The sequence below is a fragment of the Dipodomys spectabilis genome, unplaced genomic scaffold (genome assembly GCF_019054845.1).
Source record: "Dipodomys spectabilis isolate Male_0828 unplaced genomic scaffold, ASM1905484v1 ptg000175l, whole genome shotgun sequence".
In the NCBI taxonomy this organism is placed as follows: domain Eukaryota; kingdom Metazoa; phylum Chordata; class Mammalia; order Rodentia; family Heteromyidae; genus Dipodomys; species Dipodomys spectabilis.
The window spans coordinates 14755619-15041395 of record NW_024870852.1 but is presented as its reverse complement, the minus strand read 5'-3'; the positions used below and the strand labels follow the sequence as shown (position 1 = coordinate 15041395).

Genomic DNA, 285777 nt, shown 5'->3' with positions numbered 1-285777 from the left:
AAGCCAGCCCGGACAGGAAGGTCTGAGAGACTCTTATCGCCAATTAACCACCAAAAATGCCAGAGGGAAGCTGTCACTCAAGTGGTAGAGAGCTAGCCTTAAGCCAAAGAATCCCAGAGACTGCATCCAAACCCCAACTTCAAGCCCTAGGACTGGAACACGTGTGTGTGTGTGTGTGTGTGTGTGTGTGTGTGTGTGTGTGTGTGGCATTAAATTCAAGCCCAAGTACTTGCACATGTATACAAATAGACACACACACACACACACACACACACACACAAATGATTTGAGGATTTAAAGAGACAATGCTTATAAAGTGTGTGGGACACTGCCTACTGCACTGCTGTTAATATTATCTGAGAGTCATATCAACAATGCTACTAGATTTAGGCCATTGGGAAGAGTCACTTAGAGGCAAGGCCTTGAGGAGACAGTGTCTTGCAGTGGGAGAGGCAGGAAAAAGGTAAAGGGGTCAGGGAAGATGGGTCAGGGAAAGCTCATTGTTTTAATAAACTCACCTCCACGTCCCCCTCCCCCCTCCCTGGAGCCAGTCCTCTGCTGGCATGCCAGGCTCCCTCTGGGCAAGGGAGTGTGTTGTGGTCGGGTTTCCATTACACACTCGGCTGAGCAGAGGAGAAGGGGAGCGGAGGCCGGCAGGCAGTAATTAATTGCCTATTTGGACTCCTGCTGTTGTCTAGTGGAGGGATGCTGGACAGCTCCTGCCTGAGCTTGGCAGGGAAGGGGCCCTTCTGAATCCACAATCAGGCGGGGAGGGACCCAGGCAGCAGTCAGCCGGCCACATCTGCCTACTTTGATGAAGAGACTCAAGTTCTCGCCAGCCAGCATCGTGGAAGCATGGTCTCCCCCCGAGGGCTCTGCCTGGGCGCTGTCTTGAAGGCAGACAGGGTGGCTTTCTGCCTTAGCCTCACCAACAGAGCTCAATGCTGAGTAACACATTGCACAGGGCTCTGGATTTCAGTCCTGGTTTTCACCTACACAGTTGTATGCCAAGGTTAGTACCAGCCCTCTCTGGACAGCTACTCCCTCCTTGTTAAATGGGGAAAGCAAGGCAATAGCTCCCCCCTCATCCCCAACTTACCTGAGACTTTCCTTTCTGGGTTGCAGTTATTACCTACTGCTAACTGGAAGCTGGGTGTAGTATTTGTTTGTAACTCTGTCAGAAGAGGGGAAACCACATTCCCATACCTTTTATTATAGCACAGTGGTATCACAGTAATGATAATGCATCCCTTACCAGGCCTAATTTATAAGTCCAATTTTTATCATAGTTTTTATATAGGGAAATAAATCACAGTATGTAGGTATATGTGGTATGGGTCGGGCCAACCCGTGACCCATGACAGAGACGTGACTCCAGTTTAGCCATCAATGGGACTTTTTTTTCCCTCTAGCATGGTTGAGGGGGAAAAAAAGTGTGTTCCTTTCAAGTTTAAAAGGTCTGAACGATACAATGCCTGTGTCCGATGGATAAGCTGTGGAGGGATACAGATGGTACTTTGCAAGTCTCAAACATAGCATATCTACAAACACAGTCATCATCTTTATTTCCATCATCATGATCATGATCATCATCATCATGATCATCATCATGATCATCATCACTATCATTTCAACCTAAAGATATTTGATGAATCCAGCAACATAGGAGCCCTGGATTCTGAGGGCAAATGAGAATACTCAGAGGGAATGATTATCACAATGAATTAGTAATGTCTGCCCTGAATGCAGGAGGAGAAGCCATGCACGGGTCTTGTTGTTTTCACCCCTCTTGAGTTGGAGATGAATGGATGCTCAGAGCTAAGTGACAAAGCAAATGTGAGACCTCAAACTAGAAGCCAACAGAGAACTCATTGATACAAGAGTGAGTTTACCCAATCAAAGGCAGAGTTCATGAGTCCTTCCTGCATCACCACAGGGGTCAGCTTGGATTTATTAAAAGGCTCCAAGAAACTGCTACAGTTCTTAACATCTGGAGTGATCCTAGACAGAGAGCTGGTAGAATACTCAAAGCGGACAGTTGAAGGAATCTGGGCCTGGGGTTCTGAAGTTGAGTTCCTCTGGCCTGGGTGGTACTCCATTCACTCTGCCACTTACGGTTTGCTGGCTGGCTGGATTCCCACCTTCCACCTTCATCTTAGAGATTATGGCTTGGGTCAAGAATCTGTAGAGTTCAGTCCTTTGTGCTGCTTCTACCCATTTTGTGTCACTAGCACCAACTTTCTCATGCAGTGTGTGTGTGTGTGTGTGTGTGTGTGTGTGTGTTGCTGGGAACTGAACTCAGGACCTCTTGCATGCTAGGCAAGTGCTCTGCCCAGCTTTCAGTTGTATTCTTGCCCAGACTTCTCATCTGAACTGACTGCTTTTGCTCTTGTATTTCCTGCAGTCTCTACCTTCTACAGAAGCCACAGTGGCATGATCTAAGTCAGATCCCGCCCCCTCAGCTGATACCCCTGGTGACGCGCATCTCATTCACAGCCATGGCAGAGACCTGCCAGTGGCCCTGTGGGATGTAACTTCCTCCTCTGTTCTGACGTCACTTCCTCTCTGCCTCTTCACACCCAATGTGCTGCTTCTTGCCACTCCCCTTCTTTCCCACTCCAGGAATTGGTACCAGCTCTTACATGTTCCAATGTCCTGGCCCTCTAGTGACCAGAAGGTTCACTCCTCCTTCGTCTTCTTCAGGTTTTCCTCAGATGCCACTCCTGGTACTTTTGGGCTGCCCTGTGAGGGAATTGGAGATGGAAACCTCAGGCTGAAAAGAAGCAAATCGGCTCCTTGAGATGGGCTGTTGCCAGCAGGCCCTAGGCCTACTCACCAAACTGAGAGGAGCTCAGGGGTGATGGAGGGAATGTAGGTGGTCCTTCAACATCCTGTCACCATGCCTTGCTCCATTGTCCAGGCCCAGGGCCATCACCAAGCCATTATGCAACCCTACCTTGTGACCCAGACAGCTTCAGAATCCTCCTTACCATGGTACCCTGGGCAGCCATCCGTTCATCAGGGGTAACGTCTGAAATGGAGCATGTTTGCTGCTCTGTGGAGATCCGGGAATTCATGGGGGAGACCCAGAGCTTGGGGAAAAGGCTGTCACAAAATGACCTCAGGACAAAACCTGAAGTGTACTTACAATGGCTGGCCAGCCTCGGAGCATCTGGGTCCGGTCGGACAGAAGTCATTTTTCATGCAGTACATTCCTGCAGGAAACTGCAACGCAGATGGCAGGGCTACCCTAGGGAGAAAAGCTGGTTTTACTGGAACTACAACATCTGATTGTATCCACGTTGCTTCCAGACAGTCTGAGCGGAGGAATTCTGTCCAGATGGAGCTGGGAAGAGGAAAGCCTCCAGCACTGGAGCTACTGGAGTTGGAGCCAAGTCTTCCAGGCCTGAAGCTGCTTCCCGGGCTGCAAGTGTGGCCTTGGCAGGGGTCTTTGGGAAGGGGGGGGGCGACAGCTCATGTCCTCAAGAACAATGCTGTGGACATGGTCTCCTCAGAAGGACCCATCAAATGGATCAGACACCTCAGAGACCAGAGAGGAAGTAGGTATGTGGAGAGAAACATCACTACTTCTTCTTATGCTCTCAGGATGGGGAGATCTCAAACACTCAATGTGGGAAGGGGTCTGGCACTCACACTCACAGACATGCTTTTTGCTGGGCAGCTCCACCCAGCACCCCTTTATTCTCCAGGCTGAGGAGTTTTTGTCTCAGGATAGGAGTCCGAAGAAATCAACTCTGATACAACAATGGAAACGCCAGTATTTTGTTTGACGGGTCTTTTTTTTTTGAATTCTAGAAAGAAGTCAGGCACTGGTGGCCCATGCCTGTAATCCTAGCTTCTTGGGAGGCTAAGATCTGAGGACTGTGATGTGAAGTTGGCCTGGGCAGGAAAGTCTATGAGACTCTCATCTCTAGGGAAGCACCAAAAAGCTAGAAGTGGAGCTGTGGGCTCAAGTGGAAAAGCACTAGTCTTGAGCAAAAAAAAGCTCAGGGACCACGCCCAAGCCCTAAGTTCAAACCTGAAGACCAGCGCAAGAAGGAGAAAGAGGAGGAAGAAGAGGAAGAGGAGGAGGAGGAGGAGGAAGAAAGAGGAGGAGGAGAGAGAACAAGGAGAGGGGAGGGGAAGAGAGGCACTTAAAATAATGACAGCGGGACTACTGATCATTTCTGCTGGGCAGTTAGGGCCCATTTCCACTGGGGACCTCTGGGAGACAGCACAAAACCAGAGGAATGACGGAGCTGAAGTTGCTCTCTACTCACATTCACCGTTGGCCAAGGGCTGCTCCCAGGAAATAATTCCCAGACACCTTTATCCATCTCATAGGCCAAAGAATGAGAGTCCTCAGGGACTGGGAGAGTCCGGCACACCCTGGAGTGGTAAGGGGTTACGTAGCATGGCCACAGCACTGGTTACATCCCAACATCACCCTTCTCCATCTTTGCTTCCTTTGCTCTTTCGCTCTCTTCTTTACTTCTAGCCTCTTGCAGTGCGCTTCCTGTGCACAGCGCCTATACTAGAGGTTCTTGAAACTCAGTGTTCCTTCTTTCTTCTTTCTTTGTTTCCCTCTCTCTCTTTCTTTTCCTTTCTTTCTTTCTTCCCCTTTTCATTCTTCCTTTTTGCCCGTGCTGGGCTTGAACTCAGGGCCTGGGCACTGCCCCTGAGCTCTTTTGTTCAAGGCTAACGCTCTACCACTCTACCACTTGGAGTCACAGCTCTGCTCCCAGATTTTGGAGTGGTTAATTGGAGATAGGAGTCTCACAGGGACTTTCCTTCCTGGGCTGGCTTCAAACTGCGATCCTCAGATCTCAGCCTCCTGAGTAGGTAGGATTACAGGCATAAGCCACCAGCTCAGTCAGTGTTGCTTAAAGTATGGTCCCCCAGCTACCTAGGATTCTGGTTGGAAATGTAGATGCCAGGGGCCGGCCCCAACCCCTGCTAAATCAAACCTTTGGTAAAAGGCCTAGAAATATGCATTCAAGCCAACATCCCAGGTGCTTCTGTAGAAGTGGAAGTTGCTAGTGCAACCCCCTGCATGGTATGGCAGTCGGTGTAGGTGGGTCAGTTCTGGCACCTGCAGGCCCTGCCCTGGGATTGGTTATCATGGATGCACCTCAATTTCTTTCAGGCACCTGTCTTTCCTCCAGCTACTGGATCAGCTGCCTAATGGGCATCTTCCCCACTATGGATGGGTCCTTTGTAGGATTCAGGGCTCTGTCCAAGAGTTGAGAAGTGGTACCCCACCCTACCCACATCCAGTCATGCTCAACACTTCTAGTCGATGTTCCTCAGTATAAGTCGATGTTCCTCAGTATAGCCCTGGCCCACCAAGCAGGGAACCATATTTAGGCTCTTCTGTTACAAGAGCAGTGACAACAAGGTGTCTCACCAAAGCACACAGTGTCCCCTCCCCTCACTGTGTGGATCACAACCCACAGAATACCAACAGCCATGCCATTGCGGGGTGGGGGGGAACCTTTGTGTCCATGGATGGACCACACAACTTCACACACACACACAGAAGAGCTAGCTGTCTCATAGGAAACTGCCAAACCACACACAGTAATGTACCATCTCAGCAGGCACACAAATGGTCACAGCATGGAAAGAAAGACTACTAGGACAATATAGCATGCTAGCCATATGTTCATATAATACAGTGATACAGTCTCACACTACACAGTTCAGTGACACAGCAGGACCGTGTTTCACACGTGCGTGCACACACACGCATGCACACACACACACAGCCCACACCAGCACTCGCTTTTGTAAAGAAACCCACACATTTAAAGCAAAGCAAAGCAAAGAAACTCATACAGATGATCGCCCCAGAACGACACCAAGGCATGGTCATGCTCATAGCACGACAACATATTCTCTTAACAAGCAACGCCCAGTCTTCTGGTCAAGAGTATGGAGAGGCCGTAACTCTCAGGGCTCAAGTCACTGATGCAGCCACCCAGTGCAGGGTGGGCCCTCTGATGGAGGGGAGAGGCTGCTTTTGTCTCATAAAGGAGCTGGGGTATTGTTGAGCTGCTTTCCGGAGCTGATGGATTCCTGAAGCTCAGGAATCTGGAAGATTCAGGAGCAGACCCCAAGAACAATAATCGCTCGTCTTTTACACTCTTCTACCCTTGCTGATTTCTTATTTCCCGGCTGCGGAGCCTGCCTCCATCCCCAAAGTGAATGCCCTATTTGAACAAGAAGGGCAGATGCCGAATAAATATTTGTGCCTTCAGGCCTCGCTTGGCACTTACTGGGTTGGGGTTTCCCACTGAGAGTGAGAAGAAGCCGTTGCCAGGCAGACTCTGCTCGGCTTGGCCTGGATTGGGAGGCCAGGGCTCAGGCTGGAAATGGTTCTGTCCTGTTCCTGTCCTGCTGAGATGGTCCTCCTCCCAATCTCCCTCCCTCCCCCACGGCCTGCACTTCCTAAGAGTGGTCTACTCCTGTGGCCATACTGCCCATCCTCCTCCATCCCGCTGTAATCAGGTTGCCACATGCCACCCTCAGCCACTTTGTGGCCTGCACCGCCCTGCTGAAAATGCTCTCCTCCAATGTGTAACTCCCAGCCGGTCTCTGTTTCCCGCTGCCTTTTCTACCTCTCTGCTCGCCTCTTCTCATTTTTTTCTCCATCTCTTCCTTTGCTGCCCTCTGCTAAATTCCCCTGTAAGGATGCCCACTTGCCAACCTGTCCTTCCTGCTGGTGATCAGTGTGGTGATTAAGAGCACATACCCAAGCCAAGCACCGGTGGCTCACGCCTGTAACCCTAGCTACTCAGGAGGCTGAGATCTGAGGGTCGCAGTTCAAAGCCAGCCTGGGCAGTAAAGTCCATAAGACCTGATTGCTACTTCACCAACAAAAGAGCCACAAGTAGAGGAGCAGGAAGAAAATCAAAGGGGAATGGGAGGCAGAACCTGGGACAAGACCTAGATGAAGTTCTTGCTCTGATCCCTGATAGCAGAAGGAAGTTGAACTCATACTCCCTCCCTTCATTTATCTCTTTAGCTCACTGGATTCACACCCCCTGTCTGGTCTCATAGACATTAGAAACTCATTTAAGTTGGTGCAGCTGAAAACCAGATAGTAAAAGTGACTTTTTCTATGATCCCTAAGTCACTCAACCAGCTTGGACCAGGGAAAGGATTAGAACCCAGGCATCCTAACACCATACTCTGACTGATCAGAAAGGAGAGCAGTGTGCCCCAGTGGGGGTAGGGGCCAAGCTGGAGCTGCAGCGGAGGAGAAGGGCCGCAGGACTAGGGTTCAAGTGTGAGGTCTGCAGCCTAGTTTCATAAAGGTGTCATGAGAAGACCCCCAAAATGCTCACCCTCCCAATTCTGGAGAGAGAGTGTGTGTGTAAAGGCTGAGTCTACTGCCTGAAGAGAGCAGAGGAAACTCTGTCCACCTCTCTCCACCCTCCCTGCAGCCTCTCTGGGCAAGAGGGTACGAATGGAACTTCTTGTCGGTTATCATCCATTAACAGCCGTGCTCTGGAGAGAACATGGTTAATTCCAGAGATCCAAGGTCAGAACATTGGCTGCATAATAGAGACAGGGGTCACTGGGTGGCCAGGGGGAGTTCTGGAGGCCCTCAGGGAGGAAGAGGGGTCCTGGTGAGGCAGAAAGGGTCAGAGATCAGCCTCAGCTCCCGCTGCTATATCCTGTAGGCTCCGAGCCAGTCCTTCCCTGGGTAGAGGGGTAGCTCTTTGTTCCCTTATCTCTGGAAGCCAGTGGCAGCCTGTCCTCTAAGGCTGTGGATAACAAGGAATTGTTATCACCCTGAGCCTTCCATCAGCAAGGCTGCAGGGCTGTTGATTTCTGCTGTACAGTACCGGAGCGCCAACGGGAATCTGTTCTAGGCCTTATCTCCAGCCTGTGTACTCTGCTTGGATTCCATGGTTCTGGTCCCTCAGGGGCCATCACTGAACTCACAAGTCCTTGGGGCACCTAGATAAGGCATTCACTGTCAATGCTGAGTAGGTGGGGGGGGGGCTCTAAAGTCAATGGCTGATGAGAGAGGGGTAATGACCAGGTGCCATCTCGTAGCCAGGCCAGCGTCTGTGGGGTTACTGTGCTGCCCTGGACACATCAGAGGCACAGAGCTTCATTTGAGAAATGTTCCCAGAGTCCTCACTCCGCTGCGTGGTCTTTCATTTGTATATCGTTCTCTTCTCCCACTGAACGAAAGAACAAAGTATGTCAGCACCATGGACAGAGCCACAAGGCTTTGCAAAGGCAGCGAGGGGAAAAGGGAGGGAAAGAGGGAAGGAAGGAGAAAGAAAGGGAAGTAGGAAGGAAAGGGGAGGATAAGTAGGAAGGAAAGGGGAGGCTATGAAAAAGGAAGTAAGGGTGAGTTCCTCTCCAGGCCAAGGCCTAATGTAATATTTGTGAGGTTCTACTTGTCAGCTTGCCCAGTGATTGAAGAAGACGGACTATTTGGCTAAGACAGGGTGAGTGAGACTAGAGGTCCTCATGATCTTGGATATGGAAGGACTGTGGAGAGGTAAATTAGACATTGCACAGCATCCAAAGAAGGTGAAACTAAATGCAGTGGGTTCACATCTTTGCTTTGCAAAGCTAAAATAATCACAGACAAGAAAGATGGGTGGAGATTTATTAGCAGCAGCAGGAAGTTATTTCCAAAGCAATGTCCTGTGTGCAGGTAAGAGGATTTTTGGGGGGTGCCTTATGTATTCATATAGGAAATCATACACCTGAGCATTCTCTATTTAAGGCCATAATTCAAGAAAGAAAGACCACAGACTCATTTTGGGGGTGTGCTTAGGGCAAATTCACAGAGCACATGTTCCAAAGGTTAAACCGATGGACAGAAGCACTTTGGGGTTTGCTCAGCTTGGATTACAGCATTTCAACTGAAAAGAAAGGACATTTTAGTATAAGACTTTGTCCATCTGAAGTGCCTGCCTCACTTTCCAGCCGCTACGGAACTTGGAGGAGCTGGCAGTAAGAAAACAAGCACTTGCCGTACCATGCCTGCCACTCACCTGACCCAGTCACTAACCTTGAGGAGCACATCCATCATAGTTCAAGGGAAACACTGGTGGCTCACAACCATCATCCCAGGTACCCAGGAGGCTGAGATGTAAGTATCGTGATTCAAAGCCATCCTGGGCAGGAAAGTCCATGACATTCTTATCTCTAATTAACCAGCAAGAAGTCAGAAGGGAAGCCATGGCTCTGAGTGAAAAAGCTAACGGACAGCACTCAGGCTATGAGTTCAAGCCCCAGTATCAGGGTGCCCATGCATGCACATGTATGTATGCACACACACATACATGCACATACACATCATATGCAACTTCATCTGCATTTTCTTGTATTGCTAAGGATCAAACCCAAGGTTTTGCACATATTAAGCAAACACTTCACCACTGAGCTGCATCCCCAGCCTAGGACCAAAAGCATCTTCCTTTTAAAGATCAGGAGATTGAGATATAGAGTCCAAGATCTCTCTACAAGCACAGTCCATACCACCCTGTCCCTAACCTTGTGGGCAATGCCAAAGTAGACACATTTTTGTGCCATTCCTGAGCCTTGAACATAGATCCTGGGCACTGTCCCTGAGCTTCTTTTGCTCAAGGCTAGCACTCTATCACTTGATCTACAGTGCTACTTCTGGCTTTTTCTGAGTAGTTTATTGGACATAAGAGTTTCACTGGCTCTCCTACCCAGGCTGGCTTTGAGCTGCAAGCCTCAGATCTCAGCCTCCTGAGTAGCTAGGATTACAGGTATGAGACATCAGTGCCCATCTTGGATTCTTTTTTTTTTAATGCAGAGATTAAGCTGTATGAGTCTCACACAAAGCATAGGCTGAGCCTCCAAATGGCAGTGGTAGTCGGAGATGCCAGGCTCAGATATCATCATTGATTAGAAATGATCATAGATGGGACATCTATCCTGGGACGAAGTCCCTCTCCACCCATCATGATCATACCAGCTTCCCCTTGCACAACTTCTGGACACTCAATATTCTCCACGATTCTGGCTCCTCCCATCTCCAGAAGCAAAGTCTGTGCCACTTACCTCCTCAGACAAACCAGTGAGGCAGAAAACACAGATAATAAAGAGAGTTAATGACAGGCTTTTCCCAGCTGCCTGAGCTGGCCCTTGGGGAGAGGGAATCAATGAGCTCTTGTGCCAGATTCTCAATTTCTTCATCTTTTCAGTCCTGCACAGCCTCCTTCCCTGCCTGCTTGCTGTCTGAGAATGGATAGCATAAGCTTGTGGGGGGAAATAAGGCTACACAGACTCGGGTTTCTCTAGGTTTGTGATGGGAGCAATTGTTTTGACCCAGGTTGTATAAAGTCTGCCCAGCTTTCCTCAAAAAGAAACTTCCTTGGGAATCCCATGACAGTGGCATACATACACAGAGGGACCCATTCTGGAACTTGTGGCTAATAAGTGATACCATTCATAGTAACTAGCACTGAAGGAAGTGGTAGCATGTATCAAGCACTACAGGCAGTACCTCATTTAGTCTCTCAAGCCTTTCAACCATGAAATGATGAGCATTGCCATTTTACATAGGAAGAGAGTAAACTCAGAAGTGGTTTTCTCTGTCTAAAATCATACAACATCATGCAATAAGTACTTGGTAGATTTAATATTTGAAGCCAAGCCACTAATACTCCAAGATATAGATGAATTATACTTTGTCATGTGGGACCATCTGTCTATTTCAATAATATAAAATCTGGCAGAGTCTTTAGGCAAGTATCTACTATTTCCTGTTGGAGTGCTAGCCCTTTACAAATGAAGTCTTGGTTACATATTCTATTTTTGGGGGGGGGGTGCCAGTGTAAGGAAATATTTCAAGAACTGGGAGTATGAATAAAGAAAAGAAAGCTGGGCACCAGTGGCTCATGCTTATAATCCTAGCTACTCTGGAGGCTGAGATCTGAGGACCCTGGTTTGAAGCCAGCTTAGGCAGAAAAGTCCATGAGACTCTTATCTCCAATTAACTACTCAGAAAAATCCAGAAGTGGCGCTGTGGCTCAAGTGGTAGAGCACTTGCCTTGGACACAAGAGGCTCAGGGACAGTGTCCAGGTTCAGAGTTCAAGATTGGTTTTTTTTTTTTTTTTTTTTTTTTGGATCCAGTCGTGGGGCCTGAACTCTGGGCCTGGGTGCTATCCCTCAGCTCTTCAGCTCAAGGCTAGCACTCTACCACTTGAGCCACAGCACCACTTCCAGCTTTTTTTTCTGCTTATGTGGTGCTGAGGAATTGAACCCAGGGCCTCATGCATGCAAGGCAAGCGCTCTACCACTGAGCCACCTTCCCAGCCCCCTCAAGATTGTTTTTATTGTTCCTCCAGAAAAATTATTTCCAGGCTTTGAAAAGTATTTTTCTTTTGAGACTTAATAACTATCTATGTTTATGTTTTGGGGTCTTATTTTCTGTGTTTAAAAATGTTTTATCTAACCAAACATGGTGGTGCACACCTGTAATCCTAGCACTTGGGAGATAGGGGCAGGATGTCAGCCTGTTTGAAGCCATCTTTAGCTGCACAGTGAGTTTGAGGCCACCCTAGAATACATAGTGAGACCCTGTTTCAAAAAAAGGGAGAAGGAAGGAAGGAAGGAAGGAAGAAAGGAAGGACAACAGCACTATTGTCATAGAAGGTGATGGCTAACTTTTGTGATTGATTGAATGAATAACAAGATAGTACAATAACTGGCAGTGTCTGTCATTTGGCTAGAAATAAACCCATGAGAGAGAGTGAACTTTGGACCGAGGACTAGAGACCAGGCGTTACACCAGGGCTTCGCCAACAGTCAAAAGAGCCTCTGGCCCCGCCGTCAGCACCCTGGACAGTTCAACAGCAATTATCTGAGTCTCCCGAGGAATTCTTAACTAAACAGAGAGGCGTTTTTACATTATCTTTTCTCTACTTCGCTATTTAAACAAGCACCCCCTGTGCACACACAAGCCCTTCTCTTTGCCCTCTCCAACCTCCCCCACAGATGACTTAAGCTGGCCTGCAATTCCCCAGCAAAACGACTAGCTACAATCCAAGCATCAGAAATGACAATTTTAATTAAAAGTGGAATTTTCAAATCCACCCCAAAGCTCAGATAGGATATAGCACACGTGCTGCCCTGTGATCTCTCTGGCCGCTTTGCTGATTAAAATGGGTGCTGCTCTAAGTGCTTTGTCAAACCTACACACACACACACACACACACACACACACACACACACAGAAATTGACATTTACACCTTTATACCAACAAGAAAGTGATATATTAGATTCACCCCTCATGCCACAAAAGCTTGATCATGGCTTAAGGGAGGCATTAAACCAACAGGTCCCAAGTGGGTAGCTCTGTTTCAACACTTCAGTGTTTAGGGCTCTTTCTTGGACTGCTGGTGGTGGTGTAGAATTCACCCTGTTCCCACCCCTCTACCCCCATGTTTGCAGTCAGTGCAGAGACTGAGCTTCCAGGGTAATAGTTCTCCAATTTTAGTGATAAAAGGTTAAAAGCAAAAACAACCACCTCTCTTTAGAGACAGATTCCTTGACTTGTACTTCTAGAGATTCTCCCTCAATCATTAGGGGTGTGGACCCAGAATCTGAATCTTAGCAACCATCAGCTGATTCTGATGGAGTCTTTAAACTGTACTCTGAGAAAATGTGTTTCAGTAATTTGCAGAAAATTGATCACAAGGCTCTGTGCTCTGGAGTGAGGTAGGATGGAACTCGGTACAGGGTTTCTAGAAGCAGGATCCTGTGGAGCTCTGACACCTGGATCGTGGTGTCCTTGGGCAACTGATTTTCCCTCTGTGGAACCTCTTCTCTTTGTAAATCAAAGGTCGTGCAACAGACTCCCATGGTTAATGCTTTTGATATGCAAAGATCTTCTGCAAACTAAAAATGAAAAGGGAAACTGCTGGATTACGGAAATGGGTAAGAGCTACGAACACAGGCATTCCTTAGAGAAGGAAACAAAAAGAAAAAACAAACATTTAAGAAGATAATCTAGTAGTGACCAGACTAATAATAAGTTCAGTGTTATTTTAATTCTGTTGTTGTCATTGATGATCTCTCTCTCTTTTTTTTTGTGCCAGTCCTGGGGCTTAAATTTAGGGCCTGGGTGCTGTCTCTGAGATTCTTTTTCTCTAAGGCTAGCACTCTACCACTTGAGCAACAATGCTACATCCAGCTTTTTCTGAATAATTTTTTGGAGATAAGAGCTTTACAGTTTTTCTTGCTTGGGTTGGCTTCGAACCACAATCCTCTGATCTCAGCCTCCTGGGTAGCTAGGATTACAGGTATGAACCACAGTACATGGCTTATTTCCTCCCCCTCCCCTCCCCCTCCCCCTCCCCCTCCCCCCTCCTCCTCCCTCTCCTCCTCCTCCTCCTCCTCCTCCTCCTTCTCCTCCTCCTCCTCCTCCTCCTCCTCCTCCTCCTCCTCCTCCTCCTCCCCCCACTTATTTATCATCCTGTTGAGGGCAGTGGAGCCCTATGACATAATAGCCAGGGCTTAAAGGGTGTGGAGAAACAAGAATTCTCTGTCACTGGTGAAACTGTGAATGACTGTAACTGTTTGAGAAGGTAACCTGTCAGGGGATATTAGCATACAAAGTGCATTTTTTACTCAGCAACTGGGCTTTGGGATTCTGTTCTACAGAAAGATAGGTATCAGGGAGTGTAGATGTAAGCAATAGGCATTTACTGAACATGGCTGGTTGAGTCAATTCTGCTGCATCCAAATTCAAGAATATTCTACAGCTATTCTATGAGATCTACTTAATGTGAAGCAGGAAACTTTGCAAGGGCTACACTAACACATAGGGAAAAGTCTGGAAGGTACAGACAAATGTGATTGTTTGCCCAACAGGACTCCAATTGCTCAAGAAATAAGAGTGAGCATAGACAAATGGGAATGTACCTAGATAAAAAGTTTCTGCACAAACGTTTCTGCACAACCAAAGAAACAATTATGAGAATCAAGAGCTAACCAGTGGAATGATATCTTCACTAGCTACTCAATAGATAAAGAATTAAAGAAATGGGGGCTGGTGGCTCACATCTGTAATGCTAGCTACTCAGGAGGCTGAGATCTGAGGATCACAGTTTGTAGCCAGCCTGGGCAGGAAAGCCTGTGAGACTCTTATCTCCAATAAACTACTCAGAGAAAACTGGAAGTGGTACTGTGGCTCAAGTGGTAGAGCACTAGCCTTGAGGACAAAGAAGCTCAGAGATAGCACCAAGGCACTGAGTTCAAGCCCCAGGACTGGTCAAAAAAAAAAAAAAAAGAATTAATATTCAGAATACACAAAGAGGAAGAAGAAGTATGGTTCAAGTAGTTACATGACAACCTTGAGTAAAAAAGTCAAGGGAGAGTACAGAGACCTAAGGTTAAGCCCCCAAACTGGTATACACACACACACACACACACACACACACACACACACACACACACACACACACACACAGAGCAAAACGTGCAAATAGTTAAAAAATTAAACATCACAAGAATGAATAATCCAATTAATAGCTTAATATATGGGTAAACAAATTTAACAAATAGTTCTTAGAAGAAATATAAATAGCTAATAAACACATGAAGAAGTTTTCAACATCCTTAGCCATAAAGGAAATACAATTCAAACTATACTAAGATTCCACTTCATCCCAGTGAGACTGGCAATCACCCAGAAAACAAACAATAAATGTTCCTTTGAAGAAAAGGAACCTTTATACCCTGCTGGTGGTAATGTAAACTGGTATAATCTCTATGGAAGTCAACATGTGGTTTCTCAAAAGACTTAAAACAGACCTACCCTCTGACCTTCCTAAATCACCATTGGACTTATATCTGAAGGAATCTAAATCAACATACAATATACCTGCATACCCATGTTTACTATAGCTCTGTTCAATATAGCCAAGGTGTAGAATTAGCCTAGGTGCCTAAAACTGATTTGTGAATAAGGAAATTATATATATATATATATATATATATGTATATACATATATATATATATATATATAATATTACTACACCATGAGGAAAAAGGAATTATTTATAGGAAAACAAATAGAGATCATCATGTTGAGTGAAATAAGCCAAGCTCGAAGAGCCAACCAGAGTGGGACACCAATACTCCTTTCACACTACATCAAGATTCCTTTATGTTCAAGATTCAAGGTCACACAGAACCAGGCTAGATCTTCGTGGGAACGGCCATTCTTCTGTATGCACTGCAGACCCTCAAGGGAGAGGCCCAGGACCCTGAAGTTAAATTGTGTTTGTGTAACAAGATTGCTCCCCTAGACTCTAACCCACCACAAGACTTGCAATAAGGGGACAAGACAATGCACACCCTTCCTCCTTCCCTCCCCCACCCCCTCCCGGCTCTCTCTGGGCATCATCTCTCTTGTGCTCAGATGTGCTCAGGTGCATCCAAGAGTCTCCCAGCACTAAGCCATGTTGTATCTAATAAAGATGACTTAAAGGGAGTCCACAAAGGTTCCAGGCTCCAGGCAGCCTCTGCCACTGTCTAGCATGTATGGGCACACACATAACCAAGCAGGACACTGGTTCCACAAAGTTCCCTGAGAGTCACCTCCAGCCCTCTCGTTGTCAGGCCAGACTTCTCATAATCATATCCAAAGTAGAAACTCAGGTAGTGGAGCTAGATTGACATTTTTTTTCTTTTTTGTTTTTTTTTTTTTAAAGAACATATCACAAATCCAGAAAAAAATCTCAAGGACATAAATATACACAGCTTATTTAATAACCTAAATCACAATTCCACCTTCTATAGCCAACCATTTCCTCCCTTTATTTCATAACTTTATCACAGTTCCACACATCACCAAGCAACATTCTTGTCTGGGCTTGAACTCAGAGCCTGGGCATTTTCTCTGATCTTCTTTTGCTCAACAGTGCCACTTCCAGCTTTTTCTGAGTAGTTTGTCGGAGATAGGAGTCTCACCGCCTTTCCTGCCTGAGCTGGCTTCGAACCATGATCCTCAGATCTCAGCCTCCTGAGTAGCTAAGATTACAGGCGTGAGCTCCCAGCCCCCAACACCAAGCAATATTTTATTATTCTTTAATTTTGCAGTGCTGGGGATCAAACCTAGGGCCCTGAGTATGTTAGGCAAGCATTCTCCCACTGAGCTCTACCCCCAGTGAAACAGTATTTCACTTTTGCCTGTCTTGAAAGAGATTGACTCATGTTGTATGCATTTGTTAGTGTGACGCACAGATGATTTACCCATGCTGCTTGTGTAGCCTGGTTCATTCATGTTTATTGTGCTGTAGTAATCTGTGTCCAGTGATTATGTCACAATGCATCATTCTACCCTCCATAAGTTTTTGTGTGTTTCCAGTTATTGGCTATTCAACCCAATCCATGTAGCTGTGGTCATATATATATATATATATATATACACACATATATATACATATACATATATATATGTATATATATATACATATATATGTATATATATATACACACACACACATATATCTCCATTTTGTATATATACAACTGTCTCTAGAAAGATGGAAATTTCTGGGTCAACAGGCTCACATTTCCTCCAGCATTACTAGCTAACAGATTCCAAAAAGGCTTAAGCAATTTACAGCCCCCAGAAAGCAAATGAAGAATTCTTAGCATGCCAGTGTCCCACCAGAATTCAGTGGATGATTTTTTTTTCTTTCTCACTCTCTTTTCAGAGGGCATTCCCTTTCTCTATTTTCTTATTGATCTTGCCAGCTCAGGACCACCTTAAGGCCTCTTCCTCCTGGAAGCCTTCTGTGGCTCTTATAATCTGGGTTATTTGCCACCTTGCCTTGCCCTCTCTCCTCTACCCTCTCCATAGCAGGTATCTCACGACACTAATGCTGTCTGTTTGCTGCCATGTCCCCCCTACCACCTTCCACTGCCAGACTGGGCAACCCCTGAAGGCAGGGAAAGCATCTAGCTTAGTGTCTAGTCCAGGGCAGCTGCTCAATCCATAACCTAAATAAACAGGTGAAATACATTTCTCCCCTCTGTCCATGATTCTCCCTAACCATTGTGAGGCCAGGTGAGTATTGAAGAGTTTTCAGACAATTGTTGCCAAAACAACAAATAATAACTCTAGGGAAATTAATTGTCTGAACTGGCTCTTTCATTAATAGCTCATCAAAGGACTGTGAGCCTCCAGGGGTCTCTTAAAAATAAGTAAATGATCAGCATGGAAGGAAGGGCTTCCTGTTCCCAGCACCACACCACCAACACACAAACAGACACACCTCCTGCCAATTGCTGGGCCCGGCCATTTAACACAGTTATTACCAACTCCCACTTAGTGAATTAGGAGCAAGAGCCTCCGGAGAGCTTTCAAAGATCTTCAAATGGATGTTTAAAAGCCTGCGGCTGCTCAGACAGACTCAGCTAATGGCATTTATTACTTGGCGGATAGGATATTTACATAAAGCTGGATTTTTATTAGAACAGTCAGGTAGTTCCTGGGGTGGGGGTAGGGTGCAGGTGGAAGGAGAATGAAGGGAGAAGATGCGAACATTTGACTTCAACTCCAACAGGTTCCTATGGTAGGACTGGTTAATTGCGGTGCCTCAGCCAGGAGTTGAGTAGAGTGACCCTGGGGCAGAGAATAGCCTTGGGTTTCCTTAGAATGGAGGACTGGGTACCCACACATTCATGGTCACCTATTCATTGGCTGGCACGTGGAGAGCTCTGCGTCTTACGTGGGACTTAGGTGGAGCTCAGCCATCATCTTGAATGAAGGTGGTTGAGGGTGTTTATTCTCTCTGGGCTTCGACCATGGTTCTGGGGCAGGGGATGGGACTGCACATGCTGGAGACATGGTTTCCACTGGTGAGTGAAACTGCGCATGCTCAGAAGGCATTCTCTACTGGGAATGCCAGATTCATTTTCCCCATAATGTTACCCATCTTCCACTAAAGACATGCACATTCCAACCATACCAGAGTTTTTATCACTTCAATTATGCACATTCACTGTTACCTTGCTTTTGGGGCACTATTGCGGGAGGCGGGGGGCTGGGATGCATGCTTTTATAAGGAGGAAAGGGAAATACTTAGTAGATCACACAGTGACTTAAAAATACAACTGACAAGAATACAAGATCGGCAGAGAGCTAGATCCTGTCACTAAGCTACACAATGCGTGCGTGTGATCGTAAAATGTGCTTTTGAACTGAGTGCTGGTGGATCATGCCTGTAATCCTAGCTACTCAGGAGGCTGAGATCTGAGGAAGCAAGGTTCAAAGCCAGCCCAGATAGGAAAGTCCAAGAGATACTTATCACTAACCACCAAAAAGCCTGAAGTGGAGCTGTGGTTCAAGTGATAAGAGTACCAGCCTTGAAAAGGAAAAGCTAGAGGACAGTGCACAGGCCTTCAGTTCAAGCCTTAGTATGTAGGCGTGCGCACACACGTGCATGCACACACACACACACACACAATGGAATCCAGTTGTTATTGGCCTCAAGGAGTTTGTGTTAGTTGTCTGTTACATAACAAAACATCTATGAAACTTAGGATGTTTAAAACAATGATTTCCTTCCTTCCTTCCTTCCTTCCTTCCTTCCTTCCTTCCTTCCTTCCTTCCTTCCTTCCTCCCTCCCTCCCTTTCTTCCTTCCTTCCTTCCTTCCTTCCTTCCTTCCTTCCTTCCTTCCTTCCTTCCTTCCTTCCTTCCTCCCTCCCTCCCTCCCCCTTATCTTTCTTTTGTAGGTTGTGGAGCTTGAACTCAGGGCCTGGGTATTGTCCCTGAGCCTCTGTGCTCAAGGCTAGCACTCTACCACTTGAGCCACAGCACCACATCTGACAAATAAATAGAGATAAGAGTCTCACTTGGATTTTCCTGCCCAGGCTGGCTTTGAACTGCGATTCTCAGATCTCAGCCTCCTGAGCAGCTAGGATTACACGTGTGAGCCACTGGCATCCTGCTGACTTGTTTCTTATGATTAATAGATGGGCTGGATGATGATTCTACTGTCTTGCCTGGACGGCTCTGGTAGCCGCAGTCAGTTGGTGGGTGGGTTGGGGTGGTGGTGGAGGGTCAGGTGGTGAGCATGGATTTCATGGAGGAGGTGAGGAAAGTGGTGAATCTCCAGAATGGACAGGTATTTTCCAGAGGAGCACTGAGAAGAACATTCTGGAAGAAGCAGCAAAGGCGGGAAACCATGAAACGGTTGAGAACCACGGGGGATTGGCAAATGACTCTGGTGAATGATTTCAGATGACGAGAGAAAGTGAGTAGGGTGCTGCTTACCAAGTAGGACACTGGGCATTATCCTGTAGGTGCTGAGGAAAACCGATATGATAAATACTATTTAAATGAGCAATTACCACATACTCCACACAGTGCTAAGCATTGCAGTACAGCACTATCTCATTTTGTCCTTACCATTATCCCCATTTTACACAGAAAAACAAGCTATCACAGGGCCTCTAGGTCATGAATGACAGATGTAATTCAGAACCCAGTGGCCTGGCTCAGAAGTAGGCATCTGTTTGTGTGGATTCTGTTTTGTTTTGACATAAGGTTTCCTCACATAGCCCTGGATCACTGGCCGGCCTCGCTGAGATCTTCCTGCTTCAGCCTCCTGAATGCTGGGATTACAGGCATGTATCATCATTCCTGGCTGTGGTTGTTTTAATTACTATATATAGAAGGGGCTGGCACACATATATCTGACAGTATACAGATGTGCAGAGATACCCAAACATGTACCCAGAGCCTAAGCTACAGATGCATACTCGGTGCAGGGTCACGCACACACATTCTCTTATGTAGAGTACACACACAGGCAGCGCACAGAGCATACCTGCATAGGTAGGCATGGGAACCCAAGCATAATCATACCCACTGTCGCTTTGCTCACTGGAGTGCTCACACCGAAGTCCCTCCCTGAAAGGAAGGGGAGAGGGATAACTGGAGAAGAGAGGAGGAATTGTGCCAAGGCAGGCTGGGCCCATGAAAGCTGGGGACATGCTATCCTGTCTAGAAGTCTCTCAGCCTCAGTTGTCCAACTGCATCATGGATTGGGAGGTTTCAGCAACATGGCTCTGCAGAGGTTCAGGCTCTTTGAACAAAAGAGAAGAGAGGCAGGAGAACTCAAAAGAGGGTCTCTCCGGATGAGTGGTAGCACTTGTGCAAATGCCTTTAATCCCCCTGAAATCGAGTAACACAAAGTCATTGTATCCCTCATTCCTTTCAATCAAGTGTGGTCAGTTCCAGATCCCCCTCCCGGCCTGCCAAGGGAGTTCAATGATTCATGATGGAACCTCTTCACCTCCACCTCTGCCCCTAGGTCCCAGGAAGTCATGAAGCATCACTCAGAGGTCACATGTTTCTCACGCAATGCCAAGCGTGGCCACCTGGGGGAGCTTTGCTTGGGCCTACCCATCCCAAGGACTCCTCCACCTTGCCTGGGTACTCAGCCCTCCTCACCCTCTCCAGTCTCCCATCCACCAAGTGGAACAGGCCCTGGGCACCGGGTGATGGGAGCGCCTTCCAGGAAGACCACTCCAGCTGTAACTCCAAGACCGGTAGGGTCTCCCACCTTCCTTCTGTCAGATGCAAGTCCACAGGTGTTAAATCCTGCACCCTGTGCAGCCAGTAGTCATGAACCTGAACCAAGTGTTTCAGAGCCCTTCTACACAAAAGTGAATTCTCTGCCCATCCCAGAACACCATTCCTCAGAGGTTAGGCAGCAGCCACGTAATCAAAATAACATCAGAGACTCATGTCTCCCTCCCAGCAGGCTTCCATGTGTTTGTCTTAGAATCCCAGAGTTCTAGAAGTGGGCTCACGGACTGTCTGTCTGTCTGTCTGTCTCTCTCACTCCATCTCTCTCTCTCTCTCTTCCTCTCTCTCTCTCTCTCTCACACACACACACCACACACACACACATACACACACACACACATAAGACTCCTATACTAGCATCCCAGAGACCAATCAGTTAAAGGAGAGGGACCAATGAAATATGCCTTCCTTTTATCAGCCCGATTCTCTAACACAAGCTGATCAACAACAGCGAGCTTAATTCAAATGAAACGCACGTTCTCTGTGCTATAAAAAAATGACTTTATCACAGTAGAGAATGATTAGAAGGAATGAATATGTGGCTGACTGAACACAGGATGCCCACTGCCAGGGGAGAGAGGACGTAGCTCATTATCTTGGCTCAGCTCGGCCGGTTGATGGTGCTCCCCAGAGGCTGCTCTCACATAGGGTCAACACGGCTCCGGACACACCTGGCAGCCCAGCCTGATCCAGAAACAGCCAGCCTGGGCTGCCTTGACCCCCCCCTCCCCTCCTCCACTCCCCAGAGGCCGAACGAAACAGATGGTGAGATCTAGAGCCTGCCGGCCTGGGCTTGAACACCACAACTCTTCCGTGTGGTGGTTTTGTGGCCTTAGGGAAGGTGGTACCTCTCACTGTGCCTCACTTTCTCCATATGGAGAATGGGACTAATGACCTTGCTGCAAAGATAAAATGTTTAACACACATGAAATAGAATGGCGTTTTCACTGGAAAGGCCACCGTACTGACATGGTGGTAGGCTCTCTATTCTCTCTGACCTCTGCTGTCTTTCTGGGCCTGGTGGGGGTTGTACTGGGCCTCTGACTGCTCAGGAAGGAATCACCTTGACCAGGAGGAGGCCCATGGTAGATGTGACGTTGACCTTCTCCAGAAAGCCATAGCCTTCATGGACTGGGCTGTGACTTGGTGATAATGCAATCTGTAGGGCTCTCTTCTTGGGCTCTGACGTGGCCCTGCTGCTCAGGGGCTGTGTGTGTACTTGGGCCATTACTTTACCTCTCTCAGCCTCATTTTCCAACAATCTGGATCTCCTAGGGTTGATGTGAGGCCTAAATGAGATTTCATTGGCAGCAGATGCCTTGGCTCTGGAAAGAAGGAAGCATTGGACAAAATTTTCACTTATGTGTAATCTAGCACCCTGACGATAACCCTTCTCACATTCTCATTCTAGCTTTTGTCTGCTGGGATTGGAAAGAGCTGTTCACGGGCTGGGAAGGTGGCTCAGTGGTAGAGTGCTTGCCTTGCATGCATGAGGGCCCTGGGTTCGCTTCCTCAGCACCACATAAGCAAAAAGGAAAAAGCCAGATGTGGGCGCTGTGGCTCAAGTGGTAGAGCGCTAGCCTTGAGCTGAAGAGCTGAGGGACAGCGCCCAGGCCCAGAGTTCAGGCCCCACGACTGGACCTGGCCCCCCCGCCCCCTCCTAAAAAAGAGCTGTTCATTCATATATGTGTTGAGCAAAGTTTGCTAGCAAGTGCTGAGGCCAGTGCTCTGCTAAACCATCAAAGCCTAGTTCAACACTGTCTCATTCACTCATTCATTTATCCACTGATTCATATATTCAAGAGCAATGCTTCTCCAGGTCCCCAGGGTACTACAGAGAGCAGAACACAAAGCCCCTGTCCTCAAGGAGCTTATAGTCTAGTGGCCAAGAAACCAACAGATGAGTCCAAAGACAACTCTGTGTGATCAGAGCTGTGACAGGGCAGGCAGGGCAAGTGGGGCAGGGATGGGTGATCTTACAAAAGTTGGTCAGGCTAAAGCCTTCAGGAGGAATAGAAAGGGGCCTGCAGGAAACCGCACTCATAATCAACTGGGAATGGAAGAAGCTGCCCCTAGCAGGTGTCTGCCCACCCTAACAACAGCACCCCAGCCTCATTCCTTCCCTGGTTCTCAGGAGGGACCACCATCCACCAGATAATGGAAGCCACGTCCTGAGTCCTCAACTCATCCCCTCTCTCCCCCACCCCTACATGGAACCAGCCACTGATTCTGTAGGTTTTACTTCCTAAGCAGCTCTTTTGGAGGGAGGAGGCAGTTGTGAGGCTTGAACTCCGGGCCTGAGCACTGCCCCTGAGCTCTTTTGCTCAAGGTTAGTGCCCTATCACTTGGATCCACAGCACCACTTCTGGTTGTCTGGTGGTTTATTGGAGATAAGAGTCTCATGGACTTTCCTGCCCAGGCTGCCTTTGAACCACGATCCTCAGATCTCAGCCTCCTGAGTAGCTAGGATTACAGGGGTGAGCCACTGGTGCCCAGCTCCTACATAGCTCTCAGAAGCCTTCTCTGACCTCATCCTACCTGGCTTGCCATCTTCTCTCAGGACCACAGCAGTGGCCTCCTCCCCCTCTTCTGGCCTCTAGTTTAACCTTCATCTGCTCCACCGCCCCCAAAACTTCAGAGAGATCTTTCTAGAATACAAATGTGACCAAGTGCCCCTACCCACTCTGCTCTCAGGTAAGGTGCCAGGTGCTCTACCTGGAATTCAAGACCATCCTTGGTTTGTGAATCAGACAGACTCTCCTCCTGCATTCCATAGGTTGGGGTTGGGGGTGTCCTGAGAATCCTTTCCTGAATCTTAAAACAGTGTCCACACCGCAAGAAGCAAAGGCTGGAGCGGGAGAACTCTGGGCTGGAACGTGGTCTAGACACAGTTCAGTTTGCATCTCCCTCCCCATCCTGCCCCAGGGACAGGAAAAGGGTGGAGGGGGGTGGAGACCAGCTGCACTTGCACCCCTAGCCCGGGCACAACCTAGAACAAAACGCAGGATGCTGGCTTCCTGCAGACTGTGCAGGGTGCATGTTTGGTGGGACCCTAGGACCCCAGGGTTCTGCATCCTCATGGTGGGGGGGTGTCCCTGCGGGGTGACCCGTGTGTGGGCTGGGCGGGTGGCTGGGGACTCCCTGTGGGGGGCAGCTGGTAGGGGGCCAGGCAGGGGGACAGCAGTTGGGAGTGTGAGGGGGGGTAACCCGCCCAAGCAGAACCCGCATCCTTCCCTGCCAGCTTTCCATTTGCTGGCCACGTGCAGAATGGAGCAGAACATTGCTGATTGTGGAGGAAATGAAAGCACTGTGGTTAAACAATGCTGGGACTGGAGGACGCCCCTTCCCTTCCCCACTGAGAGGGGGAGATCAGAGAGACAGAGACAGATGAAAATTGAGGGCCTCCCCCACCTGGAGATGGGGGAGAAAGGCCTTGTCCCAGCTAGAGGCTGGGAGGACAGACCCTAGTGCCGGACACTGAGGCTCTAGAGCCCCTGTCAAGGCCAGGGGCAGTTGGATTAACCTCCCCAAGCCTCCATTTCCCCATCTGTAAATGGGACCTGCCTGGGACTCTAACCCCTCCTGGCCTGACTCAGAGTCAAGTGAGAAAGGTCTTTGTCCCTGGTCCATGGGACAGAGACTGGCCTAAGAGCATCTCACTGATGATGACTGCACTTCACAGGCCATGCAAGCCAGCGAAGCACCTGGTAAGTCAACATCCACCAATGTACAGCTTTTTATCTTAGCCTGGTCTAGCTTCTTCCCATGTATTCATTGCCTGGCAAACACTTGTCAAGAACCCCATAGCAACAGCATAGTTATAGCCATAATTATGGCTATAACATAATTTGCAAAGTGGGAAACTAAAGTATCAACAGGTTAAGTTACTGGTCTAAGATCACACTGGAGTGTGTGTGTGTGTGTAAGAGAAAGAGAAAAAAAAACAAAAACTAGATTTAAATGGAACTAAGTTTCATCTCCTGTCCCCCTTAAGCACTAACTCTGATGTGTCTCAAATGTCAGTGTTCACATTTGCAAGAGATAAACTAGATGATCCATTGTCCACAGCCTAGTTGGGAGATTTCCTCTCTTGAAAACCTCGTTGCTTTCTAATAAGAAATATAATAATGATCCGAAACTTGAAAATCAGCTTGATGCTGGCTGCTCACCCTATAATCCTAACTTCTCAGAAAGCTGAGACCTGAAGATCAAAGCTCAAAGCCAGTCCAGGCAGACAAATCCCTGAGACTTTTTAATCCCCAAATTAACTGTTAAGAAGCTGGAAATTGAGCTGTGGCTCAAGTGGTAGCGCAGCAGCCTTGAGTGAAAATGCCAAGCAAAAGTATAAGGTCTTGGCTGGAAATGTGGCTTAGTGGTAAAGTGCTTGCCTAGCATGCATGAAGCCCTGGGTTCAAGTCCTCAGTACCACATAAACACAAAAGCCAGAAGTGGTGCTGTGGCTCAAGTGGTAGAGTGCTAGCCTTGAGCAAAAGAAGCTCCAGGACAGTGCCCAGGCCCTGAGTTCAAACCCTAGGGCTGGTGGGGGCAAAAACAAAAAAGAGTGCAAGCTCTTGAGTTCAAGCCCCAGTACAAACACACACACACACACACAAGTTGGAAGTGTTTTGACCGGTCTTGTTTCTGTCTGCTCAGGTAATTGGAAATAATCAAGGGGCTCTCCCTGGGACTCCAGACAAAACCAGGACCATCATAATTGCTGCCATTAGGCAGGAACTGTACAGACCCATTTTACATGCATCACAATGAGCCTTTGAAGCTTGGATTATCGCCTTCACTTGGCGAAGGGAGAAACTAAGACTCAGAAACATGCAGTTCTTTGTGAGAGGGCAGGCAGGGGCCTGGTCCCAGGCCTGGGGAGGGAGGCCAGAGCGGCTGGCTGGGCAAGGAAAGGGAGGAGGAAGAGGCAGAGGCGGGGCCAGCCCGGTTCCCCTCCACAGCTAGGAATACTTAAAAGGCAATTACGACGCTAATTTGCAACACTAATGGCTACCTCAGCCAACCCTGCTGAAAGGCACTTTCAACCTGGGCTGACAGGGTTGTCTTCTCTTCCCCTGATTCCTGGGCCATGGCTGCACTGTAGCAGAAGTCTGGGTGCCTTGTACCTCAAATGAACCAACCCCTGGTCCTGCACAAGATTTAACTGTCAGGTCCTCTTCTCTTCCCTTTTTCTCTTTTGATTTTTCTATCTCTACTCCTTCCCTTTCCCTCCCTCCCTCCCTCCCTCCCTCCTTCCCTCCCTTCCTTCCTTCCTTCCTTCCTTCCTTCCTTCCTTCCTTCCTTCCTTCCTTCCTTCCTTCCTTCCTCTCTCCATCTCTTCTTCCCTTCCCTCTCCTTTTCTCTTTCTCTCCCTCTGTCTTGTTTTATAAGCTGGTCAGAAGATTTAGGATCAGGCCCCAAAATTTGCTTCTCTAAGTTGTCAGGTTAAGGATGCTAACTGTCCACCCTTGAGACCCTGCTCCTACTGCGTCACACTCATGCCATGCCTTTGTTGAGCTTATCCCTCTGCCTATAGCTCCCTTCCTCATCTGTTGTCTGTCCACTGGCTGGGATCCTTTAGCTCCACTCAGAAAGGAATCATGAGTAAGCCAGGAACAGGTCTGCTAGTGGGCTGGACTGATAGGCTCAGAGACTTTGCGATCCAAGTCCTGAGAACTAGAAGCTTATGGCTCCAGGCTTTAGAGGCCAAGTTGGAGGTTTACCATTCTGACTTAAATTGAGGCCAGGCACTCCCCAGCTAGTGTAATCCTCAGTTCTTAGCAGCAACCAATGGCAACAGCCAGTGCCCACACTAGTTAGAGCTCCTACGCCTTGGTATTCAGTTCCATGACTTCTAGCAGCAGCTAATGAGTGCACAGACCCAGACCAGTCTCAGAGGCCAGGGCACAGTGGGCTGGGAAGTACAAGCAGGAAAAACTACCTCTATGTCCTTCCTCAGCCTCAGCAGACATCACTAATCAATCACATCCCACTTCACCCAGGAGCTCAGAAGCTTCCGTGCACCCCCCCCCAATCCAGCCTAAACAGACATCATTAATCAATCATACCCCCCACTTCACCCAGGAACTCAGACTCTTCCCCCGCCCCTGTGATCCAGGTGACCATTTCTACACATGCTGAGTTGAGACTTGAATTAAAAAACAAAACAGAACTATGTGGCCAGGAACCAAGGCGGACAACTCCTAAACCTTTCATGATCTCTTTAATAGCAAATCACTATGAATAATTGTCTGTCCCCTGTGCCATCTCCAAGTACCTCTAGCTCCCCAGAAGTTTGGACTTCGGCTCTGAGTGGCTGGCTTATTTATTATTTATTCATTCATTTGGTACAGGGCTTCCCTAAGTTGTCCAAGCTGATCTGGAACTTGCTGTGTAGTGCAGGCAAGCCTCCAAACTCCTGATCCTCCTGCCTCAGCTTCCCATGTACTGGGATTATAAATGTGTACCTCCATGCCTGGACTTGAGTGGCATTTTGTCTTGGAGCTTAGTCCAGGGCCTGGCATGCATCGGTACTTAAACCATGTCTGTCCGTATTTGAGAATCTATGAATGGAAAAGAATGCTGTCCTGGAGTCTCAGCTTATTTATGATCACATCACAAGCTACTTCTGAGCCTGACACAAATGGGGAATAATCAGGGCTGAATGCATGGCTCAGAGGTAGAGCATGTCTCTTGCAGAGAGGAGTTTGATGTGCTCATGCTTCTGCAAATGGAGAGTTTGATCAGGGTTCAGCTGATGTGTGTCCTTCATGGGACACCATCTGGCCTCTCTCCCACCAGACTGGCGTCTCTGAAGCCACTCCACATGTTGCATGGCCTCCTCACATCATGGTGGTTGGGGTCCAAGAAGGAACGTCTCTCAGGGTTCCATCCTGCAGGCTGAATTATAGCATCATTACTGCCAGAGCATCAGTACTGGCCAGGCAGGATGCAGCACCAGCTAAAGAGGAAGGGCAGTAAGCTCCGCCTCTCTGTGGGAGAAATGGCAATGATTTGCAGTGATCTGTAACAAGCCAGATTGGAGAATTTATGGCACCCTGCAGGTGCTCTATAACTGTTTCTTGTGAATGAATGAATGAATGAATGAATGAATGAACCCATTTAACTGCCAGAACTGAGACTTCCCCCATGGGGCCTTGCCACCCAGATACCAGGCTGCCCTGCCTCTCCTTCACACACATTCTGCACCAGAAGAGCGATGGGCAGCTTGTTACCCCCAGCTGGCATGCGGAAGGCAGAGACTTAGAACAGGGCCCTCACTGAGGGGTAGAGTGGGGGCTTTCTGCACCAGAGGTACATTTAGGGACACAGAGCCTGGGCAGCCCCAGGCCCATTTCCATCTCATGGATGAAGAGTTGGAGAAAATGCTGATTTTTTTTTTTTTTTTTTTTTTGAGCACTGGAGACAGAGAGCAATCTGGGTTGCTATGCAACCAGCGCCTGTGCCCAGCTGATAACACCAGAGGAATTAACTGTCCTTGTCCTGTAGGCTTCAGAGGAGGGGCTGATGCCGCTTCCCTGCATTCCTGGACCACAGACACTCCCCTCCCTGCCGGCCAGCCTCTGGCCCCGTGATGGGGGGGTGGGGATGGGGGGTGCAGGGCTGGAGCCAAGTCATAGCCCTTTCTCTTCATTTCACAAAGAACACCCAAGTGGGGAGGGTGGACTTGCTCCCTATCCAAGGGGAAACCTTGCCACTGGGGGAGGAGGGGGTTTCCTGAGGGGCCCTCTGACTCAGGGTGTCTCTGTCCTCTTTGATCTGCAAATGAGCTGTGAATTAAAAACAAACCTGAGCAGGAAGCAGGCTGTGAGGAGGGCCAGGCTGGTGAGGGGCTGGCCTGGGCTGGGGACAAGATGGGCAGAATGAGGCCAGCTCCTGAGGCACCAGAGGAACACACGCACAGCCCTGGCCAGAGCCCAGCTAGGACTGTCCCTGTAGCAGTACCTTCCCCCCTCCCCCCCTGCTCAGGTCTGGGAGAAGCAGGCTAGTCCTGTGGGCAAGGAGCTGTGGCATCCTAAGAAATCCAAGAGATCAGTGTCTGTTTTTTTTGTTGTTGTTTTGTTTTTGTTTTTTTTTTAGTCCAGTCGTGGGGCCTGAACTCTGGGCCTGGGTGCTGTCCCTCAGCTCTTCAGCTCAGGCTAGCGCTCTACCACTTGAGCCACAGCGCCACTTCTGGCTTTTTCCTTTTTGCTTATGTGGTGCTGAGGAATCGAACCCAGGACCTCAGGCATGCAAGGCAAGCGCTCTACCACTGAGCCATCTTCCCAGCCCAAGATCTAGTGTCTGAAAAGCTGAGAGAGCCTAGCCTCTTGGGAAGCTGTGGGGATGGGTAGGTGAGACCTAGGGACATGAATGTATGTTGTAGTGTGATGTATGTATTAGCATGACATATAATATAGTGTGACACATTATAGTGTAACACGTGTTATAGTTTGTTATAAGTTCATCCTTCCTACCCAACAGATTCCTTTAACCACAAAGATCTTCTCTTGTATAGGTTACATGGTCAGACTGTAGTAGGGACCTAGGAATGAGGATCCTGAAGGAAATAGGGTGCTAGGAATGAACATGGCTGTCACAGGAGCCCTGGTTCCAGGAGAAAGATCATCATCCAGTTTTGGGGAGGGGGGCCACACCAAAAGCTAAACATGGATAGTTTCTGTAAGTTGATTTATCTTTTCTCTAAGTTTTAATGCTGTTATAGGCAAAGCAGAGGCAGATTGAGAAGCACTCTCTCCCCAGTTTTGGTCACAACTGTAAATAAAATCATTTTTCCAAGACCAGGAGCCGGTGCCTCACACCTGTAATCCTCAGGAGACTGAGATCTGAGGATCATAATTCAAAGCCAACCTAGGCAGGAAAGTCTGTGAAATACTTATCTCCAATTAAGCACCAAGGCTGGAAGTGAAGCTGTGACTCAAGTGGTAGAGCACTAGCCTTGAGCAAAAGAGCTCAGTGTCCAGGTCCAAGCTCTAAGTCTAGCACAATAACAACAACAACAATAATAGTAGGATAGACTTGTGATAAAAATGAGAAAAAGCATGCCTTAGGTAAACTGCCTTCTCTATCATTGAAAACTGGACCTTTTATTTAGCTCAAGCTAGAATGCCAAGCCCTGGGCATAGTGTCTCCCATACATGGCTTTTGCCAGTTTCTCCCAGTACACAACCCTATCTTTCTTCTGCTGTGCTAGGCAAAGAACTAGTGTTCATATCCTGAAAATGGATGCACGGGAGAAGCCAGCAGCAAGGCTGGACAGACAGTGCCTATGTGGGTGGCCATTGCCAGAGGCCAAGCCCTGCCTGCTTGCTGTGGGTCAGAGGAGCAGCCCCATCCCCACTGCCCTCAGTGTTGATTTCCCTGTCTATCTCCACTCACTGAGCAAAAGTCTTGTTTTCAGGTTACCATGGTTACCATTTCCTCTCCCACTTAACACCGTGCTAGGCTCCGTGCTAAGCACTGTGCCAGCATTAACTCACTGACTCCTAACAATAGACTATCTTGAACCTGGTTTTTAACCCTTGAAGTAGTATTTTAAGTTTTCATTTTGGAAGCATAATTTCCAGAGAATACAATATACCTGCTTTCAGCGTACAGTTCTGTGAGTCTTGACAACTGTATTAGTCCATGTAACCGCCACTACAATCAAGCAATGTTACGTTACTCCCCCAACACACAGGTAGCAGCCCCTCAGGCCTGCCCCTCCCTCCAGCCCACGGAACCACAGTGTCAATCTCACAGATTGCTTCTGACTTTTCTAACACTTCCTCTGAATGAAGTCAGACCATGTCACCCAGTGTTTCCTGTCTCACTTCTCTTGCTCATCATTGGCTTGTTGCTTTACATTGCTCAATAGTGATAGATGGAGTTGTCACACACACACACACACACACACACACAGATTGAAGCTCTAACCCCCAAGGTCACTGCGTGTGGAGCCAGAACCTTTAAGAAGGCAATTAAGTCAGGGCTGGTGGCTCATGCCTGTAATCCTATTCAGGAGGCTGAGATCTGAGGATCATGGTTCAAAGCCAGCCTGGGCAGGAAAGTCCATGAGACTCTTGTATCCAATAAAGTACTCAGAAATAGATAGAAGTAGCTCTGTGGCTCAGGTGGTAGAGCGCTAGCCTTGAGCACAAAGAAGCTCAGGGACAGTGCCCAGGCCCTGAATTCAAGCCCCAGTACCAGCAGATAAAAAAGACGAAGAAGAAGAAGAAAAGATGATACAAGGTCTTGAGACTCCAGTTTCTGAGGACTGGTGTCTTTGTAGGAAGAAGGAGGGCAAGAACACACAGGAGCTTGCGAGGGAGTGACACTGATTGGCAGTCCACTTCCAGCTGTTCAGTGGTTAATTGGAGGTAAGCATCTCATACACTTTCTGGCCTGGGCTGGCTTCAAACTGTGATCCTCCAATCTCAGCCTCCTGAGTAGCTAGGATTATAGGCCTGAGACATTGGCACCTGGCACTGCCAGCCTTCTACTTCACTTCCTTTCCCAGATATTGTTATCACGGCACACACATAGAAGCCAATTTCATGGCATTGGTGCTCACAGAAAGAAAAGAGTTTGTCATACAGCTGACCAACAAGGAGGCCAGGAACCAGGAACTTAATCAGCTCCCCGGTTGTTGACAGTGGGAGAATTGGTAAAGAGAGGGGAGAAGCTGCTTGCTGATTGGATGGCATGGCCCTTCACAGGGTGCATGTTTTTTTGGTGGGGGGTGGGGGCATGGGGAAGGGACTATGTTCTGCACAGGGGATTCTCAGTTTGTGACACATTGGCCAGTACAGCTGGCTTCTGCTGGTTACGGTTGGTCCCAAACCACAGTTCTGCACTGGAGGTCTGGCAATGCCTTAAGAACTTTGTCACTGGCGCTGGGAATGTGGCTAGCATGACTAGCACGCATGAAGCCCTGGGTTCAAGTCCTCAGTAGCACATAAAACTAAAAAAGCCAGAAATGGTGCTTTGGCTCAAGTGTTAGAGTGCTAGCCTTGAGCAAAAGCAGCTCAGGGACAGTGCTGAGGCCCTGAGTTCAAGCCCCAGGACTGGCAAAACAAAAACAGAACAAAAAGGAGTCCTGTCTAGTGTGTGTAGGCCTTAGTGGACTGCAACAGCTGTATGTGCTAAAGGGCCTGGGGGGAAGGCTGACCAGAAAATGCCTGCTGCCCTCAACCCTACGCCCACAGGCAACCTGGTCCAGGGGGCTGAACAGACAAAGCTTGCGAAGCCTCACGAAAGGGTACGTACAGGAGGTGCCGGCCATGCTCCTGGGCCTTCGCTCTGAGCGAGACAAGGTCGAAGTCAGTGACCACAGCATGCAAGGAAGCATTCTGTGAAAGAAGCCAGTGAGAGCTTTGCTTTGTGTCTCCTTCCCATATACAAGAAAAATCTCCCCAAGAAAGGAAAGTGGGGGGTCTCTGGCTCATCAGGATTTCTATGCAGGCCCCCCATCCCCCACCCCACTGTGCCCCTCCCCCCCACCCAGTGACTCACGCTCCTCAGATCCATCAGCAGCTGATTGTTGTGTGGGACTCTTCAGTCCAGCGCCCTTGATGGATTTGGTAATTGGGGTAATTACGGTAATTTTACCTTAAAGACAGGCAGCTGCAGAGTCCCTATTGGGGAGACCCTCCCCCCCTCCCTGGGCCTCTTGCCAGCCAGTGTGAGGGACAATGACAAATGGTTCCTGCTTTCTACCCACCTCCCCACCCCCCATGATGCAAAGTGGCTGGGTGGGGGGTGAGGAACTGTCAATAGAAGCCCCCTTGTAGGCCCGCCTGGCAGGGGCTGGGACAGCAGGAAGGGTCTGCCAGGAATCACTTTCTTCTGCCTTTCTACCATCTTTCTTGCTCTGGGGATTTGGAAGGTGGCTCGATGATATTCACCTGACCCCTTCCTCCTTTAGGCCTGAAAATCACTGCCCCAGGTCTGTGGATGAAGTTCCCCTGACAGATGGCTGAAACCCACCGTGGCAGGCAGCCTTTGGTCTCCAGGTGTGAGAGGGAGAAAACAAGGATGTGGCCAGGATTCACCTGAGGACCACCAGGTCCAGGCCAGCAGCACCTTCCACCCACACCTGAGCCAGCGTGTGGGCTTCCCTGTCCCTAGTGGCAACTTGGGGAACTTCACCCTTATCCCAGGCCAAAGGCTGGGGCAGACTTGGGAAAGGGGCCTTTTTTTCCCTTTGAAGGCTTCTCAGGGAGGAGATGGGCAGGAAAAATGTATGAGACGGTTTGGGGGTACCTGAGGCAGTAAGGATGCCATCCCCTATCCCCTCACTACACACACAACAGACTTGGAGAGCAGATCACCAGAGCAATCTTAGGCAATGATGTTTACATGTATTTACAGGCAAATCTGGGGCGGGCTCAAAATTCCAGGTTGGTGGCTTTCAGAGACCTATTTCCTGTCCCTTCCTCTTTCCCACCTAGAGTACCATGAAAACTTCCTGTGGCTCCTAAGCCCATCATTCCCTGTTCAATGTCTCGGCTTCAGTACCCCTGGGCTTAAATGCTACTTCCCCGGAGGACTTCCCACTGCTTCTACGCCCCTAGAAGGGATCTCTTCCCATGGCCTGGCTCTCAGGAGACAGTTTTACTGGTTGCATGTTGACAGTCACTCCACTGACGGGCTAGATGACTCCTCGTCTCCTCCAGCACTGGGGAAGTGAAAGCAGGAATGACTGCAGAAGTTGTCAACTTGTCTTGCTGTTTACCCTCCCTCCACTGGCAGCTCCTCTTCACTTTCTCCCCTCCCATAGGGTCCAGACCTCCTGGGATTGGGCCCCAAAGCCCCGCCTCCTATCCTGGCCAGCCAGTTACTGACTTGAAGGTGGGCACAAAGGTGGAGATGGAAGGCCAGGAAAGGATGGACAAGATCTTTAAGAGGTTCAACTTGCCACTGAGCAGTGGAGGAAGTAGGTGGGTGCATTGTGGAGGGGTATGCAGCAGAAACCCCCCAAAGTGATCAGCCTAGAGCAGCACAGTTGGGCTCTTCCGGCCTCGGTGTGCAGATCCCTGCGGCCAGCTCTCCCCCAGGCTTCCCCCCTTCACATCACATCCCTTCCTTGAGGAGATCACCTCGGCCCCACCCACATGGACATGCTCAATAAGAAGACAGTGCTGGGGGCTGGGAAGGTGGATCAGTGGTAGAGCGCTTGCCTTGCATGCACGAGGCCTTGGTTCGATTCCTCAGCATCACATAAGCAGAAAAAACTGGAAGTGGCGCTGTGGCTCAAGTGGTAGAGCGCTAGCCTTGAGCTGAAGAGCTGAGGGACAGCGCCCAGGCCTAGAGTTCAGGCCCTACGACGATGAAGGATGATGGAGGAGGAGAAGCAGCAGCAGCAGCAGCAGCAGACGAGGCGGCGTCAGAGGCAGCAGCGGCGGCAGGTGCCAGGGAATATCCCCACCTGCTCTACTCCCCATGGGCACAATGGGAGTGGGCTTATGCTGTTGCCCACAACTCTGACCTCATCAACATTCCCCTTCTTGATTTCTCTCCTCTCCATTTCACCTCCCCTCCTCCTTCAGTTCTTGGCTTGAGCCTGCTTTGGAAGGCCTTTCCCAACTTCCCCAAACCTTCTCCCACGTTCCCCACATACCCTGTCTCCCGTTGACCATTTTATTTTCTCACCTTGTGAGATCTGAGTCTCTCCACCTCCCTGGGCCCTTTCCAGCGGGTACTTTATCTACCTGTGGGGCAACTGCAGTCTCTCCCCACTCCCCCCCCCACACCCCAGTTCATCTCACCATGCTGTTTGTGATTTAAGAACTGCAGAGATGGGCAAGTCCTGCAGTCCCACACAAAGTGAGCTGGAGCCCCAGGTCTGCCATTCAACCCAATGTGGCTCCACTGAAAGCCGCCGCTCCTGGGGAAGTGTGCATCTATGTGCCCAGGAAGGCACCTCCTCTGCCTTTTGCCCAAGAAAATGCCTCCATCTAAGGCCATCTTCAAATGCCACCTCCTTCCTCTCAGAAGCAGGATGCAACCGGGAGCTCCTAAAGGCTTCTGTGGCAAATAGCACCAATTGGGTGACTTAATTTGAGTTCATTTTCTCATCATTGTGATGTCTAGAAACTCAGCATCAGGGTAGTAGAAAATGTGGTTCTGTGTGAGGCCTGTCTTTCTAGCAGATGCCAGCTGACTCGCTCCCCTCACCTCCATGTTCTGGGTGGCAGGAGAGAGCTGAGGTCTCTTCCTCTTCTTCTAAGTTCATAGCTCCTACCTTTCTGCCTCTTTTGCTGTTGGTGGTGGTGGTGGTGGGCCTGGGCGCTGTCCCCCAGCTCTTCAGCTCAAGGCTAGCGCTCTACCACTCAGGCCACAGCACCACTTCTGGCTTTTTCTGTGTATGTGGTGCTGAGAAATCGAACCCAGGGCCTCAGGCATGCAAGGCAAGTGCTCTACCACTGAGCCACCTTCCCAGCCCTCTGCCTCCTCTTTTTACCTTCATTATCTCCCTAAAGGAGTTACCGCCACCTTAAGGGATAGGGCTTTAACATATGGATTTGGGGAGCATATATTTCTGCTCCTAATGGGGCTCCTAAAAGAGCCGTGATCCCAGCGTGGCCCAGCCCAGACTACAGAAAGCTCAGCGAGGCCGGGCTCCCACTGTGAGCTGTGCTAACCCTGCAGTGGGGCAGCTGTGGAGTCATCCATCACACAGTGCCACGGGTGGAGAAAGATGAGCCTTCAGATAGCCAGCGAAGATGAATGGGGAAGCTGGCATGTGATTAAACTGCATCCTCCACGGATGGCTGGGGGCCCATGCTGAGTGCAAAGCCGGCACAGCCAGATCTGAGCTCCCAGAACCCTCTGGGGTGCCTGCCTCTCTTCCTTCTGCTAGCCCTGTCACCAAGGGAGGGAGGGAGGAAGGGAGAGGAAGGAAAGGAGGAAGGGAAGGGAGCAATGGGACCAGCCCAGGTGCTGGGAACCATTCAAGACACAATGCCGTTCATCATCATAGCAGGCAGCCTGGCTCTTGTGAATAATAAATAATAACGAGAGCACTGTTGGGCACTTGCTGTATGTAGGTACTTCTGATGTGCTTTTCTCTTTTGCATTGATCAAATAGGGAGATCAGGGATAAATCAGGGGCGAGGGTCATTGTCTGGAGCAAATAGAAAAGGGACAAGAGGGTATTACATATTCAGTCACTCAGCCAATTTTTATTGAACATCTATTCATCCCCTCAGATCCACAAAGGTGAGAGAGACGCCCATGGGGTCTCCACCTTTGTGGGGCGATGTCCTCGTCAGGAAGCAGGAAGGCAGATTGTGTGAAATGGTAGGAAGAAAATTCTTCAAAGAAGACAGCTGTTGGCTGCTCACGCCACTGATCCTAAGTACTTAGGAGGCTGAGATATGAGGACTGAAGTCTGAGGACAGCCTGGGCAGACAAATCTTCAACTAACCAGTTAGAAGCTGAAAGTGAAGGTGTGGCTTAAGTGGTAGAGTGCCAGCCTTGAAGTGGAAAAAGCTAAGGAAGAGCATGAGGCCCTGGGTTTAAGTCCCAGTACCAGCACAAAAGGGAGGAAGGAAGGAAGAAAGGAAGGAAGGAAGGGAGGAAGGAACGAAGGGAAGGAAAAGGACACAGGAGAAGAGAGGAAGCAATTGCAGATGGGGTGGTTGGAAGATGGCTAGGTCATGTTCCTCTGCGTTGGAACCCAGAGGTGAGAAAGGTCTAAGGGTGCAGCTGGGAAGAGTGTCCTAGGCAGAGAGAAATTCAGGTGCAAAAGTCCCAAAGCAGGGGTGAACTTGGGAAGCCGAGGCTCTGGAAGGAGGCTCATGTCCAAGTGAAGGGGAGGGGAAGGGACACACAACACGAACAACCTCACCAGCAGAGAGAGGACAGGGACCAACACCCTCATCACCACCACCATCACCATTACTATGACAACAAACACTGCCATCAACACCAACCTCATTACCGCCACCGCCACCGCCGCCACCACCGCCGCCGCCGCCGCCACCGCCACCACCACCACCACCACCACCACCGCCACTTGTAATCACTGTCCACACAACCACTACTACCACATCACCATCATCATGATCACCATCACCATTATCATCTCCATCACCAGCATTGCCACTCATATCCAGCCTTCCAGCACTTCCCACGTCAGTGTCCAGTTGTCAATTTCTCCTCCTGTCTGTATCTCTCTGTACTCAAGAACTGTCTTCTGGCAATTGGAATCTAGGATGGCGCAGGCTGGGTGTGTAGAGAGCAAATGAATGGTCTCCCTCCTCAGCAGCAGCCCTCATCCTGCATGCACATGCCCTGTGGAAGGATAAATTGGGCACACAGCTTCTGCACTGTTTCTCAAAGCTCTGAAGTAGATCCCTACTGACTCACAGTGGCAACTTGCTAGATAACGTAGCCTTCCCTGGGTGGCCATGTTTTCTTTTTTCTTGTTTCTTTTGTCGGTCTTGGAGCTCAAACTCTGGGCCTGGGCGCTGTCCCTGCGCTCTTCAGCTCAAGGTGAGTGCTCTACCACTTGAGCCACAGCACCACTTCCGGTTCTCTGGTGGTTTATTGGAGATTAGAATCTCATGGACTTTCCTGCCCAGGCTGGCTTTGAATTACGTTTCTCAGATCTCAGCCTCCTGAGTAGGTAGGATGACAGGCGTGAGCCACTAGTGTGTGGCTGTCTTTTCTTTCTCACACCCCATTCTCTAGTGGACCCTGGGATCAATCACTGTTTACACTTGAATCTTTGTCTTTGGGAAACAACCTTTGCCTTCTGAGGAGAATCTAAATGGATGTCACCACTGTCTTCACCCTGCTGCCTGGGGCTGAGGTGCTCTGTGTACTGCATCAGGACATGGGCCACTCTGGTATTGGGGTCAAAGAGGCTCCCTTAGAGGGCTTCTGCTAGACCAGTCTGCTCAGATCCTTGCCACTTTGGGAGTCTGTGCAGAGAAAGAGCCATACACATCCATGTACTTATACCAGAACTCACACTAAAAAAAAAATCACAAGATGTGTGCACACACAAATCATGTAGATATGCAAACCGGGGCATGTGCACACACCACACAGGTGTGGAAAGGCACACACAGTCACAGGCCCGGCTTATACGCTGTTCTGAACTTTTCTAAGGGATTGTGTTCAAGGCTTCTCCCCCAGAACAGTTCTAGACCTTCCCCTTGTTTTAGACCCTCCATGTCCCTACAGCTCAAAAAGCAACCTTCTCTGGGGGCACACAAGGGGCTGATTAAAAAATAGGTGGGCCAAACGTTTCCCAGGAGAACCCCCACCAAAAAATTTCTGCAATCGCCTTCTTGCTGGCTGAGATGGTGCAGGAGCGCCCCCTGGTGGTCCCTGGCTGTCATTCTGCGCAGCCAAGTGACAGGACCTGCAGGATGGGGTGGTATATCACTAGGTGATGTACTGTCTCCATCCACCTTGGTTTTGGGGGTGGGGGGTTCTCACAGCCCAAGAAGGTACACTGCCTTATCCTTATCCCCGTATGACCTCCTCAGTCAGGTCTTGAGGCCCCATATCACAGAGCTGGGGGCGCCAGCTGCTATTGTCATTCAGTTTTCTAAGCTGGGCCACCAAGAAGGAGGCCACTTGGCCAGGGGAAATCATGTCTTCACAAGGGTGTTGGGCTGATGCTGGGCTGATGGGGGTGAGGGGCAAGGCCCCCTCCAGATCCACCTTGGCCTCATCTTGTCCTTGAATCCTTTCAAACAGAGCTTGGAAATAGTTATTTGATGAGCATGGGCTAGTTTGGTAGGAAGAAGGGGTGCATTTGGCCTCTAAAGAAGGCTTTGGAGTAGGACATTTTGGAGTGGAGCCCACCCTGAGGTTCTGGAGGGTTCTGTGTGACAGGAGGCGCTGTGTGGCAGTTGCTCTTGGTACATTAGGCAGGCAGGGGTGGCCCCAAGAACACACTTAAAGCAGCCTCTGAAAAAACCCAGCCAGGGGCCATAGAGGAGTTCCTCAGAATTCTTGTGCTGTCAGAGCCTGGCAGATAGCGAGAGACTCCAGGTTCTGACTCATGACAAGTGGCTGTTCTTTGGGTCAGACAGACTCAGGGATACAATGATGGCAGGGAGGGGGGGGCAACCAGGACTTCTCCCATCCCATAGCTACGTCTCTGCTGTCTGAAACTTGTTTGTAACTTTGGCTGGTCATGGGGCTGAGCTCTTTTTGCTCACTGCTAGTGTGCTATCACCTTGAGCCATAGCTCCACTTCTGGTTTTCAGGTAGTTAATTGGAAATAAGTCTTATGGACTTTTCTTCCTAGGATGGCTTCCAATAATGATCCTCAGATCTCTGCCTCCTGAGCAGCTAGGATTACAGTCATGAGCCACTAGAGCCTGGATGAAATTTTATTTCAAAAAGACAGCATTTAGAAATTCCTTGAATTGAAACATTCCTTACAATAAAAGCTAGAATCATCAGGGATGATGTAGGGAAGGAGTTGTGGAAGTGTAAGGGAGAGTGAAGAGGAGTCGGAGATTTCAACAGAGGACTTGACACCTGAACTGGAAGAACGAAGAACACCTGTCTTTCAAAACAAAGGGAAGGAAATTCTAGAGTGAAGTGCATGGATGGATACTCAGAGGTGTGAGGAGCAGGCTGCATCTGAAGTGCCAGCAGACACAGAAGAGACACCGGTGGAGTGGAGAAGACCTGGGACCACCCAGGGAAGACTTTACCCAGTGGTCTCTGGGATAAGAAATCCTATGGCTCTGATAGATGGAGACAGGTATAGAAGGAAGATGCAATGGTGGTTGGAGGATGGGAGAAGAATGAGAGAAGAGTGATGGATGGATGGATGGATGGATGGATGGATAGATGGATGGATTGGAGAGAGGGAGGGAAGGGGTGATATTTACCTGGCTTTTGTAACTGTAACCTCTCTAAACATCACCTTTATAGTAACAATTTAAAAGTCTGTTAAAGATGAATGGAATGCCGGGTGCCAGTGGCTCACACCTATAATCCTAGCTACTCAGGAGGCTGAGATCTGAGGATCATGGTTTAAAGCCAGCCCGGGCAAGAAATGTCCGTGAGACTCATCTCCAATAAACCACTAGAAAACTGGAAGTGGTGCTGTGGCTCAAGCGGTAGAGTACTCGCCTCGAACTGAAGAGCTGAGGGACAGTGCCCAGGCCCAGAGTTCAAGCCCCCAACTGACCAAAAAAAAATGGATGGATGGATTAGTAAGTGATGATATAGGTGGGTAAATGAGTGGACAAGTGGGTGGATGGATGAATGAACACGGGTTGCATAGCTGATGATAGATGGATGGATGGATAAAGGAGTAAGTGGGTAGGTGAGTGGGTGGATGAATGTGTGGGTAGATGACTGGTGGGTAGATGGGTGGGTGGGTAGAAAGGAAAGTAATGAATGGAACAGGGTGCACATTGTTAATGGAGGAAGTTCCCTGCACAGCCTGGGGGGATGGTGTACCCTCCTGTAGAGTGTTGAGAGCTGGAGTGGTGTGTGTGTATGTGTGTGTGCATGCACATGCATGTGCCCATGTATGCACACACTCAGGACTCTTCCTGACACAGAACCTGCCTCAAAGCCCGGCACATCCGCGGCCTCCAGCCTCCCCAGAGCACCCTGACAGACCACACCAGGGGCAGGAGGGTTTGGGAAGAGTCTGGACTCCAGCTTTGCTGCCAGCCTACTCTGTGACCTCTCTGCGCCTCAGCCTCCTGCTCTGCAAATGTACCCCAAACTCCCTCCTTTCCATTCTTCAGATGTATAAGCATGTGAGTCAGACTTTGAAAACTTCCAGGTTGCCTGGCACCAGTGGCTCATGCCTGTAATCCTAGCTACTCAGGAGGCTGAGATTTGAGGATCATGGTTTGAAGCCAGCCCAGACAAGGAAGTCTGTGACTCTTATCTCCAATAAACTACCCAAATGCTGGAAATGGAGCTGTAATTCACGTGCTAGAATGCTAGCCTTGAGAGAGAGAGGAAAAAAATGCTTAGGGATAGCACCTGGGCTCTGAGATCAAGCCCCAGGACCAGCACCAAAAACAAGACAAAAACAACAACAACAACAACAAAAAAAACCAACTTTCCAGGTAGAAAAGAGCCACAGGTCTAGAAAGTGGATCTTTTCCTGGGTAATCCCTAGGACAGCTCCTTTCTGGCATCTGGACCTACATAAAACACAAAGAGAGGAGGAGGGAAGTGGAGTTCCTGAGAAGGGGAGAGAACGATGGCAGCTACCAGTGTCCAGGGTGTCTGGTTCAGGCCCTGCAGTTCCACCTTGAGTACAGACACCAGCTCACAGGCCTCACAGTACCTCTGTAAGGCAGGGTCTGCCACCACATCCATTTTGCAGGGACACAAACTGGCTTGGAGATTGTGCCAAGGGGGGCTGGGAAGGTGGCTCAGTGGTAGAGCGCTTGCCTTGCATGCCTGAGGCCCTGGGTTTGATTCCTCAGCACCACATAAGAAAAAAGAAAAAGCCGGAAGTGGTGCTGTGGCTCAAGTGGTAGAGCGCTAGCCTTGAGCTGAAGAGCTGAGGGACAGCGCCCAAGCCCAGAGTTCAAGCCCCACGATGGGATGGTGGAAGGATGGGTAGACAAATAAAAGGAGGAAGATGAAAGAAGAAGGAAGGCACCCGCTAAAATCCACATTTCCTGTTCTCTGATTTTTTTTTTTTTGCTAATCCTGGGGCTTAAACTCAGGGCCTGGGCGCTGTTCCCAAACTTCTTTTGCTCAAGGCTAGCACTGTACAACTTGAACCACAGCACCACTTACAGCCTTTTCTGTTTATGTGGTGCTGAGGACTTGAATCCAGGGCTTCATGCATGCTAGGCCAGCACTCTACCACTAAGCTACAATCCCAGCCCTGTCCTATGATTTCTTACTTCTTAGCTCTTACAGTTTCCAAAACAGACAGGGTGCTTCCTTAGCCTAACTTGTTGAAAAGGAAGCCAGGGAGAGCTGTGTGCAGAGATCATGCCTGCAATCTCAGTTACTCAAGAAGTGGAGGATGGTAGGAGGGTCAGGGCTGAGACCAGCCTGGCAACATTAGTGAGATCCTCTTTCAAAAAAAAAAAAAGCAAACAAAAACATCAAACAGGGCTGGGACATGGCTCACGTGCACAGTGCTTAGCTACTTAATCCTCAGTACTATTAAAAAATAAAAGGAAGGGAGAAGGGAGGGAAGGGGGGAAGGGAAGGGAGAGGAGGAGGAAAGGAAGAAAGGAGGTGAAAGGAGGGGAGGGAGGCAGGAAGGGATGGAAAAGGGGGAGGGACAGAAGACAGAAGTGGGGCAATCAAGCCTCCTCCCAGGGTCCCCCTGCAGGCACATCTTGAGCCAGGGGTGCAGGGCAGAAGGAGCCCAGGGCAACCACCACAAGACATGACACAGCAGAAAGCTCCTTAGGGAACATGTGCCAGGCAGCTCCCTCCCAAGAGGCCCCTGATCACCTGCACTTGGGAAGTGCTGTGTGCTCAGTCCCCTCAGCACCCTCCCCCACCGCCCCAGGCCTCCAGGCAGCCATCAGAAGTCTGCAGAAGGGAATCCTCCTCTGCGGTGCTTCCTGGCTTATTTACCCCAAGACCTTTCCCCAGGACACTCACTGGTACTTCACCCTGCACCTGCTGCTCTGTGGCGCCCTCTTGTGAGGCTCCGGTCTGGCAGAGCTCCTTTGCTTTCCTTAGGGTGAAGACTCAGGAGAGACCTAGGCTGATGGTCAGTGAGCGCCCCATGCACACATGGCACGGTTGTCGAATGAATGAATGATTCCCCCAAGCACCTTCGGAGCCATCGCCACGGTGGTAGACTGAGGGTGTGGGCAGTTTTTACTTTCAAGGTGTTTTGGTTGGGTTCTGGCAGGAGGAGGAGCAGGTGGAGAGCCTGCAGGCACTGCCTTGGGTCCAGGATGTCTGTGGGAGCCAGGGGATGGCTCCTTACTCCAGCTTCTTCTGGGGGAATTGGGAAATCCAGGGCTGTAAAGCCTAGCAGGCCCTCTCCTAGGGCCTGGAAGTGTTCCCTGGCTAGTGGCAGTTCAGGGGGCAGAACCCTGATTCACGCTGGCCCAGAGACATGAAGAGAAAACATGCCCATATGTGTATGCACATGCAATCACAAGTGCACACATAATCACATGCATGCCTACACACACGCTTGGATATGCAGCCTGAGGCCTCAGCCCAAGGCCAGCAGTGCCTCAGGCTCTCAAGTCACCCCTGGGAGGGCAGGTGCAAGCTCCTTGATCCTGGATGGACAGATGTGTGGCAGGTTGCAGGGAAAATCTGTCCCATACCTTGTTGGAAGGGAAAATCTGTCCCATACCTGGAGTCTCCAAGAAGAACAGGGATGGTGGTCACAGAACTCCACAAGCTCAGAGAACAGGCCAGAGACGAGGCTGGCACAGGCAACGAGAGGCATTCATCAATTCATTCATTCACTTCCTAGAAAATACTTATTGAGTCTTAAGTGCCCCCTCCATGCTCTGGTCCAGGACTCTGGGACATTGTCATGAAGAAAGAAACAAAGTCATAGATATGTGTGGAGACAGACAGAGACAGACAGACAAACAGAAACAGATAGAGAGAAAAAGAGATCTGAGCTTCCCTCAAATGTGCAGGTGTGTTGCTTCATTCTGCATTTGCATGCTCTGAATATGTGCATACCTATACACATACATCCATACATCCTCACACACATATTCAGAGTCTAGCACACACACAGAGGGCCATACACACAGACACAGACAGACAGACAGACACACACACACACATGCACACGCGCACACACACACACACACCCTCCCTGATAAGCTCAACCCCATGGAGGTCAAAAAGTGAAGGAAGTGGGTTCAGGGTCCCTGAGAGCCCTGGAAAGAGCTATGGTTGATACCTCAGCCTCTTCTCCCTTGCACTCCACACATGTGCACACATGGAAGCAGGGACAAATAGGAACACTGAAACACACCACATACATGCACACACATGCGCGCGCGCACACACACACACACACACACACACACACACACACACACACACACACACACACACACACACACACACACACACCTCCTGCTCAAGATGCCAGGATTCAGACACAGCTGGGAACAGGTTCTCCTGTCTTCCCATGACTGTCCTTCTCCACTCATGGCCAGGGGCTCACACGCTCTTCTCTGGTGAAGGCCAGGAAGTACTGAGCTGTGAGCAGAGACTATGGCAGCTTCCTGAGGAACCTTTTTGGCAAATCCAATGCATCACTGGGGTGAACCTCACTCATCCCAGCTAAACAGGCTAGCGTAGACATCTCTCTCCAGTTTCAGCCCCTGAAGGCAGGAGGGGCCTTAGTGACAGGTGGTCCAGGACTCTGCCTCTCTGGGGTTCACATTCTTATCTGTAAAGGCATGATGCAGACAACCTGCCCCAGCATGGCTGCCCTGAGGATTAGATGGCCTCCGTATGTGTTGGCAGTGACCACAGGCTCTACATTTTTTTCTTTTCTCTCTCTCTCTCTCTCTCTCCTCTTTCCTTTCTCTCTCTCTCTCTCCTCTCTTTCCTTTCTCTCTCTCTCCTCTTTCCTTTTTCTCTCTCTTTCTCTTTCTCTCTCTCAAGATTAATGCTCTACCACTTTGAACCACAGCTCCACTACTGGCTTTTTTAAAAAATTGGAGATATGCGTCTCATGGATTTTCCTGCCCAGGCTGGCTTCAAACCATGATCCTCAAATCTCAGCCTCCGGAGTAGCTACAGTTATAAGTGTGCAGTGCCCAGCAGAGCATAGGTTTTTTTGTTTGTTGTGGGGCCTGAACTCTGGGCCTGGGCACTGTCCCTCAGCTCTTCAGCTCAAGGCTAGTGCTCTACCACTTGAGCCACAGCGCCACTTCTGGCTTTTTCTGCTTATGTGGTACTGAGGAATCAAACCCAGGGACTCATGAATGTAAGGCAAGCACTCTACCACTGAGCCACCTTCCCAGCCCCAGGGCATAGGTTTTTAACAGCCATGCTGTATTGGGTCACCTCCCCTTTTTCCAGTCTCCTAGAGCCCCGTGATCCATACAGAGATGGAGACCAAAACCCAACAGCCAGCATGAAGTTTCTCTCAGGATTTACACACATGCCAGGGTGCAGGACAACGTAAGATGTACAGGGCTGGGTCATGTCTCCTTCAGACAGTGAGTGGTTCCCCAGGCTCTGAGATCACTTCTGTACCTGCTGTGGTCACCTCCCTGCCTCTTCCTATATAATCCCACTCAACCACAAGTCCCTCCATTTTTTTTCTCTTCTCTACTTCCTGCAGGCTTCCATCTTGTGGGGGCCAGCTGTCATGCCCTCCCCCCCCCCCCAGATAAGCTCTTTCTGCTTGAACCATGTGGCAGTCTCCTTTCAGCAAACCTTACAACGGGGACGCAGCTGTGCAGCATGTGGGCAGGCATGCACTGTCCCCTGGAAGCCCCCTCTAGTCAAGACCTTATTCATATGAAAACTGCCCAGATCCTCAGGCAAAACCATGGTGTACTGACTGAGTCTGTGGTTTCTGGTTCTCCCCAGACCTCCCACACACACTCTGCCAAAGGTTCTGCTCTGGAGCTCAGGTCCTGGGCTTGGGATTCTGTACTCAAGACCATCTTCCTAAATTACTCTAACCAGTGTAGTCTTCAGATCACACTGGAGGGATACTAGCTTCACTATGGGGAAAACGGACATAGCTTACGAGAAAGCTGTACATGTGTGTGAGGGGCTTGACAGGTGCATTTAATTCTACCCAGTGCTGACAAGTTAGTCAACACGTTTTTTGGGGGGGGGGGGGGGTTGGCCATGGGGCTAGAACACTGTCCCTGAGCTTTTTCACTCAAGGCTAGTGCTCTACCACTTTGAGCCACAATGCTACTTCCAGTTTTCTGGTAGTTAATTGGAGACAAGAGGCTCACAGACTTTCCTGCCTGGGCTGGCTTTAACCAATGATCCTCAGATCTCAGCCTCCTGAGTAGCTAGGATTATAAGCATGAGCCAGCAGCTCCTGGCCAAGGCTTTTTATTTTTATTTTTTATTATTATAAAGGTAATATACAAAAGGATTATAGTTATATGAGCCAGGTAAAGAGTACATTTCTTTTTGAACAATGTCACCCCTTTCCCTTACTTTCCCAGTTCAACAAAGTTCTATGGAAGCCTGGCTTGCTCCAACATTTCCCCTGCACTTCCAAGATAGAATAACGGCTCCTCTTATCCCCCCTCCCCTCTCCCGCAACCACCATACCTCTCCACCATTCCTAACTCACACAGCTGGCAGAAACTCTAATTCAGGACTCCTTTTCAACTGACACTGACCTAGACTTCAATCCTCCTATTTATGTAGCTGGGATCATAGGCTCACATCACCAGGCCCAGCCTTTTCTGTTGATATGGGGTAGTCTCATGAGCATTTTGCTCATGCTGGCCTCCTGATCTCCATCTCCTGAGTAGCCAGGAGGTGAACTACCATATTTGACCAAAGCTGGTCAGAAGCAGCAACCCTGGCCTTTTCTGGGTCTCTTATTCTTGAAACTCAGCTGCCATGCTGTGAGGAAGCCCACACCACATGCAGAGGCCATGTGGGGACTCCTGATCCCGAGGGAGAGCTGCCCGGCTGAGATCAGTCAACCTCTGGACTGCTGAGATACATCTCTAATAATCACCTCCTGCTGCTTTACAATGAAGTTGAAGGTGGCTTTTGATGTAGCTACAGGAACACATAACTGTCGGTTACTCTGAGAGAGAGGGAGAGACCTATGCGAAGTTCTTAGAATCCACTAGAATGTTAGCTCCACAGAAAGGAGACTTCTTCCTGTTTCTTGCTAAATCTTCAATGCCTAAACAGTACCTGGCAAATAAGATGCACCAAATACATGATAAGTTTTATAGGATTCTAGGCATTTACACACAGTGAGACCAGAGGAGGATATTGCACAATGTCTATGTGCAAATGACCATATAAAATAACATTTAGGGCTGGGACGGTGGCTCAGTGGTAGAGCGCTTACCTTGCATGCCTGAGGCCCTGAGTTCGACTCCTCAGCACCACATAAGCAAAAAGAAAAAAGCCGGAAGTGGCACTGTGATTCAAGTGGTACAGTGCTAGCCTTGAGCTGAAGAGCTGAAGGACAGCGCCCAGGCCCAGAGTTCAGTCCCCACGACCGGACCCAAAAGAAAAAAAATAACATTTATCAAAACGAACTCTAGGAAGTGGAAACTAGAGGTTCTTTTTCTTTGTTGCTATTTTTGTTTTCTTTTCTTTTTGTCTTGTTTGTTCATTTATCTGTCTTTGGGAGGGTAACATGGAGCACAGAAATGGAGGGAGAAAGGGTGAACAAATGCAGCAGTGGTACTCACTAGACACTACGTTGAAAATGAACTATACACCTTGTGGGTAGCGATGGGAGACAAAAAGGGAGGGGTTGACATTGTCCAAAAAAATGTACTCTTTACCTGACTTACGTAATTGTAACCCTTTGTATATCACCTTTATAATAATAAAAAAAATTTAAAAAGAGATGCTAACTTTCGATATGCCAACAATGTACAAGCAGAAAGGGAAATCATGAAAACAACTCCATGTGCAGTAGCCTCAAAAAAACAAAACTAGGAATTAATCTAACCAAAGATGTAAAATATCTTTATAGTGAAAACTATAAAAATCAAAGAAAAAAATAAAAGAGGACATATAATCAATATTGTGAAAATGGCCAAACTGCCAAAAATGATATACAAATTAAATGCAATCCTCATCAAAATCCCAATGATGTTCTTTACTGAGATAAACAATCCAAAAATTCATATGGAACAACAAAAGACTTAGAATAGCCAAAGCAATTCTAGGCAAAAAAAAGCAATGTGGGTGGTATCACAATACTAGACTTCAAACTCTACTACAGAAACAGCTTGGTACTGGCCCAAAAATAGACCCAAAAATCAATGGAATAGATTAGAAGGCCCAAAAATAAAACCATGCACTAACAGTTATCTGATATTTGATAAAGGAGCCAAAGACATACAGTGGAAAAAAATATATAGCCTCTTTGGTAATTGCTGTTGGGAAAACTGGGCATCCACACGCAGAAAACTAAAAGTGGATTCCTGTTTGTTACCATGCATCAATATCAACTCAAAGTGGATCAAAGACTGCAATGTCAGACACAAAACTTTGAAACTACTGTGAGAGAGTAGGAGTAACATTAGAACTTACAGGTATAGGTAGAAACTTCTTGAAAAGAGTCCTAGGAATACAGCAGATAGGAGAGAGACTTGACAAGTGGAACTACATCAAAATTAAAAGTTTTTACACAGTTAGGGATGTAGTTATTGAACTAGAAAGATAGCAAACCACCATGGTTTCCCTCATTTGTAATAATTAGTATATACCTAGGATAGTACTAGCAGAGAATCACAATAGCTCAAGAACTATGCACATATGACCACATAAAATGATGCTAGCTGAAATGAACTCCATGATATGGAAACAGGAGGGTTTTTTGTTTTTGCTTTAGTTTATGTTTTTTTGTTTTTAGTAGTCAGGCTTGAACTCTGGGCCTGGGCACTGTCCCTCAGCTCTTTAGCTCAATCCTAGTACTCTCCCACTAGAGCCACAGTGCCACTTCTGGTTTTCTGGTAGCTAATTGGAGATTAGTCTCACAAACTTTCCTGCTTGGGCTGGCTTTGAACCACAATCCTCAGATCTCAGCCTCCTGAGTAGCTAGGATTATAGGCGTGAGCCACCAGCGCCCGGCACAAGAGGGTTTGTGGTTGCTGTTGTTTTGTTTTTCTTTTCTTTTGTTTTTCTTAGTGTACTGTTTGCAGTTATTTCTTTTGTCTTTCATTTTTATCTCCTCTGGGTTTATTCCCTGTGATCACTGTTTCCGATTTCAGTAATCTTTGTCTTATATATGTTTGTCAGGTCTGGAGAATGGAAGGGGAATAACAGAAATGGTGGGACAAGGGATGAACTGATACAACAGCAATACTCACTAGATACTATGTTAGAAATGAACATTACAACTTAGGGGTAAGGGGGTGGGGGAGAGGGCAAAGAGGGAGAAAAACAAGGGAGAGGATAACACTGTTCAAAAAGAAATGTACTCATTCCTTTACTTATGTAACTGTAACTCGTTTGTACCTCACCTTTACAATAGAATAAAAAGAGCCGACAAACTGGGAAAAGATCTTTACCAGCAATATGTCAAAGGCCTAATATCCAATATATACAAGGAGCTCAAGAAAGTAACCTCTCCCAAACCAGTCACTAAATGGGCAAGGGAGCTAAGGAGTGACTTCTCAGAAGAGGTAGGAGGGACTGGGAATGTGGCTTAGTGGTAGAGTGCTTGCCTACGGAAGCCCTGGGTTCGAGGCCTCAGTGCCACATAAACAGAAAAAACTGGAAGTGGTGCTGTGGCTCAAGTTGTACAGTGCTAGCCTTAACTAAAAAAGAAGTTCCGGGACAGTGCCCAGACCCTGAGTTCATGGCCCTGGAGGGGAAGAAGGAAGGAAGGAGGAGGAGGAGGAGGAAGAAGGGGAGGGGGTGAGGAGGAGGAGGAAGTAAGAAGGGCATAGATACACATGAGGGAATGCTTATTATCTTTGCCCACAAAGGAAATGCAAATCAAAACAACTCTGAGATTGCACCTCACCCTAGTAAGATTGTCAACATTGTGAATTTGAGGAATAACAAATGTTGTGGGGGATATGGGGAGGAAGGAACCCTACTGCACTGTTGGTGAGAATGTAAACTAGTACAACCACTCTGGACATCAGTCTGGAGGTTCCTCAAAGAACTAAACATAGATTTTCCCTACAACCCAGCCATACCACTCCTGAGCATCTACCCTGAACATCATGAGCCAGGATATGATAAAGACACCTGCATATCCATGTTCATTGCCACACTATTCACAATAGCCAAGATATGGCAACAGCCCAGATGATCCAAAGTAGATGAGTAGATAAAAAAAATGTTGTACCTATACCCAACGGAATTTTGCAGAGTCATTAGAAAGAATAAAATAATGTCATTTGCAGGGAAATGGATGGAACTAGAACAATTCATGTTAAATGGGATAAGCCAGGATCAGAGAGACAAGCTGGGCACTGGGGTGGCTCACACCTGTAATCCTAGCTACTCAGGAGGCTGAGATCTGAGGATCCTGGTTCAAAGCCAGCCCAGGCAGGAATGTCCGTGAGACTCTTATCTCCAATATACCATAAGAAAAACCAGAGGTGGCACTGTGACTCAAATGGTAGAGCACTAGCCTTGAGCTGAAGAGCTCAGGGACAGTGCCCAGGCCCAGAGTTCAAGTCCCATGACTGACAAAAAAAAAAATCAGAGAGACAAATGGCGCATGTTTTCCCTGATATGTGGAAGTTAGATCTAAAATGAACTTGGGATGTGATAAATTATACAGGATTCTAGATACTCACACACGATGAGCCCAAAAGAGGATACTCTTAGGAGAGAAACACAAAGGTGCAATGCTTAAGTGTCTCTTCATATTTATATAATATATATACTGAAATGAACTCTAAGATATGGAAACAAGAGACTTCCTTCCTTTTTTTAGATTTTAGTTTTTGATGATTCTGTCTTCTATGTATGGTGTACTCAAGTGTACATCTTCAGAAGGGCTCGGGAAAGGGTACGGAACTCAAGGGAAAAAAATGGGTGAAAAAGTGCAGCAGTGGAGCTTGCTGGACACTGCTGAAAATGAACTCACGAGTGCAGACAGGAGGGAGGGACTGGGAGAAAATAAGGGCACAAGACACTGCACAAAAGGAAATGGACTCATTACCTGACTTGTGTAATTGTAATCCCTCTGTACATCAACTCTATAATAACAATAAATTATTTTTTAAAAAGAGGTGCTAAATGTTTCCTAAATAAATGGCTTCATCTAAGCGTGATTCATCATTGAATGATTCATCATTGTTCTGAGGGTGGTGTACTGTTGGTTACAGATGGTATGGGCAAGGGAGAAGCAAAAAGATCAATGAGGGACACATGGCAACTGTGCAGGCCACAGAGAAGACCCACTTGGTGCTCTGGTTCGTGCTGTTACCTGTTACATTTATTTCTCCCACTGGAAAAAGGCTATCCCTGCCATCCTCACCCACAGGGAGCGGGACCTTCACGCCCACCACCATCCTCTTTCTGCTCATTCCACTGTTGGATCTGCTCCATCTCCATCCAGAAGCTGTGTGTGGGCAAGCTCTCCTTCCAGGACACCAAAGAGACGTGACCGTGAGCAGGGCGTGGATGCAGGGCACTCTGCTTCCCCTTCCCAGGGCCTGTGGAAGGGCCAGAGCTGTGGCAAGCTGGAGAGAGGAGGGAAGTCAGGATGGACTGTGTTCTCGCTGGGGTCTCTCCTGAAGTCAGCTTGGATGCTCTGGGGGCTGGCATGCTTCTTCAGCTTGTCTCTGCAGCCACAGACACACAGAGCTATGGCAGCCCATGGCCCTGCTTGAGAATCCTTGGCAACTGAGATTGAAATGCTACCGCTACTGCTGCTATTGAGAACCAAGGAAGGCCCAGCATGCTTTGCTCCCTCTGCCTCCTGCAAGGCCAGCGGATGGGTGGGAACAGGAAGCTCCAGGACAGATGAGGAAATCCCAGTGTAGCACCTCTCTGACCTGGACATACCCCAGAAGTCTACCATCTCCTCCCACCCCACCTCCTTCTCTGGGAATCTCAGTGTCCCAGCCCTGAGTTCCCTGTCCCTCCCCTCCCAGACTGAGCTGCACTGAGCAAAGTAAGAGCCCTGAGGAATAGCTGTCAACGTAAGCTGATCCATCCTCTTCCAGAGCTAGACCAGCACCTGCATCCATTCACGTATCCTCCAGTCCTCCGCACTTTTCAACACGCATGGATGATTCCCACTGCAAGCAAACAAATGATTCCAGGACCAGACGGAGCAGCACTCCCGGTCCAGAGTTTCAGAGGAGCTTGCAGGTAACACGCTCACACTGCCAGCCAGAACCAGAATCCTTGAGAAGGGTTGGAGTTGATAACAGCAGCAAATACTCCAGACTAGAACGTACTTTCACACACACACACACACACACACACACACACACACACACACACACACACACTTGTGCACACATGCATGCACCATCAGGCTATTGCCCCTGCCAGGTGAGAGGAACATAAAAAAATAACCCTAGGTTTCGCAAGTGCAGAAAGAAGAGTATTCTGTAAATTCTACAGATAGCTCAGCTCCATATTGATCCAGGATCAATATGGGCTGGATCCTCTTCTTTTTCTACCCGGAAACATAAACAATAAACATATAGGCAGCTTGAACCGCCTTCTTAAAAAGTTGATTTAGACTAAACAATAAAAGTCATCCAAATGTTTCTTTTAAAAAGGCACATAAGGGGCTGGGAATGTAGCTTAGCTGGGCCTTTGATAGCTCACACCTATAATCCTAGCTACTCAGGAGGCTGAGATCTAAGGATCAAAGATTGAAGCCATCTCACACAGAAAAAGTTAATATTTTTTCAGTGGTGGAAAGCAAGCCCACATGCTAGGCAAGTGCTCTACCACTAAGCTATTGCCCCTCCCCCCTTCCTTTCCTGTTTTATTTTAAGACAGGGTCTCACTGTGTAGTCCAGGCTGATCTAGAACCTGAACTTCCTCTCTCTTTTCTTCCTTCCTTCCTTTTCTTTCTTCCTTCTCTCTCTCTTTCTTTCTTTCCTTTTCTTTTTTTTTTTTTTTTTGGTACGGTCATGGGGCCTGAACTCTGGGCCTGGGCGCTGTCCCTCAGCTCTTCAGCTCAAGGCTAGCGCTCTACCACTTGAGCCACAGCGCCACTTCCGGCTTTTTTCTTTTTGCTTATGTGGTGCTGAGGAATTGAACCCAGGGCCTCAGGCATGCAAGGCAAGCGCTCTACCACTGAGCCACCTTCCCAGCCCCTCCTTTCTTTCTTTTCCTTCCTTTCTTTCTTTCCTTCTTTCTTTCTTCCTTTCTTTTCTTCCTCTCTTTCTTCCTTTCTTTTCTTTCTCTCTCTCTCTCTTTCTTTCTTTCTTTGCTTGCTTACTCTCTCTTTTTGGTGCTGGTTCTGGGGCTTGAACTCAGTGCCCAGGGGACTGTCCCTAAGCATTTGTGCTCAGGGCTAGTGCTCTACCACTTGAGCCACAGTTCCACTCTCAGAGTTTTAGTAGTCAACCCACAGATAAGAGTCTCATGGACTTTCCTGCCCAGTCTCCTGAGTAGCTAGGATTACAACAGGCATGAACCACCAGCACCTGGCCAACCTAGACCTATGTATCCCAGGCTGGTCTCGATCCTGTTGCCTCAACTTTCACAGTAGTTGGATTACAGAGATTGGGCTTTGCACCTAGCAACAACTTTAGGTATTTATTTTTGGTGATGCTGGGGTTTGAACTCAGTATTTCCTACTTGCCAGGTAGGTACCGTACCACTTGAACCATGCCCCCAGCCCAATAACTTTAAAAAAAGAAAGTGCTTCCATGGGTATTTTTGGTGGTTGTTTTGTTTGCTTTTGTACACAGCTAATCCTGACAGTGCCTTGCCCCAGGATGCTGGCTATGCCTCTCCTAGTATCCACCCAGCTATGTGCCATGCTCCACTGCAAGCTATGAACCATTCTATCCCCAAACATGCTCGAATGTAATAAAGTCACAGAATCTTCAATCTGCTAGGCCTGCAGGAACAGACAAGGCACACAGCTTCTTTCCTGGCAACAGCTTGGCCATTTCCCTCAGAGCAGAAGCTTAACTGAAGACCAATTCCCAGTTAATTATAAAATTGGCTGCTCTACTCTATTTATGCTTTTTGAGAAAACTGCCAGTCAGCACCTCCTGTGAGTCTGTTTGCGCCCCCATGCTGGGGCACAGCTCCATTTCTTTAGCTACTTTATGATGCACGTGGAAATTACCAGCATCTGTGTATTTTCGTGACATTTTGAAAACTGTGGCAACTAAACCAAAACAAAAGTCATCAGCGGTGTCACCATTTGATAGCTAAGCGCCGAAGGGGAGCCATCATTTCTTTTGGTAAGTGTTCTGGGGAGATCAGAAAGAGGCAGGGAACATACAGGAAGAAATCAAACACTTGCAACTCAAGATTACATTTTCAGCTTGGCCACGAATAGCATAGCCTTGAGTCCTCATTAGGAAGAGAACAACAGGATGTGTGTTTAGCACACTTACAACATCCATTCAGAGCCTCACAGATACACCATCTTCTAGACTGTTCTGTTGCCAGGATTGTGCTGATACATAGCATATGTACAAAAGCACATAAATTCTAAATGCGTTGCATGGCTGTCTCTTGTCCTAACTTAATTTTGGTTTTGTTGTTGATTTGGTGCCAGTACTAGGGCTTGAACTCAGGGCCTGGAGGTTGTCTCTTAGCTTTTACACTTAAGGTTGGTGCTCTACCACTTGAGTCACAACTCCACTTCCCACTTTTTGGTGTTTCATTGGAGTTAAGAGTCTCACAAACTTTCCTGCCCAGGTTGGCTTTGAATGATGATCTTCAGATCTCAGCCTCCTGAGTAACTAGGATTTCAGACATGAGTTTCAGGCCCCCAGCATAACTTGGGCTTTAAACACTGACTGAGCACATGACTACATACCAAGCAGCAGATACATCTGAATTGTGGTTTAATACAACAGCCCACATAGAGAGTGCTGTGGAGAGAGTCCCAGGAAGATGAAGAATCCACCCAGATTATCTAGTAAGTGGGACAGCCAAGATTTGAACCCAGGTTGTAAGCTCCAGTGAGGGCCAAGCTCCTAAGAGCCATGACTGAAGGTTTCAGGAGGCCCCATGCTGTTAAAAAAGAATAGGAAGGAAGGAAGGAAGGAAGGAAGGAAGGAAGGAAGGAAAGAAGGAAGGAAGACAATTTGCTTCAGGAGGCAGCATCAGGAGCTAAGGCTGTGCTGTATCCCCAGAAAGGCCAGGGTTTGGTGCCCCTCCACCATAGTCTGAAGCACACACACATCCCTCCCATTGCCAGCCAAGTGTTATGGACTGAGGGCTGGAACTTCAGAGCTTCTGGCCCAATGTGCCTTATGGGACTACTGTGGAGACCCAAGAGACACCTGCTGTTGGCACGCAGCAGGTCCACACCTCCCTCCCCTGCCTGTGACACTGGTACCTGCAGCCCAGGTGGGCACAGAGCTGGGCATAGTGCCCTTGCTGTGTGGTGATGCAGGGTCATGGGATCTGGGGACAAGGGGAAGCCAGGGGCATCAGGGTAGTGCCTTTATGCAGGCAGCAGGGAGTAGGGTAGATTTTACCATGTGCTGGCACCTGGGGCTCCCAAGTCTGCTACCACATCGCCACCTCCTGGGCTGACAGAAGTACAAGGTGAACAGGAAGGAGGAAAGAGGCAAGGACAGGAACACACCCATTCCCAGACATCCTTATACCTGGGCAAACGCCTGCTCCTAGGGTGCGGACTGCTTCCACCAGGGCCACATTAAAAGGCAGGGCACATTAAAAGATATGCATGTGTGTGTGTGTGTGTGTGTGTGTGTGCATGTGTACACACGTGCGTGCACGCACACACACAGAGTCTGGCCCACCTATACCTGATCTGTGAAGCAGAGCAGTACCTTAAAAAAAAAAAAAGACAGCTAGGTGTCGGTGGCTCACACCGGTAATCCTAGCTCCTCAGGAGGCTGACATCTGAGGATCCCACTTCAAAACCAGCCCAGGCAGGAAAGTCAGTGAGACTTTTATTTGGCCAGTCCTGGGGCTTGAACTTAGGGCCTGCACACTGTCCCTGCGCCTCTTTTGTGCTCAAGGCTAGCACTCTACCACTTGAGCCACAGTACCCACTTCCCTATGAGACTTATCTCCACTTAACCACAACAAAATTGGAAGTGGCACTGTGGCTCAAAGTGGTAGAGCACTAGCCTTGAACAAAATGAGCTCAGGGACAGCATCCAGCTGAGTTCAAGCCCCATGGCTGAAAAAAAAAATCAGTCTAGCTTGGTGGTACATACCTATAATTCTAGCACTCAAGAGGCTGAGGCAGGAGGATCAGGAATTAAGGTTAGCCAGTCTACATAGTTGAGACGCTGTCTCAAAGAAAACAAAACCAAGTGAAAATCAAATACCCAGATAAGTGAGTGGGACCAGCATTGGTGACCCAATGCTTCACCTTGGCTGTCTCCTCCCTCTGAGCCTTCTTGGTACCTCAGTTTCCCCTGTGGCATGGGGATAGGTGACATTTGCCAGGTAATAGGGAAACGGCATGTAAGCTGGAACCCAGGGTATACAAATGGAAAGCTTTGGTAATGGGCAGAGAACCCCAGAGAGCAGCATCAGGGTGGGGGAGAGTCGGGACCTGCAGGGGTCTTCTGGGAACTAGAATATGATAGAGCAGAAGCTGGCTGGGTAAGGGACACTGGATCTTAACTCCTTGGTCTGTGAAAGGAAACTCATCTGTCTTTAACAAGAATTGATAGGAGTCTTGCTGGGGACAACACAAGAAGGCTTCCTGGTAGAGGGGGGCCTCTAGGCCCAAATAGAAGTTGAAGGCTGAAGGCCAGGAAAGAAAGATCTGAAGGGGCCTTGGGGACACAGAGGGACTATTCCTCCCAGCATGTGTCCTGTTCCTGCACCTGCTGTGGACCACAATCCTTCCTCCAGGCCAGAATAAATACCACGACCTCCCCAGGTTGTCCTGGCCTTCTTTGCTGTCCTCCCAGGCTCCTCCTGATGGCAGTGACCTCCCTGGCAGTGTACTCACCTTCAAGACGAGAAATGTTACCAGATGCCAGTGGCTCATGCCTGGAATCCTAGCTACTCAGGAGGCTAAGATTTGAGGATTGCAGTTGAAAGCCAGCCTGGGTAGGAAAGTCAATATGACTCTCATCTCCAATAAATGACTCAGTGAAAGCTGGAAGTGGCACTGTGGCTCAAGTGGTAGAGCGCTATCCTTGAGCAAAAGCAGCTCAGGGACAGTGGTCAGGCCCTGAGTTCAAGCCCTAGGACCAGAAAAAGAGAGGAGAGAGGAAGAGAGGAAGAGAAGAAAAGGGAGAGGGAGATGGAGAGGGAGAGGAGAGGAGAGAGAGAGAGAGAGAGAGAGAAATAGAGAGAAACAGAGAGAGAAAGGAGAAAGAGGCACCCAAGTGTGCATTAAACAGCAGCAACTCCATGGTTCCATCATAACGAGACACTTGGTAGATTCACCATAGGCTTTATCAAATAAACACTAGTAATTAACATCCACCTGAAGCCTACTGAAGGACGCTTATAGTAAGCCCACTCTGAACTGTCTGGGCCTGGATCCCCCAGCTAATGAACAGACTTGACTGGGCCCAGAATCAAACGTGTTCTTCTGGGTATAAGAACACCCTCATAGCCGGGCACCAGTGGCTCACGCTTGTAATCCTAGCTATTCAGGAGGCTGAGATCTGAGGATCTCAGTTCGAAGCCAGCCAGGGCAGGAAAGTCCGTGACACTCATCTCCAATAAACCACTAGAAAACCAGAAGTGGTGCTGTGGCTCAAGCGGTAGAGTGCTCGCCTTGAGCTGAAGAGTACAGGGACAGCGCCCAAGCCACGAGTTCAAGCCCCACGACTGACCAAAAAAAAAAAAAAAAAAAGAACACCCTCATTTCTTGAACATGGACCCCCAGCTTCTGGCACAGCTCTGACCCAGCACTGCTGAATTCAGCAGTCCTTGCAGGACTGGTGCTCCAGTATGATGGTAGAGAATAGTGGATCCAATATAGAGGACATGGGTTGTGTTTGTGTGTGTGTGTGGGGGGGGGGGGGGGTCCCAGAAAGGATCATCAGTCAGCAGTATCTTCTTCCCTCCCTGGCAAGTCTCTTCCATTCTACGGTAGCCATAGCCCAGTTGAGCAAGCCAGTGCTGGTTGGGTCTAGAGATGACAGTAATTAAAGGAGGAAGAGACATAGATCAATGGTGGTCTAGGAAAGACTATACAGATGGACAAAGTAGAGTGTCATATCTACCCCTGGTAGTGGTGTGTGTGTGTGTGTGTGTGTGTGTGTGTGTGTGTGTGTGTGTGTGTGTGTGTGTGTGTGTGTGTGTGTGTGTGTGTGTGTGTGTGTGTGTGTGTGTGTGTGCGCGCGCGCGCTAATACTGGGGCTTAAGCTCAGGGCCATGTCTCACTTGGCTATTTTGCTCAAGGCTGGTGAACTACCCTTTGAACCACACCTTTACTTCTGACTTTTTGCTGGTGAATTGAAGAGTCTCATAGACTTTTTTTTGCCCTGAATTGGCTTTGAACTGCAATCCTCAAATCTCAGTCTGCTGAGTAAGCTAGGATTACAAGAGTGAGCCATCATAGGCATGGTTCTTTTGTAGAATCTGAGCATCTCATTTCCTTGACTGGACACAGCCAGGATAGGCTGCATAAGGCATTCAGGGGACCATTAACAAGTAAACATGTATGTTCAAACATTAGAATTTAGAATTGGGGTGTAGTTTAGTGGTAGAGTGCTTTCCTAGCATGGACAAGGTCCTAGATTCAGTCCCATACACTCCTTAACCCAGTGTAATCTTTCACACTTCTGTGCAACAATTTCCTCATCTGTATCATAAAGATAAACTATTATTTCCCATGAAGGTATTTCATGAATTGCATCTGTGTCTTCCATTTTTAACTAACTACTTGCCTTATATACTTCAGGAAGATTGCTTATTTATCTCTGAGTTGCACCAACTTCCCATAGGATTCTACACACACACACACACACACACACACACACACACACACACACACACCACCTTTTTTTAGGATTAAGTCTCCCTGGAGATTCAGTCTCTTTGAAATAATTTGGTGCAGATATGGTATTCTGTTAACCTAGCTACTCAAGAGGCTGAGATCTGAAGATCATCATTCAAAGCCAGCTGGGGCAGGAAAGTCCTTGAGACTCTTGTTTTCAATTAATCACAAAAAGCTAGAAGTGGAGCTATATGGCTCAAGTGGCAGAGTGCTAACCTTGAGCAAAAAAGCTCAGGGAGAATGCCTAGGTACTGAGTTCAAGTCCCAGGACCAGCGTGTGCACACGCACGTACACACACACACACTCGCGCGCGCATGCACACACACACACACACAAAATCAGGATATAATAGCAGAGCACTGACCAAGCTTAAGACTCCTAAGCATGGGATCTTGTGGGACTTCACAGTCACAAAGATGGCCCCATAAGCATACACGAGTTCATAAGAGGCCCGGGCCCTCCATTGTCAAGGTTGTGATGGGAATGGTTGGATAAGATTCTGCAACTGAGATTCAGAGAGAGTCCTTGCTTCTCAGTCTGTCTCCTCCCTCCACTCAGGGTAGAGAACATGGAGGAGGCCAGGCTCTGGTGGCTGTGGGGATAGACAGAGGTGCACATGGAGAGATAGTAGTAAGAATAAAATCATTAGGACTCGCTGTTGGTGGGTGGGCCATGGGTGGGAAGGACAGGCTGGAGGCTTCCCCTCTAGGAGTGGTGAGCAGCTGGATCCATGGAGACATGGGGGCTGTGGGTGGAGGAGAGAAGTGAGCAGGTGATCCAGCTGTTGTCTTTGGAACCAGAGGTGGAGACAGAACATGGCAGAGACAGTAAGCTCTGTACCACGGTAGAGACAGAGCCAGGTTCCAGTGTGGCAGGAGGGCAGAGCTTCAACATGGCAGCTTCCCAGGCTTTGGGCAGGCCCAGGGAACCCCTCTGAGTCCCCCACCCGGTTCCTTCCCCAGAAAGGCCTTACCTGGTAGAACAGGCTCACTGGCAGAGTCTCTCCTCCTCTTGGTCATAGAGTAGCCCTTCTTGGTAAATCTCAGCCAAGCCTTTGCTCCAAGATTCCCATGTGAAGAGTACATCTGAGCTGTTTTCCTCTGAATCTGTGAAGACCCAAGATACAGCTTCTGGAGTGCTGACATCCGATCTTACACCCCAGCTCATAAAAAGTTACCTGCTGCAGTCTTATGTGAGAACAGAAGACACAAAGAAGAGCTATGACTTAAGAGACCAGCCCCAAGACCTCAGGAAGAATTTAGGGCCTTGGTGTTCTAGAAAGGTTATCTTATGGCTCAGAAAGTGGTCAGATCCATCTATTAGGAAGGGAAGGGCCTTAGAGATGACCTACAATTGGGGTATATCCAAGGGGGGGGGGGGGAGGAGACACTGAAGAGACACAAAACCAGCCATTGACCTGCCCATCCATTCATCTATCTAGCAAGCATGTGGCCTTGAGTTCAAACCCCAGTACTACCAAAAAGGGTAATGGCTTGAAGTAACTACTCTTCATTTGAGATCAGGATTCTTTTCTGAAAATATGCTAAGTGTTAAGTGATTACCATGCTGTTTCCTCAATTAGTTCTCTTGCCAACTTTTTGAAGGCCATTATAGGTTAAGTATCTCTTACTTGAAAGACTGGGAACTAGGAATGTTTTAGATTTGGTAATCTTTGCATCGATTTTTTACTGGAAACCTAAAACTTTCTGAATGTCATTCTGGATTTCAGAGTTTAGGAAGGAGGGATTCCCAATCTGTGAAGGATCTTCCATATTTTGCAGGCGGGGAAGGCTGTGATGGCTCGTAGCCAGTTAGTGGTTGGACTGGATTCAAACTCATCCTATCAGCTCTGCCATTGTGGGGTTCCACCGAGTACACTCACCTTGAAGTCAAGATATTCAGAGGCATTGTTGGATACCTTGCTCCAAGGACCACCATGCAGGTGAGCAGCTGTTCCCTAAGCACAATACTGTACCCCTCCAGTCTCAGCCCGAATCCATCTCTGGACACTTCCATTTTCTTTCTGCAAGTTCCTTCCCCCTTCTCCTGGTCATGGCCAGAGGTTACTAGTGTCCAATGGATAACTTTCCCAGTGTCCTATGGATAACTTTCCCAAGAGTTGAGCTGACGGTTTTGTCTTTTCTTGGGTCCATATGATCTGACGAGGCAGCTCCCCTTCCCTTTCTCCCTTGGCTTGGGAAAATGCAACCTCCTGCTTTTTCTGGCATTTTCTGAACTGGTGGGTCCTGAAATATCTTTTTTGGCCCTGCTGAGCCAGATAGGACTTGGGGATGGTGCAGCTGGGAGGAGTCAGAGCAGCTCTTGTCATTGGCCTGGAATCTAGCTGATTCCAAGAAAGGGACACACAGCAGAAGAGAAAACCGTACGCCTGGGTCAAGCACAGTGGCTCATATTTGTTACCCCAGTTACTCAGGAGACAGAGATTGGGATTGGGAAGATTGTAGTTTAGCTAACGAGACTCCATCTCAAACAATAAGCTGAGCATGGTGGTTCTCATTCATGGTTTCATCTATGTAAGAGGAATGAGGAGAAGGAACATGGACTGAAGGTGGCCCTTGGCAAAAACATGAGAGCCTGTTTGAAAAAATGATAAAAGCAAAAAAGACTGGGTGCACAGTTTAAGGAGAACATTTACCTAACAAGAAAACCAAAAACCTGTGTGTCTCGAAACTCTAACCCTCTAAACTCTGGCAGAGCTTTGGCCAATGGCCAACACAACAAGAAAATACTCTCAATAATACTTAGAGCAAGAGCTCTCAGGGGACCCTGGGAGAGGATTCCCCACTTTAGGGAGGGCATATCTTTATGGTAGAATTAACAAAAGACTTCTAAACCCAGAGAGATAGCTTTCATAAAAGCCAGTTCACTAGCTGGGCATCAGTAGTTCATACCTGCAGTCCTGGCTACTCAGAAGGCTTAGATCTGAAGACTGTGGTTCAAAGCCAGTCCAGGCAGGAGAGTCTTTAAGACTCTTATCTACAATTATCATCCAAAAGCCAGATGTGGAGTTGTGGCTTAAGTGGTAAAGTATTAGCCTTGAGCAAAAAAGCTATGGGACAATGCTTAGGCCCCGAGTTGAGGCTCTAGTACCACACACACACAGGGACACTGCTTAGGCCCTGAGTTGAGGCTCTAGTAACACACACACACACACACACACACGCACACGCACACACACACACGATCCTGATTCCCCACCAGCTGCTGGGCCCAATGTCTGAGCTTTACTTTTCAAAGAGGGCTTTGGTCTACCTTGGAAATTTGAGAATATGTTTTAATTATGCCTTTCCCAGAAGCAACAGGACTTCAGGCTCTTGCCAGGAAATACACTAATTACATAATCACTCCGAGGCCACAGGACAGTGGAAGTGGGGTAAACTGTTCACTTGGTCTCAAAAACATGTGACCAGAGTTGGCAGGAAGCTTACAACTCCTCTCCTAGCTGGCCAAAGGTCATGGAACTAAGGAGCAGGAGGTAAAAGGCTGAGTGGTCCCCAAAAAGGCCTCTGGGTGGAGGACCTCCTGAGGATCAGGATGTCCAAAGAGAAGTATCAGTCCTAGCCAGGTACTTGTGGCTTACACCTGTAAACCTAGCTACTCAGGAGGCTGAGATCTGAAGATCACAGATCAAAGCCAGTCCAGCAGGAGTCTGAGACTCTTCAATTCACTAGCCAAAAGCCAAAAGTGGAGATGTATGCCTCAAGTGATAAGTGCCAACCTTTGAGCAAAAAAAAAAAAAAAAAAAAAAAGCTAAAGGACAGTACCTAGGCCCTGAGTTCAAGCCATAGTACTAGAACACACACACACACACACACACACACACACACACACACACACACACACACACACACACACACACACACACAGAATAAGTCCTGCTACATGCCTAACCCACTTGCTCTCAGCTTCCCTTGAGGCCAACTTGGCCCTGCCTTTGCTCCTCTGTGCAGTAGTAGTCAGCTTCCACAATCCTGTGTCCCAGAGAAGCTCAGAGATATGGGATGGGCCAAAAACAATGTGAATGTTTGTGGGCACCTGAAAAATACCACAGGCTGCCATATCTTGTGCAGCCAGTGGCCCACGCCTGTAATCCTAGCTACTCAGGAGGCTGAGATCTGAGGATTGTGGTTCAAAGCCAGCCCAGGCAGCAAAGTCCGTGAGACTCTTATCTCCAATAAACCACTAGAAAACCGGAAGTAGCTTCGTGGCTCAAGTGGTAGAGCACTTGCCTTGAGCTGAAGAGCTGAGGGACAATGCCCAGGCCCAGAGTTCAAGCCCCATGACTGACCAAAAAAAAAAAAAAGCACCCGTACAGCTGGGAAGGCAAGTGGGGCTTAATAGCAGCCCCTGCTCTGATCCCAGAGCTTCTGCTCAGGGAGAGTATCTTTCTCTAATCCATTGACCCAACAGCATCACCTCTTTCTAATTCACACCAAAGATCCTATGCACTGGTAGTATCCCTGAGAAGTGCAAAACTAACTTCACAAAGTCAGGAATTTATTCTTGGATTCTAGGTTCCTTTCACAGTCAGCCACTTGTATCTGAGCCACACTTCAAATCCCCAAGCAAGGTCCCCCTTCTCTGTGATTTGTTTCAGGATACCTTATCCAATTGGGTCCCTGCCCAGCTCCAAGATTAGAGCCCAGTCTGGGCCCAGCAGCTTACCTTGGCTAAGTAAGATGTGTAACCAGACGATCACCAAGAACAGCAGCAAAACCATGGGCAGGCAGAGCCAGAGAACCAGGAATGGAAATGTGAGGTCGTTCACCAGCGGTACCAGTGGGAACTTCATGGTATATGTCTGGCAGAGCAGGGCCGGTGCTTTGGCATGAGCATGCAAGGTGCCCCTGGGGCCTGGCAGGCTGGGCCAGGCTCTGCTCTTAGTCCAATTGTGACTAAGCAGTGACCGTGACAGTGATGGTGACGTAAGGAGGAGGTATGTCCTCAGGCAGAACTGCAGGGGAAGCTGGGAAGGCTGGCAAGGGTGCTGGCATGGCTGGGAGCAGGCATGGCTGGGAGTAGGGGCCGTGAGACCCTCTGGCTGAGAATGAAAGCCCTGGTTACTCAATGTCCAGCCTGGATTTCATTCCCAGCTCAGCCACTTCATGGATACCTCTCTGATCTTCTTTCTTGTAAGACTAGAATAATACTAAAACTTGAAAAATAGATGGGACAGAAATTACTTCAGGAGGGGGGTGGCATTTCTGGGTGTGTGTGTGTGTGTGTGTGTGTGTGTGTATGTGTGTGTGTGGTTAGACACCACCACAGCCAGTCAGGTCCCCAGGCCCTTTCTTCCAACTACACATGTGCACATCCTTCTCAAACTGCTCTAAGAGAGTTAAAAGTCTAGATTTTCTAAGTGAAATCTCCCAAGTTAAAAACAATAGATCAGGGCTGGTTCAAGTGATAGGCCAGCCAAGCAAGTAAACTTGAGCAAGTCCCAGCTCTAAGTTCAAATCCTAGTACCAGGGGGGAAAAAAAGCTGCATCAAACTTCAGGAGAACATTGTTGGCTAAATCCATCTGCCAAGCTGTATTAGGTCACTGGGCTGATATAACATACAGTAGACCATTATTTGTTTAATCTGGAAGCTATACTTGTCCTGATTTTCATTCAGTAGAAAGGACACGCCCAAATGCTATTCTTGTCCACCTCCTCTGTCAATCATCCACTTACCAGGCATTTAGAACCTCCTGTGGCAGGATCCTGTCTTTTCCCAATCTGGAGGACTGTGGCCAGGTTGGAATCCTTGGGGTGAGGGGAAGTACATGCAGAACCACAACTGGTACATTTCATGAAGTCCTTGGTCCACTGCCTCCATCACTGTGAGCCAGGTAGGTGAGGGTGGGAGTGCTTTAGTTAACATGCTGATTCCAGGCTTACCTTCGTCAGCTGAGTCTGATCTCTGGGAGGTAAAGGGCAGACTCCACATGCGAAGGCAGACCTGGTGTGGAGATATGGTTGAAGAGCATACGTTATAGTCGGGCACTCATTCTAAGCCAAGGAGCAGCTGTCGGAAGTGTTGCAGGCCTAGGAGATGACATGGGTGGATCTTAGAAGACACCAGTCAAGGCAGAAGGGAACCAGGTCAGCCGTAGGGAAGAGTAGGGAAGGAAAGAACTGGTGTCCAGAGGTCCAGTGGCCGATAGGGGCCCCATCCCTGCTCTGGGATCGTGAGTTCCCAGGAGAGCTCTGTGCAAAAAGGATTCAGATGTGCACCCAAGAACAGTGCCCAGGGAGGCTGTGCTGGGGCAGGGCAGCTGGAGCTGGGCTGATTCCTAGGTGTTGGGTCTTGGAAGGCTTGGTTGGAAAGAGCAGAGCAGCAGAGGTCAGAAAAACTTGAACACGTCTTCTGGCTATAAAACTTTCCCAGTCACCAAAATGAGGCATCTGTGTGGTCAGCTTCCTCAGCCACTAGATCAGGCCAGAGACCTTGTGACTGGCTGGCAGCTGCAGCCCCAGGCAGTTCCGGGGTGCTAGGCTGGTGCTTGGGAGGGGGAGGAGGCAGCTCTTGGCAGACAAGTACAAGGGCTCCCATCAGTTTCAAGTGGCCCACCCAGCACATGTGATCTAGGCATTGTAGTACTAACCTGGCCTCAGGGAATCCTTGGTAGCCAAGTTTAGGCAAAGCAGCAGTGGGAACAGGAGTGTCTTTGTCTCCCCACTTCCAGACTGCCCAGCCCTGCTAGAACTCATGTTCTCTGTAGGCAGAAAAACTCGAGGGTCAGAGCCTTCCCTCCATCCCCATTCTCCTCTCCCCAGCTATTCTCAGGCTCCTCCAGCAGAGACCATGTGCTTGTCTTTAAAAAAATAATGTTTATAGCAGTACATCATGAAACGCTCCTTCATCTCTGGGTAAAAATCCACAGATCTAACCCTGAAGGGTAGTCAGCTGAGCAGAGCCCCTGGAAAGTATGATTTAAGAGCACCATGCAGGAGCCAATGTAACCAAAAGCACACAAGGTTATTAGATAAGAATCTACTTAAAATTTAATTGACTAAATGTATTACATTCAGTTTTCCATAAGTTTTTCTGGACAAAGGATCTGCATAAATACAAACTTGTGGAGTTTCTTCCCTAGTGACAGAGATCAAACACAGGAGGCGAGGGGCACAGGCACACCTTCCTATTTACATCTCGCCTGTACTTTACACTTCAGTGCCAGAAATATTTACAGAAATACAATAAGAAAAACATCATGTCTTGGCAACATACTGAAATCCATACAAATTGTAAATATGGTTTCAAGCAAATTATGATACTGCTTATTTTTCAGCCACAACTGCCAAGCCCTTCAGAGGAGAAAGAAGTCTTGGTCACTGCGGGAGATGAGAACTTGGGAAACTTCATTTGCTTCAACAAATAGTTATTGGGCGCCTACTAGATGCAAGGCACTGCGGAATCCCAAATATAGCTTTTCCCTCACTACTAAAACAACAAAGGCCGGGGGTTGTAGCTCAGTTGAAGAGCACGTGCTTAACAGGTATGAGGCCCTAGATTCAACCTCTAGCCCTGAAAAAACCAACATACAACAACAACAAAAAAACCCCCAACAAATCATAAAACTGTGAACAAGGGTTAATACTTTTGAGAAAACCTTACCCATTGTGTGGATTTGTCTGGCTCCATATTGTTCAGGTGGATCCTCCATTTACTTCAGGTAGAGGTTCTGGGGGCAATGCTCACTCCCAGAACTGTTTCAGGTAAACATGAGCCTCCACATTTCCAGGGAGATCCCACCTGCTGGACCTTGAGTGCTAACGGAACACTGGCCAGCAGGAGCCCCAAATGTGCTCCACATGTCTCCACTACCTACCGCTTAACACTGTGCAAGGTAAAGCTGCACTTCTCAAAGAAATCTGTCTGGCAGAGCCGGACACTTTCCCAGCACATGCAGGAAGGAACCATTCATGAAGGCCCATGTAACCTATGGGCTACTGATGTTACAACCAAAGGTTGTATTTTGTATTTGTAACTGAGTCCGGAAAATGGGCTGTACTGAGATACAGTGCCCAGAATAGGACGAAAATGCTCATTGCATCTGTGTGAAAGGCTGTCCCACCACATAATTATTCCCTTCAAAGGACAGTGTTAGCAGGAAGCCCTGGCTAATGATGGGGTAAGGGTTGAGATTAAGAGGGGCAGGAAGGAGAGAAGAGGGGTAGGGGGGAGAAGAGAAGAGAGAGAGAGAAAGGGAGAGAGGAAAGAGAGGGAGAGAGGAGGGAGTAGTTTAACTCCAGAAGGAAGCAGGAGGAGTGACCTGCTTGCCTCTTGGGTAATGCTTTTCTCTTTCTAGAAGGCCATACTCAACTCACCCATCCCAGGTACCTGGCACATGGAGCAACTGCGCAGCCTAATCCAGGCCCAGAAGGTTCCAAACATATGCTGGTAAATTTACCAAGTGGACCAGTAAACATTACTGTTAGGTACTAAATAAGTTCCACTGACATTGCTGTACTCAGGGTTTACTTCATGACCACCAACTCCGGCCTGTACCAGTGTATGGGCTGATGGAATTCTGAAAGGAACCAGCACCTGACGAGGTCCCACATACACCATATTCTGCCAGCTCTGTATACACTAGGGGCTTCATGCCTTGCAGGTTGTACATCCTTCCTCCCCTGGGCAATTGTCAAGTCTCTCAGATCCCAAACTGCATCAGCATAGTGTCCACCTACCAAAGTTTTTGGAAGTAAAGAATTGACAGAAACTGAAGCCAACAGAAAGACCAATAGACCCATCCCCAACACACAGACACAGAAACATAGACACATAGATACCTGGTATTCAATCTATGCCCCAACTAAAAGACTTGTCCAAAGAAAAACATCTATATCAGCTTTGTTGTTATTGTTACTGGTTGTGGGGCTTGAACTCAGGGCCTGGGCACTGTCCCTAAGCTGTTTTGCTCAAGACAAATGCTCTACCACTTTCAGCCAAAGCTCCATTTCCAGTCTTCTGGTGGCTAACTGGAGGTAAGAATCTCCGACTTTCCTGCCTGGCTGGCTTCAAACAGCTATCCTCAGATTTAAGCCTCCTAGGATTACAGGTACAAACTACCAGCACCAGGCATATATCAGTTGTTTTTTTTTTTTTAACATGTGGAATGTTATAACATTGCACATTCAATTTATAGCCTTCACATCAACTAGAATAAGCGCTCCTTCCCTTAAAGTGTCAACCTGGAATTTTTCTTGAAAGCTGTTAAACTTCAACTATTCTTGCTGAATTCTTAAAACACTTTTAGGGTAAAACTCACATTCACACTCCCCTGCTGCCATCTGAAGACACACTTATTGCTCAGCTCAAAAAGCAATCAGTGGTTGAATACTATCATGCCTTATATGGAGACTAGGTCACAGGAAGAAGAGGAAAAAGAGGTATCTGTACCTGAGCTGAAAACAAACATGAAGAAGAGGATGGCAGACTTAAGACTAAGAGCTGGTATACCCATGTTACTTGCTGAAAGATTCCTGAGCAGGGAAGGAAGCCCTACACTGCCCTCAACCCTCTAAAGAAAATACTGGAACAACAAAATAGTAAGAGCAGCGTGACACTGCTCTACAGACATGCTGACACCTGAGAGCTATGGGAAATACCTGCATCCTCTGATCACCCCTTTGTGGACTTGAAATATCATTTTTTTTTTTTTAAGAAAGCAATCTCAGCAAGAAACACACACAAAGGAGAGAAGTGGAGGACACAGAGCATTGTACAGAAACCCTCATAAGGAAGGTCTGAGTCTAGCCAACTCCCAAGTTTGTCCCTAGCAGAAATTTAGCAGCAAAGTTCCACAAGTATTCCCAAAGACCTGGTAGGGATTTGTCATGCCTTCAGCTGACTAAGGACACAAAGCACGACAATAGCCCCTTCTCAAGTGGCGTGACGCCTGTCAAATGATACACTTCAGGAGCTCTCTGGAAGAAATTAGATTAGCAGCATTAAGAGTCTACTTCCTGAACCACAAATTCAAATCCCTTATCAACTATGGCAGTTTGCTGCTTGGTCCTGAAATAAGAATGGATGAAATCAAGTAATTTTCAACCTCTCTGTTGTGACTTTCCATTTCATGCTATTTAATCAAGGGATGACAAATGATTAACTTGCCTTGACATCACCACACTGGACAATTATGAGGAGTGGAGGCATCACTGTTGACTCAAGAGCTTTTAACCCTACAAATTCTATTAGTGCTCCACTAGAGGACAAGGATGTGCCTCCGCTTCATGTCTGTTCCCCTAGAAGCTGAGGCCACCAGACTTATCTGTGCAGTGACAAGAATGATGACTTTTATGATTGTGGAGAAAAAATACAAAATATTTTAATGTCAGATTTTTTTATCTAAGGAAGGAAAAAAACCCTAAGCAAATGTATATTGTACTCTTTTTGTCATTTTGACAGTTGGATGACAAACAGACCTACAAGTAAACAGAACGTTGCAACTTCTTTCCTTCTCCTCCATGCTGCCAACTGGAACCTTTAAATGTCCTGGGAGATTCTGACACAGACTTTAAGTTTGAAGACAATCTCCTAAAAAGTGAGTATAAAACTATCTTCAACTTCTAATATGCAAATCTGTTGATACTACCAATGCATGTGTTTACAATTGAGGTGCATAAAAGCCTTTCTCCTCAAAAGGCTTACATTGAACTAAAATTGTCATTTTTAAAAGGAAGTTTATGGCTAAAATGTTTATCATCATTACCAACTGGAATATGATTGTGTCTGCGAGCCCATTGCATTAGGAAGTCCAAAGTCTTCTGTCCAATGGGTTTATAATGTGTTTCTTCTATCCTGTGATTAAACAGTAAGCTCTTGGGAGTGATTTGCTTTTATTTTTACAGTGATCACTATCAAACTGTCTTGCTTTGATAGTACAGCCCCCAAACTGGAGTTCAATGTCCTACACAGACAGTGGTTTAAGCACTGCAGCTCTTGAGTCCAACCTCTTGGAAAAGTGACGTATAAAATTCTGGTTCCAACTGCTTGTTCCGGTACTTGTTGACAATGTCGGTGATTTTCTGTTTCCGGCGGACATGTGGCGGACTGTAGGAGTCACTTTCTAGTCTCTTTCTTCTACAAATGTTGATTACAGTCTGCCTCACCAGAAAACCTTGAAAACAGGTTAAAACAACTGTCAATAAATAGTAAGATGCACTCTCATTATTCAGATGATGTACTCTCATTCAGATGAATCATTTTCTGAATACTTAATCTATTTCACCCCAGTTGGATAACATCTTGTCCTCAAAGAGATAATAATCCTTAAGTATTAAGAAAAACTGTTAGAAGATACAATGACATAGGAAAAACAAAACCAAAATGGGTCTGATAATCCATGTTCTCTCCTGGATTACCAATAGCCACCTTTCTTTTCTAATCCTGCAAACTTGTAAAGTCTCACTTGTGTTTACTAGATTAAAGGCTAGGGGGACTTATTCAATGAAGACAGCATGAATAAGGCCCTGTGCCATCCCTAGCATAGGGGGAAAAAGTTTAAAACAGATCAAAACATGCTTCCCCTTTCACAACAGCACTTTGTAGACATGGGATTTATCAAAAATCAGCATCTTTTCTTACTTTGATTTCTTTTTGAGTTACAGTGTTAAGGAAGGAAAGAAGAACTTACCCAGTGCTCTCCTGCTAACTATCATTCCATCCACAAGAGGAATGACCATGTTAAATTTTCCTGTGGCTCCTTGGATTTTTATCCGGAACAATCCAGTGTTTAAAGGGTGAATGAATATGACAGGAACTTCTTTTTCAAGAGTTGTAGATCTTAAGAAAAGAAAGGTCTTTTTTTAGCTTAGACACACTTTAGTTGAAGTCCTTCATACACTGCATAACCATACCATAGCAACCTCTCTCTGCCAGTAGTGGTTTAAAAAGGGCCAAATGGGTCTGTAACTCTTGGCTTTCAGTGCTCATTACTGTAATCAGGATATTTAAGTTAATAAAAAGAGTCTGGAAAAAAAAAAAAAGAACGCTAAGCAAACCCCTGAGGAGACAGAGTAGAAAGGCCAGATAAATCTACTGTGGGGCCTTAGCGTCCAGCAGCCAACTATGGAACATTCATTTTAGTCTCCCCCCCTTTTTTTTTCTGGTCAAGGGGCTTGAACTCAGGGCCTGGGCACTGCCCTGAGCTATTTTTGCTCAAGGCTAGCACTTTGAGCCACAGCTCCATTTCAGGTAGTCTGGTAGGTAATTAGAGAAAGAGTCTCACAGACTTTCCTGCCTGGGCTGACTGTGAACCAGCACCTAGCTATCCTCTCCTTATCTTTTGATATAGGGACAGTGTGGCTGGCAGAGTGCAGCTGAAGCTGTATTCAGAGCAGTAGCAGAAACTATGTTAAGTCCAGTGTGGGAATCCCAAACGTGTGTGTGTGTGTGTGTTAAGTCCAGTGTGGGAATCCCAAGCGTGTGTGTGTGTGTGTGTGTGTTAAGTCCAGTGTGGGAACCCCAAACGTGTGTGTGTGTGTGTGTGTACACGTGTGCGTGTGTGTGTAAGTCCAGTGTGGGAATCCCAAACACGTGTGTGTGTGTACACGTGTGCGTGTGTGTGTAAGTCCAGTGTGGGAATCCCAAACAAGTGTGTGTGTGTGTGTGTGTGTGTGTGTGTGTGTTTTGTGTTGGATTTTTTTGGCAGTCAAGGGCAACACTGAGTTAACTCCTTTTTTTGTTGTTGTTGTTGGGGGCTCGAACTCTGGGCCTAGGTGCTGTTCCTCAGCTCTTCAGTGCAAGGTGAACGCTCTTCCACTTGAGCCACAGCGCCACTTCTGGTTTTCTGGTGGTTAGCTGCAGATAAGTCTCACTGATTTTCCTGCCCAGGCTGGCTTTGAAACACGATCTTCAAATCTCAGCTTCCTGAGTAGTTAGGATTATAGGCATGAGCCACTGGTACCTGGCTTTTTTTTTTTTTTTTGTCAATCGTGAGGCTTGAACTCTGGGCTAGGGGCTGTCCCTGAGCTCTTCAGATCAAGGCGAGCACTCTACCCCTTGAGCTACAGCGCCATTTCCCTGAATTAACTATTTAAGAAAATAAAAAATAAGGGCTGGAGATGTGGCTCAACTGAGCAAACATGAGGCCTCAAAAGTTCAAACCCCAATATTGATAAAAAAAAAAATTATTTGATCATTAAGATACTACTTTCAGGAAGGTGAGTACTTGTGGGACATATCTATATTTATAGCTACTCATGCTAAGATCTGAGAATTACAGTTTTAAGCCAGTCTAGGCAGGAATGTCTGTGAGATTCTTATCTCTAGTAAACAAGCAAAAAAGTCAGAAGTGGAGCAGGGGCTCAAATGGTAGAACACTAGCTTTGAGCAAAACAAGTTCAGAGACAGCACCCAAGGCCTGAGTTCAAGTCCTAGGACCTGCCTCCCCACCAAAAAAAATCTCAAAAAGACATCGATAACTCATGTTGAATGCAGCACTATTCACAATAATAAAGACATGGAAGTACCTACAGGCCCACAACAGATGACCAGATAAAGAAGCTATGATATACACATACAGTAGAATATTTATTCAGTCTCAAAAGGAAGACAATCCTGACATTTATGAGAACATGGATAGTTCTGAGGGTCTTGCTGGGTAGCTGAGGCAGGCTTTGAATTTACAATCCTAACTCCACACCCAGCAACAAAGTTTTGTTTTTAAAATCATGGTAAATTTGATAACTTTGTGCATAATTTTTATAAATGTACATTTGTACATTTATGTACAAATATATCTGATTCTTTCATTTTTGTGCCTTCAACTTTTTTGTTTCATTGCAATTCTTTATTAAGCTTCAATGTATAAAAATTAGATATGCTCATTAACTTCAAAAAAATGAAAGAATGTACCTCAGAGAAGTGCTACTATTTGCAGTAGTTTCCACACCAGTACTGATTTCTGTCATCAGATCTGAGAGAGGAAAGTTTTCTGAAGGAAAAAAAAATAGCATCATACAGTTAATATCTCCCTAATTTTTCCAAAGTAAATAAGAGGAAATTGAATTTCATAATCTCTTTACACACAGATTATAGTAAAACATGTAATCCTAATCATTCCCCAAATAAAATTCTCCATGAAGACATTTTAGCTAAGTTCATCTAAAGCAGTTTTGGAGAAGCATGATCTGTGGTGAGTGAGAGCTTAGTGAAAGCAACTCCTATGCTTTTCCACAAACTGAGCTGGATGAGATTCTAGGCTAAGCATGAATTTTGTGGGTGTGTGTTGGTATTAGTTCTTTCCACTCAAGGCTGGAACTCTCTACCACCTTGAGCCACACCTCCATTTCCTGCATTTTACTGGTTAATTGGAGATAAGTGTCTTTTTTGGATTTGTGTCTCAGGCTGGCTTCAAACTTCAATCCTCAGATCTCAGAATCCTTAGTAGCTGGGAATACAGGCGTTAAGTTAGCCGGTACCTTTCTAATAGTCTTATGCAGCTTACAACAAGAGCTAGGCTTATGCCTGTAATCCTAGCTATTCAGAAAGCTGAGAATAAGAATCCTGGTTTGAAGCTAGCCGTGGCAGACAAACTCAAGAGATTATCTCCACTGAACTACCAAAAAAGTCCAAAATAGAGGTGTAGCGCAAGTGGTAGAGCCATGAGTAAAAAAGCTGAGAGAGCTTGAGGCTCTGAGTGTAAGCCCTAGTTCTGGCACTAAATAAATACATAAATACAAAAAAAAATCGTAAGAAACTTCCCTAGGGGGTGATATTGATTGTAAAACATGTATGCAAGTGTAACAAGGAATCCTACCTTCTGTGTAACTAATGTAAACTAATATAAAAACAGAAAAGAAAAACTCTGAGGCATAACTCTTTTTTTTTTTTTTTGGTCGGTCATGGGGCTTGAACTCTGGGCCTGAATGCTGTCCCTTAGCTCTTCAGCTCAAGGCTAGCGCTCTACGACTTGAGCCTCTGTGCTGCTTTGTTTTCTGAGTGGTTTTTTGGAGATGAGTCTCACAGACTTTCCTTCCCGGGCTGGCTTTGAACCATGATCTTCACATCTCAGCCTCCTGCATAGCTAGGATTACAGGTGTGAGCCACCCGTGCCCGGCTTAGGCGTAACTCTTAATGACAAATTCACCTTTAGACTAGAAGTACACAAGTTTTATAGCAAAGGAGTGTATTAAGGGCTTCCTCTCGCTTTCTCCAGAATAGCCTTTTGTGGTTCCTGGTCTCATCGAATGGTCACCACTATAGCCCCAGCTATATCAGGCTCAATTCATACCACTGAGTAGGGGAGCTGGGATATAAACTGAAGCTTGCTGCACTTCAGTTCTCATTTGTGGTCACCTCCCCTTACTCTGCACTAACTCCTTTCAGACCCTTGAAGTTGCTGCAATGCTACTATCATTTATGGACAATATCTGTATATGTACCTATGTCATCATAGCGTTCCACCCAGACCACAGACACTCTTGTCTCAGGTCCAAGGGGAGGCACAAGTCGACCCTGAGGCAGCTTCTTCATTCTGGAACTGGGACTGAGCTATTTGAAGAGAGGAGAAAGTGCAAATGTTGATAAAACTGCTCAGCTACACATTTATCAAGATGTTTAGTGATATAAGTATCAAGTCATGAAAATCACCTCAGGAAAAAAGTGTGAAATACATTTATCAAAAAACTTATCTTTGGTTTCTCTGCTTATCAGTCTTAATCTAGAAAGAAGAAATAAAGGCCTAAAACTGTCAAAAGAAAAGAGGTAAGAAATATTGAACAATAAAATTGGTAAGTTTTTTTTTCTATTTTTGTTGGTTGTGGGGCTTGAACTTGGTGCCTAAGCGCTGTCCTTGAGCTTTCCTGCTCAAGGCTAGCACCATTTCTGGTTTTCTGATGGTTAATTGGAGATAACAGTACCATAGATTTTCCTGGCTGGGCTGGCTTTGAACCACCATCCTCATATTACAGGTGTGAGCCACCAGCCTCTGGCTTGTCTAAGTTTTGTTTGTTTCTTGCCAGGCCTGGGGCTTAAAATCAAGGCCTGGGCACTGTCCCTGAGCTTCTTTTACTCAAAGTTAGTACACTACTACTTGTGCCACAGTGCCACTTCTGACTTTTTCTGTTTATGTGGTATTGAAGAATTCTACCCCAGGCTTCATGCATGCTAGGCAAGCACTCTACCACTAAGCCACATTTCTAGCCCCTTGTCTGTAATGCTTTAAAGGGATCTGAGTCTGTCTCTATTATGAACAGAAAGCAGTATGTTTTCTCAATCAAAGCAGTATCACTAGGGGATCCTAATCTCTTAAAATGTCCTGTCAATAAGCTATCCTTTTCATAGACCAAATGTTTCCTATTGCAGTCTAAGTCCAAGTTAGCAGAAAGGACCCTTAAGAGCCTTCACTAATAAGCTGATAGTGTTTCTGGCTTCCCTGCCACCCCATTAGTGTAAGTCTCTTAGTAGGCTGACATGATTATGGTGCTTCCTTTAGTAAGCTGATACTCCAAGCTACATCTCACACACCCACACACACACAAAATTGCCTTATAATTTTTTCCTTAGTACTTAGGTTTGAACACAGGGCCTTGTGCTTGTTAGGTAAGTACTCTACCAGTTGAGACATCTCTGCAGCCTTTTTTGCTTTTGCTATTTTTCGAATAGGGTTTCACTTTTTGTCCAGGCTGGCCAGGACCATGATCTATCTTTCTTTCCTTCCTTCCTTCCTTTTTCTTTCTTTCCTTCCTTTTTCTTTCTCTCCTTCCTTCCTGTTGTGGGGCCTGAACTCTGGCCTGGGCACTGTCCTTCAGCTCTTCAGCTCAAGGCAAGCGCTCTACCACTTGAGCTACAGCGCCACTTCCGGTTTTCTGGTGGTTTATTGGAGATAGGAGTCTCACAGTCTTTCCTGCCCAGGCTGGCTTTGAACTGCGATCCTCAGATCTCAGCCTCCTGAGTAGCTAGGATTACAGGCATGAGTCACCAGTGCCCAGCTTGCTTTCTCCCCCCCCCCCCCCCCCATGGGCCTTGAACTCAGGGCCTGGGTGCTGTTCCTGAGCTCTTCAGCTCAAGGCTAGCACTCTACCACTTGAGCCACAGTACCACTTCCAGTTTTCTAGTGGTTTATTGGAGATAAGAGTCCCATGGATTTTCCTCCCGTGCTGGCTTTTGAACCACAATCCTCAGATCTCAGTTTCCTGAGTAGCTAGGATTACAGGCCGCCAGCGCCTGGCTTATTTCTTAAATAGCAGTGATGACAGATGCATGCCACCATGCTCAGCTATTGGTTGAAATGGTGTCTCTGGAGTCTTTTGCCCAGACTGGAAAAAAGCCAGAAGTAGAGCTGTGGCTCAAGTGGTAGAATGCTTGCCTTGAGTGGAAAAGCTAAGGGATAGTGCTTAGGCCTTGGATTCAAGTCCCAATACTGGCAACATATACACTTTCAATACTGGTGCACACACTCATTCATATGTACACACGTGCACGTGCACTCACGTACGTGCGTGCGCGCGCATACACATACACACACACAAACACATATGCACGCACGCACGCTATCTTCTACACTGCATGTGTCCTTTTCCTGTAATTATGTAAGGTGATGCAATACTTCTGTGAGGAGATGAAGAGAGGCACTATGAGCCACCATTAGTCTACATCCTATGGTACCACAACAGGTAGCATATATAGAATATATATGGTAGACAAAAGAGTGGGTTACGTACCAGGCCAGATATGGTAGGTCTGTGTGAGATTTCGTCAACTATAAAGAATAGTGTATCAGTTAAAACTTAGGGATTGCTTATCCCTGAAATTTTCCATTGAGTATTTTGGACCATGGTTGAACAAAGATAATAAAATGCATAGAACGAAAGAGCAAATAAGGGAGAACTGCTGTACTGACCTATTTCTAAAACACTACTATGCAGTGATAATAGCAGAGCTATTTAAACTTTTCATTATTAAACATATGGAAGGTACATGCTTAAAAAAGGACAAGTAGTCAGGTGCTACTGGCTCATGCTTGTAACCATTCAGAAGGCTGAAATCTGAGGACCATGGTTTGAAGCCAGTCTGGGCAAGAAAGTCCATGAGATTCTCATCTCCAAATACCTAGTAAAAAAGCTAGAAGTGGAGCTATGGCTCAATGGTAGAGCAACAGCCTTGAACAAAAGTGCCCAGGCCAAATTCAAGCCCCAGAACTGTCACACACACACACACACACACACACACACACACACACACACACACACACACACACACACACACACACACACACACACACACACACACACACACACACACACACACACACACACACACACACACACACACGAATTAAATAAAAGGAATAGTGATACCAGAATGTCAAAATCAAGGAAAGTAACAAAGGCTTCCTTAGAATGACTATTAGTTGCAGATTAGAGAAAAGAAAATAGCAAGAATTTTACTTAAGAAGTCTGAGTTAGTAATGAATCAGTACTTTGCTATAATTACTCTGGGTAAAGCTTTTCAAACATGATTCTATAATTATTTCAGTTCACTACAAAGTTTTGGAGAGCTCAACAAAGTAACTTACCCTCTGTGAGGAATTAAGATTGTCTGTGTGATTGGGGAAAAGCTCAAGTGTCAGAGATGGCTGTTTCAGAATTCCTGGCATAAGATCCATATTTGAATCACTATCTTGGTCTGAGATGTTGCTTTCCAATGAATCAGCTATGGGTAAAGAAAAAAAAGACACATCTTTGGAACAAAAATTTCATTATATTAGCTAGTCTAACCAAAAAAGCAAAGCACAATTTCTAGACCAAGGATCACGTAATTTTAGGGTTTGCTGCTCATATCGGCCTCTGCTGTATTGTTCTTTGCATGGTTTATAACTTTGTATGTGAAGTTGGTACTAGGGGATGAATTCAGGGCTTAGATGCTGTCCCTTGGCTCTTTCTCTCAAGGCTAAGCACTTACCACTTATACCTCAACTCTACTTCTAATTTCTGTTTATTTGGAGATAAAAGTCTCATGGACTTTTCTACCAAGGCTGGCTTTGAACTGGGCTCCTCAGATCTCAGCCTTCTCAGTAGGATTATAGGTGTGAACCACCAGTGCCTGGCCTACCATATGACTCTTTTTTTTTTGGGGGGGGGGGGGGGGATGGGGGGATTGGTCATAGGGCTTGAACTCTGGGCCTGGGTGCTGTTCCTCAGCTCCTCAGCTCAAGGCAAGCACTCTACCACTTGAGCCATAGCGCCACTTCCGGTTTTCTGGTGGTTAATTGGAGATAAGAGTCTCATGGACTGGTTCAAATAACTCTTTGAAGATGCAAAAAGCTAGTTGGCTGCTGGTGGCTCATGCCTGTAATTCTAGCTATTCAGGAGGCTGAGATCTGAGGGTTGTGGTTTGAAGCCAGCCTGAGCAGGAAAGTCTGTAAGACCCTTATCTCCAAGTAACCAGCAAAAAGCCATAAGTAGAGCTGTGGCTCAAGTGGTAGAGGGCCACCCTTGAGCAAAAAAGCTAAAGGAGACAGGTGCTGGTAGCTCATGCCTGTAATCCTAGCTACACAGGAGGCTGAGATCTGAGGATCATGGTTCAAAGCCAGTGCAGGCAAGAAATTCCCTGTGAGACTCTTACCTCCAACCACCAGATAAACAGAAGTGGAGCTGTGGCTCAAGTGGTAGAGCGCTTGCCTTGAGCTGAAGAGCTTAGGGACAGTGCCCAGGCCCAGAGTTCAAGCCCCACAAATGACAAAAAAAAAAAAAAAAAAAGCTAAGGATAGTACCCAAACCTTGAGTTCAAGCCCCAGTACTTGTACGCGCACACACACACAAAGATTACTGGGGGGGGGGGGGGGGGGGCCAGTGTGCTTATATGGAACTACTTTCTGTTGAGAGAAGATGATTTTGCATAATCTAATAGCTACACTGCCTTGGAAGCTGAAGAATGCCTTATGACTTAATGTAGTAACATGGCACAAACTAGTGAATATTAAAACAAATCCTAAAAGCAGTATCATGACAAAAAAATGTGCTTACTTAAGGACTCCACAGGAGAAGGAACCACAAATGCTATTTCTGTCAGGGCATCAGCATAATACAGCACCTTCTTCTGTCCATTGAAAATACTAGCCCCAATATCTTCAGAAGAATTTACTTCATCTAGGAAAAAGAAACAGTGCATTATTGCTTCGGAGTAGAAAAAACAATCTTCCTGTTCCACAAAATATTAAGCAGTTAATAAAGTGCTAATAGAAGGCATTTTCCCACAAGAATTAATTAGTAAGTGCAAATGTTCACTAACATCTATACTAGGTTTCGATCATAAATCTTAATTTTCTAGTTTCTGAAACTACAGCAGGCTGCTTCTGATTAGCAGGGCCTTTAATTCATAGTACTGGAGCAGTCCATTTGGAAAAGGTCCCTCTAGGGGTAGGGACAGGATGTATGAGGGGAGGGGAAGGGCTCCAAGCTTGTCTCTCTGCTGCTGCTCCTCATTCTTCCCTGATGATGAGTGATGCCATGGTTCATGCCTGTAATCTTACCAAGCAGGAAGCTGAGATCTCAGTATTGTGTTTCAAAGTTGGCCTCGGCAAGAAAGTCTATGAGGTTCTTATCTCCAATTGCCACCCAAAAAAAAAGCCAAGAGTTTGTGAATCTGTGGCTCAAGTAGTAGATTGCTAACTATGAGCAACAAAGCTCAGGGACAACGTCCAGGCCCTGAGTTCAAGCCACAGCACTGGTACCAAAAAGAGTACAGAAATATATTCATGTACTGACATCTGCTATCCACTGACAAGAATGAAACACTCCTGGGAACTAGTCAGCTGTCAATTAAAATGAACACAATGTCCTACATCAAGACCAACAACTGCAAAAGAAGTTGGATATACAAAATGAACAAGAAATAAAAATATAAAAGATGCTTACTCTCAGCTATAATTAGTAATAGAAAATTTCTCACCTAACAGATTAGAGGATACCTGATGCTGGTGCAGATGTGGCAAACAACTTTAGACCAGAGGCTAGCAAACTTTTTCTGTAAAGGACCAGATAGTAAATATTTTACGTTTTACAAAGAATGTTGGTCTCTGCCACAACTATTTAACTCTACCATTCTAAGATGAAATCAGCCATAGATAACACATAAATTTGAGTAGCTGAGTTCCAATTGTGCTCTACTTATATAACCAGGCAGGAGCAACAGTTTAGACTGGGCAGGCACTTTGCATCTACACAGTGAACACTGACAGCTGCCCCGCAACATTTACTTCACCTACTCCTTCTCTGCAGTAGGCCTGACTCTACATACCAGCTCTACCATGTCACTATCTCTCTTGCCATTGGTACAGGTTGAGATAGTCTAATCACAGTGCTGCTAGGATTTGGAGAGCACCGGGACTGTGAGAATCAGCTAATCTTTTCTTCTGGCTAGTGTGTCATGTGCATGTAAAGCTGGGAACAGCTTTTCTTATATCATGAGAGATGGTAGGAAGGGACAGAGATGTGGACAATAGAGCCAGGGAAAAATTGCAACAAAATAAACCTGGAGTGCTGAAAAAATAATAATGACAACTAAACCAATCTCTGGAATTTTCAGTTACATGAGCTAATAAACAACTTTCAATATTTGAGCTAGTTGTGGTCAGGTCTTCCTGCAACCAGAAGCAACCAAATAATATACAATGAAAAATATGCACATCCTCTGAATTATATATTCTACTTATGGTATCTATTTATGGGAATTAGGTATACAGATATACTCAAGTGTATCTTTGAAGAGTACATTGTTGGTATTTTTAATGGAAAGCTTGAGAGCATATGACCTTGTTGATAAAAAACCTCTGAAGATTCAAAGCACTGGACATAGGCATTACTCACTTCAGAGATAATTTTCCAGTGACCTCAGGAGCTCAGGAACAAAATGCTTAGCCAGATGAGGCAAAGGTCTTAAGTTTAAATGTATACTGCATTGGTCCTTGTTACACTGATTACAGTTCCTCACAAGGATTTGTAGAGATGGGTAAGAAACTCTTGAGGGTCAGCTGTTTACTACCAAGGATTTCATATAATGTCTCAAGAATGTAATCTTTAACTGACTTTTTTGATAGTCACACGAATCTATAAATCATACTTGCTAATAGAAAACAGTATTTATCAGATAAAACTCACTTTTTAGGAAACTATTTGTTATAGACACATTTTTATAGAAAATTCAACTTATCACATTTTAAGATAAGAACTTATCTGCAATATAATAATTATTAATTTTGCATTAGTCCATCTTACCATTATATGTAAGTACCCTTAAATACACTGGAAATATTCAGAAGCCTACACAGTACAAATTATTAAATGACCCTCTTTTCATTTATAAACCTGAACTTTTTAAAAACAAGACAGCAAAATTATACTAACAGGAGTTAAAGTCAAGAATAACAAGTCAACAAATCAGGCTTTACCTTGTTCAGCCCCTTCACCATCATCGCCACTGTTAATCGACCAACTGGTAGAAACATGTCCTGTCCAACCAGGGTGCCTGCCCACATCTACTGACCAGCCAAGGGAGAGCAAAAATTCTAGGAAATGTGGCTGAACATTTCTGGAAGACTCCACATTCTTTAAAATCTGAAATATATACCAATCACCAACTATCATGAAGGAAACAGAAGAAATTAAATTCACTAAACTTGATTAGCTTTGAAGCTTCTGACGAGTCAAGTCCAGTTCAGAATATTCACTATAATGAGAAACGTGTGCTCTGGAGTTAGCAGACTTGGATTGGAAGGGAGTTGTTAAGTTTTTAACCTGTCTTGTTTTCTCCATCTGGAGTGGGATAATAACGATAGTCCTAAAGACTAAATGAGATAAGGTAAGTAAAGTCCTGAGCTGCTTTCCTGATCAAATAATTACTGAGCCAAACATATTTACAAAAACAAAAGATACAGTATTTGCTTTCACAGCTAATGAGAATTATATTAGTATATCATTATTTAATATAAAGTTTTGGTTTTCGAATTGTTAGTCATGGAGCTTCATCTCAGGGACTGGACACTGTCCCTAAACTCTTTTGCTCAAGGACAATACTACTTTGAACCACAGCTCCACTTCTGATCTTCTGGTTGTTACAGACAATCCTGCCCAGGATGGCTTTGAACTATGATACGCAGATCTCAGCCTCCTGAGTAGCTAGGACTACAGATGTGCGCCACCTAGTTTAATTAGCCACCCAGCTATATTAAAAGTTTTGACAAATGCTAAAAAACTACAAAATGTCAGCAAAAATTAGGTATAATAAATGAATATGAAGATATCTTTTTCAGTCTAAAGGAGAGAATGCAGTCATTCCAGAAGGTTTATTAAGTACCAAATACATATGCTTGGGCTGTCTACCAACCTCAGAAAGGGGAACTCCTGTTTCTAAAATAGCCTCTCATTCCAAAACAAGAGACTTTAGGAGACATTTGGCAGTCTGGAGGCATTTTGAGTTGTCACAACTGGTGTAATGAAGGTAGTGTCTAGTGGGAAAGGTAAAATAGATGCTGTTGAAGAATCTAAAATATACCACCAGCCCACAACAAAGAAGTGTCTTGCCCAAGAGGGCAAAAGTGCTGTTGTTAGATACTTAGTTCTAAAGGAAACAAAGTAAGGAATTTCTCTCCAAATTAAAAATGAGAAGGGGAGAAAGGAAAAGAGAATAAGAGGAGAAAGGAAAAGAGTATATCAAACTTATCTGGGAAATTCAAAACCAAGGTTCCACTGGCCTGTTTAAGCCCTACATCAAAGTTAGTGAAAGCAAGATCGTGGAATCACTATTTGTACTAGTCCTAGAGCTTGAACTCAGGGCCTGGGCATTGTTTTGAACTTTTTTACTTAAGGCTAGTACTTAACTACTTGAGCCACAGCTCCACTTCCAGGGTTGTGTTTTTTTTTTTTTTTTTTTTTTTTTGGGGGGGGGTCCTGGGCTTCATTTGACTCAGAGCCTGGGCACTGTCCCTGAGCCTTTAGTGCTCAAAGCTAGTACTCTACTACTTGAACCATAGTTCCTCTTCTGGATTTTTGGTGGTTAACTGGAGTCTCATGGACTTTCCTGCCTGGGCTGGCTTTGAACTGCAATCCTCAGATCCCAGCTTCCTGAGTAGATGGATTACAGGCATGAGCCACCAGCACCTGGCTTAGTGAGTTTCTTATGAGGTTATTTGGAAGGAGAGTTCTTTGAAGGGGAAAAACCCTATGTTCACTTCTGTAGGCAGACACACTGAACCTAGGGAAAGATGGTCAGTGAATACAGCTGTTTTATTCTTCTTGAGCTGTTAGGCAAAGCTACAGCTCTACTTATTCTAAAGCATGCTTCCTAAGCATCATGGAATTTATTCATGAAGTTCCTCAATTGGTTCACAAGCCTATAAGCATACATTAAAAAATTTTGTGTATTTATAGTACAAAAATTTCAGAACCTTACCTCTTGGTTTGTTTTCTGACCTGGTTTCATATAGAAAATAAAAACCGTGTCAAAAGGACGACATGGCAAGAGATCTAGATACCCAATGTCATCAAAAAACCCAGGGATCGCAGAATCAAGTGCAATAAGGTGAGGAGGTAGACGACTATTTGCAGGTTCCTACCAAAGAAAGAAAGGAGCCATTATTATCTCTCTTCATTACTCTGAAGATATACTTGCTCATGGAAGGTATGTATGTACATATGTATGCAGTGATTGAAACAGGGTCTATATAGTCCAGGCTGGCCAAGAACTCACAATCTTCCTTCCTCAGTGTTTAGAATAATGGGATTACAGGCATATACCACCATGCCCACCTTTGTTCACAATCTAATTAGTTAACACTTTTCATACTTCCAGTCCTTTTGCTTTTTAAAATATTAAGATTATATATATATATTGTGTGTGTGTGTGTGTGTGTATGTATGTATTTGGGTCCTGTTTTCTCTAGAATAGTATGTTTTCCATATTTTCAATACAGTCTGTATGTTTACTGGCCAGTAATAGGGTTAGAACTTAAGATCCTTAAGCTTGTTAGGCAGGTGCTCTACCACCTAAGCTATTCCCCAAGCCCTTCTTTGGTTATTTTTCATGCTTTTTGCCTGGAGCAGGTATAGACAGGAATTCTCCTATGGGAATAGAACTCTGATCTCCCAATCTTTGTCTCCTAGTGACTGGGATTATAGACATGCACTGCCACATCTATTCCTCAGTTTGGTAAATTCTTTCCTTTTTTCTCTATTTTTTTGAGGCAAAAACTTTGAACTTAAGCCCTGGTTCTTGCTAGGCATTTGCCCCACTTGCTTTAACTTTTTTTTTCTTCCCAGCTACAATCTTATGTTCTTCTCAGAAGGCTCAGCCTCAGACCATGAGCCTCCTACCTTCTACCTCTCATGCAGCGTGGGTGCCAGGTGTATACTATCATGCCTGACTAATAAGCAACATCTTGCCTCGAAATCTTCAGCTGTACTTTTCCAAAGAAACTGACCTTAGAATAACTTGCTCAAATCCACCACTGGGCAAGATATTTCACATTTTTTAGCCTGTATTCATATCTGCAAAATAAGGACTTGTTTGGTAAAATTGATTTCTAAAATTGTTTTGTAAATTTGATTTGTAAAATTGTTTTAATGGATATTGGCAACACTAAAATATTTAGTTTATAGGTTGATTTCCTTTGTGTTAAATACTATACAAAGTCTTACATGTGTTGACTCACCTAATGTTGATATAGCCAATTAGATGGATACATTATCATCTCACCTTACAGATATGGAACTAAGATTCAGAAGAGCTGAGTACTTGTCCACCATAACACAGCTGAGTAGCAGTGATGCCAGAACATAAATGTGTACAAGGGCACAAGCTAAGAAGGGTTTGGTTTACAAATACTATGGAATTAAGCTAGAGATGTAGCTAATTAGTAGAGCATAGACATAGCTTTAAGTATACAAAAGACTCTAGCATATACAAGTCTCTACATTTGATTCCCAGCACTGCAACAAAAAAGAAAAAGGAAAAAAAAAGAAAAAAACTACATAATTTACTTCTTTTTGAAAACAATATTAAAGAGCTGAGTTAACTTTCAGTAAGAAAGTTTAGTAGAGAAAAATGTTTAACATTCCTTTTCTAGTTATCTGTAGATTTCATTATGCATACAAGTTGGTCATACATTATCCAAGAAAATTCAGACAATGCCTCAGACAGAACTCTGAATGAGTTCATGGAGTCACTGTCCTGGAGATCATACATAATCTACAGCAGCAAAGAATTCTTACAGCTTATATAATTTTTTTAAAATTTTCTAAGAAAAATATTAGCTGGGGCTGGGAAGGTGGCTCAGTGGTAGAGCGCTTGCCTTGCATGCATGAGGCCCTGGGTTTGATTCCTCAGCACCACATAAGCAAAAAGAAAAAAGCCGGAAGTGGCGCTGTGGCTCAAGTGGTAGAGCGCTAGCCTTGAGCTGAAGAGCTGAGGGACAGTGCCCAGGCCCAGAGTTCAGGCCCCACGACTGGACCCCCCCCCCCTCAAAAAAAAATTAGCTGAATTTAAACTTATGAATATATTATGATATGAATATATTTACTCATAAAAGTTCACAAGAATTACCTTCAATGCCTCTAAGGACAAAAATCCAAAGTGTGAGAGGAAAAGACGGGCTGTCTGGAATTCCTGGGCAGGAGGTGGGGGCTTGCAATCCGTAACAGGGTCAGGGAAAGTTCTCTTCTGTAATTCCCCCTCACTTTGCTGTTCAAGGTGTATTTCATAAGCTATCTGCTGGGCCATGCCACTTCTCAATTTCTCATGTTTCTCTTCTAACTGAAATGAATGAAGCATTACATTTGGAGAAACTATTTAAAAATTACTAGAGTTACTTTTAATTTTAAAACAAAAATAAAGCAACAAAGAAGATAATTTTCAACATTGTGTTTCACTTCAATATATGATTCATTCATATAATTAAGCAAACTTGTTTTAAGGTTAAAATCATACTGAAAAATTCCCGAACCTCATCAATTGCTCCTTCATCATCTGGCTATAAAGGACATCATTCTGCCTCTGCTTCCCTTCAGGTAGGCAGAAAAAAAGGCAGAGCTCTTCTCCCTCCCAACAGCTAGACCACTGCCACATCTTCACCCTACAGCATCCACATGAATTCCTTGACTATTTTTGAGGCCCCTTATTCCCTTCTGATAAATTCTTGTTTTGTTTGTTTGTTTGTTTTTGGGGGGAGCTGGTCCTGGGGCTTGAACTCAGGGTCTGGGTGCTGTCCTTGAGCTTTGTTGCTTAAGGCTAGTATTCTACCTCGAGCTATATCTCTACTTCCAGCTGTTTTGGTGCTTAATTGGACATAACAGTCTCATGGACTTTCCTGCCCAGGCTGGCTTTGAACTGTGATTCTCAGATCTCAGTCTCATGAGTAGCTAGGATTACAGGTACAGCAGCAGCACCCAGTTATAAGCATAATTTAAAAAAATTATTTATGAGCATACATTAATTGTATAAAGAGTTTTTCATCATCCATAGATGAGGCATACTATGTTGATCAGATTCTCTTTTTACCTACCTCCTCCCCATGTGTATGTTCCTGTACATAAAACACATATATTCTATGTCCTTTGATCACATTTCTAACCCCCCCCTCTTTGTCCCTTACTCTCTTGATTTCCCCACTCAGACATGACTTCAGATATGACTTTCAAGGGCTGTAATTCCCTTTCAAATCCTAACCCCCTTCCTACACTATCCAAATATCCTCTATTTCCACAGTCTTATCATGTTGCCACACTCCTGAAACCTATCATGGAAGAGCCCAGGCAATCAATGATTCCACTTCCTATTAGCCAAAATCTACATTTGTCCTGCTACTTGGAACCCTCCTTATCTTATGAGTTACTGCCCATAACACTGAAGTCAATGCTTTAAACACAGACATCATTTAAGAATATTTACATGCATCCATTTAACAGAAACTAATTTATCTTACTTCTTCAGTGACAATCTCATGCAAATCTGGAATGCTGAGATCTGCCTTCACAAAAGGAATCTTGTCCACCTCTTCAGGAAATGGCCGATGTTTCACAGAGTATTTAAATCCAACATCATTTTTAGGAATTGGGCGAGGCTCAGGAACAAAAAGCTGTTAAAATAATAGTAATTAAAATTATGTTAATATATATGATCTAATACTCATCTGTAATGACACATTATTAGACTCATCTGTTTTTCATTTATTTATTTATCTTTGGTTATGGGGCCTGAACTCTGGGCCTGGGCGCTGTCCCTCAGCTCTTCAGCTCAAGGCTAGTGCTCTACTTGACACTTGAGCCACAGTGCCACTTCCGGCTTTTTTCTGCTTAAGTGGTGCTGAAGAATCAAACCCAGGGCCTCATGCATGCAAGGCAAGCACTCTACCACTGAGCCAACTTCCCAGCCCCTAGACTGATCTGCTTTGATGCTGTGTTGCCCTAGACTTACAAGTAACAGAACTCAGTAAGAATCTGCAAATGCTAATGTAATAGCTTGCAGTAAAGGAAATTTGTATGGCTGTATACTCCATTTTATTTTTCTAAAAATGTTCATCAACTTACAGATTTTGTGACTGCTAAATGGTTTGTGGACTTCTACTGCTCCAGGTCTAAATTGCACACATTCAGTGCTATGCCAACAGATAAGACATTTCAGAGCTTAAATATTGAACTTTCTTGTCCAGCATGTGAAAGTTCCTGAGTTTGATCCTCAGTGCCACAAAGTTCAAAATGCCTTTTTCCCAAGCTCTCTCAACTCATTCCATACAAAAAAAAATACAAGTTCAAGTACCCTAGGCATCTCTAGAAAATGAGTTCAATTAGAACTCACTAGGTAGAAGCTAGAAAAGCTCAGCATTTTGGAGGCTGAGGCAGGAAGACTGAGTTCAAGGCCAGTCTTAGGCACACAGTGAGTTTGAGGCCAGATTGCACTTTACAGAGAGTTCAAGGGAAGGCTGGACTACACGCTGAGTTGAGGACTCATTAAAGGCTGGGCTATACAGTGAAACTAGGTCTCAAAAATACACACACACAGAGAATACACGGCTGCAACTATACAACTGTTTGGGGAAAAGAGGGATGGGGGATAGGTAAGAGAATAGTGGAGGGTGAATTATTTCTAAGTACACTGTATATATTAAGGTTCTGTAAGGAAAAAGAAATGTACTCATGGGGCTGGGAAGTTGGCTCAGTGGTAAAGCGCTTGCCTTGCATGCCTGAGGCCCTGGGTTCAATTCCTCAGCACCACATAAGCAAAAAGAAAAAAGCCGGAAGTGGCGCTGTGGCTCAAGTGGTAGAGCACTAGCCTTGAGCTGAAGAGCTGAGGGACAGCGCCCAGGCCCAGAGTTCAGGCCCCGCAACCGGACCCAAAAAAAAAAAGAAATGTACTCATAACCTGACTTATGAAAGGTTGGCCCCTTTGTTCAACCCCCATATGACAAAAAAAAAATTATTAAAAAAAAAGATTTCATAAGGAACCCCACTGAAAGCTGAAGGATGAGGGAAGAGAGAACAATGGAGGGGGTTATTCTGATTTCAGTTTAATATTTGCATGTGTGAAATACCATGGTGAATCCCCTTGGCATAATTAATATAAACAAAAAAAGAATGACAGAGACTGTGCAGGGTAGATACAGAAGAAAATGAAGATAAATGAGGATAAATATGATTGATGTACCTTGTACACATCATGCATACATGTATACATGTACCCTGTATACATCATGAAGACAGAACAATGAAACCTGTTGAAATTATCCTAAAAAGGGAGAAAAGTCTTGAGTGATAAAGTAAGAATATATCGTATACAGAATTAAAAATGTCACAATGAAATTTCCCTGGGTAACTAATATATACTAAAAAAAAAAAAAACATGGGGAGGGAAGGTAAGGAGGGCATGAGGGAGATTACTGGGAGTATACAGGGTATATTGTATGCTTGTGTGGAAGTGTCCAAAGTGAGTCTGCCCTGGTATAACTAATGTATACTTTTTTTTTTGCCAAGAATCAGAGGCTTACGCCTATAATCCTAACTATTAGGAAGGTTAAGTATTAAGGATCCGGTTTTGAAGTTAGCCCAGGTAGACTAATCAAAGACTCTCATCTCCAATTAACCAACAAAGAGCTGAAATATGGCTCAAGTGGTAGAATTCCAGTCTTGTGCAGAAAAGTGAAGTGAGAGTACAAGCCTTTGTATCAGTACACAAAAACAAAAACAAAACTTAAGAAGAAGATAATTCATAGCCATATACATAAGCATGTAAGTTAATGCCAGTAATACTAGCTATTCAGGAGAATGAAATCTAAGGATTATGGTTTGAAGCCAGAACAGGCAGGAAACTCGATCAGACTCTTATCTACTATTAGCCATCAAAAAGCTGGAAATGAAGCTGTGACTCAAGTAGCAGAGCCATGAGCACAAAAGCTCAGGGACTGGGGCTGGGAAGGTGGCTCAGTGGTAGAGCGCTTGCCTTGCATGCATGAGGCCCTGGGTTCGATTCCTCAGCACCACATAAGCAAAAAGCAAAAAGCCGGAAGTGGCACTATGGCTCAAAGTGGTAGAGTACTAGCCTTGAGCTGAAGAGCTGAGGGACAGTGCCCAGGACCAGAGTTCAGGCCCCACAACTGGACCCAAGAAAAAAAAAAAATCTTAGATTAAGCGAGAATGGGTGTCAAATCTGGGTCTTCATGGCTCCAAAGCCCTGATTCAATATGTATATGGTGCTGGGCACTGGTGGCTTATACCTATGATGCTAGCTACTCAAGAAGCTGAAATCTGAGGATTAAGGTTCAGAGCTAGCCCAAGAAGACAAAACTACAAGACTCTTACCCTCAATTAACCAACAAAAGGCCAGAACCTGAGGTGTGGCTCAAGTACTAGAGTTCTCAGTCATGAGAGAAAAAGCCATGCAAGAGCTTAAGGTTGGGGTTGGGAAGGTAGCTCAGTGGCAAAGTGCTTGTGTTGCATACATGAGCCCCTAGGTTCATTCCTCAGCACCACATAAGTAGAAAAAGCCGGAGGTGGCACTGTGGCTCAAGTGGTAGAGCACTAGCCTTGAGCTGAAGAGTGGAGGGACAGTTCTTAGGCCCAGATCAGCCAAAAAAAAAAAAAGAGCTTAAGGTCATAAGTTAAAGTCCCAGTACTGGCAGAATAAACTTAAAAAGTAATTTTAAAAAAGGGTCCAGTCAAGAGGGGAAAAACTGGGAGAAAATGAGGGAGGGGGTGACACTATTCATGCCTGTAATCCTAGCTATTCAGGAGGTTGAGATCTAAGGATCAAGGTTCAAAGGCAGCCTGGGCAGTAAAGTCCAGGAGACTCTTATCTCCAGTTACCCACCAGAATACTGGAAGTGGTGCTGTAGCTCAAGTGGAAGAGTGCTCACCTCGAGCTGGAGAGCTCAGGGACAGCACCCAGGCCCAGAGTTCAAGACCCACGACCAACAACAACAAAAAAGATTTAATGTCTCAATCTTCCAATTTTCTACAAGAAGCAAGTAATCTTCACATAATTAAGACTGTCACAAGATAAAAGACTAAATTAAATTATATAGCATATTAAAAACAATATAGCAACTTATACAGCATGTAGAACAATGTGAAACTATATCCTATTCACTAAACACACGAAAGGTCTGGCTAAATGTTTCCATACATGTTGGATGTCTATTATTGATAGTGTTCATTTTGTTTTGTTTTGTTTTTTTACAGGATCTCACTTTACTGCCTTGAAATTTACTCTGTAGCTCACAGAGAAGCTGGCCTACAATTCCTGAGCTTCTTTTGCTCAAGGCTAGCACTCTACCACTTGAGTCACAGAGCCACTTCTAGCTTTTTCTGTGTATGTGGTACTGAGAAATCGAAACAAGGGCTTCATGCATATGATTCAAGCCACATTCCAAGCTCAGGCCTTCAACTCTTTTTTGTTGTTGTTTTTGGTCATGGGGCCTGAATCTGGGCCTGGGCACTGACCCTCAGCTCTTCAGCTAAAGGCTAGCATTTTACCACTTGAGCCACAGCACCACTTCCGGCCTTTTCTGCTTATGTGGTGCTGAGGAATCAAACCCAGGGCCTCATGCATGCAAGGCAAGCATTCTACCGCTGAGCCACCTTCCCAGACCTGGCCTCCAACTCTTGTCTCAAGGTATGCTAGGATTACAGGTATGTGCCATCACAATCAGCATATATCTGACTTTAATTATATTTAAAATTGGATAGAAAAATGTGAGACGATAGGTGAATAGTCAGTCACCTGAAAGCTTTTGGAAAAGAGTCCTGCTTTAAAGATGACTATAGAATTACTTCAGTAGACATGGATGTCTGGTTCCTAAAGTGATTCTTATGGACCCTCATGATGGACTATCTGGCTAGGGATAAGAAATATTATCTGTGGTCTTAGGTGGAAAGTGATTTAACCTTTATGGTATGTATGCATGTGCCCTTGTACACACACTTGTCACTTCCCTGTAACTTCTGGAGGATACCTTCTGATTTGCTTTTGCTCCTCTGGGTAAAAGGCAAAGCTGTTGTGCCCAAGCAAGTCTTCCAGACATTCCCCGAACCAGCACAGTGACAGAAGGGAAAAAATCATCTGGAACAAAACGTTTGTGTAAAGGTTTTTATTTCAGACAATAACCATTTAAAATATAACTGCTGTCAACACTCCATTGTGTTTCCCAAGCTTTGATCCTCTATGCCCTCTTTGTGGTTTCTGCTTTATCAAGTACTATACGTTCTATTATCTTACTTTGAACCAACCACTCTTTATTGTAATTAAATTCATTTTGAAAGGACATTGTGAACTACCATCAATGGGAAGCCATGAAATTAGGTATGCAAATTAGGCATTTTTAAAAATAAGTAAAATACTGTTGCTTGCCAACTATCATCATCTCACATACCTGCAGTGCTTCACATTTACTTTTGGGAAATGCTATTCTGGAAAACATTCTTAACCTTACAATGTTGGGAACAAATGAAAAGTAAGAAGATGGACTGGCTTGTCTCCAAGTGCTGATGTTACACTTGCCTCAGCTTTAAGAAGGCACCATTTCCTTCCAACAGAAGTTCTGGTGTTTGTGTAAAAATTCAGGACGAGCTTCCATGGAGATCCAGATCCTTTTTATTCTTTTTTTTTGGTTCCAGTAGTGGGGCCTGAACTCTGGGCCGGGGCGCTGTCCCTCAGCTCTTCAGCTCAAGGCTAGCGCTCTACCACTTGAGCCACAGCGCCATTCCGGCTTTTTTCTTTTTGCTTATGTGGTGCTAAGGAATCGAACCCAGGGCCTCGAGCATGCAAGGCAAGAGCTCTACCACTGAGCCACCTTCCCAGCCCCTCCTTTTTATTCTTTTGTCTCAAGTGTGAGAGTCAAATTTGTTGTGCTTTCCTGTCATTTCTTCTGTTAATAATTATTATAACAAATAAAATGTCCTTCTTAATGTTTCAAATTCAAGTTTTTATATTTTTGTTGGACTTATTATGCAATCAAGTGGAATAAGAGTGGAGTAATACTAAAACACCTAGAAATATGCCAGGAAGCAGAAGGGAACATTGAACTGGGATTTTGCATACTCTTTGGCAAATGATTTGATCTTAAGAGGCCAGCTGAAGCACAAAAAATGGGCACAGGGGAGAGAACACCAGACAAGCCCTAAGTCTGAGGCAAAGAAGAAGAGAGCCTAGAGAAAAGGCTTGGGACCAGCAATCCTGGAGGTGAGCAACGATAAATGGCCCCATTTCATTTCATATTAAAGACACTTAATCTCACATGATAGCAGTCTGTATCTCAAACTACAGGGCAAGCAATGTTTTACTTTCATTTTATGGATTATATGATTGCACTCACATTCAGCAAAACTTTTTCAGCATTCTAGACTCTATCTTTGCAAAGGTAAGATAGTATCTCCCCCACTGAGAAAATTCTACCATGGTGGGACAACAAATCTTAAGTCCTATCCACATCAAGTACGTCTCAAGCTACCTGATCAGGTCACCTACCCTCTCTGAGTTTCTCTACCTGTAAATGAGGAAACTAAACCAGATGATTCCCTGGGTCCTTTTATACTCATAGATTCTATACCCTTCATTTTCCTTTACCTTGCCTGCAATAAGCCTCTCTGAAATCATGCTATCTTGGCATACTAGCTAATGTCAACTGCTATCAGGAAAAAACTTTCTTGGCATCATTTGGTTTATAGTGGTAACTATACCTCAAGAAGGTTTAAAAATGGGGGAAGGAGTGGGAGGAAAACATTCTGTCAATGGTAAATTTGTGAAGGGTTTCTAGTAGGTCAGGTCTATATCTAAGAAGGGACACTACAGTGCAGCAAGTAGAGCAGAAGTAAGGGTGAACAAGTTTTGAACTGATGAGGCAGGGGAGAGGAAGTGTGTCAGACGAGGTAGAAAGAACTGCAATAATGTAGGTAAGAAGTACTAAGGCCCTGAGGTGGAGGTACTGAAAGAAACACAGAGGAAAGATTCAAGAGTCACTGGGGAGGTAGAAACTTGGAAACTTATAAAAGGAAGTAACAGGAAGTGCAAACAAAGATGACTCTCACATTTCTAGGTGTTGTGGGTGGCAATACTGAAATAGAACAATGAGGGGTGAGAGGCAAGGGAGCCAGGGACAGCATCTAAAGTTCACAAGGGGAGAAAGAGGGACAATGGTTTTCATACACACTAACAACCACTATGTTAAACTGCTTATAAAACTACACCGTACTTGTCTAATATTTCAGATATACATAAAGGGCCTTTAAGTGATTCTACTTCATATGTATATTCTATCTTCTGGTCTTCTGCTTCTCAGGTGCTATTATCTCACAGCTCAAAGAACCACTGACAAATGTGTAATCACATAAAAATCAGCCTCTCTTTCCTTGCCAACACTGATGAACACATACTGATATAGCAGTAACGAAGGCGCAAAGTGGTCCAACTTACTCTGTTCATTTCCAAGAGGCTGCTCCAGCATTGCTAGGATGACACTATTGTCCAATACAAAGTACCGGAAACTATGCTTGTTTATGGTTGGCAGCCTGGAGTATTTGATCAGAGTAGTTTCATTCACCAGACTACAAGGAGAAGCAGGACCACTGGGTGAAGGAAATGCGCCAAGCAACTGCATAATACTATGGAGAATAGAATAAAAAACAGTTAATTCCCAAATAAAATCTTAAGTTTACCTCATGTATTCATATACCCATTTTTCCCTTCATTTTTCTTGAGCATAGTCATGTTTCCCCTTTGCAGGTCATATTTATTTCTTCTAAAGGCCACAGCATGTTGTGTGACTTAGCCCTCCAGAAGCACAGAGATGGTGGCTGCAGATGTCAACATACTCTCTCAAAGACTTCCCTCAGCCAAGGAGAAACACCACACTTAGGTACAAAGCTCTCACCCAATGACTGACATGTAGGTTGTAAAGTCCCAGCCCCTGGCCCCAAACTGAGAGAACATGAAATAAGCAACTGTATCACAGTTCAGTTTTTCTCTTTGTCCAGCTCTGCTTTCTCCCTTCCTCTACTAGGAGATAAGAGCACTTTCTAATAAACTTGCGAGCAAACTTCAGTTTGCTACCTATACTTCCAAATCATGACGTTTCTAAAGATACATTTAAATGATGGGATATGTGTGAAGCTATAATAAAGAACACTCTCCCCCCCATTATAAGTGATATAAGCCCATTAAAAAAAAAATCTGCTTTGTAGCCAGGCACTGGTGGCTCACATCTGTAATCCTAGATAGATACTCAGGAGGCTGAGTAGGATCGCGTAAAAAGCCAGCTTGGGCAGGAAAGTCCATGAGACTCTTATCTCCAAAAACCACCAGAAAACCAGAAGGGGCACTGTGGCTCAAGTGGTAGAGCACTAGCTTTGAGCTAAAGAGCTGAGGGACATCGCCCAGGCCCAGAGTTGAAGCCCTATGACTGGACCGCCCCCCCCCCCCAAAAAAAATCTGCTGTGTCCCAGCTTCAAGATCATGCTAGTTAAAGTATTCTAGGCCTAGAAAAGGATCCTAATCAGCCACACCCCCTCACTTTTCAGAAGACAAAACAAGCTAAGAAGAACAAAGTGATTGCTAACAGGCCAGAAAACAGCTGGCTAAGGTGAAGCACACCTACTCTAGAGGCAGAGAGACAATGATCATGGTGTGAGACAGCTTAGGCAAAGTTAACACAAGAGCCTATCTGAAATTCAAATGAAATGCCCAAGGACTGGGGTAGGGAGTGGCTCAAATGAAAAGTACAACACACACACACACATACACACACACACACAAGCGCGCGCGCACACACACACACGCACACTAAAGACCAGAAACCTGCCCCTGCTGCCTTCTTGCAAATAAACAACCTGAAGCATCTAATAGTTAAATCTCACAGACCTACTATAATCATTAAATAAAAATCTGTAACAGAAAATGCTTTACAAACTGGAATTCAACTGCAAAAGCCTTAACATTCAGGAATTGTTACATAGACAGATTTGTGCATACATTCATGAAGGCACTTAATGCACGTCATTTCTTGTACTTTCTTAACAGCCCTCTAAAACAGCTATCATTATTATACTCACTTATAATAAGAAATTGAAGCTCAGAGAGAAAATATTTTGTAATTACAAGAGAAAAATTTTACTTTAAGGTTTTAATATCGCCTGGCCTTTCATCTAGAACATTAATATTCTGTGACTCTACTTTCGCGACTCAACCTTCAGTTTGGGTGGATGTCTTCCTCTCTCATTCTAAGGCTTGAACCTAAACATCCCTGATATGGAAGTCAAAACAGTTCAACAAATATTTTCTTTCCATTTTCACCCCTCCTAAAGGGCTATCAAAGAATTTCTAGAATCAACATAACTTGATGATGAGTTCAGGTCCCTAATGATTTGTAGAAAGCAAAGAGGAGAAATAACCAGTAAGTAATTAAATAATATGACTTTGATTTTTTAAAATAGGACAGAGATGGTTTCATTTAAGACATGTTATCAAACAGGTTGCTAAAAAGGGAATACGTCACTAAGATGAAATCGTACCAGCCTATCCACATTTTCTCTTGTCACTAGCTTGGCAAAGCAGGTAAGTATCCCTGAAATCAAGATATCTTTTTGACAGTGTGTCACAACAAACTTGTAGACCAGATTAAAAAATCCTTGTGAAACTGAAGGAAATTTTCTGCTGATAGGCTGTGAGACCACTTGTGTTTGATATTTTAATCAACATCTTTAATTAGACAGGCTGTGAGTCTACCTGTTTTTGATATTTTAGTCAATCTTTAATTAGAATACACAGGACAGGCTCATTAAATCCAGTTGATCAGAAGTTGGGCATCAGAGAGGAATATATCAGAGAAAGCTAGGATTTTAAGACTAAAAATAATGAGACAAATCTTAAATGATGATATGTTCAACCCTGGCAATGGTGGTGGCTCATGCCTATAATCCTAGCTACTCAGGAGGCTGAGATGTGAGGATCACGGTTCAAAGCCAGCCCAGACAGGAAACTCTATGAGACTCTTATCTCCAATTAACCACTAGAAAACTGGAAGTGGAGCAGTGGTTCAAAGTGATACAATGCGGGGCTGGGAAGGTGGCTCAGCAATAGAGTGCTTGCCTCGCATGCATGAGGCCCTGGGTTCGATTCCTCAGCACCACATAAGCAGAAAAAGCCAGAAGTGGTGCTGTGGCTCAAGTGGTAGAGTGCTAGCCTTGAGCTGAAGAGCTGAGGGACAGTGCCCAGGCCCAGAGTTCAAGCCCCATGATCAACAACAACAACCAAAAAAAAAAAAAAAAAAAAACACAGACCAAAGTGATATAATGCTAGCCTTGAGTGAAAAAGCTCAGGGACAGCCCTGAGTCCCTGAGTTCAAGCCCCATGACTGACAAAAACAATTAAAAAAAAAAAAAAAGTACAGCTGGGTACTAGTATCTCACACCTGTAATCCTAGTTATTCAAGAGGATGAGATCTGAGGATCACAGTTTAAAGCCAGCCCAGGGAGGAAAGTCCCTAAGATTCATCTTCAATTAACCACCAGAAAACTCAAAATGCTAGAATGCTAGCCTTGAGCACCCAGGCCTTAGCTTTGAGGCCCATGACTGACAAAAAGAAATGTACAATTCTGTGCATATATTTAAACACTCCGAAGAAATGACAGGATGAGAATGACAAATGATAGGACACATACTAAGACCCTAAGAAAAAAAATTTTTTTGCATCGGTCGTGGGGCTTGAACTCTGGGCTTGGGTGCTGTCCCTCAACTCTTCAGCTCAAGGGGAGCGCTCTACCATTTGAGCCACAATACCACTTCCAGTTTTCTGAGTGGTTTATTGGAGATGAGAGTCTCACGGACTTTCCTGCCTAGGCTAGCTTTGAACTGTGATCCTCAGATCTCAGCCTCCTGAGTAGATAGGATTACAGGCGTGGTCCACCGGCAAGACTCAAAATTTTAGTTGACTAAATGTCAATCACCAGCCCTATGCAGTCCCTGAATACACTTAATAAAAATACATCATCTTGCTGAGCGCTGGTGGCTCACACCTGTAATTCTAGCTACTCAGTAGGCTGAGATCTGAGGATCATGGTTCAAAACCAGCCCGGGCAGGAAAGTCCGTGAGATTCTTCTCTCCAATAAACCACTAGAAAACTGGAAGTGGCACTGTGGCTCAAGAGGTAGAGTGCTCGCCTTGAGCTGAAGAGCATAGGGACAGTGCCCAAGCCCAGAGTTCAAGCCTCAGGACCAACCAAACAAACAAACAAAATAATAATAATAATAATAATAATAATAATAATATATATATATATATATATATATATCATCCTGCCAGGCGCAGAATGTATGTATGTATACACATATATATGTGTGTGTATATGTGTGTGTGTGTGTGTGTGTATACACACATAAATTTAAAAGCCATCTAAAGTACTATACTCTGAAATCTACTATAAGAGATACACAATCAAACCTGTACCAGCTGAGGACCATGATAACAAAGGTATTCATTCAGTCCTTATAATATGAAAATATCTGAAGGTACCAGAGCTAAATCAGAAAGAATATAAACTCTGTCTTTGGATATTGCTACTACCTGGACTAAAGGGGTATTACTCTCAAAAGTCTAAATAAGAACCAGTTGGTCAAAGTTAAAGTGAGAGACTTTAGTTCAATATAAAACAAGCTTTTAATAATTAAAATGAAATGGACATTTGAAGTCTAATCTCTAATTAGATACTAAATAACTCGGTAATTAAGCTGATTTAAGCAAAGGGGCATTTTTTTTTTGGGGGGGGGGGGCGGTCGTGGGGCTTGAACTCAGGGTCTGGGCACTGTCCCTGAGCTCCCTGAGCTGCTTTTGCTTAGGGCTAACGCTCTACCACTTGAGCACAGCGCCACTTCTGGCTTTTTGTTTATGTGGTGCTGAAGAACTGAACCCAGGGCCTCGTGCATGTGAAGGAAGCACTCTACCACTAAGCGACCTTCCTAGCCCACAAAGGGGCAATTTATATGACTTTTTAAAAAATTTGTCAGTCGTGGGTCTTAAACTCTGGGCCTGGGCACTATCATTCAGCTCTTCGGCTCAAGGCTAGAGCTTTACTACTTGAGCCACAGTGCCACTTTCCGTTTTCTGAGTAGTTTGTTGGAGATAAGAGTCTCACTGGCTTTCCTTCCTGGGCTGGCTTTGAACCATGATCCTCAGATCTCAGTCTCCTGGTAGCTAGGATTACAGGTGTGAGCCACCAAGCCCGGCAACTTAAATGACTTCTAAGAGTCCTAATTCTGAATTTGAGTTATTACCCCAAAGGAGATTAAAAAATGACGACGAAGACGACGACTATGAAAACCCAGTTAATCTTTTTTTGTTGTTGTTGTTCGGTGGTAGGGCTTGAACTCTGGGCCTGAGTGCTGTCCCTCAGCTCTTCAGCTCAAGACTAGTGTTCTACCATTTGAGCAACAGCACCACTTCTGGTTTTCTGGTGGTTTATTGGAGAGAAGAGTTTCACAGACTGCCTGGGCTGGCTTTCAGCCGGTCCTGGAAATGGAACTCAGGTCTTGGGCTTTGTTCCTGAGCTTATCTGTGCTCAAGGCTAGCGCTCTACCACTGGAGCCACAGCGCCACTTCCAGCCTTTTCTGAGTAGTTTATTGGAGATAAGAGTCTCATGGACTTCCCTGCCCAGGCTGTTTGAACCACAATCCTCAGATCTCAGACTTCTGAGTAGCTAGAATTATAGGCACGAGCAACTAGCACTCAGCCCAAACAGCTAATCTTTACTCTGCAAGTGTGTATTAGGTGTTCAACACTGGGAGGGTTATCACAGAAATGGGTCCCTCCTCAGAAACCTCCTCCCATCTTGAGGAGTCAAGCATGTATCAAATAAACCAGACATGATCATGATAGTACACAACTATGCTGCGTGGTAGGATCAGAAATGAATGTACTTGTGTCAAAAGGCATCATATTCAGAAGCAGAATACCCAAGAGTGGCATGGAGGTAGCTAGATTTGAGGTTAGTACTGAAAAGTAAGAGGGTGTGATAAAAGGAAAAGGAAAGAAGCTTTGTAATTCAGGGGAAAAACATAAGCAGGAACAAGCATGTCCAGTTCACCACAAGTTAACTGGACTATGGCAGAGGGCACTAGGGAAAAGTGGAAGAGATCTGACAGGCTTCTTGAAATTCAGGTTAAATTCAAACAATAAGGCAGAATAACACTCAAGCAGCAGAATAAAAATTGTGCTTCAGAAGGATGAGTTTGGTCACAGAATACAAGGTGAATAGGAAAGTAAGAAGACCGAAAACAGGGAAGTCAGGCAAAAAATGAGGAGAGCATGAAGAATCTCAGGTAGCAGGTCTGCTTTTCCCTTCAGCTAAGCTGATTTCCCTAGGGATGATGTCCACTGTGATTTTCCTCTTATCTAGAAATATTTCCTCTTTCTAACTCTTTAGCATTTTGTTCCTTTTCCCTTGGAGAACTTATTTCAGCCTACTCATATAGCAGTTTGTGTTTATATTTTTAATCTTTCCTACTGAGCAAGATAGTATTGGTGGAGTGACTGGTTCTGACTCATTTCTAATCCAGTTCTTTTTTGGGTGACAGATGGGAAGGGTAAGTGCTGATACTTGAATTCAGTCTTGTGTTTGCTAGGCAGGTACTCCACTGCTGAACCACACCATCAGCTCTTCTTTGTACTAGTTATTTTGAAACTGTTTTACTTTTTGCCCTGGTCTATGCCTGGATCTCAATCTCCCATTTAATACTTCCTGCTGTGGCTGAGATGACAGCCATGAACTGCCATGTCCAGCTTCTTCCATTGAGATAGCGTCTCAAGAACTTTTTTGCCAGGACTGGCCTCAAATAGCAATCTTTCTTATCTCAGCCTTCTGAGTAAACCACCACGCCCAGCCTATTACCCAGTTCTAAACAGGAACTTTATAAATATTAGCTGAATAGACTTATAAGATGTAATACAAATGCTGTAGAAGAAACCAACTAGGAGGCAGATTTGATGGGGAGACCACAGACAGACACATTTCATCTCTGGATTCAGCCATCAAAGTGAAGGGACAGAGTAAATCTCTCCAAGATCCTTTCTAACTTGAACATAATTTGTCTTGAATTAATATCAACTAGTACAGAAACCCAAGCTACTGATTTATCTGGGTATAAAAAAAAAAAACCAAACTGGTACAAGAGTATTTCCTTTCCATTTAATTTCTGGAGACAGAGTATCAACTAAAGGGGCTAAGTCACTTAATATCAAACCATCTGTAAAGAAATGAGCTGATGGGGTTACTGCTAACACAATCACTTTCATACCATGTGAGGGTTGCTTCAGCAGCATCCTTTACCCTCATTGAGGCAGGGTTTGGCTCCTTATCTCCTTTGTACTTGACCTCTTGCTCGCTGTTCCTGGACTTACTTCCTGAGATACCCAGTTCCACAATCTCTAGTACTTCCTTAAGGCAGTCCTAAAAGCAGGAAAGGTAGATAAATTTTAGTAATACATCTTTTCATGAGCAGACAAAGAATCCATCAAAATGCTAATACAGTAATAGAGGTTATATTTTGGTAATGGAGTTTTAACTTCTAATTTTCTTTATTATATATATACTAATACCATAGAAATATAATAAATTTAAATCCCCTTCCAAATTTCTCTGTAAAGAACTAAATTTGCATGTTCAGAGCGAGAACGAGAGAGTGAGAGAGAAAGAGACTAAGTAAAGCTACATTAAATTCCATTCCATCAGTCCCAATTCTTTTTTTTTTTTTTTTTGGTTGGTCATGGGGACTGAACTCTGGACCTGGGTGCTGTCCCTCAGCTCTTCAGCTCAAGGCTACCACTCTACCACTTGAGCCACAGCGCCACTTCTGGCTTTTTCTGCTTATGTGGTGCTGAGGAATCTAACCCAGGGCCTTATATACACAAGGCAAGCACTCTACCACTGAGCCATCTTCCCAGTCCCAATTCTTATAAACTACTATGGATTAAAAAATCATGCAGGGGCTGGGAAGGTGGCTCAGTGGTAGAGCGATTGCCTTGCATGCATGAAGCCCTGAGTTCGATTGCTCAGCACCACATAAACAAAAAGACAAAAAGCCCAAAGTGGTGCTGTGGCTCAAGTGGTAAAGTGCTAGCCTTGAGCTGAAGAGCTGAGGGACAGTGCCCAGGCCCAGAGTTCAGGCCCCACGACCAGACCCCCCAAAAAAAAACAAAATCATGCAAATCCAAGTGAAAGATACAACATTAATTTAGCTAAACATGGGATGATTAAAGACATTTTAGATTGAATCAAGGCTCGGTGTTGAGGCCTTGAGTTCATATGAATAAAAGACATTAGAATATCTAATAAACCAAAGAAAAGCTCATCAAATGATTGACATTTTTCAATAATTTCTAGTATCCTAACTTCAGAAGCTATAATGAATATGACTAAGATTTTATTAATAACGTTTAGAATATTCATGAGCCTAACATCTCTTCTTTCACATTCACTATGTATGCTTTATTTTATTTTATTTTTTGGTGGTACTGAACTCAGGACTGGCTTTTGCTAGACAGATGCTCTTATCACTTAAGCTATGCCTGCAGCCTTTTTGCTCTGGTATCTTATTATTTCATTCTCTTCTCCCCCGCCCCCCCCACCCTGCCTTTATATGTTGTTATTTTTTTAAAAAAATTTTGGTCGTGGGGCTTGAACTCAGAGCCTTTTTTTGCTCAAGGCTAGCACTTTACCACTTTGAGGTATAACACCACTTCCAGTTTTCTGGTGGTTAATTAGAGATAAGAGTCTCATAGACTTTCCTGCCCAGGCTGGCTTTGAACCACAATCCTCAGATCTCAGCCTTCTGAGTAGCTAGGATTGCAAGTATAAGCCACGGGCACCAGGCTTGCTCTAGTTATTTTTGAGAATAGTGTCTTGCTTTCTGCAGTCTTCCTATACATGCTTCCTACTGTGGCTAGGATGACAGGCACATACCAATGTACCAACCTATTGGTTGAAATAGGGTCTCACAAACTTCTTTCCCAAACTGTGATCTTAATCTTTGCCTCCTGAATAGCTAGGATTACAGGTGTGAGCCATAGAAATCTGGTTCGTTATGGACTCTTTATAATGCCTGCTTCCCTATAAGGTAGAAGGCATTGAAAATTGACTAGATACCTGTGCCCACCAGAAAAATGTGTGGGGAGTAACATTTTTACCTAGAATCCTTATTTATAGACAAGCTGGGCTCTAGCTCTGCAGGCAGAACAAAAAAAAAAAAAAAAACAAAAAAACTTACCTTTTCATCAAGCATATCAGGGTGCTCAGTCAGCCAGACACACAGACACTGAAAAGCCGCCACTATCATGGAGTGCAGGTCCCGGGAGTGTAAAGGGGCTGGCCGACTGCACTGGTATACAATGTAGCTACACACGGAACTGATGGCCCGTTTTCGGTCCCCTGAGTCGACCATCACCTTCACCTAAGCATGGTCATTTGGGGAACAGAAAGAATTACCCAACAATCACTGTACCAACTTGGAAACATTTTCTCTGAAGCTAGGCATATTTGAGAATGTGATATACTGCAGAAGGCCATGTTTTTTGATTATTTATATACAGGAACAGAGTATTTCATTCTCTACTAAAACAGTGGCATTTTTCAAGTCCTAAAGCAGTATTTTACTTTGGCCTAGTTTCTCGTATCATCAAACCGACTCATCAATGCTGAGATTGGAAGACAGCTGGCAGTAGTACACCGTTCTGCACAAAGTACTTGGTGGCTGCTTGGTGGCATACTCACTGCACATATTTAAAGTGCCCATAGGTCTGGGCACCAGTGGCTCACGCCTATAATCCTAGCTACTAAGAAGGCTGAGATCTAAGGATCACAGTTCAAAGCCAGCTGGGCAAGAAAGTCTGTGAGACTCTAATCTCTAATTAAGCACAAAAAAAAGTCAGAAGTGAAGTTACTCAAATGATAGAGACAAAACTGTACAAAATATGCTTTCTTCATCTTTCCCTCTTCCTTCTACAGAGCATAGTTATATTCAGACTTATCTATATTTTTGCATGTATCTATTATCCCTTTTTATTTTTGAGGTAGTATTCCTTTATATGAACATATACAAAATTGTCTATTGAGGATCTTATTAATAGTTATCTGGGTTGTTAACAGCTTCTAGATATTACTAATAAAACTTCTGCATATATTCATACACAGTTTTTTTTCTTGTTACTGTTTATTTTTGTGAAAGAAGGTCTTGCTATGTAAAACTCAGTCTGGCCTTAAGTCTCCCAACTTCTAGAATTACAGGTGGATACTACCACTAGATACTACCAATAAACCACTAAAAAAAAACAGAAGTGATTCTGTGGCTCAAGCAGTAGAGCACTCGCCTTGAGCTGAAAAGCACAGGGACAGTGCCCAAGCCCAGAGTTCAAGCCCCATGACCGACCAAAAAAAAAAAAAAAACTTTCTTATTTTTTAACAAGGTTGTTTTAGCATTTATGGATTTTTCCTTGTGCTTTTCTCTTTTTAATGATCACAGGTGTTTAAGAATCAACTTCCAGACTTCAGATCCAGCTACCAAGGAGATTCTACTAGGCAGTGGTGGCTTCCTAATCTTCTGTCCAGATATGGATGTGGTAGATAGTATCTTAGTTTTTGGATCCATGACACTCACTTATCAGGCAGGAGCTTCTTAATGCCAGTCTTACCATTTGGACTCAGCTCAGCATACCTTCTTCATTTTGCTGCCTCACTGTCTCAGAAGCACACAGTGAATGATGGTACCAACATAAAAGTTAATAGAATCCACATTGTACACCACTGGACCATCCACAATTTCTTGGATTCAGTCCACTGTCCATAGCAGACTCTAGACACCATGATCTCATTGCTCTTAACTCACTCTTCTTGACAACTTAGAGTACTCTGTACTCCTGAGTTTGTTAAATACAGAGATTCCACCTGAGAAATGGCACCAAAACCTCTACCTGCTTTCAGGGAAGCCAAATATTTTCGGAATTGCACTGATTGATCACAGATCCATTTGTCCTTCTGAGGAATGTTCTGCCTATCCTGGAGACTAATATAATGATTCTGTTTTTGTTGGCATAACTCACACCTCAACTCCACTAGGGCCATCTTTAGCAAGTGAAGAACTCATTCAATTCAACTTTGAAGATGTTACAACTGACCAATTTCTTTGCACTGCTATACTGCTGTCAAACACCAGGCAATGGAAAGAAAGACTATTACTGATTGTTGAGCATTCTTTATGGAATCTGGAATCCAAATACAATAAAATGATTATTTTCTTTTTTGTTATTTTGAATATTTTTAGAAAAAAACTTTTAAAGTCCAATTATCTATTTGTTCATCTATAATGTAATACCAAAGAATTCTTATATAACCCAAAGTCACAAGGATTTTTGAGCTTGGCTTATCTTGCTCAATGATATATTCCAATTCCATCTATTTTCTGGCAAATGACATTTTCATTTTTTCTTTTATATTTTCCTTTTATGACTGTGTACTATTCCATGAAATATGTATTATATATTCATTTTAATTTAAAAAAAAATTTTGGTTGGCCCCTGGGGCTTGAACTCTGGGTCTGGGTGCTGTCCCTGAGCTCTTCAGCTCAAGGTAAATGCTTTACCACTTGAGCCAGTGTCACTTCTGGTTTTCTGGTGGTTAATTGGAGATGAGAGTCTCATGGACATTCCTGAACAAGCTAGCTTTGAACTGTGATACTCAGATCTCAGCCTCCTAAGTAGCTAGGATTACAGGTGAACCACCAGTGCCCGGTTAATTTTTAAATTTTTATTTTAAATGGAAGTAAAAGCCAACTTGTCAGCCCTGGCTGGCTCTGAACTGCTATTCTCAAATCTTAGCCTCCTAAGTAACTACAATTATAAGCAGCAGCCACCAGCACCCTATCACAGCATATCTTTTTTTACTCATTCATCTGTCTAACATCTGATTGTTGTTGTTGTTTGCTAATACTGAGGTTTGAACTCTGACTTACGCTTGCATGGCAGGTACTTTACCACTGAACTACACCACCAGCCTCAGGCTGTTTTGATTATTGTAGCTTTATAGTAGATAAGCCATGCAATCCATAATTCATTATAATTATAACTCATTAGTGGATCCAGAGCAGTGGTCCAACTAAGGCTAATTACTAACTATGAAGAGTGAACTAAGCCAGGTGCAGATGGCTCATGACTATAATCCTAGCTATGGGCTGGGAAGGTGGCTCAGTGGTAGAGTGCTTGCCTTGCATGCCTGAGGCCCTGGGTTCGATTCCTCAGCATCACATAAGCAAAAACAAAAAAGCCGGAAGTGGCGCTGTGGCTCAAGTGGTAGAGCACTAGCCTTGAGCTGAAGAGCTAAGGGACAGCGCCCAGGCCCAGAGTTCAGGCCCCACGACTGGACCTGGAAAAAAAAAAAAATCCTGTCTCTAGTTAACCAGTCAAACGCAGGACTGGAGGTGTGGCTCAAGTTATAGAGTGCCAGGGCTGGGAAGGTAGCTCAGTGGTAGTGTGCTTGCCTTGCATGCATGAGGCCCTGGGTTCGATTCCTCAGCACCACATAAGCAAAAAGAAAAAAGCCGGAAGTGGCACTGTGGCTCAAGTGGTAGAGTGCTAGCCTTGAGCTGAAGGACAGTGCCCAGGCCCAGAGTTCAGGCCCCATGGACCCCCCCAAAAAAAAAAAAGTTATAGAGTGCCAGACATGATCAGCACCAGCCATGGCCTCATTGTGGTCCAAAAAAGTATACTAAAGTATACAGTATCTAGTTCTTGGACAACATAGTTCTTCCTGCACGTTCTTACTTTTTGTATCATCAAATGCCCCTTATAATATATGCCCATCCCAGGATTTTTTAGGTAAGGTCTAATGGTACTGACAATATACTAGATATTCTTGCCTATTTTTACTCTTGTGGGTGATATATGACAGCATCTGATCGCTTGCTTCTATATCTCAAAACAAAGTCTTGAACTTTATCATCCTAGACAGTACCACCTTCTGCTTACAATGTAGTCCTCAAAACATATATGCAAGATAATCCTTCCCTTCCCATGCTGATTTAAAAAAAACTTAGAGCTGGTGACTCACACCTATAATCCTAGCTATTCAGGAGGTTGAGATCTGAGGATCAAAGTTCGAAGCCAACCCAAATTGGCCAAGTCCATGAGACTTTTGTCTCTGATTAAGTAATAAAAAGCTGAGGGATGGGAAGGTGGCTCAGTGGTAGAGCGCTTGCCTTGCATGCATGAGGCCCTGGGTTCGATTCCTCAGCACCACATAAGCAAAAAGAAAAAAGCTGCAAGTGGCGCTGATTCAAGTGGCAGAGTGCTAGCCTTGAGCTGAAGAGCTGAGGGACGGCGCCCAGGCTCAGAGTTCAGGCTCCATGACCGGACCCAAAAAGAACAAAAAACAAAACAAAACAAAAAAGCTGAAAGTGGAACTGTGGCTCATGTGATAGAGTGCAGATCAGGGACAGCATCTAGGCCCTGTGTTCAAGAACCAAGACTGCCACAGCACCCAAAAAAAAAAAAAAAAAAAAAGCCTTAGATGCTGGTGAGTATGTGGAGAAACTGAAAACTGGAACCCAGAGTAAAATGATTTAGTAGTTATAGAAAACAACTTGGCAGTTTTTCAAAAAGTTAGACAGAAGGGGCCGGGAAGGTGGCTCAGTGGTAGAGTGCTTGCCTTGCATGCCTAAGGCCCTGGGTTCGATTCCTCAGCACCACATAAGCAAAAAGAAAAAAGCCAGAAGTGGCGCTGTGGCTCAAGTGGTAGAGTACTAGCCTTGAGCTGAAGAGCTGAGGGACAGCGCCCAGGCCCAGAGTTCAGGCCCCCCCCAAAAAAGTTAGAATTACCATGGACCCAACAATGTCATTCCTTGATACCCCAAACAATTAAAACCGGCAAAAAATATGTTTATAGCAGCACTACTGATGATGCTATAAAGAGGATGGCTGCCAGAAACTGGTGGCTCCTGCCTGTAAGCCGAACTACTCAGGAGGCTGAGAACTGAGGATCACAGTTCAAAGGCAGCCTTGGCAATAAAATCCCTGAGTCTCTTATCTCCAATTAACTACTCCTCCACCAAAACAGCTGGAAGTGGAGCTATGGCCCAAACAGTAGAGCCTTGAGCAAAGAAGCTCAGGGACAGCAAGGAGGCCCTGAGTTCAAGCCCAGGACTGACATACACACACAGACACAAAAACATCCATCAGCTAACAAGCAGATATACAAACTGTAATACACATACTCAACACAGTGTTATTCAGCCTGAAAGGGAATAAAATCCTGACAAAATGTATACTAGCAGTGAAACACAACAAATGAAAAAGCAAGGCAGAAAAGGTCCAGAACAGATATATCCAGATGAAATATCCAAAAGAAATAGACCCATAGAGCTGTCCAGAGCTGGGAAGGGGAAGCAAAAGCAACTGTTACTCCATGGGTTCAGGGCTTTCTTTGGGGTAATTAAAAAAAAAAAAAAAAAAACACATTTGAACTATGAGAGATGGTTTTGCAACACTGTGAATGTAGTAAAAGGCACTGAACTGTTTACTTTAAATTTATTAATTTTTGGCTGGTGATATGGCTCAAGTGGTAGAGTTCCCAGCATGAATGAAAAAATCAAAACAAGAGTACAAGTGATACCTTCAAGCCCTGGTACCAACACACCCACACATGTGCGCGCGCGCGCACGCACACACACACACACGCACGCACGCACGCACCAATAAAACTGTTATAAAAATTTCACCTAAAAAAAGAATGAAGGGGTGAGACTCATCAAAATGCATTGTACTCATAAGAGGACAGGCTGAATTGAAACTTCTTTGTACAACTACTTAAAAGATAATTTAAAGCATGTTTTGAACATGACATCTACCATAATGAAGTTGGTTCTGTTTTTTAAAAAAAGACAATGAAAAATCCTAGCCTGGTACTGGTACCTCATGCCTGTAATTCTAGCTACTCAGAGTTTGGTTTGAAGTCAGTCCATACAGAAAGTCCCTGAGACTCTACTTAACCACCAAAGAAGCGAAGAGTGGAACTATGACTCAAGTGGTAGAGCACCAGCCTTTAGTAAAAAAGCTCAGGGACATCGGGGCTGGGAAGGTGGCTCAGCGGTAGAGCGCTTGCCTTGCATGCTTGAGGCTCTGTGTTTGATTCCTCAGCACCACATAAGCAAAAAGAAAAAAGCCTGAAGTGGCACTGTGGCTCAAGTGGTAGAGTGCTTGAGCTGAAGAGCTGAAGGACAGCGCCCAGGCCCAGACTTTAGGCCCCACGACTGGACCACCCCCCCGCAAAAAAAAAAAAGCTCAGGGACAGCTCGCAGACCCTGAGTTCAAGCCTCAGGACTGGCACACATAAACAAAAAATACTTAAGAGAAATACAAATGGCTACCTAACTCTAAGAACTGAAATAATAGCTATAAAAGAAATGTAAACACACAATTTTCGCTTATATCTAATAATGGAAGATAGTAGTCAAAGATCTTCCCGATTAGCACACTTTAGCATAACAACTCCTTAAAAAGCTTCTAGGTATCATATTGCTATGTGCAAATAAATATTTCTGTAATTTAACAGTTACAATATTCAGACTCTGAACCTATTTTTAAAAAGTATAGTTCATTTCACTAAAGCTTCACACGGAGGCTCAATTTCGTACTTTGGATATAAAGTATGTGACTATGGCCAAAATTGTAATACTCTCAACCAAGGGGTCAATAAATACAGAAAAAAGAGCCAAACTCAAAGCTGCTGTGTTAAAATAAATGACTATCCTCCTCACCTTTGCCAGACCAGAGAGGAGCTCTAGAGCTGCCAATGATATGCTCATGTCTTGCCGCCACTGGGAATTGAGTCTTTGGGTGACGAGATGAATGCTGCGTATCAGGAGCCCAGCAGCTGAATCTGTATTAAGAGCTAGGATATAACCCAATGCCACATCCCACAGGGAGGGAAAACAACTAAGTATTAGTAACGAGAAGCACAGCATTCCACTAGGCACAGACCACAGCAGCCACAGTGAGCATGACGGGCACCCACAGCACTATGCTCCCGCCCCACTGGCCTGAGCACCAGGCCTGACAGTGCACAAGAGCACACAGGGCCAGGACACCTTCTGGCTCCCAGCCCACAAACTTTCACATAAACCAATGTGGAACTTGGCAGTTTCAGTATCATTTTTACAATGATGTTAGTCTTAAAACCCTATTTTCAAAAAGAATTGAGGCTTTTAACCATTTCCTTGGAATTTTATAGAATTCGACTTTTAAGACTTCTTCAGATGCTCAGAATTACCCTGAAGCATCTGGTGTTTAAATCTTTAAAATTCACATGCAATGTCTTTTCAAAATCAACTTTAACGTTTAACCTTCAAGACTACTGAAATATTTCTAAACAAATTAAACAATCATTTGGCCTCTGTATAGCCTCCAATTTTACATTTAAAAGTTATCATTGTTTAACTAATAGTAAATTAGGAGAAACTAAATTAGAACAAATTAAAATGGATTCATAAAAGCTTTAGGGACATTATACCTGTCGATCCTATCAGAAAGAGGGCAGTGACAACAGAAAAAGGAATGATCATTAAAGAGAGACATTCACGTGACACTAACACAAGTCTGGATTTCTTAGTAAAAAATATTTTACGACATTACAAGCAGAGCTGACTAACACCAGTTCAAAATGTTGAAACAAACAATAATCACTCCAAACATTTATATTATAACACATACAGCAATGCAACTTTTTTTTGTTTAAAAATGTTAAAGCACAAAAACCAAAATTTCAACCTAAATTAAACCTACATCTATCTATATCTATTTATGATAAAAACTTATTAACTTCTCTGTAAATGCAATATTTAAGTGAATTAAATATCCACATAATGGCTGTGTGTATCTGACATGTCTAAAGGATACTTATTATAAACTTAAACCATAAAAGCATGCCTTATTGAATATAGCTATGAAGTCTCCAGGTGATTCAAAACTTAAAACTCACATCTGTGCAACTAGAGAGCATTCCAAAGAGTTGGATAAATATCCACAAATTCAATACAATGTTCATACTTGAAAATAAGTGTATATAAAAGTACCATAAACTTAATGAATTCATAAAATGATTGCCCAATATAAAGAACATCACCAAACAGGATGCTTTGCTGGCAAATATTTTATTTGTGAAGACAGAAAATAATGTTTCCTTATCTTGCTAAAATTTAATACAAACATAACAATGAGGGATGCTCCTCTGGATTCCCATTTATACTCCATCACTTCCCTCAACACACAGCATCTCTTATCATTAGACTGGGAGCCCTGAGGCAGAGCTTACATCTCATCTGACAATGGTATCACTGGTACCTGGTACAGAACCCAGTATAGAACCCAATCAACTACCCCAAATGTAACTAGACTAATATCTGTCCTATTATGCCTAAATATATAAAACATATATAGTTTAAAATTTTTGAACATTAATATTTTAATTTTATTTTATAAATCTGAGAATTAAAGCCATTCTGTACAACTTTTATTTCAAAAGAAAACAAAACATAGCTTACCATAATCCCTTAAGAGAGCCTGAGCTGGCCTCTCACTATCAGGAGTTGTGGGCTCTGTGCTCCCACCGCTTGCTGAGCTAATACCACTGTTAGTGCGACTGTGGCTCTTCAGGTTATTTTCTCCACCACCCTAATTAGATGAAAAAGTTATTTAGAGGATGCATCACGGTTTACAAGGATAAGTAATCATTTGAAAACACTGTAGGGCCTGGAAAGGTGGCTCAGTGGTAAGAGTGCTTGCCTTGCATGTATGAGGCCCTGGGTTCGATTCTTCAGCATCACATAAGCAGAAAAAGCTGGAAGTGGGGCTGTGGCTCAAGTGGTAGAGCACTAGCCTTGAGCTGAAGAGCTGAGGGACAGCGCCCTGGCCCAGAATTCAGGCCTCATGACCAACAAAAAAAATGAAATAAAATAAAAATCCACAACTTCTGTTCCCCACCCCTCCCAAAAAAAAAAAAAAAACTCCCTAAGTGTCTCGAAAGAAAACTTCATAAGAACAAGAATATAATTTTGTTTTTTGTCAGTCGTGGGCTTGAACACTGGTTGGCTCTGAACCAAGATCCTCAGATCTCAGCCTCTTGAGTAGCTAGGATTATAGGCATGGGCCACTAGGGCCCAGCAAGAATACAATTTTATTTTTTTTTTTTTTGGGGGGTCCGGTCGTGGGGCCTGAACTCTGGGCCTGGGCGCTGTCCCTCAGCTCTTCAACTCAAGGCAAGCACTCTACCACTGAGCCACCTTCCCAGCCCCAAGAATACAATTTTAAACACACACACACACACACACACACACACACAGCCACAACTTTCAGTCCTAGTTTTATTATAAAACACAATAGTATAAAGTCTTATATGTATAGGGAATAGATTTCTGTCACTTTATCCCATATAATCTGTATATAATCATACACAGATTAGTAAATTATTAGCCATCTACAGGGCCATAACTTCCTTGATAAGTTGATAGTCTATCCTTCATCTGCCTAGCTTGTATGCCATACTGCTTTTCCTACTACCCAGGCTCTACTCTGTAAGGATATGCACCCTGAAAACATAAGCAAGGGGCACTGCATTTCTCTAGCAAGTCTTTCAGATTTAGAAGCACTGGTACTTTGGAGGACATGAAAACTGTTACCTATGTGTGATGGAAAGAGACCACTGATCTATTAAGGGTGTCAGGAATTATGAAATAGAATGCTGTTCTTAGATCATTCAAACCAATTCAGCAGCAAAGCAAACCAAGTTAAGAGCTTTAAGCAGATACTGCCTGGCTGGAGTTTCTCTCATGAAAAAACTCTCAAGGACTTGTATATACCTGATGAAGCAATGAAACCTCAAAATGTCTAATCAATGAGCTGGCTTTTTTCAAAGAATGACTTTAAAAACCATTAGGACAGCCAAGTAGTGGCTCAAACCTGTAATCCTACCTGTAGATATCAGTTCAAGACTAGCCTGGGCAAAAAGGAAAAAACTAAAGTTTACAGACTCCATTCCTACCAATTGCTGGGAACAGAATGGAGTGCACCTGTCACTCCAGCTACACAGAGAAGCAAAATTGGGAGGCCCATAGTCCAGGCTTTTCTGACAAGTATAGAGAACCTGTGTAGCAAGCATGAAGATGAATTCAAACCCATCCCCTCCCTCCCCCCCCCCCACACACACACACAAGCTGGGTGCCAGTGGCTCATACCTGTAATTCTAGCTACTCAGGAGAGTGAGATCTAAGGATTTTTTGTTCAAAGAGAGCCTAGACAGGAAAATCTATGAGACTCTTATCTCCAATTAAGAACTGAAAAGTCAAGAGTAGAGCTGTGGCTCAAGTGGTAGAGGAGTGCCAGCCTATAGTAAAAATGCTAAGGGGCAGTACTCAAGCTCTGAGTTAAAACCTCATTATTGGCACAACCAACCAATCAATCAATCATTGAGACATAAAGAACTAGGAACTAGTGGTTCATGGCTACAATCCCAGCTCCTTACAGAGGCTGAGATCAAGAGGATCTGATCTTAGTCTCCTAATTAGCTGGGAATGATTATAGGTATGATCTGATTCTGGCAAAAAATTCAGGAGACCCCCTCTTCTCAATAACTGGGCATGTTAATACACCTCTATTATTCCCAGCCACGTGGGAGGCTGAGATGGGAAGTATCAAAGTTCCAGCTAGCCTGGGCAAAATGTTCACAACATTCAAAGACCCAATCATAATGAAAGAAACTGGGCATAGTGAGATACACCTGTCATACTGTCAACCACAAGACGTATAAATAAGGGATTGCAGTATAGGCACATGCCAAAAGCAAGAGCTTATCTCAAAACAACCAGTGCAAAAAAGGGCTAGAGGTGTGGCTGAGAAATGAGTGCCTGCCTAGCAAGAGTGACTACACCTAGTTCAAATCACAGTACTATAAAATAAATTTAAAAAATAAACTGGGTGCTGGTGGCTCACACCTGTAATCCTAACTACTCAGGAGGCTGAGATCTGAGGATCATGGTTCAAAGCCAGCCCAGGCAGGATAGTCCATGAAACTCTTATCTCCAATTAACCACCAGAAAACTGGAAGTGGTGCTGTGGATCAAGTGGTAGAGCATTCACCTTGAGCTGAAGAGCTGAGGGACAGAGCACAGGCCGAGTTCAAGCCCCATGACCAACAATAAATAAATAAATAAGTAAATAAGTACATAAATATAAAAAAGCACTAGACTGGCAGTTTGAAGTAAAATCGATAAAATAAGAAGTAGATTTCTCTGACAGATAAATAGTGTATGCTTCATACCATTTCCATTTGGCAACCAATGGCTTCTAAAAGTGCAGAATCTTGAACAATATTTAACATTGCTCCTGCAATAACAAAATAAACAGAAAAGCATTTTAGGTAAAACATGATATAAATGCTAAAATAGTTCACAATAAGATGATTTAAGATCATTGATAAGAATGTGATTTTGACCTGGTCCTGGTGGCTCACAGCTGTTATCCTAGCTACTCAGGAGGCTGAGATCTTAGGATTACATTTAAGAGCCAATCCCACACAGCAAAGTCTGTGAGTCTCCTATCTTCAATTAACCACTTAAAAACTGGAAGTGGAACTGTGCCTCCCAGTGGTATAGTGCTAGCCTTAAGAACAAAAGCTTAGGGTTAGCACCTGGATCCTCCCTGAATTAAAGTCCCATGACCACCACAAACAACAACAACAAAAGTATTATTTTAGTTGAGCATATACAAGATTCTCTAAAAATTACTAATAAATTCACTGGCTGGTCAACAAAGATACTCTTTAAAAATTTCCAAATTCTGATCTGCTTTCAAAGTTTTGAAACTGTTATTTTTAAAAAACATACTTGAAATCAACTTGCTTTATATAAAATTATGTCCACTGCCGAATAGAAAGGGGAAAGTGAAAGAAAAGGTAACTGTCCAAAAAAGAATTGTACTCATTATCTGACTTATGAAATGGTAACCCCTCTGTACAATAAGTTAATAATAATAATAATAATAAAATTATCTATTAAAAAACCTGTCTAGCTGGGTGCCGGTGGCTCACACCTATAATCCTAGCTACTCAGGAGGCTGAGATCTGAGGATCTGGGTTCAAAGCTAGCCTGGACAGGAAAGTCTGTGAGACTCTGATCTCCAATAAACCACTAGAAAACCAGAAGTGGCTCTGTGGCTCAAGCAGTAGAGTGCTTGCCTTGAGCTGAAGAGCATAGGGGCAGCGCCCAGGCCCAGAGTTCAAGCCCCACAACAGACAAAACAAAAAACAAAAAAACATGTCTACTATCAGATATTCTTTACCTGGATGAGAGGCCACATGTAAGCTAGAAATGACACATACCTATATTCCCAGCACTTGGGAAGCTGAGGAAAGAGCTGAGGAAAGATGACCAAGAGTTCAAGGTCCGCTAGGCTACATGAAACTCTATCTCAAAAAAAAAAAAAGGGGGGGGGGGGGGCTGGGAAGGTGGCTCAGTGGTAGAGCGCTTGCCTTGCATGCATGAGGCCCTGGGTTCGATTCCTCAGCATCACATAAGCAGAAAAAAAAAGATGGAAGTGGCGCTGTGGTTCAAGTGGTAGAGCACTAGCCTTGAGCTGAAGAGCTGAGGGACAGCGCCCAGGCCCAGAGTTCAGGCCCACGACCGGACCCAAAAAAAAAAACACAAAAAAAAAAAACAAAAAAAAAACCCCACCAAAAAATAAAGCCAAGTGCTGGTGTTCACACTTCTAATCCTAGGCACTCAGGAGGCTGAGATCTGAGATTCAAACTTTCAAAGCCAATCAAGACTGGCAATTAACCAGCAAAGCGCTGGAAGTAGAGATGTGGCTCAAATGTTTAGAACTCCAACTATGAGTGAAAAAAAGTTGAGAATGTGAGGCCTAGAGTTCAAGCTCCAATACACTGCACAAAACACAAAAACCACCACAGACCAAATGTAAGCATCTCCATTTCAAAGGACATACAACAAACTAAGAAAAATATTACAGAATGCTTTTATTTATTTTTGGGGGGGATCCGGTCATGGGGCCTGAACTCTGGGCCTGGGCGCTGTCCCTCAGCTATTCAGCTCAAGGCTAGCACTCTACCACTTGAGCCACTGCCACTTCTGGCTTTTTTCTTTTTGCTTATGTGGTGCTGAGAAATCGAACCCAGGGCCTCATGCATGCAAGGCAAGCACTCTACCACTGAGCCACCTTTCCAGCCCCTACAGAATGCTTTTAAAACAAGGTTCTGACATTTTATAAAGAAAAATAACTAATAAGAAACTACAGTTATACTTTTCTGATAGTACAAGGTAATACAAAGGTGAGAAACTGAATGTAGGATCTCTACAGGACAGAGTAAGGAATATGGAATGTGTAATTGTCAGCCAGTGGTATGGAGATTGGTACTACCTACCTTACTCTTTACAACACTAGCTTAGATAGGGGAGGTTAAATGCTAGGGAGCAAGGTAGGAGGATAGGAGACAAACTTAGAGACTATGAAAACACTGTCATTAAAAGATATGGAAGGTGACTTATGAAATGGCAACCCCTCTGTATAACACTTTAATTATAATAATCACAGTTTAAAAAATAAATAGCCAGATGTTGGTGGCTCATGCCTGTAATCCTAGCTACTCAGGAGGCTGAGATCTGAGGATTATGGTTCAAAGACAGCCTGGGCAGAAGAGTTCTCAAAAGCCAGAAGTGAAGTTGTGACTAAAAGTATATGTATAGGACTAGCCTTGAGCAAAAGAGCCCAGGGACAATGCTTATGCTGAGTTCAAGTCTCAGGATCAAAAAAAGCAAAGAAACGAAGAGTTCTAGGAGTGAGGTATAAAGCTGATCAAAATACATTGTGGAGGAGCTGGGAAGATGGTTCAGTGGTAGAGTGCTTGCCTCGCATGCATGAGGCCCTTCTATTTCTCAGCACCACATAAGCAGAAAAAGCCAGAAGTGGCGTTATGGCTCTAGTGGTAGAGTGCTGCTTTGAGCTGAAGAGCTGAGGGACAGCGCCCAGGCCCAGAGTGCAGGCCCCATGACTGACAAATAAAAAAATAAAAAACACTGTGGAAACAGTGTAGACAGAACTTAGGTGTGTGGACTAGGTAATAGAGAAAGAACTGAAGACAGCCTGGCACAAGTGGCTCACACCTGTAATTCTAGCTATTCAGAGGGCTGAGATCTAAGGATTGTGGTTTGAAGCCAGCCTGGGCAGACAAGTCCATGAGACTCTTACCTCCAACTAATCACAGAAAAAGCTGGAAGTGGCTCTGTGGCTCAAGTGTAGGGTGCTAGCCTTGAGCAAAAGGAGCTCAAGGATAGGGTCCAGGCCCAGAATTCAAAATCCAGTATCAGCAAAAAAAAAAAAAAGAGAAAAAGAAAAAAAAAAAAGAACTAAAGACAGATGAGTCTTAGATTTTTATGTGGGCAATAAGATACACAGGTAGAAGCATGGTGGTAGAGAACACTTAGGGCAAAGATGTACGAAGTAGGCAAAATAGGTTTGAGTTGTCTTTTGGCTTACAAGTAGAGATATCAAGTAGGTATTGGGTAATTAGCTAGCAATGTATCTGAATCTAGGCTGAAGAATATATGTGAATGTATATAATCCTCAAAGAGAGGAAACAGGAAAAAAGAAAAAGCACAAATAAAAATAATCATCCTAGGAGATTGAAATGCTTTCTTTCTCTCATGTCAACACCTTCCTATTTTTTAACATTAAGAAGGGAATAAAATCTGCTTTTTCCACCAGACGCTGTTATCTCATGCCTGTAACCCCAGCTACTCAAGAGGCTGAAATCTGAGGGTCACAGTTCAAAGCCAGCCCAGGTAAGAAAAGTCCAATAAACTATCTTATCCCAATAAACTACTCAGAAAAAGCTAGATGTGGCTGAAGTGGTACAGCGCTAGCCTTGAGCACATAGAGGCTCAGGGACATTACCCAGACTGAGTTCAAGCCTCAGGACCAACAAAAATAAAATAATAATCTGCCTTTGACTTAGAATAATAAGAGCTGACCTCTGACCCACAGCATGAATAAGGTTAATAGTACTGGAATTTTCACTTACAAAAAAAGCTTTATAAGAACACAAACCTAAACCAGGTGCCAGTGGTTCATGCCTGTACCCTAGCTACTCAGGAGGCTGAGATCTGAGGATTATGGTTCAAAGCCAGCCTTGGCAGGAAAAGTCCAGGAGACTCTTATCTCCAATAAACTACTCAGAAAACCAAAAGTGGCACTGTGGCTCAAAGTGGTAGGGAGCTAGCTTTGAATGAAAGAGCTCAAGGACAGCGCCCAAGCTCTAAGTTCAAGCCCTATGACATGGGGCTGAGAAAGTGGCTCAGTGGTAGAGGGCTTTGCCTTGCATGCATGAGGCCCTGGGTTCCATTCCTCAGCACCACATAAGCAGAAATAGCCAGAAGTGGCTCTGTGGCTCAAGTGGTAGAGCACTAGCTTTGAGCTGAGGAGCTGAGAGACAGCACCCAGGCCCAGAGTTCAGGCCCCACGACTGACAAAAAACAGAGGAAAGAAAAGGAAAGAAAAGAAAAGGAAAGAAAAGAAAAGAACACAAACCTAGTATCATTTGGGTGTTATTGGGGTCCGTTTCTGTTTGCAAGGCACCTATTAGTATATTCACAAGTCGCAGCTTCAGGGACAGAAAAGTTATTGGTTTATCATAAGAAGAGCTGTCATCATTACTAAATTTTCCTTCTAGGACCACCTGTGAAAAAAAACAAATTTTATTCAACATCTGCTGTTGCAGTACAAGATGCCTAATTAGGGGTTTTAGGTGTGGCTTGGTTGGTAGAGCGCCAGCCAATGAGTGAAAGCATCAGGTACCAAGTTGGAAGAAAGAAAGGAAAGGAAAAAAGAAGGAAGGAAGGAAGGAAGGAAGGAAGGAAGGAAGGAAGGAAGGAAGGAAGGAAGGAAGGAAGGAAGGAAGGAAGGAAGGAAGGAAGGAAGGAAGGGAGGGAGGGAGGGAGGAAGAGGGAGGGAGGAAGAGGGGGGAGGAAGGGAGAGAGAGGGAGGGAGGGAGGGAGGGAGAGAAAGAAAGAAAGGGAGGAAGGGAAAGAAAAAGAGAAGAAGAGAAGGAGAGGAGGAGAGGAAGAGAGGAAGGGAGGCAGGAAGGAAGGAAGGGAAGGAAAAAGGGAGGGAGGGAAGGAGGGAGGGAAGGAGGGAGGGAGGGAACCAGTAATTAGGAACAGCTAGAGAGGAAAAGAGAAGATTATGCTAATAGTGAACAAGGCTTCCAGGCTTTTAAAGCTAGCCACAGTACTGTCTGTCACTAATTCACTCTACAGTCATATGTTGGTAGCCTCAACCACATGAAATGTAGCCAGAAATATGCTGGCAGTATGATAGAAGAAATGGCAGCACAGAACAAAATCATTAATTTATTTGAAAAAAAAAAAGTTTTCTCTTTTAAGCTTCTGTTCCTTTTTTCTTTTAGCAGTATTGAAACTTAAACTCTTGGCCTCATGCTCTCTGTTGGCATTTTGCTCACCACTGGCATTCTACTACTTGAGCCAAGCTTTTACTTCTAGTTTTTTGTTTTTTATTTTTATTTTTTAATTTAATTTTATTTTATTTGAGAACATACTGTACAGAGGGGTTACAATTACATGGGCAGGATAATGTATGCATTACTTCTAGTTTTTGTTTTGTTTTGTTTTGTTTTTCAGGTTAGAGATAAAAGCTGGCTTTGGACTGTAATCCTCAGATTTCAGCATCCTGGGTAGCTAAAATTACAGGTGTAAGCCACTGGCATCTGGCTCTCTGCTCCATTTTTAAAATACACACAGAAGTAAAATATAGAATATAAAAAAAAAAATCTTTGAGAATGGCCGGGTGTGATGACTTACATCTGTGATCCCAGCACCTGAGAGGCTGAGGCAATAGGATCATGAGTTTGAGGCTCCCTTACCTGACTAGTGAGACTTTGTTTCAAAAAACAAATCAAGACAGGTGCTGGTGGCTCACACCTGTAATCCTAGCTACTCAGGAGGCTAAGATCTGAGGATTGAGGTTCAAAGCCAGTCCTGGCAGGCAAGTCCATGAGACTCATCTCTAATAAACCACTCAGAAAACTGGAAGTGGTGCTGTGGCCCAAGTGGTACAGCGCTAGCCTTGAGCTGAAGGGCTGAGGTACAGTGCCCAGGCCCAGAGTTCAAGCCCCATGACCGACTAAAATAAACACAAAAAGCAAAAGCAAACAAAAACCTTTAATAAAACATTACCTCAGATTTGACTGTGCCAAAATGATGAGGGAGGGGCAACAAAGAAAGCAGGATATTAATGGAGGATCTTCTCAATTCAGTTGGATTTATATAGCTTTTGAATTTTGAGAGTTCTCTGCCAAGAAACAAAAAGCTATTAGTATTTTAAGCTAAAGTACATTTTTAGCTATTGCTAAATATATACTAAACCAATTTTTCACAATCCAAGCTGTGTGTGTGTGTACTTCTACATTATACTGTTACTGATTTAAACTACAATCTGGCTGTCTTATTTAAAATTTAAGACCTACTCTACAAAGGTAGACTTTGGGCTGGATTTGCTTTGACCTTCTACACAAAGCCCAAAAGGATTCATAAACCCATGAATAAATGAAAAGATTCCGAGATGGGGAAGGTTTGGGTATTCTCTACTCAATCTAATAAATGTGGCTTGAGTCTCTTGGGACAATGAAGACAATTGGACAGGATAAATTAGAAAACAGGAAGAGGAACCAAAACAGACCAGCCAAAACGGATAATTGACATGGTAGTAAAGAATGACAGCTTACCTGTCAGGCAAAATGGTTTCAAGAGCTGAAATAAAGTAAGGAACCACAACATCAATCCCTTTCAAGTCACAGCAGAACAAAGGAGGGGAGTTTAGAATAACGCTGGCCAAGACAGGATGGCATACATAATCATTTATCTGCAAACCTTGAATTAAAAGCATGTAAAATCTAGGAAAGCAAGAAAAAAAATTTAAACAAACTGCTGGTGAAAAGTTTTCAGAAACATTATTTTCTACAGTCATCTACAAGTATTTCCACTCTTCACTAGTCCTACCTTAAAAGGTACAGCTGAGATTCAAACTATTCACAATTACATACATCAAGAACTAATTTTTTTCTTCCTTTTTTTTTTTAATTTTTAGTTTTGTTGCCAGTACTAGAGCTTGAAGTCAAGGTTTCCTGCTCTCATATGGCCTTCTTTCTCAAGGCCAACACTATCACTTAAGCCATATCCCCAGTTCTAATTGTGTTTTTCTAACAAGGAAAAAAGGTTCATGTCTATTAAGCTTCTTTTTTGGGTGGGGTTTACTGGAGCTTCACCTCACAGGGCCTCATGCTTGCTATGTTCTACCACTTGTGCTATGCCTCCAGCCCTATTATATCTTCTTACAAGTTTTAAGCCTTTACAAACTCCAAATTATAGGTGCCTCTAGTGCTTATCAAGAAACTGAAAAATGAATTAACTGGATCAAATTCCACAGCAGTAAAAATGTGCAGCATTTGCAATTCCTGGAAAATAAAAGTGTTTTTTGTATCTTTTTTCTTTCCTTTATTGTTTCTGGGATGATAGTGAAAGAAAGCAACCTCTTTAAACCCAGTATTTATCACCATACGAAGGTCACTCTGAATAAAAGTCCCCTTAGGAATATGAATGAGTGCATCTTATTTTTACAACCACCCCCTGCCCTAATCAACTTACTAAGCATTCTATCTCCTGTCATTCAAGAGCAACAATAATGGCATATTCATCTACCACTGTAAGCAGGTACTTTTCTCAACCTAAAAAACTTGGAAAAAAATTTACTTACTAGTGACTACCCAACCAATGACAATCTATCTTCTCTCCCTAGAATTTAATGAAAACCATACAAACAATTGCCAGTCCAGGAGGAATGTCTAACTCTTTCCTTACTCAGTTATAAGAATCCATCCCTTTGATCAGTTCCTTCTCTCCATATTCTCTTCTGACTTCTACAAGTATTTCCTTTAATAGATTCTTTTTTTTTTTTTTTGTCGGTCGTGGGGCTTAACTCCGGGCCTGGGCGCTGTCCCTCAGCTCTTCAGCTTAAGGAGAACACTCTACCATTTGAGCTACAGCGCCACTTCCGGTTTTCTGGTGGTTTATTGGAGTAGGAGTCTCACGGTCTTTCCTGCCCGGGCTGGCTTTGAACCGCGATCCTCAGATCTCAGCCTCCTGAGTAGCTAGGATTACAGGTGTGAGCCACCAGCGCCCGGCTTTAATAGATTCTTATATTCCTCAGAATGCCACTTCCAATGTCTAAGCTCTCTTCTACTAGACATGATTTTATACACTTCTTAAGCCACTGAATAGAATGGAGGACATTTTAGCTCACACCCCTCAACTGAGCTCCTCATCTCTTAGCCAACAGGGCACATTATTATTTCCTATAGTGTTCCTGTGCATAATACCTGGTAAAACATAGACAGCTACAGATAAATATCCCTTAGGCACTTCAAATTCAACATACTCATCATCTTCCCTCTTACAAACCTGTCTTTCTTTCAGTTTGTCATCCAGTCTTATGGATCAGACAAAAAGCTCATTAAAGCTATATAAATAAAGCTGGTTAAAACTATATAAATGGAAAAATAAACAAAAAAAATTCTAAGACCTGGATAAATAAGCTGGCAGAATCTCTTCTCCAGTCTTCTTGCTACAAAAAATCCTACACAGTGTCCCACAAGCCTCAGCTCTTCCTGCTTCATAGTTATCAGGAAATTCACTGGCATCAAACATAGGATTGGAAACCATGGTGTCTGTGGACATTTGTGACCCTTTCCGCCGAAACTCCATGCTAGCTTGTGTTGTAATGGCTGGGGAGAGAAAAGGAGGGTTTTATTATACTTGTCAATATGCCAAATAGGCTCATGGGACCCTGGACACAAAGATCAAATATTGGTGTCATTAAGTAGCTACTTGAATAGAATCCAATAATTTGGCAACTATGTCTTAATTTTTTTAAAGGGCTCTCTGAAATCTTCCTTGAAAATGATTAACAATTTACAGTGGCATTGTCAGTTTAACAGATTTTACAAGAAGCATTTTCAAACTGAATTTTTGATCAGAAGAGTACATTTGTATATATCTGTACTTGTATACAGATACATAACATAGAATTTGTCTTTTTCTATTATTTCTTCTCTCCCTAGAATTATGCTTAAACATTAAGAAATGCAGCTATAATCTACACATTAACTCAGATGGACATTGTAATTAAGTGGGCAATCCCATGCCAGTAAACTTTAGGGAGAAGGTAAGGTAAGGTAAGGAGGGAGACAGCCTTCCCATCACCCACCCTCCTCCCCAACTCCACAACACACACCAAAAAATTGCCCAACCAAGCAAAATGAAAATGAATTTTAACAACCACAGACAGCAGCTAACTTGAGGTTGATAAATCAGCAAATTGGACTGGTAAGAAAGATAATTATGGCCATTCGTTGTCTCTGAAACAGAAGCCCTTTGCAAGTTGCTTTTACTTTTAACAAAAGATTTCACAGTATATTGGAAATCACTCTGAAATCTTTTATTACTCTACATAAAATGCTTAAATTGTTTCATAATAATAGGCTTAATAGAATGCAGAGTCACGCATAAATCTTTATGCAACTTCCCATGAGCCATTTTTCGTCCTGAATAAACTATCCAGCAATAATACATTTGAAAAACATTACATGCAGAATGCATACAAATCAAACACTAAATCTGTATAAAAATAAGCTTAAATTAAGCTTAAAAAAAAAAAGAAAGAAAAGAAAGAAAGCCAAAACACAGTTAGTGCAAAGTCCTGGAATTCATGACATGACCAGACTAGTGTACAGAAATAATGGGACTGATTCAGGCAGATTAATTTGCTTTTGCCAACAATCTTCCCCATTCAAAACACAGAAAAGTATTTTTCTTCCCAAATGCAAAAACTACAAGAGACAATGACAATCAATTATTTTAATGGAATTATGAAAAAAATAAAAACATGACTGCAATTAAGGAGAAGCTTCTGGTTCCTACTTACAAGATTTATAAGAAAGAAGAATTTGGATAAAAGATGCTGCAAGATAATAGAAATAAATGGAAACAAATCAAAGGACAGCAGTAATTATAAAATACTTTAAAGATGGTGAAATTTTACAATAAGTTAAGAAGCTTTATAGCTTTTTATAAGTTAGATTTCAAGCTTTACGATACCACAAGCTAGTTCAAAAACATAGGAAATTGTGCATTCAGGTCCAAAATTATGATTTTTGTTCATGCAAAACAATGAATGAAGAAAATTACACAGTACAAAGAACTGAGGTTTTGAACTGCCCATAACGTGCATTAAGATTTTTAGTTCATTAACCCTTCCCAGCTCAATATTACTTTTATAAATTACAGTGTGCTGTCACGTAAATAAAAAACTAACCAGTTCAAAGAAGCAAGCACTTTAAATTACAGGTGAGCTACAGGCAGAATTCCTTGATGGCAGCCAGTACTTTAAAAAGTTAGTATCTCCAATCCTCCCAACAACCCTCAAGACCTGGAGACTGGCACCCAAAAGCATACTATAACCCCAGTGACTATTTGTACATCTTCAATCTCCTGGGTGATGTAACAGCCTTAAGCATCTCTAAATATAACAAGAGGATGAAGAGCTTCTGTTCTTTCTACACCAGGAAGACAGTTGTGAAAGGATGTTACTCACATATGACTTAAATTCTGGTTTCTATCTTCTGGTGCAAGAGGGTGAGCAAAGCTGTTACAAACACCCTAGAGATGGAAAGCTCTAAGTTCCCATTAACCAAACCCACTATCAAAGCAATAGGCCAAGCCATGCTAGATTCAGGAACTTCAGTATCAACAGCTTCATACCCAAAAGTTACACTGTAGAATTACATCTTAACAAAAATCAAAAATAAAAATATAACTGACTCATTCTAAAGAACACCATACAAATTAACAAACATGGTTCAGAAAACCCAAAATATAACAGTACGTGAACGTAAAGAAAATATAACCCAAAAATGGTTTTAAAATTTTTTTCACTCAACATCCTAAGTACATTTACTTAGTCTTAAGTAAGCACTGATTTCACACTTGTAAATTATATTATTTGAAATGGTAGAAAAGTGTCTAAATTTGAACAAAATAAACTAAGCAAAGGAATCCTTAAGCCCCTAAACTCACTCATAAAATCTCGTTATATTCCTGGACGTCTATACATTTCTAACTTTCCTTAAAGTATTTAAAAGAGTTGTAAGATCCAAAATAATTATATGGACGTAATATTTAGACATCAAGCCTCACTCTGAGGTGATGTGTAATCACTGTGATTGCAGCGACTCTTATGAATATTACATTAGCTTTATTTCTAGAATTAACGTTCTCCTAGAGATGCAAAATCTAATACAGACATCTTTTACCTCAATTTATTTTGAAGCTCAATGTAAAGTGCTTTCTTATCAACCAATATACTCATGAATATTAATGCACAATAATGGTACCTGGCATATAATAGCAATAGCTCAATAAATGCCAGCCACCATTATTATTCAACTATGCAAGACCTATTATAAATATTCAAAACATTTAGCACCATCCTACCCTTCCATCCTGAACTTTATGCCACTACTTTCAAGTATAATGGTAAGATGACAAAAACAAACCTATTTTCACTTAATGTGACTATGACACTAAAATGTAAATGAAGAGATCATATTAGGTTGTTCATTCTCTACTAGTCTTATTAAGCCACAGAGCAAATGGTACTTTTAAAAGTGTGTCCCTAAAAATCTTTAGACTAAAACCTGAAAGGTCAGAATCTACTGTGAAGTAGAAAACTTCTGATATTTAAATGTACTAATGAGTGAAAGACTGACAAAAATCTAAGAGAACTTTTTTCTCAGTATATTTCCAGGCAAAATATTAAATTCTTAAGATAAATAACATTATCCTGGCTGACATGAAGGGAACTTCCAGGTCACCTACTAAAAGGAATTTGATTCAACAAAAGTGGCTACCCTGAAGTGTGCCTAATAGAACCAGACAAAAGGCCAAACTTCATAGAATATATAGAAAAAAGGACAGTCAGTAAAACTTCAAAAGTTTCTGTCACTTCAGCTGGAAGGGGTTAAGCACAAGAGACTGCTTGATCAGAAACAGAGCTTTTCAAGATACCTATTAATCTTGCAGGTAGGAAAGATTAAAAAGAAAAAAAAAAAGGAAAAGGAAAAAAATGATAGTGTATGTCTTGAGCAATATTTACCAGTCATGCTGCTGTCTCTGTTTATCCCATTATGAAGTTTACAGTGAACAAACGCTGCATCAAATAACCATGATCCAAAGAGATTCAAGATGCTGTTAACCTTTGGTCTCCGAGGGGCAGGCAGTGGCCGGGGTTCTGAACTAGTCTGATTTGGACTTGACAGAGGTGAGGTGGAAGAAGTCTGGTGCTGGACTTTCGAGGCATGAGCAGTATTAACCTATCAGAAGAACACAGACCCACGAAAAGTTTGAGAAAATGACAGGACTTTTAAATAAGTAAGGTGGATTAAAATGTCATTTTTATAAAACATAATGATGATGGTAAAAGTTCTTACTGTGCTTGTTTTCATGGTGGCCTTATTCACAGTAACAGCCCGGTGCCTCCGGTTATGTGGGGGAGTGGTATTGACTGCAGTGCTTTGAGGCATACTTAATCTATTTACGGGTGTTGGGGGAGCACTATCTGATCTGGGCCTAGAAATGCCTTGAAAAAAAAGAAAGGAAGAGTTATTCCTCACAGTTCAAAATAATGTGGTTAGAAATTCTTCAGCAAACAAAATACTTAGACTAGAGAGACAGCTGCCTTCCAGTAGTACTCACCCATTCTCCCTGAGTAACAGAACACAAATTAGCTAAACAGCAATGTCAAGAATAAAGGACATCCCTTATAGCTAGATGTGGCCATGCCCTATCCATTCACAACTAGGCTGACTATGAGGTAGATCTCCCAAGAAATTTCCTAAAAAGGATAATCAGGACAGAACACTCGTCCTTCTAAACTCCTGGACAAGACAGTCATAAAAATCATTTTATAAAAGTCATAAAATCATCATTGCCTGGTGCCAGTGGCTCACGCTTATAATTCTAGTTACTCAGGAGGCTGAGATCTGAGAATCATGGTTCAAAGCCAGCCCAGCCAGGAAAGTCTGTGAGACTCTTATTTCCAATAAACCACTAGAAAACTGGAAGTGGCACTGTGGCTCAAGCAGTAGAGCACCTGCCTTGAGCTGAAGAGTGCAGGGACAGCACAGCACCCAGGCCCAGAGTTCAAGCCTCACGACCAACAAAAAAAATAATTAATTAAAATAAAATAAAATAAAACCATCATGGCCCATCAGGGAGTGCACAAAAGAGAGAGGGATGGCAGCCAGAAGGGATGGCAGCTCTCTGATACCAAGTATAGCAGCCCTGTGCTGGCTGGCTCTCATTCCATGTGTGTGAAAATGAAAATAAACTATGTTTTGTAAGCCACCAAGTTTACAAACTTGGGTTGTTAATATGACAGCCAAAGTTAACTAAAACTAGTACATTAACTGTGTAATATAGTAACATGTCCACATAACATTTTAGAAAATAGGGAAGTGGCACTGTGGCTCAAAGTGAGAGTACTAGCCTTGAGCAAAAAAGCTCAGGGACAGTACCTAGGCCACAAGTTCAAGCCTCACAACTGACCCGACCCTCACCCTTTCTAAATTAAACTTAGTATTACTGGTTTTTTAACAAGTTGAAAGTTATGAACTTTCATATATTCAAACTAAAAACCAGCTTAATACACTGCTTCACAAAAGGTATGATTTGCTTCCTAATAATATACATGAGAATGGCCCCTAGTGCATTTTAAACTGTATTTTCTTGGATAACTATGAAGAATAAAAACATTTCTGTTTTACAAATCATTTTCTGTGTATTACTTGCTTACTTATCTAGTAGGTTATTATCCTTTTTGTTAGCATTATTGTTTGATCTACTATAAAACAGACCTGTAGTAGCTATATATATATATTTGAAACAACCCTCTAGTTATTAAACTTGTTGAAAATAACTTTTCCTAGTTTTGTTATTTGTCATCCAATCTGTCTGTCTTTTCCTTTGAGTTTCCATAATAGCCTCTAACATTAGACTCTAAAGTTATCTAAACATAGCTCTTCAAATGTTAAAATATATACAAAATTCACCTAAAAATGCATCCACCAGACAGCTGATTCCACGCATGGCACGAAAAAATATTTGAGGCAGATGTTTAAGGCAGGGATACTGGTTCAATTCTTGTGGTATTCCACTCACATTCAAGAACTGTTCCTGAAATTTGGGAGTAGAGCTTATGATGGCTGGGTTACTCAAATCCACAGGATTACTATCAAAAAGGAAAGAAGAGTTCATTACATTAAAAAATGTCTATACCGAGAAAATACATGCAATCCAATTCAAGAATAGGCTTTTAATGCCTATTTGATTTGGACAGAAGACTGTTCTATATTTCATGGGCTAGAGAGTCAACAGGAAAACTTCGTTATAGAACATCTGCATATTTTTACAGGAACTTATTCTATTCACAAAATGGAAATCAAAGGAAGAACAGAGGGTTGACTTTTTTTAAGAGTCATAAACCTGTAACTCATGCCTATAATCCTAGATACTCAGGAGGCTAAAATCTGAGAATCTTGTTTGGAACTAGCCTGGGCAGACAAATGCAAAGGGCTCTTATCTCTAATTAACCTGAAGAAAACTGGAAGTGGAGGCCTGGCACAAGTTCAACCAAAAAAAAAAAGTTCATCCAATGTCTATGAGAGTCCTATAACTAGTGTAGTTTAATTAACAAAATATATTTGACACTAGAGATGTAACAATGAAATCCCTCCCTATATTGATATAAGCCAACAAATTTAAACATTACTACATAAAAATAAATGAACCCAATTTACCTCTTTTTAGAATCTGAACAAAAGGACAGCCCCAGCAACTACAAGAGCCAGAACTAAAGAAACACAGTATACATTTATCTGGCAATAGCTGTTTATCCCACTGGGCTATTACCATGGAGTAGCATGTGCCTCTCCAAAACAGGAGAAACAAGGACCTAATAGGGAGCTGCCTGAGAAAGAGGATACATGTCTGTACAATAGAAGAAAAAAAGCTAAGAGAGAGATGAATGAGTGGCTCATGAGGACTGGTTGATAGTTCACTGCTTCTTAGAGGTAAATGAGAACTCCCTATTGACACAAAATAACCTCTTATTTTAGTATTAACCACCATTTGCTTAAGCAGGCTTTTTCTTTTTTTTGCGGGGGAGGGGGGGGGAATGGGGGGGGTAGTCAAGTTGTGGAGCTTGAACTCAGGTCTAGCGTGGGCAGAAAAGTCCCCATGAGACTCTTATCTCCAATTAACCACTCAAAAACCAAGTGATACAGTGCTAACCTAGAGTACACAGGCTCAGAGACAGCACCCAAGCTCTGAGTTCAAGCCCAAAGACTAGGGGAGAAAAAAAAAGTGCTTGTAGGAGACTATGAAATTTTAAATAAGACTACTGGAGGAGGATGGGAGAGCCAGACTGAATAGTTCCACTGGTCAGTGGAACAGTAACTCCAGCCCTCACAGAAAGTAACCAAGTCCTGCAAAAGACACCACCAGCCAGGCTGCCACACCAGGCAATACAAAAGTGCTGCCCCTATACCAGGGAACAAGTTCTAGAGAGTAACCAGGACAGCTGCTGGCTCTAAACTGTGCTGACATGAAGAGGAGGAGGCCCATGCTGTAACTGTGTCTGCTGTCCAATTGAGCTCTGTGTGATAGGTTCTGCTTAGTATCCACATTCTGAACTGCAAGTAGAGAGGTACAGCACCTACCCTAAGACACAAGAAATAACAAAAGAACACTACCTTAACATATGTAAAAATCGAAACCATGTCTGTGCCACACATTCATTATCCATTTCTGGAGGGATCAGACTGGCATCTTCATCAGGAACTTTAAATGTAGGAAATGAGGGACCATATGTAAAACGTAGCAATCTAGAAAAAAAGAATGAATACCACTAAATCCATTTCTTAAAAAATGAAAAATATACTGAAACTATTATGAGAAATAAATGAAACATATACACCTGAAATAAAACAAAACATAAAAGCCTTCATTACAAAACTGACAAACTGAAATGATTGCCAGTTTTCAAAATACTTTTTAAACTTTTATTTATAATATTCAGATTACTTAAATAATTTATTATTAGTATTGCTTTTTAGGAAATAAATTATGTAGTTGTTTTTTTTTTTTTTTTGGGTCCGGTCGTGGGGCCTGAACTCTGGGCCTGGGCGCTGTCCCTCAGCTCTTCAGCTCAAGGCTAGCGCTCTACCACTTGAGCCACAGCGCCACTTCCGGCTTTTTTCTTTTTGCTTATGTGGTGCTGAGGAATCGAACCCAGGGCCTCGGGCATGCAAGGCAAGCACTCTACCACTGAGCCAAATTCCCAGCCCATTATGTAGTTATTTTATAAAATATAGACACATTATTACAGTTATAAAACAACTGTGTGTTCTTTTGAAAAGATTCATCCTAGGCTGGGAAGGTGGCTCAGTGGTAGAGCGCTTGCCTTGCATGCCTGAGGCCCTGGGCTCGATTCCTCAGCACCACATAAGCAAAAAGAAAAAAGCCAGAAGTGGCGCTGTGGCTCAAGTGGTAGAGCGCTAGCCTTGAGCTGAAGAGCTGAGGGACAGCGCCCAGGCCCAGAGTACAGGCCCCATGACTGGACCCCCTCCAAAAAAAAAAAAGAAAAGAAAAGATTCATCCTACTATAAATCTTTCAATACAATAGTTATAATTTATTCACAATTTTTGTTGTTGTTGTTGGTCATGGAGCTTGAACTCAGGGTCTAGGTTTTTGAGTGGTTAATTGGAGATAAGAGTTTCATAGGGACTTTTCTGCCTGGACTGGCTTTGAACCATGATCCTCAGATCTCAACCTCCTGAGTAGCTAGGATTACAGGTATGAGCCACCAGCACCCAGCTTCATAATTTATTTATAATAAATTTACATGCCAATAGTACATGCTTATAACTCTAGCTATTCAAGAGACTAAAATCTGAGGATCAAAGCTTGAAGCCAACCCAGTCAGACAAATCTGATAATAACAATCTAATAGCCAGAAGTAGAGGTATGGCTCAAGTGGTAGAGCAACAGCCTTCGGTGGAAAAAACTAAGCAAGACTGAAAGACCCCAAATTCAAGCTTTAGTACCAGCATACACATGCACACACACAAATTAATAAAGGTCACCAGTATTTCCAGGCTCCAGTGGCTCACAACCGAATTGTAGCTACTCAGAAGGCTGAGATCACAGGATCACAATTCAAAGTTAGCCACTGCCCCAAGAAAGTCTGTGAGACTCTTTAATTAACCATCAAAAAAATTGTAAGTAGAATTGTGGATCAAGCAGTAAAGTGCTAGCTTTGAGCAAAAAACCTAAGGGACAGTGCCCAGGCCCTCAGTTTAAGCCCAATGCTGGCATATAGGGGTGTGCACGTGCACACAAAGTTCACCCATATTTAAGTATCCATCGTTGCAAAATAACCATTTTACAAACTCAGAGGAAGACCAGTCTATCTTCTTAAATAACACCTACAAAGTATTTCTTCCTGATGCCTTTTTCTGGTCTCCAATCAAATCTGAATTACATCATGTCTTTATGTCTACTAATTTACAAAAAAACATAGGGAACAGGAAACAAATTGATATTAACGCAACTGGAAAAATCCAGAATATGAAGCACTTAATAACCCTACACCATTTCTAAAAAATAACAAAAAATGCAAAGAAATAAAACAAGAATGAGAACCTAAAAAGTTTAAAACAGAATGATGAAACATGTCAACTAAATTCAATGTCTGAGCTTGGCTTTACTACCCCACAGAATCAAGTTAACCATGTAACAAGAAAAAAATGAGATTTAGGAATATAATCACAGGCTAATATTAAAGAACAGTGTTTTATTATCATTGTTGTAGTTTGCCAGTCCTGGGGTTTGAACATTTGCCAGGCTTGGGCATTGCCCCTGAGCCTCTTTTGCTCAAGGCTAGCGCTCTACCACTTGAGCACCACTTCTGGCTTTTTCTTAGTAGTTTACTGGAGAGAAGAGTCTCACAGACTTTCCTGTCCAGATTAACTTCAAACTGCAATCTTCAGATCTCAGCCTCCTGAATAGCTAAGGATTACAGGTATGAGTCACCAATGAGCATCTAGAACAGTCGATTTTTAAAGACAGGACAATGGTGATGTACTTATACTTTTTAAAGAATCCTTATCCTTTAGAGTAATATCTTATAAATTATATGGCTGAGATGAAAAACAAATTTACTCATAGAATACTGATATTATATGTAAGTGGTCAGACGATAAATTGATTATTATAAAAACTATCTACTAGCCAGTGTATGGCTGAGATGAAAAACAAGTTTACTCATAGAATACTGATATTATACGTAAGTGGTCAGATGATAAATTGATTATTATAAAAACTATCTACTAGCCAGTGGCTCACACGTGTAATCCTTGCTACTCAGGAGGCTGAGATCTGAGGATCGAGGTTCAAAGCCAGCCCGGGCAGGAAAGTCTGTGAAACTCTTATCTCCAATAAACCACCAGAAAAACCGGAAGTGGCGCTGTAGTTCAAGTGGTAGAGCTCTAGCCTTGAGCTGAAGAGCTGAGGGACAGCGCTCAGGCCCAGAGTTCAAGCCCCATGATAGACAAAAACAAAAACAAAAACCAAGACTATCTACTTTGATGATAATGTAAATTGTTCCCACTTCTATAGAACTACATATAAATATACATAGTAGGATTTCATTTTTCTCATCCTCTTCATCCTATTCCTTCCCCCTCCCTCAACCCCCCAGTCCCGGGGCATGAACTCAGAGCTGCCCCTTTGCTTTTTTTTTTTTTTTGTCGGTCGTGGGGCTTGAACTCTGGGCCTGGGCGCTGTCCCTCAGCTCTTCAGCTCAAGGCGAGCGCTCTACCACTTGAGCTACAGCGCCACTTCCGGTTTTCTGGTGGTTTATTGGAGATAGGAGTCTCACGGTCTCTCCTGCCCGGGCTGGCTTTGAACCGCGATCCTCAGATCTCAGTCTCCTGAGTAGCTAGGATTACAGGCGTGAGCCACCAGCGCCCGGCGCCCCTTTGCTTTTTTTATTCAAGGCTAGCTCTCTACCACTTGAGATACAGTGCCACTTCCAACTTTTTTGGTGGTTAATAAGAGGTAAGGGTCTCACAAACTTTCTTGCACAGGCTGGCTTCAAACCACAATCCTCAGATCTCAGCCTCCTGAGTAGCTAGGATTACAGGCATGAGCCACTAGTGCCCAACCAAATTGGGGGCATGAGCCACTAGTGCCCAACCAAATTGGGTTTTTTTTTTTTTTTGGCGGGGGGTCCGGTCGTGGGGCCTGAACTCTGGGCCTGGGCGCTGCCCCTCAGCTCTTCAGCTCAAGGCTAGCGCTCTACCACTTGAGCCACAACACCACTTCCAGCTTTTTTCTTTTTGCTTATGTGGTGCTGAGGAATCGAATCCAGGGCCTCATGCATGCAAGGCAAGCACTCTACCACCTTCCCAGCCCCAAATTGTTTATTTTGTGAGTGGCTTGATTCTGTATCTAAAGTAGCATAGTAACTAGGCTTTTTACAGTGTATTCCATGAATTCCAGAAGGATATGCAATCAGGGAAGAAATGCCAAAGGTCAGAGGGATGAAGGGATGACCTACCTGGATGTGAGTGCACAGATGACCTTGCTCCACTGCTCTACCACTGCTGGGTGGTGCCTCCAGTTAGCCACCATCTCTTTAGCTGTCTTCCAATAAGGAGGTGTTGGAAAGCACCGAGTACAAGCCAGTAACCACACCTCAAAGAGGACACCAATCAATTTCTCTGCTAGATTCTCAGCAATGCCACCTAATCAATGAGGGAAAAAAATACCTTTGGCATACTTACTTTTAAAGTAGAAGCTTTAATTTACTGATTTGGGAAAATGGGCCAAAAATTAAATAATTACAATATTATGTATTGACTTTCAGAATCTTTAACAAGAAGCAATTCTTGAGGAAAATTACAGATAAAATTACAGCAAGTTAACTTTAGAAATTTCAAGCTGCCTTGATAGTTTTTCTGAAGATCTTTTTCTTCCTGTGAAGAGAACACAAGCCTCCAGAGGATAAAGGACAGAATGAGTGTCTACAATGAATGCATACTAGAAGTCAGTTTTTATGCCAAGAAGTTCATACACTTGACTTCATATCATCCTCACATTATTTCTGCAGATGAGTATTTATAATATGTATTGCCAATAGTTAATTATACTCATTTGAAGAAAACTCATCTTATTCTTATTTATGCAGCAAATTAAAGAAATCGGAACAAATATCCAGGTCTCTCCATTCCAATGTCTGAAGCTACCCATCACGGGAGAAAGAGAAAGAGAAGTTGCTAGGTAGGACAGAATCTAAACCCAGAAACAGGTGTTCCTCTGTTTTGAGTACTGCAATTGCAGTGGAGTTTACTCAACATAGCTTAAGAAAGCACAGTTAGGATTAGATGGAAAAATAATCAAGGTGCTGGGCTGGGAAGGTGGCTCAGTGATAGAGCGCTTGTCTTGCATGCATGAGGCCCTGGGTTCGATTCCTCAGCACCACATAAGCAAAAAGGAAAAAAGCCGGAAGTGGCACTGTGGCTCAAGTGGTAGAGCGCTGGCCTTGAGCTGAAGAGCTGAGGGACAGCACCCAGGCCCAGAGTTCAGGCCCACGATCGGACCAAAAAAAAAAAAAATCAAGGTGCACATAGCAAATGAACAGAAACAAAGTTCCAACAAGAAAGAGCCCAAGAAGGGGATGAACTGATGTCTTGCACTTCTCAGATATATCACACTAGCAAAAGGAATGAGTGCTGAGAGATGATGAATCAATCACTTGTGCCCTATCATCTCCACCAGACAGGAAATTCCTTTCCCGGGTTTCCTTCCTCTACAAAACATCCAAGATTCTTTCTAGAAAGTGGAGGTGTGGCTCCAGTGGTAGAGTGCCAGCCTTGAATGAGAACCAAGCTAGAGCATAAGACTTAGTTCAAGCATTAGTACCAGCACAAAAACAAAAACAAAAATGAAAACCCCAGGATTCTTCCTAGCTATTTCCCTGGACATTATACCTGGGTGACAACATAACACATTTATATAAATCTATAGAAAGTACACAGATGAATAAGCAATCAAGGAACCTGGAGCTAGAATACAAATTTAGTTTGTGTACACTGTGCTGTAACATACAAAGCAGGGCTACTGGTATACACTGTGAAGTTTCATAAATATGGAGGTTTTTAATGGCTCCCTACTGATAGCTTATTACCATACTTCCAAATTAACACCTTAAGATTCTAGAGATTTCACTTGGTGAACAATCTTATGTCACTATCAAATTTTCATAATTCACTTTGTTAACTACTATCAGGAATACTACCTGCAGGCTTTAATTTGTGTTGTTTCCATATGGGCTCTATTCTAATACACTAAACAGCTACTGTTTCTATCCTCATCAACCATGTATAATTCACCGTATCTTTCCCTACATTGGCAAAATTATTCCTGAAGGGAAAATAAGCCATATTCATGAGCCACAACCTTGATTTGACAACTGCCTTGACAAAATTTAAATCCCCAATGAGTCTGACACTCATTGAGTTTAAATGTGAACTGCATTTAAAGCTCAGAAATACATGAGAAAAAAAAAAACAAGCAAACCTTGAACAGTTGGGGGTGCCAGAAGAATGTCATTAATCTGCAGAAGAAATAAGAGCAAGACTTCCCAGGTCTCACGGGCCATGATAGATGACTCTCGGGCCAGTTTCTGAATAGCTCTCAGGACCTGTAAGCACAGTCGGATCTGACTGGAGCCCTGTTCCTGTCTGAAGAAGAGAGGCAGATATCATTGACAATCCAGGAAGTGATAGCAACAACTGAAGGAAAGGCAACCTTCTAACAGCACTCTAACACAGCATCAGCAGACAGGGCTGGGAATACCCTCTTCAGTTTAAAACTACTTCTTCTAGCCAGGCGCCGGTGGTTCACACCTGTAATCCTAGCTACTCAGGAGGCTGAGATCTGATGATTAAGGTTCAAAGCCAGCCTGGGCAAGAAAGTCATGAGACTCTTATCTGCAATTAACCACAAGAAAACTGGAAGTGGTGCTGTGGCTCAAGTGATAGAGCTGAAGAGCCAAGGGAAAATGTCCAGGCCCAGAGTTCAAGACCCCCAACCGACAAAAAAAAAAAAAAAACCTACTTCTCCATTATTCTCCTCAACACTCCTGGCATCTCCACTACTGCTTCTGTGAGAACTTCACTTCTGACAGGCAGAGGAATTTCTATTACATAAATTTCACCTTTGGACTTTCTAAGTGAGTGAGTAGTCACAGCCATTCCTACTGCTTACATAGAAATAGAAAGACCATTATATACACACACATACACACATAATTTATTTTAACATGCAGTCACAGTAGTGGCCCATAGCTCAAAGAGGTAGAGCACTAGCCTTAAGCAAAGTTCAGGGACAACGTCCAGGTCTTAAGTTCAAGCCCAGGATAGGCACACATGCATATACACATGCAAAGGGTAAAGCGAAAGACAGAGGTCCAAGCTCTACTTCCTAAGGTAGACCACCTGAGAATTTTGAGAAGAGGAGGAGATCCACTGCATTAGTAAACGGTAAGTAGGCTGGTTTCTAGATCTCTTTGTGAAACCCAAAACAATATACTAAACTAAAATAAACTTTGAAGCAAATATTGAGAGCACTGACTCTCATAGTATCTTTGAGAAATTCCAGAAAATGAAGGTTGTGTCCCTAAAATTCCCACCTTACAAAAGAGGTTCCTACATTCTAGGCCATGACCCACAAGACTAGACACAGCCTGGAGTTACAATCAAAGGACATCAGAAATTTTCCATAAAGAAGTCAGACTTAAGGCTGAGGATATAATTCTACTATAAAGCACTTGCTTAAGATGCCTAAGGCCATAGATTAATTCCATGCATCACCAAAAAACAACAACAACAAGAAAATAAACCTAAAACCAAATGAGACAAACATCTTGGAAAAATGAAGAGCCCCCCAGAGTAGAGAAGTATTGCACACTCAGCAGAAGGTGAATCCAGCTCATGTAATGCCATGAAGCTATAATCTGTTACTCTGGTTAGCAGGGTGGCAGTGGCTCACATGACAGAGGGCCAGCTTTGACCCAAATAAGCTCAGGCACCCAGGCTCTGAGTTCAAGCCCCAGGAGCAGAAAAAAAAAAAAAGAATTTCCATTGGTCTGGGATTACGGCTTAGTGGTAAAATGCTTGCCTAGCATGCATGAGGCTCTTCTAATTCCTCAGTACCACATAAGCAAAAGATCACTAAATCAAGTTAAAAGGGGGTGGGGGTGGGGAGTGGGAGGTGGTAGGTGGCTTAGTGGTAAAGTCCTTGCTTGCGTAGCATGCCTGAAGCCCTTGGTTAGATTCCTCAGTACCATATAAACAGAAAAAGCCAGAAGTGGTGCTGTGGCTCAAGTGGTAGAGTGCTAGCCTTGAGCAAAAGCAGCTCAGGTACAGTGTCCAGCACCTGAGTTCAAGCCCCAGGACTGGCAAAAAAAAAAAAGGAGAAAGGAAGATGAGAGGGAGAAGGGAGGGAGGAAAAGAGAGGGAGGAAGAAAGAAGAAAGAGGAAGAGAGAGGAGGGAGGAGGAGGAAGGAGGGAGAAGGAAGCAATTACTAACACCCCCCCCTAAACTTTATCAAGCCACAGAAGAGGAAGCCCAGAATATGAAATAAAAATACTACCAGCGGCCCCAAGGCTGTTAAGAGTTCCAAGCTAGCAATAACAGCAATGGCTCCAATGGTAATGAAGGCTAATCCACTATTTTCAGGAACCAGTAGCAGCAAAAGAAACAAATGCTCCCCTGTACTATAGTCTCCCTCAAAAGGCCTGAGCAAAAGAGTAATATCCAAGTTTCTCAAGTTATGTTACCTTTACATAAAAACAAAAGGTCAAAACAAAAGAGACTTTCCTTCCCTCCTCTATTCTCAAAAGTAGCTTGCCTAGCATGTCCAAGGCCCTGGGTCTTCAGAAAAACTTCTTTTAAATAGTGTCCAATGAATTATGACTAACAGGTCAAATCTGGTCCATCATCTGTTTTTGTAGGCTAAGTTCTACTGGAAGACAGCCATGCTGCTGTATTTATGTAGTCTGTGCCTGCTTCCTGGCAACACCAACACAGTTGAATAGCTGCAAAACCATATGGCCTGAGAGCTGAAAATATTTACAAAACGTTGTCCAATGCTTTAGAAGAACATTATGTTTCTTAAAGTACAGTATATTTGAAAATTAAATCTAAGCAATTTTAAAAGATAGCTCACTCTTTAATTACGAAAAAAAGTCAAACTGACAGGTAAAAGAATAGTTAGATCCACTCCTACTTAATTTAGCAAAATGGTAAATATAGTTTCCTCTATTGAGAACCAGTTTATATATTAAAAAAAAAAACTAAGAGAACTTAGATGACAATTTTGTGAATTATCTGAAGCAAAAACTTGAGACTTCTCATGTTGGGAGATAGAATTATAACTAGCAATATTTAACACTAATAGTATTCAACCAATCTGTCTATTAACTAAGAAAATATAAAACTCAGTCTAGTGCGCTTTCAGAATTCACTAAACTTCATGAACACACACTTTTTGAGGAAACAAGCTAAGGACAGCTCAGTGATAAGCAAGACCTGCGAGCATGAGACCCTGAATTCAAGCCCCTGTACTGCCAAAAACAAACCAACAAACATAGCTAACTACCATAATGTAACCATGATTCCTGAGAGAAAAGTAGAAACAAATGCCTCATTAACTCAAATGCCATTACATTTTTTCAGTAATATAAATGAATGGCATTGGGGATGGTAGAGGTACAAAGATACAGTGACAATATTACTCATTAATGAAGAAAATTCTAAAAACTAGTCTCCTAAATGGGATGACAAAGATTTAAGCTATACAATTTTAGAAAAGCCTGCTTACCTGCAAACAATTTGCTAATTACTGCCAACCATTTCCTGCTGTTATTTCCACTTGAAATCAATAAATAGAAGAAACAAACATGTAATTCAGATAACAGCTGTACTGCACAAAAAATTATGGAAGTCTCCAAGTAGCTCAGGGTGGTAAGATAACAAAAAGAAACATATTTTAAAGGACAAACAACAAACTAGGGAAAAATATTGTCTCAAAGACAATATGGCCACTGTGGTCTTTGTGGCCAGGTAAGACTTATTACAAGACAGAAAGACAGAACTTAAGGTAAGCCAGACAGGTAATGTAGAGAAGGAAGGAAAAAAAAAAAAAAGGGTAGACTAAGAAACGAACTATCTTTAAGAGGCTTCCCAGGAAAATTTAGTTTACAAGTCTGACTAAAGGGCAAGGCCACACAGAGTTTAGCAACAGCTAGTCAGTTAGAGGCCAATTACAGCTGGTACTCTGCAAAGAAGGTAGTTTATACCTGATCCTATAGACCAGAGTTCATAATAGAAATGTTTCCTTTTTTGTGTGTCAGTGTGCCGATCCTGGGGTTTGAACTTAGGTTCTAGGCATTCTCCCTGGGCTTTTTTGCTCAAAGCCAGTGCTCTACTGCTTCAGCCACATTTCTACTTCTGCCTTTTTGCTATTTAATGGGAGATAAGAGTCTCATGGGCTTTTCTGCCTGAGCTAACTTCAAACCATAATCCTCAAAGCTCAGCCTCCTGAGTAGCCAAGATTATAGGTATGAGCCATCAGTGCTCAGCTGACATCTTTTTTTTTTGGTCAGACATGGGGCTTGAACTCTGGGCCTGGGTGCTGTCCCTCAGCTCTTCACCTCAAGGCAAGCACTCTACCACTTGAGCCACAGTGCCACTTCTGGTTTTCCAGTGGTTTATTTGAGATAAAAGCTTCACGGGGGGGGGGGGGGGGGGGGGGGGGGGGGGGGGAGGCTGGTAAGGTGGCTCAGTGGTAGAGTGCTTGCCTCACATGCATGAGGCCCTGGGTTCAACTCCCCAGCACCACATAAACAGAAAAAACCAGAAATGGTGCTGTGGCTCAAGTGGTAGAGTGCTTGCCTTGAGCTAAAGAGCTGAGGGACAGTGCCTAGGCCCAGAGTTCAAGGCCCAGGACCTACCAAAAACAAAACAAAAAACAAAACAAATAACAACTCTGTCGGGCACCAGTGGTTCACCCCTGTAATCCTAGCTACTCAAGAGGCTGAGATCTGAGGATCGTGGTTCAAAGCCAGCCCAGGCAGGAAAATCCATGAGACTCTTATCTCCAATAAACCACCAGAGGGGCTGGGAAGGTGGCTCAGTGGTAGAGCGCTTGCCTTGCATGCATGAGGCCCTGGGTTCAATTCCTCAGCACCACAAAAGGAAAAAGAAAAAAAAGCCCGAAGTGGTGCTGAGGCTCAAGTGTTAGAGCGCTAGCCTTGAGCTGAAGAGCTGAGGGACAGCACCCAGGCCCAGAGTTCAGGCCTCATGACCGGACCAAAAAAAAAAAAAACAATAAACCACCAGAAAACCGGAAATGGCACTGTGGCTCAAGTGGTAGAGCGCTAGCCTTGAGCTGAAGAGCTAAGGGACAGTGCCCAGTCCCAGAGTTCAAGTCCCACGATTGACAAAAATGTTTCACATTTTCCTGCCTGGGCTAGCTTTGAACTACGATCCTCAGATCTCAGCCTCCTGAGTAGGTAGGATTACAGGTGTGAGCCACTGGCAGCTGGCTTGATGTCTCTTTTTTTAATTCAGATTTCCAAAACAAATTTCCTTCTCAATTTAGAAATCTAAGATTTAGGGAGTTGACTTTTGAGGAATTCAGTTTATCATCTGATAGATCAAAAGCTTAGTCTAACCAGAACTTTTCCAAAAGGAGACAAGCCTCACTGCCCCTCCTAAAAGTAAGACATCTGAAAACAGATCCTCATGAATAAGCAGGGAATTAAAGCTTTTGGCTCCATTCTTTTCTATATTTCCCAAAATTTTTAAGGCATTTATTAAAAGGATATATGTCTGTGTGTACAAGCGCATGTATCCCCTGAAACTAACAGTCAACAACCTCACAAAGGCAAGCAAATAGCTTTGTCCTTAGCCTTAGGATATAGAAATTCCTGAAGAATTTATATATCTTCAGGAAATCTTATATCTTATATCTTCAGGAAAAAATTTAAGAAGATAGCCTACATTATATGTAAGTAGACTTTAGCTCAGAAAATGGGGGAGGGGAACCAACAAGCTTTGAAGAGTTATTTTTTGGCCTATCATAAACTTGCTCATTATAATGTGAACTTTGCTTATTTCCATGCCTTTGGTTTCCTAGCAAAGATTCTTATTTTGATGGGATTTGAGCCTACGGCCTTGTGCTTGCTAGCCTTTATTGCCCTGGGTTTGAGATATGACCTTGCTTCCTGTCCATGAATACATCCAAACCACAATCCCTACTTTAGACTTCTGCCATGGCTGGGATAATAGGCACAAGTCACCATTCCCAACTTCTTTCTATTGATAGGTAGTCTCAGGAAAGTTTTCTGCTTGGGTTGACCTGGAGCTGTAATACTCCCCATCTCAGTGTTACATATTTGGGATGACAACTATTTTTGAGAAAGGATCTCAGATGTATGCCTTGAACCACAGTCCTCCCAATCTTAGCCTCCCAAGCAGCTAGGAATATAATCATTAGCCAATGATGCATCGAAGAAATATTCATTTTAAGGAAGAAGAATTTATTGTCTTTAGATCAGGTAGAAAGAAAAATTATAATATGTGAAGTATGTTTCTTAGGGCAGAAAGGAAAAATGTCACCATACATTAACATCTAACAGCTACCAGATCTTAGAAGTAAAGTTAAAAGCCTTTAAAATGTCATGTACAGGCTGGGTGCTGGTGGCCCACACCTATATCCTACTCAGGAGGCTGAAGCCTAGAGGATTGTAGTTCAAAGCCAGGCCGGGCGCTGGTGGCTCACACCTGTAATCCTAGCTACTCAGGAGGCTGAGATCTGAGGATCGCGGTTCAAAGCCAGCCCGGGCAGGAGAGACCGTGAGACTCCTATCTCCAATAAACCACCAGAAAACCGGAAGTGGCGCTGTAGCTCAAGTGGTAGAGCACTCGCCTTGAGCTGAAGAGCTGAGGGACAGCGCCCAGGCCCAGAGTTCAAGCCCCACAACCGCCAAAAAAAAAAAAAAAGCCAGTCTAGGCAGGCTGGAGTCCATGAGACTCCATCTCCAATTAACCAATGAAATGCCAAAGTACCTTACTTTTGTAACTGTAACACCCTGTACGTCACCTTTATAATGACAATAATTTTTTTTTTTTAATCCAGACTGGCCAGGCACCAGTGGCTCATGCCTACAATCCTAAGCTACACAGGAGGCTGAGATCTGAGAACCACCGTTCAAAGCCAGCCTGGGCAGGAAGTCCATGAGACTCTTAACCCCAATAAACCACTAGAAAACCGGAAGTGGCGCTGTGGCTCAAATGATAGAACACTCGCCTTGAGCTGAAGAGTGCAGGGACAGCGTCCAAGCCCAGAGTTCAAGCCCCAAGACCAACAAAAAAAGCCAGATTGGAGGCATGGTTCAAGTGGTAGAATGCCAGCTACGAGCAAAAAAACTAAGCAAGGGTTAAATGATGAGTTCTAGACCCAACCCAAAAAAAAAAAGTTTATGAGGGGTTTTTCATGTATTAAACACTATATAAACCTCATTCACATTAACACACTTTAACTCATTAAAAATAATTATCAATTAAAGGATTAACAAATTAGCTTCTATATCTTATTTAAAGCAACACTTATAAATATTTTATCATACTCATTATAGGACAGGTACATATGTATAACTTACCTTGGTACAAAAAGATTTTGCAGGTGTTTCAATATACTTTGAACATATTGATTAGGCTCTTTAATAATTGGCAATGGAATAGAATCTTTAGGCAACACTAAAGCCATAATCCAATCTGTATACACATCAACACAGTATTTTACAGTTTCTCCATCCAATGGAAGGGTCAATCCATAGCAAATTACTTCCATAGTCCATTTTACCTAAACCAAAGAAAACATCCAATGGAATTATTTCAGATCCCTATCTGTAAATCACTTGACTAATTTAAAATCTAACATGTTTTATTAACAAAAATCCCTAAACCGGGCTGGGAAGGTGGCTCAGTGGTAGAGTGCTTGCCTTGCATGCCTGAGGCCCTGGGTTCGATTCCTCAGCACCACATAAGCAAAAAGAAAAAAGCCGGAAGTGGTGCTGTGGCTCAAGTGGTAGAGCGCTAGCCTTGAGCTGAAGAGCTGAGGGACAGCGCTCAGGCCCAGAGTTCAGGCCCCATGACCGGACCCAAAAAAAAAAAAAAAAAAAAAAAAATCCCTAAACCGACAGTATACTCATCTCAACATATACATTTATCTAAAGAACATACTTTTCATGTATCAGATATATTTGTGTAACATTTCCCAAGAAAAGAATTTTAGAAGAAAATAGTTTATTTCTAAATATCAAGTCTATGCTTGCTTTTGGCTTTTAGACATTTTGTTCTTTAGACATTCTACTCTGTGAAAGTTATTTCAAATTTCTATAGATATAGGAGGTGCAAAAATAGAAAGTTTTAGATTTTTTTTATCAACGTGATTTACATATGGGAATGTGTGTCACTTAGGAAATCCAAGTACATAAATACAAACATATTCCATCTCTAGCTTATACAGCAGGAACAAATGGCAAAAGAAAGATGAATTCTTCAGCTATTGTTTTACAACTATTTTCTCAACCAAAGAAAATGACAGTTAAGAAGCATAGCTAGGGCCTGGGAAGGTGGCTCAGTGGTAGAATGCTTGCCTTGCATGCATGAGGCCCTGGGTTCGATTCCTTAGCACCACATAAGCAGAAAAGGCCAGAAGTGGTGCTGTGGCTCAAATGGTAGAGCACTAGCCTTGAGCTGAAGAGCTGAGGGACAGCGCCCAGGCCCAGAATTCATGCCCACAACTGACAAAAAAAAAAAAAGAAGCATAACTAGAATACACATAAGAGGACAGAAGTTGGGTAAGAGTTGAACAAGGCACTGAAATGCACTAAACCAGCTTCACTCTCCTTACTCACTAGAATTATATACTAAGGTTTATGAGAAATTTCTTAGGAGAGTATAGAACTACAGTTTAGACTCATAAAGAATGGATATGGTCGGGCACTGGTGGCTCACACCTGTAATCCTAGCTACTCAGGAGGCTAAGATCTGAGGATCATGGTTCAAAACCAGCCTGGGCAGGAAAGACTGTGAGACTCCTGTCTCCAATAAACCACCAGAAAACTGGAAATGGCACTGTGGCTCAAGCAGTACAGCGCTCGCCTTGAGCTGAAGAGCTGAGGGACAGCGCCCAAGCCCAGAGTTCAAGCCCCAGGACCGACAAAAAAAAAAGAATGGATATGGTGGGTTGGGAAGTTGGCTCGGTGATAGACTCAGAGTTCAGCCCCCATGACCGACCAAAAAAAAAAAAAAAATGGATGTGGTGATATAAAAAAGGAGAAATTCCCTGATTTGGAAAACTATATTCCAGTTGTAAAACCTAGAAAGTTTCAGTAAACTCGAAATAAACTGTAGGATACACAACTAAGAAGATGGTCAGTAGCCCCTTCTAGAAGAGAAGTACTATCACTGAGAACTAACCTGCTTAAAAAGATCAAGTCATGCCTAAGAAACTTCATTCCTTCATTAATGAGGTTACTAAGCAGAGACTTGGCAACCATACCAGGTTCTTTGCAGTCTACAAAGCACTTCCATAAATGCCATATAACCATCAAAACAGCCTTGCATAAGAGAGTAAGCTATCCTCATTTTATACATAAGGAAACCAAAGCTAAATAAATTTAAGCAATTTGGCCCACCCTTGGTTTATAAATGGTGGAGTTGAAAACTTGAACTATACTACTAAACTGCCTTCTCTGGCACAGGGTTATCTTTTGGTCAGATACCAAAAATCCTTACAGACAAGGTGGAGACATGTTTAGCCATATGATAGTAGAGTGGCTGGATTTATAACTGGCCAAAATATGAGGAAAGAGAGAGAATACATTAGACAATAGACTAACACACTCAGATTATTTTGGAAAAATGTACCTAGCAGTATGCCCAAAGCCCTGCCAAAAAAATTTGTTTTCAATGCTGGGGATCAAATCTAGGGCTCTATGTATACTAGGTAAACCCTGAGCTATATGTTCCTGACCCCACTACCAAAATTTTAATTTAGGAATATGTTATTATGCTGATAACCTAGACGTCAGAAAGATAAACAAGGATGACTAGCTTGTTGGATAAAAATTCAAGATACAAAAACATTCCAACAGCTTAAAAATAACTTGAATCTGACTGAAAAGATAAATACACATAACTTAATTTTTTAGGCTCAGTAACAACTACAAAGGCTGAGTAAGAAATACATGGGTTTTTTTTTGTTTGCTTGTTTTTTTTCTTTTTTTCTTTTTCTCTACCACTTGAGCCACAGTGACACTTCTGGCTTTTTTTTTTTTTGGTCCGGTCATGGGACCTGAACTCTGGGCCTGGGCGCTGTCCCTCAGCTCTTCAGCTCAAGGCTAGCGCTCTACCACTTGAGCAGAGTCACTTCTGGCTTTTTTCTTTTTGCTTATGTGGTGCTGAGGAATCAAATCCCAGGGCCTCAAGCATGCAAGGCAAGCACGCTACCACTGAGCCACCTTCCCAGTCCTTGTTAGCTTGTTTTTTGTCAGTCCTGGAGCTTGAACTCAGGTCCTGGACATTGTCCCTGAGCCTCCTTTGTGTTCAAGGCTAGCACTCCACTACTTGAGCCACAGCACAACTTCCAAGTAGTTTATTGGAGATAAGAGTCTCACAGGGACTTTCCTGTCTAGGCTGACTTTTGAACCATGATCCTCAAATCTCAGTCTCCTGAGTAGCTAGGATTACAGGCATGAGCCACTAGTGCCTGGCTGGGAATACATGGTTTAACAGCCAAAAATATTAAAGTCTATAACACAAAAAATAAAGAACAAAACAGTAGTAGTCAGTAGACATTATGTCGAAAATGAATATACAAGCCTAGTGCCCATGTATCATGCTTATAATCCTAGCTACTCAGAAGGCTGAGATCTGTAAATCACAGTTCAAAGCCAGCTCAAGCAAGGAACTCCATGAGACTTATCTCCAATAAACTAGTCAAAAAAGCCAGAAGTCTGCTGGGCACTGGTAGCTCACGCCTGTAATCCTAGCTACTCAGGAGGCTGAGATCTGAGAATCTCGGTTCAAAGCCAGCCTGGACAGGAAAGTCTGTGAGACTCTTATCTCCAATAAAAAACACTAGAAAACCAGAAGTGGTGCTATAGCTCAAGCGGAAGAGTGCTCGCCTTGAGCTGAAGAGCGCAAGTACAGCATCCAAGCCCAGAGTTCAAGCCCCACGACCGACAAAAAAAAAAAAGCCAGAAGTGTCACTGTGGCTCAAGTGGTAGAGCTCTCGCCCTGAGCAAAAGCAGCTCAGGCACATCGACCAGACACAGAGATCAAACCCCAGAACTGGAAAAAAGAAAAACGAAAATGAACTATACAACTTGTGGGTAGGGACAGGAGGAAAAAACTGGGAGAGAGCAAAGGAATGGGTGACACTGTCCAAAAAGGAATGTACTCATTACCTAACTTATGACATGGTAACATCCTGTACATTAAACTTTATACTAATGATTCTTTAAGTGAAAAAAAATTAAGAACAAGGAGGTTATCAAGTTTTTAGTCACATAAGTTTTTTGTTTGTTTGTTTTTGGTGTAACAAGGCTTGAACTTAGGGTCCCAAGCTCTTGCTTGGCTTTCTTGCTCACAGCTGATACTCTACCACTTGAGCAGCATCTCTTGTCCAGCATTTTGCTACTTAACTAAAGATGGTCTCAGATTTTTCTGTTGGCTTTGAACCTCAATCTTCCATATCTCAGCTTATTGAGTAGCTAGAATTTCAGCTATGAGCCACTTAGCATATAACTGAGATGAGATTTTTAAAAAGTATATATTTTATTGTTATTATCAAGATATTGGATGTGAGGGCAATCTGGCTGCAACATCTGTCACCCCATTGATCGCCAGGGTTGATTCCGCTGATCTGGCTGGCTAGGCGGGTGTCCCCTTCCTCCCTCACCGCTCCATGTGCGTCCCTCTTGAAGCTGCGTGCTCGGTCAAAGAGGACGACCATCCCCGATAGAGGAGGACCGGTCTTTGGTCAAGGGTATACGAGTAGCTGCGCTCCCCTGCTAGAACCTCCAAACAAGCTCTCAAGATATTATACAGAGGGGTTACCATTTCTTTTTTTTTTTCGGGGGGGGGGGGGGGGTCTGGTCGTGGGGCCTGAACTCTGGGCCTGGGCGCTGTTCCTCAGCTCTTCAGCTCAAGGCTAGCGCTCTACCACTTGAGCCACAGCACCACTTTCGGCTTTTTTTTTCTTTTTGCTTATGTGGTGCTAAGGAATCAAACCTAGGGCCTCAGGCATGCAAGGCAAGCGCTCTACCACTGAGCCACCTTCCCAGCCCCAGGGGTTACCATTTCATAAGTCAGGTAATTCTTTTTGGATAATGACACCCTTTCCTTTGCTTTCCTCCAGTTTCCCCCTAATTGAGAAGGGCTTTTTAAAAGAGGTTAAAGTGCCTAGGTATTATATGAAAGAAAAGGAGATATCTTTGGTGGTATCGTCACATAGTGGGCACCACTATATAACTGCAGAGGGCACCAGATTCTAGGACTGCCCTCTCATCTCCTCTTGAGGATGGAAAGAATAAACAAGTGCTATGCTAGAGCACTCTTACATGGCCACATGCCATTCTATCTAGGGCTTCTGGTGGCAAAAGGATCAGAGCAACATTCAGAGGAGTGCTGGTCTTTAGGGATAAACCAGGATCCTCTGATGAAAGAAAACTGCTCCTCAGACTGAGGGACTTCACTCTTAACCAACTCATGGCCAATGGAGGATAATCACACTGCCTTTAGAGCTGCAAATTGTATTCTGATATGTCAATTCAATTTCTATACTAAATCAAAGTGGAAAAGGAGGGTGGAAGAAAAAGCATCTGAGAAATAGGTATAGGTTTTGTATACCTGAAGCCTGCAGCTTCATGAGTCTTCCTTAAGCGGAGGGGACAAAGTTCTAGTCCTGTATCTTAACCCAATCTCAAAATAGTAACCCTCTATAGAATCATTTCATTCTCAGAGGTCCTTGAGGATTTCCTGCTGAAGTAAAATTGTGCCCAGATCCTGCATGGAAAACAGAAGACTGACTAGAGCCAAGGTTCTCCAAAAGCCCTTCTCTTTAGTTAGGAAAAGCAAGCATTAACTCTTAATTCTAACTATTTGGGGTCATAAACAGAAGTGTTTGCTTGGGGCTGGGAAGGTGGCTCAGTGGTAGAGCACTTGCCTTGCATGCCTGAGGCCCTGGGTTCGATTCCTCAGCACCACATAAGCAAAAAAGAAAAAAGCCAGAAGTGGCACTGTGGCTCAAGTGGTAGAGCGCTAATCTCGAGCTGAAGAGCTGAGAGACAGCGCCCAGTCCCAGAGTTCAGGCCCCACGACAAGTGTTTGCTTGCTTTCTAGCCCTCTTAAAACCTGGAAGCCGGGCTGGGAAGGTGGCTCAGTGGTAGAGTGTGCTTGCCTTGTGTGCATGAGGCCCTGGGTTTGATTCCTCAGCACACCACATAAGCAGAAAAAGTCAGAAGTGGTGCTATGGTAGAGCACTAGCCTTGAGCTGAAGATCTGAGGGACAATGCCCAGACCCAGAGTTCAAGCCCCACGACAGACAAAAAAAAAAAAAAAAAAAACCTGGAAGCCAGGCAAGAATAGGGACATGGGAAAGCTCAAGCTCAGAACATATGTATAGCCTGAAAACTTGACGTAAGATGGGCTTTCCAGAGAGGAAGAGGGGAAGAGAGAGAAAAAGAGAGCCAAAGATAGAAAGAGACAGCTATCTAGGTACTACACACTTGTAGAAAAACAGAATAATCTTTAGAAATTAACCAGTTTCAGTAATAGCGGAACCTTTTCAAAATGTTAATAAAGGTTTTGTTGCATGATAAAAAAAAAAACAGAATAATGAAACTCATTAAAAATTGCTAAAAGTAAGGAGTAGGAATAGAACAAGTTATAGGACTGATTTTGAATGAAGTACACTGTATAAATGTACAGAAATACCACAATAAAACCCCTTTTAACAATTAATATGTACAAAAAAATGAGTTATATAGTCTTAAGAATGAGGTCTTCCAATCAGGCATTAGTGGCTCATGCCTATAATCCTAGCTACTCAAGAGGCTAACATCTGAGGGTCGTGATTCAAAACTGGCGTGGGCAGAAAAGTCCATGAGACTCACCAGAAAACCAACAGTGGAGCAGTGGCTCAAGATGGTAGAGCATTAGTCTTGAGAGAAAAAGATCAGGGACAGTGCCCAGGCTCTGAGTTCAAGCCCCATGACCAACCAAAACCAAGAATGAGGCCTTCTAAACACACCTCAAAACCATTATGAGACTGACCCAAGAGCTTAGCGGAAAAACTAAAGTGTCTGTCCTGTGCACTTAGCTCAAGAGGAGATGGCAGAGTTACTGAGAAGTCTGAAACATCCAAAAAGGCATAACCCATTCCTTACAATCCCTACAAACACAAAGCCCCAGCCTTCAATTGAGATCAAAAGTGTGAAGTCATGCTACAATAGGCACAAATCCATTAGAAAGTCAACATGAAACAATTTCTTCAATAACCAATTTAAATTTCCACATAATAGAATGAAATGAACACTTACTTCTTTGTCAGTTTTTAACAAACTCTCACTACCAGCCACTGATGGGCTACCTAATGCCTGTCCAAGAGGACGGACCACTGCATTCGCCACCTCTCGCCCAACGCTCTCTGGATAGCTGTGCAGCACACTGGTATGGCCCTGATCATTCTGAATCACCAAATGCAGTGATCTCCACTCTGAGTACATTGTGCCGCTAAAGGACTATCCAAATGGCACCTGAAAAGACACAAGAGAAATTCATGTCAAATTAAGCTACTTTAATAAAAATAACAGATTTACACACACACACACACACACACACACACCATGGCATGATAAAAAACAAAAATAAAGCCAGGCACCAGTGGCTCATGCCTGTAATCCTAGCTACTCAGAAGGCTGAGATCTGAGGATTGTGGTTCAAAGCCAGTCCAGGGAAAAAAGCCTGTGAGACTCTTACCTCCAATAAACTACTCAGAAAAAGCCAGAAGTAGTGCTGTGGCTCAAGTGGTAGAGCACTAGCCTTGGGAAAAAGAAGCTCAAGGACAGTATCCAGGCCCTGAGTTCAAGCCCCAGGACCAGCAAAATAAAGAAATAAATAAAAATAGCTGGATGCCAGTGGCTCACACCTGTAATCCTAGCTACTCAGGAGGCTGAGATCTGAGGATCTCAGTTCAAAGCCAGCCTGGGCAGGAAACTCCATGAGACTCTTATCTCCAATAAACCACTAGAAAACCAGAAGTGGTGCTGTGGCTCAAGCGGTAGAGTGCTCGCCTTGAGCTGAAGAGCTTAGATACAGAGCCCAAGCCCAGAGTTCAAGCCCCACGATCAACAAAAAATAAAAATAAAATAAATTTTAAAAAATTAAAAATAATCCAAAAGGCTGTAAACATTGTTGCTGGAAAACAGAATATATGTGTGTATGCATATGTGTGTGTGTACATATATACATATGAACTTTTGAGTAATGTTCTAAAATAACCTGGAGATTAAGTACAAAGGCAAATCCTGAAAGGCAGCTATTTGAGCACCTTCCCAAAAGGACCCAGGAAAAACTAGGAAAGAGGGCACTGTGCAGGGAAGTAAGGGATCAGGGCTTGATCCCTCAAAGCATGAGGAACCCTCACCTTCCATGGTTCCTGGACAGAAAACAAATAGGGGTATGACATGCCCTAGGGAAGACATCAATTCTTCAGTCACAAATTCTTCAGTCAACAGTTCCCAAGTACAGCAGCCCACTATCTGCAGTTTCCCTCCCATACTTCAGCTACCCATAGTCAACTGTTATAAACACTTACAAACAATTCCAGTTATAAACAACTCCTCAGTTTTAGATTATGTGTCATTCTAAAGTAGCATAATGAAACCTTGGTCCACCATAGGCTGTCCGGCCTATGCTGTGAATTATCCCTTTGGTTCACTAGTGCTATACATACTACCCATCCACTGACCAATTAGAGGGCATCTCAGTTACTGTCAGTCAAGGAGTTGTAGAGTTAGTGTTCAAGTTACCCTAGTTTTACTTAATAATGGTCCCAAAGGACATGAGTAGCAGTACTAGCAGTTCAAATACGCCAAAGAGAAGTCATAAAATGCTTCCTTTGAGGAAAGTTTTCAGCTTTATAAGGAAATGAAAAAAATCCTGAGGTTATTAAGTGCTATGGTAAGAACAAATCTATCTGTGAAATAATGAAGAAAAAGGAATTCATGCTAGTTGTTGTCATACCTCAAAATACAAAAGGTACATCCATGGTGACTACTGAGAAGTGATTAGTTACACTGGAAAAGGTATGGTGTCCCAGGACTGCAATCCCAGTGCCCAGAAGACTACGGCAAGAAGGTACTACATTCAAGACTAACCTAGGCTACATTGTGAGACTCTCTGAGAGAAAACAAATGCCACCAAGAACAGCAAAGACAGACAAGGCATTAAACTGGTGGGTAGAAAATACGAACAGAAAGTGTGTTCTGACCGACAGCATGTTCTAGCATGCAAGATTTGGTACCAACTAAGGATCGTGGCATCTACTGGCAGGGTTTAGAGTATGTGTCCGTGAATGAGGAGCAAGTACTCAAGTACTGAACTTACTATGCACTAGAAACATATCCTGCCATCTCCCACTAACATCCTCAAGTCAGACTTTAAAATTTTGGAGACAACTTCATTCTTTTGAATCAGTGGAGTTTAAATTTCCAATAATGGATTACCTGGATTCAGTGTTCTTCAGAGAACAAAACACTTCTTACACACTTGCTACATGCTATTCACGATGAAAAAGGGTACAAAGAGAAATTTGCTTCTTATAGGAATCTTTAGAGCTTACAAGACCTGGATTTTGAACCCACAAGTATTAGGTTCCAAGGCTCATATTTACTATGGCACATACTGCCTCTGTCTACCTATATATTTTCCACTGTAGGTACCAGTTCTGCCATGCTGTAGACCTTCCACAAAATAACAGATCTAAGTTTACCATACAAATGAGGACGTCAGCTGTCTAAAACATTCATACCACAATGTAAATGCAAGATGAATACTCCAATCACAAGTATCATTCTCATGAAGAGAATAAACAATAAGGAGCCCTTTCCACTTCTGTAGCCCTGTTCTGAAACCTGTTTGTCCAGCTCGCAGTTTAGGCAAATTGTGCATAGTACAATTAATCTTTAAAGAGTTCTAGGGCTCAAATGTAAAGTACCTCAAAGCTCAAATGCAAAGTGTGGCTCACGCGGTAAAATACCTGCTTAGTAAAAGCCTTGTAGCACAAGGTCTCTATTTCAAAACCCAGTACTGCCAAAGAGAAAAAAAAGTTCTATATTGAAAGCTAGTTTTTCTTAAAAAAAAAAGACTAGCATTGTTTAATTTTATCCTGGAAAACCTTATTACGGCTCACCAAACATTAGTGTTTTGTTGTTTTTGTTGGTCATGGGGCTTGAACTCTGGACCTGGGCACTTCCCTCAGCTCAAGGTTCAAGGCTAGAGCTCCACCACTTGAGTCACAGTGCCACTTCTGGTTTTCTGAGTGGCTAATTGGAGATAAGAATTTCAAGGACTTTTCCTGCCTGGGCTGGCCGGATTTGATCCTTAGATCTCAGCTTCCTGAGTAGCTAGGATTACAGATGTGAGCCACCAGTGCCCAGCCAAACATTAGTATTTTTTTGTTTTGTTTTGTTTTGTTTTTTGTCGGTCATGGGGCTTGAACTCTGGGCCTGGGCGCTGTCCCTCAGTTCTTCAGCTCAAGGCGAGCGCTCTACCACTTGAGCTACAGCGCCACTTCCGGTTTTTTAGTGGTTTATTGGAGATAGGAGTCTCACGGTCTTTCCTGCCCGGGCTGGCTTTGAACCGCAATTCTCAGATCTCAGCCTCCTGAGTAGCTAGGATTACAGGCATGAGCCACCGGCGCCCGGCAACATTAGTGTTTTTAAAAAAGCATATTGCTTTTGAGAATCCTAGGCATATAGACCAAAAATCAAATGTCTTAGCATGAGTCAAGTCATGCACAGTTTAATCCAAGTTTTTTACTTTTTCTTTTTTATATACAGGAATCCATGACTTCTCCCTTTCCATTTCTCTTCTCCCATCTTGTCCCAACTACTCATTTTCTTTTAGAGTTTGAGACCCAGTGAGGATCTGATTTCCTCCTCTTCTAGATCTTGCCCTGAAAATGGAAAGACAGGAGACAATGACTGCCATCTAACAAGGTATCTACAATTCAGTGGAGAGTAGATGTGTATGACAACTGAATTGCCTCAGTTTCTTTATGTTCTATAAGGAATTCCCCAAACAATATTCTGGTACTTCTAGAGAGCAAAAAAGAGAGAAAACTCTGATAGTCATCACCATAGAAGACAATTCGTCCCATATCACATGTTTTCTCTTTCCTTTTTTGACACAATATATATATACATACTAGTGTCATAGTTAACACTGTAGACCTTGGAATCCAACAGCTGTGAGTTCTACCCATGTGTATAGGCAGTATACAGAATACTCTCTCTCCCTCTCTCTCTAGTCTCTTATATAAATGCACAAGAATATTACACTACAGAGATTTTTTTGTAGTATACTTTTTCACTCTTTTCTGTTCAGTGTAATTTCCTTTCTAGATAACTTACTTCCTTAGATTGTTAACAACTTAAAATTTCCTCCCCCATTTTACTCTATCCTAACTCTAGTATATCTTTATATCATGCATAGCTCAAGACTGCACACTTTCCTTTTTTTTTTTGGTCCAGTCGTGGGGTCTGAACTCTGGGCCTTGGACGCTGTCCCTCAGCTCTTCAGCTCAAGGCTAGCGCTCTACCACTTGAGCTACAGCACCACTTCCGGTTTTTTCTTTTTTGCTTATGTGGTGCTGAGGAATTGAACCCAGGGCCTCATGCATGCAAGGCAAGCACTCTACCACTGAGCCACCTTCCCAGCCCGACTGCACACTTTTCTTTTTTTTTGTCGGTCGTGGGGCTTGAACTCGGCCTGGGCACTGTCCCTCAAGCTCTTCAGCTCAAGGCAAGCACTCTACCACTTGAGCTACAGCGCCACTTCCGGTTTTCTGGTGGTTTATTGGAGATAGGAGTCTCACGGTCTCTCCTGCCCGGGCTGGCTTTGAACTGCCATCCTCAGATCTTAGCCTCCTGAGTAGCTAGGATTACAGGCGTGAGCCACCAGCGCCCGGCGACTGCACACTTTTCTATATCTTGTTTTTTTCCATTCCAATATTCATCATGAATATTCTTCCAACTAAAGCTAGATTCTTTTTGATGATTCTGTAATATTCCGAGGCATGGACATGGCATAATTAATTCAACCAGTCTTTAATGATGAATTCAACCAGTCTTTAATGATGAATGTGCACTTACTTTATTTCCTACCTTTTTTTCTTTTTTGACATCAAGAAATGATGATGCAGGGGCTGGGAATGTGGTCTAGTGATAGAGTGCTTGCCTAGCATGCATGAAGCCCTGGGTTTGATTCCTCAGTACCACATAAACAGAAAAAGCTGGAAGGAGCAGTGTGGCTTAAGTGCACAGAGAGGCTCATGGACAGAGGAAAGAAGGAAGGCAGGAAGGCAGGAAGGCAGGAAGGCAGGAAGGCAGGAAGGAAGGAAGGAAGGAAGGAAGGAAGGAAGGAAGGAAGGAAGGAAGGAAGAAAGGAAGAAAGGAAGGAAGGAAGGATGTCGCCGGGCGCTGGTGGTGCACGCCTGTAATCCTAGCTACTCAGGAGGCTGAGATCTGAGGATCGCGGCTCAAAGCCAGCCCGGGCAGGAGAGACCGTGAGACTCCTATCTCCAATAAACCACCAGAAAACCGGAAGTGGCGCTGTAGCTCAAGTGGTAGAGCGCTCGCCTTGAGCTGAAGAGCTGAGGGACAGCGCCCAGGCCCAGAGTTCAAGCCCCACGACCGACAAAAAAAAAAAAAAAGAAATGATGATGCAAATAAACATATTTCTTACATTCTGAAATAGTCACCTTTTTCCTCTCATAGTGAAATTTATGAAAATAATGGCCTTTTTTTTTCTCAAAGTGAAACTATGGGGCTGTGAGTACAGGTTAACAGTAGACTTCTTGCCTAGGTTTGATCTTCAACACTGGAAAATAAAACAATGCTGACTGAAAAGAGAAACTGTATGTCAAAGGGCAGGAGAATTACAAAAAATAAGATGTGTGTGTGTGTACGTATGTGCTGGTCTTGAGGCTTGAACTCAGGGCTTTGACACTGTCACCCTGAGCTTTCACATTGAAGGCCAGCACTCTACCACTTTGTGCCACCATGCCATTTCCAGCTTTTTGGTAATAAATTGAAGCTAGAGTCTCACAGACTTTCCTGCTCCAGCTGACTTTGAATTGTGATCCTTAAATCTCAGCCTCATGAGTAGCTAGGATTATAGGCATCCAGCTATTTAGTTTTTAAAAGATGTATGGGGCTGGGAAGGTGGCTCAATGGTAGAGTGCTTGCCTTGCATGCATGAGGCCTTCACTGGGTTCAGTAAAACAGCACCACAAAAGCATAAAAAACCTGAAGTGGCACTGTGGTTCAAGTGGTAGAGCACTAGTCTTGAGCTGAGGAGCTTGAGGGATACCAGCTAGGCCCAGAGTTCAGGCCCCATGATTGACAAAAAAATAAATAAATAAAAATTTTAAAAAGTAATAAAATTAAAAGGATTTAATAATCTTTAAATAGTTGTACACAGGGGTATCAATTCTGGTCCATCATTCTTTCACCAACCAAATTATTTACTTTTATTTCATACTTTCTAATTTTCAGTCTAGCTTAAAAGATCTCTTCTAATACTTTTTAAACACTGGGTCATGAAATAAAAATAATGTGTAAATGTTTTTCTTATTTATTTCTGTAGTTTGGCAGTACCGGGTTTGAACGCAAGACCTCCCATTTGCTAACCAACCATTCTGCCACTGAAGCCCTGCCTTCATGCCTGTTTTGCTTTTAGTTCTTTTCAGAGAGGGTTTTTGTGTTTTTGTCCAGACCATAATCATCCTACCCCTAGCATCTTTTGTAGCTAAGATCAAAGAAGTGTACTGCCACACCTGGCTTGTTGGTTGAGATGGGCCTTAATAAAAAATAAATAAATAAATAAAATTTGAAAGCCAAGCACCAGTGGCTCACACCTGTAATCCCCAGCTACTCAGGAGGCTGAGATCTGAAAATCGTGGTTCAAAGCCATCCCGGGCAGAAAGTCCCTGAGACTCTTATCTCCAATTAACTACTAGAAAACGAAAATAGAACCATACCTCTACATCCTTGAGGAAAAGAGCTCGGACAGCACCCAGGCCCTAAGTTCAAGCCCTATAACCAACCAAAAAAAAAGTTTTATTTCCATCTAGAATTTACTTTTACAAGTGGTGTACAGAGTTTATTTATTTTTAGATGTATGGTTGGGTGTACCAGTATCATGTTAGTAATTGCCAGGGGCAGCTGGGCATCCTGGGTTCACATCTGTAATTCTAGCTACTCAAGAAGTTGAGATCTGAGTATTGCGGCTCAAAGCCAGCCTGGGTAGGGTGTCCATGAGACTCTTACCTCCAATTTATCACAGAAAAAGCTAGAAGTGGAGCTGTGGCTCAAGTAGTAGAGCACTAGCCCTGCAAAAGGAGCTTAGGGATAGCAGCCAGGCCTAGAGTTCAAGCCCAGGACCAGGGAAAAAACAAAAAACGAGCAACAGAATGTGGAGATCTCTCTACCCTCTCCTCACTCTCCTCATCAGCACCTTGCTCTGTGTGTGTGTGTGTGTGTGTGTGTGTGTGTGTGTGTGTGTGTGTGTGTGTGTGTGTGTGTGTGTGTGTGTGTGTGTGTGTGTGTGTACATGTGCATGGCTCATAGCTGGCACATTACTTCTTGAGCCACACAACCACTTCCAATACCTTGCACATTTAAACTGGACCTTCTGATCTCCTTCTCTCTTTCTTTTTTTTTTTTTGGTCGGTCATGGGGCTTGAACTCTGGGCCTGGGCCCTGTCCCTCAGCTCTTCAGCTCAAGGCGAGTGCTCTACCACTTGAGCTACAGCGCCACTTCCGGTTTTCTGGTGGTTTATTGGAGATAGGAGTCTCACGGTCTCTCCTGCCCGGGCTGGCTTTGAACCGCGATCCTCAGATCTCAGCCTCCTGAGTAGCTAGGATTACAGGCGTGAGCCACCAGCGCCCGGCTCTTTTTTTTTTTTTTTTTTTTGTCAGTCGTGGGGCTTGAACTCTGGGCTTGGGGATTGTCCCTGCACTCTTCAGCTCAAGGCGAGTGCTGTACTGCTTGAGCCACAGTGCCACTTCTGGTTTTCTAGTGGTTTATTGGAGATAAGAGTCTCATGGACTTTCCTGCCCAGGGTGGCTTTGATCCTAGATCCTCAGATCTCAGCCTCCTGGGTAGCTAGGATTACAGGTGTGGGCCACCAGTGCCCAGCACCTTGTCTTTCAATGCCTGTGGCTTGAGACAAAAAGCTTCTATTGCCCAAGTTTGCTTGTCTGGTGTTGAACAGGGAGTCAGCTCCCCTATGCAAACTGGAAAGCCCTGGTTCATAATCATGTTGCTTTTGTAAAGGAGGCAGAGACTGTGTCAGTCACAAGCCCTTAAAATAAACAAACAAAAACAGTGAATGCATAGGGAAAAAAAAAAGAAAATTAGAGGCAAAGAATGAAAGTTTTACTTTGTCATAGGAATGCTACAACAAAAATTTATTCCTAAGCTGGACGCCAGTGGCGCTCACACCTATAATCCCAGCTACTCAGGAGGCTGAGATCTGAGGATCACAATTCAAAGCCAGCCCAGGCAGAAAAGTCCATGAGACTCTTACCTCCACAGAAAACTGGAAGTGGCATTGTGGCTCAAGTGGTAGAGTGATAGCCTTGAGTTGAAAAGCTCAGGGACAGTGCCCAAGCTCAGAGTTCAAGCCTCATAACCAACAACAACAACAACAAAATTAATTCCCTTTAAAGTAACTTAATGGAAATATCCAAGATAGGCTAAAGGGACTGCAGAAAGCAAACCCCAATGTTGTAATGAGAAGGACAGAGATGGTGACTGCAGTGAGCTATGAAGACATAATTGAAGTGAGGTGATTAAACCCCTGCTCATAAATTGTCTGTGCCCACAAACTGAGCTACTAGCACATGTCTCTGCCTTCAATTCTACAGAAGTAAGTGAGTGGCAAAGGAGTGTCCCTGCAGATACTTAATTTCCTTTCCAATGCCACAGGTACCCAGTTCCTGGGTATTGTCTCTGAGTTCTCATCAAGTAACTATGTGCTGGGTAAAGGCTTACAGCTTGTGAGCACCCTAGAGTAGCATGCAAGTTTAGTCTAAATAATATATCACCAAACTAGCCAACATAGTGGCAATGGTAGACACACCAAGACCACAGACTGACATTAATTGATTTAAAGAGTACTTATTGCATGCCTTCTATGAACCAAGCAGACAATATGATGGTAAATAAATATCCTGTTCCAAAGGAGCTTCAAGTTACAGAGAGCAATTTTTTTAAGGCTTGTGAAATAAATCAAGATAAAAGTTATGTCACTAAACAAAAACTAGCCACCTTCTGGCTATATGTCAGATCTATCCTAGGATTTAGATGTGCAGATATTTACAGGACATAGTGGCTGCCCAAGAGAAGGGTTCAAGAAAGGAAGAGAGAAGAATCATTAAGATATCATACAAAAGAATTTAATATGACAATTGACGTTATGAGCTATGAAGCAGCATAAGAGAAAAATTATTAGTGTACTTTTGAGCCAGGCACTGATGGCTCATGTCTATAATCATAGCTACTAGAGAGGGGCTGAGATCTGAAGTTTGCAGTTTGAAGCCAGCCCAGGCAGGAAAGTCCACAACATTCTTATCTCCAATAAACTACTCAGAAAAAGCTGGAAGTGTAGAACATTAGCCTTGAGCAAAAGAAGCTCAAGGACAGCACCCAGGCTCTTCAAGTCCCAGGACCTACAAAATAATAATGATGATGATAATGATGAGGATAATGATGAAAATTATGATGAGCCTTTGTATAATTGGCCATTTCAAAGAACTTCCACGTACTTTTATTCTAATAACTAGCCTAGAAGGTAAATAAGACAGACATCACTACCTAATCATTTAAGGATACAAAGTAAGGCTATGACTTGTCCAGGGTTACATCAAGTAATAGAAGAGCTAGAATAAGAAACTCTACTTCTTGCCTTGAAGTCCAGTGTTTCTTCTTTTGCCTTCTATGACCTTGAACAAATCATTTGGAATTTCTTTTTCTAGTTTCCTCATCGGTAAAGCAAGGAGAACACCTACAGTGCCTATCTAAAGTGACTTGAGAGAAGGTCAAATAAAGCAACCTAGTCAACATATTTCAAAACATACAAATGAGCCAAGCGGCAGTGGCTGTGATCCTAGCTACTCAGGAGGCTGAGATCTGAGGATGGAGGTTCAAAGCCAGCATGGGCAGGAAAGGCCATTAAAGGCCATTAGATTCTTATCTCCAATAAACCATTCACAAAGCCAGAAATGGTGCTGTGGCTTAAGTGGTACAGTACTAGCCTGAGCTAAAGAACTGAGGGACAACGCCCAGGCCCAGAATGCAAGCCCCATGACCAACAACAACAACAAAAAACAGACTATAAAGCATCTTTTGGGAAAAATAGGCTACAGAGTGCCCATACACTAAGAAAATAAATGAACTGTGCTAGATATTAAGGCACAGGTACACTCAGGTTCATCCTTATAAATTCATGACTAATAAAGGCAAAAAGACTACAGTTTACTACCTCCACAAAGTAGATATCAATCAAGGTGGCATTTTTAAAAAGGAATGTATTCACCTCTGTACCAGATTCAGACTATGGATGCTATCAAACACCTGAATTACAGAAGAAAAGACAAAAACAGGTTCTACTTTCATTTCTCCCAAAAGATGGAAACAGATGGCTTTGCTAGGCTATCCAAAGAGAATCTGAATACCTTGCCTAAAAATTTTAATGCCCCACCAATCATCCTTATGCCTCAGACTTGCTCTGATCAATCCACATAAGTAACTATATAGATTTAAGTTAAATTGACTATTCAGTTTCTTAGTTGTACTAGTCACATGTCAAATACTCAATAGTCCCACGTAGCTAATGACTACAGGACTCAATAGTTCCACAATTACAAGAAATCTGTTTCACTGAAGTGCTTTAGATATTAAGCTTTCATTTTTATTATAATCCTGATTACAGATTGCTGGGTTTTTCGTTTTTTTCTTTTAAGGGAAGGGGGGACATACTGGGGCTTGAACTCAGGATCCTCCTTCCATCCTCAGCCAGGCATTCATGCCTATAATCCTATACTCAGAAGGCTGAAATCTGAAGATTGCAGTTTGAAGCCAGCCCAAGCAGAAAAGTCTACGAGACTTTTATCTCCAATTAACCAATGTAAAGAGCTGGAAGTAGAGGTATGGCTCAAATGGTTGAGTGCCAGCTTTGAGCGAAAAAGCTAAGCAATATACAAGACCTTCAGTTCAAGCCCCATTATTATTATAAAATAATAATAAAATTAGAATTAAACTCCATAGATCTAACTCTAAAACCTTAACTGCTCGCACCAAAGGAAATCACATATTCTATCCAAAATGCCTTTGCACATACCAGGAAACACAACTGCTAACACTGATGGGCACCTCAAAAGGAGCAGCATTCATTCCCAAGTCACAAGCAATTCTGATTCAAGTCACTTTTAGTTGTGAAGCACAGGAAATTTTTACCTTTACTTTGCAAGTCAAGTAGAGACTCAAAGATTGAGTTTCTTCTATTTGTTCAGGACAGAACTGGATACTCTGCTCATATCTGATCACAAACAAGAGCATCTAAATTTAACATGAATTGTCCCATCAGCTTCTTTCTTAGCCTCAGCCTAAAAACAGTATATAACTGAACCAAGAAAATCTTCCAGTAACAATCCTCTTTTTTTTTTTTTTTTTTCTGTCATGGGGCTTGAACTATGGGCTTTGGGTGCTGTCCTTGTGCTCTTCAGCTCAAGGCGAGCACTCTACCGCTTAAGCTACAGCGCCACTTCCGGTTTTCTAGTGGTTTATTGGAGATAAGAGTCTCACAAACTTTCCCACCTGGTCTGGCTTTGAACAGATCTCAGCCTCCTGAGTAGCTAGGATTACAGGCATGAGCCATCGGTGTCCTGCTTAGTAACAATCCTTATGTTGTAACAAATATATGAAATGTCGATTTTATTCAGCGTCCATACTTCATATTTTAACTGATATAAAAAACCTTTATTAGGGCTGAGAATGTGGCTTAGTGATAGAATGCTTGCCTAGCATACATGAAGCCCTGGGTTCAATTCCTCAGTTCCACATAAACAGAAAAAGCTGGAAGTGACACTGGCTCAAGTGCTAAGAGTGCTAGTCTTGAGCACAGAGAGACTCAGGGAGAGAGCTCAGGCCCAGAGTTCAAGCCCCAGGTATTATCCAAAATTCTCTTTACAATGACCTTCCTACAACATTTAGCTACATACTTTCATAAATCTTACATGGTGTTAAGACCCAAAAAAAGGCATCTGAATTACTGGCCTGCCTTCCTTTAAAATTTGTAAATATGTGCAGCAATAGCAGTTTAGACACTCTGCAATAAATTTATACTAGGTTTTTCAATTCCTCTGATATCAAGGTTTTACTTTTCATTAAGTACTATGTTATCTCTCCTAGTAAATAGTATAAACTACAACCAAGAGCAATTCCATCTACTTCTACTTACCAACACGAAAGCAGCAGCATTTAGAGGATGCCAAGTAAATATTTCTTTTAGAGGAACAGAAATACATGTACAAGTTTAAGCCTTGCATTATGAATTATCTGACTGTGTTAAAATCAGCCATTAAAAATCAACCACACTATTGGTTGCACATGTACAATCCTACATAATGCCTTGCCACTAGTAAGAATTCAAATGTTTGATCAATTCTTGAATAATATAAAGCAGCCTAATTACTGTATTCCCTAGGGAAAAAAAATAACAAAATTCCATATACCAACAACTACCAAACACCTTCTACAAAAATGGAAATGGTGAAGAATCTTCTTACAGCATGAAAGCTACCTCACAGAAAATGAACTCAAACATTGTATTTAAGCCCTAGGAAGAATTACAGAGATCAAGTAAACAAGGTCCCCGCCCTCAAACTACTCACCGTCTTGGAGAAGAGACAACTACAACACAGAAAAATAACTAGTAAGTTACATTATGGAGATGCTAAAGAAGGATAGGAAAAAAAATGAAAGTAGGCTAGGTCCAGGACAGTTATCTTGAAAGGAATGTTGAAAGGCAGTGGGACACAAGGATACCTATATGTGCCTAAGAGACAGAAGTTTGTCTGGCTAGATGGAGGAATGTCTAGCTGGAAGAACAGCACAAGCAAAATTTGCACAGAGGTTGAGATGCCACAGCCACTAGTAAGATATATTTAGGAAATTTGTAAACCAATAGTTTTGCACAAGATGTTTGCATTTTTAAAGGCCCAGGTGACTCAGAGTTCTTATACTTATAGAGAAAGGTACTTCCCACCTAAGAGCCTAGCAAAAAAATGTTAGTAATCAGGGGGCCTAATGAAAAGCAGATAGAACTGCTTTTTAGGAGGAGTGTGTGCCAGTTTTGGGACTTGAACTTAGGATCTGAGCTCTGTTCCTTAGTTCTTTCCACTCAAGGCTGGAGCTCTGCCACTAGAGCCACCGCTTTATTTCCAGCTTTTTTGCTGGCTAATTTTGCTGGGTTGGCTTTGAATCACCACCATCCTCAGATTCCAGCCTCCTGAGTGGCTAAGATTACAGGCATGAGCCACCAGCATGTGCCCCGGCCGGAACTTGCATTTCTAACAAACATCCTCAGCCTCAGCCTAAACACAGTATATAACTGAACAAAGAAAATCTTCCAGTAACAATCCTTATGTTGTAACAAATATATGAAATCTATTTTATTCAGCCTCCAATACTTCACCATATTTTAACTGATATAAAATTAATATACTTAAGGTGGAGGAAACATTAACTTGAGTTTGAGATACAGAATTACCTATCTCATGGTCCCCAAATTTTGCTGCACTACAGGATCGTCAGGAAAAAAAAAAAAATTAACCCTCTTAATCTGATTTAACTGATTTGAGGTGCTAGGTGGGCACGAGGGTTCTTCTACCATATAGCCAAGTTGGAGAACCACTGACCTAATTGTTCACGAACTTGGGACTCGACTGTCAGCCTGCTTGGATTCAAATGACCAGCGGAGGTGACCTTGGGCACGTTAAGTCACCTAGCCGCTCTGGGTCTCAGTTGCCTCGTCGGGAAAATGGGGGTAACGACCCTACCACGTCCCAATGTGGCTGTGAAGTGAGATGTGCTGAACGTACGGGCTGGCACGACGCCGGGCGGAATTCCAGCGCTCAAGAAGGCTCGAGCTGTTTACACTCGCCGCCAGCTCCTGGCGTCGCGGCCACGGGCTGCATCACCCCCGCTGGGCGGCAGCCACCGGCCCAACCCTGCCGCTGGACCACATTCTTCTCCCTCCTCGGAGTTCGCCGGGCTCCAGACCCGCCCCCTCCCCCAGGCCGCACGCTGGGGCGGCGCTGCCCGGGCCGGGGGCAGCTGCCAGGGTCCCGGAGCCGGTCCACACAGACCGCACAGAAGCCGGCCGCTCCCGGGACCGAGTTTGTCCCCTGACTCCGTGGTTCCCCCCCACCCCTTAAAATCCGGGACTGCGCTTCCGAAGACCGGAGCCCCCACCCCACCCCTCCCACCCAGCACCCCGAAGCGAGAAAGAAGCCTCAGCCGTCCCGCGCCGGCCTGAGGGGAGCGCGCGACAGGGGAGGGTCCGGCCGCGGCGGCCCGACGCCCGCCCGGTTACCTGAGACGACGGGCGGGGCCCGCATCGCTGGGGCGGGCGCCGCCGCCACCGGCCTCGCTCGGCCTTCCGCTTCACGCGACCCACGCCATTAGGCCTGGCGCGCTCACCGCCCCCGGGCCGGCCGTCTTCAGGAGGTCAGGCCGTACACCAGTCGGCGACTCTCTCAGGGCGCCGGGGGACGACGAAGGCTGTAGGGGCCGGCCGGCTGGGCTCCGCTCAGACAACTTCCGACTGCTTGGGTTGGCGGCGTCAAATAACTCCTCAGCCGAGTAGGCCACTGCGCGTGCGCGGTGCGCCTGATCGGCAACTTCTGCGGGGCCGAAGGGATGGCGTTAGATAATTCCCGATACGAGGAGCCGGAAGCTGCGCGTGCGCAGACATCCCAGAAGTCCTCCCGAGGCGTAGTCCCGCCTTCCTTTCCGGCTCCTGAGGAGTGGGAGGTGTGAGGGGGACGGCCCGTGGTTAGTTCGGGTGGCCCCGCCCCGGGAGGCAACTCCACCTGCGCCTTAGCCTTAAGAGGACCATCCAGTTTCTGTGTTAGCAGGTGTGAGGAGCTTCTTTGCAAGGGTCAGGCTGCAACCCAGGCTACAGGAATTCCTCACATCCTCTTCCTCCTTGGAAATGCCTTTTGCCTGACGCCTGATTAATTGGACACAGCATTAATTATGAATGGTATCCTCGCCAGGCCTAGTGGGGTGGACCAAAGAGATGAGTCAGACATCGAATTCTGAGACTGTCATTAGAGAACCGATTCGGATACAGGAGATAAGACATTAGTAGGAAAGAGTTGCAAGTCTTGAGCAGCTGCAGTGCACCGAACATCTTGCAGACAGCACTACTCTCCATAATTTGATTTCAACTTCAACGAAGAAAATAACACCCATTCGAGAGATACTGCTCCACCATCTGGGCAGTGAGAGAAGAAAAAGAGGGAGGAATGGTGGGATTCGCCCAGGGCCTGGCCTAAAACTTGGATATGCAGAGAGGGGGTTGGATCAGGATTTTCTATAGTGCTGATGGCACGGTGGTCTGAAAAGAGCAGAAGAGAGCCAAACATACGACTCCTTACCCTCAAAAGAGACCCTGAAAGAAGGAGTGAAAAAAGCAACTGGGACCCTCCTAGAAGGAAGAGAGTGTTCTCAAGACCACACCCACCCTCCAAGAAAGAAGCTAAGGAGGGAGGAGGAAAAGAAGGAAAGATTGTGCCAGGACACTTTGTGAATCAACAATACAACTCAAACATAGTGCGAGGAAAACCTCAAGAAAGATTACTATCTGTCGTAACCACCTCTCCCTTCTCTTTCTGCATTACAGAGGCTAAAAACCCAAGCCCACTATTTTCAAGCTCCCTTGCAGAAATGACAGGAAGACAAAGTCTTGCCAATAAGGCATAAAACAGAGTCCCAGGAGAGTCTTAGAACAAAATGGAAGTCCTTGGAAAAGTTTGTGTTCTTAACCTTTCCCTCCTTCAGATTTGGATCTTGAAATGCAGCATCTAGAGATGCAGTAATCATCTAGATACTATGAGAAATGTGCTAAGAAATAATAGAAAACAAAAGGAGCCTTCTTCTTTAGGACATATTCAAGCAGGTACACTAACCCTGTACTGTTTTCCTATTTGTTTGATACCAGGGTTTAACTCCAAGGCCTCTTGCTTGCTTAGCTGCAACAATAGACATTCATTCCCCTCAGTTCTGAGGCTAAAGGCCCAAGTTCAAGGTGTTAGCTGATTGATAGTGAGGGTCTTCTTCTCAGCTTGCCTTCCTACTGTGTCCTGTTGAGTCTTCTCTTTCTCTCACTGTCTCTCTTTCTTTCTCTTGTGCTCTCGTTCTCTCTCTCCCTCCCCACCTTCTTCCTCTCCCTCTTCTATCATGAAATTGCACATTGAACTAAGGGCTTCACACTTCTGAAGCAGGCACCCTACCTCTTGGGCCACACTTCCAGACGTTGTTGTTGTTGTTGTTGTTGTCAGTCATGGGGCTTGAACTCTGGGCCTGGGCACTGTCCCTCAGTTCTTCAGCTCAAGTCTGGTACTCTACCACTTGAGCCACAGAGCCACCTCTGGTTTTCTGAGTGGTTTATTGGAGATAAGAGTCCATGGACTTTCCTGCCCCGGCTGGCTTTGAACCATGATCCTCAGATCTCAGCCTCCTCAGTAGCTAGTATTACAGTCGTGAGCAACCAGCGCTCAGCTTTCTTGCTTGTTTTTTTTTCAGGTAGAGTCTTGCACCTTTTTGTGGGGCCAGGTGTGGACCATCATACTCCTACCTACACCTCCCTCATATCTGGGATTACTGGCATGAGTCACCATGATGACCCTCTCTTTTTTCTTACAAGGATACTAAATCCAGCCGGGCGCTGGGGGTTCACGCCTGTAATCCTAGCTACTCAGGAGGCTGAGATCTGAGGATCGCAGTTCAAAGCCAGCCCGGGCAGGAAAGACCGTGAGACTCCTATCTCCAATAAGCCACCAGAAAACCGGAAGTGGCGCTGTAGCTCAAGTGGTAGAGCGCTCGCCTTGAGCTGAAGAGCTGAGGGACAGAGCCCAGGCCCAGAGTTGAAGCCCCACGACCGACAAAAAAAAAAAAAAAAAGGATACTAAATCCATTATTGGGTTCTACCCTCATGAACTCATCTACATTTAGTCACCTTTTGGAGCCTCACATCCCAATACCATTTCACTGGGGGGGTAGGACTTTAACAAATGAATTTGAGGACATACAGATTCACACAAATTCAGTCCACAAGACCAGAATGTACTTCCTGTGCATCTTTAATTGGCATAACATAAATTCTCTTATGGCTCTTGAGCTGTAGGAAAGACAGCAGCTGCCTCTTGTGTGAATGTGACTGCTCTTTACACTCTGCTCACAGGTCCCTTGCTGTGTCCCTTGCCAATGGTGGCAAACACAAGGCAAGGGCAAAGCCAACAGTGAAAGCCATCATGTTTTAAGAGTGGAACCATTGGGGCCATAACATGGTTGGAAAAAATCTGTTGTTCTCTTGTCTCTGAAACAAAATTCCAAGGTTGGAGGTATGGCTCAAGTAATAGAGCATTTACCTATCAAGCATGAAGCTCTGAGTTCAAACTTCACACTAAATAAATAAAATTAAGAGGCCAGGAATGTGGTTTAGTGGTAGAGTGCTTGCCTAGCATGCATGAAGCCCTGGGTTCAATTCCTCAATACCACATAAACAGAAAAAAGCCTGAAGTTGTGCTGTGGCTCAAGTGCTAGAGTGCTAGCCTTGAGCAAAAGAAGCTCAGGGACAGTGCCCAGGCCCTGAGTTCAGGCCCTATGACTGGCAAAATTAAAAATAAAAATAAATTAAGTAAAACAAATTCCCAAATAGTAAATTTTACATGACCATAGAATAAACAGCTCATATTTCCCCACATACTCTGGATAAAACTTCTATTTGTAGTTCTTCCTAGTAAGGCACAGCCCAATCTAAGAGCCAGCCATCCACTTATAGACAACAAATCTTCAGGAGCACTGATCTATCCAGCAGTGAGTAAACATTAGGGAACTGCATTGGTAAGAATATCCATACTAATCCGGGTGCTGGTGGCTCACACTTACAATCCTAGCTACTCAGAAGGTTGAGAACTGAGGATTGAGGTTCAAAGAAGGAAAGTATGAGACTCTTATCTCCAATTAACCATCAGAAGACAGGGAGTGAAGCTGTGACTCAAAGTGGTAGAGCACTAGTTTCAAGCAATTAGAGCTCAGGGACAGTGCCCAGGCCCAGAATTCAAGCCCTACAACTGACAAAAAAAAAAAGGAGGGGGAATGATATCTGCATTTTTTGCAAACAATATTGGCACTGGATCTTTCATGGCCTATGACTGCCATAGCTGGTGTCCACCGTCTCAAGCACCCCTGAATCTGTCTTCACTCTTCAGGGAACCATTTTTCACTGAGTCCCAACTGCCAACCTAGACCCTTACTCATGCCCCAGAATCCCCAAAACATTCTTTTTTTTTTTTTTTGTCGGTCATGAGGCCTGAACTCTGAGCCTGGGCACTGTCCCTCAGCTCTTCAGCTCAAGGCTAGCACTCTACCACTTGAGCCACAGCACCACTGCTGGCTTTTTCTGCTTATGTGATACTGAGGAATCAAACTCAGGGCCTCATGCATGCAAGGCAAGCACTCTACCACTGAGCCACCATCCCAGCCCAATTTTTTTTTTGCCAGTCCTGGGGCTTGAACTATGGGCCTGGGCACTGTCCGTGAGCTTTTGCTCAAGGCTAGCATTCTAATCACTTGAGCCACAGTGCCACTTTCAACTTCTACTGTTTATGTGGTACTGAGGAATCAAACCCAGGGCATCATGAATGCTAGGCAAGCACTCTACCACTAAGCCATGTTCCCAGCCCCAAAACATTCTCTTCTTAGTAAAAATAGTTTAATTCACAGCACCTCCCATTTGGAGGGTGTGTTTGCTGTTTTATTTTTAACACTAGGAGACTTTGGATACACTAAAATCAATACCAGTAGGTGAGGCTTGTGCTGGACATAGTGACCTGGCTTTCAGAAGGCTCAGAAATATATAATATAGGGGCTGGGAAGGTGGCTCAGTGGTAGAGCGCTTGTTTTGCATGCATGAGGCCCTGGGTTCAATTCCTCAGCACCACACAAGCAAAAAGAAAAAAGCCAGAAGTGGCACTGTGGCTCAAGTGGTAGAGCACTAGCCTTGAGCTGAAGAGCTGAGGGATAGCGCCCAGGCCCAGAGTTCAGGCCCCATGACTGGACCCCACCCAAAAAAAGAAATATATGATACAAGATTCATCAGGCATATCTGGTACAGATATGGCCTTGTTCTGTCAAGAAGGGAGAAGGGGGATTCTGGAGAGTGGGGAGTCCAGACTGGAGCAGCTTCTTTAAGCTCCTACAAAGGCCTTCCTGTCAATTAGACATCCTTGAAACACTTCTTTACATTGCCCTTGAACATTTTTCTTTCTTTTTTTTTTTTTTGCCCTTGAACATTTCTAATCTATATCCACAATGTCCAATAAAGGTGAGTACAATGACACTGAGTACTTTCAAGTGTGGCTAGTCTAAGTTGAAATGAGATATAAAATGTTGACCAAGTAGCCAGACACTGGTGGCATAAGACTGTAATCCTAGATACTCAGGAGGCTGAGATCTGAGGATTGAGGTTCAAAGCCAGCCAGGATAGAAAAGACTATATGTGATTCTTTTTTTTTTTTTTTTTTGGTGGTCACAGGGCTTGAACTCTGGGCCGGAGCACTGTCCCTCAGCTCTTCAGCTCAAAGCTACCGCTCTCCCACTTGAGCTACAGTGCCATTTCTGGTTTTCTGGTGGTTTATTGGAGATAAGAGTTTCACAGCCGGGCTGGGAAGGTGGCTCAGTGGTAGAGTGCTTGCCTTGCATGCCTGAGGCCCTGGGTTCGATTCTTCAGTACCACATAAGCAAAAAGAAAAAAGCCGAAAATAGTTCTGTGGCTCAAGTGGTAGAGCGCTAGCCTTGAGCTGAAGAGTTGAGGGACAGCACCCAGGCCCAGAATTCAGGCCCCATGACCGGACCCCCCCACCAAAAAAAAAAAGTTTCACAGCCTTTCCTACCCAGGCTGGCTTTGAACTGTGATCCTCAGATCTTAGCCTCCTGAGTAGCTAGGATTATAGGTGTGAGCCACTGGTGCCCAGCTAAAAATTTTATCAATGTTTTCCAGTTGTGGGGCTTGAACCTCAGGGTCTGAATGCTGTCCTTGAGCTATTTTGCTCAAGGCTAGCACTTACAGTGCTACTTCTGGTTTTTGAGTGGTTAATTCAGGATAAGAGTCTCATGGGGACTCTTCTGCCCGGGTAGGCCTCGAACTGTAATCCTCAGACTTTAGCCTCCTGGATAGCTAGGATTACAGGTGTGAGCTACCAGCACCTGGCAATAATTTGTGTGTGTGTGTGCGCGCGCGCGTGTGGGTGCTGGTCCCAGGGCTCAAACTCAGGGCTTCAGCACCGTCTCTGAGCTTTTGTGCTAAGGCTAACTCTCTACCAATTTGCGCCACAGCTCCATTTCCTGCTTTTTGGTAACTAACTGAAGAGTCTCACAGACTTTCCTCCATGGGCTGGCTTTGAACCTTGATCTTCAGATCTCAGTCTCCTGAGACTGGTGCGCCACTAATGATTTCTTTTTCTTTTGCAGTACAGTGGATTGAATCTAGAGCTGTATAATGCTAAGTAAGTGCTCTACCACTGAGCTACATCCCTAATCCCTTTATTAATTATGCTTAATATTAAGCTGGCTGTGGTGGCACACACTTGTAATCTCAGCACTCAGAAAGTAGAAACAGGACCATCTAGGCTACATATTGAGATTGCTTAAAAACAAAAACCGTACAAATTGTTAATATTGATGAGCTGCTGGAATAATAGCAATTAAAAAAATATATCACGGATAACTAAAAAACACTAAAGTTTTGCTTTATTTCAGGTTACATCTTGTCCCATTGTATTCTGACTTGATGCTCACATGTAGTCTCCATCAATTACTTCACAAGTCCCTGGTGGCAGGTAATGATTTCCTGGTAGGATTGTGGCTCTTCTAGATAGTAATCCTGCTCTGACCACTCCTGCAATACTCTTCCAGAGTCCTGGGGTTAATCCTGCTGCACATGATAGTGGGAGGGAAGAACATAGGCTATTTAGGTATTGGCTGAAAGGTGGCTGGTGTCCCCATCCATGTCAGCTCACAAGTCCAGTCTGCAAGATGACGGTCTAGATGGGAACGAGGGTTTATATTAGGGAGACTAGAGAGATAGCCTTACAAACAGCTGGGAACAGCTAGTCAGTGCCTTATTTCCAGTTTCCCAGAGGGAGCCAGTGGCTGGCAGAGTGAGCATGCTCCGGTGAAATCAGCTGGCAAGTACCTATTTCACACACCAGCAAGTGGGGAACCGACTGGACTGCTCCTCCTGTGTAATACAGATCCTTTCATTCCTCTAAACCGGTCTCCTTGTTTGTAAAGTAGGGGATAATTAAATGTACCCCACTGGGTTGTTGTAAGGATTAAATGAAGTAGTTGTATATATGGAGGTGACATTTAATTAAAGCCTAATTGACAGTAGTGATGACCACCAGATTATCCATCAAGGAAGTACATAATGTTGCCTTCATAGATGAAGCTGTCACAGTGACATTTTGCATTTGTTCTTTGATTTAAACTGCCACTAATCTATATACACTCATCAGATAAAAATAGCTGACATTTACTGAATATTCAGCATGAGGTAGGTTCTGTGTCATACATTCAACACACATTATCTTATCTTACCCTTGCCATTAGAGGGCTGTTTTGTGTGTGTGTGCATGCACGTGCCCTGTTATAAGGTCTTGAACTGTGGGCCTGGGTGCTTTTTTCACTCAAGGCTGGCACTCTATCCTTGAGTCCCAGCTGTACTGGCTTTTTGGTGGTTCACTGAAGATAAGTGACTTTGCTGCCTAGGCTGGGTTTGAACCACGATCCTCAGATCTCAGCCTCCTGAGTAGCTAGGATTCCAAGTGAGGTGTTATTCTGTGGTCAAATTATACAGGCCCAAAACTGAGACCCAGGGAGGCAAAATAACATGGTCCAGGTCAAAGCAATTAAGTGATCATGTAAGAAACTGACAGGTTCTTACAAGTTCACTTAGCTTCTGGACTGCATGCTTGGTAGGGCACCTGGTACCATGGTGGCAGTAGCCATGGAGGCAAAGGGGCTTGCATGAGCCATTCCTGGTGTACACTGTCTAGACCACCACCATCCTTAAATGCTGACTGACACCTTCCAGGTGTGAGGCACCATGCTGCTTTGTCTTTTGTCTGTAATAACTCATGTGCTCACTCTAGTAACAAGCACAGTGGTATGCATTTGGGGTGGGGGGAAGACTGAGCTAGGTGCCAGTGGCTCATGCCTACTTACTTAGAAGGCTGAGATCTGACAGTCACAGTTCAAAGCCAGCCTGATCAAGAAATGTCAGGAAGACTCCTATCTCCAATTAACTACCAAAAAAGCCAGTAGTGGAGCTATGGCTCAAAGTGGTAGAGTGCTAGCCTTGTGCAAAAATACTCAAGGATAGAACCTAGTCCTCGAATTCAAACCCCAGGGTCACCAAAAAGAGAAGGAAAAAAAAGGAGTGGAATTTTGATTATGGCCACACCCTCTAAAAACTCAGAAAAGACCAAATCTCAGGCCTTGAGGTAAATCTAACTGCTGTCCACAATGGCCTAGTACAGCACCAATGTGGTTTGTAATTTGAAATATTATTCTCTACCTGTAAGTTTTCTAGAAATAACTCATCATGAGACAGGAACAGTACTCTGCACCCCTGAGTACAGCTCTTAAGACTGTTACTTTGACTGTTGGTTTCTTCAGCCCTTTTTTTTTTGGTTGTGGGGCTTGAACTCTGGGCTTGGGCACTGTCCCTGCACTCTTCAGCTCAAGGCGAGTGTTCTACTGCTTGAGCCACAGCGCCATTTCCGGTTTTCTTGTGGGTTTTATTTGAGATAAAAGTCTCATGGACTTTCCTGCCGGGGCTGGCTTTGAACCACGATCCTCAGATCTCAGCCTCCTGAGTAGCTAGGATAACAGGCATGAGCCACTGGCGCCCGGCTCTTCTTCAGCCCATTCTTACGCTCTCAACATATAGAGGAGTGTAAGGAATCAGCTGATCATCACAGGTATTGGTTGTCCCTCCACTGAGCTGTGAATGGGGGGCAGGCAGTACTAACAGGCGTAGGTGCAACCTGGGACTGTTTGTCTTGCCCTATCCAGACATTCATAGTCTGGTCCCAATCTCAGTCTCCCTCACTTACCCCCAGGCACTCATCTCACCATCGTCGAATGGACTCTTCAGCCCCCCAGCAGTGCCCCTGCTAGACCTCAGGAGTCTGGTAGCCCGTTCCACCCCAGCCCCTTTGGAGAGTTAGCCAAAAGACAGAAACACACAGCACATCCTTGGAATCACTGCTTGAGGAAACAATCCACAAAGGTCAACCAACCTATGGGCCTTTATCTGCCTACCACCCACAAGGGATTGTTCAAGCTGAGTTCAAATCTCACATCCACCTCATCTTCCCAGGTTTTATTCAGTTTTCACTGTGGGGATTCTTACCTGTATGAAAAGGGAAAGACTGGCCCCTGGAGCCCACCTTCCATACCCAGCCCCCCTGAAGCACAGAAAAACTAGTAATCAAGCACACCAATCAATGAAAAACAACAAAAAGCAATGGAACACATTTCAAAGTTTATTGAGGTGGATCAGACTTTTATGGCAAAGAATAACTATAAAAGAGCCAGTGGATGGGCTGGGAATGTGGCTTAGTGGTAGAGTGCTTACCTAGCACACTTGAGGCCCTGGGTTCAATTCCTCAGTACCACATACACAGAAAAAGCTGGAAGTAGCACTGTGGCTCAAGTAGTAGAGCTAGCCTTGAGCAAAAGGAGCTCAGGGACAATGTCCTGAGTTCAATCCCCAGGACTGGCCAAAAAAACCAAACAAACAAACAGTGGTGGGGTATGTGCTGGTAATCCCACCACTTAAGAGGTCAAGGTGTAGGATCACTTGACATTAAGAATTTGAGGCTGGGAGCTGGTGGCTCAGGAGGCTGAGATCTGAGGATCATAGTTTAAAGCCAGCCTGGGCAAGAAATTCTGTGAGACTCTTATCTCCAATAAACCACCAGAAAACCGGAAGTGGTGCTGTGGCTCAAGAAGTAGAGCACTCCAGCTGAAGAGGTCAAGGACAGCACCCAGGCCCAGAGTTCAAGCCCCATGACCAAAGGAAAAAAAAAAAAAAAAAAAAGAATTTGAGGCCAGCCTGAGCAAAAAAAAAAATTAGGGCGACCTCAACTCAAAAGAACACAAGCCAGGGGCTGGGAAGGTAGCTCAGTGGTAGAGCGCTTTCCTTGCATGCCTGAGGCCCTGGGTTCGATTCCTCAGCACCACATAAGCAAAAAGAAAAAACCCAGAAGTGGCGCTGTGGCTCAAGTGGTAGAGCGCTAGCCTTGAGCTGAAGAGCTGAGGGACAGTGCCCAGGCCCAGAGTTCAGACCCCACGACCGGACCCAAAAAAATAAAAAAAAACAAGCCAGGTGTGGTAGATCATGCCTGTAATCCCAGCCACACAAGGAGCAAAATAGGACTAAGAAGAGTCCAGGCAAAACCCACTACAATAAATAAAGGGCTGGAGTGGTAGAGCATATGTTTAGCAAGCACAAGGCCACAGTGCAAAACCCAGCACTACAAAAGAAAAAAGAAAGCCCAACCAAACCAAACAGGGTCTGTTGAAACTACAGACCAGACTTGTGGCATTGCTGTGATGGGGCAGAGCTAGCAGGTCTCCAAGATTTTCCTTTTGTGTCCTGTCAGTATCTGTGACCATGACAATACCTCCTGGCAGTAACTCACCATGAGGAGACCCTGGCAAGGGCTTCGGTCCCTGAGGCTTCCTTCCTTTGGGCCTCCAACATCATTTCATCTTTCTTCAAGCTGACACCAATGAAAATGTCCCCAATGGACAAGGGATAAGCGGCCAGGTTTCTTCTGTACCAAGCTCACAGCAGAAAATAATGTCCCTACAGAACAGGAGACAGAGAAACCATCTTGAAGTCAAAAACAGCTCCTTGCAGGGAACTGAGCAAATGTTCAGTGGCAGATGGACAGCCCAAGGACGTACTCTCAGAATATTTTTTTCTTTTTCTTTTGTTGGTCATGGGGCTTGAACTCTGGGTCTGGGCGTTATCCCCGAGCTCTTCAGTTCAAGGCAAGCGCTCTGCCACATGCTATTTTCTGGTGGTTAATTAGAGACAAGAGTCTCATGGACTTTCCTGCCTGGGCTGGATTTGAGCCATGATCCTAATACCTCAGCTTCCTGAGTAGCTAGGACTATAGGTGTGAGCCAACGGTGCCCAGCTCAGAATCTTTACAGAAGGTATTCAGCAGTGTTTCTCATGGTCCCTCCATGCTGCCCTTACTGGCTGGCCCTAGGAGTTTCAGTTCACTCAACTTCTGCGACCCTTATGCTGTGTTGCCCAACACCTTCCTATTGCCATCATGCTGTCTTCTCTCAAAGGCCTGCCAGTCCCACCACTTCCTAAAGGCTTCTAAAAACCCCGTGAAAGTGACTGCAAGGCACCACCTCTGTGCTTAGGCATTATGCTTAATTACCTGGCTCCTCCCACCAATCCTACACCTTGCTCCACACTTTGCTCACTAGTAACGGAGGCCCAACTAAGCCCAAGCCCAAATGTCTCCCATCACTGCCACTCATGATCAAGAGGGAAAAGTATTGGCAGAAAAGCAGCAGGAGCAGGAAGGAGTGTGTGAAAGCGCCAGCATTTGAAAGGGACAGGTGTGAACCCTCCAAACACGGGAAATGGCTTTCAGGGGTTCATCTCCCTGCAGCATGGATGATCAGAGCACAGACAGCCCAGGATCACTTTCCAATGCAGGTACACACATGGGCAGAGCAGGCCCAGGGAGGGAGCTGAAGCCAGTGGCATGTAACACAGCCAAGGCCCCTAGGTGTGTCCCTTCTTTCCTATAAGAGCCCCACAGAACCTCCCTGCCAAGGAGAACGGAAGTCATTCTGGGAAGATACTGGACAAACATCAGGGTTGGAAAGGGTAGGAATCACAAGGCATCAAGCCAGGCAGGATGGGCAGTGGATCTGGGGACCCACAGTGCCACCTTCAGCTCACTTCAGATGCCCTACACCATCACTCAACTCATCCATCCATGGGAACATGCACAGGACCATGTCAGAAGCAAGGGACCAGTGCTACAAGGACTAGACCAGAGAGCATACCTCAAGGATGTGCATCTAGAATGTTCTTGTCTAACAAGACAGCTCCCGTGGCACACAATGGCCTCACCTGCAAGAGACAAAAAGCCCTCATGAACACTCAGCTTGCCACTGCTTGTGGCAGGACAGAGCAGGCACCAGAGGAGGACTCTACACAGTAGTTACCAGACAAGAAGCAATCCAAGCTTACTGGTTATTTCCTGAGCAAAAAGAGTTAATTCAAAAGGGGAAGAGGGTGGATGGTCTACAGCTGGGTAGCAAGAACTGGTCAGAAGGTAACCAGTAATGCAGTGAAGCAGAAGCCAGGGTCTGTGGAAAGGGTATACCATGGCTAACTAGAAGTGATGGTAACTAATGGGAACTTAAGGAACACAAGTGATCTGTTTCCCAAAGCAGGGGGTAGCAAGTCCCAATAATGAGTACACACATGGTGTCCCCCCAGTGGTCTAGAGGTCCAAGATGTGTGCAGAGTTGGCAAGCAGGAGTGAAGGAAAGCTCCTGAAAATGGAAGGTAAGGATGTGGACCCTCCAAACACAGGACAATTCTTCCACATTTTCTTTGCCTGCACAATGACCAGGACATGGGTATCCCTAGATCACCTATAAATGCAGAGCTAGAACAGACATAAGGCTTGCTATATAAGGCCAAGGGCAGAAGCCTGAAGAGCCAGGACAATCAAATAGAGTACAAAGACACAGCAAGTGCTTCTAATCCTACCGAAGTTACTACAATATGGCCAGTAAATGGAGCAAAGTGAAGGGGAAAAAAAACTGCATTGGATTCTTTTAAGGAACCAGACACACCTTAAAGCTCCAAGGAGGCTAAATCCAGGAGTGAGAATAAAGCCACTTTCATCCCACCATTATTCCCATACTACATCATTCTTGGGGAATCTGTGTCCTCCTTAGGGGGCTGCAAAACCTCAGCCCTCTGGAGTGAAGAGCTCACCTTGGGAGCACTGTGGTCCAGCTGCTTCCTGGAAAGAAGCAGCTCCTCTGCACCAAGATGCCTCCTCTGCCACCAACAGGACTGGTCATACCTGTCCTGCTGCGCACACAGTTTTGGCTTTACAATGGTGGGCTGTTATGATTAATCCATGAGCCACATCGTTCCTCATAAAAGAGGTTGACCACTAAGGACAACAGACCGTCTAAGACACAGAGATTTTGTTTTTTCAGGTCTTTCATGCAAACTCTGATGGAACTGCAGATTCCAGAAAGTTCCCTTGTTGACTGGGATCCATCTCCTGCCAAAGAACCCCCACAATGGAAAAATACTTGCTGTCAATGCGCCAAAATTTAGGGACTCTAAGTGCTCTTCTATCGTTACTTCCGATAAAGATTATTTGTCCCCATTAAAAGAGCCCCCCATCGAGTATCTACTTGTAGTTCTCCGTCTCCGTCCCCGTCCCCGCCAAGCAAAAGTCGCCAAGGTCTCTGTCCTTACCCAGCCTTACAGAAAGTACAGTTCAGGAGAAGTGCAGGCAAGTCTGGACCTACAGATTTTGTGGAGAAGGGGCTTTCTGGCCTCTGGCATCCCATGCTACATGTGGCTTCCCTAGGCGCTGGGCCTTTCGTACTTCTCAAAATCCGGCTGAGCTCAGACCACAACCCTCTGTCCATGCACAGGGAAGGCAATCCCAGGCCGCTGGGGCAGCACCGCTCACCCGTCCTCTCCATGGACAGAGGAAGCCCACCAAGGAGCAAGGGGCGCGGATAAGGGTGCTTCAGGGGAGGGGCTGCAGGCTGCGGGGGCTCCAACGTCTCCATCTGTGTCCGGGACAGCCGCAGGCCTGGGCAGGGAGAGGCTGGGGATGGGGTTTTAAGGCAGGCGCTCGGGGATCTGGATGCTGCCCCGGGAGGAGGGGGGGGTCCCCAACTCTAACTCGGCCTAGGCTGTAAAGTGGAGGCCTGGGGAGGCTGCAGGTGGGAACGCGGTGCAACCTCCGATCCCGTGTCGGAAGCCACAGGCGGCTTCGGGCCCTCGGAGGCCAGGTCAGTGAGTGGAGTGCGCACCCCCGCGGGCCGCCCAGCCCGGGTCACAGGCCGCTGTGCTCCTGCTGTGGTAACTCGAGCACCCACCCGGGGCCTCTCTGCGACCTCTACGACCTCTGTTTCCTCTGCTTGAGGGAGAAGCAGCGCGGGTCTCGAAGGCCTCTGGGGGTCCCGCGGAGAGACCGCCCAAGCACGCACTCGCAGTGACCTCACCAGGGACGCAGGGTCTGGGGGCGCAGGAAGGTGACGTAGGCGGGAAAACGCGCCCCGTGCCGCAGTGTACGGGATCGCGTCTGCAGGGCGGAGCTGCGGCTGCGCGCGCCGGCTCCGGCCTAGAGCGGCGCCTCCGTCCGCCGAACCCGAGCCAGCAACCCTGCAGCGCCCCCTCGAGGACCGGAGCTGAAAACCCACCACCACATCCAAAGTCGCACAGTATTATGTGTCAAGAGCTAGCTGGCCTAAGTGTCAGAGCCCAGGTGCACAAGGTACCTCTCACTGTTTCATAGATGTTGCGAGAGGACAGAAAATTCGAAGGTCACAGCCAAGGACTTTATTGTTCATGGCAAAAGCAGTAAACAGCTTCATGTTCACCTTGGGGCCTCAGGCTGTTGGGCAGTAATGTGCTCATAATGGGTGAATCTTATAGGAAAGCAAGACTGAGTGTGGAGGAGCTGTCATTTTCCCTTCCTTCCTTCCTTCCTTCCTTCCTTCCTTCCTTTTCTTTTTTGTCATGGGGCTTGAACAAGAAGGCCTCATTTTCATAGGGCACAGAGAAGTAAGCCTGCTTGTAGTGTAGGAGGAGTGTTTACCTTGCATCATAGAGTATTTCAAGACAAACAGCCAAGGGAAATGACAGTTAGGGTCTTGTTCTTGTGACACACCCTGTGAGAATGTGCATAGATGCTCAGAGCCCATGATCTATTGTCTCTTGCAACAGGAGGTATGAGAATGAATACCAGGGCTGGGAATGTGGCTTAGTGGTAGAGGGCTGAGAGACCAAAAATAAGTTCGGCAGTAACAAAACTATAAAGAAAGCATCTGTCATCTGTTTACTGGAGGATAAGTGTTAGCGCCTGCTCCAAGACAATGTAACAGTATCAGCACAGTCCAAGAGGTCAGACCACCCTGATCGGTCACCCCCAACCCTGTTGGGAAGCAATTTAGGACAGGAAAATGAATTAGCATTCCTGTAGTTAGCCCTGCTTACCTGCTTACCTCTACCAATGACATGTTTGCTATATATGATTTAACCTATCCTATAGCCATTAAGCTGGAAAGCCTCTACCCTTACTAGATATGATTATATCCCTAACCAATGAGCTTGAGCAAGATTCACCCACAAACCAATTACATAACAATGTTGTAATGATCCTTCCCCCTGCTACACACTCAATAAAAACTCTGCTGGACAAGGGGTCGGGGCTCACAATTGCCAACCTGCTGTGTCAGGAAGGGTTGTGAATCCTGCTGTAGCTGTAATAAACGACTCTCGTGCATTTACATTGGTGACGGTTCCCTGGTGATCTTTTTTTTGGGGGGGGGGGGTGTCTACGGCATGGTACTACAGTGCTTGCCTAGCATACATGAAACCCTGGGTTCGATTCCTCAGTACCACATAAACAAAAAAAGTCAGAAATGACACTGTGGCTCAAGTGGTAGAGTGCTAGCTTTGAGCAAAAAGAGCTCAGGGACAGTGCCCAAGCCCCACAACTGACATAAATAAACAAATAATCATTCCACAGTAGAGAAATGAGGGGGAACCATGACTATCCATTTTCAGAACTGGAAATTAAGTAGGAGCAAAATTAGGTCACTAAAGCAAGTTACCTGAAGATTGACTGTGAGGGCAAGAGACAAGAGAGGCCTGTGTGGCCTCAAGTGTACACACCTGAGCTCCTGCTAGCGTCCTAAGCCACAGCATTCTGTGGTTGTTTCCCATCACCAAGACCTCTTTATAGCCTCAGTCTCAAAACCCATGGGCTTCTGCAAGGTATGGAATATTAAGTGTTCTTACTCTTTGAGACCTCCATTTTCCTATGGTTACACAGGACAAGACTGGATTTCCTTGTTCTGAGAGAATAAGTACCATCAGTCTGCTTAGAGAGTCTCCTCCTCCAGCCCAAGGGTAGAGCTGTTCTGGGTGCAAGAGGCACACATGGACATACATCCAGGATGCAAGCAGATGTGATGATGAGAATCTAGGGGCCTGGGCTTCCTCCCAAGCCTGTCCTCCCTAGGCTACCAGGCTCACTGTCATCTGTTTGTTATCTCTACTACTATATGAATCCTGATCATATTTTTTTGGGGGGGGTCCAGTCGTGGGGCCTGAACTCTGGGCCTGGGCACTGTCCCTCAACTCTTCAGTTTAAGGCTAGTGCTCTACCACTTGAGCCACAGCGCCACTTCTGGCTTTTTTTCTTTTTGCTTATGTGGTACTAGGGAATCAAACCCAGGGCCTCATGCAGGCAAGGCAAGCGCTCTACCACTGAGCCACCTTCCCAGCCCCCTCCTGATGATATCTTTTCTTCTTCAAGAATTTGCTTGCCAACCTTTGTATGTTGGCAATAAAGTTTAGCAAAGAATTCATGCTCCTCTCTGTGCTCATCTCCTTCTCACCCTTAGATTCCAGTATCAGGCCATGACTAACATGTCAGTGCAGTCATATCCAAAGCAATGCACACATTAAAAAGCCACTCATTTGTTTGACTGTGGCCAAGGTATTATTGTACAGTAGAGAATGTGACATACCGATGGACACTTGCAGAAAGAAAGACAAACCACTTGAGTGTGGTGGCGCATACTTGTAATCCCAGATACTTGGGAGACAGAGGGAGGAGGGGTTGTGGTCAGAAGCTGGTGAGTAAAAATGCACGACCGTACCTTGCATTAGAGCAGAAACAAACCAAAGAAGAAATGTCTGGATGTGTGGTCCAAATGGTAAGGCCATCTGTCTGGCCACTGCAAGGCAGAGAGACAGGGACAGAGAGGGGGGAGGGAGAGGGAGAGAAAAGGGGGGAAGAAGGAGGGGAAGGGAAGGAGGGAGAGAGGGGAACATATTCCCCAGACTAGCAACAGATCTTACTGTGGAAGACTAGACCATTCATATGGGTTAATTAGAAAAATCAGCGGCCAAGAGACAAACAGATAAGCAAAGCAAGTTCAGTACAGTTTTATCACCAGTTACAGGCTGAAAATGGATGCCAAGTCCTCTGAGCAGAGGTTGACCTCCTCTCCACCAGAGGCACTGCGGGCGCTCCACAAGGGGCTGCACGGTGGATGCGCCGCTCTAGGCTGCAGGCGGCGCTCTCAGCTGCACTTCCGTTAGCACTTCCGCTGGCGCGGAGCGATTTAACCGAGTCCCTGCGTCGTGGCCGGAGTTCCCGGTGTTTCTGTGCCATCCTCGGCCATCGCCGAAATCTCTGAACATCCGCCGTCTTTGCCGCCTGCTCGTTCTATCTCTACCATCGCCCAGCGACATCACGTCGGGTGAGTTCACCGCGTGGCGCGTGGCAGCGGCGCTCCCTCCACGTGGGAAACTGAGGCGGGGAGGGCTGGGGGGGGAAGACGAGGACGCTCCTGGAGTCGGGGTCGGGCCGATTCGGCTCCGCCGGGGCCTCCTGGGGCTCTCGTGTCCGGAGAAGGGGCCGTGGGTGGGCAGCAGCTGTGCCCGCGGGCGTGGGCCGGGTGGGCCCCGGTCCCACGTGGGCTCCCCTTGGGGCCACTGAGGTTGCCAGCGGAGAACGGGACCGTTGACTCGTGTTCCCACCCCCACGAGCGCTACGAGTAGTTTGTGGCCGGCTTAGCAGATGTTAAATGTGGGACGCCCCAGGAACTCCAGGGGCAGCGTCTGGACCCCTGCGCGCCTGCCTTGGACACTGGCTGAAGCGCCTTCTCCGTCTTCTCCCTGCCCAGGCCTGCGGCTATCCTGGAGAACGACGGAAACTTCCTTCAGTTGGAGATGCTGGAGCCGCAGCAACCCACACCCCACACCCGGCAGCACTTTAGTCAGCTCCCTCACGGTTCCTTCTGCCCTTGGCAAGGACGCCCAGGGAAGCGGTGATGTTCTAGAGCACTTTGAGGTACAGTGGCCTCAGATTGTCGGGTGAGGGGTGAGGAGAAGAGCTCAGCCGGGTCAAGAGACTGGGGGTGCTGGGCGCGCTGGTGGCTCACACTTGTAACCCTAGGTAATCCTTGTAAACCTGGATCTCAGGGGGCTGAGGTCTGAGGATTGCGGTTCAAAGCCAGCACGCGCAAGTCTGTGAGACTCTTATCTCCTATTAACCATCAGAAAACCGAAGTGGCACTGTGGCTTAAGTGATAGAGTGCTACCTTTCAGCTGAAGAGCGGAGGGACAGCACCCCACCACCGACACACATAAAAAGAAACAGAGAGAGACAAAGAGAGAGAATAAGAGAGTGAGACTCGGGGTCAAATGAGCTTCATTCTCCTGAACTTTACTTTGTGTGAGGAGCAGAAGCTATAAAAGATTGGGGAGAGTGGAGCTTGATTTTGTGTCTTGGTTTGAACCTGATGCTTGACTACATGTAGAATACTTACTATTTATGAAATGAGTGAAAAACTTTTTTTTTTTCTCCAGAAACAGATGGTCTTTTTTGTATGTTTTTTTTTTTTCTTTTCTTTCTTTTTTTTTGTCAGTCGTGGGGCCTGAACTCTGGGCCTGGGTGTTGTCCCTCAGCTCTTCAGCTCAAGGCTACCACTTGAGCCACAGTGCCACTTCCGGCTTTCTCTGTTTATGTGGTACTGAGGAATTGAACCCATGCATGCAAAGTGAGCTCTCTACCACTGAGCCCCAGCATGTATTTTCTTGTTAGGACAGAAAGAATCTTTTTAGGCTGGCACTGGAGTTTGAACTCGGGCCTGAGTGCTGTCCCTTAGCTTTTTCGCTTAAGGCTGGTACTCTACCACTTGAGTCACAGCTGTACTTCTGGCTTTTTACTGTTTAATTGGAGATAAGTGTCACAGACTTTACTGCCCAGGCTGGCTTCCGACCCAGATTTTCAGATCTCAGCCTTCTGAATAGTTGAAGATTCTGCCTGGCAGAATTGAAAGGATGGTTTAAGTAAGCATCCATTCTTGGACTATTAGTGGGCATTAACAGCTAATGTGGGCTTCTCTTCCTGGCTGCCCCCCTTTGGTCCTTTTCTGCCCCTGCATTCGAAAGTGATTGTGGGCTGCTGGTGCCCTGGTCATTGATAGTGCAGGGAAAGGAATGCTGAAAGCTTTTCCCCGTGTTTGGAAGGTCCATTCCTGTCCTTACCAAACCCTACAGCTTTCTCACACATCTCCTCCCGCTGGTTAGATCCCTCCCTGAATCTGCCTTTAATGAGTCCTTGTTCCCTGGTCTGGGCAGGTTCCTGTGAGATATGGAAGAGTGCGGAAGCTTGGGTGAGGCCTTCAGACATGAATTTGGGTTGGAGTGGAGCCCTGATAGTGACCATTTCCTTCTTCCTCTGGCTTTTTCTGCCATTTACCTTTAGCCACTTATACCCCCTTCTGCTGTAATCAGACCCTGTAGAACACGTGGCTTTGCTTATTTCCTATCTCCCCCTGGGTCTTGAGAGCAGTGTCTGTTTTGTTCTGTTGTAGAACAAGCAGACAAATGAGAAAGAGGGGTGAGAGAGTCTATCTTCTTTTTTTTTTGGTCGGTCCTGGGGCTTGAATTCTGGCTGTTGCTCAGCTCTTCAGCTCCTAGCATTCTACCACTTGAGCCACAGCACCACTTCTAGCTTTTTCTGTTTATGTGGTGCTGAGGAATGGAACCCAAGGCCTCATGCATGCAAGGCAAGCACTCTACCACTGAGCGGCCACCTTCCCAGCCTCTTAAAAGAATTCTTTTTTTTTGGGGGGGGGGGTCGGTTGTGGGTCTTGAACTCTGGGGCTAGGTGCTGTCCCTCAGCTCAAGGCTAGTGCTTTACCATTTGAGCTACAGCACCACTTCCAGTTTTCTGGTGGTTTATTGGAGATAAGAGTCTCACAGATTTTCCTGCTCAGACTGGTTTTGAACTGCGATCCCCAGATCTCAGCCTCCTGAGTGACTAGGATTACAGGCATGAGCCACTGGCTCCCAGCAAAGAATTCTTTAACAGGTTTTTTTTTTTTTTTTGCCAGTTCTGGATTTTGAACTCAGGGCCTGAGCCACTTTGCTCAGTGTTCATGCTATGCCATTTGAGCCACTGCTCCAGCTTTCTTTCTTTTTTTGGGGGTGGGGGGGTGTAGTTAAGTAGATAAGAGTCTTGTCAACTTTATTGCCTGGGCTGGCTTCAAGCTAATATCCTCAGATAACAGTCTCCAGAGTAGCTAGGATTACAGGCATGAGCCACTGGTGCTCGACACATGTTCCATTTTTTAAAATCCACTTACCACATTTTATTGGCATATGAAAATTTATTTATTTATTTATTTTTGGGTCCGGTCATAGGGCCTGAACTCTGGGCCTGGGCACTGTCCCTCAGCTCTTCAGCTTAAGGTGAGCACTCTACCACTTAAGCCACAGCGCCACTTCCGGCTTTTTTTTTCTTTTTGCTTATGCGGAGGAATCGAACCCAGGGCCTCAGGCATGCAAGGCAAGCGCTCTACCACTGAGCCGCCTTCCCAGCCCCTAGCCCACTTTTATTTTATTTTATTTTTTTTGTCCGTCATGGGGCTTGAACTCTGGGCCTGAGCACTGTCCCTCAGCTCTTCAGCTCAAGGCTAGCGCTCTACCACTGAGCCACAGCACCACTTCCAGCTTTTTTCTTTTTTTTTTTTTTTTGGTCCGGTCGTGGGACCTGAAGCCTGGGTGCTGTTCCTCAGCTCTTCAGCTCAAGGCTAGCGCTCTACCACTTGAGCCACAGCACCACTTCCGGCTTTTTTTTTTTTTTTTTGCTTATGTGGTGTTGAGGAATCGAACCCAGGGCCTCATGCATGCAAGGCAAGCGCTCTACCACTGAGCCACCTTCCCAGCCCCATCCAGCTTTTTTCTTTTTGCTTATGTGGTGCTGAAGAATTGAACCCAGGGCCTCAGGCATGCAAGGCAAGCCTGAGCCACCTTCCCAGCCCTGGCATATGAAAATTTATAAGAGTGGTCTTTATTAATTTTCAGGTAGTCATGTTTTGCCCAGGTGATCTCAGATTGTGGTCTTCCTCATCTTCATTTTCTGTGTAGGTGGGATTACAAATGTAAGCCATAGTACTTGACCTAGAAGTGGTCTATTTATTATCAGTGCGGGCTTCATGTAGACTGTTGGCAGAGATTCCCTTCCAGCTCAGGGGAAGGTGGCATGGGCTGGGCAGCACTGGATACCAGAGGGGTTTGTGGAAGCAGCTCTTACACGGCCTTTCCTTGCCCCATCATCTTCAGGTCCATGGCTGACACTGCCAGACAGACAGCACTCAAAAAATGATATGGCCATAATATAGTTTTGAATGGAAGACTCTTAATAGACAGATAGAAACAAACAGAACAGACAACATCTGAAGGAGTTCCAGACCCTCTCATAGCAGTAGAGGTAAGCTGCCTTCCTTCTTGGTGGTGGTACTAGGATTGAATCTGGTCTGACACCTCCTGCTGGGGGTGGGCTGGAGAGCTCTGGGGTGGTGCCTGTGTCAGCAGTGAGCTGGAGTGGAAGCAGGTGGATGCAGCATTGCAGGCATCTTGTTGCCTCTTCTGTTCTTTTTTTTTTGGTTGGTCGTGGGGCTTGAACTCTGGGCCTGGGCGCTGTCCCTCAGCTCTTCAGCTCAAGGCTAGCACTCTACCACTTGAGCCACAGCGCCACTTCCGGTTTTAGAGTGGTTTATTGGGGATAAGTCTCTCGGACGTTGCTGCCTGGGCTGGCTTTGAACTTCGATCCTCAGATCTCAGCCTCCTGAGTAGCTAGGATTACAGGCATGAGCCACTGCCCCCCAGTGCTTCTTCCGTTGTTCTTGTGCCACCACCTGGCACTATGCCATTTTCTTTCTAGCTGTTCTCTTTGGTTAACATTTACCACAGCACCGAAGGACACAGTGGGATGGATGATACAGAAAGACTGAGCAGGGAGGATCCGAGTATAGGCTTCTGAGGACTCTGACAGAGTCAAGGTCTTGGGCATCAGCCAAGGAAAGCTGACCTATTCTGAACCTGTTTTTTTGTTTGGAATGCAAAGATGCAACAAATGCTTCTGGTTGTCAGAGCCTCTGCTGCTCCTCAGCCTCTCAGCTTTTCTAGTAGATTTGCCGGAAGTGCCCCTTTAATTTTTGGCAATTTTCTGGAGGCTCATGTGGCAAATGGCAGCTGCAGGATCCCTGGGCTTAACTTTGCTTGAGGCACCAGCCTCCCTTCCGTCTCTGCCCTGTATTCGAAAGTGATCGTGGGCTGCCTGTGTCCCGGTCATTGGTAGTGCAGGGAGAGGAATGGCTGAAAGACACTCTACCTGTAGAGTTTGGAGGGTTCCCTGTCCCTTCTGAACTCTGGAACTTTTCCACATTCCTGTTCCTCTCCTGCCCGCCTTTGTAGCAGTCCAGAGCTTGCTGGGTTCCCACATGATAATAGATGCCAGAGCACGTCTTTCTCAGCATGGGATCCAGTTTCCCCAAGTAACCAGGGTCTCTCCATACCAAGGGATTGTGGCCGGCATGGAGTTTGGTGCTATCTGTCTGTGAAGGGCTCAGGGCACAGGTTACTCTTGAACTCTAATATTCAAGAATATTGGAAAAGGAATCAGTGAGTAGCACGGTGGCTGAAGGTGTGACATAGGCTAGTACTTCCACAGAGCATCTTCCTGAAGGTGCTTCCTCTGCATTACTAAAGCACTTGCATAGGAGGATAAGGAGGAAAGGGAAGAGGAAATCCTCAGAGTGCAGGAGGGAGCCCTTGAGGCGGGAGGGAGTGGTGCTGGGGTGTGGGAGTGTCACCAAGAGGGATGCATGGGGCTCTGGTAGGAAACGTCACTTCTTGCTTGTTGCTCAGTTTTTGTGCTCTCCTGGTATCTCAGTAACTTCTATTTCCAGCCTTTCACTCCTCTGCTGTTTGTCCTGGCCTCCTGAGATCCCATGAGAATGTCGGGTTCTCAGGCTGGCCTGGAAGGATGATGATGACGCTGGAGGACTAGGGAGGTAGCTTGCCCTGGGATGTGTTCTCAGGCATGGGTCTCAGTTCAGCCTCCAGCACAGGAGGATAAAGAAAATGGGAGGGAAGACATTCTGCAGCTCCTTTCAGCCCCTGCCACCCCTAATTTGCGAGGTGGATTTTAATTGTGGTTGAGTTATGTATGTTGTGAGAGCTGATTGATGTAGCTTCTCTCTTCAGGCTTGTCAGCTGACCTCTGTCCTATGTGCTCAGCAGCCCCATGTCTTTAAGAAGAGCCTAGAACAGGATGCTTTTAAGGTAAGAAACCTGGGCATTTCTTTAAAGAGCACAATATAAAAGTTCAGGGTCAGAGTTCCCTTGGGTTCTGTATCTCAGCTTCCTGGTCCACAGTGCCGGTTGCACTGGGAGAAAGGCTGCATTTGGCATCAGGCAGTTGGCTGGGCAGCTTGCTCTGGACGTGGTGGGATCCATGGGAATCCTGGAATTCCTGGTCTGAGGAGTCCCCAGGTTTGGCCTTCCCTCTTTTAGGAAGGTGTTGCAGCTGTAGTTCTCAAGTTCTGGTTCCTGCGCCAAATGCCATCTGTGTCACTTGGGTGTTTTAAAAGTACAGGTCCTCAGGGTTGGGAGAATGTTTGCCTTGCATGCATGAGCCCCGGGGTTCAATTCCTCTGTACTACATAAGCAAAAAGGCCAGAAGTGGTGCTGTGGCTCAAGTGGTAGAGCTCTAGCCTTGAGCTGAAGAGCTGAGGGACAGTGCCCAGACCCAAAGTTCAGGCCCCATGCTGGACAAAATAATAAATAAAAAGTGCAGGTCCGGCCCATTGTGTGGTGAATGAGAAATTTGAGTCTAGAGCCCACAATGCCCATTAGTATGCTCTCTGGGTGATTCTTAGCCATGCTAAAGTGGGCAAAGCCCATGTTAGGGAACCTTAGGAAACTGGGCAGCTGCTGCAGTTATGAGCTGTCCGTCTATTGGCTATCTCATGGCCTCATCCTAGTGTGGTTCTTCCCTAAGCCAGAGGCGGTGACCTCCCTTCTCAACTGTTACCCCTGTATTCGAAAGTGATTATGGGCTGCCTGTGCCCTGGTCATTGATAGTGCAGGGAGAAGAACTGCTGAAGGCCTTTTCCCCGTGTTTGGAGGGTCTGCTCCATCCCTTCCAAACCCTGGTGCTTTCCTACATGTCTCCCTTCTTACCAGCCCTGCTTCCTTTCAGGACCCAGCGCTGGGGCATATGGAAGGGGGGGTGGAAGCAGGGTTTGGTTTTGCCGAGTTCTTGCATGGTTCCCCAAGCCATGCAGGTTTGTCCTCTTGAATGAATGGTGAGACTGGAGTGCTAGGCCTCACCACCCACATCTGGAATGCTTATAACCTGCCAGCCTCTGTGCCAACTGTGCTCTCTGTCTCTTGTAGGTGGGTTTGTTGGCACAAAGGCTTCATGGGACATGTCCTTCAGATGCAGGGCACCAGACTGTGAAGCCTAGCGGTAAGATTTGTGGAGTGTATGCTGGAATATTGCTTCCTCTTTTTGAGCCCTCTAACTCCATGTTCATGTCTCCTGAGGGACTGGGTGATGAAGTAGGGGGGTGGGGCGAGGTGAACTTGCCCCCGTGTGCCTCAGTTGTGCCCTTTTCTAGGAACGGCCCTCCTGCCCACAGTAACTGCAGAAGAGGAGCCTCCAGACCAGACTCCTTCAGTGTTGGTTGCTCCTGAGCCCTCATCCTCCTCCTGGGCACTGGAGGGTCAGCAGTGAGAGGAATGTGAGCTGGGCCACCACGGGCTCTGGGTCTCTTTGAATTTGTCTACTTGATCTGTTCCCAGCCTCTACTTTGTCTGACAAGGTAACTGGAATAGCAGGAATTTTATTGTTTTGTGTTTTTCTTGGTAGCACTAGAGATTGAACTCAGGATCTTACTTGCTCGGCAGATGTTGCACCACTTGAGCCATGTCCTCAGCCCATTGTTTTTGTTTGTGCTGGATCAGGGGCTTGAATTTAGGGCCTTAGCATTTGTGCTCAAGGCTAGTGCTATACCACTTGAGCAATACTTCCAGTTGAGGCATCTTTTAGAGGGTGATTAATTGGAGATAAGACTCCCACTGGCCTTCCTTCCTGGTCTGGCTTCAAACTTTGATCTTCAGATCTCAGCCTCCAAAGTAGGTAGGATTTTGTTTAATAGCCAGGCTGGCCTGAATTGTAATCATCCTTGTATTTCCGTGTTGATCGGGATGGGATTATACAAACTTTTCTGTTTTGATTAGCCTTGACCCATAAACCTATCTCTACCTCCTACACAGCTAGGATTACAGGCTTGAGCCACTTTGCCTGGCTTTGTTTTGTTTCTCCACATTCTCCAGACCTAAAACATTTTTTTAAGGCTGGAAGTATCTTGACTGCCGTGTGGTGTTTGTAGGATACAATGGCAGCTGCTTGGGACCCTGCTTACCTGTACCACTCTCCTAACTTGAGTCATTGCCCAGGCCCCTGGCACCAGCCTCCCTTCCTGGCTCTACCTCTGACCCTTCTGTTCCTGCATCCGAAAGTGGTCGTGGACTGCCTGTGTCCCGGTCATTGATAGTGCAGGGAAAGGAATGTGGAGAGATGTTTCCCCGTGTTTGGAGGGCTTCCTTGTCCCTTCTGAACCCTGGAGCTTTCCCACACTCTGGTCTTTGCTGAGCTTGTGTGTTTTCCAGCTCTGTGCAGCATGACTCAACCAGATCTCTGGCTTGTTGGGGTTCCCTTTTGTCTTTGTAAGCTAAGCAATCACCTGCTGGACATCAGTCTGTGCGTTTCCACTTGGCCCCTATCCTGAGGAAAATCAGATGGCATCTGGGGCTTTAGTCAGGTTCTGCTTTATGAAATCTGAAGGAGTGGGGGGGGTAGTCCACATAGTTAATGCACTATTCATAGTGGCCTGTGACTTCAGGCTTGCTGCTGTCCTGTTTCTTGAGCGCTGACATAGGCACTGCTTTCTCTATGAGTGACCAGGAAAAATGTCTGGAGAAAGAAACAGGGAAGGCCAGGCACTAGGGCAAAGAGAAGCGAGAGGCTCTGTGATGAGCTGGGCCGAAGGCAGTGCTTGTGTGGTCTGGGAGCTGCTAGGATGGTTGCTTGAGCTTTGGTTGGTGTGCAGTGGAGCCTCCTTGCCCAGCTCCTGGCAGTGGTCCTGGGCTGTCTTCTTGCCCTGATAGTGAACCACTAGAAAGAAAAACCCACTGACTCTAGAAATAATTTTTCTGATATTTTATCTTTTTTTTTACCCTCTCTGTCCTTGGGGTTTCTGAAACTTTTTAACAGTTACTAGGGTTTGAACTCAGGGCCTTGTGTTTGCCAGGCAAGTGTGCTACCATTTGGGGAGGGGTATTTTGCGATGTGCATAAACTAGAAGCTTAGGACTGCTGGTGAGGTCCTCTGTGATTAGCTTGGGAAGTAACGGTCATGAGAGGCCCAATACTTGTCTGCTTCCTCCTAGGTCTCCCTCTGAGATCCAGAGACTATCAAGGGAGCTGAGTCCTCAGAATCTGAGGCCCCAGAGCCAGAGCCCCTCAAGGAGGTTTGGGTACCGAGTATTGTGCTGACATTCTCATCAAGGTGAGTCACGGACAGGGCTGGACCCACAGCCAGGGCCTATGCAGCTTTGTGCTTATGTAGGTGGATTCCTAAGCCATCAGTCTCATTGACTGCCCTCTCTTGTAGGTTCTCTTGGCGTTGATTGTGGATACCAGGATTTAGAGTGCAGAGAAGGGTCACCACATGAATCAGCTCTTCACTCTGCACAAGAAGCACAGATGTGATACTCTAGCCTGCTAGTCTTGACCACAGTGCCTATGAGGGCTGAAAGCCCCATGTCTATCTTTCCAGGCTTGGAATGACTAATAAACTCTTTTCCTCTAGATTTATGGCAGCCTTTAATCTTTTGTCACCTGATTCAATAAACTATGTAGATGGCCAGTCTGCCTTTGGAATCAGTAACAAGCCTGTGAGCCCATGGGGCAGGGGCGTAGAAAGACAAGCCAAAGGCTTGAGTTTCTTGGAGGTGTTGTTTGGTGTGTACAGTTAGAATGACATCGAAGATTGAGGCTCCCTTCAGAATGAGGACATTGTGGAATAAGCCAGTGTCCATGGGATATGGAATGAAATGGCTCTGGTGTCATTAAGGAAGGCCAGGATGTGCCAGGGTTCTGAGACAGTGTTGGATGGAGCAGTCCCTACAAAGTGGGACTTCACTGTTAAAGACAGGGATGGTGGCCAGGCTGGGACTGTAAAGTGCATGACAAACAAACTGAGGCCTTGGTCAGGCTAATCTGTACCATCCATGGGATGATGGGCATCAGGAACTCCACCCTATTTTGCGGAGGGTAGGTCTGCATGGCAGAAGTAGATCACAGGGAAATTGAAACCTTAGGTAGTGTAAGCATTCTCAGGCCAGAACCCTGCCAACTAGCAGCAGAAGTATCCAGAGCCCCTCTCTGTCTTGCCATGCTTTCAAAGGCCATCCCTCTCAAACATTGAAGGGGCTGCAGGAAGGCATCTGGGGCCACTGCTGAAGAAAAGGAGCAGCAAGATGCAGGCTAAGACCAAAGTTCATTGTGTAGAACCTAGGCCATGCTACCTGGCACTAGGTCATGTGCTTTGAAGGGTCCTGAAATTATTCATACTGTCCATATCAGTATTTGCCTAAATGGTCAGTATGCTTGCAAATTAATCTGAGAATGGGAAATAAGGTAGTCAGATCTGCCAGGAGACTGTCTCACTGTCTGCAAAGCTCAAGCACTGCTTGTATGCCGGGCCCTCAGCTGAAGGCCACCATACGAATGGTGTGATCCAAAGCAGGAATCAGATCTGGCGGGTGGTGGCTTGTGCCAAGGGGTCACTTCCCAAACCAACTTTGATAGGGCTGAAGAAGCTGAGGCGAGCTGCTCACAGGATAGTAGACAGGCACCCAGCAACTCAAATTACAAGTCAGATCCAGTGGATACCAGAATGACTAGAACCTACAAATCCTGAGAAGTGAATGTAAGTTAAACATAGACCAATAAGGCCATTGTACCTCAAGTTCTGTGAGAAATGGCCCAACAGCTGAGAACAGCAGAGCTGTGACTGGAAAAACTATGGTCTCAGGTATGTACTTATGAGTCTCAGTCTATGGCAGAAAGCATTTTGACTGAATTTTGGTATGACCCTTGATAAAGACCATCAAGGAAAAATCTTGCCCACAAAGTCAGGTTTGGTGGCAGTGTCTGGAGGCATTTTTGGTTAACTGAGTATATGATAGCTAGTGGGTAGAGGGTAGGGATGCTGATACATAAAGATTGTTGAGAGAATGGTTGATAGAAGCACAATTTGAAGGCAGATACTCTTGCTTCAACTATTATATTTATGACCAGGTATGAATGTGTTAGTGAATTTTCTAATGAAACAAGGCTTGTACAAAATTGTTCTTTCTCTGTGCATTGTTCCTATTAGACTAGAAATTGGCAAACTATGACCCACTGCCTAATTTTTTGTATATGAAGTTTTGTTGAAATAAGTGTTGGTGGAATAAATAACATTTGCTATCTAGAAGCTGCGTGTTTCTGTGGTCCCATCTCCACCAGAAGAGCTCAGGAAGTGACAGAAGGAGGCTTTGAACCCATTAGTCTGATTCTTGTTCCCTTAACTATGACACTGAGTTGTGCAACTGTGCTGATTCCCATGTTTAATATCAGGCAGCTCTGAGCTATGGTGCATGGCCACTACTTGTGCTTTTCTTTTATAAGAAGTACTAGAATTATAAGGCAGAATGGAACCCAAGTTGTTCTCCCCAGGGTCAATCCAAGAGACTGCACAAGGATGTGAGAAGGACTTTTAATAATGGAAGAGAAAAGTTGGGAAGTTGTCTCCTGATCAAGTGTGTCTTCAGATAGATGTCCTTCTGGGGACCTTTCCTATGAGAGGAGGCAGAATGGCTGAAGCCTGGGTCAAACGAGCAGGTCCAGCTGTAATGTTTGTCTGCTCTTCCAGTCACAGGTAGTCTTGTCTTCAGCCTAATTGATATCAGCCCCTAAAAGCAAGAAATTCTATAGAGAACAAAAAGGATAGTCAAGAAAGGTCATTTAGCAGGGCATGGATGACTCGTGCCTGTAATCCTAGCTACTCAGGAGGCTGAGATCTGAGGATCATGGCTCAAAGCCAGCCCAGGCAGGAAAGTCTATGAGACTTATCTCCAATTAGCTGCATGTGGCACTGTGGCTCAAAGTGATAGAGCACTAGCCTTGAGTGAAAAGGGCTCAGGGACAGTGCCCAGTCTGAGTTCAAACCCTGCAACCAGCCAAAAATTAAAAACAAAGAAATTTAACTTGCTTCCTATAAAGGAAGTCTGCTGGCAGGGCCAAGTTTTTGGAGTTAGAAGCCAGGCCAATGCAAAAACCAAGCCTTTAGGCCTTGAAAGTCTTACTAATACACTCTCCCTCTTAGTGCCCTGCCTCCTGAGCTATTGCTTTCCAGAAGACATCCGTAAATGTCATGTTCCTCTTCTCCAGGAGAACAAAACCCCCTAAGGCTGCCTGAGATACTCATTTTATGACTTGGCTGTACAGCACTTTTTTCGAGTAAGAACATCATGAACAATGAAGGTGGCTAACGTGCCTCTGGATGTGGATTAAGAAGTGCCCTATTGATGTGGGTTTTTTGTTTTTGTTTGGTGCCGGTCCTAGGGCTTGAACTCAGGGCTTGGGTGCTTTCTCTGAGCTTTTTTGCTCAAAGCCAGCACTCTACCACTTGAACCACAGCTCTACTAGTGGCTTTTATTAATAATTGAAGATAAGAGTCTCACAGATTTTCCTGCCTGCTCTAGCTTCGAACCTGGATCCTCAAATCTCAGCCTCCTGAGTAGCTAAGTGTGAACCAGTGGCACCCAGCTCACTATTGTGAGCCAGGCTTCCCTGAGCTCTTTTGTGCTAGCATTCTACCACTTTGAGCCACAGTGCCACTTCCTGTTTTGTGGTAGTTAATTGGTTAAGAGTCTCATGGACAGCCGGGCGCTGGTGGCTCACGCCTGTAATCCTAGCTACTCAGGAGGCTGAGATCTGAGGATCACGGTTCAAAGCCAGCCCGGGTAGGAGAGACCATGAGACTCCCATCTCCAATAAACCACCAGAAAACCGGAAGTGGCGCTGTAGCTCAAGTGGTAGAGTGCTCCCCTTGAACTAAAGAGCTGAGGGACAGTGCCCAGGCCCAGAGTTCAAGCCCCATGACCGACCAAAAAAAAAAAAAGTCTCATGGACTTTTCTGTCCAGGCTGGCTTTGAACCGTGATCCTCAGATCTTATCCTCTTGAATAGCTAGGATTACAGGCATTAGCTACTAGCGCCTGGCTTGATATGGCCGTTTGAGCATTCTACACACATGGCTAACACATCGCTAACACATATCTTGCATGTGTCAGGTACCCAGCACCTGCACTGGATTGTTGGGAATGGAGCTACTCTACAGATGTCAAGATTGGCTGGCTGGGAAGGTGGCTCAGTTGTAGAGCGCTTGCCTTGCATGCCTGAGGCCCTGGGTTCAATTCCTCAGCAAAAGGAAAAAAGCCGGAAGTGGTGCTGTGGCTCAAGAGGTAGAGCGTTAGCCTTGAGCTGAAGAGCTGAGGGACAGCGCCCAGGCCCAGAGTTCAAGCCCCACAACCGGAACCCCCCCCCCCCCAAAAAAAAAAAAAAACAACAACAACAGATGTCAAGATTGGTACCTGCTATTGATGCTCTAAAGTTGAAAACAATGATTTTCCTATCTTTAAAAATGAGGCCTAGGATGTGTGGGAGTCGGGTTTCCCCCAGCTTCACCACAGGTCTATGTCCCTTGACACAGGTCCCATTTCTTACCTTGTGAACCTGGAGATCCATGTTCTTGAGGAAGGTGTCTCTTGGAAGAGGGAGTGGCAAACCCTCTTCAAGCTTTGCTGAAAGATGGACAGCAGAGAGGTGAGCTAGTGAGCTGGGCACACCAGGAAGTGTGAAAACAGATCACAACCTTGGGGTCAGTGCTAGCATTCAGGGGACATGTAGGCAAAGGTCTGGGGAAGGCAGCTCCTTCAGGGTGGACCACCATGGACAGCCCATCCAAGCGTCCCCGCCACCACCCAAAGTGATGGGGCTAGCACACTGGTCCTCATTCCTGAGGTCCACCTCCTTCCCTTCTGTCTCTTTGCCAGGCCACTCTTGCTGTTCTTAGCTCCGGGGTGTAAAAGGCTAGGAAGAGACCAGTTGGAGAGATATGGGGAGGGCTGCTGATTCTCAGGCAGCCCTTGTCCAAGTTTACCTCCAACAAAGTCACCTTGCTTGACCTAGCAAGTCTCCGACAGTTTCCTCTTCCATATTCTACCTTCTCACCTTCTGATACCCAGCTTGCCCCCTCCTTCCTGATTTCTTAGTTCACAATAGTGCCTCTTCCCAGCTCCTATCCTTCATAGAGGACCCTGGAATCCTATGGAAAGGGTGGATCTTAGTTTTGGAGCTATTCTTACCATTGAGGGAGGGATATATAGTGTTGAGTGCATAGTAATTCAAGATTGCATTCATCAACGGCATCTAGAGCATAGGAGGGGCCAGAGCAAAAAGACCAAGACAGGAATGAGATAGTCAATGGAGGAACATCTGACCAACCTCTGGATCATTGACCTGTCATAACCCCTACCTCCTAAAGCCAGACCCCCACGTCTCATCACTCTCCCTAAATGTAAACTCATTTGATGGTGCGCCATGGAGCTTGAACTCGGGGCCTAGGCACTGTCTCTGAGCTGCTTTTGCTCAAGGCTAGCACTCTTATCACTGGAGACACAGCTTCACTTTCATCTTTTTTTTTTTTTTTGCCAGTCCCAGGCCTTAAACTCTGGGCCCTGGCACTGTCCCTAAGCTTTTTGCTCATCGCTAGTGCTCTACCACTTAAGCCACAGCACCAATTCTGGCTTTTTCTGTGTATGTGGTTCTGAGGAATCGAACCCAGGATTTCATGCATGCAAGGCCAAACACTCTACCACTAAGCCACTTTCCCAGCATTTTCATCTTTTTTGTTGTTTTCGTGGAAATAAAAGTCACATAGACTTTCCTTCCCAGAGTGACTTTGAACTGCAATCCTTAGATCTTAGGCTTCTACATAGCTAGGATTACAGGCATGAGTTATGGGTGCCCAGCTATATTAGATATTTTGTCATCATGTCTTGCTTAACTCATTGTCTACCTATTACAGCTACCACTTGAGATAGATGCTATTACAATTTGAGGAACTAATGTTCAGGAAGGTAAGTGACTTGCTCATGGTCCCACAAGCAGGTAGCAAGGCTGGTATCTTGCTCCAAAGCTCAGGCCCTCTGAGCCTTTAGAACCCCTTTAGAACCTCTCATTCATCAATAGCTTTCAGATCTGGGTGTCCTATCTGGGACCTTGGCATATGTCCTGGGGCCCATGAAACTGCTAGGCAAAGACATTCGGGAGGCACTGAGAAAATAACTCACATTGATGTAACTGACACTGGAGTGGTTCAGTTCCAGTTCCAGTTTGCTGCATGGAGAAAGAAAGAAGCATGTGTGAAGAGTAAAATTTGAGCAGGACACCCATGGCTCACTCCTGTAATTCCAACCACTCAGGAGGCTGAGATCTGAGGATTATGGTTCAAGGCCAGCCAGGGCAGGGAAGTCTATGAGACTCTTATATCCAATTAGCACCAAAAAGCTGGAAGTGAAACTATGGCTCATGTGATAAAGCACCAGATTTCAGTGAACATGCTAAGGGACAGTCTCCAGGCAATGAGTTCAAGTTCTAGTACTGGCATACACACAAAAAGGTAAAGTGTTCTGAGTAATCATCCAAAAGAAATTATGATGGTATAAATACTAAGTTGGAAGAAAGAATGCACTGTTTCTATTTACATAAGAAATGTGTGTGTGTGTGTGTGTGTGTGTGTGTGTGTGTGTATGTGCGCGTGCTTAGGGCTAGCACTCTACCACTGAACCACACACAGCTCCTCTTTCAGCATTTTGGCAATTATTGTAAAGAGTCTCATGGAAGCTGGGCACTGGTGGCTTATGCCTGTAATCCTAGCTTCTCAGGAGGCTGAGACCTGAGGATTGCAGTTCAAAGCCAGCCTGGCAGGGAAGTCCATGAGATTCTTAACTCCAATAAACCAATAAAAGTGGCACTGTGGTGCAGGTAGTAGAGTACTAGCCCAGACAGGCCCAAGGACAGAGTTCGGGCCCTGAGTTCAAGCCCTAGGACCAGTAAAACAACAAAAAACAACAGAGCCCTGTGGACCTTCCTGCTCTTGCTAGCTTCAAACCACGATCCTCAGATCTCAGCCTCCTGAGTAGCTAGGATCACAGGCATGAGCCAGTGGCACTTGTCAAAAGAAGTGCATTTTTGTTTTTGTTTTTGGGTTCAGTTGTGGGGCCTGAACTCTGGGCCTGGGCGCTGTCCCTCAGCTCTTCAGCTCAAGGCTAGCACTCTACCACCTGAGCCACAGCGCCACTTCCGGCTTTTTTCTTTTTTTGCTTATGTGGTGCTGAGGAATCGAACCCAGGACCTCAGGCATGCAAGGCAAGCGCTCTATCACCTTCCCAGCCCAAGAAGTGCATTTTTGAAAGACTGGTGTTTTCCAGAGACATCTAGTGAGCTAGACTGATGGCTCTGGCCACTGCTGTGATATATTCTTCCCTCTCCCCACACCTCCACCCTGCCCATTGTCCCTTACCTTGCTTCAGTCACTGAACCAACGATCCTACTGGAGTTCATGCTTATGCTGATGGAGACATTAGTTTTCTAGAAAAGCAAAGCCCATTTAGCATTCCATTGGCTCCTGATTCAGGAGACAAATCTATAGCCATTGGAAACCCAGGTCCTATGGCTACATGGACAAAGGCTCCCCAGGATTACAGATGGAGGGTGTGGGGAGAGGGGATCCACAACGGAAAACAGGAAAGCTGAGTTATGAACTCTCCATGTTAGTGGAAGAAGTGAGACCACACTAAGAACTGGTAACTTGTGAGTGAGGGAGTCTTCCATCGGTGACATGACTAAGTGCTTTAGAGAAGGCGATGAAGAGGCCAAAGGATACTCAAGAAGCCCTGAGGCCCTGTAGAAGTAGATACCACCAACTGACATCCTTGAGGGGGAGGACTGCCCTCACTGAGTGTTGTGAAGTCTGGAGGTCCATGGGCACAGGACTTTGTTTTGCCTGAATCCACTTCTCACCAGGAGGTGAGCTCCCGCCTGTAATACCTGGTGAGTATGTATGTGTCAGTATCCTAAAACACTTCCATTTATAACTCATTTGAAGGCTGGATTCTAGTGGCTCATGCCTGTATTCCTAGCTACTCAGGAGACAGAGACCTAAGGATCATGGTTTGAAGCAAGCCAGGACAGAAAAGTCTGTGAGACTCTTATCTCCAATTAAACAGTTAAAAAGAAATAGAGGTATGGCTCAAGTGGTAGAGCACCAGCCTTGAGTAGAAATAGCCAAGCAAGAACACAAGGCCATGAGTTCATCCCCCAAATATAGGGAAGTATGTCTTTCAACTTTCTTTTTTTGAGATTGTGTTGGTTACTCAGGGCCCCTTAAACCGCCATATGAATTTTAGGATCAGCTTTCAGAAAAAAAAAAAAAATTAGTTGATATTTTGATAAGGATTGTAAAAAAAAAATCTAGCTGATATTTTGACAAGGATTGTATTTGTAAGTCAATTTAGAGAGTACTGCCAAGTACTTAAATGTTCTTTAAAAAGGATAATTTGATCATTTTTATTTATAATTTAAATAGAATGATGTTTAACTTTTTTAATGTAGAGTAAATAAAACAAACCAATAAGAAAGTTAAAACATTTCAACTGAGTGAACATGCTAGCTAGTGAGTGAAAGTGTCAAGAAAAAGAAGAAGAAAGAAGGAGCAAGAGGAGAAGGAGGGGAAGAGGAAAAGGAAGAGGAGGAGGGGAAGAGGAAGAGAAGGAAGAAGAATCATTAAGGAATAAAGTGGATGACTAAGAAGTGTCTTGTGACTCAGATGGTACATGACTTGTTACATGATGGTACATGAACTCTGCCTGCGGGAAGCCTGGCTGTATAGTCTGGAAGGTAGAAACCACTGAAGCAGAAACAGCCTTTCCATATCTATCAGCGAGGTCATCATCTGTCAGCCAAGGAGAACCTTTTACCCATGGTGACCATGCCCTTTGCTTCCTGACCAAGGCTACACTTACCACCCTGAACTGGAAGAGTGGCTTGCGTTCAGTGGAGTTGGGCAGGAGGGCAACGGCTTGAATGTTCATGACAGGTGTGAGGGTCACGTTCCCAGGGGTGAACATCAGGAGTGGTTCTGATTCTGGTGATGCCTCAAGCTCGACCTGCATATTACGGTGCAACCTGGACAGCTGGAGTGAGAGGAGAGACCAAGAGAAAAACAGAGGGACCTTAATAGCATTTGGGAAGGCCAGATGGAATTGAATTCTATTTTTCTTTTCTTTTTTTCCTGTCCTGGAGCTTAAACTCAGGCCTGGGCACTGTCCCTGAGTTCTTTCGCTCAAGGCTAACACAGTACCACATGCCACTTCCGGCCTTTTCTGTTTATGTGGTTCTGAGGAATTGAACCCAGGACTTCAGGCATGCTAGGAAAGCACTCTACTACTAAGCCACATTCCCAGCCCTGAGTTGTATTTTTCAGAGCTCCTTTCCAACAGAGAACTATCTTGGTTGGATGAAACACTCAGTAGATGGCTTGAATAGGGGTAGATGGCCACCATACTGCCTTCCAGCGCTACCTTGTCTAGAAGGCAAGTTTGGGACTGTAGCTTAACTGCTCTTTCCTACTCTCTCACCTCCCCCATCACTTTCCAGCATGGCCTTTAAATAAACATTAAAAAAAAAATGGGTGATTATCAGCTTAGCTGCAAATGATTAGCCAGCCTAAGGTGCCCATGCATGTCTAAAAGGGCCTTTGTGCTAGTTGTTTTATCTCCTTCCTGAGCAACCCAGCAGGCAGGGCAGTTGCCGGTAAACAGATGAGGAAAGTAAGGCTCAGTAAGGTTGAGTTCCAAAGCAGGAAATGGCAAACCTCAGATTCAAGTGCAGGCCATCCAAATCCTCATGCTGCATGTGTACTACGATTTAAACTCAGGGCCTAGAGGCTGTCAGTAAGCTTTATCACTCAAGGCTGGTGCTTTATCGCTTGAGCTACAGCTCCACTTTGGGCTTTCTGCTGGCTAATTAGAAATAAGATTCTCATGGACTTTCCTGCCTGTACTGGCTTTGAACCTCAATGCTCAGATCTCAGCCTCCTGGATATCTGAGATTAATCCACCATCACCTCGCTTTTCCTCTACTAATGTAATATTAAAACTCTACCTACAGCTCATCGATGTCCAAACATGGTCCCGGGATCTGGCCCAGCTCGAGGAACCTGAGTTCTCACCTGAGGAACCAGGGCCTGGAGCATGTTGGTGTTGAGTTGCATTGGAAGGTTTAGGGGTCCCTGAAGCAGGGGAAGTAGGAAGTTGCTGGAATAGCAGAGCAGCATTGCCGTCAGAGGGGTGGATCCTGAGTTCATACAGTTTGGCTTCCCATTCTGCTTTCGCCATTTTTTTGCCGAGTCCTTGGCAGCCAGTGTTGTCAGTCTCTTCAGCTGTCAGTGAAGGCAGTCACACTTAACCTCACTGGATGCATGGGTAGAGTGCTCAGGGCTGTTAGTGTTATTTGTTATTTCTTTAGGTGCTGACTAGAGCTGATCATCCCATAAGATCTGGATTTGTCTTAACCCTCTGCTCCTTCCCAGGTGCCAGGACTATGCTGAAGCCTCAGATCTCCACACTTGTTCCTTCTTCTTCTCTCCATAGGCTTCCTGAAAATTATCCTAATGACTCTTCCAGCTCTAATGCTGTCTTGTCATCTAGGAGGACCTTGCATGACACAGCCTCATAGCCTTTCGTTTAACTATGCTAACTATGCAGCAGACTCCCAACCCCTCCTTCCTTTTTAGAAATTTATTTATTTTAATCTTAGGGGCTTTTTTGGTCGTGGGGCCTGAACTCTGAGCCTGGGTGCTGTTCCTCAGCTCTTCAGCTCAAGGCTAGCACTCTACCACTTGACCACAGCACCAATGCTGGCTTTTTCTGCTTATGTGGTGCTGAGGAATTGAACCCAGGGCCTCATGCATGCTAGGTAAAGCACGCTACCACTGAGCCACTTTCCCAGCCCCTAATCTTAGTTTTTTTTTTTTTTTTTTTTTTTATGACAGTAGTAGGGCTTGAACTCAAGGCCTCTCACTTTTTGCTTGGCATTTTTACTCATGGCTGGTGCTTTCTATTTTGGCTTTTTGCTGGTTACTTGGAGATAAGAGTCTTTTGGATTTGCCTGTCCAGGCTGGCTTTAAACTGTGATCCTCAGATCTCAGCCTCCTGAATAGCTAGGATTACAGGTGTGAGCCACTGGTATCTGCCCCCTTCCCCAGCTTAAATTTTTTTTCAGTAGGGGAATTAACCCCAGAGCCTTGAACATGCTAGATAAGCACTCCATCCCTTGGTACTCTCTCAAGCACTTTTGTTTGAATTTTATTCTTGAGATAGAGTCTCATTAACTGCCTAGGTTGGTCTTAAACTCTTAATCTTTCTGTTTCTGTCTCCTGAATAGCTGATACTTCAGGTGTACACTTCTCCAACAAGCTACACCAAGCTCTTTACAGACAACAGCCCATGGTTGTTGTCTCCCTAGCAAAAGGCATCATTAGGATTCATAGGGAAACTGGGGCATGGTTTGGGTTCGAATCTATGTTTGACAGGCTGCCAGGTCTACCTTCTTTCTGGGCTACTTATAGTATCCACAGAGCTACATCCCATCTGAAGCTCTCCTAGGGCCCTCAGCCCCCTTCCTCCACCACTCACGTGCTCATTTGTGACGGTGACATTCATGCGACCAGCCTGGTAGTACACCCTGCTGGCTGTGTTAAAAACATATTCAGAGACTGCGAAGTAAACCATGTGATCATACTGTTGGGGTAACATCAGGGCTGGGGCATCAAAGGGGACTGGGGAGCGCTGGCTTTGGCTGAAGAATTCACCCTGGAGAGAGAGAGAGAAGACTTATCAGTTACTGTAGTTTCTACCAGTGAGGATGTGAGACAGAAATGTCCAAAGCCTGCATGGGGGAGGTCTGCTGAGGCTCGGTGGCAGCTGAGTGATCGGTCTGTCCTGAATATAGGTAAGTGTCATGGCCCTACTGCATTTAGAGCCTGCAGCTGCCTGAAATCCCCCACCATCTCTGCATTCTCTTTCCCCAGCCCAGGATGGAGGAGAGGAGCTCCAGCACAGTAAGCAAGAGTGGGGACTGTGGAGTTATACCCTATATCCTTACTAGCTGTGGAACTTTGGGCAAGGTGTCATCTTCCTTTTGCCTCATGGTGTTATGGGATTTCACTGAGCTATTGAGGACCACTTCTCAGAACTGACACGTAGAAGCAAGCATTAGTGAAATACATGAGAAAGTCTCATTAGACAAAGTAGTCCACCAAAGCCTGGCTTAGCCCACAGGGGAGTGTCAGAATGAACAGGAGATGAAGAGGAGTGTATGTATGCATTCCTTACTGCTGTTATGACAGATAGCTACAATCTCAGTGGCTTTAAACAATACAGATTTGTTCCCTTCCAGATCTGAGGGCCTGTGCTTCTTGTGAAAGCTTTAAGGACTCTGTCCTTTCCACCTGCAATCCTGCCCCCACCCCCTGTTACCTCACCCCCTGCTTCCATTCTTACCATCCTTGTTCTGTGTCTCCTGTCTTCCTATCCCAAGGACCTGGGTCACAATGAGCCCAGCAGGACAGACAAGGGTAATCTCTCCATCTCAACATTGGCACATTAGTTACACCTTCCCAGTCCCTTTTGCCATATGTAGGAGCATTTACAGATCCAAAGAGTTAGGATGTAGCCATCTTGGGGAGCCATTTTCCAGGCTATTGTAGGGGTAAGGCAGGTAACAATGAAGACACTTTATACACACACCATGGCTAAGTACTTGCTAATCTCTTTCTGGTCATTTCACTTTATCCCCACAATACGTGCAGGCAACCTTGTTACCATTCCATTTTCAGTAGAGGCTCAGAGATATTAAGCAATTTTCCCAAGGTCCCCTCAGTACATTTAGCAATAGAGCCAGGATTCAAACTCACCTTCTGGACTTGAGGGATTTACCATGTTGGCCCACAGACCCTCAACCTTAGGTGTTAGTCTGCAGTTCCTAATGCCCCATCTGCCCATTGTGGGCACCAGGCAGAGATGGAGACTAAGATGTAGAAGGACAGGAAAGGCAGGGGAGGGGCTGACTCAAGGAGATGGGACTGATTTCCTAGCGGTACTCAGTTCTAAGCATGCACCCCCACCCAGGCCCTTACCTTGAAGAACACATTCAGGTCTTCAGAGGACACTTGGGGATTTTCTACCAATCTGTAGTCGATACCAGAAATCTGGTCAATTGTTGTGGTGACTGTGAGACAGGAAAGAGGCAGCCTTATGAACCAAGTGGTCCTGCACAGATGTGTAAACTCTGAGGAATTCATTCACATGAGCTATAGTCTTTGGAGGATAGAAATGGTACTGGAAGTGAGCTATGGTACTTGAAGCTAGAGATAATCAGGAGAGAGCAGGGAGAGAGATGTTGCCTTTTTTTTTTTTTCTTTCTTGTACTAGAGCTTAAACTCAGAGCTTGGGCACTGTCCCTGAGCTCCTTTTGCTCAAAGCTGTGGTCTACTACTTGAGCCATAGCAACTCTTCCAGCTTTTTCTGAGTAGTTTCTGCCTGTGCTGGTTTCAAACTGTGATCCTCAGATCTCAGCCTCCTGAGTCGCTAGGATTACAGATAGAAGCCACTGGTACCTGGCTCTTTTGTTATTATTGTTGTTATTGTTGTGGCTGTCCTATAGTGTGGGTGTTATCTCTGAGCTTTTGTGCTCAATGGTAGTGCTTTACCATTTGAGCCACAACTCCACTTTTGGCTTTTTGGTGTTCAGTCGGAGATAAGGATCTTCCTTCTTAGGCTGGCTTTGAACTGTAATCTTCAGATATTAGCTTCCTGAGTAGTTAGGATTATAGGTGTGAGCCACCAGTGCCTGGTAACATTGCTTGAACTCTGGGCCTGGGCGCTGTCCCTCAGCTCTTTAGTCCAAGGCACTCTACCACTTGAGCCACAGTGCCATTTCTGGCTTTCTGGTGGTTTATTGGAGATGAGAGTCTCATGGACTTTCTTGCCTGGCCTGACTTCAAATAGTGATCCTTAGATCTCAACCTCCTGAGTAACTAGGATTATAGGCTGAGCCACCAGGCCTGGCTCATTCATTCATTCTTTCAGTATTTTATGCCAGGCACAATTCAAGGGGCCGAAGAAACATGTAAGTTAGTCTAAGTCCCTATCCTCATGGAGCCCGAAGTGGGTGGGGGAAACATCAAAATACTTGAGCTAATAAATATACAGTGCAGAGGGCAAGGCCAGCCATATAATGGGGGGGGGAGGGGGCAGAGCAGAAGCTGGTAGCCTGGCTTGGACAGGGACTCAGAGAAGCTTCCTGAGGAGGTGGGTGGACCGGGATCTGAAGGAGGAGTGCTGATGGGTGAAGGGGAAGAGGATGTGGGAAAGGACGTGCCTGGCAGAGGGAAGGGTGTGAGCAAGGATTTTGCAACTGGTGGGGCCTTGTATGTCAGAGGAACCAATGGGACTTTATGTGGCTGCATGAGTGACAGGGAGTAGGAGGAACCTGGAGAAGAAGTGTGGCGGGTAGGGCCAGACCAGGCAAGGCCTTATCACCAAAGATTGGGCTGAGTTCTGAGAGTCAGAGGAGTAGCTGTGGATTTAAAGAAGAAAAGCAACCTGTGTGGTTGTTGAAGGTCCCTATGACCTCTGGGGATAGGGCTAGGAGAGGCCTCAGGCTTCACCTAGGAAGCTCAAAGCACATTGAATTGTTAAATAACCCAGCCACAACCCACATGTGACTCTCGCCAGTGAATTTGTGATTCTCTGGGTACCTCATCCTGCCATCAGCTTTTGAAGTCCTTTCCCCAACCCCACAAACCCCACTACTCCATCTCCAACCCAGGATTGCCTCAGGGGTTGATGGTTCCAGAGTATCCAGTGCTATGAATTCTGATGATAACAAGAGGGGGGTCGGGGTGGGGGTGGGGGCTAGAACTCCAAACCTGGAAGACTCTGGAGATAGGGCATCAGATTCGAGGCTGCTGACTTCCTGACCATCTCGCAGATCTGTGGAAGATAGTGAGAAGGCCGGTTGAGTTCTTCCTCCACCTCTCTGCTTGTTAGTGAATGCCTGGTTTCCCCTGTCCTGTGCAGCTTTTGTGTGTTTGCTAGGTGGTGAGGGGTAGGATGGGAAGAAAAGAGAGGCCACTGTCCCCCACAGTCCACAGCATGGAATTGGCAGTGACTCCAATGACAGAGTACCTGCCTAGCAAGCACCAGGACCTGAGTTCAAATCCTAGTACTATAATTTTATATCTATCTATCTATCTATCCATCTCTTTTCTTTCTTGGTACTGGTGATAGAACCCAGGGCATTCCACTTGCTAGGGCTAGGCAAGTGCTTTGCCACTTAGCTACATACTAGCCTCTGTGTGTGTGTGTGTGTGTGTGTGTGTGTGTGTGTGTGTGTGTGTGTGTGTATCTCCAGTCTTGGATGGTGTGCTCTCCCTTAGGTCCTATACATTTTCCACCAATTCCTTTGCCTTTGGCCAGAGAACCTCTCTGCAGAGCCACTTGGAACTTTGCACTCACGGCTCCAGGGGGCTGGAGCCAGTAATGGCGTCTGAAGTGACCATTTCTTGGGCTCAGCCTCCTTGGGCATGTGGTATCCAGATTCTTCTTGGCTCAAGTTTTCCCTATTTGTTTAGCAGAGATGACAACCCACACAGGACTGTTGGGAGCTTCAGTGGTTCTAGGGAAAGCCTCCCTCCCCCTCCTCTTCCCCCCACTTTCCCTAGCTCTTTCCTGTACCAGGCATTACTAATAAGTCTATCACACCTCTCCATCCTCACATGGCATGGCAGATGCTATGGCTGTTCCTACTTCATAGTCAAGGATCCTGAGGCTCAGAAAGGTTAAGACAGTTACGCAAGATACCACAGCCAGATAAGTACCAGATCAACCAACTATAGAGCTCACATAGTCCATGGTAAAGAGTTAAGGAGATAAAATACAATTGAAAGCTGGGTACTGGTGGCTTGTGCCTGTAATCCTAGCTTCTCAGGAGGCTGAGGTCTGAGGATCACGGCCAAAGCCAGACTGGGCAGGAAAGTCTGTGAGAATCTTTTTTTTTTTTTGTCTGCCAGTAGTGAGGATTGAACTCTGGGCCTGGGTTCTGTCCCTGAGCTCTTCAGCTCAAGGCAAGCACTCTATCACTTGAGCCATAGCACCACTTCCTCTGTAAGACTCTTATCTCCAATTAAGTACCAAAAAGCTGGACATTAAGGTGTGTCTCAAGTGAAAAAAGGAAAAGTAAAGTGAAAAGGAAGTGAGTGAAAAAGCTAAAAGGAAGCACTCTGGCTCTGAGTTCAAATGTCAGTGCTGGCACACGTACACATACACACACACACACACACACATTCAATGGATAGAGGACTCTGTCATGATGATAATGGTGAATGTGCTAGATTCATTGTGTAGCTATCTAATTGAATCCTCACCAACCATCTTCAAGTAGACGTCACTGGTTTCATTTTATGAGTGAGGAAATTGAAGGTCAAGTGGGTCCCTTAATGTGCTCTAAGGTACTCAAAGGGTAAACCAAAGATGCACTTCCCATTCACAGAAGCCTTGCCAAGGCCATGAGGCAAGAGGCATCGAAGTTCATCCTCACTACTGTTCTTTGGATGTACACTTGCTATGGGGACCAGGGGAGTCTTATTTAGGAAACCATATACCTAAGGTGAAAAAGATACCCTAGGTTTTCTCCTAAAAAGTTGTAAATTTTACTTCCTGGAAGTAATTTTTTACATGGTATAATTTCTCACCAATATTTCTTTCATGTTACCTACAATTAGATAATCAAATAACATACAGATGGTACTAAGTACCCATTTAGCATAGGTGATCACATAAACTGTGGCAAAGCCTTGACTTTTTCCTTTGCATAGGGAATGAGGAAGATTGAACTCGGCCTGGGCGCTGTCCCTCAGCTCTTCAGCTCAAGGCTAGCACTCTTCCACTTGAGCCACAGCACCACTTCCGGCTTTTTTCTTTTTGCTTATGTGGTGCTGAGGAATCGAACCCAGGGCCTCAGGCATGCAAGGCAAGTGCTCTACCACTGAGCCACCTTCCCAGTCCCAAGGAAGATTTAGTTATGCAAATTCTAATGAGAACATACTTGAGCATGTTAATGACAACATGCTCCCAAATATCAAATATGTAAAGATGAATAATGTATATGCTATCTACCAATTGTATCTTTTTGTTTACCTTTTGTTCCAAGGTTTTTTTGATGTTTTTTTCAATTCTTTGATGGAAGAGGTTTATGATCCAGCTAAAGAAAAGAGAAGAAAGGGTCAGGATACATTTTGAGCCTCCCAAGGGGAATAACCCAACAGTGAGACCCAGACAGATGAGTTTATCCCAAGGGAAGATAACTCTTGTATGTATGATAGTGTAAACTTTTCAGCACCTTTGTCCTGCTTTAAAACCCACTTCTTCATATTCAGCCTAGTTGTTCAATGTGGCTAACCCTACCCTTACCCTCAGCCTGACTCTGATATTGTTAATCACTGTCCAGTATGATAGGTTCAGGGATGAGCATGTGACCCAACATAGACCAATGAAAGCTCCAACCAGGGTTTCCCCAGGGAGTATGGGAAAGGGTGCCCTCTCTTGCTGAAACTGTGAGCATACAGGGCAAGTAAGACCCAGCTCCTAGTAACTATCTTTTCTATTCTAGGATAGGGGGCTTGAACTCAGGGACCCCAGTTTTTGCTTAACTTTTTTTTTTTTCTCAAGGCTGGCACTTGAACAACATCTCCACTTCTGGTTAAGTCTCTGGGATTTGTTTACCCGGGTTGGCTTTGAACCAAAAACCTTAGCTCTCAGCCTCCTAAATAGCTAGGATTGTAAAGGTGAGCCACAAGCGCCTAGCTTCTTTCTTTTTTAATGTTTGAGAGTCTCACTATGTATCCCAGGCCTTGAGTTCATTATCCCCCTGGAGTTTTAATCCTCCTAAGGGCTGAGATTACATGTGTGCAGTGCCATGCCCAGCTTTGAGCCTTGATCTTGATAAGTCTTAAAACATTGGATCTTGGGTTTCATTAGATGAGCTAAATTAGGAGTGAGCTGGATGCAGAGACAGTGCTGCCTGTCCCCTATGAGTACATGGGGTCACTTACCTTAAGGATCCAGATATGTGAACGCTGACCTGGCCAATGGAGTTACTGCAGTGGGTTACAGAGACAGTAGGGTGCCCAGACTGGTCCTTGCCCAAGTTCAGAGAAATGGAGATGGAAATGCCATCCATTGAGAGATCAAAGGTTCCCTGGAGGGTGCTGGTTGGAACAAACGAGAAAGCTATGTAATCAAGGTCATCCTTAAGGAAAAGAATCTAAGGATAATGACCTATATTTGCTCCCATGCTCCCACAACCTAGCTGTGGCTCTTTTTGTGGTTGTTGTTCGTTTGTTGGTCATGGGGCTTGAGCTCTGGGCCTGAACGCTGCCCCTCAGCTCTTCAGGTCAAGGTGAGTGCTCTACCACGGCGCCACTTCTGGTTTTCCAAGTCATTTATTGGAGATGAGTCTCTCGGACTTTACAGCCCAGGCTGGCTTTGAACCGGGATCCTCAGATCTTAGCCTCCTGAGTAGCTAGGATTACAGGCATGAGCCACTGGTGCCCAGCTTAGCTGTGGCTCTTGTCTGGGCCAGTTTTAACAATTATAACACCCAGTGTGTATTGCTTTCTTTTTATGTGCCAGGCACACTGCCAAATGGCTTACTTCTATTTCATTTTACCTATCAATTATTAGCCCCAGACAAAGAGACTGAAGTTTATGCATTCTTGAGTGTGGCTACTTTTGTAAAGTAGACATTTAAGAACTAGAACTTGAATCTAGGATATGTAGGCAGAGCCACATTCCCATCCGGGTACCACTCACATGAATGCCTTTTTCACCTTCCAGTTCCCACTCATAGACATGTAGTTGTTGGATAGAGCTGCTCTGATTCCTTGCTTTGGAAGTAGACTCAGATCTGAGTTCCGGAGCACGAACTGATGAATTTGCAAGCTGAGGAAGGAAGGTAGAAAAGCCAGAATATATCCATTGTGACATGAGCCCTGAATGAGTCCCCAGAGCCTCCTCCAGACCTCCATGCTTATTGGTCTAAACCACAAAGGACCATCCAAGCAGCTCATTCATGTCTGTCCATCTGCTGACTCCTCCAGGGTGCCTTTCCCAGCCTAGACGTCTTTAGCCTTCCTTTGATACTCACTCCATCATGGTTCCAATTTAACTTGCTGACTTGACCTTTACTATCTCCAGGATCCTGCAAGCTGGCTTTGTAGCTGTGCCCTGTCCTCACAGAGAAAGCTGGGGCTCCTCTCCCCCGTCCCCTCCTCCACTCATGACTGCCAATAGGAACAATGGATCGGGGAGTACACTTAGTATGTGTGAGGCCCTGGATTCCATCCCCAGCACTACAAAATAAATCTCTTTACCTGACGTATGCAACTGTAACCCCTCTGTACATCATCTTTATAATAGCTATAAAAAATTAAAAGAAAAAGAAACAAGGATTCACTATCTCATCAGAGCTCACCCACTGGTACCCTGGGCTGTCTGGGGCCACACATACTTTTCTTTTTCCTTTTTTTTATTGTGAAAATACTGTACAGAGGGGTTACAATTACATGGGTAAGATAATGAGTACATTTCTTATCAAGCATTGTTGCCTCCTCCTTTGTTTCCCCTTCCCATCCCCCCTTCCCCCGCCCCACTTTTCTTTTTAAAATAGTGTTTTCAAATTTTTAATTAGTTGCCTTGATTTTTATCTTATCTTTTTTTTTTTTTTTTGTTCCAGTACTGGGGTTAGAACTCAAGGCCTTGTGCTCTACTTTAACTTTTTTTTTTTTTGCTCAAGGCTGGAGCTCTACTTGTGCAAACTTCATTTCCTAGCCTCCTTTGCCTCTAACTTCTAGTTAGGATTGGCCAGTGGGAAGCACTTGAGGGGGGAGTAACAGACAGGAAGAGGGAGAAAGTTACAGTATTTCTCCTGCTTTCTCTGCCTGGAATTGTCTTTGACAGCAATTGCAAAGACGTGTAATTGATTACAAAGATTGCAGTGATAAGCAAAGATTTTAAGACTCATCAAGATCAGGGCTCCGGGCTAGGAAGGTGGCTCAGTGATAGAGCGCTTGCCTTGCATGCATGAGGCCCTGGGTTCGATTCCTCAGCACCACATAAGCAGAAAAAGAAAAAAAAAAGCTGGAAGTGACGCTGTGGCTCAAATGGTAGAGCGCTAGCCTTGAGCTGAAGAGCTGAGAGCGCCCAGGCCCAGAGTTCAGGCCCCACGACCAGACCCCCCCCACCAAAAAAAAAAGATCAGGGCTCAAACCTGACATAGAGGCACACATCTGTAATCCCAGCCTTTGGGAGGTAGAGACAGGAGGATCATGCATTATAGACCTGGGCTACAAAGTGACTGTCTAAAACATTAAAAGGAAGGAAGGAAAGAAGGAATGGAGGAAGTAGAGGGAGGAAGGGAGGAGAGAGGGAAAGAGGTTAGAGGGAGGGATGGACTAAGGAAGGAAGGAAAGAAAGGAAGGAAGGAAGGAAATCAGGGCTCAGCAAATTATGACCTCTGGACCAAATAGAGTCTGCCACCCATTTTTATGAATAAAGCTTACTGAAGCACAGCTCCATCCGTCTATTTATGTTTGTTTATGACTGATTTAGCACTATAAAGGCAGAGCTGAGTAGTCCTTCCAAGCCCATGTGACATACAGTGTTCAAGATATTTACTACCTTAGCCCTTTACAAAAGATCTCCTGGGAGGAGTATGTTTTTTGTTTTTATTTTGGTTGGTCATGGGGCTTGGACTCAGGACCTGAGTGCTGTCCTGGAGCTTTTTCACTTAAGGCTAGTGCTCTGCCACTTTGAGCTACGGCATCACTTCTGATTTTCTGGTGGCAAGTTGGAGATAAGAGTCTTCCTTGAGCCGGGCGCTGGTGGCTCACGCCTGTAATCCTAGCTACTCAGGAGGCTGAGATCTGAGGATCGCGGTTCAAAGCCAGCCAGGGCAGGAGAGACCGTGAGACTCCTATCTCCAATAAACCACCAGAAAACCGGAAGTGGCGCTGTAGCTCAAGTGGTAGAGCGCTCGCCTTGAGCTGAAGAGCTGAGGGACAGCGCCCAGGCCCAGAGTTCAAGCCCCACGACCGACAAAAAAAAAAAAAAAGAGTCTTCCTGCCTGGGCTGGCTTTAAACTGTGATCCTCAGATCTCAGTCTCCTGAGTAACTAGGATTATAGGCATGAGCCACCAGCACCAGGCTCTGGCCAGAGTTTTTCTGGGCCTGGGCGCTGTCCCTTACCTCTTCAGCTCAAGGAGAGCGCTCTACCACTTGAGCCACAATGCCACTTCCAGTTTTCTGGTAGTTTATTGGAGATAAGAGTTTCATGGACTTTTCTTCCCTGGGCTGGCTTTGAATCTCGATCCTCAGATCTCAGCCTCCTGAGTAGCTAGGATTACAGGTGTGAGCCACTAGTACTCGGCTGGCCAGAGTTCTTTATTGGCAGCCACTACTTGATTAACACTCTACTTCCTTTTTTTTCTGATTAATTTGGAGATAAGAAGCTCTTGGATTTGTATGCCTTGGCTAACTTTCAGACAAGATCCTCTTATTTCAGCCTCCTGAGTAGTTAGGATTACAGGCTTGAGCCATTGGCACCCAGTAGTTGCCAACATGTTTTTTTTTTTTTTTTGGTCCAGTCATGGGGCCTGAACTCTGGGCCTGGGCGCTGTCCCTCAGCTCTTCAGCTCAAGGCTAGTGCTCTACCACTTGAGCCACAGTGCCACTTCCGGCTTTTTTCTTTTTGCTTATGTGGTGCTGAGGAATCGAACCCAGGGCCTCAGGCATGCAAGGCAAGTGCTTTACCACTGAGCCACCTTCCCAGCCCCAGTTGCCAACATTTTAAATTGAAAAAAATTTTACACTGAACAATGTGGAGGAAACAACAGTAACAAACAACAACAAAAACCAACCCAGCTGGCTTCTTGGGAAAAAAAATCAGAAGAGCAGATTTCCTTACTGTATCAAGTGTAGATGAGTAGCAGCTGTCCCTCTTTCAATTGGACAAGTAAGTGTTTTTCAGGTTAGCAACACACTACTCTCTATTTCCCTCTGCCCTCATATCAATTCCATGGCCTTCCCTTGCTCTGGCCTATACTGGGACTGACCTGTGAAAACTAAATTTTCGAGCATCCTTTGCAATTAGGATTGGACAATGAGAACCACCTACAGGAAGAATAGTAGATGGAAAGAGGGAGAAAGCAAGAGAAATTCTTCTACTTTCTTTGTCAGGAATTATCTTTTTTTTTTTTTTTTGGTCAGTTGTCAGGCTTGAACTCCTGGCCTGAACTTTGTCCCTGAGCTCTTCAGCTCAAGGCTAGTGCTCTACCACTTAGCCACAGGTCCACTTCTGGTTTTCTGGTGGTTAATTGGAGATAAGAATCTCATGGACTTTCCTGCCTGGGCTGGGAACAGGCTCTACCACTTGAGCCACAGTGCCACTTCCAGCTTTTTCTGCTTATGTGGTGCTGAGGAATTGAACCCAGGGCTTCATGCATGCAAGGCAAGCATTATACCACTGAGCCACCTTCCCAAGCCCTCCTTGTAATTCTTACATGTAGAAAAACTATGCCATTTAAGTTCAAAGGTTTTCTAAGAGTTAACTTAGACTGCAGAAGAAAAGCAGACAGTTTTAAATTCAGACTGCAAAGGGGGCATTATCTAGTGCTTCAAGGTTTCTAAAGGTTAAATGTAAATGTAAATCAAAGCTAAAGTGTGAAGGCTTTAGAAAGGGATTTAAAAATGAGTCCCTGGATAAAAGAAATTTGGGGAGTAAAATTGTCCTAAATGTTTGTTTAAAAGTGGAAAAACAAAAATTAAGACTACTAAAGTTCACATAAGTATTTATGTTTAAGGCCTTGTTGCTGTGTAATGTCTGTTTCTCAAGGGTGTGAGCTACCTTGGATACAGAGCATTTTCCTGCATTCTCTGCTGTAATTGCAAAGGTTTGACTTGGTAACAGTGGTTTCAATTAGTGTCCTAAAGTATATTCAGTTAAAAATTAAGAATATGATTGTTTAATTGCTGTTTCAGTTTTGCTTTTACAAATCTTCTGTAGCAATTACAGGTGGGCACACAGAGGGACAGATGACTTCTACAAGTTTGTTAGCGATAACTTTGATTCTTATAAGTTCCAGGTAACCCATGCTTAAAAACTATTTTTATCGATCTCCTTATTGCTTCAATTGGAGTAAAGGAGCTTTTGATAAAGACTCATTTGATCTGACAACTGCAGTTCAAAGCCAGCCTGGGAAAAAGAGTCTCTGTGAGACTTATCTCTAGTTGTCCAGCAGAGTGCTGGAAGTGGAGCTATGGCTCAAAGTGGTAGAGCACTATCCTTGAGCAGGAGAGCTCAGGAGAGTGCCCAGGCCCTGAGTTCAGGGGGAATTATCCCAGCATGGGAGAGAGATTGCTGGGACAAAATCTTGTCTTGATGACAACAGAGCATCCAGAGGCAGTTGGAAGATACTGCTCACATGAAAGGAGATGGTGTCAGATTTTGGAGACACTTGCGTTTGGCCCTTGAAAATTAATCAGAGCTGGGAGGTTATAAGAAAAATAGTTTGTAGGCATGCCTATCTAATGCCCATGTCTGTCTACTTTGTAACTGGGCAGGGACTTACACCCTTGTCTGTCAGTCATCTGTTGTATTGGGTAGTAAAAAGCTAGGACTGTCATATGGGGGATAGTTTAAAATCCCAGACCCCAGCATCTGCTCAAAGCCCTAATAGGCAGTGAGTTTTGATCTAGCACCAGGCATATAAAGTCATCTGCTCAGGAGAAGAAGTTTGTACCCAATAGGGTATGGACCTGAGATCATGTTCTTATTGAGAGCTATCTAAAAGACTGCACAGGTAACTTAGACATTGTGAGAGTCAGTAAAAATCAGGTTCCCCAGGCAGGCAGGAAAATGCTTTTGTCAATCAGAGTACTATTTCTCCTAAGGACATCTGATACTAGCAAGCCCTTGGTAAGATAGGCAGGCCCAGTGCCCTTTACTCAGCTTAAAGAAGTTATAGAAGATGGATCTTTATCCATCAATTCCCCTTAAGATCAAGGAACTGAACTCATTTTTGAGAAAATGAGGGAGGATAGATGAAAGAAATAGGCATGGAAAAACAATGGTAATTAGTACAGATGCCCTTGAATGTGGAGACTGCATTTGTGAGAGATGGAGGTACAACTTCAAACCTTCTGTGACTTCCCAGGAAATCCTAGCCTTTTTGGAGAAAATCTGGTTAACAAAAGTTGTTGCCCTGGTAAATTGCCCCAGGCCACAGCCTAAAAACTCTCTTAAAAACCAGTGGGTGGGCCAGGTACCAGTGGCTCACTCCTGTAATTCTAGCTACTCAGTAGGCTTAGATCTGAAGATTATGGTCAAGGCCAGCCCCAGCAGGACAGAAAACTCCCTGTGAGACTCTTTAAAAAAAAAAAAAAATTTGCCAGTCCTGGGGCTTGACTTCAGGCTTGGGCACTGTCCCAGAGCTTCTTTTTGCTCAATGCTAGCACTCTACCACTTGAGCCACAGGTCCACTTCTGCCTTTTTTCTATTTATGTGATACTGAGGAATCATCCCCAGGGCTTCATGCATGTTAGGCAAGCACTCTACCACTAAGTCACATTTCCAATCCCCTGTGAGGCTCTTATCTCCAATTAACCACTCAAAAACTGAAAGTGGCACTGTGGCTCAAGTGGTAGAGTGCTAGACTTGAGCACAAAGAAGCTCAGGGGCAGTACCTAGGCCTTGAGTTCAAGCCCCACAACTGACAAAAACCAAAACAAAACAGTGGGACTCCCTAATTCAAAATTGGTGTTCTCAGAGAAAGCAACCAGGAGAATATTGGGAAATATATTCTACTAAAGTCAGGCTCCTGCCTTAGGTTAACTTAAGTCTCTGCAGAACTTGTAAGCAACTCAGCAGGAGGTGTGTAAACCTTCTGAGAAACAGCTGCCACTGCCCAGTCCTGGCATAATCGCTGCAGAACTTGTAGGCAACTCATCAGAAGGTATGTAAACCTTCTGAGAGACAGCTGCTGCTGCCCAGCTCTGATGAAAGTCTCCGCAGAACTTGTAGGTAACTCAGCAGAAGGTGTGTAAACAGTCTGGGAGATAGCTGTTGTTGCCCAGCCTGGATCCAGCCCACTCCTTCCAACCTGAAGATTCAGCTTAAGTTGAAAAGTTCAAAGACTGCCTCATAGCTATCTGGATGGAACTCTACATTGTCATCCTGCCCACCATGGTAAAAACAGATGGGACCCCTGCCTGGCCTCATCACACATGGCTGATTCCTAGAGAAAAGCTGCTTTGGATTTGCTGGAGCTCAGATTTTTTTTGTGTGACCTTCTTTCTGTAGTACATAGATTTGTAAGCCTTACTCAGCCTGATCTGGGAAAGGATTGCTGATTATGTTTAAGCTCCAAACCTCCTGGCTATATGGGTTTCAGTCATATGGAACCAACTTTGACTGTGGGAGACTCCTTAAATTACAGGTAGAAACAGCCCAGGCAAAAATTACAGGGGAATTCTGGCAGCCTTAGAAAAAACATGTTGTTTAGTGCTAATGAAACAGGTCTAGTACAGAAGAGCCTTTTGTAAGTGTTGGTTAAAGTAGCTTGGTTAGGCTCATATTCCTAAGGGCTTGATGCAGCTCTCTCAGTGAGAAATCAATGATTTGATTTCATGTACATAAAACCAGTGGGGAATGAAGTAAGGAGACTGGGTCTAAGCAATATGCCTTGTCCTTACTTCCATCCTGGTGCCTAGCTAGGTGGAGGGAGCTTTCCACCCAGCACTGAAAAGCCTGGAGGTGAGAGAGGCCACTCATTGAATTGCAGATGTCATGCTGTTTAGCCTTGGGAGAGCTTTGTTACAGAGAATGCTGGCCTTTAGTTTCCCTTAAATGATCTGATTTGTTTGCCTCTGATTATCTCCATGTATGGAAAGTTTGAGGTGTACCCCTCATATGGAAAGTTCAGCTGACCCCTGAGCTTGTACCTGAGTATGTCCATATAAAGTTCTGCTTTTTTAAGGCTTGGTCTCCCCCCAAAGCATGTGTTTTTTATTGTTTGTTTTTTTTTTTGGATCCAGTCGTGGGGCCTGAACTCTGGGCCTGGGCGCTGTCCCTCAGCTCTTCAGCTCAAGGCTAGCGCTCTACCACTTGATCCACAGAGCCACTTCTGGCTTTTTTCTTATGTGGTGCTGAGGAATTGAACCCAGGGCCTCATGCATGCAAGGCAAGCGCTCTACCACTGAGCCACCTTCCCAGCCCTGGTTTTGGTTTTTAAAAGCTTGGTTCAAGTTCTGTCCTGGGCTGCAGGTCTTTGAGACAGCAGTCCACCTGCAGACGTGGGCTCTCCAATAAAGACTCCCAATTTCACCTCTCTAAATGCAGCTTCTCTTTTTCTCACTGACTGAATTCCCATACAACCCCAGAGGCTTCTCTCTTTTTTATTTTTATTCCATTTCTGAGTCTGTGTTGATCTTCCTTCCCCTGTAAGTCTTGGTTCCCACCCTTCCTCCTTCGCTGTTTCTGCAGTAGAGAAAGGAGACCTCACCTGTGAAAATCATAGCTGACCGATCCAACCCAACGAATCCTGAAGTGTCCTGAGAGATTGGGCACTGTGATGGTAGACAGCTCCTTCTTCAGGATGGCAATTGCATACTGGTGGGCTGGAGCAGCAAAGGGGGCCAAGGGAAGGATCTTCAATTAGTCTGTTATGTGGCAGACAGCTTGAGGAGCTGGGCTTTGTAATCATGTCACTGTGATTGAATTCCACTTACTGTTGAGGCAATACCAAGTGAATCCCTTAAATTCCTCAACCCTCAGTTTCCCCATCAGCAAGATGGTACTAATGATACTAATTTGATCCTAAGAATTAAATTATTATCAGTGGCTCATACTTGTAATCATAGCTACTCAGGAGGCTAGGATCTGGGCAGGAACATCTGTGTGAGCCTCTTTTGTTGTGTGTTCTTTTGTTGTTGTTAGTGGTGGTGGTCGTGGTCATGGGGTCTGAACTCTGGGCATAGGTGCTGTCCCTCAGCTCTTCAGCTCAAAGCTAGCACTCTACCACTTGAGCCACAGCACCACTTCTGGCTTTTTCTGCTTATGTGGTGGTTAGGAATTGAACCCAGGGCCTCATCCATGCAAGGCAAGCACTCTACCACTAAGCCACCTTCCCTGCCCCTCTGTGTGAGCCTCTTGTGTCCAAGTAACCATCAAAAACAAGAAAAGGAGGTAATGGCTCAAGTGGCAGAATGCCAGCTTTGAGTGGAAAAGCTAAGCGATAGTGCCCAGGTCCTGAGTTCAAACCCCAGTACTAGCATAAAGAAAAGCAAATAAATAAATTCTGTCCATGATTCACAGTGCCAGGCAAATGACCATCATTGGTCCTTACTAGTGCAGCAAGGGCTTGTGCAAGGATCAACTATAGTGGGGCTCTGGAGGACTCGGTTACTGCCACAGTAGAGGGGAGAGGAGTATCAAACCTTCAGCTTTGGCACTGTTGCTTAGGTCATATGTCTTCAATGCAGATTCTGCTCCAGTCAGTCTTGGGTGGATCCCCTAGAGTTTCCACATTAATATATGTCCCACTTCTTTTTTTTTTTCCTTTTTTATTTTTGTCAGTCATGGGGCTTGAACTCAGGGCCTGGGCACCATCCCAGAGTGCTCAAGGCTAGCACTCTACCACTTTTTCTGGTAGTTAATTGGAGATAAGAATTTCACAGACTTTCCTGCCAGGGCTGGCTTTGAATCATGATCCTCATATCTCAGCCTTCTAAGTAGCTAGGATTACAGGTATGAGCCACCAGTGCCTGGCCCTAGCTCTTTCAATGTGAGGGAAAATGGTGGTCTACTCCTACTCCTCCCCCCATCCTCTCCCAGACTCAAGATGGGGAAATTGAAGCCGGAAAGGTGACAAATGCAAAGTGTGGGCAGTGTCAGTACCTCAGCCTACAATAGAATGTCGACACCAGGAGAAAACAGTTCCATCCACTTACCATATTCCAGGCCTTTTCTAGTGATCTGGACCACAATTCCAGGATTGGCAGTCCCTTCTCCAAACCTGGAGCTCCCCATCCATAGCATCAGGACCACAGCCACACAGTGTAGTCTAGCCTGCATCCTTGACTTCAGCCTTTTCCTGACTGAAGGTAACAGTGAAGGCCGAGGTGCTTTATAAAGACTGGGGCTGGATGAGGAACTGAGCCAGCTTGGGGTGGGGTGGGGTGGGGTGGGGGAAGAGCTCAGGACTTTGGGGACAGTTTCCAGCAACTTAGAGAGAGAAGGTTGCTTGTGAAATTGCTGGAGGTTTTTTTTTCTTTCTTTTTTTTCTCTGATGTGAGAGTAGCAGAAGGGTGCCACACCTCCAAATCCTTCCTCTTTCAAGCTTTCTTGTCCACCGCTATCAGCGGAGCCTCCCACATATTACATCTCCAGCTCAACACCCTCCATTCATTCCTCATTATCACTGTTTGAAGTCTAAACACCCAGCCTGGCTGTGAAGGCCACCGCTGAGTGGCTGCCTGCCACCAACCTCTCCAACCGGATCTTCCACGGGTCCAGCCTGCTGGCTGCCTGTCGTCTCTAGCCCAGCTGGAATCCACTGGAATCTGCTGTTCTCCACTTAAGCAAGATCATCTCAAGTCATAAGCACAATAGATGCTCTACTACTCTAGGCTTCCAAACACTTTTGGATGTTTCCCTTGCTTATGTTGCCTTGGAGTCAGTTTTATTCAAGTATAATTTATCTTTATCACAATAAAATGCACATTTGTGTGTGTGTGTGTGTGTGTGTGTGCTAGTACTGGGGTTTGAACTCAAAGCCTTATGCTTTCTTTCTCTCTCTTGGCTTTTTAACTTGCTCTATCCTTGAGTCATCTTGCCATCCTAGTTTTTGGCTGGTTCATTGGAGATGGAGTCTCTCGGACTTTTCTGACTTCAGCTCAAGATCCTCAGATCTCAGCCTCCTGAGTAGTTGGGATTGTAGAAGTGAGTCAGCTGGCTTAAAATATGTACATTTCAAATACTTTGACAGGTGAACATATTTGTGTGGCTACTTCTAACTCAGATCTAGAAACTTCCATCACCTCAATAAAGTCTCTTATGCCTCTTTCCAATCTCCCTTATAGCTACCTATCCCAGAAACCACAGCTCTGCTTTCTGTCACCACAGATTAGTATTTTCTGTTCTAGAACTTCATGTAAATGGAGTTATTGCTGACATCTTCTTTCCTAACTGGCTTCCTTCCTATACATTGTTTTGTTGTTTTGTTTTCTTTTACTTGTCGTCATGGCGCTTGAACCTAGGGCCTGGGTGCTGTCCCTGAGCAATTTTGCTTAAGGCTAGTGGCTCTACCATATTGAACCACAGTGGTAATTCTGGTTTTCTGGTGGTTAATTGAAGATAAGAGTTTCAAAGATTTTCCTGCCCAGGCTGGCTTTGAACTCTGGTCCTCAGATCTCAGCCTCCTGAATAGCTAGGATTAGTGGTATAAGACACTAGTGGTCAGCCACATTATGTTTTAATTAGCCCATGTTGTTCTGTGTATCCATAGATCCTTTTTTAGAGCTGAGTAGTATGCCATACAATAGCTAGAGTGATTCTTTTCTTGTATTATTCATTTTTTGTATTTGTCCTTTTTTTTTTTTTTTTGCCAATTCTGGGGCAAGATGGGACAAATGTATTTTTTTTGAGGCCTAGGGCAATGACTGGAGACTTCTAGGTGCTGCTCTTTCGGGGTCTGAAATGGGATGTTGTAAAAGCTGGCTGTTGTTGATGAGAGAGTGGGAGAGACTTGTAGATGTAGCTGAATACTCCTTAATTAAATGTTCAACATTTCTGGGTGTGGAATTAAACAGGAATCTGACCTAAAAGTAGTAAAGGGGATGGATATAAAATGAAGACAGACATACCCAGCTTTAGCTTGCTTGTGTGTGTGTGTGTGTGTGTGTGTGTGTAAGAGAGAGAGAGAGAGAGTATACTGGGGCTTAAACTCAGAGCCTAGGTGCTGGCCCTTAGTTTTTTTGCTCAAGGCTAGCACTCTACCACTAGAGTCACAGCTCCACTTCTGGCTTTTTGCTAGTTGTAGGTAAGAATTTTCTTTTTCTTAAAATTTTTTATTGTGAAAATACTGTACAGAGGGGTTACAATTACATGGGCAAGATAATGAGTACATTTCTTTTTTTTTTTTGGGTCCGGTCTTGGGGCCTGAACTCTGGGCCTGGGCGCTGTCCCTCAGCTCTTCAGCTCAAGGCTAGCGCTCTACCACTTGAGCCATAGCGCCACTTCCGGCTTTTTTCTTTTTGCTTATGTGGTGCTGAGGAATCGAACCCAGGGCCTCAGGCATGCAAGGCAAGCGCTCTACCACTGAGCCACCTTCCCAGCCCCATGAGTAAATTTCTTATCAAGCATTGTAGCCTCCTCCTTTGTTTCCCCTTCCCATCTCTTCCCAGCCTCCCCCCCCCCCCCGCCCCCCTAGATAAGAATTTTCTATGGACTTTCCTGCCTGGGGATGGCTTCAAATCATGATCCTCAGATCTCAGCCTCCTGAGTAGCTAGTATTTCAGGTGTGAGCCACCAGCACCTGGCTTTATCCTACTTTTAATTACTCATTGAGCATCAGCAGGTCCATATGAAGAGGCAAAGTTTTCAGCATCCTGAGACATCCCACCCCTCCCCCTGTCCTTTTCTCTACTCCACACGTCCTGGGCTCCGCTGACAACCACTTAGGAAAGGAAAGGTTGGTTTTCTTGTTGCAGTACACCTAAATTGCTAGGATCTGAATTTCTGTGGGGTCTGTCTCCTTAACTTTTGTTTAGGGAACTAGTAGAGAATCCTTTTCTTTCTCCCATAGGATGGTGTCAGGGAAGGGGGAGTTTGAGGGTCTTCCTTTTACCTTTAGATTCAACCTGAATGGATAGGTGAAGGACGGGGAAGATCTGTAGTAGGGATGTAGTGACAGGGTTGGACTACAGGACTATTTAGGGGGAAGAATACAGTATCCATAGTATACTCCTAGTGCAAATGTAGAGCACCACACATCACAAGCTAAGGTAGATTAACAGTAGAAATCAACTTCCTCACAGTTCCTTAGACCCAAAGTCTGAGGCAAAAGTGTTGGCAGACTTGGTCCCTTCTAAGTACTAGGACCATGAAGAATCTGTTCCTGGCCAGACACTGGGATCATACCTGTCAGCTACTCAGGAGGCTGAGATCTAAGGATTAAGATCCCAAGCTAGCCCAGGTAGATGAATACATAGAACTCTTATTCCTATTAACCAACAAAAAGCTGGAAGTGGAGGTGTGGCTCAAGTGGTAGAGCACCAGCCTTGAAAGGAAAGGCCAAGGGCTGGGAAGGTGGCTCAGTGGTAGAGCGCTTGCCTTGCATGCATGAGGCCTGGGTTCGATTCCTCAGCACCACATAAGCAGAAAAAGCTGGAAGTGGCGCTGTGGCTCAAGTGGTAGAGTGCTAGCCTTGAGCTGAAGAGCTGAAGTACAACGCCCTGGCCCAGAGTTCAGGCCCCTTGTCCTGAAAAAAAAAAAAAAAAGAAAAGAAGAAAAAAGAAAAAAAAAAAGAAAGGAAAGGCCAAGCAAGAGAGGCCCTGAGTGGAACTGGTGCTGTGGCTCAAGTGGTAGAGTGCTAGTCTTGAGCACGAAGAGGCTCAGTGACAGTGCCCAGGCCCTGAATTCAAGCCCCAGGAATGACAAATAAATAAAATAAGGGAAGAGAGGCCTAAGTTCAACTTTCAGTATCAGCCAAATGCATGCATACATGTGCGCATGCGTGTGCACGTACACACACACACACACACACACACACACACACACACACACACACACACACACACAATCTGTTCCTGACTCTTCACCTATATTCCTGGGACTTGTGGGCTGCCTTTGCTATTCTGTTTCATGCATTTGTGGGAATTATTCTGAGAAGCAAATATTGGGCGTGATAATGATATTTGAATTTCCTGGTTTTGTTAGGTTTTTCTAAATTGCTTTCACAGCAAGTGGAGCACATTTACATGTCAGTTTCATTCAGGGACAAGCTGGAGGACTTGGCTGGGAACTTGAGCTGTCACTCACGTCCTGCTGGTAGCCTGGGGCCACTTCTTGTCCCCTGTGCACCGATTTTTTTGGCAAATTATTTTTTCTTCTATTTTTTTTGGTGTGGGGTTATACTATTAAACATAGGTGCAATGTTATATTTATCAGATAATCTTTTTCTTATTTACAACTATGTATCTTGTTCACAATACTCTCTCAGGCAGAGTAGACTACTCTGTAAATGAATAAAATAAACAAGTGAATGAAAACTGATCATTTTGTGAATTCACTTTTTTCCCCTTGAGAAATAACATCTGAATATCTTTTTTTTTTTTTGGTCGGTCGTGGGGCTTGAACTCTGGGCCTGGGCGCTGTCCCTCAGCTCTTCAGCTCAAGGCAAGCGCTCTACCACTTGAGCTACAGCGCCACTTCCGGTTTTCTGGTGGTTTATTGGAGATAGGAGTCTCACGGTCTCTCCTGCCCGGGCTGGCTTTGAACCATGATCCTCAGATCTCAGCCTCCTGAGTAGCTAGGATTACAGGCATGAGCCACCAGCGCCCGGCTTTTTTTTTTTTGTTGTTGTTGTCAGTCGTGGGGCTTGAACTCTGGGCCTGAACACTGTCTCTCAGCTCTTCAACTCAAAGCAAATGCTCTACTACTTGAGCCACTGTGCCACTTCTGGTTTTCTGAGTGGCTTAATAAGACTTTCCTGTCTGGGCTGGCTTTGAACTGTGATCCTCAGATCTCAGCCTCCTGAGTAACTGGGATTACAAGCATGAGCCACGGCACCCGGCTCATCTGTATATCTTTTTTTTGGGGGGGGGTCTGGTCGTGGGGCCTGAACTCTGGGCCTGGGCACTGTCCCTTAGCTCTTCAGCTCAAGGATAGCGCTCTACCACTTGAGCCACAGTGCCACTTCTGGCTTTTTTCTTTTTGCTTATGTGGTGCTGAGGAGTCGAACCCAGGGCCTCAGGCATGCAAGGCAAGCGCTTTACCACTGAGCCACCTTCCCAGCCCTCATTTGTATATCTTAAAGAGGTACATTATGGCAAAATTCAATACACATATACAATGTGTGCTGGTGAAGTCAGGGTGATGAGCAGTTGTATCTCTTCAGATAAAAATTCATGCATTGGGAATATTATACTCTTTTCTAGTCATTTAAAAATAAGTTGCAAAGTGTTTTGATCGATAGTTTCCCTTCTGTACTAAAGAAGAACCAGGAAGACTTTCTGCACTCTACCTGTGTCAAAATCACCTCACTACCCTTCAGTCCACCTCCCTGGCCCATCTTGGCTCCAGTGAGTACAATGCCACTGCATCCTACGAGACTGATGTATTATAGTGTATAAGTGACTCTGAGAAGAAACATGCTTATCTCATGAGTGAGTGAGAACACATGGTGTTTGCATTCTGTTCTGATCTGTCTGTGTTGCTGTAAGGATTTCATTTATGGCAGCGAAGTGCTAGGGTTTGAACTTAGCATCTTACACTTGCTAGGCAAGTGTTCTACCACTTGAGCCATACTCCAATCCTTTTCCTGTAGATGTTTTATTTTTTGTTTTGGTGTCTGTACAGGGGGTTGAACTCAGGATCTGAGCACTGTCACTGAGATTTTTTTTTGCTCAAGGCTAGTGCTCTACCACTTGAGCCACAGCTTCACTTCCGGACTTTTTTTTTGTTTGAGTAGTTTATTGGAGGTAAGTCTCATGGACTTTTGTGCCCAGGCTGGCTTCTAACTACAATCTTCAGATCTCAGCCTCCTGAGTAGCTAGGATTACGGGCATAAGCCATCAACACTGATTGCTTTGGTTATTTTTTTTTTTTGTCGGTCGTGGGGCTTAAACTCTGGGCCTGGGCGCTGTCCCTCAGCTCTTCAGCTCAAGGCGAGCGCTCTACCACTTGAGCTACAGCGCCACTTCCGGTTTTCTGGTGGTTTATTGGAGATAGGAGTCTCACGGTCTTTCTTGCCCGGGCTGGCTTTGAACCACGATCCTCAGATCTCAGCCTCCTGAGTAGCTAGGATTACAGGCGTGAGCCACCAGCGCCCGGCTTGCTTTGGTTATTTTTTAGATAGGATCTCATGTGTTTTTTTTTCCCTGGCTGTCCTTGAGCCTACCTATGTCTCCTGCATAAGTGGGATAAGAGACATACAGCATCGTGCCTGGCTTATTGAGATGGGGCTTTACTAACTTTTGACCAGGCTGACTTTGAACTAATTTCTGCCTCTCAATCAGATTGGATTACAGGCATGAGCTCCTGGCCCAGGATTTTATTCTTTCTTATGACTCATATTTTTCCATTGTAGCTATGTGTAGTGGTATAAACCTTTAATCCCAGCATTCAGGCTACCTTGAGCTAGTGAGATTCTGATTAAAAAATAATCCCATTATGCATATATATATATATACACATACATACATATGTGTATATATATATATATATATATATATATATATATATATATAAACATATTCCTGAAGGATATCTGGATTGACTCCATATTTTGGCTCTTGTGAATAGTGTAAGGAGCTATGGGAATGCCAGTATCTTTTTGATATAAAGATTTCATCTCCTTTGGAATTATATGTACCTAGGATTGGAACTGCTGGATCATGTGGCATTCTATTTTGGTCTTTATGACAAATCTACATCCTGTTTCGATAGAGGCTTTCCTATTTTACATAGAGCAGCTAGCTATTCATAGTTTCCTTTTCTTCGCATTGCAATATGTAGTTTGTTTCCTTTTTTCTACAACCAGGTCAGCATTAGTTATTTATTGTCTTTCTGATGATGTTTCATTATGGGTTTGATTTACATCTCCCGGACTGGGAATGTGGCTTAGTGGTAGAGTGCTTGCCTAGCATGCATGAAGCCCTAGGTTTGATTCCTTAGTACCACATACACAGAAAAAGCCAGAAGTGGTGCTGTGGCGCAAGTGGTAGAGCACTAGGCCCAAGACTGTCAAAAAATGTAGTGATGTACATCTCCCAGACAACTAGTAACAGGGTATATTTTTTCATGTGCCTTTTGGCCATTTCTATTTTCTTTTGTGAAATGTCTGTTTAGTTAGTTTGTGTACATGCATGCATGTGCCTGTGTGTCAGTCCTAGGGTTTGAACTCAAGGCCAAAGTACTTCCAGCTTTTTTCTGTTGATGTGGTGCTGAAGAATCGAACCCAGGGCTTCATGCATACAAGGCAAACACTCTACCACTGAGCCACCTTTCCAGCCTCCACCAGTATTTCTTTCACCAGTGTTTCATAGTTTCCATTGTAGAGACCTTGTTAACTTTTTTTTTTGTCAGTTGTGGGCTTGATCTCTGGGCCTGAGCACTGTCCCTCTGCTCTTCAACTCAAGGTGAGTACTCTACCACTTGAGCCACAGGGCCACTTCCAGTTTTTTGGTGGTTAGTTGGAGATAAGAGTCTCATGGACTAGGCTGGTTTTGAACAGTGATCCTCAGATCTCAGCCTCATGAGTAGCTCGTATTACAGGCATGAGCCACTGGTACCTAGCTTCTTTGTTAACTGTATTTCTAAAATTTTTACTTTTTGTAACTGTTGTAAGTGAATTGCTTTTTTTTTTGTTCATTCATTTATCTATTTTTATTGTGGTACCAGAGCTTAAACTGAGTGCCACAAACTCTTACTTGGATCTTTGTGCTCATAGCTGGTATTCTACCCCTTGAGCCACACATTCAAGCTTTTTTTCTGGCTAATTGTAATTGGAGCTGGAATCTCTTGGACTTTCTGTCCAGGGCTGGTCTGAACTGTGAGCCTCAGATTTTAGGTTCCTGAATAGCTAGGTTTATAGCATAAGCCACTGGTTCCTGACTTAGAATTGTTTTCTTAATTTCATTTTCAGCAAGCTCATTATTGGTGTACAAAAATGTTCAAGTTTTTTGTATATATTTTTATTGTAAAAATACTGTACAGAGGGGTTACAGTTATATAAGTAAGGTAATGAGTACATTTCCTATTGAGCATTGTTACCTCCTCCTTTGCTTTTCCCCTATTTTTTAAGTGTTTGAGGTTTTTTTTTGTCTGTTGATTTTGTGTCCTCTAAGATTCTGTTTATTTTCTTCAAAAAAATCATGTCATACGTAAATGACTAATTGTCTGTCCAATGGGGATGCCCTGCATTTTATTGCCCTGCCTGGTCGCTCTTGCATAGACTTCTAGCACTCTCAGAGGTAAGAGTGGAGAAAGTGGACACCCTTGTCCTGGGCTTGCTCTTAGAAAAAACCTTTTCAGCTTTTCCTTGAGTGGTTTTCATGGGTAACTGTAGTATTTGCAAGTCATGTTCCTTCTACACCTGAGTTATTGAAAGTTATCAAAAGGGATGCTGAACCTGTTGAAATAAGCTCCCCCCCGCCAATTCTGGTGATATGTTGTATCATACTTACTGATTTGTGGATATCGAACTATCCTTGTATCCTTGTGGTAAATATTACTTTTTCATCTTTTTGATGTATAGTTGAATTCAGTTTGCTAGCGTTTTATCAAAAAGTTTGCATCTGTGTTCACCAGAGATATGATTCTGTAGATCTTTTCTCTCCTTCTCCCTCATTTTCTCCCTCTCCCTCTCCTTTTCCTTCTTCTTCTTTTTCTCTCTCCTTGGCCTCATAAAAAGAGTATGACACAATTGTTTCCATTTTAGTGTTTTGGAATAGTTTCAGGAATTGGAATTTGTTCTTCATTTAATGTTTTGTAGAATACAACAGTCAAGCTAATAAGTCTTTTTTTAGATGAAAGATTGTATGTGTGTATGCACGTGCATGCGTGTGTGTGTGTGTGTGTGTGTGTGTGTGTGTGTGTGTACGTGTGTATGTGCGCGTGCGCTAGTTCTGGGGTTTAAACTCAGGGCCCAGGCTCTGGACTTGAGCTTTTTTTGTTCAAGGCTAGTGCTCTACCACTTAAGACACAGCTCTACTTCTGGCTCTTTTGGTTGCTTAGTAGAGATAAGAGTCTCATAGGGCTGGGAATGTGGCTTTGTGGTAGAATGCTTGCCTAGAATGCCTGAAGCCCTGGGTTTGATTCTTCAGTACCACATAAATAGAAAAAGCTGGAAGTGTAGCTTGTTAGCCTTGAGCAAAAGTAGCTCAGGGACAGTGTCCAGACTCTGAGTTCAAGCCCTAGGACTGGCAAAAAGAAGAAGAGCCGGGCGCTGGTGGCTCACGCCTGTAATCCTAGCTACTCAGGAGGCTGAGATCTGAGGATCACGGTTCAAAGCCAGCCCGGGCAGGAGAGACCGTGAGACTCCTATCTCCAATAAACCACCAGAAAACCGGAAGTGGCGCTGTAGCTCAAGTGGTAGAGTGCTCGCCTTGAGCTGAAGAGCTGAGGGACAGCGCCCAGGCCCAGAGTTCAAGCCCCATGACCGACAAAAAAAAAAAAAAGGAAAAAAAAAAAAAAGAAGAAGAGAAGAAGAGGAAGGAGGAGGCAGAAAAGGAGGAGGAAGAAGAGGAGGAGGAGGAGGAGGAGAAGGAGGAAGAGGGGAGGAGGAGAAGGAGGAGGAGGATCTCTTTCTTGCCCAGGCTGGCTTTGAACTGCAATCTTTAGAACTCAGGTTCCTGAATAGGTTGTATTTCAAGTGTGACCTACCAGTGCCAGGCTAGATGGGAGATTTAAAAAAATGTTGTATTGTTATTATAAAGATGATGTGGGGGGGGTGTGACAGTCACTTAATTCAGATATAGAGTACATTCCTTTTGGACAATGTTACCCCTTCCCTCATTCTCTCCTAGTTTTTCCCTCCTATCCCTGCCCACAAGTTGTATAGTGCATTTTAACACAGTGTCCAGTGAATACCACTGCTGTATTTGTTCACCCTTTGTCCTTTCATTTCTGTGCTCCTCAGTACCCTCCTAAAGACAAATAAATGAACAAACAAGACAAAAATAAAAGGAAACAAAATACATCTTGTTTATATTTCCTGGAGCTCATTTTGGTAAATATTATTTGTTATGATCAGATATGCACAGACACTGGTGCCTTTGTGTTCCTCCTCTAAGAGTATCCTCCTTTGATCTCACTGTATGTGAATGCCTTGAGACCTGTATAATTTATTATGTCCTGGTGTATTTTAGATCTAGCTTCTACAGATGAGAAAACATGTGCTATTTGTCCTCTGAGCCTGGCTTACCTCACTTAACATGATTTGTTCTAGGTCCATCCATTTCCCTGCAAATGACGTAATATTTTTCTTTCTAATGGCGTGTAAAATTACATTGTGTATAGGTGCCATATTTTTTGGATCCATTCATCTATTGTGGGGCATCTGGACTGTTTTCACAACTTGGCTATTGTGAATAGTGCAGCAATGAACATGGATGTGCAAGTATCTTTGTGGTATGCTGGCTTGTGATGTTCAGAGTAGATGCCCAGGAGTGGTATGGCTAGGTCATAGAGAAGATCTATGTTTAGTTTTTTTGAGGAACCTCCAGACTGCTGTCCAGGGTGGTTGTACTAGTTTACATTCTAGTTGGAAGATTTTTCTTTTTTCTTTCTTTCTTTCTTTCTTTTTTTTTTTTTTGGGTCCGGTCATGGAGCCTGGGTGCTGTCCCTCAGCTCTTCAGCTCAAGGCTAGCACTCTACCACTTGAGCCACAGTGCCATTTCCAGTTTTCTAGTGGTTAATTGGAAATAAGAGTCTCACAGATGTTACTGCCTAGGCTGGTTTGATCCGCAATCCTTAGATCTCAGTCTCCTGAGTAGCTAGGATTACAGGCATGAGCCACAGGTACTTGGCTCAACGTGGCCTCATTTCTATGTGGTGTCTGAAAAAGAGGTTTATGTGGAAGGAGGGAGTAGCAGTAGAATGAAGGTTACAGGGCCAATGGTAGAGAGAGGGATTAAGGAGTCCAACTGTTAGGGATATAGTCAAGAGAGCTATTGTATAACATGCTGAGTTTAGTTAATAATATATTGGTTGGGCAAACACGAAAATATGTGAGTAGAATTTAAGTGTAATCAAAACAAAAAATTACAACTATATGAAGTAAAACATGTTAATTAGCGTGATTTAGCCATTATACAATATATATATACATATAGATATATTTCAAAATATGTTGTTCACCATAAATATAAACAGTGCCTCCCAATTAAAAATAAATGCAAAACAACACATTTACACAGGGCACAGAAAATAATTACCAGTTGCTCAGAAGGTGCAAAGCATTTCTTGGCTGCAGGTTCAAGAGATTTTGTTCTTTTTGCCCTCACAAAGGACATGCAAGCCACTGGTGGCTCATGCCTATAACCCGGAACCTGGGACCTAGATGATCATGGTTTGAAGCTAGTTCATGTTGAAAAGTCTGAGAGAGGGGCTGGGAAGGTGGCTCAGTGGTAGAGTGCTTGCCTTGTATGCATGAGGCCCTGGGTTCGATTCCTCAGTACCACATAAGCAAAAAGAAAAAAGCCAGAAGTGGCACTGTGGCTCAAGTGGTAGAGCGCTAGCCTGAGCTGAATTGCTGAGGGACAGTGCCCAGGCCTAGATTTCAGGCCCCATGACTGGCAAAGAAAAGTCTGAGAGACTCCATGTCCAAAGAACCAGCATAATACTGTGTTAGAAGCTCACTTGATAGGACACCAATAGTGAGTGAAAAAGCAGAGTGAGAGTGCAAGGCCCTGAGCTCAGACCCCAGTAAGGGCAGAAAAACAACCACAAACAAGCAACAACAAACAGAATGCAAATGACATAGGGGTAACATATGCCACTACATCACTGTGTAGACTGAAGAGCTTCCATTGACTTCTGTGGACAGGTTTTGAGTACATGCTCAGAGATACTTAGTGGGAGAGGGTGCTGTGAGTTGACTTTAATTCAAGCAATCAGTGTATGTTGCTTGTGTGGAAGCGAGGAGACATTAACATCATGGAAAACAGTCTCTAACAAACTCCTCAGCGATAGCTGGTCAAATCCTCCAGGCTGTGTGGCTTCCTGGGAGCACAGTGACAGGAATATTGAAGTGTACCTTCACAGATGAAGGACAGGTACTAAGGAGGATTTAGTTGTCAAGAAAGACCAGAGCAACAGCTTCTCTGCCCCCTTTTTTTTGGTGGTCATGGGGCTTGAACTTGAGGCCTGGGCCCTATCCCTGAGCTTTTTTGCTCAAGGCTAGCACTCTACCACTTGAGCCACAGAGCCACTTCCGGTTTTCTGGCGGTTAATTGGAGATAAGAGTCTCACAGACTTTCCTGCCCAGGCTAGCTTTGAACTGTGATCCTCAAATCTCAGCCTCCTGAGTAGCTAGGATTACAGGCAGGAGCCACAAGCACCTGGCTCAGCTTTTTCCTTTTAAGAAATAAGATTATGGCTGGGAAGGTGGCTTAGTGGTAGAATGCTTACTTAGTGTGCATGAAGCCCTGGGTTTGGTTCCTCAGTACCACCTAAACAGAAAATGCCAGAAGTGGCACTGTGGCTCCAATGGTAGAGAAAAAGAAGCTCAGGAACAGTGCCCAGGCCCTGAGTTCAAGCCTTACAACTGACAAAAAAAAAAAAAAAAAAGAAATAAGACTATGTAACAAGATCATGGCCTTGCAAGCAGAATGCTTCAAATCCTTTTATTGGTGATCCTACTCAGAGAATTTGTCCTCAGGAATATTTCAGGAATGTGGAGTAGATGCTTCTGTTACTATTACTTATCTGGAGTCAGGAACAACATTGGCATAATTAGAAGTTACTAAGGTAAAGTGTGCTGTTTTTGGACCTTGAGGGATTGAGGGAGAACAAGAGAGCAGAGAATCAGGTGACCCAAGGAAAAGGTGGCTGAGCCAATCAGAGAACAGAAGCAGAAGACAATCGTTGCAGGGAGTGTCCTGATCTCCCTCCCCAGGGGTTTGGCATGGAGGATTCAGATGTGTTATGGAGAACACGGAGGGCCTGGAGGGGAATGCTGGCTGCTTCCCATTTAACTCCAGAAGGAAGGTATCTCTTGGACAGTCTTCTCTCCCATCCTGTAGCACAGCCAGGCCAACTGGACAGTACTCAGTCACCTTGGGCTGATGTAACACAATTTTTTAGACCAGTGGACTTTGACAACAGAAGACTTTTCTCACAGTCCTGGAGAAGGTAGCCTCCTTCTACATGGTAGAAATAGAGAAGAGCCTTCCTTATCTCCTCTCTCTGTGTGTGGCATTATTGAGGATTGAATTCAGGGTCTCTAGGCAGGCAGGTTCTCTTGAACCATGTCTCAAGCCATTTTTGTTTTATTTTTCTGAATAAGGCATTGTGTTTTGGACTAGGCAAACACGGCCCACAATTTAATTAGTTCACTAAAGTGATGAGTTCATTTCAAGGAATGATGAACATGAGTCTTCACAATCTGCTGTGTTAGTTGAGGTGGGATCTCAATAACTTTTTGTTCAGGCTGACCTCAAATCATGGTCCTCCTAATCTCTGCCACATGGGTAGCTGGGATTGCAGGTGTGAGCTACCTCACAGCCTCTGGTATCTCTTTTAATACTTTTTGCTCATGGTTTCTAACATTTCAGTTCATGATCCTTGATTCTGGGCTCTGTTGATTCTGGTTCCACTGTGCAACAGAATATCACATTGGTGGTAGTGTGTGGTGGAGGCTGTTCATCTCATGGTGGACAGGAAGCAGACTGGCAAGGTATAGCTGCCAAGGAAGGATACCAGCCTAGTGACCTACTTCCTCCAGTTAGGCCCCGCCTTCTAAAGTTTCAGGAACCTCCTCCCAAATAGTGGCATCAGCAGAGAACCAAACAATATACCCGAGCCTGTACGGTCTATTTCATATTCAAACCACAACAGAAAGTATTACTGCTCTGTGGAAGAGAAGGCAGGGAAGACCCTGGAACATGCACACAGAAGGAAAGAGGACAAGATACTGTCATTTAACCCTGCTCAATGCAAACTTGAGTTTGCATCTGAACCATATGAAGGCATGTTAAATAAAGTTAGGTCTCTGGGTTTCACCTACACTTTCCCAGGCTGTGGGTGTTAGGTAAGAACCAAGAGTTCTCACCTCCAAAAAGTTCTCAGGTGGTGTTTCTGCTGCTCAGAGGACTACATTTGAGAGCCATTGACATCACCCCCAACCCAGCTTGGAGATGGTGTTTCTCCTTCCTGACAGGGTACTTGGGCCCTCACAATGGGCAGGCAGCTTACTCCATGATGTCTCTTCATCCAGTAACAATATACCCAGCAAATCCCTGAGAAGCTAATGGGCAACTAAGGTCAACCCTCTGTCAGAGGGAAGGCATCCATGCCTGATGAGGAGCTTTTTGGTCTCTCAACAAGGATCTGGGGTTTGTCACCAAACCACATCATGGAAGACCTTCCTTTTCTTACTTTATGAATCAAGCAGAAAGCCTAATCAAGTCATATTCTTCCAGACAGCTTGGATCTCATCCCTACTGAACTGGTGGAACAGTACATGGTCTTTCTCTTCTCAGAAACCCACTTATTTTCATCATGGTGGCATGGGGGACAGAGAAGACTGTGTTCTTCATCGGGCACAGGTCGGGGACAGGATGGCCACTCCCCCTAGCCACCTGTTCCATCAGCAAATAGTGCCCTTTGCATAGCCCTGTCATATACTGAGAGTGCTAAGTGGCAGTGAGGGATTCTGGGCCTTCCACACAGCTTTGAGCCAGGCCCACAGTAGAGGCTTGAGAAATGTCAGCTGAGAACATCACAGGAATGATTAAGGAAAGTGTCCCCAGACCTGTCTGGGAATCTTCTTTGTGGATGCAGCTCACACCTCCTTCTGGGAGGAGATTAGCATTCCGGATAAGTGCTTCAGCAATTTTCTGATAAACTTTAACAAAATTAAAACCTCCTTAGGGAAATCAGCTACCTAAACACTGGGCTGATTATGAGACACTCTTTGTCTTATATTCAGTTTAGTAATGATTATCCAATCATTTTCCTTTCCCAAGAAACAACTTTAACAAAAGGGAACTGTTGACTTGGCTTTATAGTAAGCTTTAAATAAAATTTGGACACACACAGCTAATGAATGTATATGTAAAAAAATTAAAGGCTGGGCATGGTGGCCTGGGCCTATAATCTAGCTCCTTGAAGATAGAGCCAGGAAGGTCATAAGTAGTATCACTCTATCCCCCAAACAGGCTAAGAGTGTGGGATGTGCCTCAGATGGTAAAGCACCTGTCTAGAAAATACAAGGTCCTGAGGTCAAGCCCCAGTATCACTCCCCTTCAAAACAAAATAAAACAACAGCAACAATAACAAAACAACAAGCTAGGCATAATAGTTCATAACTGCAACCCTAGCTACTTTCTACTTGGGTGGTAGAAATAGGAGAATTGTAGTTTAAGACTAGACTGAGGAAAGCTGGGTGCAGTGGCTCATGCCTGTAATCCTAGCTACTCAAGAGGCTAAGATCTGAGGATTGTGGTTCAAAGCTAGCCTGGGGAGGAAATTTTGTGAGATATCTCCTCTTGGACCACCAAAAAACTGAAAGTAGAGTTGCGGCTCAAATGGTAGAGCGCTAGCCTTGAGCAAAAATACAAAACAAGGGCTGGGAAGATGGCTCAGTGGTAAAGCGCTTGCCTTGCATGCCTGAGGCCCTGGGTTCGATTCCTCAGTACCACATAAAGCAAAATGAAAAAAGCTGGAAGTGGCGCTGTGGCTCAAGTGGTAGAGTGCTAGCCTTGAGCTGAAGAGCTGAGGGACAGCGCCCAGGCCCAGAGTTCAGGCCCCACGACCGGACCCCCCCCAAAAAAAATACAAAAAAAAAAACAAACAAAAAACCCAAGCAACTCAGGACAGTGCCCAAGCCCTGAGTTCATGCCTCAGGATCAACACAGGAAAGCAAAACAAAATAAAACAAAAGGTAGACTAAGGGTGTGAAAGGTAAGTAAGTGCTGGAATTTCGGACATACACCAACTCATCTGGCTTGCTATCTAACCAGCAGACTGTATTTGGACTTTTTTAGCCATCTCATCTATACAGAAAGAAAAGAAAATCTCTTCATCTGTCTCATCTCTGTCCCTTTAAACGCCATCAGTCATTGACAGTACCCAATCTTTCTTTGTCCCCCATGACCTTGACATTTTTGAAGAGCACAGGCCAGTCCCATTGGAGAATAGTCCTCTCTCTGGCCAGGGTCAGGTGTTTTGGGATGAGAGGAACCTGTACCTACCCAGTTCTCCACATCCTTGTGAACATTTTTGTGGACAACCTTAATTAGAAGGGATCTCCAGGAAGAGAGAAGATGATAGCCACTGGACCACTTACATGACAATACACAGAGGGATGTGATGAACTTGTGAGTCCCAGACCCAGTAAGCCAGAACCTCTGAGTGTCTGGCCTGGAAAGCTGCAGATCTAACCAGCATCTTTCCTGAGCAGAAGCCAGCCATGACATTCCAAGACACTGACACCAGATGGCACTGTTGTCCTTGCTTCCAATGTAGTATCTGAGAGCCTGCCTGGATGGAACTCCAGAAGTGTTTCTAGTGAATTCAAACAATCTGCCAGGAGTCAGACTGCCTCTTCTTCTTCCTCCCACCTCCCTGGAAAGGGGCTTCCATGTGACCCCTCTCCTGTCCTTCAGATTGACTTTTCTGGATGCCCCTGGACCTTACAAGGTCAGAACTCAATTGGGGTTCCTAAGCAAAGACGGTTAGAAAGCCAAAAACATGAAGAGGTGGGTTGCTTTCAATCCCATAATGACCTCTTAAAGGTTCTACCACTTTTCAGGAGCACAACTCTGGAACACAAGCCTTCACACATAGCCTCTGGGGGACATTCTGGATCTAACTAGAGTATCTGGTCTTCTAGGACATTTCTCCTGGCCCTGCCAATGGGTGCAGGCCCTCTTCCCATTTGTTCGAGTTCATCTCACCTTAACCTCCTGGACACTCTATGTTTACTTGAAAATGCCTCTCAAGGTGATAGATACCCCTCTCCCAGGGTTCTGAAGAGTCAGATGCTAGCTCTTAACATACTAAGGTTCCTAGCACCTTACATAGGCAGCTAAACAAGATAGGACCTGGAATGAGGAAATGCCTTAGACCATAAAATTCCATTCTAAGATCATGGGAGGCCAACTTACTGTTAGCCTAACCGCCTCCATCTTCTTACTCAGTCTGCCACCTTAGACCTTTGGCAAAAACAAAGCTGCTTTTCCCCGAAAACAGGTAGCATAAGCTTTTACCTGAAAACAGGTGACATAGATAGCTGCAATCTCAAATGGCCTGCAATTTCCCTCTTCCTTGTTTGTGCAGCTCCAACTGTAAATGTTAACCCCTTCCACACAGTTTCCTGTGCTCACATTCCACATGAACCCAGCCCTATAAAACTGTGCTGTTAGCCGGGCGCTGGTGGCTCACGCCTGTAATCCTAGCTACTCAGGAGGCTGAGATCTGAGGATCGCGGTTCAAAGCCAGCCCGGGCAGGAGAGACCGTGAGACTCCTATCTCCAATAAACCACCAGAAACCGGAAGTGGCACTGTAGCTCAAGTGGTAGAGCGTTCGCCTTGAGCTGAAGAGCTGAGGGACAGCGCCCAGGCCCAGAGTTCAAGCCCCACGACCGACAAAACAAAAACAAAAACAAAAACAAAAACAACCTGTGCTGTTGTCCTGCGGGCTGCTACTCTCTGTCTGCAAGGTATCCTGTCAGGTTACTGACATCGAACTCCTTTTCCTTTGTATGTGACCATGTGTCTAAGTGATTTGGGGGTGGGGAAGGCTTTCACTCACTAAGCTGAAGATTAATGTAATTAGGACAAAGGAAATGGGACTTGAGTGTACAATGACGGATAATTGACCTTGCACTGTCAGGCTAAAAGGGAAGGGAGAGAGGATCAGAAATACAGTTGTGTGCCTTTCTACTCCAGGCAGTTATAGCCCAGAGGTCAAGTTATTTGGGGAAGGGCCACAAGGAGAGAGCCTCAGTTTCCTGCCACCTAGCAATCCCACCCTAATGGGTTAAAGCCCAAGCCCCTGACAGCTTTAACACAGCGAGTCTTTATCAGAACTTCGTGCCTAACCTGTAATGCTAATTACTCAGGAGACTGGGATCTGAAGATCTGAGGATTGTGGTTCAAAGCTAGCCTGAGCAAGAAAGTTCATAAAACTCTTATCTCCAATTAACCACCTGCAAATGGAGGTACGATTCAAATGGTAGAGTGCCAGCCTTGAGCAAAAAAAGCTAAGGCTCTGAGTTCAAGCTTTAGTACACAGACACATGTGCACACATACTCAAACACACAAAATAGATATCTAGAAAAAAGTCATGAGGCCGGGTGCCAGTGGCTCACGCCTGTAATCCTAGCTACTCAGGAGGCTGAGATCTGAAGATCACAGTTCAAAGCCAGCCCTGGAAGGAAAGTCCATGAGATGCTTAATTCCAACAAACCACGAGAAAACCAGAAGTGGCACTGTGGCTCAAGTGGTAGAGCACTAACCTTGAGCTGAAGAGCTGAAGGACAGTGTCCAGATCCAGAGTTTCAGCCCTACAACCAACCAACCACCACCACCACCAACAACAAAAAGATCATGAGGAGAGAGGAACTATAAAATAAGGGCTAATTAGAACTTACCTAGTAAAAAGGAGAGCCCTAACATTATCTCTTGGCTATGAAACGTGCTAATAATTACACATTTGTTACAGCATCAGGAGAAAGACTAAAAAGAATGCAACAGAGAGGAGAAAGCGGATATTAAAAGCAAAGCAAAGAAAACTGGAGGATGCCATGTCATTTTTTTTTAATGATGTATATCTTTTTTCTTTTTGGTCGGTTGTGGGTCTCGAACTCTGGGCCTGGGCGCTGGCCCTCAGCTCTTCAGCTCAAGGCTAGTGCTGTACCACTTGAGCCACAGCACCACTTCCAGTTTTCTAGTGGTTAATTCGAGAGAGGAATCTCATGGACTTTCCTGCCGCTGGTTTTGAACCATGATCCTCAGATCTCAGTCTCATGAATACCTAGGATTATAGGGGTAGCCACCAGGGACTGGTGGTGAACTCTATTTTTTTGTCTTTTCTTTTTTGGTACTGGGGATCGAATCCAGGACATTGCACTTGCTAGGCAAGTGCTTTGCCAGGTCAGCTGACTCCTGCCAGGGCCCACGGACACAAAAGGCACCTCATCACTCCATAAGGCCTGTCTGCTGCTCACCTACAGCTGCCGGTGTGAGGCCCATGCAGCGTGTCATCTTCTCTTTGGACTTAGGACTCAAAGTCACCATGTTCACTGTCAATCATGTCCTAACACATGCCTGCTCCACCTGCCTCCCATTGGACTCCACTTTCAGAATGACCTTTGAGATACCCCAAACCCCACAAAGCTAAGAGCTTTATTTCCACTCAGGATAATTCAGTTTGGTGAGGATGGAGCTCTCAGCTACCACAAAATGTGGCAACAGACAAAAAGCACTGATGTAAATGGCAGATGGCAGCACCAAGGCCACCATGGTCCTCCCCAGCACCTTGGGTAAACGAACAGCGGTGACAAGGCGACAGAATAAGTTGCAAAAGTCAGCATTTGGTAATGAATCCACAGATTAGAATGAACTGACCAAGATGGCTTGTACACACACACACACACACACACACACACACACACACACACACACACACACACACACACACATCTCCAACTGCTTTCCTATTCCCAGATCTCAAGTGGACACAGATTGCTAAAAATAAACAGAGTGAATGACAAGCGTTGAAGGGTCTTGCCATCATCCTGACTTGGAAACCTGGAGACTGTGTTCAGGGAAGACAGGAAGGTCACCCCTGGGCCAGTCTCCGAGCCCCAGTATGGTGGGTACCTGGGATGCATCAGTCCTCTCATAACCCAAACCAACACCTAACGGTAACATGGGGAGAGGAGAGATAGGAATAGTTCTTCAGTCCCCTTTTGCCCTCTGAGTAGAGGGAACTAAACTGAACCTCGCTGGTTAAAGGGTGGCCTGGGGAGCTGAGATGGCCTGAACTGAAGGTCACAAGGTGAATTAAATAATCAATGGAAAACTAATATTGCATCATGCAATCTTATAAAAAGAGAGGCCAGCTGGACGCCAGTGGCTCACACTTATAATCCTAGCTACTCAGGAAGCTGTGATTTGAGGATTGAGTTTTAAAGCCAGCCAGGGCAGGAAAGTCCATGAGATTCTTATCTCCAGTAAACTACTCAGAAAAACCCAGAAGTGGAGCATAGCTCAAAGTGGTAGAGCACTAGCTCTGAGCAAAAGAGCACAGGGACAGAGCCCAGACTTTGAGTTCAAGCCCCACAACTGACTTTGAGCCACAGTACCACTTCTGGTTTTCTGGTAGCTTATTGGAGATAAGAGTCCCATGGACTTTCCTGCCCAGGCTGGCTTTGACCCGAGCTCCTCAGATCTCAGCCTTCTGAGTAGCTAGGATTATAGGCATGAGCCACTGGCACCCGGTGTAACCCATTCATTTCTTTTTTTTTGGGGGGGGGTCCAGTCATGGGGCCTGAACTCTGGGCCTGGGCGCTGTCCCTCAGCTCTTCAGCTCAAGGCTAGCACTCTACCACTTGAGCCACAGCGCCACTTCTGGCTTTTTTCTTTTTGCTTATGAGGTGCTGAGGAATCGAACCCAGGGCCTCAGGCATGCAAGGCAAGCGCTCTACCACTGAGCCACCTTCCCAGCCCTGCCATTCATTTCTTGAAGGGCCAAATCCTGAATGAATTTGAAAGGACATGGTTCAGTCCAAAACCCCCTCTTTCACATGTTCCTCTTCCTATCTAACTCTCTCCCCAGTAGTCGTACAACTCACCAGGGCCTGTCCTTTGACATTGATGGGACCAGGACAAGCATTATACCCAGGCAAATTTGTGTCAAGGTCATTCTCTCTCTATGTCAATGTATCATTGTTGGACTGTGTTTTACTGCACAACTATTCTGTCCTTCCTCCTAGCTGGACAAGCATACTTTCATAATGACCTGGCAAACCAGGTCTGGATCTAGAATTCCTGAGTTCTCTAGAGTTTCTAATCAGCATGTGGGAGAGATGCTTCCTTCCCCTTTCCTGCCAATCTCTGTCTAGGCCTCACGTGCACCTGTGCAAGATGCCAACTAGAATCCAAATTCCTCAAATTTACCTCCAGCAGGTGTCCCTTGATTGGGACACAACTTTGTCCTGGGTAGGGTCCTTGGACCCATTTCTGGTGGGACAAGCTATGACTGTAGGAAAGCGGAAGCAGGTCAGTCCAGGGAGGAAAAGGAAAAGAGAAAGGAAGGAAACAAGTGCTACCAAATAATCAGAGATGCGATCAAATAATCTCTCCTTCTCAGAATCTCACTAATGTTTGTTACTAGCCCTACAGTTCATTCAGCAAATCTGATCACATGCTGAGGTAAACTGCAATTCAAATAGTTCGTTATCTAACTTCTCCTGAGTTTTAAGTCCCACGTTCCTAAGTAAATTATACTCACCTTGATGACAGGAAATGGAACATATATCCCCATAGGACCCGCAGCTCAGTGCAGTACTAGTTCAGGCACTTAATATGCATGTGGGAATTTGAAGTCTCTTGTCACTTAATCTAAGGCCCCAGTCCTTTTTCCAGAAATGGGCTGCCCTGGCCCTTTCACCCAGCTCCTCCGAGGTTGTCACCAGCTGTTAGTGATGCTTCTGCCACACATGCTCAGTGGCCCAGCTACTAATATCACTCTGTGTTCAAATCACTGAGGCCCAAAGGATGAATCATTCTTCCTGGTGGCTCTGAGCTGCCTTCTGAGGCTTCTAGATGTCTCAGGAGGAAGATGGGCTGAGAATGTTAAGTCAGGAAGGTGGAAGCCCAGGGCAGCAGGAAAGAAATGAGGACTTGGGGCCCACATGTGGAGGGTGATCCAGAGCTACTTGATGGAAATATGAGTGGTTTGAATGCTGAGCTCCCAAGCTTTGACTATTATTTACTTTTTTTTTTTGGGGGGGGGGTTCGGTTGTAGGGCCTGAACTCTGGGCTTGGGCGCAGTCCCTCAGCTAGCTCAAGGCTAGCACTCTACCACTGAACCACAGCGCCACTTCTGGCTTTTTTTTCTGCTTATGTGGTGCTGAGGAATTGAACCCAGGGCCTCAAGCATGCAAGGTAAGTGCTCTACCACTGAGCCTCCTTCCCAGCCCCCCCCTTTTTTTTTTTTTAATCAGTTGTAGGGCTTGAACTCTGGGCCTGGGCACTGTCCTTCAGCCTTCAGCTCAAGGCAAGTGTGCTACCACTTGAGCCACAGTGCTACTTCCAGATTTCTGGTGGTTTATTGGAGATAAAGAGTCTCAAGGACTTTCCTGTCTGGGCTGGCTTTGAACCATGATCCTCAGATCTCAGCCTCCTGAGTAGCTAGGATTATAGGTGTGAGTTATTGGAGACTGGCTATTCTTTTTTTTTTTTTTCTTCCCTACTCAAGGCTGGCATCCTACCACTTGAGCCACGGTTCTACTTTCTCTTTATTTTTGGTGCTGGCATTCAGGGCCTAAGACTCTGTCCCTAAGGCCTCCTTCCCTGCCCCCCCCCCCCCCAACCCCCTGCCAAGGTGAGTGCTCTACCACTTGATATACAGTTTTACTTTTTGGTGGTTAATTGGAGGTAAGAGTCTCATGGGCTTTCCTCCCAGGGTCAAACCACAATCCTCAGATCTCAGCCTCCAGAGTAGCTAGGATTAGTAGGCTTGAATCTCTTGGTGCCTGGTAGGCACCTGTTTGTTCACTGGAGGAGAAGAAGCATTAACTGAATATGGCAAGTTGGAAGGATTCCTGGGAGGAGGCAGAGAAGAGAAGAACGTAGTGAGTTGGTCATCTTCACAGCTCCCTTTTACTGAGCTCCCACTTTAGAATGCTGAAATGTACACACCTCTTTCCACTGACAGTAAGCCAATCAGTAGACTCAAGAGTTGTGATTCCTACCTCTGTATCCATTAAAACCAACTCTTGCTTCTTAGAGACAAATCTCAGATCCCAGTGACTTAATATGACAGAGTTCTCTTCCTGCAGATAAAATGTTAATGAAGGTAGGGGTGGGGGGAGCTTTGCTCCACACCATTGGTCAGGAGCCCAGAGGCTGGATCTGCCAGAGCCCGGCCCCTAGAAGAACTGGGTTGTTTAAACCACCCGGATGACAACCATTTGTCACAGCAACTCAAACCAATAACCAGCCGAGCAAGATTTCCAGGCACTCCACATCCTTGCCAACCTGATTTTGGGTGAACTCTTTAATTCCAGTCATTTTATGGTGATTCCAAAAGCTGCACTTGAACAGAAGTTTGTAAGAGAACTCCTCCCGATTGGAACTGTGTGTCCTATAAATCCAGCCTGAGGTGGAGGCCCCCTGAACAGAACTGGCCTTATTGGGTCTGAGGGATACAGATGATGATGGTTCAGGAATGGGGTGAGGGGGGGTGGGATTCCTGTGTACCAGGAAGTGGAGGTGTGGCTCAAGCAGTAAAGCACTAGCCTTGATTGAAAATGATACACCGCCCCTGGCATTTCTGCCCCTGTGTGTATGCTAATGACCCCGTGAGATCAGATGGCAGGAAAACCTTCTCTGCAGGAAAGCGGAGAATTGTACCTTAGATTCTTTGGTGCCCCCAAGTGGGACATCATTTTCTTCTGGCCTATAAAGCAGCCGTCTGTTCTGTTTTGTTTTACTACCTGCGTTGCTCTGTGGGCTGGGAGACGCTGGCCCCTGTGGATGTCCTATGGAGGAAGGGGGGGGGGGCGCGGGGGGGGGAGAGGGGGGAAAGGGACGGGGGATGGGGCGGGGGTGCATTGATGCTGCAGGCGCCAGGAGAAATGCTCAGGTTGCTTCTACCTGGCTCTCAGCACACCAGCTGGCTGCAGCCTCCCCAATCCAACAATGCCCCAAGGTGGGGTGTAAACTCTGCAGAGAGCAGACAGATCAACATGTAACAATCTCTTCTCTTCAGGCTGGACAGGAGCCAGGGATGATGTTCTTCAAAGCCTTGGAGGCTGGCATCCCCTGGGAAGGGAAGATGGATTGGAGCCTGAGCGATGTGGGCGTGGGCAGGAACTTCCCAGCCTTTCACTCAGAGTAGGAGATTAGTGTGTCAGGGCCAGGAAGCAGTAGACAGGAACCCGGCAGGAAGAGTTCAGGACCCAGGTCTAGTGTTCTGTTGTGTGAGGAATCTGTGTTGGGGCTCTCCTTCCTTCCTTCCTTCCTCCCTCCCTCCCTCCCTCCCTCTCTCTCTCTCTCTTTCTTTCTTGTTGTGGGTCTTGAACTTGGCCTGGGCTCTATCCTTCAGCATTTCAGCTCAAGGCTAGCACTCTACCACTTGAGCCATAGCACCACTTCTGGTTTTCTGGTTTACTAGAGATGAGTCTCACAGACTTTCTTGCCCGGGCCAGCTTTTAACCATGATTCTCAGATCTCAGCCTTCTGAGTAGCTAGGATTACAGGTGTGAGCCACTGATGCCTGGCTTTGGGTTTCTATTTCTAATGGGGATTTTAGTTCTACAATTCCAGCATTCATCCTCTCTCTCTCTCTCTCTCTCTCTCTCTCTCCTTCTCCCTCCCTCCCTCTGTCTCTCCCTCTCTCTCTCACTTTCTCTCTCTCCCTCTTCCTCCCTCCCTTCCTCTCTCTCTCTCAGATGATACTGAGGTTTGAATGCAGGGTTTCATGCTTGCTAGGCAGATGCTCTATTACGTGAGCCATTCCCCAGCCTGAGTAGACAAATCCTAGAGGGTGTGTGTGTGTGTGTGTGTGTGTGTGTGTGTGTGTGTGTGTGTGTGTGTGTGTGTGTGTGTGTGTGTGTGTGTGTGTGTGTGTGTGTGTGTGTGTGTGTGTGTGTGTGTGTGTGTGTGTATGTTGGTCCTGGGCTTGAATCTCAGGGTGCTGTCCCTGAGCTTTTGTGCTTAAGGCTAGCGCTCTACCAAAGGCTAGCATTCTACCAGTTTAGCCACAGCTCTACTTCCAGATTTTTTTTGTGGTTAATTGGATATAAGGGTCCTATGAATTTTCTGGCCTGCTCTGGCTTCGAACTGCAATCCTCAGATCTCAGCCTCCTGAGTAGCTAGGATTACTTGCATGACCCACCAGTGCCCAGCTCCAGAGATTCTTATTAACCTTATTAAGCAGAAGTAGAGGTGTGGTTCATGTAGTAGAGAACCAGTCCTGAACAGAAAAAGGTAACAGAGTTCCTGTATATCTTGTGTCCAGTTTCTACCATTATTAGTATTATATTAATATTACATTTATTATAAGTAATAATATGATACAAATACTCTGTGTGTGTGTGTGTGTGTGTGCCAGTCCTGGGGCTTGAACTCAGGGTCTGGGTGTTGTCCCTGAACTTTTTTCCCCCCTCAAATATGATGCTCTACCATTTAAAGCACACCTCCATTTCTGGCTTTTTGGTAAATAATTGGAGATAAGAGTCTCACAGGGGCTGGGAAGGTGGCTCAGTGGTAGAGTGTTTGCCTTGCATGCATGAGGCCCTGGGTTCGATTCCTCAGCACCACATAAGCAAAAAGAAAAAAGCTGGAAGTGGTGCTGTGGCTCAAGTGGTAGAGCGCTAGCTTTGAGCTGAAGAGCTAAGGGACAGCACCCAGGCCCAGAGTTCAGGCCCCACCACCGGACCAAAAAAAAAAAAAGTCTCTCACAGACTTTGCTTCCCCATGCTAGCTTTGAACCTTGATCCTCAGATCCTCAGATCTCAGTTCCTGAGTAGATAGGATTCCAGGTGTGAGCCACCAGCACCTGGCTTGGTTACTGGGATAATGTAGTATTGGTTGGGTTTCTCAGTTGATCAGATCTAGATCAAGTTGATGATCCATGGCCAAATACACTCATGTGACAAATACCTAATATACATCCACTGTTCCAGGAGATGGCAGCACTGAGAACACTTACCCCTGTGGAGCTGGACTTGAGTTCTTGAGTTCTCTACACAACAGAGTGCTTTGAGGACCAGCAGTGGTGTCTAGGAATGCAGAGTCTTAGCTCAACTAGGCTATCTACATGAGAATCTCCATCCCAATAAGACTCTCTTGGGCACAGGCAGTGTGAGAAGCACTGGGTTTGAGACATTTGACAAGCAGATAACTGAGCGCTAAATAAGTGCTGCAAGCTTCTCTGGTCAGGATGGAGTTATAAGCACACATTGGTTCTAGTATGTAAAATCATCCTTCATTATCTGCAGAGGTTCCAGGCCCCTGCAAATACCCAAACTTGAGGTCATTCAGGTCCCCTCCATGAAATAGCATTTGCACAGACCCTTCCAGTATCCCACTGAAGAGCTAAAGTGACTCCATTTTAAGATGAACCCCACCAACCTGTAGCTGTGCTGCCCTCAGAGTAACCCCCAAAGAAAAAAATAGTTCTTGGAAAAACCGCAGGTTGCCACCAACCCTACCCACCCTAAGGAACGGAACAGTTGCCTAAGTGTTCCATCAGAAAAAGGGAAGTGCATGGGCTGGGAAGGTGGCTCAGTGGTAGAGCACTTGCCTTGCATGCCTGAGGCCCTGAGTTCGATTCCTCAGCACCACATAAGCAAAAAGAAAAAAAGCCGGAAGTGGCACTGTGACTCAAGTGGTAGAGTGCTAGCCTTGAGCTGAAGAGCTGAGGGACAGCGTCCAGGCCCAGAGTTCAGGCCCCATGACCGGACCCCCCCTCAAAAAAAAAAAGAAAAGAAAAAGGGAAGTGCGGTCAGGGTGGACTTAAAACCCCTGAACTTGTGAACTTGCTGAACTTGTGAACTTGCTTGTGTGAAAACCCCTTAAACTTGTTTGATACTATAAAAGCTGTGCTAATTTTCTGCTCGGGGCCTCTTAGGATCACCGGTTACTTAGTGCGCGGAGGACCAGGCTCGAGCTTGCAATAAACGACTCTTTGCTGTTTGCATTGATCGTAGTCTCTGATGGTCTGTGAGGGGGCATCTGAAAACTGGGCACTTCACCCACATCTACTTTAGGTAATCTCTAGCTGACCCTGCAGGTTATACTGTGCCAACAGTGGCTTAAACCATCTGGTTGAAGAAACAGTGTTAGGAAAATAAAGTCCATTCAGTTCCATAGTGACATAACTTTTTCCCTGAACTTTCCATCCTCAGTCAGGTGAGTCCGTAGGTGTAGAGACAAGAGCTGGCTCTGTGCTGCTGGGAAACAGGAGTGGGGCTAATGCACAAGCGAGCTTTGTTGTCCTGGTGTGGCCTCAGGGTCAATTCTGCATCTCTATCCTGCCGGCCACAGGAGCATGGGAATTATACATAAGTGTGGGTTCTGCAGCCTGCAAACAGCATGTCTGGGCTTTGTAACACCAACAAGAGCCCCGTGCTGAAGTAAGGCAACTGGGTACAAGAGGTAGGGGACTCTAGGCCCTAAGGAGGCCTCTATCAACACATGAGTTGGTGGGAGGCTATTTTGCATTCAAACCATAGTAGATGGCCATGGTGTTTGCCAGTTACAGACCCTGGTTGCACCTCTAGGTGCTCACAGATGCTTGGGGAGTATCTTACAGGTTCCTCCTCACCTAGTGCAACGATTCAGCCTCATCTGAGAGGCAAGGACACAGAGTTCAGAGACGATCTGCCCAGGGGCCCATAGCAGGGGAGCTGGATCTAGTCCAGCTTGTAAGGTTTGCCAAAAGGAGACCGCCACATGGTTCAGGAAGAACAGAGTTTATTGGGGGAAAGCAAACTGCTGGCCCACACAAGATGGAGGCATGCAGGGAGAGAAGAGAAGAAAAAGAAAGAAAGGGAAAAAAAGAGGAGAGAAGAAAAAAGGAGAGAGGGAGAGAAGAAGACGGTGGGATTTACAAGTGAGTGGGATTATATAGGGAAAGGCCGGGGGAGGTGGGACCACAGCCGATGTGGAAATGATTCAGAGCCTGGGCAACCTCTCACTGTTGGAAGGAGGCGTGACCCAGGGTGGTTCAGGAAGTGGCCTCAGCGGATGAGGAAGTGATCTCAGAGTCTGGGGCCCTTTGCTGATTCACAGTCAGGTGATCACTGGTTTTAGGCAGGTGATTTGTGGTAAGGCTTTGTGCTGTCTTTCATGGAGAGGAAGGGAAGAGAGGGAACTGTTCTCCTGGGCATACCTAACACAGCTGTTTCACCAGACCTGAGGCACAAGGTTTCTGGAGACCAGAGCTGGGTCTGGTCTGCTTAATTCTTCTCATGCCAAGGTGCCCAGTATCCGGCAGACAGGAGGCTCAGTGAGTACACTCTGAACCCCTGAACCTCACTATGGCTAAACAAGTCCTTGTTCACCTATGACCTAATACTGTTATTTCAACAGCCCCAGGAGGCAGCCACCATTACCGTCATCCTTACCTTTCAGACGGGGAAGAAGAGCCCACATGGATTGTAGCCTCTGCTCTTTGTCACTTTTTCCCGCAGGAATGGAAGAGCAAACAGGAGGCAGAGCTGGGCTTACCCTGCTACATGCTTGGTGACAACACATGTCCCATCTTGGAACCCATCTCTGTCACATCCAGAGTAAATGGGTCTATTCACAGTGAATTATTTGCTAGCTAGCAGCTCTATCCATCTGCTCATTAAGGAAATTAAAGGGAAAAAAAATCAAATGAGCCTTCTGACTCCCAGCCCCTGGGGGCCTCACCACATAACTTAGAAATGACTCTTTATGAAGTCTGATCAAAGCCTCGTTGTTCAGTAATTAGAAATCTTGGCCTCTCCCTCCAGGCGTGGAGCTCATAAACAACTGTTGGATGAGCTTTTTATTTGGGTCAGAGCGGAGCCCTGGTTGGATCCACTCCCTCTTGGCCTGCACGAGCTTCCAAGGAGAAAGCAGCAGGAGGCCCCAGTTCTGCTTTTGGCTCAGGGGGTCTGCAGCAGACAAGAAGCAGAGGAGCAGCAGACATGGAAGGGAGGGCCTTCAGCATAGACAAAGGCATCAGGGAGCCGGCTGAGCGGCGTGCGTACACTGTGGCTTTTGTCGAAGCCACAGTGGCCAATGAGAGGGGACTGCCTTTGGGGGACTGCCTTTGGAGGTCTACCTTTGGAGGCCATGATTGGGGCTGACCAGGCAGAGACCCCACAGTCCAGAAGGGGGTGAGGTTCAGCAAGAACACTGTGATTCCTTCATCAGATCATTCCATACATATTTATTACAGATCTACTAAGTGCTAGCATTCTTCCAGAGATGGAGGGGATCACAGAGGGAATAATAATAATAATAAATACAGTGCCTGACCCTGGGCACTGGTGGCTCACACCGTAATCCTAGCTACTCAAGAGGCTGAGATCTGAGGATGGTGGTTTGAAACCAGCCTAGGCAGGAAAGCCCACGAGACTCTTATCTCCACTAAAAACCTGGAAGCAGAGCTATGGCTGAAGTGTAGATGTCAACCTTGGGCAAAAAAGCTAAAGGATGGTGCTCAGGCCCTGAGTTCAAGTCCTGGTATTGGTATACAGGCATACAAAACAGTATAATGCCTGATCTTAGCAACTTCACAGGTCAGTTCAGAGAAGGTCCTTTTTGGAGGAGACTTGAGTCCTGGATCAGGGAGATGATGGGTGGGTAAACTTGATGAAGAGGAAGAGGGCAGAGCTCCTCAGAGCTGAGAACAGAAATATCCCTGTCTTCTGAAATGCTCTGGAGATGTGCCACACAGCTGGAAACGAAGCAGGCCCATCCAGCGGTGGCCTCCAAGACCTGTTTTTCTTCTGACTCTCAAACTCTTGTGTACTGGACATTGGCACCCAAGTATAGAAAGTCCTAGGAGAAAGGAGACAGGAAGGGATGGTAAAGAGTTCACTCTAAGCCAGGGCACACCTATGATCCTTGCCCTTGGGAGGTGGAGGCTGGAGGATCATGAGTTTGAGGCCAGCTTGGGCTACACAATAAGACTGTTTCAAAAGCAAACAAGAAAGAACATCCTCTATTCCAGAAAGATGTACAGGCAGCTTCCCCTCCCCTCCATCCTGGCAAACCCAAGGGCTGCTGGACACCAGTTCTTTGTGCAAATCTCCAGAGTGTCTTAGGCCCCACAGGTGGCCAGCTACCTTCTCCCAGGTAGACATCCATTTGACACCTCCCAAGCAGGCCTCGTCGATGTCCTCAGTGTCACCTAAATTCTCCCTTCCTGGCAAAGACCATGAAATCCTGAGCTGCTGGGGTTCATGTGGCTCCTTCCCATCTTAAATTTGCATCACCCTGGGGGTGAGGTGGGGGTGAGTGGGTAAGAATTCAGAACTCAAGACAAAGTTCAAATCTTCCCAGGGTGGTCTTCCCGGGCCTTTGCCTCCAACACGGGGCCACAGTGGACCTCAAAATTGTATCTAATATGTTAATATAACGAATCTTCTAATTACTTCCCAGGTGCCAAACATTGAACTAAAAGCTTTTCCTACTTGGCTCCTAACATTCATTAACATCTGTGGGAGGTCTGGGCCCTACCCCATTTTTCAGGGGCTAAGTGTGTATACTCACCTGACTTCCCCTATAACCACTCAGCCGCAGTTGAGTGTTAAGTATCTGAAGCCCCCAAAGGGCCTTAGACATTTGTTTTCCAAATCTCACAGTTGGTCAGTAATTCCATGTTCCCAGACACTCCCGGCTTCTTCATTCCTGTTCATAGTTATCATTTCCTGACATAAACCCTGGACCAGCCCCACAGGATATCTCCTGTGAGCTTCCTGTGCCACCAGCCTGGCCAGCCACCCTGGAGATGTATCTAGAAAGATAACTTAAAATGTGGGGGCAGGGGTAGCTACAAAGGGTGCAGTCAGAACAGTCATCAGGATGGTGAAAACTGACATAATTACTGGTATGGAGGTAGTCAGTTAAGCACAACGATAGGCGAGGACCCTGTGTAGATATTTATTGTTGGGAGGTGAAAACTAGATCGCACCCAAGAACCAAGCCTAATGGGTGATGGTATGTTTAAAACAAATTAAAAAGAAAGAGATGAGTACTCAGCTGAGGGCTGGTAGCTCACTCCTATAATCCTAGCTACTCAGGATACTGAGATCTGAGGACTGAGGTTTGATGCCAGCTTGGGCAGCAAAGTCTTACAGATGTAAGTGAGACTTATATCTCCAATTAACCAACAAAAAAACCAGTGGAGCTATATGGCTCAAGTGGTAGTAGCCTTAAGTAAAAAAAAGCTCAGGGACAGCATCCTGACCTTGGGTTCAAGCCTCAAGATCAGCATATGTGCGGGCGCGCGGGGGCGCGCGCGCGCGCGCGCACACACACACACACACACACACACACACACACACACACACACACACACACACACACACACAAAGAAGTAAATACTAGCAATGCAAGGGTCCAGACAAACAAAAATTGAAAAGGGGGGGGGCTTGAAATCTACATTCTAAAATCTAAACAGGGCTGGTGAGGGAGCAATGGGATAATAAATAATATTCAAGAATGTGTATAGGTAAATTAATTTAAAAAAGAATGTGTATAGGGTTATAAGACTTGTTTAACATGAGATAGGTACACTAAACATCTATCTATAACTCATCTGCTTAAGAGTTAAGAAATTACTAACAATAGTTTACAATCAATAGTTTTCAGAACCTGACCCATTAGTAAGTGTAGAATTTGAGGTACTTTGTTTCTTTTTCTTTTTTCTATTGTACTGGTACTGGGGCTTGAACTCAGGGCCTTGGTGTTGTTCCTGAACTTTTTTTTTTTTTTTTGGTCGGTCATGGGGCTTGAACTCTGGGCCTGGGCGCTGTCCCTCAGCTCTTCAGCTCAAGGCTAGTGCTCTACCACTTGAGCCACAGCACCACTTCCTGTCCCTGAACTTTTTTACTCAAGGCTAGAGCTCTACCACTTGAGCCACAGCTCTATTTCTGGCTTTTTGCTGGTTCATTGGAGAAAAGAGTCTCACAGAATTTTCTGCCCTGGCTGGCTTTGAACCATGATCCTCAGATTTCAGCCTCCTGAGCATCTAGGATTACAGGTATGAGCCACTGGCTCTTGGCTTGAAGTTTTTTGTTTTTGGTCAGTCATGGGGCTTGAACTCTGGGCTTAGGCGCTGTCCCTGAGCTCTTCAGCTCAAGGTGATCACTCTACCACTTGAGCCATAGCACCACTTCTGGTTTTCTAGTGGTTTATTGGGATTAAGAGTCTCACGGACTTTCCTGCCCAGGCTGGCTTTGAACCGTGATCCTCAGATCTCAGCTTCCTGAGCATCTAAGATTACAGGCGTGAGCCACCAGCACCTGGCTTGAGGTGGTTTTTAAATGAGCCGTTTTTGAGGTTCCCTTAGGGACCTCATGGTGGAATCCAAAGTTGCTCTCAATACTCCCTGTTCTAAGATGGGATGTCTCTCCTAAAGTGGATGGCTTCTCCACACACAGCAAGCCCTGGAACATTCTGCTCCAGTCAGGCTTTCCCAGCCTCTAGGCCCCATCCACTGAGTGATGGCCTCCAGGCCTGGCAGGCTAGCAGCTTCTCCAAGCTCCCGTGAACCCGATTACCTTGTGGATCTGGAGAGCAAGGTCGTAGAGCTGGACACGGCTTAGCAGAGGCAGGGGGAAGCCTTTGGCCAATTTATCTGCAGGGGACAATGTCATTGGGAGCTCACAAATACAGACATGTTTTTCCAAAGAACTCGCTTTCTACAGAACTCTAGGCAAGCATGTTGCAGCTGAGCAATCACCAAAGACCACAAGGGAGTGTGGTTGTCATTCCCATTACACAGATAAGGAAAATGGGAGCACAAATGGCCAAGTCACTAGTCCATAGCTAGAAAGTGGCAGAACTGAGATTCGAACCTTGGAAGCCTGGCAGGGGAGACTGAGCTATGAAGCACAGGAGCAGATGGAGGAGGAGGAGTCGCAGTCAAGTGTGGGGTCAAGTATGTTCCTGATAAGCCACTCCTCTCTGCCCTCCACTGCCTGCTTTTCCTTCCAGCCCAAGGAAATGATGCTCAGGGAACTGGGGCTCAGCTCTTATTTTTCTTCCTTCCTTTCCTTCCCTCCCTCCCTCCCTCCCTCCTTCCCTCCCTTCCTTCCTTTCCTCTCTCCTTCCCTTCCTCCTACTCTTTCCTGCCTTGAACTCTCATTTCCTCCCACTTTTGCCTTCTAAGTGCTGGTATTACAGATGTACACCACCATGCCCAACAAGGCTTTATTTGGGGGATTTTGTTTTGTTTTTTGGGTCCGGTCGTGGGGCCTGAACTCTGAGCCTGGGCGCTGTCCCTCAGCTCTTCAGCTCAAGGCTAGCGCTCTACCACTGTGAGCGCCATTTCCAGCTTTTTTCTTTTTGCTTATGTGGTGCTGAGGAATTGAACCCAGGGCCTCAGGCATGCAAGGCAAGCGCTCTACCACTGAGCCACCTTCCCAACCCCATATTTGGGGGGTAAGGAGTTGACTCCTGCAAAATGTGAATTCAACCCTCTCTACTGACTGCTCTACTACTTGCTACTGACCTGGCCCTCAGTTTTTCAGGATGTGGGCCTTCCCCCTTATGAAGAGGTGGCTGTACCTTAAAGAGCTGTCCCGGCCCCTAACCTTCACTAGTGCCGGGAGAAACATGAGGCCAACAGTAATTTCCCATAAGCCCCTGGCCTTCCCAGCCTTCAGGATACCCTGCTCCCAGCCCCAAGTCCAATGCTCCCTTCCTCCCCTCAGGAGCAGTGTCACTCTTGGAGATCTGGGAAATCCCCGGCGAATCTTACCGTTGACCTGAGGGTAGAGGGTGTTGAGAAGGTAGTAGTTGAGGAGTGCTTCCAACAGCTCCACCTGGTGGGAAGATAGAGAAGTGTAGTGTGACCACGGGGTCACTTTGTCTCACAGCCACCCCGGAGCTGGGATGGTTCTGCATGCTGACAGGGCAAAGGCTTAACTACATCATGCTGCCATTTTATAAATTAAAACTATTTTGAGCCCGGTGTTGGTGACTCACTACTGCAGTCCTAGCTTCTCAAGAGGCTGAGATCTGGGGATCTTAGTTCAAAGCCAGCCTGGGCAGGAAAGTCTGTAAGACTCTTCTTTTGTTGTTGTTGGTTAATTGGAGATGAGTCTCACAGACTTTCCTGCCTGGGCTATCTTTGAACCATGATCTTCAGATATCAGCCTCCTGAGTAGCTAGGATTACAGGCACGAGCCACTGGCTCCCCGCTCTCCAACAGACATCTTAATTTTGTTTTATATTGGGAGATATGGATTTCTTGGTTCTATATCTTGTGTTCCTGAGCATTCCTCCATGTCTCTAGGGAGAGGGCTGGTTTTCTCCTTCCCTAGCTCCGATTCTCTGTGCAACAGCAACGACTTAGGAAACACCCTCAATTACCTGGTGCTGTAAATACAAACAAGACTTACATTGAACATTCCAACATTGGATTCTTTCAGTTCTACTTGTAGCCTATAACCAAACAGAGAAAATTCACAGAGTGAGCATGGTACCCACAGGAAGCCTGAGCCACTAGCTTGAGACACATGAGGTGAGGGTTTGGCCAAAAAAGATTGAGTAACAAACAACAAGTTAATTCAGCTGACTCCAAAGGAATAATCAGTATTAGTGAGTTACTTAGAAATTTGAAATTTGTGGGGCAGAATCGACAGGACAGAAGAATTGAGCCAATAGTGATGATGTTTGCTTCCTTCTCAAAGGGGGGACCCCCTCCCCTCTGTTTTGATGAGGATTGTACTTCCCTTTCCCCCCCTCCCCCAGCTATGGAGTGGAGCCCAGCTAAGCATCCATGGAGAAGGAAGGCTGACTTACTTTCCCGGGTTCAGGAACCCTGTGACCTTGTTCGTGTCCAAGGTCAGCATGGCGGATATATTAGTGCCCTAGAAAAGCCAGAAGAAAAGCAACAAGTTTAAATGATGGCAGCTGTCATGTCAGGCTTGATGACCAGCTAGCTGTCTGCTGGCCACCCAACGAACAGCTCAGTGAGTTAAGGCAGGAAATTTGCCCACTGGACTGCAGGGTCCCAGGGTATACTCATTGTAGATGGTCAATACATGTTCCAACTTGGACTTGAACATTTTTTTTTTTTTTCCTTGAAACTGCTGCCTGTGACTGCAATTAAACATTGAGCAGGCAAGGGAGAGAAGGCCGAGCTTCACCTATCCCTGGAGAGTTCTCAGAAGGATCATCTCTGGCTGTAGAAATAAGTGCTATTTTATTTAAACCTATGTGAACAATGGGAACTATTTTGCTATCCACAACAACACTGCCGAATTGCTGATCCGCTCTGGAGAGATGGAGCTTGAATTACAAACCTAAAATAAGGCAGCCCCGAGTTCTCCATGCAGACATCCAAAGGACTCAGAAACTTTCTTTATCAAACAGGGTTCATCAAGGGGAAAAAAAAAAACACTCAATATTTAATGCAGAGGGAATTTAAGGAAGGGAATTATTTATACAAGTGATGGAATTTTGAAAAGCCATGAAAGGAATTGTTAAGCAGCTCGGGGATTTTAGCAGAGGCTGCTCATACCAGGAGGACTAGAGGAACAAAGGGTGGAGAGTTTAACATTCACCAAAGTCCTGGCCAGAGCCTGCCCAAGGCAGAAAGCAAACACTGCATTGGCTTCTTCCTTGATCCTGCCCTCCCTTCTCCTGAAAGGGTCTCCCATTGGCTGATGAGGCTGGAAGTCAGACTGCAAGGTACTCTGGGATATGTAGTCTTCAAAGGTCAGCTATAGAGACCCTGCAGAGCTAACAGGACAAAACCCCACATTTCTTCTTCCACTGACTCAGAGGAACTGAGTCAGTCATACACTGACATAAAGGAAAAGGAAATCTGAAAGTAAATACTTAAATACCCGTAGATAATAAATACCATGGAGAGAACCCCTTTGGTGCGTGTGTGAGCCAGTTATTGACTTACTTTCCCAGATTCAAGAACTGAATGAAAGGAGGAAGAGGAAGAAGAGGAGGAGGGGGAGGAGGAGGAGGAGGAGGAGGGGGAGGGGGAAGGAGGAGGGGGAGGAGGAGGGGGAGGAGGGGGAGGGAGAGGAGGAGGGAGGAGGAGGGGGAGGAGGGAGGAGGTAGGAAGAGGGAACAGCTTTTGGAAAGCCTCGGAACCTTACCACAGCAAGTCGGAAAACAGGTTCCTGGACAGAGCTGGGCAGCAGCACAAATGCCTGGATGTCCATCTGTGGCGCCAGGGACAGATTCCCAGGACTTAAGTTGAGGAGCGGAGCAGCGACCACTGCTCCTTGGAGCTCCAAGTTCATGTTGGGGTATAGTCTGGCTATCTGAGGAGGGGTGGAGTGGCAGAATTAGGTGAGACAGAGTCTGCATCATGTATCAGGGCTGCATTGCATTTCGCTGTGCATGGTACTACTGCCATACTAAGAAGAAGGTGGTCTCAAGCTTTTGCCAGTAAGAGACTCACTCTCCTGCCCAGTTCTCTTAGCTATTATTTTGAGGAAGGCATTCCTGGGGATAGAATTTCTGGGTCAAAAGACAGGGAGTTGTTTCTGTGTCAGGGATGGGGGGACCTGGGGCTTGAACTCAGGGCCTGGTTGGATGCTTAGGGATTGAACACATTCCCTCAGCCTTTGTGCTGAAGACTAGTCCTCTACAACTTGAACCACAGTTCCACTCCTGGCCTTTTTTGGGTTTTTAATTGAATGTAAGAGTCTCACAGACTTTCTTGCCATGGCTGGCTTCAAACAGCAATCCTCAGACCTCAGCCTCCTCAGTAACCAGGATTACAGGTGTAAGCCACTGGTGCCTAGCTTTAAAGAAAATAATTGTAAAAAGTATCCTAAATATGCCTGGTCCCTGGTAAGCCCTGTATAATTGCTAGATGTTATTAATTAGGGTATCCTTTGTAGAATATGCCAGAATTCTTAGAGATCATTAGGCAGCATCATGAACAGATTGGATAACCTGTGGGGCCCCAGGAGACATGGCAGGTGGCAGGGGGGGGGGTGCACCCAGCTTCTGCTGCCAGGTTTTGTGAGAAATCCCCAAACCTGCAGCTCCCCGGCCTTTCCCGGGGGGCCTCCCTGCTGACCTCTGCCCCTGGTCAAGTGGAGAGGGAGGCAGAGGATTCAAAGGGAAGTCTGGAAGGCTGGGGGGGGAGGCTTGGCCGGCCCCCACAGAGCGTGAGGGACCCCTTACCCGGGGGGCGAAGGCTCGGAAGGACTTGGTGGTCAGGCGGATGGTCGAATCAGACGGGATCTGTAGCAAAGAGGCACAAAGACGGTTTAGGGGGAGGTCTAACGGGACTTATGGGGGAGGGCAGAGATGATGGCATCTCCCTGCAAGGTGAGTGGGCAACAAGAGATGTGTGAACATACTCTGAGTCCCCAGGGCGTGTCTGTGGTCCGGGTGACCAGGTGAGGCGCGGGCCCCACACACGGGGTCTCCAGGGTTGAGGTGTGTGGTCACATGGGCCGAGCTGTGGCTCGGACTGTGACCTGGGTGGCCTCTGGGCAGCTACCCACAGGACCAAGTCACCCGTTCACCCAGAGCCTCCCAGAATACACCGCGACCCCTCAACAACCTGGCATTGTTGGTGGGACCTCAGTTTTTAAGAGGTGTTACAAGGAACCATTGTTTTTTGTTTTTGTTTTTGTTTTTTTGGGTCCAGTCGTGGGGCCTGAACTCTGGGCCTGGGCGCTGTCCTTCAGCTCTTCAGCTCAAGGCTAGTGCTCTACCACCTGAGCCACAGCGCCACTTCCGGCTTTTTTCTTTTTGCTTATGTGGTGCTGGGGAATCGAACCCAGGGCCTCAGGCATGCAAGGCAAGTGCTCTACCACTGAGCCACCTTCCCAGCCCAAGGAACCATTGTTGAAACCCCAGAAATACTAAAGAGATTGAAGACGTAGAGCAGATATGAGTCACTACCCATCAACGCTGGTCTCTGCTGGAGATAGGTGACTTGGAGCTGTGACCTAAACCATGTGCCCTTTTCACTTCAACTACAAGGTTGCTCCTAGATTTTTATAAAATTAAAACAGATCTACTTATAGGTCCAGCTTCATCATGATGGTTTATATATATATATATTTTTTTTTTTTGGGTCCGGTCGTGGGGCCTGAACTCTGGGCCTGGGTGCTATCCCTCAGCTCTTCAGCTCAAGGCTAACACTCTACCACTTGAGCCACAGCGCCACTTCCGGCTTTTTTTTCTTTTTGCTTATGTGGTGCTGAGGAATCGAACCCAGGGCCTCATGCATGCAAGGCAAGCGCTCTACCACTGAGCCACCTTCCCAGCCCCTGATGGTTTGTTTACTTTTGATTTGGTCTTTGTCCCCTTTTCTACGATAACTGTATGCATTTACCCAGGAATGGGTAATCTTGCCTCATTCACTAAAACATTTTCAAGAAATTTCAACAAATCATTCAGATTTTTTAAATGTGAATTAGAATAATAGGTCTCAACTGGGTTGCCATAGGCTCACACGTGTCATCCTCGCTACTCAGGAGGTTGAGAACCTGAGGGTCAAGGTTCACAGTCAGCACTCAACGGGAACATAAGCAGCAAAACAAGGCTGGAGGTGTGGCTCAAGAGCTAGAGCTCATCTAGGCAAACTGGAGACACTGAATGAATCAAAGCGTTGGTACTGCCGCTGCTACTACAGCTACTCATAGGCACAGACAAAGAGAAAAGTGAAATGTAGATATGCACACTGCAATGTCTTCAGTAGTTGTTATAAAGGAAAAAGAACTTGGGCTTTGAGCTTCCTGGCAGCCAAAGCAATAAGGGAAAGTTGGGCCGACTTGTATTCCCCCCTCCCCCGCCACTGATCTTTTTCTCAGTGTAAACAGAACTGTTTTACAATGTCAGGGAGAGGCCCCGTTCTGCTTCCCTCCTCACCATGTCATCTGTAATGAAGAAGCTAAGGTAGCCGGCCTGGTGATAAACATGGCTGGCGGTGTTGAAGACATAGCTGGAGATGGCAAAGTAGACCATTTTCTCGTGATCCTCGGGAAGGCTCATGACTGGAGCGTGTGCTGCCACCTCAGAGCGATTGTGGAGATTGAAGATTTCACCCTGGAGACAGAAAGGGGATCTCACTGGACTTTTCACAGCCTGTCTCTGAGCTGGACGCTGGGCCCTGAGTCACCCATGCAGGGGCTCTAGCTGGAGCCTCCCAGTGAAATCCATGTTTACTTGGGGCCAGGATGCACCAGCCAGTCCCCCTACTGGCAAGGAGGAGGGGAAGGGTGTGTTATAAGACCTAAGGGTGAGCGGGGCATGGGTGGCTCCTGCCTGTAATCCTAGTTACTCAGGAGGCTGAGATCTGGGGATCACGGTTCAAAGCCAGCCTGGGCAGGAAAGTCCGTAAGATTCTTATCTTCAATGAACCACCAGAAAACTGGAAGTGGTGCTGTGGCTCAAGTGGTAGAGCACAGGCCTTGAGCTGAAGAGCTCAGGGACAGCGCCCAGGCCCAGAGTTCAAGCCCCATGACCTAAGACCTAAGGGTGGGCGGCTCCCCATAGCTCCATATTGCCCTACCTCTGGCACAGCAGGCATGGCTGGGGAGACAGGGCAGCTGTGAAGTTAGGAGGATGGGTGGCGGGGGGCTTGGGCTGAGCTGAGGCTCTGCACTGCCTCTGGACTCCCCCCCCCCCCCCCCAGCTTGCTGCAAGGCCTCACCTTGAACATCATGTCCAGTGCCTGGGCTGTGGCCTGAGGGGCCTCCACTAGGCTGTAGTCGATGCCCGCGAGGCTGTCAATCTTGGCGGTGACTGTGAAGCAGACAAGGGACAGGATTATGGACCAGGCTCAGCCTAGGTGGTTGGAGAAGAGCAGAGGCTTCGGGCTGATTTCTCACACCCAGGGCTTTCCCCACAGCCCTGCCCCACCTGCCCCAGCCCTGGCCCCCAGGCCCAGAAGTCATGATGAGTGAGGGTTCCCTGTCCCCCAGCCTGGGCCTCAGACGAACCAGTACTATATCTGGGATTCTCTCAGACAATCGTCAGGTGCTGTCCTTCCACGCTTTTGGTGGGCATCAAGAGCCAGGGTACCACTTACAGACAGTTACACTAGAATGGGGTGAGCAAAGATAGCTCACCCCTGTCATCCTGACGACTTGGGAGGTGTAATCAAGAAGATGGAGATTTGAGGCCAGTCTGGCAAAAAATTAGTGGGGTCCTCTCTCCCCCACATCTCAATCAATAAAAGCTGGGTGCAGTGATATACTCCTGTTATCCTGGCCAGGATGGGAAGAATAAATGGGAGGCTCACAGTCCAGGCATGCACTCAAGCAAAAAAAAGTGAGGTCCTGGGCTGGGAAGGTGGCTCAGTGGTAGAGTGCTTGCCTTGCATGCATGAGGCCCTGGGTTCAATTCCTCAGCACCACATAAGCAAAAAGAAAAAAAAAAGCCGGAAGTGGTGCTGTAGCTCAAGTGGTAGAGCGCTAGCCTTGAGCTGAAGAGCTGAGGGACAGTGCCCAGGCCCAGAGTTCAGGCCCCAGGACCGGACCCCCCCAAAAAAAACACAAAAAGTGAGATCCTATCTAAAAAATAGCAAGAGCAAAATGGGTTAAAGGTATGGCTCAGTGTTAGAGAACCTGAATCCTCAAGCGCAGATCCCAGTACTTAAAAAAAGTTTTAAAAATGACTTCATTTGACATATGCTGACCTAGAGGTTTCCCTAAGATTAGAGATTTAAAAAGAAGTGGGTGGCTGGGCATTGGTGGTTCACGCCTGTAATCCTAGCTACTCAGGAGGCTGAGATTTGAGGATCACTGTTTGAAGCCAGCTCAGGCAGAGAAGTCCCTGTGAGACTTTTATCTCCAATTAACCACTAGAAAACCAGAAGTGGCGCTGTGACTCAAAGTGGTAGAGTGCTAGCCTTAGGTAAAAGAACCCAGGGACAGTGCCTAACCCCTTAGTTCAAGTCCCCTGAACAAAAAATATCATGTGTCTTGTGTACGCTAAGGGACGTGCACCATGATTACTTACATACCTATATGATCACAAATAAGAATGTGTACAAGTGCTTATATTCCCATGCTGATACACAAAGAAAATACCTTGAACATCTTAAAAGATATACCCCTAAATAGAAGTCACCTGTGGGAAGAAAAGCTGAGGGGCAAAGGGATTTTAAATTGTTCTTTTCTATACTTCTGTCCCATTTATGTTTGAGAAACAGATGCTCTTATGGAACCAAATGGAAATCAAGAGGCCCAGGGGTGGTTGAAACATCCGTTACCTGGCAGGGTTTGGAGGTAAGGCTGCAGGTCGGAGGCCACTGATTTCTGGACCATTTCACAAATCTGACAAGAAGAGCGAGAAAGAGAGCAGGACTGAGTTCCCCAGCCCAGGGCTGGCCCTTGAGAAACATTTCCAAGTCTGCATAGTGATCACGGATTCCCTAAACATCTCCAAGAGCTTGTCATGTGCCAGGCACAAGGAGACAGACAGGATTAAACTACATGTGGATCCTTTGTGGTCTCTGGAAGAACCCAACAGGACAGCTCAGATGCCCCCCAAGGCCTGCGCTGGAGAAGCCCCCCGCAAAGATGGTAGGTTGGAGAGGCCACCATCAAAAATGCTTTCTAAATGGTGTCAGTGGCTCACTCCTGTCATACTAGCTACTCAGGAGGCTGAGACCTGAGGATTGAGGTTTGAAGCCAGCCTGGGCAGTAAAGTCAGTGAGACTCTTATCTCCATTTTACCAGCAGAAAATCGGAAGTGGAAGTATGGCTAAGTGGTAGAGCACTAGCCTTGAAAAAAAAAAAAAAAGGACAGTACCCAAGCCCAGAGTTCAAGCCCTGGGACTGACACAAAAATGGAATATTTGCACAATAATATGTTCTGTAGTAGTGTCTCAAAACAGTAATGATCACAGTGTTTTAGGACTGTGATAATTATTACACTTAACTGCAATGTTTTATTATTGTTACATAATACTGTTACTAATCACTGCTATCTCCATCATCCACAGGGGAAATAAAAGGCAGCACATGGGGTACTGGAGCAGGAGGGTGGGTATTTCTCAAGTTGCTTAGATCTGAGAACCCCAGAATCAGAAAGGAAGCGGGAGGGCGGGTGGGGAAGGAGGGCAATAGAGCAGTGTTTGCTGTTCCTGCTTCTACCACCAGGGGGCGCACAAAGCCAAACCAGAGATTGGCCCGAGAAAGAGGAAGAACAAGAGAGAAAGAGAGTTCAACTTTTTCACTTTCTCCTCCTTTCCCACACAGTCATTGGCATAGACACAGTACCCCGTGTTGGGGGTGAGAGTGCAAAGGAATGGAAGTGAACCGGATACCTCCTTGCGTTAGCCAAAGTGTACAAAGTCTGGACGTTTCACAATACTTTTGAACAGGGAAGTCTGACCCTTGGCACCCCCTTCCCCCCATACCGGCCAAGCTCTACCTAGGCCCCGCCCCCTCCTGGTCTCTAGGGGCAGCTGAGTGATGGCTTCCTTTTGGTCTTAGGGACTCTGGGTAGTGTGGGGACGGTGAGCAAGACTGAGCATGCAGATTGGGGGCTCCTTTCTCCCCTCCCTCTGCTTCTGTTTTACCCATGCCAGGCAGCCAATGCCTTCTGTAACTAGATGGTCATGGAGTCCAGACACCTGGGTGTGGCCCGGAGCTCGGCCACAGACCAGCTCTGTGACCCCGGTGAGTGGTTTGTGCATGACAGACGCATGGAAGGGTCTTGACTACTTCTTCTTCTTTCTTCTTCTTCTTCTTCTTCTTCTTCTTCTTTCTTCTTCTTTCTTCTTCTTCTTCTTCTTCTTCTTCTTCTTCTTCTTCTTCTTCTTCTTCTTCTTCTTCTTCTTCTTCTTCTTCTTCTTCTTCTTCTTCTTCTTCTTCTTCTTCTTCTTCTTCTTCTTCTTCTTCTTCTTCTTCTTCTTCTTCTTCTTCTTCTTCTTCTTCTTCTTCTTCTTCTTCTTCTTCTTCTTCTTCTTCTTCTTCTTCTTCTTCTTCTTCTTCTTCTTCTTCTTCTTCCTCTTCCTCTTTCCTCTTCCTCTTCCTCTTCCTCTTCCTCTTCCTCTTCCTCTTCCTCTTCCTCTTCCTCTTCCTCTTCTTCCTCCTCCTCTTCCTCTTCCTCCTCCTCCTCCTCCTCCTCCTCCTCCTCCTCTTCCTCCTCCTCCTCTTCCTCCTCCTCCTCCTCCTCCTCTTCTTCCTCCTCCTCCTCCTCCTCCTCTTCTTCCTCCTCTTCTTTTGTACCAGTACTGGATCTTGAACTCAGAGCCTGGGTACTGTCCCTAAGCTTTTTCACTAAAGACTGGTGCTCTATCACTTAAACCAACATCTCACTTCCAGCTTTTTTTTTTTGCTGGTTAATTGGAGATAAGAGAGCCTCACAAATTTTCCTGTTCCAAGCTGGCTTTGAACTGAGATCCTCACATCACAGCTTCCTGAATAGTCGGGATTACAGGTTTGAGCTAGCAGTTCCTGACTAGCCTTGCGTTTCTTACCTTGTCCTCCAGCACTTTTCGGAACCTGGACTCGATCTGGTTGTGGAAGAGACTCAGCAGCCACCTGGCAGGAAGCAGAGCATAGCCAAGGAGGACAGTCTGCCACTGGACAGGGAGCTCTGGGGGAGGGCATTCCATCCTGCACCCTGTCGGGCCCAGTGTCCCAGCACAAAGTTCCCTATGAGCTCAGAGTGGCAGACTCCCAGCCACCCCCCTCCCTGTCAAGTTCAGTGGAATTGGGGGAGCGGCTGGAGATTCCACATTTTTAAAATCGAGGACGTAGAAACTTTGAGGTGTCATGACTTGACCACAGCCCTTGTCTATTTTTTTCTTACACACTCTCCTTCAGCCAAAAGCCAACTTTGATTTATTTGACAAAGGGTCCCTTAAAGTTGACGTATCCTGTGCAAATGGCACACCTACTCTCCTGCTTAAATTTGCCTCTGTTTGTGTGCACAGGGTTCCCAAAGGTGCATGCGTGAATGCCTCCTATTCCAGAGCTGGTGTTGGTGGGGGGGAGGGCTGCAGGCCTGGGGGTGGGCATGGGCTGCACCGTGGGTCAGGCAGGGGATCTTCCCAATGGCAACTTACCCCAGACTTCCAGATATGTCCACGTCAACATCATAGATGCGACTGCTGCAGCGGGGGGCAGTGACCGTGGGCCTCCCTGAGGGGCCGGTGCCCAGGAGGAGGTCCACGGAGATGGTGAGGCCCTGGACCAGCAGGTCAAAGGAGCCCTGGAGCTTCCTGGGGGAGGCCAGGCAGGCAGCGTGACCCCTCCATCCTCCCCTCGGCCTCCATGGGGAGAGACCAGAACTCATCTCATCTCAAAAAATAAAGCTGGGCACCAATGACTCAATACCTATAGCCCTAGCTACTCAGGAGGCTGAGATCTGAGGATCAAGGTTCAAAGCCAGTCCAGGTGGGAAAGTCTGTGAGACTCTTATCTCCAATTAACTATCAGAAAACCGGAAAAAGAGCTGTGGCTCAAAGTGGCAGAGCACTAGCCTTGAGCAGAAATCAGCTCAGGGACAGTACCCAGGTCCTGAGTTCAAGCCCTACAACTGAAAAAAATAAAATAAAAACACCCAAGAAAACAAAAAGCAGAGCTAAACAAAGATCTAGGATTAAAGATCTAGAAGAGAACTCAAGTTATTTATGGTCAGGGAGAGGCAGAGCCGATTTATAGCTCACCAGTCATACATTCACACAAGTGAACAAAAATTCAATAAGAAAAAAAAACAGCCAGTGGCTAATATATTTAATATATGATCTAATTGCCTTCGCAGACAAGGGATACATTGATAAGAAAAGGACAAAAGGACTGCCAAGTTCTAAAATCCAAAGACATGAACAGCAAGTTCAAAGACAAATAAGCCTGTGAAGGATTATCAACAAGGAGAAAACAAAACCGCGTGCCAGTGGCTCACACCTGTAATCCGAGCTACTCAGAAGGCTGAGATCCGGAGGATCACAGTTTGAGCCCAGGGCAGAAAAGTCTGTGAGACTCCATCTCCAATTAAACAGCAAGAAATCAGAGCAGGGCAAGGTTAGGTGTGTCACCCAGTGGGTACTGGCATCTCTTGTGCTCTGGGCTGTGCTGTGTCCTTCCCCGATTTCGGTGTGGAAGCCCTGAGCCCTGGTACCCAGAATGCAACTGTGTTGAAGAAGTGTCTCAGAATGGAGGTCAGGAGGCTGGGCCCTCACCCAACCTGACCCAGGTCCTTCAGACTTGGGGGCATGCTCACGTTTAGGACCGGAGGAAAGGCAGAGAGGACACAGTGCCATGTGGGTAGAGCCAAGGGCAGGGGGTAGAGGGAGCAAAACCAGGCCCACCCACACCCTGACCACTTTGCTATGACAATCCCAGCAAGGCTGACAGTGCCGGGTCGGGTCCCCAAGGGCAGACAAAGATGAGGTGCCTCAGCTGAGCTCAGTATTCCGGTCTCAGCTGTCTTCCTGTCCCCCTGGTCCCCAACAGCCTTTCCCTCACCGAGCTGATCTTTTGTGGGTATTTTTTCTCTCCTTGTTTGTTTTGGGATTGAACTTGGGGCTTGGGTGCTATCCCTGAGCTTCTTGTATCTGCTCAAGGCAAGCGCTTTGAACCACAGTGCCACTTCTGGTTTTCTGGTGGTTCATTGGAGATGAGAGTCTCACGGACTTTCCTACCCAGGCTGGCTTTGAACCACCATCCTCAGCTCTTAGCCTTCCGAGTAGCTAGGATGACAGGCGTGAGCCACCTCTGCCTGGCTCAGGCCGACTCTTTTTCCCTTTCTTAACCCTTCCCTCCCCTTGGAGGTCTCTGATCTAATTGAGTTCCATCCGGGCTACTTTGGAGCTTACCACCTTTCTGATGAACTACAAATACTTTGCAACCAGGAAGAAGGAGGTGGAGGCCAAGGTCAGGGCCCCAGGACCAGGGAGAGGGATGGACTTACGCAAAAGATTTTCGCACCTTCCACCTGCCCTGGACCCCAATGGAGGAATCGGAGATGGAGAGACTCAGGCCCTGGCCGGGGAGGGGCTTCAGGGTGGAGTGTGGCAGCTCGCAGCTGTGGATCTCCAGGCTGTGGGTATGGATGTGAAGTGAGGCGTCAGGCCCGGCCTGCACCCCCTCACCAGGGCCCCTGCTCCCTTTTCTGAGCCCCCTGCGGGACTTGTTTCAGCAGCCACCTGACTCCTCAGACAGAAATCAGGCACAAACAGCTCTGGTCCAGCTGTGAGCATGAAAAGGGGTGGTGAGAAGCTGTAGGTCTGATTGCCTTCCTCCTTCTGCTGTCTATTCTAAAAAGTGCGAGCTTCTTATATCTCGTGATTCGTCCACGACAGCAAAGGTGCCACCTCCTCTGGGAAGCCTTCCCTGATGTTTTCCGCACCCAGAAAATGCAACACTAATAACTGAGCTAGTGTACTTCAACTTTCAGGCCTATCTGGGCTATATGCAGGGTGGCCAGGTTGGCTTCTGGACTGTCACTCAGAAAGGAGGGAGCAGCAACCAACTGCACTGTACAGAGGAGGAAACTGAGGCTCGGGTCACAGACACCACCAGGTCCTTGCTAACCTTCTTGGATGATGGGCACAGGAGCTGGGTGCCTTTCCAGGATTTCCCTTCTAAACTCCTGCCGTCTGTCCGAAATGGATCCTAACCCAGTCCCTGGACTCTGCCTTGCTTGCCAGCATCCCACCCGCCCCTGGCCCAGCCACCTGTGGAAGTCATAGTGTCCTCGGCCTATGGGGCGGATTTTGAAGTCCCCGGTGAAGTCCGGCAGGGTGATCTTGCTCAGGTCTCTCTGCAGGGCTAGCAGTCCCTCCTTGGCCGCTGCAGACAGGGGAAGGGCGGGAGTCAGCCTGGCCTGCCTGCCCCCTTCCCCCGCTCTAAACTCTCCAGGGGCTCCCACCCAGCCTAGTGTGCCCCTTGGTTCTCCTGGTGTCCCTGTGATGGATGGACTGCCTTTATGAGCCCGACCAGGGGCTCATACCATTCAGAATATGGGACAGGACCAAGATGGCCAGCTTCGGGTGATTGGTTGTGCGGTCCTGGGTGCAGGTGCATTGGGAAAGGGCAGAAGACAAGTATTCTGGATCTAGGGTTTGGATACAGACAGCAGGCAGTGGGCACTATTATTTCTCCTGAGACTCCAGGGTCCCCGGCACCTGCCACCTGCAGCGTGTTTGTACACAGGTGACCATGGGCCTCCCTTTTTGCCCCTTTCAGTTTGCCTTCTTCTTTCTAGCAAATGAGCATGACAAGGTTGCTCTGGCTGGAATGCCATTCTTTGCTCTGTTGAATTCCTATGGCTGTTTTTGTTTGTTTGTTTTGTGTTGTTTTTGTTTTACCTTCTCTTGGAAGCCCTCCCTGATTCCCCTTTCTGTCCCTGGTCTGTCTGGGAATCCCACAGCCTTACCTACCTGAGGAGTATGACTGCTTTCATCTAGAAAAGCAGCAGAAGTCCCACACGTGTGTCATATTTGGGAGTAGAAACACAACCCTTCCCTTCCCTTGTTCCTTGGGCAGGATGATTGAGAGATTTTGTTTGAATATTTTGGGAAACAATAGTGCTACTTTTACCAGCTTTTTTTTTTTCTTCTTGGTTGGGGGAAGCCAGTATTGGAGTTCGAAATCAAGAGCCTTCCACATTGCAGGCAAACATTCTACCTACCACCTGAGCCACACCCCCAGTCCCTTTCACTCTGGTTGCTTTTGAGATAGGTTCTTACCTTTCCCAGGCTGGTCTGACCACCCTCTTTCTATTTGATACTTCCCACTGTAGGTGGGATGACAAACATGAACCCTCATACCCAGCTCTTTTATTGGTGGGGAGGGGAGGGCCCTATGAATTTTTTTTTTAACCTGGCTGGATTTGAACTTCCATCCTACTGATTTCAGCTTCCCAAGTAGCGGGGATGACAGGTGTTAGCCACCAATGCCTGGCTTTTTTTTTTTCCCCCTTAGCCTACTTTTGCCTGCAGAGTCCTTGGACCCATTCTATAAAACTGAGCAGTCACTACATGAAGCATCTGATAGATATTATGTAGCTAAGTAATTAAAAAGAATTTGCGTGTATGTGCAAGTATTGAGGCTTTGGAACTCTTAGGCTTTGGAACCCTCAGTTGCCTTTTTTTTTTTTTAGTTCAAAGCTAGTGTTCTTGAGCATTTGAGCCATGCCTCTGCATCCAGCATTTTGTTATTTAAGAGTCTCTTGAATTTGTCTGCTTGGGCTGACTTTGAACCTCAATCTTCAGGTCTCAGCTTCCCAAGGAACTAGGATTACAGGCATGAATTGACTGTACCACGCTAATAGTTGAACTGGTAAGTCCATACGAGGCTCTGCTTGGTCCCCTGAGCCCCTCCTGCCAGGAGGCTTTAAAGTGTGTTTTCAAACTCCACCCCATGCCTGGGGTGCACTGAGGGGGTAGCATTGCCCCTGCTGGCCCCCTCCTCCTCCTCACCTCCCCTGCCCCCTCCCTACTGGGCTCCCTGAAGTCTCTTCTGCATCCACTCTTGGGGGACCCCTGCCACTGCATATAGGGTGTGAGCCACACGGTTGGGGGCACCTGGTCAGAAGGGGGTCTGTCTGTGCCTGTCGGTGCCCAGAGCAGCCTGGTGCCAGACCCTCAGGTCCAGCCCCCAGCAGGGCTTCTTACCATACTCCAGGCCCTTGCCGGTGATCCTGGCCACTAGGCCAGGGTTGGCACTCAGAGTCCCCGGGGTGACGGCCAGCAGCAGCCCCAGCAGAATGGGCAGCAGGGCCTCAGCATTCACTGTCTCCATCCTGGATTGTCAGTGCGCTGGGCAGAAACTGTCTTGTGGTGGGCTGGACCTGGCTCTTTAAATAGCCAAGCCTTGGGTGGGGCTGGTCATGAGGAAGGAAGGGAGGGGAGGGCAGCTGGGAGCAGAGCGGGAAGAGGAGGCCCCACAGGCGGGAACTGGGCAACACCGCGGGCGTCAGGGGTCAAGGCCAGCCTGGGCTACAAAGTGGGGGACCGTGTACCTTAAAGAATTTAGAATGGCAGGCGGAGGGAGGGAAGAAAGCAGCCCTGTGACTCCTGGCAGGTTTAGGAAGGGGGCGTGGCCCAAGGCCGAACACCTGCTGCTTCCCCTGGAGATACACCCCCCAGACCCTGGGGGCAGATGAGGAAACTGAGGCTCTCTGTCAAGATCACAAGCCAGCACATGGCAGACCCAGGAGGAAAACCAGATGTGATGCATCCCAGCCCTGTCCTTTCTTTGTGCTGGGCACTCTCTCTGTCTCTGTCTCTGTGTCTCTCTGTCTCTGTCTCTGTGTCTCTGTCTCTCTCTAAGCCTTACTAGTGTTCTAATTTTCTGCAGGGCAGCCTGGCAAATCTTTAAACACTTTGTCCCCAAACAAAACAAAAGAAATAATACTAAGCAAGCAGCCACCACACACAAAGAAGCTCTTGACACAGCTGCCCACCCTGTGACCACAGGCTCTCCATGTGGAACTTGCCCCACAGTACGTAATCATGTCAGTGTGCAAACACATCCTGGTGCAGGGACCTGCGGCCGTGTGTGTGTGTGTGTGTGTGTGTGTGTGTGTGTGTGTGTGTGTGTGTGTGTGTGTGTGTGGACACAGGGGGGGGATGGGCGGGGGAGGAACGAAGGCCACCCCAGGTCCTCCAGGCAGGGCCCCAGCTGCACTGATTGTGACACAGCCACCGAAAGTGACCGGACCAGGGCCATGCCTTTGGGAGTTGTCCTTGCCACAGCTACTTTTACTTCCTCTCCGTTGGCCGGGCTTTCTGGCTCTTCATTTCATTTGGGTTTCAAGGCAGAGTCTACCTGTGTAGCCCGAGCTGGCCTCAAACTCCTGGGTACTTTTGCCTCTGCCTCCAGAGACTACCTTCCAGATGTTAAGACTTTAGCTGCTAAGATGTTAGTGAGTGCTGACTGTTAAGTCATCTTGCCAGGATTTACAGAGCTGAGCGCTTCTGGTGATATTCAGATCTCACCAGGACATGCAAGGCCACCATTGGTCATCTATGATTCAGGGAACCTGAAGCTGATAAACTGTTCTGAAGTCTAACTTGCGGAAAAGGACTATGTCTTGTCAAGTTCCAGAGGGGTGGCTCACCCCTGTCATCCTAGCTACTCAGGAGCTTGAGATGTGAGGATCATACTTTGAAGCTAGCCTGGGCAGGAACATCTGTGAGACTCTTATCTCCAATTAACCACCAACCAAAAGAGCCTGAAGTGGAGCTGCGGCTCTCAAGTTGTAGAGCGCTTGAGTGAAAAAGCTAAGGGACGTCACTTAACCTTGAGTTCAAGCCCCAAATAGTGGCATAATAAAAGAATTAAAAAGAAGAAAAAGAAAAGAAAAGAAAAACTGGCACTAGTGGATCATGCCTGTAATCCTAAATCCAAACCCCAGTACCTGTTAAAGACTTGGCTAGCATGCCCAAGGTCCTGACTTCAATATTCAGAATGGGGGTGGGAGGTGGGGTGAGGGGGTGGGGGGTAGGGAAGAGACAGAGAGACAGAGAGAGTGGCAGAGAGACAGAGACAGAGAGACAGAAAGACAGAGACAGAAAGACAGAGACAGAGGCAGACACAAAGAGAGACACAGAGAGACAGAGGAGAGAAAGAGTTATAATATTTATAATAGGGATTGTGTTTATTTTTCGAGTTTCCCCCGAGAAGTCCCTATATATGTGAGCTTTGGTTTTTTTTTTTTTTTGGGTCCGGTCGTGGGGCCTGAACTCTGGGCCTGGGCGCTGTCCCTCAGCTCTTCAGCTCAAGGCTAGCGCTCTACCACTTGAGCCACAGCGCCACTTCCGGCTTTTTTCTTTTTGCTTATGTGGTGCTGAGGAATGGAACCCAGGGCCTCATGCATGCAAGGCAAGCGCTCTACCACTGAGCCACCTTCCCAGCCCTGTGAGCTTTGTTTTGCCCTCTATCTCCAGGAAGTCTTCCCTGATTGCTTCATGTTTCCAAGTAGAGAGAAAGGTACTTCTCTGAGCTCCCATAATGCTTTGCATCCTCCCTAGTATACTCTTTGATTCTCAGTGATTGTGTTCTTTTAGAGATGTGCCCACTCACTCTCTGCCCCTAATCCCATCAGCTGGCGGTGTCTTGGCCCAGTTCCCTTGGAACTGGGTGGGCTTGGTGGTCCCCACAGTCTGAGTGTGTTTGGAGACAGCGGCTTTGTGGTAGCTCAGCACAGGGACCTGTGTAGCCCGGGCCCCTCTGCCCCTCTGTCCTCACACTGGCTGAGGTTTGTGATGTCTCTGTCCAGCCCCTGACTCCTGCCCTGGGGCCTGCCTGCTCGAAGCCGCACCTAGCTGGGCAGGGTGAGCAGCTGGGGCCACAGGGAGTGTGGACTGACCCCCTGCCATGTGCTGGGTACTGACCAATGCCTCGTGCGGGGTACCAGGCTGGTTTAGCAGCATACGCCCTTCATCCCTGCCACTGCCCTCTGAGTGAAGCAGCTTCTCTGAGAGTTTTGGGGTCTCGGGAGGGGGGACATGAGCCACATGTGTCACCCAGCAGGGGTTCCATCCCACAGGCACTGCCAGGAAAAGCCTGCTGGGGAGATGGCAACGCCAGGCTGGGCCCGGGGTGAGGATGAGCAGGTGGAAGAGCCAGTGCCGACAGGGCAGACCACAAGGGCAGCTTGTCCTTGGGCATGTCCCCAGGACCCTCCCTGGGGCCTCTGCTCCCTGGATGTCTGTCTATCCAGGGGAATGGCTGTGCCCTGCACCTGCCTTGTAAACCAGGGCTGGGCCTCGTGGGCCACGTCACTCTCCGGTGGCACTTTGAAGATCCAGGAGGGCGCTGTTTGCAGGGCTGTGGAATTCCCACAGCAGCGACCTCGGAAGCTCAGCTCTGGCTGGCCGGGTGCCACGTGCTCCCAGGCCTAGCCTCCATGCCCGCAGGCCGCCGCTCCTGCTAAGGTCACTGCTTCAGCAAGGCTACAGGAAGCAGGCTGACTGCAAGGCCCCGGGGCATCTGTTCCTCCACTAGGCTGGCCGCCATGGTCCCCAGGTGTGAGGCTGTTGGACTGCATCCTCTTTTCTAGGAAAAGTGTTAGGTTTTTAAAAAGAGGTAGCCGAGTGGTATTCAGGTAAGGGGTAGGTTTATTCATCGTTCTGGCTGGCACCAGGCCATGTTGGCCCTACACGCGGCTGGGAAAAGGCCTGGGAAAGAGCTGGGAAAGAGAGCTGGGAAAGAGCTGGGAAAAAGAGCTGGGGAAGAGAGAGAGCTGGGAAAGAGAGCAGGGAAAGAGAGAGAAGCTGGGAAAGAGAGCAGGGAAAGAGAGAGAGCTGGGAAAGAGCACCTGGGCCTAGGCTAGGCCTTATCTAGGGTATGGGCAGAGAAAGTTGTGGCCACATCAAATTCAGATGTGACCTCAGCGGATGCAGATGTGACCTCTTCCAGGTGTGCCAGTTGCCTAGGTAATGCAGGTACTGGGTGGAGACTTTGCTGCGAGGAGGGTGGAGTCTGCTGGCCATCCAGGAGCGGACCTTACAAAAAGGACTCTCTTTTTCAACCGTGGGCAGTGATCATTGAATTCTGTCTGATCGCAAAAGTGCTTGTTTGAAAACCAAAAACCAAAAACCCAAAGTGTGGGGATGGGAGGGGAAAATGGGAAGTGAGTAGGGGAAGGGGTGACATTGTCCAAAAAGAAATGTATTCTTTACTTGACGTATATAACTGTAACCCCTCTGTACATCACCTCTATAATAACAATACAAAATTTAAAAAAGAGAAAAAAACCCAGAGTAAAACCCATAGTGAGGAAAGGAGGAACTTTAGAGTCTCTGAGGCTGATGATCTGAGCTTGAATCCCAGGACCCCGCTAGTTGACTGTGGGCACTCTCTGCCTGGGTTTCCCCATCGGTCATTGGGCTTTGTCAGAGTGCAGTGTGGTGCAAGGTCGGAGGTTAGGGCATGTGTTCCTGCTCCCTCACCTTGGAACACAGCTACTGCGGTGGCCTTGTTGTCCCTCCTTATCATCCTTCACTGTCACTTTCCAGCCCAGAAAATGAAGACCAGAGAATCATGTAAATGACCTCAGGTCACACAGCTGTTAAATGGCAGAGCTCAGATTTGAACCCAAGATGATGAACACCATTGCTCCTGCTGTGTGCATTTACCAACTCTACCAAGCAGCTAATCTCCAAGAGGAGGGCAAAACTTGCTCTCATCTTTTCAGAGGATAAAAGGAACAGGAAAGGCTAAGTGGCATTTGTAAGTCTCACAGCCACGGAGGTGGGGGCTGGATTGGTTAGTAGTCAAGGCTCTGAGCACTGATCCCAGTCCCTTTGGGTAAGCCACAGAGCCTCTCCAGACTCTTCTAGAAGAGGAGGGGTCTCCTGTGTACCTTTGGAGGTTGTTGTGAGAGTGACAGGGGTGGGACCTTCACATCCACCAACGGGAAGTGGCACAATGGTGAAAGCCAGCAGAGACTCCCCATGATTGGCTGCCCTTCCAGCAGAGTCTCCCCATGATTGGCTGCCCTTCCAGCAGAGTCTCCCCATGATTGGCTGCTCCTTCTACCCCCACCGCAGGGACCTCCCACCTATGTCATAAGTCAGTATTTCCAGTAAGAGCCCTGAGCAATGCTTACCCCGAAGGGGACAGGCTGTGCTGAGCAATCTGGTCATCTACAGTGGACAATCCTCCTTCCTTATGAATCTTTTACAACTTGATTGGCATCTATTTTACACACTGTCCGCAGTCTGGGCTTCTTAGTGTACAGAGTGATGTGGCCAAATGTCACGATCAGCTTTCCCATAATTTCTAACACCCAAATGTAGCCGTGAGCATGGTATGGGTCACTGGGGGCAGGTGATGGTCGGTCTGAAGGAGAAACTAGCTCCAATTGGTAGGCAACTTGTAGACAACTGGCAGGTCCGTTGGACTGAGTTGAAGACAAAGAGTCCCCTAAAAAACCAAACAAAGAGAAACGCAGCTTTTTTTTTTTCCAGCCAGTAGAGAGAGGAGAGAGGTTTCCAGGGGCCGACATGTTTTCTGCTCACCAATTGTTAGGTCCAAGAAAGACTCTTGCTTTTGTTACGGAAGGGGAACGGAGGGGAGGGGGGCTGCCTGTGTGTTTTGGAATGTGATGGGAGGGGCAGGAGGGCTCCAGCTATGTCTGAAGAGATGGAGGGAAAGGAGGGAGGATGGGGAGGGCAAAGCCTGTCACCAAGCTTAGCAGCCGCCTCCCACTGACAGCCAGAGGGTCTTTTGAAGATGTGAATTGGATGGTGCCATGCTCTTCCAAGAGGCTAAGGCTTCCCTTAGTCATTTGCGACAAACCCACAGTTTTCATAGCTCTGCCCTGCTGTGTTCTCTCCCTTCCTGCCTCTCTGGCTGCTCTTCTGGTCTTATTCAGGGTCCCTGTGGCAAAGAGAAGCAAGTGGATCCTCTGGGGAGAAAAATTAGAGGGAGATTTTTGTTGTCTGAGCCTACTGCTATTTTCTTTTTAAATGCACAAGCTAAGTATCCAGACACAGAGCCTTCAATATGCATCAGGATTTTGATACCTGGGGCAGTGGCTGATCATGGGCTCCGATGGATGAAGGGCAGGAATCTAAGTGTGGCCACGGGCCAGCTGAGTGACCTGCGACAATGGCCCAATTCTAAAGAACCGAGCAAGTCCCATCAAGGGGGATGGAGGCACTGTCGGGTTGGGTGAGATCCTCCTGGGCTGAGCTGGAACTCGTGAGTCAGTGGTCCTCCCTCACTGAGCCCTGATGTCCCTCCCTGTGACAGAGTCATGGTGTTAGGAAGGCTGCCCACTTCTCGTGAAAAATCTGTCCCTCTGTTTTTCCTTGCCACGCTTCTATCATCACCACCACCACCAGTTTAGCTTGTCACCAAAAGACCATTTAAAAAACTAAACTAGGCCGGATGTCAGTGGCACATGCCTTTAATCCTAGCTACTCAGGAGGTTGAGATGTGAGGATCGCAGTTCAACGCCAGCCCAGGCAGGAAAGTCTGTGAGACTCTGATCAGTTAACCATCAAAAAGCTGGAAGTAGAGCTGTGGTTCAAGGTAGTAGAGTGCTAGCCTTGAGCACAAAGGCTCAGGGATCAGGGGCAGCACCCAGGTCCTGAGTTCAAGCCCCAGGACCAACACACACACACACACACACACACACACACACACACACACACACACACACACACACACACACACACACGAAGCTGGTCATACCATTCAACCCCCACCCCACCCCAACCTCCCAACCCACTGGTCTGCTTCATCCTTTCAGGCATGTTCTTGCTCACCCTGGTCTTAGACCAGAAGTCCACAGCTTACAGAGAACTTCTGAACCATTCAATATGGGTCAATGTGAAATGCATCTAATGCTGGAGACAGCCCTACCTGACATCCCAGGGCAGGAAATGGCTCAAATTTCCCCGCAAGGGAATTCATTCTGAGTTGCACAGAGCCTGGCCCAGGGATCTAGCTGCCATATCAGGGCCTGGAGGTGATGAGACAGTGCCAATTATACAAAGGATAGCCTCTGTCCCCTGGCCCAGGGTCTTGCTGTGGCACCGTGGCTGGGTACCCTGAGCAGGGATGGTCACACAGGCTGTGCAGGACAGCTGATCAACAGCGACACACTGTGGCCATATCAGGAACAGCAGCCCAGGTGACGAATTGCTCTCTCAGCATGGCAGGAAGAAGTAGGAAGTCTCCTGGGTCTCAGGAAAACCTGAAGTACAGGTGAAACAAGAGGACTTTCTGCTCACGTAGTGTAGGGGCTCAAGGAACTAACTGAAGATGGGAAAAGGCTGGCTGGTGTCCACACCGAACACTGGCACTTCCAACTGGAACTTACTAGTTTCAGCCAAGGAACAAATAAACGAATGATCCCAGAACAAGAAACAATGCCAGCCCACAGAAACCACAGAAAAACAGGAATAAATCTTGGCGACAATTGAGATGCACTTCCCTGAGGTCCCTTTGCAGAGACTTCAGCTTTGAAAAAGGCTCAGGGATCCGGGAAAACACACCACATACTTTCCGAATGAATGCATTTTGGTGCTTGGATAATTACTGGATCTGACTTTAAATATGTGTGCAAAGGGTTCCCAGGCAAGGTCTAGCAGAGATTTCCTGGAGCAAGGGGGAACCTGCTGTGGCTCTGGGGTACAGGTTGTGGGAGATCTGCAGGCTGGGAGCTCATTTGAGAGGAGCATCTGCCCCCAGCAGCAGGAAATACTAGGGAGAGATGGAAGTGCTCCCTTGTTACTGAGTATTGGGCTCTGGATGTGTGTGTGTGTGTGTGGTGTGTGTGTGTGTGTGTGTGTGTGTGTTGCCTGTCCCAAGGCTTAAATTCAGGGCCTGGGCACTGTTCCTGAGCTTCTTTTGCTCAAGGCTAGCCCTCTTCCACTTGAGCCTCAGGGCCACTTTCAGCACTTTGTTTTTTTAAGTAGTAGTAGTTTATTGGAAATCAGAACTTCATGGACTTTCTTGTCTGGGCTGGCTTTGAGTCACAATCCTCAGATCTCAGCCTTTGGAGTGTATAAGCAGCTGGATTTTTAAGACGGAAACTTGGGAGCAGAGATGGGGGTGGAAGGTACAGAGCAGAGAGTCTCTGTGTGCCCCAGTGAGTGGGGCACCTGGGGTCTTCCCAGTGGGCTGGCACATCAGCATCGGCGTGCTACTGCAGGGATCTATCTGCAGCTTCCTTGGCAGCTGTTTCTTCCCTGCCTCCAAGGCCCTGGGGTCTTGGAGGCCTTCATTTGTCATCCCTGCCTAGTGGCAGCTCCAATCAGGGCTGCAAAATCGCTTCTTTTCACATCTGTATACCTTCACTTTTTTTTTTTTTTGCAAGTGGAGAAATGAAATTGTGCTCTTGGTCGTGTGTGTGTGTGTGTGTGTGTATGTGTGTGTGTGTAATGCACAGCTGTATAGGGCATATAGTAAGTGCTCAGTAAAGCAACTGATCTGTTTATTCACACTGTGCACAATTGATCCTATTGAAAACCCATGGTGCCAAGTCTGGCAGAGAAAACCTGCTGTTGATGGAAGAGAGGAACTTCCGCAGGCCTCCACCATTAGTTTTTTTTTGTTTTGGGTCCGGTCGTGGGGCCTGAACTCTGGGCCTGGGCGCTGTCCTTCAGCTCAAGGCTAGCGCTCTACCACTTGAGCCACAGCGCCACTTCCGGCTTTTTTTTTTTTTTTTTGCTTATGTGGTGCTAAGGAATCGAACCCAGGGCCTCAGGCATGCAAGGCAAGCGCTCTACCACTGAGCCACCTTCCCAGCCCGGCCTCCACCATTAGTAAAGGAGGAGCAGGGGTCCCACTCTGGTCTCTGTGTCCACAAAGCTCCTCCCACCATTAAATGCATAAGCAAATTACATGCAAATGACCCAGTGGCCTCCTAAGCAATGCCCGAGACTCATGGAGAGGGAGCACAGGACTCAATCTACCTTCCTTCTGCCTCTACTGGTCTCTGTTCTCTGGTGGGGATAAACCAGGGTAGGCCAGTGAGAGCTGGTCCCAGATCCCACTTGGTGATGGACAGTGGGGGAATGAAACCAGCACAGGGGACAGAGAGCCAGGGATGCACACGGGCAGGGTCCCAAGGGCATCATTTAGACATCTGTGTCCACTCCTACCTGACAGTTTTGGACTTAAATACCTACACCTCCACCCAACTCTTTTTGCTTGACCTTGGTCTTAGAGGACGAGGAAAACAGGGCTAGTGATTGAACCTACCACATTGAGTGTAGGTTAAGCATCCTCTCCAACACTGCACAGCTAACACTTAGCAAAGCAGGATTTCAAACAGGTTTCCCTGAGGTCCAGTCCTGCGGGCCAGCATGCCTCCACAATGGAAGATGTGCCCTTGTGTCCAAGTGTTGGTAGCCCTGGGAAGCGTGCTCTGTGGGTTCCGCACAGTACTCCCATTCTCTGATCTCATGGTAGTTTTTGTGGTTCCCTCCAGGTGTATCTTGGGGATAGTGCCTACACTGGCTTTTTTTTTTTTTTTTAAACTCTGGGCCTGGGTGCTGCCCCTCAGCTCTTCGGCTCAAGGCTAGGGCCCTACCACTTGAGCCACAGCGCCACTTCTGGTTTTCTGGTGGTTAATTGGAGATAAGAGTCTCACAGACTTTCCTGCCTGGGCTGGCTTTGAAGTGTGATCCTCAGATCTCAGTCTCTGAGTAGCAAGGATTGCAGGCGTAAGCCACCAGCACCCTGTTCTAGCCACCAACTCAAAAAAGAAAAAAAAAAAAAGGCAGGCCACTGGTGGCTTACACCTGTAATCCTAGCTACTCAGAGACTGAGATCTGAGGATCATGGTTCAAAGCCAGTCAATGCAGGAAAGTCCGAGACTCTTGTCTCCAATTAACCACCAGAAAACAGAAAGTGGAGCTGTGGCTTCAAGTAGTAGAGCACTAGCCTTGAGCACAAAAGCTCAGGGACAGCGTCCAGGCCCTGAGTTCAAGCCCCACAACCAACCAACCAAAAGAAAAAAAAAAAAGAAGAAGAGTTAGTGGCTAGATGATTCAAGGCCAGTCCTAAATCTGAGGACAGAATGGTCACAAGCCTCACCTGTAGAATCTTCTCCAACATCTTCTGCAGAGACACCACGCCCTGCTTGGTGGGTGACTGAAGGATGGCTCAGCCCGGGAGCAGAGCAGGGCTCTGCCCTGGAGCTGTGGCCCTGTCCACCGTCAGGACAGTGGGACTAGAAGCGTTGCAACAGAGGTCCATGCAGGTTTTCTGTACAGAGCCAGACAGTACGTGTTTCCAGCCGAGTGGTTCACCCTGTCTGAGTCACACAATGCCACTTCAAGGTCACTAAGCAAAGGCAGCCGCAGAAAATCTGTGTGGAAACAAATGCGCCTGCGCTCCGATGCTTTATTTTCCGATGCTCAAAATGTGATTTCCACATATGATAGGGTATATTTCTTCTTTGGATGTTTCAACCATTTGAAAACATTAAAAACCCAGGCTGCTGGACACGGGTGGCTCACGCCTATAATCCTAGCTACTCAGGAGGCTGAGATCTGAGGATTGTGGTTTAAAGCCAGCCCAGGCAGGAAACTCTATGAGACTCTACTCTTCAATAAACTACTCCAAAAAAAGCCAGACGTGGCTCTGTGGCCAAGTGATAGACTGCTTACCTTGAGTCAAAGAAGCTCAGGGACAGTGCCCAGGCCCAGAGTTCAAGGCCCAGGACTGGGGGAAAAACAACAATAACAACCAGGCTGAGGGTGCAGTTCAAATGATAGAGTGCCTTCTTAGCAAGCACGAGGTCCGAGCTCAAACTCCAGGATAGTGAAAATAAAACAAAACCTAAAAACGATTCTTTAGTTATATAATCCCTATAATCCCAGAAATGGGGAGGCTGAGGCAGGAAGCTCTAGAATTCAAAGCGAGCCTTGGCTATATCACAAGAGTTTGTCTCAAAACAAAGACCCAAACTCAAAACACAAATACTTGTAGCTTATAGACCATAGAGAAACATGAAGCAAGACTATTAGGCCCAGGGGCTGTAGTTTGCCAATCCTACTGCAAAAATCACCCCTACCACAAAAACCCCACCATCCAGGCACCCCAAAAGTATTTATTGTACATCTACCCCATGCCTCACTCTTCATTCTACCCCACATCTATCTTACATTTCTGGTGTCTGCACTTGCGGCCCAGGACCTTTGAACATGCTAGTTCTGCTGCCTGCAAGTGTTTCTCCTATATTCACCTGACCAGCTTCTAGTCAGCTCCTCCATCATTCTTTCTGGAAACACTTCCTTTATCTAGCCAGTAGATAATGGAAGCCCTTGTTTCTATTTCCACCATGCCTCATTACCATTTGTAATTATGCATCTGTTCTCGTGGCTCTGACGAATGTCTCTCGCCCTTGCTAGCTGTAAGCCTGTCCCATCCCCCATCCTTCCCCCTCCCCCCCTTTCCGGAGGCAATGTCAGTTTTATTTATTAATGTGTCTCTGACATTTACCACAGTGCCTGACGCTTAATATTTGTTGGATAAATAAATGAGTGCCCCAGAGGCAGGAATTCTGCCATGGGTTTATTAAGTGGCTGAGAGCATCCAAGAACCAATTAACGGGCAAACACATCACCCTATGAGTGAACAGTAAGGTGAAGGACACTTACCACTCCAGCTTGGTGTTTCCCAAGAGCCGGGGTTGTAAATAATAATGATATTAATCATAAAGTGTACTTGGATCCTACTCTACACAGGGCAGTTACCCAGAGTAAGTGCTTATATCTCAACCATCTTAGGAAAGAAGGCCCCGTGTCACAGATGAGGAAACCGAGGCACAGAACAGAGTCCAATGCTCAGTTTCAGACCACACCGCTAACAAATGCTGGAGGGAGGATTTGAACTCAAACCTCCTGAACTAGAGGCCATGCTCTGGGGTAGGTCTTCTGGGGGTTCAGAAATAGAAACTGCCGTCCATGTTCCCTACCCAGAGGGAAAAGAAAATGTGGACTAGCTAGGGCCTGGATGCCCCTGGGGGCCTGAAGGGTTTCATGTGCCAGGCCAAGGGTCCTGGACAGCTTCTGGGTGTGGCAGGCTGCCACACTGAATGCATAACCAGAGAGGCTGCACAGGGACATCTCTGGGTCACCAAGAGAACTATGTGCACAATATGGCTGCCATTTCTACACTGGGAAGATACTTCGACCCCTGGGGCCATTCCTCACCTGCTCGGCACCTATAGGCTAAGCAACGGCCAGCCTGAGAACAAACTGTGGAAAGTGGAGGCCTGGAAGCCCAAAATGGGGGCTGCAAAGACAGGGAGGGGATCGTGAGGACCCTCAGGGGGCCTGTGCACTGGTCTTGAAATCTAATACCAGGGCTCCAGTCCCAGCTCCACCTCTTTCCAGCCCTGTAGCCTTGGGCAGTTGACGCTGCCTCAGTTTCCTTCTAGGTAAAACAGAGATCAGGGGCCCTGTCTTGCAGAGCTAGGAACGTACCAGACACTGGCCTTTAAAGGGCTGCACAGAGTAGGTGCCTGCTAAGTGCTTCTCAAGGAGTAGGGAGGAGGGGAGAAAGGCAGCCAATGACTGCAGTTCCGGCTCTTCTCGGAGATGCTGGCCACAAAGCCAGGTTGGTGGCAGCTGCTGCCACCATGGTGGGCCGAGGTGGCCAGCATCCCCAAGGGCTGACCATCTTAGGGAGTCCTCAGGGGCCTCTGGTCATGTCCTGCCTGTCCTCTACGGTGCTGAGTGGAGGAACTAGAGGACCAGTTGGAGAAAGGTGAGTGAGGAGAATGTGGAGAGGAGGAAGAGGCAGGTGGGGGGGGGGGGGGGAGATGGAATGGGAAGGGAAGGAAGGGAAGGCTGCAATCCCAGGTGGAGCCTGGATCTGCTCGCATGAGTGAGTTCACACTTGATTGAGTATGGAGGCTGGGCCTCTGGCTCCTCATACAACCCCTCCTTCCCACTCCCCTACCAGAGCCAAGATCCACCAAATCCCCCCATCTAAGGACTTCCAGGAAGCCAGCAGTGGGGTCCATTTGAGTGTGCTGTATTCTCCCATCCACTTTTGATTTCTTTGGTAGTTTTCATGGTAATATGTGTGTTCTTGTCTAGAGAGGCTATAGTGGAACACACACACACACACACACACACACACACACACACACACACACACACACTCCCCAGTTTGGAGCTCTGTCCTCAGCTGTGGTTTTAAATCCTAGCTGGGCTACTCCTGGAAAGCTGATCATAGCCTGGTTGCTGAGCCTCTCTGAAACATCATCTTCATCATCACCAATGAATCAGCAGAAACTTGGAAGTGGAGCTGTGGCTCAAGTGGTAGAGTCCTAGCCCTGAGCACAAAAGCTTAGAGACAACACCCAACCTGAGTTAAAGCTCCAGGACCAGCACAAGAAAGAAGAAAAATGGACAAAAAAAAAAAATGAGAATTCACATTAAATAGAAACCAGTCTAAGCACAATTTGCAATAATAGTACTTCATTTTCCTTTCCTGGCCTTGGGCCTGGGCGCTGTCCCTCAGCTCTTCAGCTCAAGGCTAGCATTCTACCATTTGAGCCACAGCACCACTTCTGGCTTTTTCTGCTTATGTGGTACTGGGGTATCAAATTCAGGGTTTCATGCATGCGAACCAAGCACTCTACCACTGAGCCACTTTCCCAGCACCTTCTCTTTTTTTCTGAATCATTACATCAGTCAGTTTTGTTTTGTATTGTTTGCTTGTTTTTGTTGACTGTGGGGCTTAAACTCAGGGCCTGAGAGCTGTCCCTGAGCTTCTTTGTGCTCAAGGCTAGTGCTCTACCACTTGAGCCACAGTTTCACTTCTTGCTTTTGAGTTGTAAATTTGTGATAAGATCTCATGAGGACTTTTCTGCCCAGGCTGGCTTTGGACCACGATCCTCAGGTCTCAGCCCCCTGAGTGGCTAGGATGACAGTCGTTGAGCCACCGTTGCCTGGCCATTGGTCAGTTTTGTAAAGTTCCATTTTATCAATAAAACAGGGCCTGGAAAACATTTTCTCCCAATGTTAGATATTTCTTGGCTTGTTCTGCCCATGGTTTTCCTAACCCAGCTTCTGCTCTCATAAGTTTTTACCCATCCTTTGACAGGCAGGATGTGAGACTCTGCAGAGAAAATGCTCTCCCTGTTGGGTGTAGAGCTGGGCTGCATTCTGCACCCACCCTTCCCAACTCCCAGCCTCTGGAGCTCCGTCTCCCTCTGTTCTGACTTTATGAAAATCATATGATGTGTGCTGAGCTCTTCTGAGTTGTCTTTCGTCTCTCTCTCTTTTCTCAAGGGTCTACAGTCTCCTTTTCTGTTCAGTGTGCCACAGCTGGCAAACCTCAGGACCTGTCCAGAGTAAGAACAGGATGGAGCAAGTGCCAGATGTTTTACATGGTCCAATTCCAAGGCTCACGATGACCCACCAGGGAGGGCTGACCCCCAGGGAGGGCCAGTTACTCCCCGCTTCTGGAAATGAGGAAACTGAGTTGCAGAGTGTTGAGGTCATTGTCATGGTCACTTGGCCTTTCAAGGAGCGATTTCCCCCACACCTCTGACCTCACACCTGGTTCTTCACCCCGGCTGTACCTTCTTATTGAATCTGTGCAAGGAAGAGAGCTCCAGGTGGCAGCAAGGATGATGGCTTGTTGTAAAACGAGGTGTTTAAAACATAATCTTGTGTACTTTCAAACATCTCTAGTTCGTATCTGCCCAAAGTCTCACAGTGACCCAGGCGCCCAGGCAGCTACTGCATCTGAGGGCATCTGTTAGCAAAGGGACATTGAGATGAAGTCACCCGAGGTGTACATACATGCTATGACAGTGGAATCTTTTTTTTTTTTTAAATGCTGGTCCTGGGATTTGAACCCAAGGCCTTGGTACTATCCTTGAGCCTTTTTGCTCTATCACTCGAACTACAGATTCATTTAGGGCTTTTTGGTGCTTCTTTGAAATAAGAGTCTCCTGGACTTCCCTGCCCAGGCTGGCCTGGGCAAATTGTGATCCTTAGATCTCTGTCTCCTGTGGAGCTGTGAGCCACTGGCTCATGGCTAACACTGGAATCTTTAAACCAGCTGGCCAACTTCTGAGTAAGTCATCACTAGGGGCTGGTGAGTCATCCCAACAGGAAGGAAAAGGGACCATTCCTCAATTTGGCCTGTAAGTTCTAATCTTGGGACACAGAATAAGAACTTCAGGCTATGACCTAAGGCAAGAGACTAGTAGATTTATTAAGTAATTAAGACAAAACAAAAAGGTTGCTGAAGGACTGACTCCCACCTTATTCTCCCAGGTCAAGCAAAGCACCAGGTATGTACTCACCTGCTTGGCCACAGGCAAGCCACTCCGACCTGGGCTTAGCAGAAAGTCCCCATCACCCTAGCGGGACAGTCCACTCTGGATCTAACCGGAAGTACCCATCCCTAGCCCCCGAGTAACTACAGCCTGATTTTTACTCCTTTGTTTCCTTGTTAAGACTTGTACAAGCCAGACCCCAAATCCAGTCCTTTGCACAAGCTCCATACCCATGGGAAGGTCTGTACCCCTCCCCGGCAATAAACAGTTCTAGCCTGTGAAAGACTGCGTCCAGTCTATTCCTTTTGGGTTCTCTTCCATTTTTCTAACAGTTGCACCTCTTGACAAGGCAAAGGCACACAGGGAAGATGTTAATGAACTGCTTTAGCGGGGTGTTTAGAAGAGGGAATAGTAATCCTGTTAAACATTCTGTCCAATGAGTGCTCTGTGTTCTAGACCCTTGCAAAAGAGACTTCTGCTTCTTGTAACGTTTAACAACTACCTTTCAAAATAAAAGGAAGGGAGTGTAGCAGGCTGTTCTTTTGGATGCTTGCACACTTGACTCCTAGGGTCTGATAATCAGCTGGAGCAAGGAGAGTTCATCTTTTTACTGTTTGTTATCACTTGATGAAGTTGCTGGGAAGCTTAGAGAAAAGTAAAGGTGTTTTGAATCACTTTGGATCAACCATACAGCCTTCATTCCTGAATTTCCGAGCTCTTTTTCTTACGCTCCCATGTCTCTTAGTCTATTTTGCCTAGATGCCACCTCTGCTGGCTTTCCCCAGATGGCAAATGCTGCACCAGAGGACCCTATCAGTGCCCCCTACACTTTTCAGCAGAAAAGAGGACCTGCTCCCCCCATCTAGTTACAAATTGAGAGTTGGAAGCTCCAGAGCTTAACTCTGGAGATGAGGTCTGGCCATCCCCCAGACCTACAGGAGGAGGAGAGGCGGTCAAGGGTCCAGCCTGGTGAAAAGAGGGGAGATTTGGGGGCCCCAGGGTCCAGGCTGTGCAGGCAAGGCAGAGTCTAGGAAGAGAGGGCTGGGGTCGAGGGGAAGGAAAACAGAGCCAAGCAGCTCTCCCAGGGAAGAAGGGTAAGAGGAAGGCCTCCACTTCCTGTTGGAAGTACCTAAATGTGCCCCCGTGCTGGGTTACCTGTGGATTTGGCTGGGTCCTGGCCTTGGGTGCCCAGGGACTTCCTCATCAGCCCTCTGTATCCCAGGTTCCATATTTGCAGATTCAACCAGTTGTTGAAAAAAAAAAATCCAGAAAGTTCCCAAGAGCAGAAAATGAATTTTATTCATGCTGAGCACTCTTCTGAACCCGCAAGAATGCAGGGATGTGTGGGTACCCTGTTATGGCTCCCCCTCTTCCCAGCCCTCCAGTCGCCAGTCACCCCAGATGCTTCATCCGCCGCTGTCTCATCTGCTGCGTGGATGAAGGGCCCTGCCTGCTAAAAGGGGATTTAGGAGGTGACACGGGCAAGTCAGTTGGCAGGGAATGTAGTTTACAAGCTTCTATAATTAGGACCAGAAGACATGAACTTATTCCTTTTAACTTGGGAGATCCGGCAATGAACCCAGGCTTGCCAATTTCTGTCACTGGAATTTCTATGCAAAGTCACAGGTCCTGGAGAGCCATTCATGGAAAGCTTTTCGGGGTCTCTCTGTCTCTGTCTCTGTGTCTCTGTCTCGTCTCTCTCTCTCACATATACACACCCAAAGAGAGAGATTGTGACCCGGTAGAAGTTTTAGCATTTTAGTAAACCAAAGTAGGGAGAAATAGAGACAAGAGAAACATTTCTGGTCCCTACATGGTAATTAGGAGCTAAAAATGTATTCTAGCTTTTTTCCCCCTTTTTTTCTTTATAATGTGAAGTTTCTCCCTGATGCCAGTTAGACTTGCAAAGCAGTTTGAGAAAGTCACTGGATTTAAAATTAATTTGCATTATTTTTAGTCCCCAGTTTGTACACATTTAAAATGAGGCACACAGCGTTGGACCTATAGCTCAGTGACAGCCAACAATGACAGCATCAGGTACAGAGTTCGAGTCTCAATCTTGGACCAAAAAAGAAAGAAAACGACCTCGTGTCTGGTGTCATTGTACAATTTGGTTGCCGGGATCTCAGAAGAAGAATGCTCCTGCCGTCTATCCCCTGCATCATTCCCTCTCCGCCCGCCCCTCCCCTCCCCCGCCCAACCTGGGTTGCTGAACCCACAGAGAAACAAAGTGCTGATTCATTAGCAGCTGGACCAGGGGCTGTGGCTCAGCCTCTGCTGGAGTTGAGGAGGCCAAGGAGCTGGAGGAGGAGAGAAATCTCAGCAATGCCTGCTCTGGCTGCAGGGAGAGATGGGAAAGAAGCCAGCTACAGTTGAGTCTAGGCTTAGATTTACTGGTCATATGGCACGCGCACGCATGTGCGTGCGCACACACACACACACACACACACACACACACACACACACGTGAGATGGCCTTTTAGCCACAGACTTTGTGTACTGAAAAACCAAAGTCCCATCCTTATCTTAGGGCTTCTAAATTCCTCGGGGGCGTGGGGGGGGGGGGGGAGAGGAGGAAGAGGGCTGGGATTGCAGAGCAGCAGGCAGGGGTGCGGGGACAGGAGAATGAACAGGGGGGACGAGTTGATCTCTGGACGAGGCTCAGGGCACGTGTGAATTTCTTCCAGAGAATGCAAGCTTCCACCCCCCTCTGTGTGTCTAGGGCCCAGAGAACAGGATTGCCTGGGCTGGATGGGGTGGAACAATTGCAATTATTAAAAGATTTTTTGAGGAGAGAAATTACACTGAGGCAGGATAGATGGGGAGGGGTGGGGGGCGGGGAGGCACAGGAATCCAGAGTAGACACTAAGAAAAACACTGTATTAATGAAGAGCTTGATTAGGAGCATAAGTGCCATTCTCTTGGGCTTACACTGGCTCCCTGAGCTGCAATATACAATAAAAAAAAAGTAAACAAGAAAAGTGGTTCTCTTTCTCAAACGATGCCCTGGAAAGAGAACAAGCATATCTGACAGGAAGACACTTACCCTGGAGGGGAGGTCACATAATAGTTACAAAAGGAGAATATTTACCCTACAGAGGAACACCGGTCTTGGAAGAGTATCTGATAGTTCTCTCTGTGTGTGTGTGTGTGTGTGTGTGTGTGTGTGTGTGTGTGTGTGTGTATATGGGCTGGGGAGGTTTCCTGGGGCTTGAACTCAGGGCTTAGGTGTTGTTCCTGTGCTTCCAAGGCTGGCACTCTGCCACTTGAGCCACAGCTCCACTTCTAGTTGTTCTGGTGGTTCATGGGAGATGAGTCTTGTGGATTCCCTACTTGGGCTGGTTGTAAACTAGGATCCTCAGATCTCAGCCTCCTGAGTAGTAGCTAGGATTACAAGCTTGAGCCACTAGCACCCAGAACTCCCATCTTTTGTTGAAAAGGTTGCTCAAGAAGAACAGAAATCTGTGTCATAGCAACACCCAAATTTAATAAGCCAACCTTTTTAATATTCCTGGGCCCAGTTGCTAATGTGAAAATAGTCAACATAAATAATGTGGGAGACAGATATCTCGAGAAATGCCAAACCAGGTATACGTTCACCTCCAGGAAAGTTCTAGCTAGATTCCTCACCCTACTTCCCCAGAGTAATTACTCTTTTTTTTTTTTTTTTTTTGCTGGTCATGGGCCTGAACTCTGGGCCTGGGTGCTGTCCCTCAGCTCTTCAGCTCAAGGCTAGTGCTCTACCACTTGAGCCACAGCACCACTTCTGGCCTTTTCTGTTTATGTGGTGCTGAGGAATCAAACCTAGAGCCTCATGCATGCAAGGCAAGCACTCTGCCATTGAGCCACCTTCTAGAACACTTCAGTACACCTCTTCAGGGGCCTGCATGCTTGTCTGGGTACATACTATGCTTTCTTTGCTTGTTTTCCTAATCAACTTTTCTGGGCTCTACCTCAAATTCCTTTCTGCAACCATGTCACCCAGCTGTGATTCCCTTTCTCTGGGGACCTTCTTGGCTGACCTCATCCCTGTGACATTATATAATGAGGACTTAGAGGATTCTTTTGCCAAAAGAGTATGCACTCTTTGCTGGGGTCTGCAGAGACTGATGGGTGACTAAAAGCAGGTAAAGCATGGTGTCTTTACCTTCCTTTTGTATCTGTCTCTTCTGCTGCCTTCAAACCTTGAGTATAATTCCTGCTCGGCTCACCATGTCCATCTCTTAAGGAATGTCTGTCTAAAACCTGGCAAGATGAGGTCAATTAGCCCTAAATTTACTTATCTATCATTCCCAGTGCCCCTTCAAAGCTGAAGGTGCTGAGGTAAGAATAACTATTTCCAAGATTTGTAGAGACATTGTAATCAATAGATTGTCAACTGCAAGGTTTTACAACTTCCTGCTCTACACACACACACATACACACACACACACACACACACACACACACACACCACACACACACACACACACACAAACGCCTAGAAACCTCCAACCATTGTGCTAAACCTTCCAGGAACAGTGGAGTCTTGCAAGGCAGAACGCTGCATAATAATAAGACTAATACAATTTGACCAAGACTGATGATCTATACAGGTCTCCTCCCCCATTCTGTTCCTTCCCTCGTCACATCTAGAGCCATTAACCACACCAGTCTGAGGAGGGTCCTGTGGAGCAGAATGGGAAAGTGAGGGGAAGGGAGGGGAACCCCAAGAGTGGAGGGCTGGTGGGGAGAGAGGCTGAAATCTCCATGGGAACAGTGAGGACTCTTTTTTTTTTTTTTTTTTGTCGGTCGTGGGGCTTGAACTCTGGGCCTGGGCGCTGTCCCTCAGCTCTTCAGCTCAAGGCGAGCGCTCTACCACTTGAGCTACAGTGCCACTTCCAGT

The 285777-nt window shown here is 45.7% G+C and overlaps 4 protein-coding genes, 3 long non-coding RNA genes and 6 other non-coding genes across 18 annotated transcripts; 6 read left to right on the top strand and 7 right to left on the bottom strand.

The window, feature by feature from the left end:
• Nucleotides 1-50661: 50661 nt before the first annotated feature.
• On the bottom strand, nt 50662-63240 carry Adig (adipogenin). Of its 3 annotated transcripts, none has more exons than XM_042694808.1 (3): nt 63035-63240; nt 59322-59454; nt 50662-50926 (listed from the first exon to the last, which is right to left on the bottom strand). In XM_042694808.1, the coding sequence occupies exons 1-2, from the start codon at nt 63159-63161 to the stop codon at nt 59336-59338; spliced, it is 246 nt and encodes an 81-aa protein (XP_042550742.1). In that variant the 5' UTR covers nt 63162-63240; the 3' UTR covers nt 50662-50926; nt 59322-59335. The 3 variants fall into 3 exon arrangements, with proteins under 3 accessions (XP_042550742.1, XP_042550744.1, XP_042550743.1); XM_042694810.1 differs by having other exon boundaries at nt 50662-50899; XM_042694809.1 differs by lacking the exon at nt 50662-50926 and adding an exon at nt 57351-57461.
• Nucleotides 63241-69185: 5945 nt separating this feature from the next.
• Nucleotides 69186-163396, bottom strand: Ralgapb (Ral GTPase activating protein non-catalytic subunit beta). Of its 2 annotated transcripts, none has more exons than XM_042694358.1 (30): nt 163155-163396; nt 148810-149025; nt 141859-142061; nt 134708-134871; nt 132687-132873; nt 128817-128948; nt 127116-127294; nt 125496-125644; nt 125162-125378; nt 121532-121733; nt 119679-119846; nt 119131-119245; nt 117467-117614; nt 113187-113251; nt 110416-110545; nt 108634-108767; nt 102100-102282; nt 100132-100283; nt 93261-93448; nt 90805-90911; nt 86284-86436; nt 84906-85115; nt 82758-82916; nt 80758-80923; nt 78335-78457; nt 76885-77021; nt 73751-73859; nt 72222-72300; nt 70000-70148; nt 69186-69483 (listed from the first exon to the last, which is right to left on the bottom strand). In XM_042694358.1, the coding sequence occupies exons 2-30, from the start codon at nt 148993-148995 to the stop codon at nt 69290-69292; spliced, it is 4488 nt and encodes a 1495-aa protein (XP_042550292.1). In that variant the 5' UTR covers nt 148996-149025; nt 163155-163396; the 3' UTR covers nt 69186-69289. The 2 variants fall into 2 exon arrangements, with proteins under 2 accessions (XP_042550292.1, XP_042550293.1); XM_042694359.1 differs by having other exon boundaries at nt 108634-108755.
• Nucleotides 163397-169612: 6216 nt separating this feature from the next.
• On the bottom strand, nt 169613-177226 carry LOC122120444. Of its 2 annotated transcripts, none has more exons than XR_006149693.1 (4): nt 177164-177226; nt 174959-175025; nt 173560-173726; nt 169613-169781 (listed from the first exon to the last, which is right to left on the bottom strand). It is a non-coding gene; the product is annotated as an uncharacterized LOC122120444 (long non-coding RNA). The 2 variants fall into 2 exon arrangements; XR_006149692.1 differs by having other exon boundaries at nt 177038-177188.
• LOC122120445 lies at nt 173655-176016 on the top strand. The gene is made up of 3 exons (XR_006149694.1): nt 173655-173722; nt 175359-175361; nt 175900-176016. It is a non-coding gene; the product is annotated as an uncharacterized LOC122120445 (long non-coding RNA).
• Nucleotides 174471-174604, bottom strand: LOC122120566. The gene has a single exon (XR_006149732.1). It is a non-coding gene; the product is annotated as a small nucleolar RNA SNORA71 (small nucleolar RNA).
• LOC122120571 lies at nt 175441-175569 on the bottom strand. Its single transcript, XR_006149735.1, has one exon. It is a non-coding gene; the product is annotated as a small nucleolar RNA SNORA71 (small nucleolar RNA).
• Nucleotides 177227-180285: 3059 nt separating the features above from the next.
• On the top strand, nt 180286-189910 carry LOC122120518. Of its 2 annotated transcripts, XR_006149713.1 has the most exons (8): nt 180286-180436; nt 180863-181029; nt 184311-184458; nt 186237-186314; nt 187431-187503; nt 187655-187858; nt 189488-189606; nt 189712-189910. It is a non-coding gene; the product is annotated as an uncharacterized LOC122120518 (long non-coding RNA). The 2 variants fall into 2 exon arrangements; XR_006149714.1 differs by lacking the exon at nt 184311-184458.
• Nucleotides 182118-182250, top strand: LOC122120564. Its single transcript, XR_006149729.1, has one exon. It is a non-coding gene; the product is annotated as a small nucleolar RNA SNORA71 (small nucleolar RNA).
• On the top strand, nt 185279-185414 carry LOC122120568. Its single transcript, XR_006149734.1, has one exon. It is a non-coding gene; the product is annotated as a small nucleolar RNA SNORA71 (small nucleolar RNA).
• On the top strand, nt 187066-187199 carry LOC122120565. Its single transcript, XR_006149731.1, has one exon. It is a non-coding gene; the product is annotated as a small nucleolar RNA SNORA71 (small nucleolar RNA).
• On the top strand, nt 188544-188675 carry LOC122120567. The gene has a single exon (XR_006149733.1). It is a non-coding gene; the product is annotated as a small nucleolar RNA SNORA71 (small nucleolar RNA).
• A 1938-nt stretch (nt 189911-191848) lies between the features above and the next one.
• LOC122120376 (lipopolysaccharide-binding protein-like) lies at nt 191849-217472 on the bottom strand. The gene is made up of 15 exons (XM_042694613.1): nt 217339-217472; nt 215892-216006; nt 208147-208275; nt 207387-207542; nt 206473-206536; nt 204204-204267; nt 202410-202501; nt 200908-201084; nt 199443-199652; nt 198235-198405; nt 196734-196801; nt 195502-195547; nt 194515-194578; nt 193874-193950; nt 191849-192074 (listed from the first exon to the last, which is right to left on the bottom strand). The coding sequence occupies exons 1-15, from the start codon at nt 217460-217462 to the stop codon at nt 192042-192044; spliced, it is 1590 nt and encodes a 529-aa protein (XP_042550547.1). The 5' UTR covers nt 217463-217472; the 3' UTR covers nt 191849-192041.
• Nucleotides 217473-246716: 29244 nt separating this feature from the next.
• LOC122120300 (lipopolysaccharide-binding protein-like) lies at nt 246717-265923 on the bottom strand. The gene is made up of 15 exons (XM_042694514.1): nt 265792-265923; nt 263851-263965; nt 263085-263213; nt 261238-261393; nt 260647-260710; nt 258430-258493; nt 256867-256958; nt 256083-256259; nt 254382-254441; nt 253340-253507; nt 252024-252091; nt 251621-251663; nt 250978-251041; nt 249776-249852; nt 246717-247049 (listed from the first exon to the last, which is right to left on the bottom strand). Exons 1-15 carry the CDS (start codon nt 265916-265918, stop codon nt 247005-247007), a joined length of 1449 nt encoding a protein of 482 aa, XP_042550448.1. The 5' UTR covers nt 265919-265923; the 3' UTR covers nt 246717-247004.
• Between the last annotated feature and the right edge of the window lie 19854 nt (nt 265924-285777).

Excerpts from the sequence above, each read along its gene's own strand:
- Adig (XM_042694808.1), bottom strand. The coding sequence starts at position 63,161 with ATGAAGTTCCCACTGGTACCGCTGGTGAACGACCTCACATTTCCATTC. Across the intron at positions 59,455-63,034 it reads ACACATCTTACTTAGCCAAG|ATTCAGAGGAAAACAGCTCA; the intron begins GTAAGCTGCTGG and ends GGGTCTTCACAG.
- Ralgapb (XM_042694358.1), bottom strand. The coding sequence starts at position 148,995 with ATGTACTCAGAGTGGAGATCACTGCATTTGGTGATTCAGAATGATCAG. Across the intron at positions 128,949-132,686 it reads ATCTGTGCACTCACATCCAG|ATTGCTACGTTTTACATATG; the intron begins GTAGGTCATCCC and ends CTTTTTTTCTAG. Across the intron at positions 90,912-93,260 it reads GCCTCTTGGAAATGAACAGA|ATGATTTTTTCCCTTCTGTC; the intron begins GTAAGTTGGACC and ends GTTTTGTTCCAG.
- LOC122120376 (XM_042694613.1), bottom strand. The coding sequence starts at position 217,462 with ATGCAGGCTAGACTACACTGTGTGGCTGTGGTCCTGATGCTATGGATG. Across the intron at positions 199,653-200,907 it reads TCACCGTCACAAATGAGCAC|CTGAAGAGACTGACAACACT; the intron begins GTGAGTGGTGGA and ends CTTCACTGACAG. Across the intron at positions 192,075-193,873 it reads TGGATCTCCAGGTTCACAAG|AATTTCTTGCTTTTAGGGGC; the intron begins GTAAGAAATGGG and ends TGTTCTCTATAG.
- LOC122120300 (XM_042694514.1), bottom strand. The coding sequence starts at position 265,918 with ATGGAGACAGTGAATGCTGAGGCCCTGCTGCCCATTCTGCTGGGGCTG. Across the intron at positions 256,260-256,866 it reads CACTGGACATGATGTTCAAG|GGTGAAATCTTCAATCTCCA; the intron begins GTGAGGCCTTGC and ends TTCTGTCTCCAG. Across the intron at positions 251,042-251,620 it reads CCAATGTTGGAATGTTCAAT|GTGGAGCTGTTGGAAGCACT; the intron begins GTAAGTCTTGTT and ends TCTTCCCACCAG.